Source organism: Antechinus flavipes, chromosome 3 (assembly GCF_016432865.1).
Source record: "Antechinus flavipes isolate AdamAnt ecotype Samford, QLD, Australia chromosome 3, AdamAnt_v2, whole genome shotgun sequence".
Classification (NCBI taxonomy): domain Eukaryota; kingdom Metazoa; phylum Chordata; class Mammalia; order Dasyuromorphia; family Dasyuridae; genus Antechinus; species Antechinus flavipes.
Genome location: NC_067400.1, coordinates 43,375,494 through 43,663,851, shown reverse-complemented (window position 1 = coordinate 43,663,851; position 288,358 = coordinate 43,375,494). Strand labels below are relative to the sequence as shown.

Sequence of the window (288,358 nt, the reverse complement as noted above, 5' to 3'; positions counted from 1 at the left end):
TAGATGGTGTGATTTGAGATGAGTTTTTAAGGAAGAAGGCAGAGATGAATAGGGACAGCATTCCAAGAATGAAGGACAGCCATTCCAACAGAGAGAAACAACACAAACTAATCAAGAGGAGGACAAAACAGAAGGATAAATGGATTACACAAAGAGATAAGTGGGGAAACAAGGTTTCTGGGAGGCAGGAGAGGAAATGCCTCTTTCACCTTGGCCTAGGACTCCCCCTCCCTCCCTCTATCCTTGGAGACCAAACTTTTAAGTGTTTCCTCTTAGTTCGTAGTTTCTAGAAACTGGATGTTAAAGATGATCAAATCTTCACAAATCTAACATTTGTTAGATGTCTTTGCCTAACAAAGGGGCATCTAGGCAACTCAACCAAGAATGAACTAAGTACATTAAATAAAAGGCAGATCCTAGACATGAATTTTGCAGGAAAATATCAAAAGCTTTTGATATTTTGTCTCTGTATTCAAATGTTTTTGTCCTTTCTTCTGGAAGAGGATCAATGACTTCACAAAATGATGTTTTGACTTGCTCATAACTCAAACTTAATAATAAAGTGAAGCCTTCTTTGAGCATCTGAAGTCTTAAATGGAAGGAATCTTGGCCAGTAACAATCATTTCCTTTAGCCTTCTGCCTCCTGCTGTCCAGCTTTTTGAGATTAATATATACAATGGTCAGGATGTTTTTTTCAAAGCCAAGGGGAGAGGAACAAAAGAAAAAGGATGCCTTAGACACCGTTGGAGAGATTGCATCAGGTGGCTTCCAGCCATCAGTAGGGATTTCTTACACTGTTAACTTCAGCTGTTGTTCTTTCCTCCCACTCTGCCCACATAAGTAAATGTCACCGGAAGACAGACTGATTATCAGTCTGAAGAGCTCTTGTGCTAGGAAGTGATAATAATGACTAGTATTTTCATGGTCTTTTAAAGGTTACAAAGCAGCTACTTCACAACAGCTCCAGAGGTTGACTTAGTTCATAAAACACAAATTGGATAAACAGTCATAAAAAAAAAAAAATTCCTGAGGAGAGACTTCCTCTGGTGATACATGGATACTTTCAATCTTGGAGAATTGTCTAAGACACTGAGAAATCAAGGGTCTTGGACCAGAGTCATATGGCCAATATGGGTTTAAGGCAAGACTTGAATCAAAGGGTTCATAACTCCCAGCTCAGTTCTCTATGCATAAAACCTTGCTGTCTCAAAGAAGCAATTGGAGCTGCAAAGAATACATGGAAATACAGGTCACTTTTTTCCTCCCACGGTCTTAAAATGGACGTGAAATGGGAATTATGAGATTTCTTGTTCATTTATTTCATTTGTGCCTATCTCTTCATGACCTCATTTGGGGTTTTCCTGGCAAAGATACTGGAGTGGTTTGTCAATTCCTTCTCCAGCTCATTTCACAAATGGAGAAACTGAGGCAAACAGGGTTAAATAATTTGCCTAGAGTGACACAACTAGGAAGAGTCTGAGGTCAAAATTTGAATCCAGGAAAATGAGTCTTACTGATTCCAGGCCCAGCTCTTTCTCTATCATATCACCTAGCTGCCCATTATGAGATTTAGACATTCATAAACCAGATTTCTTGGGAGCAGAGCTTGAATCGTGGACCCAAATCTGAAGCTCATCATCTTTGGATATAAAATGAACATTAAATATTTTATACTACAACTAGGTCAGTGTCTGCTATTTTATTGGAACATAATTTAAAAGGTAAACAAGGCTAGAAAGCACCTTAGAGATAGTTTAGTACAATATCTTCATTTTACTGATGAGAAGTGCTGAGGTCAGATGCCTGCCTTGTGTCCCCCAGCTAATATATATCTGAGGCAAGATGGTGACTCTTGTGTACTGGCTCCAAGTTAAGCATGCCCTCCATCACCCCCAAACCCCTCTCTATGAAAAACTCAGGTCTCTCATTCCAAATCTATTGCTCTCTGTCTCAAGATACCTCCAACTGGTGCTCCCACATTGGTTAAAGAAATTATCCATTTACTAATCCTTTGGTCATACACAGCTTTCTTTCTCCTTTTGCACAAAAGGACAATTTTTTATATTTGTTTTCCTAAAACTGGGATTTCAGGATGATTTTCTTAAAATAGGCATCTGACTAGAGTTGAATATGATAATATTGTAAAGGGCTGAATCTCTGAGCAGATGCACTTGGATAACCGAGCACTTACAGCTAATTACCAATTGGACAATACTCTATTAGCATTTGCTTGGAAAAAACCCCACCATTCTGTGCTGGCTCGATCTGTTGGCCTATAGAGAGACCTGGAGGAGGGAAAAAAGGTTGGAGTAGGACTAGTGAAGTGATTCTGGGCAGGAAAAAAGGAGATTCCTGTGTCCACTCTCTCTCCTCTCCCTTCCACAAAGAATAAAGATCAAGGACTTTTGCTTATCCTAACTCTGGCTGATTTTAAAGTATCCAGGGTGCTAACGTAGTCATCAAATAATATCACCTCCCTGTCAGTTGTTGTCAATAAGGCAATTATTAGTTACTTGTTATGTACCAAACAAGTTTTGAAGTTTTATATTTTTTATATTTTATTTAATATTTAATAGGAACTTTACTTCATGACTAATCCTTCCACTAATATAAATTTCAAATTTTCCAGATCTTCTCAAGCTGTGTAGTTCTCATTCATATCTTTCCATAAATTCTTCATTGTAGATCTGTTTAAATATGAGGGAGTTCTTGTAGTTCTTTTAGTAAAAACTAAATGGAGATCTTATTTTTGGCAAGATCTCCAGCTGTTGTCTCTCATAATAAATATAATAAAATAGCTAGCATTTCGATAGCATTTATTATGGGTATCATGCTAAGTATTTTCTAGTTATTTCATTTGATCTTCACAACAAATCCTTGGGAGGCAGGTGTTTTTATCCCCACTTTATAGTTGAGGCAAATAAACAGAGTTTGTGATTTGTCCAACCTCACTCCGGTAAGTGTCTGAAGCTGGATTTTGCCATCTTGCTTCCTGACTCCAGGCTCAGTAATTAATTTCCTATCCTCAGGAAGCTTACAATTTTAAGGAGAAAAAGAAAAAAAGCTAAAGCTAAAGCTCTAATTTCCAGAGGTGATCAGTAATAGGGACAATTGCTAAAATCTTCCAATGTCAAATGCCTCTTCTTTCCTCCCTTTATGGAATCCAATGAGACAGATTCTAATAATGAAGCAATCTACCCTTCTCAACCTTTTGCTATCATAGTGATTTATAAAGAACCAGTATAGCCTATGAGAAGCAAGGTTTGGAGGAGAAAAGTGGAGAAAAAGCTTTGCAAGAATATGCATGTATATTTTATATGTGACATTACATATACACATTACATATAAAATACATATGTATATATCACAAATTTGTATTATTTTATAACAATCTGCCATTTTACATCCCTCAGTGATGTTTCTTAAGGCTGTAAAAAATAGGGAATCCTCAATACTTACAACAGTATTGGTATATTGCTGACCCTTAATAAATGGTTATTGATTGACTGACTGACTCATTGCTTGATTTCAATTCTTCAGATGCCCAAATTGTTTTTGCTCTTTTTTCCTTGTAAAGTTTGTAAGAGACAGTGCAGTTCTCTGAATGGAGAATCCACCTCAGAGACAGGAGAATAGAATAAGTTCCAGACCTGCTTCTGTTGCCTACTGGTTGCATGATTTTCCCCCAACCAGGACCCTCACCAAGGATTTAATCTCTCAGTGCACCAAAGCTGTTTAGTTTTACAGAACTGCCTGCTTGCAAAACAGTTGAAAATCTGCATTGGGAGAGTTATCTCACCAGGAGTTCCCTATACTAATGAAATCTCAAGTCAAAACAAGTTTTTAAAGGTGATTAGGAAGAAGTTGTAAATTTAGTTTAATAGAACATAAGGTTTTTGCTTGTTTTAAATGAATGAATAAACAGATAGCTAGATACATGCAAAATCATGTTTAAAGCATATATTATGTGCTAAGCCCTGGAATATAAATGCAGAAGGAGAGTCTGTTCCTACATTTAAGGAACTTAAATATTAGTTGGAAAAAAAACATACAGGGGAAGAAATTGGACTGGACTTTTGACTAAATTGGAATAGAAAATCCCTGGGAAACATCAAATATTTCTCTTCATTACCTTCACCAGCTTACCATGCCTTCTGCTGAGTTTCTGCACCATCTGACCCCAGTAATTACTAACAAGCCCACCTTTTGTGCAGAGTAGACTTTTGTGAACAGCATTTGATTAATTTTTAGCAATAGATGCCCCTGGTACATTCTTAGGGCAAAATGCACAAGAAAAAATAAAAGCCATAATGCAGCTCTAAAGGTGAATTCATTTTTGCAATCAAACACTGTATGTATTTTTCAGGATACCTGAAGGACAATGGTGGTTATGAACAGGATCCAACATGTTACTCATTAAAAACTAAGAGCAACAAAATAAAGAACATTACCATATTATATGTTACTGTTGTATTACTAAATATTACAGTATAGATGATGTTATATGTTTATATATGCACACATATATGTAAAATTATATTATTTAGAACTAGAAAAGAAAGATGGTTGTTGAATAAGAATGAAGACTTACTCGTGAACAACCTTCCACTAATATTCACTGTCTGTGTTGGTATTCTCTCAATGTCAGGAGCTTTGGTAGACATGTTACATCTACTATGATGGCTAGCATCCTAGAATGCTTTATTGAAAGCATCCTACATAGGATGGAAAATTGTAGATGGGATGTGATCTCAAGAGATCACATAACCCCATTGATTGACACTGAGGCATATGCCTGGGACATAACTATTACTCAAGACCGTCTTATGTCTATTATCATAAATAAATAACCACCGAATGTCCTCACCCTCCATTTCTCCCCTCAAGGAAAAGGAAAGTTGTTGATGACATTGCCACATGTTATTGTATGACTTTTCTTCCCATTTCATTGTCCTGTGGTTAGATATTCAACTGCCCATGGAGAGAGTGGGGTTATTGATATTTCTTACTTCTGTAGCAAAAATTGATGGGCAAAGTTGTGATTTCTATAAGTTCATGATTCATTTTCATAAGTCAAAATGAGTTTTATTGTTCCCTGAACTCACTACCAAAACTCAGATTTAATCATTCTAATTAATCATTATAATGAAAACATTAGGTAACTGAGTTCTTTATCTCGAAGTCAGTTTACCCAAATCATGTAGTTCAAATATTCCTTAACAACAGTATGGAGTCATTGCTTCCATTTTATAGATGGGAAAGTTAAAACAAGGAGAGCCAGTTTTCTTCCAGTTAGGAAGAAATACAAGCCCTCTCATAGGTACATTGTACTGCACAAGTCATTGGGAGTACTTAATTCTAGGGCCCATAATTTCGGTACTGCTTTTTAAACCCACAGTTTAAGAAGTTTTATTCTCCACTATTATAGCAATATATTCTATACTATCATAGTAAAATACTCTATACTCCCCAGCTTCTTAAACTCTGGTTCAAGACCCAATATGGGGTCTCAGAACTGAATGTTGAGGTCACAAAATTATGATTTATTATCAGTAGATGTTTGATTTAATATATCTCTTTACCTAGGATCATGTAAATATTTCTTGGGTGAAAAGAGATTAAAAGTGGAAAAAAATTTAAGATGCTCTGCTCTATGCTATCATAGTAATACTACTATAATATGTTCAATATTATCATGGTGATATGCTCTATAAGTAGTAATACTACTATATTATATAATATTACATACTATAATAGTAATACTACTGTAATATGCTCTACATTATACTATACTATATTAATACTATAATATACTCATATACTATCATAGTAATACTACTATAATATACTCTGTACTATCATAGTAACTATACTTTACTATACTATACTATACTACATCATACTATGCTATATCATACCATACCATAATATACCATACTGTTCTATACTATACTAATAACAAAACCAGTCTCAAAGTCATGGAGTCCTGGGTTCAAGTCTTCCATCTTAACCTCTCAGTGCCAAAAAACAGATCTGAAAGAACATAAATTGCTGGAAAGGTGGCAGTCTATATTGGAAGAGGGAGTTTCTTCACTGGACATTCCTTATATCAATGAAATTACAGTACTGCTTTTTCTTTTAAAAAGTTGGTTAAAAGAAAACATAGTCATATAAAATTTGCATCTCACAGGGTTATTTTAAGGATCAAATGATATTTCTTATGTAAAGTATTTGCAAACTTCAAAGTGCTATACAAGCTAGGTTCCAATTAGTTTGAATAATCACTCCCCTGGCAGTGCATATATGTATTCAGAATTTAGTATTTGAAGTTATAATTATGTAAAATATGATCAATGAATGGTTTCAGCCCAATGAATATATACTAAAGAACACCTAGCTACACAAATGATAAGTATTATTATTATTATTTCATTACAAATCAAAATATTTTGGGTCCTGTGTAAATATTTCAGGATAAGAGAATTTCAAAGTTAAGAGGAAATCAAATATTTAGAAAAGAGACAGAATCAATCTGAACCATCTCAGTTGCTTATAGTTCAATTTCTTGAATTCCTGTGAGGCAATTTTGCTGCAGCTTTGTAAAAGTCTTCCAAAAGCCATCGGTGCAGCCAACTTGGCAATAGCAAGTTGCAGGTTCAGTTTTGCTGATCTTCTGCCAGCTGAAAATCCTTCCAGCTTAGTGGGACCTGCTGGAGCCTGAGAACTACTGACAAAAGCCTTTGGGAACAGGTAGTCTCTACTATGCAACAATGGTAATGGGAGTGTTTAAGATCTAAATTAAACCAATCAGCAAACATTTATAAAGTTCTAGAACTTGGTGCTAGACATTGCTAGTAAGTTAAGTGCAAAAGTGCCAAAAAAATAAAAAATTCCCTATCCACAAGGCAGGTAATCTTCCCAAAGCACAGGCTGGCAATCTAGGCATTATATCCAACTGGAACATCCAATCTTTTACCACAGTCTGTCATTTTTTTTAACCTTTTTAATATTTCTTGAATAAGATTGTGATATTGTCACTACCCTGGTGCAGAACTTCAATTCTTTATGCCTGAGCTATTTATTGTACTAGCTAGTGGATGTACCAGTCACAATTCTCTCCCCAATGCAGTCCACCTTTCATTCAGCTACTAAAGTCATTTTCCTAAAACAGTTTCTTAATCCACACTCAATAAACTGCAATGGCTCCCTATCAAGATCAAATATGAGAAGCAATTTGGTGGGATGGTGGATAGAGCACTGCCCTGGAGTGAGAAGGACCTGAATTGCACAACTAGCAAGTCATAACCCCAACTGTCTTGCCTTAAAAAAAAATCACTATAAAATCTCTAATTCAGAGCCCTTTATAACTCTTAACAGTGCCCCCCCCCAAAAAAAAAAAAACACATATTTTTCAGTCTTGCACCTTTCCCTGCCAAATACTCCTGAATCTAGTGACAATGGCCTTCGGTGAATACCCCCTACATTTTCACTGCCTGTTTCTTATACACAAGGTGCTCTCTCCCCCCATCTCCACCACCTGGCTTTCTTCAAATCCCAGCTACAATCTCGTTTTATCTAACAAGGTTTTCCCCATCTTCGCGTCTTCCTTCTGAGACGGGTGTGCCATTTATCTGGCACATGGTTTGCTTGTCCATAGCTGCTTACATGACTTGTTCATTCTAGAGGCGAGCTCCTTGAGATCAGGGACTATCTTGCCTTTTTTGTTTTTCTTTTACTCTCCTTGTAGCCTTCCTGAGCAGCACAGAGCTTGATAAAAAATTATCGGCCCTTTCAGTGACATCCAACTTTTCACCAGCTTCTTGGCGGAGCTACTGGAACAGACTGCCATTTCCTTCTCCCGCTCCTCGGGACCCTGGACCCCTGTCGGAGATCTCCCAGCTCTCCGTTTCTGAGCTAGATTGGTACCCAAGACGAGTACTTCTAACTCCATGCCCAGCACTGTGCCCACTGGCACGTAGTAGGCGCTTAATGTTTATAGGTTAACCGATTGAAGGAGGTTACCTTCTACTTGCCTGGGAGAATACAAGAAATTCCCGGATAGGAACAGAAATAAAGTCCTTGTCTACTAGAACGTTCTTCCGGACGATGAGGTCAGAATGCTGATATAGATTAGCAAGTAGGCTGGGGGGCGGGTTCTCCCAAACGATCGGGAGGCGGCTCTGTTGGAAATTTACAAAGGAATCCACCTTTCCTTTCTGGTCATCCCCTTGGCTTTGACCCCGTTCCACCCTTAGGAGGCCTTTCCCGGCGCCCCCTCCCTCGAGTCGCGCAGCCGTTTGTTTCTCTTGAGCAGCCCGAGGCCTGAGGAACCCCGCATAACGACTGCCCCCGGTCCTCTGACCAGCCACGACCAGCCAGACCGGGCCAACCAGCTGAGCCCCCAAAGGACTTTATGTTCGATTAGAAGTTACCCGTGCCCTCTGGTAAGTAGAGAGGAGGTCGAGGACGCAGGCTGGGGAGATCCCAGTAACTGAGGGGCTAGGGGCAGGAGGGTTTCTTGGAGGAGGCAGCGCTCAAGGCAGAGGCGGATCCACTCCTAAAGGTACCTCCAAAGGGCCAGGGGTGCGGAGCGGGGGAGGCTGAGGACCATCTGCCGCGTCAAACATCTAGAGAAAACAACTCAGTGAAAAATGTTGTTCACAACCCCGAAATCTTAATTCATTAAAAATCCGACTTTTTTGCTCCATCGCTCTTTTTAATTATTCTCTCCTAGGCCTTGAGCCTTCCTTCGGAGCAGCCACAGTCTGACTTTGTGTCTGGGCCTTCACCCCAACTCGCTCGGCATTTAGGGGACATTGCAGACTTGACACAAAATTCACAAGGAAATTATTCCATGGTCTTTCCCCATCTACTCCACGATAAAGCATCTCCTCTAGGCTTGGCCCTGCTGATTCCCAGATTTTTAATAGTTCTTTCAAGTTACCGCTATCTTGATGGCACTTGGCTCCTGCCATTGGAATGGTCCTTGACAGCTCCTCGATGGTTATTAGCTCGGTTATAAATCATTATCTCCATAGAAGTCATGTTGTGAAAGAAAACATAGATCTTCCCCCCCCCCCAAAAAAAAAAACCTTCAAAAAAAGAAAAGAAAAGAGAAGAAAAAGAAGAGAAGAAGGGAAGAGGAGAAGGAGAAGGAGAAGAAATAGAGAGTGTACTTCAATCTGTATTCAGACACAATCAGTTCTTTCTCTGGGAATGGATAGGATTTTTCATCTTAAATCCTTCAATATAGACTGTATCATTCGGTTGTCTAGAATAGCAAAGTCATTCACAGCTGATCATCCCAGAATATTGCTAGTACTTTGTACACAGTACATTTCACTTTACTTGAGTTCATGAAGGACTTTCCAGGGTTTTCTGAGAGCACCCTACTTATTATTTCCCATAGAAGAAGAATATTCCATCTTAATCACTTAATCACAATTTATTCAGCCATTTCCCAATTCATGGGCATCCCCTCAGTTTTCTTTTCTTTTCTTTTTTGCCCTGAGAAGAGAGTTGCTTTAAATATGTTTGGATATATAAGGTTCTTTTCTTTTAAAAAAAAATCTCTTTTGGAATACAAGATTTTGCAGGGGTAAATGTTGAAAACTATCTTTGTATGTATTGTGAAAAATAAAAAGCTATTATTAAAAAATAATCTCTTTTGGGATTCATGCCTCATAGTGGTATTGTTAGGTCAAATTTTATAGCCCTTTGGCTATAGTTTATATCTTTTGATCATTTATCAATTGGGACATGTCTCTTATTTTTTATATATCTGTCTCAGTTTCCTATATGTTTGAGAAATAAGGCCTTATCAGAGAAACTTGCATCAAAATTCTTTTTACAATTCCATTTGCTAATCGTAATTCTCCCCATTTATTCTATTTTCTCTTTCCTTTTACCATATTCCTCATCAGAAATGTTTTGCTACTGACCATTCCCTTCCCCAATATGCCTTCTCTTTTATGCCCTCTCACCTTCCTATATCCTAGTCTCCTATTTTGCAGCAAGATGAGTGTGTATTTTCTCTTTAAGCCAATTCTGAGAACAGTAAGGTTCAGTTATTCCCTGTCTCATCCCTCTCTTCTCCTCTACTTGCGTATTTTTTTTTGCCTATTTTATGGTAGATAATTTATGCCATTCCACTTCTCCCTCTCATGTCTTGATTTTATTTTTATAAATATATCTTCATATTCAACTCACACTTGTGCCCTCTGTCTATATATATAATCCTTCTAATTGCCATAATAATAAGAAAGTTCTGAGTTACAAGTATGATCCTCCCATGTAGGAATGTAAGCAGATAAATCTTAAAAAGTCCCTTATGATATCACTTTTCTGATTACCTCTTTATGCTTTTCCTGAGTCCTATTTGAAAGTCAAATTTTATATTCAGCTCTGGCCTTTTCATTATGAATGTATGAAAATACTCTATTTCTTTGAATTACCAACTTTTCCCTTGAAGGATTATACTCCATTTTGCTAGGTAGCGTCATTGCTCTCTGGGAGATCATATTTTAACCCTCCAGTCCTTCAATGCAGATGCTGCTAAATCTTGTATTATCCTAATTGTGGCTCCACCATTATTGAATTGTTTATCCCTGGATGTTTACAATATTTTCTCTTTGGCTTGGGAGTTCTGAAATTTGGCTGTAATGTTCCTGGGGATTTTCATTTGGGGATCTCTTTTAGGAGGTGATTGGTGGATTCATTCAATTTCTGTTTTATCCCCTGGTTCTAGAATATCAAAACAGTGTTCCTTGATAATTTCTTGAAAGATGATGTCCATGCTCCTTTTTTGATCATGACTTCCAGGTAGACTAATAATTTTTAAATTATCTCTCCCTGGATCTATTTTCCAGGTCAGTTGTTTTTCCAAAAAGATATTTTACATTTTTGCTATTTTTTTCATTCTTTTGTTTTTGCTTTATTTTATTGTATCTTTGTTTCTCATAAAATCACTAGTTTTGATTTGTTCAATTCTAATTTTTAAGAAATTATTTTCTTTAATGAGATCCTCTCCCATTTGACCCATTTTGCTTCTTAAGGCATTTTTCACCTCAATAGCTTTTTGCCTTTTCTTTTGCACAAAGTCTTCCAGCTCTCTTCTTAATTTTTCCTCTAGCTTTCTTACCTTTTCAAAATTCCTTTTGAGCATTTTCATGGCCTGAGACAAATTCTTATTTTTCTTGGAGGCTTTGGATGCTTTGACTTTGTTATCTTCTTCTGAGTTGTCTTCCTTAATGCAAGAAAGTAATTTTTATGATCAGAATCATTTTTCTATTGTCTGCTCATTTTCTTAGCCTGTTACTCAGCTTTTAACTCTTTGTTAAAGTAGGGCTCTGTTTCTAGGGTGTGAGGTACACTGTCCCAAGCTTCAGGGGTTTCATGCAGCTGTTTTCAGAGATCCTTCTAAGGACCTGATCCCAAGCATCCTTTTCTGCCCTAGAACTATTAGAGTGTCCCCATACCTCTATACCTATAAGATCCAGTATGCTAAAGCAACTTTATATCTAATATGCCTAAAGCAACAAAGTAACTAAAGCAAAGAGTCCTTCCTCAGTGCTAGTAAAGAGACTTCCTGTGAGCTGAGGCCTCCGAAAGCTACCACAGCCCCCATTGGTACCACTAGCCTATTCCTGGTATGCTAGTTTCCCAAAGCCCTCTCACCGTACTGACAAATTGTTCCTACTGACTTTCCAAGTTGTCTTTGTTGTCTCTGGACTGAGAGGTCCAATACCACCAGTGCTACTGATAATTCTGAGACCTGTTCCAGCTCTGCTGGTACTGGGGCAGGGGCTATGTTGGGACTCCATCCTGTTTTTCCACCCTTGTGCTATAGAACTTTTCTGCTGATCTAAGTTGCCTTCGGCTGGAAATTTGTTCTACTCGGCTTTTTGTGTGTTCTGGTTCTCTACAGAATCAATATGTAAAGGAATTTGGAGAGGTTAGGGGAAAACATGATGAGTTCCTGCCTTTACTGTGCCATCTTGGCTCTGCCTTCAACTACCAGTTTTTTTTATTAAAATTTTATCATTAGCTTTTGTTTTTACATCACCTTCATTTTTCTCAGTGTCCCTACTTTTCCCTCTCCTATAGAACCATCCAATATTATGATGAATATTAATTCAAACAAAAAGACCAAGAAATCAGCAAAAACCAATCAGTACATTAAGAACTATGAAACTATGTGCAATATTCCTCCCTGTGGATCTCTCATCTCTGCAAAGAGATCGGAGAAGCATCTTCCTCTGTCTTTAGCTCAACACTTGTTCTTTATAATTCTGCCAAGTTCACTTATATGTGTTATGATTGATCTTTTTACTTGTTGTAGTCATTGTGTATCTTGTTTTCTTCCCTCTGATTGATGAATTCATTTTTAAATCAGTTCACACAAAGTTTTCTGTGCATCTCTGTATTCAACATATTGATTATTTCTTACGACACAGTAATATTCCCTTCCATTCATATACTATAATTTGTTTAGTCATTTCCCAATGCGTATCTGTTTTGTTTCCCGTTCTTTACTTCCACAAAAAAAAATGCTTCATAAATATTTTTGCATAATACTTGGTATGTTTATGTGAGAACTCTCTTATTATCAGTGAACTCATTGAGAAATATGGGTAAATAGTGGAATTTCTCAAATAGCATGGAAATTTTAGTTGCTTTACTTGCATAATTCCAAAATACTTTCTATAATAATCACGTTGATTCTCAGATCCATTGATGTATGATTGTGACTTTTTCCATCATCACTCCCAACATTGAATGTTACAATCTTTTTTTGTCTTTGCCAATTTGCTTTGCAAGCTTGATTTGCATTTATCCTAATATTTGTGATTTGACACATTCTTTCATACAGTTATTAATAGGTTGCACTTTTTTCCCGATAAATGTTTATTCATATCTTTGGTTCTTTAAACACTTGTCTATTGGGTAATGGCTTTTAGACATACACATGTGCAGAAGTATGTGCACAGACACACAAGGGAGAAATCTTTGTATAAATCTATATGGTGTGTGTCTATATACACATACATACATATTTATAGATGTATAAATGAACTTTGTGTTTGATGTGTATACATATACATATGGTGAGAGAGCAAAACCTAGTTTGAATAAACATGTGACAAATTCACAATGACCATTCTCTTTGGCAAAAGGCATGAGGTTTACATGGCTTAAGAGGAAGAGGTTACATATAAAATAAATGAAGGGATACAATAGACTCCAGGAATGCTAAATATGAAATAGAGTTGAGAGAGCATATAGTTAGACCAATCAGAGATAGATAGAGTAAGGAGAAAAATGCCTTTAGAGGGAAGGCACTATGAGGGAGAGAAAAAAAAAGAGTATCTCATAGTGGGCTTAGTTCTAAAAAGAATTTAGCAAAGCTCTTCATCATAAGCAGAACTTTTGGGGGAAAGATAGTTGGGGTTTCTCAGGTATAAAAGTAGAAACTCCTCAGAGGGTCAAAGAGCCAGATGGAATGCATCCTATCTGGAAGACCTATCTAAAAATAAACTAATCTATATCTCAGAGGTTGTTTAAAAATGCACAAAGGTTTGAGGGATAAATAAGTTCCATCCTCATAATCATGCTATACAAACAGAATAGTCTGGGAACTTCATTTTATCTAATAACAGTTGCTTGGGCTAGATAGTCAGTTCATATCACATACGTATATTATTAGATAATGTCCATATAAAAATCTATTAGTTGACTGTATCTTAGAAACCAGATTATTTTTAAAAACTTTATTTTCAAAATATATGCATAGAGAATTTTCAACACTCAACCCTGCAAAATCTTGTTTCAAATTTTTTTTCTCCTCCCTCCCCCCGCAGTTGACAAGTAATCCAATATATGTTAAACATGTGCAATTCTTCTATATATATTTCCACAATTATCATGCTGCATAAAAAATCAGATCAAAAAGGGAAAAAATGATAAAGAAAACAAAAAGCTAGCAAACAACAACAAAAAAAAAGTGAAAATACTGTGTTGTGATCCAATCTCAGTCCCCAGATGGTTTTCTTCATCACAAATCCTTTGGAATTACCCTGAATCACCTCACTCTTGAAAAGAGCCACATTCTCTCTTCAACAATGAGATAATTCAAACCAGTTCCAATTGTTTAGGAATGAAGAGAGCCATCTACACCCAGAGAGAGAGCTATGGGAAATGAGCATGGACCGCAACATAGCATTTCCACTCTTTCTGTTGTTGTTTGCTTGCATTTTTGTTTTACCTCTCAGGTTTTTTTATCTTCTTTCTAGATCCTATTTTTCTTGTGTAGTAAGATAACTGTATAAATATGTATACATATGTTGGATTTAACATATACTTTAACATATTTAACATGTTATTGGACTATCTGCCATCTAGGGAAGGGGGTAGGGAGAAGGAGGGGAAAAGTTGGAACAGAAGACTTTGTAAGGGTTGATGTTGAAAAATTACCCATGAATATGTTTTGTAAATAAAAAGCTATTATAATAATAAAAATTAAAAAATTTTTTAAAGAGCCACATTCATCAAACTTGATCATCACATAATCTTGTTGTTGTTGTGTGCAATGTTCACTTGATTCTACTCACTTAACTTAGCATCAGTTCATGTAAGTCTTCTCAGACCTTTCTAAAATCATTCTACTGGTCACTTCTTATAAAATAATAATCTTCTATAACATTCATATGCCAATCTTATTCAGCCATTCTCCAACTGATGATCATCCACTCAGTTTCCAGTTTCTTTCCCTTACAAAAAAGTCTTGCTACAAACATTTTTGGACGTGTGGATCCTTTTCCCTTTTTTAAGATCTCTTTGGTATATAAGCCTAGTAGAAACACTGCTGGATCAAAGATATGCAGTTTAATAGCCCTTTGGGCATAGTTCCAGATTGCTCTCCAGAATGGTTGGATCAGTTCACAACTCCACCAACAATATATCAGTGTCCAAGTTTTCCCATATCCCCTCCAACATTCATCATTATCTTTTCCTGTCATCTTAACCAATCTGAAAGGTTTGTAGTGATACCTCTGAGTCGTCTTAATTTGCATTTCTCTGATCACTAGTGATTTAGAGCACAACATAGTATTTTCACTTTTTTTTGTTATTATTTGCTTGCTTTTTGTTTTCTTTATCATTTTTTCCCTTTTTGATCTGATTTTTTATGCAGCATGATAATTGTGGAAATATATGTAGAAGAAATGATTTTAATTTCTTCATCTGAAAATTATCTATTCATATCCTTTGACTATTTATCATTTGGAGAATGGTTTGTATTCTTATAAATTTAATATATTTTAGAAATAAGACCTTTATCAGAACTCTTGGGTGTAAAAATGTTTTCTTAGTTTTCTACTTCCCTTCTAATCTTGTCTTCATTGGTTTTGTTTGGACAAAAACTTTTAAATTTAATATAATCAAAATGATCCATTTTGCATTTCATAATGTACTCTAGTTCTTCTTTGGCCACAAATTGCTTTCTTCTCCGCAGATCTAAGAAGTAAAGTATCTTTTGTTCTTTTATTTTGCTTATAGTATCACTATGTCTAAATCATGAACCCAAAAAAATAGATTCTTATCAGAGAAATTTGATACAAGGCTTTCTCCACCAGGTACCTGTTTCAGTCCTTAACATATATGTATTACATTGGTTGTACAGAAGTTTTTCAATTTCATGAAATCTAACTAAGTTCATGGTGTCCATCTTAAAGTGAATAGGATCTTCACTCTATCATGACAAAGTTGGAAAGAGAACAAAAATGTCTGATTGTTTTAAAGATGCAGCTTGCCCAAAAAGTTATCAAACTGTGCATACCCTTTGATCTAGCAGTGCTACTACTGGGCGTATACCCCAAAGAGATACTAAAGAAAGGAAAGGGACCTGTATGTGCCAAAATGTTTGTGGCAGCCTTGTTTGTAATGGCTAGAAATTGGAAAATGAATGGATGCCCATCAATTGGAGAATGGTTGGGTAAATTGTGGTATATGAATGTTATGGAATATTATTGTTCTGTAAGGAATGACCAGCAGGATGAATACAGAGAGGCTTGGAGAGACTTACATGAACTGATGCTGAGTGAAATGAGCAGAACCAGGAGATCATTATATACTTCAACAATGATACTGTAGGAGGATGGATTCTGATGGAAATGGATTTCTTCGACAAAGAGAAGATCTAACTCAGTTTCAATTGATCAGTGATGGACAGAAGCAGCTACACCAGCTGGGAAATGAATGTGAACTGTTTGCATTTTTGTTTTTCTTCCCGGGTTATTTCTATCTTCTGAATCCAATTCTTCCTGTGCAACAAGAGAACTGTTTGGTTCTGCACACATATATTGTATCTAGGATACACTGTGACATATTTAACATGTATAGGACTGCTTGCCATCTGGGGGCGGGGGTGGAGGGAGGGAGGGGGAAAGTCGGAACAACAGTGAGTGCAAGGGATAATGTTGTGAAAAATTACCCAGGCATATGTTCTGTCAATAAAAAGTTATAATTATTAAAAATAAAATAAAATAAAATAAAGATGCAGCTTGCTCTGGCTACAAAGATAATCAAGAGTCTTTTTCTCCCCTGAGATAGAGGAGAGCAGAATGTCTTCTTCCAGAAACTGGCAATCCTAGCCTCTCCTAAGTTAGTGCTTCATTTTAGGTACATATATTTACAACCCACATATATGTGTGTGTATATTTATATATATATGTACATGCATGTGTAGGTATATGTATGTGTACATATATAGTTACATGTACGTACAGATGTAATTTTTCCCCTGATATCTGCCTTAGCTGCCTCCCAGAAATTTTGATGTTACATCATTATAATTTTCATTCACAAAATTATTCCTTGTTTTGATGATCTATTTGTGGAGCCACACATTACTTAGGATTTCATTGTTAAGTATTCATTTGTCTGCATCTTTTCATTTGTGATAACCACCAGATTTTTTCCTTGAGTTCAGAAAGGACTTTGACTTCTTTTGTTGATGTCATTGCCCCCATGAAAAGGAGTAGGTAAAATAGGATGCCACCGAGAAATAAGTCCGGAGATCTGATCATATACTCTTCCCATTTACATAGATAGATGGATGGATGGATGGATGGATATAGACACAGACACAGACACAGACATACTCCATTCCAGTGAAACTGACCTCCTAGCTATCCCCCAACCCAGAATATTTGTCTCCTGCCTTTACTCAGGAGGTTTTCTGTCTTCCATCAATTGCCTTAATTTTCTATTTTTCTGCAAAGTAAAACTCTGAAGCCAATTTGCCTCTGAGGTTTTTCCTGATCCCCTAATGTCCTCCCCCTCTTAAAATATTTTCAGTTCCTTTTGGATTGACTTTTGATGCAAAGGACCTCTTTCTTTGGCCTTGGTTTTCTCATCTGTAAAATAAGAGGTTGCTTTAAATCCTGGGATCATAATTTATCACAATGCAACTGCATCTGTAGCATATTAGCCAAACTCTGAGATATTTATAAAATGGTCTTAGAGAGTGTTTTTCTTTAACCTTCTAGTGGCCAAATGTCCAAGGCCCCGAGAGTGAATGCAAAGCTCTAACAACATGCTCTCTCCAACTAAATCTTCCAATACAAGGAATCAAGTATCTTGTCTATGCTGAAGAACTTACTGGTGTTCATGGAAAAGTGATTGCTTTCAAGGTAATTTTGTAAAATTACAATTTATGAGGCCCCCCAGAAAATAATTCCAGGTTACTGAGAGACTAGACATGCCTTGAGGAGCTCTGCCTTCATTTGTAAGGCTGCTGCATTGCTTTGGGATGTGGTTGTCCAATAACTGGATTCTGGGAAGGAGAGTCATTTAAAATTCTGAGCTAAGACCTCAGAAGGTTCTGGAACGTAGGGACTATAACTAGTGGGTGGGAAATATTCTCCTCCATCAGTTTGTATGACTTTCTTAGCAGGATGTGCTGTGTAGAATGTGCACACTGCCTGGGAGGCTGCCTCCTTCCTCTGATGTTGTTTGGTATCCTGTCAAATATCCTGCTCTGCTTCCCTGTAATGACCGTAGTGAAATTTGAACAACTTAGTGATGAAGTCACATACTTTGGAGGAATAATCGGATGTGGGATAATAGTGAGTAAAACAAACTCTGCCAAATCTCCTGTGGCTCACCTTCACCTCTGGGAATAGGGTGGGGGGATTGGGCTGGCTTGGGCCCCTTCCATTTCATCAGTGTTTGGGCATTTGAAGAATGCATTATAAAGTACTGTCAGTTGCTGACAGAAATCCTCCCTTGTCCTGCTAAGAAGCCAGAGGTTCAGTGTTCTCATATGTTCTTTTAACAGCTAATGTGAGGAAAGCTCCATCTTGCTGCTTCTCTCATTAAAATAAAATCCTGGCCTTGTCTATTGAGTGTTTTTGGCCAACAGAATCATCAAACTATGTCTGTCACCCATGATCCTATTCAAAGGAGACCTTACTCTTTTGTCATGGAAGTAGCTTTGAAAAAAGCAATATTCTTTTTAAAACCCAGTTTATTTAAAAGTCCTCCAAAAAACCTTATTCCTACATGAATTGCTTCTGAGTACTCATAGATCTTCAGCAACTATTTCCATATCCACAGTTATAAATAGGAAGGGAAACTGGGGCTTTGCTTCAGTGTATGGAATTTAGAGGTCCTTGAAGGGTCTTCAAATTCTAAATTAACCAAAATATCTGTAGTGAAGTTTATTTCTCATTTAGCCAGGAAGTTATCCACCTACCTCTGAGAAGGCCTCCCAATAACTTATTGAACAAGTGAGAGCACATTTTGTATCAGTATGTGCTGTCCCAGATACAAGTATTCCTAGTATCATCCTTTGTCATAACCTTTACTTTCTAACAGCATCTTCAGACCAGCTTTCCTCTATGCTAAATGATGATGAATTACTTTGTTTTTTGAATGTAGCCTTCTATGTGATCATTAAGAAAGGACTACAGTTCGGATGTTGGCCTTCATTTGATCAGCTCTACTCACAATCAAGGGAGAGCCATCCCCTATATATGATATTTCATCTCTTACCCCAGAGTCTTCAGTGCAGACTCTTCAAATGAGATATTTGTCAAGTGTTTAGTAAGGGTTATATAAATGCTTATTCCTTTCCCCTTCTTTTTCACTCCCCTTCCTTTCAAGTCTAAATTGAAAGCTGATCAAACTTTGCATTCTTTACACCTCAGCTTGTAAATCATTTCCTAACTACAGATATATTTAAAAGCATCAGAGAACCCATTTGCTCTTTTAACATGACTCCATTAAGAGTGCTCAGTGATTCATAAAAGAAATTCCCACTTTTTTAGTTCCTTTTTTAGAGCCTTTTAATCTGTTTTGTTTCATAAGGACTGGGGAGCTCCCTGAGTTCCTTTCCAAAGCACCCAAACTCATTTTCTTTGTTTCCAATTCTTGACAGATGATCTTTCCTGCTTTCACATTTCTGAGTATGGGGACAAAAATGAAGAAATGTCCTAAATGTAAGTGCTGTTGGCCAAGGTGTTTGGTAAGTGAATACATGATGGTAATAGCCAATGGAACCTCAGATGGATCAGGGGATCCAAATTTGGGAGGGTCCTGATCTTAAGGGTGCTAGACAGTAAGATGATAGGATATGTCCTGACCACTAGTGATTAAAAGAAACTACCACAACATTTTACACACAGTAACTGACATTTAAATATCATTTTAAGTGTTTCAAAGAATTTTGTAGGTATTATCTTATCTCCCTTGAGTCTCACAAGAACCCTGGAAGGTAAGATCCCTATAGAGCTCTACAGGGATCCATTAAAACAGATAAGCAAACTGAAGCCTGAGTTAATTAAGTGACTTGCCTATGATCACACACCTAGTAACCCTGAGAGGTGGAATTTAAATTTAGAACTTTCTGATGCTGAGTCCAGTAATAACAATGATGATGATGATATAATACCTTAAGGTTTACAAAACACTTTACAAATATTGTCTTATTTGATCCTCACAATAACCCTGGGAGGTAGTTCTTTTTACTTGGACTAATTTTACAGATAAGGAAACTGAGGTACCTAAAAGTTAAGTGACTTGTTCAAAATCATACAGCTAGTAGATCTATAAAGTTGGATTTGAACTCAAATTTTGATTCCATGATTGGTCCACAGACTTGCCTCTTTGGAGCTCTACCCACTACCCACAGTATCTCTTATTTCGCATATTTAATGTAAAAAGTGTGCTTGGCTAGACTCATGGGGAATAGAACTCTGTTCCACTCCCTGTTGTGTAGCAGGTAATGGGTTTATAGAGTTGGTTTATAACTTAAGAAATCCTGACCTCAAATTAAAGGGATTAGGCAACTGAATCTCACACTTTTCACCTACCTACTCACTGAATACATATGTGCTTGAAAAGTTTCTTGTTAGATACAATTTGTTCTGTGAACCCCAGTCCACCATGAAATTAATTTGTCATCAAGTCTGCATTAACACCTACTATGTGTGCAAGGAATACAAAGTTATGAGTGAAATAGTCCTAAGTTTATACACTAACCAAGGGAGGCAGTAGATAAATTTGCATATAGTTGCAGAGAAAAAGGATATCAAATTATACATGACTATTTTGGGGAATTAGGAAAGTCTGGAGAGACCAGAGGCTATAACAACCAGAGTCTGAAATGTTAGAACAAGAGTGACCATCACGGAATCCATTAATTTGTCTTGTTGCTAGAAACAGCCCTTTCACTTCTAAAGAGTCTCTTGGTAATGAGTTTAATGTGAGAAAGAAAATAATTCTCTAGTTGTGGGATTGGGACTAAAACCTAGAAAAAGTCCTTGCCAAAAAGTAAACTTTCCATTTTGTGACAACAAGTAAGAAAAAGATGGAATTAATACATGATGAGGGGTTATCTCATGACCTAGAAAACCATTGTATTTGGAAGGAAACTGTCCCTATGAACTATTAAGCAGAGAACTTTCAACACCCTGATTCAGATGTGGGCAAAGCAGAAAGACACACTGTGTTGTTACAAATATAGCTGAGTCTATATCTATAGAGTTTTATATGTATATAACAGATATATATATATATATAAGAAAGACTATAAAAAAGTCGAATGATTTCCTCCATGCTAGACCAGGAATAGTCTTGGTCCAAAGGGTGCAAACACCAATTGGAAAGATCAATTTTCACCCCAGATTTTAAAGGTTTTATAATGATGTTTTGTTTCTCATCTTTCTAGCACTGATTATCTCAAGTCTTTAAGACCTGGCACCATATTTAGATACTCATAGAAACACTGATGCTTCTGAGATAAATGCTTTGGACATATTCTTCCATTTTGCATCCTAGACCAAATTCCTCCCAATGCCTTTCTTTATGGAGCATAAATTGATATTTGAGCATATTCTACTTTGTATTTGCCACTCTGCCTGGTTTTAACTCCACAAAATAAGATGTGTCTATACTGGGTACCTTCTCGTATCCCCTCTCCCCAAATCCTTCTTATCCTCATCTTTCCTGTCTCTACCCATTAGATTGTAAGCCTCTTGAGGACAAGGACTTTCTCGTTATTAATTGCATTCTCAGGGCTTAGCTCAGTGCTTGACACATAGTAGGTACTTAATGGTTATTGGATTTATTATTTGGTTAGACCAAAAAAAAATTACTTTCTCCCATTTAGAGTTGGACAATTTTGTTGTCTTTTCCACTAGTCGTATGGTTTCTGCATTTATTTTTGAGTTCTTCTTAAAAACACATTCCAGAGTTATATAACAACTACAGTTATTACTCCTGTACTTCCCCTTATTTCTCTCCTTTCCTTTTTGTTTCCTGGTACCTCTACAATCCCTCCCCCAGGATGATATAAACATCAGTCCTTCCAACTCAATTTACTTTCCACTGTGCCACACTAATTTAAGATGCCATGTCCATTCTTTTTCTTTACCTCCAATCCTAATGCTGCCATATGAGAGTACAAGGATGGCACTGAGTGACTGAAAATCTTAATCTTTGAAATCTTTTGATGATTTTTAGAGTAGAATGAAAATTCCCTAATACATCTTATATCTATCTTGAATAAACATTGTGAACATACTCCATTATGTTCAAAAAAATCTCCTATATTAATGGGGAAAAAATCAATCTCTAAAAGAAGTGATGTCAGAAGTTCAAGAAGCACAAGGATTCTTGTTGATAAATGTCACCTCTGGCACTATAAATAATGGCGGCATCTTCATCAGCACATAAAGTACAATCCATAGCAGGTACTCTGTAAATGGAAAAAAAAAGAATGGATAAGCAAGTACCTTTTCATTAGGTATTAGGCTGAGTGACCCTAATTCATATCACCTTGATTACTATATACATACATACAATTATACAATAAGAATTTATTAAAACACCAACTATGTGTTAGGTGCTTTACTAAACTCTGGGGAGGCAAAAACAAAAACTGAAATTGTCCCTGCTCTCCAGGAGCTCATCTTTTATCAAATTTAAGCATGCAAACATACTTAAATATACATAGATTCCTTTGTTTATACAGAATAGATATAAGATAGTTTTAGAAGAGAAGGCAGTTGGAGAACCAGGAAAGGCTTCATCTAAAAGTGGTGTTTAAGGGAAGGGAAGGGAACAAGCATCTACTAAACACCTACTTTTTCAGGCACTATGCTAAGACTTTACAATTCTTATGGGAAGTAGATATTATCATCTACATTTTTGGAAACTGAGGCACACAAACATTAAGTGACTTGCCCAGAATTGCACAGGTAGGTTTTAAAGAAATTAGGGATGATGTGAAGAGGAGTTGAGAAGAGATTGGATTCTAGATATATATAACAGTTGCAAAATAAAACTTGCACCAGTGCATAAGCATGGAGCTAGGAGATGGGATGGCTTATGTGAGGAAGAGCAAGGCCAGTTTTGACTTGATCACAGAATATGATAAAAATCGTAATATAGAGAGTCAATGGGATGTCATGACATGGTCAGTTATGCACTTGAGAAAAATCATTTTGGCAACTATTTGAGTGAACAGAGGCTAAGATCAGAGAGACCAAATATAGACTGTTATGCAACAGTCTATATTATTATATAGACTATATAGTCTATTATAATAATCTATGTAATAGACTATAGCAATACTCCATAGAAGTGGTGAGAATTGAATCAAGATGATGGTGATGGTGTGAAGAAAGCAGAAGAGGATGGATGTTATAGGGGAGTTATGTTGTAATCAGACCTGATAAGATTTAGCAAGTAATTGGAGAGTGGGTAGCCATAGGTAATTACAATGATTGGCAAGGTAAGGGGTACCCTCCACCAAAATCAAGATGTTTGAAAGAAGAGTGAGTTTGCAGGGGAAAGATGAGTTTTGTTTTCAAAAAGTTGCTTCTGAGAGAGATCTCTTTGGTACATTCAGATTGAAATATCTACTGTATAATTGGTAATGAAATATGAAACTCGGGAGGGAGACTATGACAAGATAGGTAGCCCTAGAAGACATTTGCATAGGAACAACAGATAAATTCATAGGAACTAATGGGTCACCAACTGAAGAATAAAGAAAGAAAAAAAGAAGAGACTCCTCAAGAAATTTGGAATACAACTACAACTACAGTTACTGGTTGTGAGGAAGATGATGATCCAGCAAAAGGCATAAAGAAGAAATCAGAAAGGTTAGAAGTAAAAAGTAGGAAAGAACAGGGTCACAAAAATCCAGAGAATATCTAGGAAAACAGGGTGATCAACAGTACCCCATGTTACCAAAGGTCCCAAAAGAATGAGGATTGAGAAAAGGTAGTCACATGTGAAAAATAAAAGATTATTAGTAGATTTGGAAAGAGCAGTTTCAGTAGCATGATGAGTTTAGAAGTCAGGTTGCAGAATCTCTGTCATTAATGAGAGAAGAACTGGTGTGAAGACCGAGTTAGCACCCTGGATGCCTTAGAATCAGCCAGAGTCAGGATAAGCAAAAGTCCTTGGTCTTTATTCTTGGTCTTTAGAGGTAGAAGTGAAGGGAATGGACATAGGAATCTCCACACCTCTCCTCTTCATCTCCCACCCAAAAGTGTCTCTAGCTAGTCTTACTCCACTCCTCCCTTACAATTTTCTGGATACACCAATTGTCGAACTAGCACAGAATAGTAGGAAGGGCCATTTTTCCAAAGTGACCTCAGTACATCAACTCAAGAGTTTCAGCCCTTTATAAAGCAGAGGCAATTTTTTCTAGAAACTTGGCTGAAAAAGGGATGAATCACATAGGATGAGAACTTGAAAAGAGATTTAGATCTAGTGAAGGTTTGTTTTATTCCAGGAAAAAAAAAAGAGTTCATAATAGGCAATTCTTAAGTACTAGATAAATCTGAATTGGGAACTTAAATCTTTGTTTTTCTTTCTCTAATCAGTGAATACACTTTCCCCTTTCACACTAAAATAATAAATCTGTCACTATCCAGGGAGTGATAAAATATCTAATTGCTATTTCCATGAAGTTTCCACAGTTTTACTCTTGTTTTTCCTTTAAAATCTATAGAATGTTACCACATAACTCACTAAAACATTTCAGCATTTTTTTAAATGCAAACTTTATTCCAAAATTACTTAAAATGCCATAAATCTCTGCTGACCATGGGACAATGAATTGCTTTCCTTTTATGCATTTTTATCTTTACACTCTCCTACCTGGTCAGAGGTTTAAAAATTTAGAGAAAGATGATTACTTTTCTGAAGATTTAGAAAACTCACAAAAATTCAAATTCTTTTTTCCAGAGGAAAAAAAATGTATTTATTTTACACAAATAACGTGACAAAACAGACACAAAAGCACTTCCTAACAAAGTTCCTTTAAAAAAACAAAATCAGGTGTGCACAAATAAAAGTCCCTTTGTATGTCAGATTTGGAGGTTTTCTTATATATTTTAGATTCATTTTGTTCTATATTTAGTTGCTCCTTTCTCCTGTTTTCAGGCTTCCCCAACCCTCACCAACAATGCAGGTCTTTTGCCCTTAGGAGAATTTCTCTGATTTGTTGCCCATAGTCCCCAAACAATACATCAAGACAGACAAGTAAATTTGCAACTTCATCAACAATTTTGCAGTTAAAGAGAAAGTCCAGCCTCCAGTGCATTCTCTAAAGAAAAGTCCTTCAGTGAAAATTTTCACTGGAGTGCTTTAGAAGTCCCCTTGAGAGGCTGTCTAGGTGAATGGCTTCCTTTCCTCAGTACTTTTGTAATTGTGAACTGATGTGATGGAAATTAAGGTAAACTGAGGAAGCAAAATTCTGAACACATTCAATTGGTTGATAAGAATAACAATAAAAAGGGTCTTTAGCTTCCCAACAAGCTCAAAGACCCTTAGGATAGGTTTATAAGACTTCTTATAGTTTAAGTGGATAAAAATAGAAAAGCATATAGACAGCCACAGGATTAAGACATCTGCTTTCTCTTGGTGGAAAGGATGAGATTTGTTGTTGATTGTAGTGTCCACTTGCATTCTTTGCAAGGATAGCTAGTGGGGCAGAGATAACAGTTTTCCTTGATATAAAGATGGAACAATGATTTCTAGGAAGATGAACTAATGAACTTAATTCAAAGTCAAAGAATTGTAACTTAAGCAGTTGTGAATTGTTGATGGCAGGTACAGAATAGAACCAAGTTCAAAATGCTAATAATTTAGTTTTCTCATTTCTCAAGTATATAGGGAACTGAGTCAAATTTATTAAAATAGAGGTAATTCCGCAGTTGATCAGTGGCCAAAGGATAGATTTATTTTTCTGAAAACTATTTATAGTCATATGAAGAGCAGCTTAGATTGCAAAAGAGTAAGGGCTGGGCTTAAAGTCTAAAGGAAAATGAGTTCAAATCAAATCTTAGATACTTAGAAGCTGGGTAAGTTACTTAACTCTACCTCAATTTCCTTATCTCTAAAATGAAGAAGGAAAGGAAATGGCAAAAGCATTCCAGGATCTTTGCCAAGAAAACCAAAAATAGGGTCATGAGTTGGATATGACGGAAACTACTCAACAATAAGTCATGTGGGGGGAAATAATCTAAGGCAAATTAAAATAATTTCTGTAGTATCATCCCATACCTATCAGAAATAACAATTGTTGGAGGGGATGAGGTAAAAGGGATACAATAATGAATTGTTTGTGGAGTAGTGAACTGATCTAGCTATTCTGAAGAACAATCTGAACTATGTTCAAAGATAGGAAACTATGCATACCCTTTAATCCAGCAATACTTTTTATAGGTCTGTAATAACCCCAAAGAGATAAATGGAAAAAGAAAAGGATTTATTTATATGAAAATATTTCTTATTTTAAGTTTTAAATAATTTTTTCATTCTTCAATTAAATGTTAAAAAATCGAACTTTGGGGTTTTTTTTTAGGTCCAAATATTACTACTACCTCCCTTCCCTTTCCACTCCCTGAAACAGTAGGTAATCTGATATAGGTTAGACATGTGGAATCATGTAAAACATTTCCATATTAGTCACTTTGTGTAGGAGTATGAGAGGGAGGGGGAAAATGAGAGGGGAGGAAGAGAGGGAGGGACGAAAGAAAGGAAGGAAGGAAAGGAAAGAAGGAAAGGAAGGAAGGAAGGAAGGAAGGAAGGAAGGAAGGAAGGAAGGAAGGAAGAAGAAGGAAGGAAGGAAGAAGGAAGGAAGGAAGGAAGGAAGGAAGGAAGGAAGGAAGGAAGGAAGGAAGGGAGAGAAGGAGAGAAGGAAGGAAGGGAGGGGGAAAGGGAAGGAGGAAGAAAGGAAGCAAGGAAGAAAAAAGATGGCTTTTTTTTGCTTTGGTATGTGATATGGCTAATATGGAAACATGTTTTGCATGATTTTACATGTGTAATCATAGAAGGAGTGGGAGGGAGGGAGCGAATCTGGAACTTAAAATTTAAAAAGAAAATAATAATATGTGAACTAAGGGGAAAAATTTAAATCCATTAAATTGAGATGAAAAAGAAAGCTGTCTACTGGAGAAGAAGTCTTTACAAAAAATATCTCTGATAAAAGTTTGGTATATAAGATTGAGGAATCTAACAGACAGCTTTAACTAAGTAGCATCAATTCTGCTCACTTCAGACTATCCTTGAGCAACAAATTAAATAGTTTCAACATAACTTCTTTGTGTCTCAGTTCCACATGTGCTTCCTCAAGTACTCACTATATAAGACATTTAATAGACATTTAAACTTTACAATAGGCATTTGCCTTGAATGGTAAACTACTGCTACCATCAGTATAATCTGAATTATTACTCTGCCTATGAATGTCTTAAGGGTTTTTTGTGGATCTGACATTAGGCCATTTTTTGGCCCACACTAAATATAAGACTCTCGGCAACTCACTTAACTTATTAATACTTAGACAAGATTCTCAAATACTATTTAAGAGATGATGTTGAAAATCTTTGTCTTGGCAATTCCAATTTGTTTTAGTAAAAGAAGTTTTCTTAATATATTAAATAAAATCCCAGTTCAAGTCCCTATCAATATCCTAAAGAAGTGAAAATTACTTAATTTTATTTCTCTATTTTTCAGATGTTTAAGTCTATAATATTTGCTGCACTGGGAATTGCAGGAGGATCATATGCAATGGTAATCGCATGGATTGCTATTAAAAAGGGTCCCAAATGTGATACAGGAGATAATTTCTGGGACTATCCCTTCTATGAATGGTAAGAAAAAGCACTGCAGACACACCCTATCTTCCCATAAGAGGATTACTGTGTGGGTCTACTCAACTTGGGGAGGGTTACCTTCTCCAGAGCAAAAATCAACTTTCTTGTTATATGTTTTAGACAGTTCTTTTCAATATTAGGTGCCAGAGAGGCCAGATTGAAAATGGGGAAAACTATGGTCTTTTTCTGGGAATCTCATACAGCAAATCTCATGTGGTGAAGAGGCCAAAATAACTTTGAAAAGCTCTAAGTCAAGAGTAATAACTGTCATAAGACACTGTAGTTCAAAGGAATCTTAGAAATCTAGATTCATCACATTCATTTAAATTTTTGTCAAATATATGTAAAGACAATTTCAACATTCATTTTTTATAAAATTTTGAGTTCCAAGTTTTCTTCTTCTTCCTCCCTAAAATAGAAAGCAATTTGATATAGATTATATATGAGCAATCATGTAAAACATTTCCATATTAATCATGTTGTAAAAGAAGAAACAGAGAAAGGGGGGAAGATGAAAAAATAAAGTAAAAATAATATGGTTTGGTCTTCAGATTCCATCAGTTCTTTTTCTGGATGTGTATAGAATTTAATATTTATATGAGTCTTTTGTATCCTTTGTACTGCTGAGAATAGTTAAGTCAATCATAGCTGATCATGGCAAAATGTTACTGTGTATATTGTTCTCCTGGTTTTGTTCACTTGACTTTTGTATCAGTTCAAATAAATCTTTCCATATTTTTTTGAGAGCTGCCTGCTCATCATTTCTTATAGCACAATAGTATGCCATTATATTCATATACCACAATTTGTTCAGCCTTTTCCCAATTGATGGGCATCCTCACAATTTTCATTGTTTTTTTTTTACCACAAAAAGGGTTGCTATAGATATTTTTGTACCTATAAGTCCTTTTCCCTTTTTTTTATAATCTCTTTGGGATACAGACTTAGTAGTGCTGGATCAAAGGGGAATGCACCGTTTGATTGCCTTTTAGCATATTTCCAAATTATTCTTCAAAATGGTTGGATTCATTCACAACTCCACCAACATTCAGCACACTCATTTTAAGGTGAAGAAGGGTTACTAGTTTTTCCTATGTTATTTATATAGCTAGCAAGTGGTGAATATGGAACTTGAACCTAAATGCCTTTTATCATTGCATCTTATTTCTTTTGAAAAAAGAGAGACCCATAGACAGAGAAAGACAGAGAAACAGAGACAGACACAGAGAGAAAGACAGAGAGAGAGGCAGAGAGAGATATGGAGACAGACATAAAGAGACAGAAAAAAATTTTAGAGTCTTAGGCAAGGAGAGCACAAGGAAAGTACGAAGGAAAATGTGTGTATATATGTGTGTTTCTGTGTTACCTCTGTAACAACTAAAAATCCAATAACTAATAAGTATCTGAACTTAATACTAATTAGAGAAGCACAACTAAAGTCAAATCTTTTAAACAGTTTTCTTAAGTAAGCTTAGACTGGTCTCACTAATAAATAGGAAGTGCCAATAATGGAACAATCTTTTAATAAGGCAAAATTAGTGAAAATGGTGTTAGTTGTTTGCCAGATTAAAAAGCTAGTCTAAAGACAATTCCATGTAACCTGTACAAGAGGGAGCAAGTTGTCCTATGCAAGATAATTAAAACAACCACAGAGAATTTGTGTATCTGAATGAATTAGCAAATGGAGTTTCAGCAAGAAATTCTTGATACTAATGAAATCCACAATAGAGTGCCCAGACCATTTTGAGATCTGCATGAGATTATATTAAAGGGTTTTTTGGTGTCTAGAGTTTATGTCATTTATGGAAAGGGTTGCCATAATTATTATTAGAATTCTCATGACAAGTTGTTTTTCAAATCTTAAGATTTCATTTGCATCTTTCAAATGCCCTCTGACTATAAGTTTCTTAATGGCAGGGAAGGTGTGACTTTTCAACTCTGGCTCCATAATACCTAGCCTAGTGCCATATTTATGGCATTTAATAAAGACTTTAATAAAGTGTTTATTGAATGAATGTCTTCACCGTCTACTTCCTCACATAGGGACTATCTGACTAATAAAGTTTTGTGGCGTAAGTGCAAAAAACCTGTTGATATTGTGCCCTGGAACTTGACTCTCTTCTCCATCCAGCTGGCAGTAAGTTCTGGTCAGGTGTTAATCTGTGCAATACAACTGGTAAATGGCCTTCTTGGAGCATTATGTGGAGTGCGGCCTTGAAATGAATATTGTAAGGTAAGTTTATTGTTTTCCACTTTTCATCTCTCACCATAATCATATGAATCAACTTGAGAGAGCAGGGTTGTTTGTTAGTAGAGTCCCATAGACTGTGTCTCCCCATACATCTAGCAGAGAACTAGACCAGGAGCAAAGGGTCTAGTCTACCTGGATGGCCATAGCACATCACAGTCAAAACAATTTTGGTTGAATCCTAGAAGCAACAGTTTGGTATACAGTTAAGACATCTGCTCTCATCTCTTCAATTCTCTGAGTTCATATTGACAAAGCATGAATTTACATTTCTACACAAAGCAATTTGCAAGGACACAGAACATCGTTGTTTGGCCCCATACATAGATTCATCCATTTTCCAGAAAAATTTAGAGCTCATTAGGTAGGTGGAAAAGTCATACCTAATGATTTTACCTTAGGGGAATTTTGTATGACTCTTTCCTCATTAGTACAGAATATGCTGCTTCGAAAGCAAATGTTCTATGGATGTCTTTCTTAGCGTAAGAGAACCAGATGCCAAAGGGAAGGCTATAACATCTATAACATTGAGTCTTGTGAGTGTCACATAGACAAGGCTAAATTAAAAAAAAAAAACCTGCTGAATACAGAAATGCTCTAATTACTTAAATCATTTATCAGCTAAGACATCATAAAAAATTGTTAAGTCCATATGCCATTTTTCCTTGCCACATACTCTTCAATTCAATGGCAACAGACTTCCTGGATGTTCTGAAAACAAGACAATGCCATCCCTATGCTCCATGACACTCCTCCATGCATTCTCTTTCCTCATCTCTGCCTACTGGCTTCCCTGGTTTCCTTTGACTCCCAAGTAAAATCTCATTTTCTACAGTAAACATTGCCCACTATTTCCTAACTCTGATTCCTTCCCCTAATTATTTCCTATTTATCCCATATATAGCTTGTGTGTACAGTTTTGTTTCTTTGTTTTCTAGTAGATTGTGTGTCCTTGAGTAAAGGCACTGTCTTTTTCCTTTTTTATATCCCCAGCGTTTGGTATATGGTAGGCATTTGATGATTATTGATCATGTGTTGAAAGTGAAAGGATAAAATTCAAAAACTACAAATTCTCTTCTGATCTAATTAAGAATGGAATAACATAATAATATAGGATTCTTGTCTCCTTTCTAGGGTAAGTAATCTGCTTAAAGCTCTGTGATGAGCCTTGACTACCCTCATAAAAGAGCCATCATCTTTGGAAGGTTTCAAAGGATTCCCCTGCTCATTTCTTGAGGAGTTACTACTATAAGGCAGCTTTGCTGATCTCTTGTCCAAGCACCAGCTCATGAAATTCAATATTGGAAAATGTATTCAAATAAATGAAAATCAGGAAAATCAATTCTTGAATAGTGATCAAAGGACAGGAATGGTTTTCAAAAGAATTATAATCAAATACCATATGAAAATAAGTTTCAAATAATGAGTAATGCAAATTAAAACAACTCTTATGGTTTCATCTCATACCTGAAAAATTGGCAACCATGACAAAAATAGTAATGGTCAATGTTTGGGATGTCTGTAAAGGCATGAACTAATAAGTGGAGCTGAGAAATGGTTCTACTCTTGGAGTCTGGACCAACAATTTAAAGTTGTGTTAGAAATGTGACCAAACGGTTTAGATCCTTTGGCCTATAGGTCATACTACTGGGCATCCTAAGGAAATGGAAAAGAAAATGTAAGGTCCAATATTTACCAAAGTATTCATAGCACCACTTTGGATGATAACAATGAGTACTGGAAACAAGGTAGGTTTATAAAAACAAAATCCATTATTTGGTGAAGGATTGAATAAATTATAGCATATGAAGGTATTAGAATTGTCAAGATATTAGATGACACCCCGTTTTTCAGAACTAAGGCCCAACAAGCAAGTTGTGCCCTGAGCTTGACAAAACAAAGTTCTTTGTGTTAACCTTCTGGATATTCTCAGCCATAGCAAAATCCCAGAATTATTTTTGGTCATAAAACCCTGCTATGAATCAGACTTCTCATATTGTTGCTGCTACCTCTCATTACCAGGGCTACAGTTCACTGCACAGCCATAGATGTAAATAATTGATTTCCCCATACTTCCTTGGCTCCCTTCCATGAGAAGCAGGTTATGGCACATGCATCCTTGCTTGCAATTCATTTAAATCCTTCACTTTGAAATCAAAGGTCTGTTTGATACCTGACTCCTTTGTCTCTAACCTGCTCTGTTTAGCTTTGACCACATTAGAGACCAATTCCATCTCATTGATATTAATTGGTGTCAGAAGTGGGATTGGACAGGAATTCAGGGGTTTGGAGTCTCTGGTACCATTGGGAATGGACTAAGTGCCACCTAATTTCTTCTCTACCTCCATCCCCAATCTAGTGAGTCCTCTGCCCTTATCCCTGCTTCAATCCTTCGAGTTCCACATTGGATAAACTTAGTATTCTTTGTGGGGAAATTCTAGGGCTTCTCCCTTGACCTGATTCATCCTGGATCATTGGTTTCTGCCTATTTCCGCTCTTTTGCTGCATGTCCCTGTTAAATTTTCAATTATATATGCCTTGGTAACTTGTGTGCTTCAGCCAAACCGTTCAAAATTAGAATTTTAATTGCACATTTTGTTTAAAAAAACTTATCATGTTTGTGTTGGAAGTTAGCCAGCTATTTGTATCTATCCTGTTGTTTTGTCTGTATCTGTGTAAAATGTAAAATATGTTTGAGTTGTGAGCTGATTTAAAATTTAAAGATTTAAAGTGCAACTAGTCAGAAATACTTCTAAGGTCTATAGATAGAGTTTAGAATACTGGAAAAAATTAATGAACTTTCATCATTGAAGCAATTACCCAGAAAGCAGAACTAACTCCCATTTTAGGCTTTCCTAGGGAAATTAGGTTATAAGAAAAGAGGGGGGGAAAACTACAGACATTTTTTTTCCTTGTCATTTCAGTTTTGACTGTGTTGGAATTACAGAAATTGTCAGATCATCAAAGTTTGTAAAGCTATTGAACACATTTTAGCAGATTAAAAAGTTTGTAGATTAATCATTTTAAAATTGTAGGAGAGCCCTCTTGAGACTTTGGAGTAATTCCAGGAACTCACTTCCTTCTGAAATAGCTTAATGAATTTTGGATTCCACCATGTAGAATTTATTCTAAGGATAAACAAGAATCAGATTCTTAAATTTTTTAAGTAAATGCCCCAAATGGCAGTTTCGTTGTTCTGAAACAATGAGGGAAAGCAGCTAGTCTGAAAGTAATTCCAAAGTGAAGAAAAAACTAGTTTGCACCTTATAGCAACCTCTTGAAAAGAGAAAAGATTGTTTATAGCAGAAATCCTCTGTGACTCTCCCAGGTCAAAAGACACTCTCTGTTAACCCTTCTCATTCCAAATCAGATTCCCATTATAAGTGTTGAAAAAAATGCAGCCTTATTGTTCAGAGTCCACCTGATGGAATCATGGGCAGCAACTCCAGCAGGGCCCCCTACTGGCAGTGGCCCTAATGGCCTTGTGTCTCTGGACATCCTTCAATTCACGCCTGTAAGCAAACCTGGGGAGATCACCCAGGTGCAGTATAGCCTGCCCACCCTGCCCCAGAACCAAGGACTATCAATGGAAAGGTCCTCGAACCAGCCATCCCACCCCTAGGCTTCCCATTCTGCAGCCAGTCCTACACCACCCAAAGCCCAGTCAGTATCTTCAGTACCAGACCAGCCCTCGACAGGGCCTGTCCAATTGCTGTCTGAGAAATCCTGTGCCTCTAGTGGCATCTAATATGACAGTACAAGGTGAGAGAGAAGAAGCCAGCCTCTGCCTTTGGTGAGCCTACCCTTCTCTGTTCTGGTCACAAAAATGTATAATTTTGCATAATATTGGACAAGTTATCTCTATTTGCCCTGATCTGTAAAGAGAAAAACAATAATGATATCCATCTCCCAGGGCTGTTGTGAGGATTAGAATTGTTATGGGCCAGAACTCTGAACTTGAAACAAAGGATTCTTGCAAGGTGTTAAGTCAGTGGAATTGATAAAGACAATAGTTGTCTAGTTTAGCATAGTGACTAATAGTTCTCTAAATTCAGCATAATTGATTTAATCTTACAACAAATATTGGTTTCCTGGTGATATAATGATTGGTTTATACTCAGTGTAGAGCATATAGCTAGGAGCCTCAGCTAGATTCAGATTCAAAGGCAGAGAAGACAAGAGAACTGGAGGAAGGAGCTTAAGTTCTCAGAACCAAGGAGAGAGATTCATTCCATCTTCAGTCAGGCTCCTGGTGACTGGCCTATCCTCCTGTATTTTCTCCACTGAAACCAAGACTCCGGAAGGCCTTCAAGAAAACTAGCTGACGCTCAGGAAAGGAGACAAGACTTTGCAAGAGATAATAAAGGATTAGGACTTTAACCCCTGGCTACTCTTGTGTTGATTACTGAACTGAAACGAAAGTTGCTCCCAAGACCTCCAGAGACCACCAAGAAACTGAACAGAGAACATTACCTTTTGGTACTCAACAGGGGACTAAGGACCTTCATCTGTGACCCAAAAATTAGTGTGAATACAAGAAGGAAACTTTGTAAAGGGCTAAACTAGTGCTTCAGCTGAAATGGGACAGATGTTTAGAAAACTGCCTTTTCCAATTCAAGGAAAATGTGTCAAAAGCTTGGTTAAAGTTATAAAAAAGCAAAAGTTTGATTGTAACTTGGGAGCATATCATTGAACTTTTAGAAACAGTACAGTACATATTTCCTTGGTTCTCTAAGGAAAAAGTATTAGATCCAGACAAGTGGAAATTAGTAGAACAATTATGTGAATATTACAATGATAATGGACCTGATTCAATTTCTAAAGAAACAGTTTATACATATAACTTAATAATTTCTGACTTTAAGAAAATATATAAGTATTAGAATAAGAAAAAAGAAAGAGTAGGAGAGGGGGAATACTGATAAACTAGGTGAAAAGCATGAAGAATTAGACAAGAATGGAGTTAGTACAAAGCTGATGAAAATTAAGGAGTGTGGTGCTTCACAGCAGGAGACATTAGGGCATTCCCCATCCCTTGATTAACCCTTCATGGGTGCAGGGAAAAGGAGGAGGGGGAGAGGTAGTGACACAATCAGCACCATCTATGAAGCAGCCTATGACAAGATTACAAAAAGCACTGGTTAAGGCAAAAAGAAGCACTGATTTAATACATGCATACCCTGTGATTGAAGAATTTGATTCTTCAGGTCAAGCCAGGAGAAGATATACTCCTTTTGATCTGGAAAAAATTGATTTGAAAAAGGGTTACACTCTTTATGGAGCTACATCATCTTATGTTGATATTACTAGAGAATTTGGCTTATGAAATCCTAACCCCTAGCAATTGGAAATCCATAGCAAGGACATGTTTACAATCTGGACAAAACTTGTGGCTTTTGGAGAATAGTGAATTATGTAGGATTCAAGCCCAATGAAATAAGCAAACGGGAGTTAATGTACAAATCATGTTTGACCAACTAGAAGGTAAAGTATGCAGACACTTTAGTACAGATTACCTCATAGCAGTATATGAGCAAATTGCTGCTGCTGCAATCAAAGCATGGGGCTCCCTCCCAGAAAAAGATGGAGAGGAAGCCTTCACAAAAATAGAGCAAGATCCCAATGAATGCTTTGCTGATTTTGTGGGACATCTGCATATAGCTGTCACAAGAACCAATGTTAAAAATGCAGCTACAAGAATTATAAGACAACTGGCTAAGGAAAATGCTAATGAAGTTTGTAGAATTATATGGGGACTACACAAGGATGTTCCTTTAGAGGAGATCATAAGATGCTGTGCCACAGTGGGCACAAATGCTTATTATACCCAGGCCACGATGTAGAACATGGGAAGGGACTTCCCTTTTGGCAAGGGACTTCTAGAAAGACTCGCCAATGCTTTCAATGTGGAAAAATAGGGCATCAAAAAGCTCAATGTAGGTATAGAGATAGGACAGGATGAGAGAATAAGACCCAAACCCTATGTCCAAAATGCAACTGAGGTTTCCACTGGGCCTCAGAATGTAGATTGACCCAGGGAAATGAGAGGCAGAGCCCAACTCCAGGGTCCCAAACAAAAAACAGATGGGGCATGATAGCAGCCAAGTTTACACCCAGAGAATCTTTAGAAGCTCGATATTCTGATATGATCAATCAGCAGAGAAGCAGTCTGATAGAAGAAAGGGATTATATGAGCAATCAGCCAAAAAGCAACCAGATAGCAGAAAGGGATTACAATTGGGGAGAGTATAGGCTTGTTAACCCAACAAAAGGACAGTGTCCAGTGCAAGAAGCTCCAGTGTAATTGCCAGGTGGTGTGGAGAAATCTAGAAAGTGGTGAATGGAAGGGACTAGATAGGTTAACTGCTTGGGGGAGAGGGTTTGCTTGTATCTCTACAGATGGAGAAGGAATCAGGTGGGTGCCAACGAGCCGTATTCGCTTTGTCCATCAGAGAGAGACAGAAAAAAAGAGAAAAACCTCAAAATAAAAGAGAAAACCTAAAAACAAAATCTGACACTGAAAGAGAATGGCTGATAATGAGACTGTTGCAGAACTTCAAAACCTTCAGGAATCATTGGATTCCCTGAGATGAAAAATTGTTAAGATTCTTACAGAATTTCAAAACTTGCAGGAATTATTGGATTCTAGACACATGAAGTATTGGACAATTGATTGGTTTTGGACTATTTCTAGGACTTATATTGACATGTATAATTCCTCATGTTGATTCATGTTATTTGTTACATCACTACTAGCCTGTGTTATATCGCTATGTGCTTATGTAATTTATGTAATTATATGTAATACCTCCCATGTTGATGGATTTATGTATATCTGTTTCAAGTGAGACCCTTCAGAAACCCACTAATCTGATTTGATTTCCCATTTCTTTTGGTGTTCTCATCTCCCTTCCTGAGACGTCAGGGAGGTCATGATCACCTCTTTTTTATGGTGTTTTCATTCCTTTTTCGAGGAGTCAGGAAAGGCATGATCACCTCCTTTTTGGGGGTTCTCACCTCCTTGAGAAGTCAGAGAGATCATGACCACCTATGTTCTAAAAACAAAAGAAAGTGGGAGATGTTATGGGCCAGAACTCTGAACTTGAAACAAGAATTCTTACAAGGTGCTAATTCAGTGGAATTGATGATACAATGGTTATCTAGTTTAGCGTGGTGACTAATAATTCTCTAAGTTTGGTATGATTGATTTAATCTTACAACAAATATTGGTTTCCTAGTGATATAATGATTGGTTTATACTCAGTGTAGAGCATATAAGCTAGGAGCCTCAGCTAGATTCAGATTCAAAGGCAGAGAAGACAAGAGAACTGGAGGGAGGAGCTTAAGTTCTCAGAACCAAGGAGAGAGATTCATTCCATCTTCAGTCAGGCTCCTGGTGACTGGCCTATCCTCCTGTATTTTCTCCACTGAAACCAAGACTCTGGAAGGCCTCCAAGAAAGCTAGCTAAAGCCCCAGGAAAGGAGACAAGACTTTGCAAGAGATAATAAAGGATTTGGACTTTAACCCCTGGCTACTCTTGTGGTGATTGCTGACCTGAAACGAAGGCTGCTCCCAAGACCTTTAGAAACCACCAAGAAACTGAACAGAGAACATTATGCAGAATAATATAAAGTGCTTAATATAATGGATGATTGGCATATGCTAAGTACTACATTATTTTTTTTAACAATTTAATTGTTCCACACATGATAACTCTAAAGTGGTTTTAAAATATCAAAGGTAATAAGATCAAAGATTTTTATATATGATCACTTGGAAATACAACTGATGTCATCTTTTAGTATGATATATATGTATATTATATATATTGTATGTGTATACAACATATATGTGTATAGTATATGTATTTTAATGCTATATTAGTATTTCTAAATTCTCTTATTTTGAAACATTTGAAAGACCATTGTAACATAAATACTACTAGACTAAACAATTTTTTAATTTGAATTTTTTAACATATGAATTAGGTTTTTAAAAGAATATGATAAAAAATAAGATGTTTGAAAACTGTTAATATTTAATGAAGCTATATTTTGTTATAAAGCAGATCTTGTACTAGAGAAGCAGAGTCCCCTTTAGAGTTGTCCTGAGAATAAGACTGTTGTCCAAGAAAAAGATATCTATAGATCAGATAACTACACCAGACATTAGGGACTCAAAATATGTTAATTAAATGGATATTGAGAATGGGTTACTAAGATATAAGGAGACTTGATGTTAGTTTACATTGGGGATAATTGCTGCATTGCTTTGCATGGTTTATGTTTGTTTTCTTGGTTACCTTGGTGACATGTAAATCTCCCTTCTTAAAACTAGTCTACTGTGAGTCCTCCAAGTAGTTTTATCTGTATCCTGACACTAATATTACTTGATTGGTTGTAATAATGATTGTGAATTTATGAAGAACCTTATAGATTTGGTTAATAGTGGATTGAGGGAGTTAGGACAGCAAGTAATTAATTATGGAAATTGAATGAATCATAGGGACTCTATCTTGTAACTAAGGCCCTGGAACTAGCTTTGTACCTATTCAATTATGGAATAGTCCAACCTCTGTCTTGTTTTCTCGCAAGAAATTATTCGATTGTAGAAACTGGGAGAAAACTTTATTGCATTATTTGAACCTAATCTTACGTTGCTGGGAAACTGATTCATCTCTATGTGCTGTTTAGAAATCCTTAACTAAAGAATTATGTTATGCTGACCAAAAAATCATTCAAAGCTTGATGCAAGTTTTCTCTAAGGGCCCCTACTAAGTTTTTCTTACTATTACCACAGCAGTCACTACTATCTATACCCATAAGTGGAGAGGGGAGGAGGGGGGAGTGCTCCTAGATTATCTCAAGGTTCATCCAGTACAGACTCAAGCAATTAACATCCAGATAAGATAGCTATCCCAAGATACCGGATGAGGGCTAAGTATACTGTCCTAGTTTTTGTACCCATCTTTCCCTTTTGTTATGTGTTGGCATTTTCTCTAAATTTCTTGCTTTCCCCCTTTTGTTGCTTGCAAGCAAACAATGGCTAGCAATACCTGGGACACACTTTACCAATAGGTTCCCTCTGGAGACAAGGAACTAGCCCCCTGGGCAATGTCTTATTCTAGCCCAGCTGGTCTCTCATGGCATCTTGGCTTATCCTGCCTCTTCTTTATTGGCCATAAAGTTAACGGTTCTATCACACCCCCACTTGGCCAAGATGGGGAAATATCATCATCAGGAGACAGTCTGTTTTCCAGAGCTAAAACCCACAAAGCAGGCTGGAGGCTGGGTCCTGAGTTTGGCAACAATAATCTGTTGCACTCACCTTTTGGATGATCTCAGCTACAGCAAAATTCCAGAATTGTTTTTGCTTATAAAATACTATGAGTCATTGTTGCTATTACCCCTCATTGTCCCTCAGAAAGTGGAGTCCCCACACGTGTGCTTGCTTGCAAACCTGTTTCCCTCATTTTGAAATTCTATTTGATTTCTGAAAAAACTCCTCTTACTAGGTTGTTTTATTTGGTTTTAGCCATCCTCATAATAGAATCTAATTCCATCTGTTTGACAGATTATGTTAATGCAATCAATCCATCAACAAGCATTTATGATATGTCAAGTACTTTGTTAGACACTAGAGATAAAAATACAATGAGACAATCCCTACCCTTAAGGAACTAATAATTTAAAAGAAAAGGAACAAGCATATATGAAGGTATAAGTGAAATAAAGCAATAATACCTTTTCCTTGTGATACTGTCAACGTTATATGACAGCATTGTGAATCCAACTCAAAACTTATGAGTGTACCTACCTACTATGGCCTTCCCTGAAATAGCTGAGAAATTAGTTATCACCAGCAAGTTTAGTGATTTTGCTCCCCAGTCTTAGGATCAAGAGATCACAGATTTAGAGCTGAAAAGGAGATCATCTTTTCTGAGCTTTCCTCCCCCATTTTACAGATGGCCCAAAGAACTTAACTGGGATGACAAAAACAATAGTCAGTCCTCTGTGTTCTTTCAATTGATTGTTCATTTATCAAAAGATAAAATCAAACCCAGCAATGGTCGCTGGAGAATTTCACTATTAAGCAAAGAAATATTTTACTTCACCTTATTCATTTTTGCCTTTAAATTATCAATAATTAAACATTCTCCCACCTGCAAAATCCATTCCCTCACATTTATTAGAGTATTGTAGTATAACACACACTATGTTCTAATCCCAGCTTTTTCAGATACTATGCAACTTTGAACAAATCATTTCTCAGATGAATTTTTTTTCACCTTATTAAAAAGTGTAATAGAAGATCTATGACTTCTCTTTCAGCTCTCACTTTCTGTGACTATGACATAGTCACACCTCCCAAAGTGATTATTCTTTCCAACCCCATTCACATGATTTAGATCAAAGAATTCTAATCAAATAGGAAGCCATGATTTCTCTGAACTCCTGCTACCCTGAGAGGGTATAGCCTTGATTTATCTCTCAGCAAATATTAGCCCCTTTTATCTTTTCTATTGCAGAGGTGCCAAAGAGCCTCAAGCAAAATGCAGAACTACTGAGAATATCCTGAACCAGATTAAAATATAATTGGGAACTGTTTAATTTTTTAAAAATATGATGTTAATTTGGGATTTTCTACAGTATGCAGCCTGCAGGCATCTACTTCTATTTGAATTAAAAAGCACTGTCTGTATATACACCGGATCATCCCAACTAAATTGTAAATCCCTTGAGGACAGGGACTATGTCTTATATATTTTACTTTCTATCTGATCACCTAGCCCAGTGCTCTATACAGTTCCATAAAAATCTGTTATTGATGGTGATAAGTTACTCTTCCCCTCACTAGACAATGCTTGTTCAATTATCTGATGATTCTCCAGGTATTTCAAGTCCCACCTGTATGTCCAGTATGGAAGGAAAGCTCAGTAGTTTAAACTACTTAGGTCATCACCAGGTTAAGAGAAATGTCAATAATCCACTTGTGCTTTATTTTCTCAGGGGATATGAAAGACTAACCCCATGTTGTGTGGACAGCTCCCTATTCTGGTGTTAACCCTTTAATTTAGCTGTGTGACTTCACATAAATTGCCTTATCTCTCTTGGCTTCTCCTTCCTCAACTAAATATGCTTCTCTGTGATTTCTATCCATGACTTCAAATTCTATTTTCTTGGATCCAAGTGAATAAGAATATCCCTGTGGTGTTTTAAAGTTTGAAAGGTACTTTGCAGATTATTGACTCTAATCTGGGTTTCAGACAATGAATACCTGAATTCTGCTCAAACTGTCAAATACCTGATTATTATAATGAAGAGAAACTGTGCTAAGTGAAAAGGGCATTTGGTTTGGAGTTAAGGGTTTTCTTGGTAGAAAATTTCCTTTTCCAGTTATTTTACAGATGAGGAAACTGAGGCAAACAGGATTAAGTGATTTGCCTAGATCACACATCTAATAAGGTCTAAGGCTAGATTTGAACTCAAGAAGCCTAGTGTTCTATCCCTTATGCTACCTAACTGCCCCTGGAGTTAAGGGAACTAGGACCAAATACGGCTACTGCAACTGGTTATATATGCAACCTTGGGAAACAACTTCTCAGGGTTTATAGATTTATTTTTTATGATGCATGGATTGGACAAAATGATTTCTCTTTTAATTCAAAATTCTATGATCCAATGGATCAGAGTCAATAAACATTAAGTGCTTACTATGCTGAGGACTAGGAATACTTCCTGCCATCAAGGAGTTTACAATCTAACAGGAAAAGATAATACATAAAAAGGTAGAAAGGGTATAAGGAGGATACCTGATATAGCAGGGAGAGATGATCAGAAACTGGAATGAAAAGATGTGAGTTATGGAGTTGACTTCATCTTACAGGATGAGTTTTTGAAGATCATAAAGTTCAGGGATCTTGAGTCTTTAGCCTCTCTCAAACACATATGTGCTATTCAGCCTGTATTACTTAGTTCATTGAGCCCATTTTCTCATTAAGAAGGGAATTTTAAAATGCTTTGACATAACATATGCAAAGTGCTTTGGAAACTTTAATGCTCTGTAATGAATATGAGCTCTTACTGTTAATGAGATCAGACATGATCCTGGACTTGAGAATTGGAATGGTGATTTGACCAGAGTAGAATCTGACCTTGGATTTCAAGATCTCATTTTGTCTCCATATGTTTTCTGAACAAAATTAAGCATATTTATGGGGGGGAGGGGAGCAGGGCAGGAAGGCATATTTTATAGCTTCCAGTTTCAGAAATCATTTTGATTAAATGTTTTTCAGTTCACAGAATCTTTGAATCTAGAAGTCCTTTTGTACATCTTCCCGCCCTCAACTTTCATTTCAGACATCAAAAAACTAAAATATAGGCTCATTAAGAAGGTAGTCTATTCAATAAGAAGAATGAAATGGAGAATCCAGGGCAATTCTGGCACTAGCAATTCTAACACAAGGGGAAAATCTTTCAAAATGCACATAGAGGCAAGGAGCTTTTGAGACTGATTGATGAGGATGGAGAATTCAAAATACCAGAACTCATGCAAGGAGGAAAGTACCTTTTGAAAATATACAACCATGGAATTTGGGAGCACTGGAAATCATCATCTCATCAGCCATCTACTTTCATTCCTACCCTGCTAAAATTTCCACTATAATACACCCTAAAGGTGGTCAGCCTTTTTTTTAAAAATCTCCAATGAAGGAGAAACCTACCATCTCTCAAGACAGGCCATTACATTTTTGGATAGATGGAATGGTCAGCAAAATTCTCTGAATTAAGCCTCAGTTTTTTCTCTTTCTGATTTTTACACATTTATCCTGGTCCTGCCTTTTGAGGACAAACAAAACAAGTCTGACAAACACATTATGAAACTGCAGCTGGGAGATTGCTGCTAGCAGCCACACCAAGAACTCACTTAGGATTTGACTGCTGTTAAAGAGAAAAGCAACTTCCTCTTTTCAGTTTCCCATCAGAGGTGCTAATTTTTTTCTACCTGATACGGTATGAATTGTTAGTGCTCTGTAAATGTTGGCACTCTGGGGCAAATCTTCATTCACTCACTCCTAGTTACAGATCTATTAAGACACCCTGAGATAAATCCCTGCTTGGTCACTTAACTAGCTTCTTGACATAGAAGCCAAATCTACTAATTAATCTGGCCTTACTTTGTAAAATGACACGAGGGTCAATTACATGCCGAGATCTCTTAGGTCTAACATCTTGTGATTCATGAAGTAGAGACCATCACTCACTACTTGGAGGAACATCAAAATTTAGTCTTTGGTCTCCCAACCCAAGGCTTCCTTCAACAAAGCAGGATGTCCTCCATGAATTCTACATTAATTTTTTTGTTTCCCTATTATCTTTCCACACATAATACCTAGTCCATATCTCTAAGGCAAAGAGTTAAAAAATGTATTCTTCAAGAGACAATCTAATTATAAATATAATTATATAAAGCTGAAATGGCAAAATTACTTCACCAAAAGAGCTTCTTTTTGTACATATTATATTTCTTCCTTTAAGAGCTCAGGAAGCATTCCTGGGGAAAAGTGAAAGATATGTTATCAATTTTTTTTTAAATTTCTTTTTATTGCCTGAATGGAGAATTCAAGAGAAGAGTAAGGAAAGATAAGGTTTTCTTATTTGTATGAAAGAAAAATAGGGTAGAAAAGGAGATCTCTTCAAAAAAAATTTTTAGATACTAAGAACATTTCATGCAAACATGAGCATGATAAAAGACAAAAAGATAGGGACTTAACAAAAGTAGAAGAGATTAAGAAGAGATAGCAAAAATATATGGAAGAACTATTCAGCAAAAATCTTATCATTGATGTGGTCACTGACCTAGAGGTTCACAACCTGGAGAATGAAGTCAAGCGGACCTTAGGAAGCACTGCTAATAAGAGTAGTGGAGGTAGCAGAATTTCAATCAACCAAAAAACAAAAGAAGCAAACGTGGAACAGCTGGTTGGTTTAAGATTGGAATAGTAGTATAATAAGGCTGTAATTCACCTTATTTAACTTATATACAGAATACATCATGCAAAATGGCAGGCTGGATAAAGCAAAAATTGGAATTAAGATTGCTGGGAGAAATAATCTCTGATATGCAGATATCACTCTAGTGGCAAAAATGGAAAAAGAATTAAGGAGTCAGGGTGAAAGAAAAATGTGTAAAATCAGGCTTTCAAGCTTAACATAAAAAAGAAATAAACTAAGATCCTAGCAACTCTCAAACAGAGAGAAAAGAAATTGAAATAGTGTCAGATTTATATTAACCTCAAAGATCACTGCAGACAGCTATTGCTTCCATGAAATTAAGTAATTTTTTCCTTCACTGTGGCAAATCTGGACAGCATACGAAAAAGCAGAGATATCTTGCCAACAAAGGTCCATATAGTCAAAGTTACAGTTTTTTCCAGTAGCAGTGTATGACGATGAGAAACTAAGCAAAGCTGAGTACTACAGAGTTGATGTTTTTGAATTATGAGGCTAGAGAAGATTTTTGAGAGTCCTCTGAATGGCAAGGAAGTCAAATTAGTCAATACTTTAAAAGAAGTTAATTCAGAATATTTACTGACAGGATAATACTGAAGCTAAATCTTAAAATATTTTGGCCACAAAAGGAAAAGATAGGATTTAATGGAAAAGCCCCTGAAATTGGGAAAGACTGAAGGTAAAAGGAAAAGCAGATGGGAAAGGATGAAATGGATAGAGTATCATGGAAACTATGAATATGAACTTGAATAGACTTCAAGAAATAGTGGAGAATGGAAAGGGTTAGTGTGCTATGGACCATGGGATAATGAAAAGTCAGGCACAACTAAATTACTGAAAGACAAACCTCACCTCAGCTACGTTATATTGAAATTAAGAGAAAAGATCAGTAAAACTGAAAAGGCCCAACACAATGCAAAGAAAATAATGAGATCTCAAACTTCTGAGTAAAAGTATAAATGTGGAAAGTAGCCAGAGAGATGGTTTCATGTCTTGTTCTTGGACAATAGTTTATTGATCCTTTTTGAACATGTGATTTTTAACTTGAGTTGAAATCCAAAAAGGTTGTTGCATGGATGAGAAAGCAGCAGGATTTTCCAATGATGATGAAAAAGAAGTATTCTTAGATCTTCTGTGAGCATAGTAGAATGTTATGAAGAGTCCACCACAAGGTTTTGATTGGTCTGTGCCTCTAGAAGGAAGAAAAAAGTAGTATATTATATTGCTATTCAATCTTTTTATGTATTTACTCTTACCACCATACAAAATCAACTGCAAAATTGCTATATTTATTTACAAGTTTTATCATTCATTGAATTTAGCTGAAGTTTCAGTTTAAACTACTAAATAGTAATTATTAGGATGACCATTCCTTTTTTTGTCCACTTATACATGAACCAATGAATTGCTCATTTTGATTCTATTTCTTATCTTCTAGTGGTAGTGCATCATGTCTTAAGTCAGGAAGACTTAAATTCAAATATAGCCTAAGACACTTGTTAGCTGTGTGAATCTATGCAAATCACTTAACCTCTCTTTACTGTAAAATGGGTTTAATAACATCACCTGTTGTGAGATAATTGTAAATGTGCAGTGTCTGGTATAATAATGTCTCCTTTTTTTATCCCTAAAATATTTGAGCATCAAAAAATTGATTATTATCTACTATCTTTTGACTCAATCTATAGAGAACTCTTTATTTGTAAGCTCCCTCTGCAAATGCACATCAGTGATTCCTCTGCATCTGAATAGCCTTTACAAATTTTGGGAGGAGGGAAGGGAAGGGGAAGGGAGGTATTAGGAACTTAAGTGATTTATCCTTTGGTCACATAGCTAAGATGTCAGGAAAATCTTAAACTCATGTCTTCATGGCCTCACAGCAGGCTCGCTATCTGCTATATTACAATACTTCATAACAGGAATTAACTGGATTTCTTGAGCATCATGGTAGCAAGCCCTCTCCCCGTGGAACTGGTTGGAAGCAATAAACTGGTGATATCAAATAAATAAGACTAAATCTTAATACAGAACTTTTAGATTTCTTTAAAAAAAAATTCTCATTTTGATCTCAATGGTATTTTCAACCAGATTTGTGGTTGAGAGAAACTTGAAAGAAAAATCTAATTCAGTTCCCACCAAAGCATGGTACCAGGGTTCATACATACTGAATGTGTGAGCATTTCAAGGCTTGATAGTATGATTTTCTATCATCAAGTCACTTTCTGATAAAATTAATAAATGTTAAGGGAACACAGAAACTGATACAGTCCAATATTCTCATGCTTTCAAAAGGATCATTTCTAGCAAAAATCTTGTTGGGGATGAATATTTTCATTCTTCAAATTATATCACAATGAATTACTAAACTATCTAATCTAAACAATCAAAGAAAAAGTCAAAGTATCAATATGTACAAACCATTTCTTTCACATCTCTTTGTACTAAGAGACTACAAACTACAGTTTGGAGCTCCAAACTGTAAACTAAGTGGCTGCCCATTATTGGAGAAGGCCAAATTATGGCATATAACAAAGCTTCTTAACTTTGGGACATGTAACTCAATGTGATGGTCATGAAATTATGATTTATTATCAGTAAATGTTTGATTTGTATGCCTATTATATCTACCTATATACTTAGGGTCATTTAAAAATTTTTCAGTTGAAAAGGTGTCACAAGTGAAAAAAGTTTAAGAAGTGCTAAGGGTATTGTTGCTGCTGTTCAGTTATTTCAGTCATGTCCAACTCTTCATGACCCTATATTGGGGTTTTCTTGGCAAAGATACTGAAATGGTTTGCCATTTCTTTCTCCAGCTCATTTTACAGATGAGAAAACTGAGGTAAATAGGATTAAGTGACTTGCCCAGAATCACACACCTAGGAAATATTTGAGGCCAGATTTGTACTCATGAAGTCTTCCTCATTTCAAGTCCAATGCCATTGTTGTCTATCCTTTGTTTTTCAAGAGGACCATAACATCTGGGAAGTGATTCCATGCCATGTAAAGTGAATTGGATTTAAGTGAAGGTGGACTGTGCAAAGTCACCAGTCTCACTTTCTCCTCCAATCCAATGGCAAGATATAGATCAGGATGATTGGCAATGACCCTGTATACAGTGAGAGATTTTGGCCTTCTTAAGCTATTAACATCTCACTTTGAGGCAACACCCATTCATTGATTAAGGCTAGACTTAGAAACAAAATATCAATGAAAACAAAAAAGATCAATTTAAACTAATACTACTAACTTTGGAATCATTTACCCCATATACGTATTTAATCATATTTTGTACATATGACCACAAAGAGCTACATAAAGCGCTGAAATATTTGGTCAGCTTATTTTATCAAAAGTGCTTTTAATGCTGACCAAAGATTATAACTGGTTACATATTCTTACTCTATAAGTAAATTGGCGTCAATAAGACTGATTGAGCTTTGGGTCCTGGTCTAGTTCTATGCTAGGAAGATGCAAAAAGCTATTTTATTCTAGTGACCAACCAGTCCCACTCTTCTGAGTTTAATCAGAAGGTGGAAACATAATGTGAAAATGGCAAAATGATTCACTTACCCTTGTGTGACCATGGGCACTTTTCTGACTTAAAAAGTGTTCCTAAGAGAGCAAACATCAGCCCACAGGTGCATATTGCCAACTGAGCACTACTTACTAGCACCTGAACGATGCAAATAGTCAAGTGCCAGGGTATAATATGAGGGGGACTTATGCAGTCTTTCCAATAGTTCAAATCGACTAGATAGTTCCTAAGTGAGAAAGGAGAAAGTAACTGAGAAGACTAAATTGATTCGGTATCATTTTTATTGACTTATTTACAATTAAGTTTTTCCTGTTACTAAGTAATGGTTCTCTGCCTCTGAACTTAGTTCAGAAATTCAGCTGTATTGTAAAAATAAGTTTAAAAACCTAGTTTTGCTCATCACTGTTCTGATCTTTCTGAAAGAAATCTGTTATCCTTGGAGGATACAAGTGGGCACTAGAGAGGGTAATCCAGTATCTTTACACTACCAAGGAATCCTTCGAGGATGACTGATTTATTATCCAAAAAAGTTGGTTCCTTTATCTGTGACCTTGCAGGTAAACTCAAACAATGAAATGTTCTTACTCATGGGAAGGGAAGGAGGCTTTTGCTAGCCCCTCTTTCCCAATTTCCAATTAATCATATTGTTCTCCACACATAAGCTCCAAAAGCAGTCATGTCCTTACTGCCATGAGGCTACAAACCCAGTATGAAGTCCTGTTCTTTGTTGTGTATTCCCAAAAAAACTATAAAAGGGGAGTTCAGCTAGGTTCTTTAACTAGGAAGCAGACATAGATTCATTCTCTTGGCAGGCAACATTGCTGTTAATAAAATGTTGTCTTGCTCAGAAGGAATTTGTTTCAACATATCTTTACCAAATTTCATTTGTAATTTAATAATGTAATTTAGTAATGTAAAGTAAAGTAATTCATTCTTTTATTTATTCAGCATACATTTATTTTCAATTTTGTAGAAGAAATTATTCTGGCACTGAGAACACAGAGGTAAAAAGTGACATAGTTACTTCCTTTAAGAAGTTTATAGAATATTAGTATTGGATAAACATGAGTCTGAGACATAGAGAGGGAGGAATTCATCCTCAAAATGGAAGCAAACAACAGAATGGATTAGAAACCAAAACCAACAATATGTTAATTTACAAAAAGCATACTTGAAACTGAGAGACACACACAGAGTTAAAATAAGATGCTAGAGTAGAATCTATTAAACTTCAGTTGAAGTTAAAAAGGCAGGACAGCAATCTCAGACAAAGCAAAAGCAACAATGAAAGGATATGAACAGTTTTCAGATGAAGAAATTAAAGCCATTTCCAGGCATATGAAAAAATGCTCTAAATCACTATTGATAAGAGAAATGCAAATTAAAGACACTTCTGAGGTACTACTTTATACCTCTCAGTTTGGCTAAAATGACAGGAAAATATGATAAATGAATTGTTGAAGAGTTGTGAATTGGTTCAGCCATTCTGGAGACCACTTTGGAACAATTTCCAAAGATCTATAAAATTGTGCATACCCTTTAATCCAACAGTGTGTCACTGGTGGGTCTGTTTCCCAAAAAGATCACAAAAATAGGGAAAAGGACTCACGTGTGAAAAAAATGTTTGTGGCAGCCCTTTTTGTAGTTATAAGGAACTGGAAATTGAGTGGATGTCCATCAGTTGGGGGAAATGGCTGAATTAAGTTATAGTGTATGAAGATAATGGATTATGAGCCCCTTCAGAAACCATTATATTATACAAAAGAACATCACATTTTGGCACCTCACGTTGGGCGCCAAAATGTGTTCTTCTTCTTTTGTATAATATAATGGTTCTCTCTGGGAGCAGGTTTCTTGGGGAGGTTTTCTGGAGGCAGCCTTAATTTTGGTTCCTATTAATAATCACCCCAAATAGAGCCAGGAGTTAAAATTCAGTCCTTTATTGTAGCCTTCAGAGTCTTCAGCTTCAGCCCCTAGCTCCCTCCGAATGTCTCCAGCCATCACAAAGGTGGAATATGGAATGACACTGTCTCCGCCTCCGAGAGTAGGTTTCTGTCCCTGGCCCTAAGAGCTTCTTGCTTATATGTTGTACACTGAGTACACACCAATCATTATATCACTGGGAAATCATTATTTGTTATAGGATTAAATCAATTCTAAACTAGATTTAAACATTGTCTTCTCAATTCCACTTAGTACCTTGTTTCAAGTTCTGGCCCATAACATTTCCTTGTAGGATCAGATCAATCATACTGAACCATGCTAAATTAGATAATTATTGTCTCTATCAATTCTAATGACAACACTTTGTAAGGATTCCAACATTATTGTTATATAAGAAATGATGAGCAGGCTGATTTCAGAAAAGTCTGGAAAGACTGACATGAACTAATGCTGAGTGAAGTGAACAGAACCAAGAAAACATGATACATAGTAACTACAAGATTATGTGATGATCAACTGTGATAGACTTGACTCTTTTCAACAATGAGGTCACAAGAGACTTGTGATGGAAAGTACCATCTGCATCCAGAGAGTGAATTAGAGAGACTAAATGTGGATCAAAGCAGAGTATTATCATTTTTTTGTTGTTATTGTTAGTTTGCATGGTATTTTGCCTTCTTGTGTTTTTTCTCTTTTGACCTGATTTTTCTTTTGATCAGCATAACATATAAGAAAATATGTTTAGAAGAACTGCACATGTTTAACCTATATTGTATTGCTTATCATCTTGGGGAAGGGGAGAGGGAAGGACAAAAATTTGGAACACAATATTTTGCAAAAGTGAATTTTGAAAACTAATTTTTACATTTATTTGGAAAAATAAAATACTATTGAAATAATAAAGAAATAATATCAAAAAAGCAAAAGCAAAAATGGAGCTAATTAGAATAGATAAACAATGAAACTTGTTATATTAAAAGATATTGTAGACAAAGTAATATCTATACTAAACATATATGCATCAAATGATATAGCACCCCTATTCTTAAAGAGTTAAATGACTTGCAGGAGATCGTAAAAGTGTATTAGTAGAATACTCCAACTTTCCTGTCTCAGAGCTAAATGAATATAAGAAAATAAATAAGAAATTAAGAAGATGAATAGAATTTAAGAAAAGTGAGACATGCTACACTTCTAGAGAAAATTGGATGAGAATAAATAGGAAAATGTCTTTTTCTCTTCATGCATGGTACTTTCACAAAACCTGGCATGTGTTAAGGCATAAAAGCCTACAATCAAATGCAGAAATATTATGCATCATTTTCAGATCATTATGCAATAAAAATTACTTTCAATAAATAACCATGGAAACATTTAAAAACAATTTGAAATTATTAATCTAATTAATTACATTAATCTAATTACTAATTAGTCTAATACTAATGAATGGGTCAAAGACTGAATCATAGAAACAATAATTTCATTAAAGACAACAAATGAAACAACATTCCAAAATTTCTGGGATATAACCAAAGAAGTATTTAGGAAACCTTTTGTATCCCTAAACACATCAATAATACAAAGAATAAATCAATGAATTGGGCATACAACTAAAATTTAAAAAGGAACTAATTAAAAACCTCCTTTTACACACCAAATTGGAAATCCTGAAAATCAAAGGAGATTAATAAATAAGAAAAAAAATTGAATAAAAATAAAACTAAGAGCTGGTTTTACAGTTTAAAAAATAAAATAGATGAATCATTTTACAAATGAGAAAATTGAAAAAAAAAAAAAAAAACAGTGCAAAGTAACTTGCCCAGAATCACACAGCTAGCAAATATCTGAGGCTGGATTTGAACACTAACTGTGGGATTCCAAGCAACTCATTTGAACCTTGTTTACATTGATTTCCTTATCTCTATGGGGAGAAAAAGCAGAAATTGCCCAGTACAATGCCCCCCAAAATAGTCCTTGTATTAAGAGTGCATATATAAATATTGCCTGTCCTTACCCTTTATGGAAGGGATATTCCCATTTGTCACCTCCTACAAAACATTTGGGACCCTTATAAATAGCAAACAATGCCACAAATAATCCATATGATGATCCTAGGATTCCAACACAAGAAAATAATGCAGCATTCCCACTCTGAAAAAGGAAGAAAAATAAATTATTCTTCACCCCTTTGAGAATAACTTCACAAAAATCATTGGCAGGTAAAGGTCTATTCTGATAAAATCGATGATCCCAGTGATTTTCATGTGAGTGATTAGTTTACTTTAAGGTTTGCAAGATGCTTTCCTCCCAGCAACCACATGAAGTCAATAGTGTAAATAGTTTTTGAGTCATTTTAGTCATATCCAACTCTTCATGACCCCATTTGTGGTTTTCTTGGCAAAGATACTGAAGTGCTTAGCCATTTCCTTTTCCAACTCATTTTACAGATGAGGAAACTGAGGCACAGAGCGTTAAGTGACTAGTTCAAGGTCATACAACTAGTAAGTATCTAAGGTTAGATTTGAACTTGGGAGATGAGTCTTCCTGATTCCAACCTAGCTGTCTATCTAATTGTGCCACCCTAAGGAAAATATTACTATCTCCATTTTACAGGTAGAAATTGAGTCTCAGAAATTATATATTCTGCATTATCTCTACAAGCATCAATTTTCTCATCTATAAAATGAACATAATATTACCAGTCCCACTACCTACTCAGAATTGAGGGGGCTTTTTTATTTTTGTTGGTGAGACAATTGGAGTGACCTGCTTAGGATCACACAGCTAGTAAGTATTAAGTGTCTGAAGCCACATTTGAATTCGGATCCTCCTGATTTCAAAGCCAGTATTCTCTCCACTGAATCATCCAGCTACCCTTACTTCCCAGAACTGCTGTCAGGCATAAGTGATCGAATATCCAAAAAGTGCTTTGAAAACTTCCATGTTTTTATATAGACACACACACACACACACACACACACACACACACACACACACACATATATATATATGTATGTATATAAGTTATATGCCAATGCTAACAACTTATCATGTGAAAAAGCTTCAGGAGTTAATTTTTTTTTTGGGGGGGGGGTCACTGGCTTCCAAAGGTGTCTCCTTTTCCTCTTCCTTTCCACATCCCCCAGGCTGCCTTCTTAATTCAACTGGTCCAATTCCAACAAGAGTATAAACCTCCAAAGTGAGAATCTGGGATTATTTTGCTGATCTGCCTTAGGCCAGTGACACTTCTGAGTGTTGTCAGTTCTTTCCTTATTCACTTACTGAAAGTGACTTCACACAAAGTATATTGATAACACATCCATAGCAGTCAAGTTTTTTCATCCTTAAGTATAGAGTAGCAGGGAAAAATATCTGTTAAGAGAAGGAAGAAGGAACAAATAGTGAGTTTAGGCAATGGTGGAAGAGTTCTAGAGTCCTCCAAACTGACAGCAATCTCTGTAAACGGACTACTTTCTAGTGAGGTTGGAAGTACAGAACAGATGGACATAAAGAACATTGGCAGGTGAAATGTCATGGGCGGTATGCTTTCTTTTGATCTTGAAATGGTCATTGAATCTGATTAAACACTTGTTCTTGTGCATCAAGATAACTGTATAAATATGTATACATATATTGGATTTAACATATATTTTCACATATTTAGCATGTATTGGATTACCTGTCATCTAGGGGAGGGGGTGGGGGGAACAGAATGTTTTGCAAGATTTAATGTTGAAAAATTACCCGTGCAAATGTTTTGTAAATAAAAGCTTTAATTAAAAAAATTATAATGAAGTTATCTGCTATTAGCTATTATTATTGGAATTATTTACACCTGGATAGCACAGTCCGTGCCTAGGACAAATGACACTCGTGTCAACTTTTTAATCTGGGGCCAACTGAGAAGGCTTCCAACCCAGTTAATGGTAGAAAGGACACAGGCCATTTGATAGCTCTTTCTCCAATTCTTTTAGCTAATGAGGTGCTAAACTCACTCATATCTGTTGCTGAAAGACAAGAGTGTTTAAACTTGGTACTTTGGGAAAAGCTTCCATTCCCTTCCTATTTATAGTTTTGGATATAACTGATAGAGCATTTTTTCAGAAGGGATACATACTATGTGAGTATATGATTTCTTTGGTGCTTTTATGGGGGGGAAATAGCATCGTCTGTAATCAGAATATTGGGAAACAGCTAACAGCCCATTTGGCCAAAGTGGTAAATAAGCAAGAGATTTTACTTGAATGATTTAGGAAGCCAGAGAGCACTTTGTTTATATTAAATCCTTATAAAGAACACAAAAAGACAATAAAGTCACCAGCATTTTAGTGGCAGTCAGGCAGTTAGTCAACAAGCATTGATTTATTAAGCACTTATTATACACCAAGTACTGAGCTCTTAGAGACACACACAAAAAAGCAAAAATACAGTGTTTGACCACTCAAGAAGCTCATAGTCATAAGGAAGTGACAACTCCTACAAGGTAAAAACAGTGTAAATGAGTAAAGGCATCAGCAGAGAGCCAGACTCAGGAAGCAGGAAGTAAACATATCCTCAAATCAACTCACAGCCCCCAAGTGTCTAAGTACTGATGAAAACGAAAGGGCAGGAGCCAGTCCAATGCTTCTGAAAGGGGAAAAATGAACCATGAGTTGGTCACGTTGGAATTTTTGATTCATTTACTCACCATGACCCCACTTCCCAAAAGTCCTCCAAACCTCCAGGCCTCATTAGGTATTTTGTCAATTGATACTCGTTGCATTGCAGGGAAGAAGAGGAGAATATTAAGTATCATACTTAAGATAGCCATATGCAGGAGCGTCGCCCCCAGGCAATGAGTACAGTTTGTAGAACACATCGTACTGAATGATAGACAGATGCCTCTTAGCTAGCAAAAAAGCAGCCTCCATAGACCAGCCCCTTGACTTGACAGGGCTAGGCCAGAGCTTGTGAATGGGTTCCTTTTCTAATGCAGTCCTGAGGGCTGGGGAAAATGGAGACGAGATTCTAAAGGGTCTGCAAACCTTGCCCTGGAGATGCTGCCACTTCTCGGACACAGGAAAGGTTCCCCACAGCATTCATAGACTCTTCGTTGCCCTGGAATGCCCATATAGTTGATTACTTACTGAGTGGTCACTTGACCACTGAAACTAGTAGCTTCTTTTATTATTCGGGCAATAATTGTGCCTCTGGAACTGAAGAATGCAGCTGGAAAAAACATGACTTTGGATCTGCCTTTGGTTCAAGTATTTGTCCACTGTGGAGAAAAAAAAAAAACAGCACACACACCAAAAACAAACAAACAAACAAACAAAAAAAAAAAAAAAAAAAAAAAAAAGGAAAGGCATGATCGGGTGGCTAGAATTCAACCAGACAATCTCTATAGATAACAATTCCCTGTACTACAAAAACTGCTGAGAATTCAGCAGTTAAATACAACAGAACTGGACCATTAGTACAGAGAGAAAAAAACCTGTCATCCACAACTATTTGGGCTTGACTATGCTCCCTAAAAATCTGCAACCAGTGTTTTAGTAGGTATCATCTTAATGAATATTTGTAATATCCAAACCACATGACATGAAAAACTTTCAAAATATAGAGACCATGAAAGCAGAAAGAAGCACCTTGTCTATCTTTCTTTTTTAAAATTTTGCCTTGTGATTTTGATTGTTGATTAAATTATAAAATGGGCATGAGTACCCCCAGTTCTTTGGATACCAAAGGAAAGCCCATGAGGGGACAATGAGAAATTAGGTGGCAATCACACTTAAACACAAAAGATATAGGAGCAAGCAGTCCATAAAGGCAGTTGTGGAAAAGTGATACAGAGGCACAGAGGGATGAGTAAGTAACATGGGGGAAGAAAATGGGGATGGGGAATGACAAATTCATAACTTTGCATTAGAGCTGAAAGCATTCAGCAGTATGGATCCAATAAAGAGGGAAGAGGGCTCAAGAGACAGAGCTTTGAAGTCTAGAGCCTTGGAGGTCTGGATTTTGTCTGGACCAGAAATCTTGAGAGCAATGTCTGACAAGACATCCCCTGATTCAGCCACATAATTGGGATATGAATTTGGGATAATGTATAATACAGTTTATGTAAGTGATGCTCCTTTTAGCTTTAGAATGGTATATAAAGATGGAAGGATCAAGTAAGGTTTGTTTGAGGATGAGGAAGATATGGATACTTTTGTAGACAATAGACAGGGAAAGATTAAAAATAAATGAAAAAGTGGAAATGATAGAGAGGGTAGTTTATTGGAGGAGCTAGGATGGAAGGGGGGGAGGGAGCAAGGAAGGAAGGAAGGGAGGAAGGAAGGAAGGGAGGAAGGGAGGGAGAGAAGGAGGGAAGGAAGGCCTACTTCCCAGCGTTGTGATGAGGATGAAATAAAATCTTTTCGTGCAGCACGGGCATTTAATACTCGTCCCTTTTCTCTCTCCCCTCCCACCCTGTTGCTCCCCGCACAAAGCAGACACTTAACTGTCGGGCTGGATGGTACCTCAGGCGGAGTCCCAGAATGTGCGGGAGACTTGGGCGTTCCTTTCTGGGAGTCCCCAGAAGGAAAGCTCCCCCGCCTCCCAAGCGCCAGCTGCGGGGAGAAGTCTCAGTTACAAAGAAGGGGACACCTGCTTCTGAGGAAGAGTCGCGGCTTGAGAAACCCGAGAAAGAAACCGCGCTTTTTGCCCCAAATTTTGTCGTTGTTGTTATTTACAAATCCAAGCCTCGATATCGCCCAGGCGGGAGCGCACTACCTTTATCCGAAGGGTTCCCGTTCTCTCTGGGTGCTCGCCAGCGGACGAGGCGGGGGTCCTGCCCCCGGCTCCAGCAAGCGGAGTTTGCAGACTTTGCTAAATGCATCTCACTCTGAAGCGGTTCGCTCCCTTTATAACCCCGCGATCTTGGGCGCTCAGAAACCCCAGTCCACCAGTCGCTGTAGCCACAAGCACCGTGTGCCGCAGCTGCCAGTCCGTTTGGAGGTGGCCCCGCTTGGGGAGAAGGGCAGAACGCTCACTCCCAGGAGCCTCCCGCAAGAACCCTCCGCCCTGTTACCAGCCCCGCCCCGTCCCTTACACGCACAGATTACAAGGTGTTACTTTCTACTTACCTCCGTTTGTGCTGTCTCCTCGGAACCGGGGTGCAGTGTCTTTGCCCGCACAGAGTGACAACCAAGAAGCCAGATCAAGGGGCCTTGGCAGCAGTTATGGGGCCTGCCTCACTGAACTGGGCTCGCGGGGATACGGGATGGGAAAAACAAACGGCTGGTGAATCGGCGGGAGACCCGCGGTTGGACTGACAGGGTAACTGGAACTTCCCGGAGGGCTGGCGCCAGCCCATGAAAATGGGATCAGGGTAGCTAAATAGAACTAGAGAAGACCGAGAAAAGGGGATCTTCCTCCCTTAAAGCGTAGTTCAAGCTGTCACCTTCGAGAAGCCGGTCCAAGCCCAGCCCCTTCCGATGCTAACGGGATTCAGTTGAATCTTTAATTTCCAAGATAAACTCACTGAGGGTTGGTTGGTTGATTGGTGTCCTTCGTTCTAGAAGGGCACCAAAATGACAGCACTGTGTTGGGTTAAGTTAGTGTGGCTAATCAGACTAATAACTGAGGACAGAAACATGTTTTACCCTTCCATTTATTCCTATGCCTCAGCTCAGCGCCTTGCTGAGTACTTCATGATTGATTTCTGAGAACTGAAGAGGGGATTCGGGGGAGGACTGCAACATTTGAAATTGAGAAAAGAGAGAGAGAGAGAGAGAGAGAGAGAGAGAGAGAGAGAGAGAGAGAGAGAGACAAAGACAGAGACAGAGAGACACAGAGAGAGAGACAGACAAACAGACAAAGAGACAGAGACAAGGAATCCTTGAGATGAAAAATTGTTGATGAGACTATTGTAGGACTTCAAAACTTGCAGGAATTATTGGATTCCCAGCCCATGAACTAATGGACAATAGATTCCTTTTGGACTATTTCTAGGATTTATGGACATGTATAATTCCTCATGTTGATTCATGTTGTTAAATCACTACTAGTCCGAGTTATGTCACTATGTGCTTATGAGAGAGAGAGAGAGAGAGAGAGAGAGAGAGAGAGAGAGAGAGAGAATAAGGAAGTGAGTGAACGGGGATTATAGTGAAGTGGATGGAGATTGGGGAAGAGCCTCAAGCCTTTGAACACAAACCAGAGAGAGATTTACTTGAACGTCAAATAACTTATTAAATTGAATTGATCCAATGCAATCCCAATAGACTTCGGACAGAAAACACCATCTGCATTCAGAAAAGGAACTAAGGAAACTGAATGGAAAGCAACACATGCTATGTTCACTTCTTTTTTTCTGGTTTTTTTCCTCTCTCATGGTTTTTCCCTTTTGCTCTGATTTTTCTCTCCCATCATGATTCATAAAGCAATGTGTATTAAAAGTAAATTTAAATTTAGGGCAGCTAGTTGGTGCAGTGGATAGAGCATCAGCCTTGAAATCAGGAATACCTGAGCTCAAATCTGGCCTCTAACACTTTCTGGCTGTATGACCCTGGACAACTTACTTAAATCCAATTGCCTCAGAAAAAAAAATAAAATAAAATTTAAAAAAGCAAACTGAATTGAAACTTGCCTCACAAAGTATATATTGAGTCTTGAAGCTCAGGAGCCAGTAAGAGGCATTTAAGTTTGTATTGTTCCTGATATATGAGCATATTTTGTGGAAAGCAATATGTATTTGTGCAGCAAATGACCATCAAAGGTTTGAAATGTTACAGGAATGTTATCATAAAAGTAATATTAGTGGCCAGAGGGGCAAATCTGGGATCTCATGGCTTCTGAGTTTGTCTAATGATGTAGATGGCAACAACCTCTCAGCACCTGCCAATCCATTGTGATTCTTCTCCACCTTTTCCTAAAATGCACCTATCTGGAGCTCTTTCGACATTTTGAAGGTCTTCCTTGATTTGATAACTATGAATTAAGTTTTGTATTAGGGTCTTTCAGAATTGTAGTTGTGTGCATGCATACTGCCCCACCTAGACTCTGGGAGGCATAGTGTATAGAGTGCTGGCTTGGAGTGGGAAGACTTGAGTTTTAAGTTCTGTTTCTGATTGGATGTATCTGGGTAAGTTACTATTTCTTCCAGGCTCAGTTTCTTCATATATAAAATGAAGATTATAAAACAGAATTGTGCTTAGAATCAGATTAATTTGTGGAAAGAATTTTGCAAATCTTAGCATCAATCAACAACCATGAAGTGTTTACAATGTAGCAGGGTGAGGATAAAAAGGGGGGAAAACTGCCCTTTAAGCTCAAGAAACTCCTATTCTGATTGGACAAACAGTATGAGTTATGTCTGAGCAGGATAGATACACTATATATGGGAGAGAATCTCAGAGGGTTGGTACTTGGGTTGGAGGAAGAAAAGAAAAGAAGGAAAGGCTTCTTGAAAGTGGTGAGTTTTAAGCTAAATCTGGAAGGGATTGATCATATGCAAAGGAATAAGAATCAAATGTTGGTTCTATTGCTCATTATCCCAGATTAATCACTGACTGATGATTGAGAAGACAAGTTGTAGTGAGGTTGGAGGACTGGGCAAGCAATGAGCACAAAGGTAGAGCTGTGTGCTAAATAAGCAGAAATTGATGGGTTCTGGCCCTGGAATGGGGTCTTGGATTCAACCCCATTGTTGGTTTAAGGTCTGCACCTAATAAGGAAGGGACCTCAGGATAAGGGCTATTTTATGAGGCTGGAGCTAGCAACAGTCTACTGGAGTTCCAACCAAGAGCCAGAGTCACAATTCTGTTACCTCGCCTCAGACTGGGATCAGAAATTTGCAAAGCTGATTGGAGGACAGCTATTAGACTTTGTACTAGATCAGACTGCCTGGACACACTTGAGCTTGCAGGTTCCTGGCCTGAACAGCTCCTGAAATCCTTGAATGTCGCATGTCCAAAGAAAACAAGGACTTAAGAACATAAGAGCAAGCAAAGCCTAGAACTTCACACATTAAAGTTCAAATCCTGTGTATATGTAACCTTTTCATCATTGAATACCATAGGGCATGTACCTACTTTGTGGCCTATGGGTCAAATGGCAAGGACTTTTTAGTCACTTTCTTAGCAACATTTCAAATTGTTTTTGAGAATACTTTATAATATCTATAATGTTAATAGCATTATCTAACATCATGTATAGTATACTTTATAAATGTACTTATCTCTCCAAAATCCCTCTTAAGATCAATCTTACCATCTTTTGTCATCTTGCCCAATTTGCCAGTTGAGGTGAAACTTCCCAGTAATTTTGATTTGGATCACTTTACAGTTCTATTTAATAGTTTCCAGTAGTTTCCAATTTGAGAAATGTTGAGTGCTCATGCCTCTTAAATCACCTGTTAAGAAATAGCTTTTGGTCTTAAGTATTTTGTTGGTTCATTTTTTTTTTTTGGATATAAAACCCATACCAGATAATCACTGCAAAGATTTCTTCCTAGTTGATTGCTTCTGTATCTTAATTGCACTGATTTTGTTTGTGCAAAAATTTTTAAGGATGTTTCTTATGTTTGTTTCCCATTACCAATATATGAAGAATATCAATCTGTAAGTAAATTTAGCAGCAATCTGTAAATTGCATTGGTAAGGGCCAACCACAAACACTAAATATTCTTCCAGGTATTTGAATTATTCCTTAAAGGATAATTTCCAATTGTTTCTATTTATAAAGGTCATTTGCCCTGGTAAATTGAGTTCGATATTTTACTTTGAATTATTTTGAGTTCTTATTTTTTCCAGATTTTATCAAATATTTGTAGATTTTGTGACCTACTGCCTTAGTGAAACTATCATAAATTTGATTTTCTAGAATGTTTCAACAAATAATTCTATTGCAATTTTTGACCTACATTTATATCATTGATTCTATTGTCTTATTGCTATCAGCATTTCTAGGACTATGTCAAATAATAAAAGGGAAAGAGAAAATCATTATTTTTACATTTATTGGAGGAAAAGTTTTCAAACTGACTATAATCTTAGCTTTTATTTTTAGATACTTTAGTCATTCTGCTCTGTATAAAAGAGTTGTGGGGGTTTTGGTTTTTTTCCTTATTTTTTAAATTTTATTTTTAATATACATTGCTTTATGAATCACATTGGGAAGGAAAAATAAGGGATAAACCATAGAAGACAGAAAAGTGAACATAGCATGTGTTGATTTATATTCAATCTCCATGGTTCTTTTTCTGGATTCAGATGACATTTTCTATCCAAAGTCTATTGGGATTGCCTTGGATCGCTGAACCACTGAGATGAACCAAGTCTTTCATAGTTGATCATCATAAATTCTTGCTGTTATTGTGTGTTCAATGTCTTCCTGATTCTGCTTGTTTTGCTCAGCATCAGATTTGTGTAAATTTTTCTAGGTTCTCCTAACATCAGCTTATTTTAATAGAATAATATTCCAGAGTGTTGTGTTTTGTTAAAGATTGCTTTCTGTTTCTATTTACATAATTATGTGGTTTAAAGCTTCTATTTTTAATAAATTATCTGTTTTCCTAATATGGAGCCATCCACCCAACCAACATGTGCACGTGTGTATATGTGTGTGTGTGTGTGTGTGTGTGTGTGTGTGTGTGTGTGGTCTTGGATTCAACCCCATTGTTGGTTTAAGGTCTGTACCTAATAAGGAAAGGACCTCAAGATAAGGGCTATTTTATGAGGCTGGAGCTAGCAACAGTCTACTGGAGTTCCAACCAAGGGCCAGAGTCACAATTCTGTTACCTCGCCTCAGACTGGGATCAGAAATTTGCAAAGCTGATTGGAGGGCAGCTATTAGACTCTGTCCTAGATCAGACTGCCTGGACACACTTGAGCTTGCAGGTTCCTGGCCTGAACAGCTCCTGAAATCCTTGAATGTCGCATGTCCAAAGAAAACAAGGACTTAAGAACATAAGAGCAAGCAAAGCCTAGAACTTCACACATTAAAGTTCAAATCCTGTTCATATCCTTTGACCATTTATCAATTGAGTGACTTGTATCTTTATAAATTTCTCAGTTCCCTATATAATAAGAAATGAAGATTTTATCAGAGAAATTTGCTGTAATCTTCCCCTTTCCTGTTTTTAATTTTGGCTGCATTTATTTTGTTTGTGCAAAACCCTTTTAATTTCACATCACCAGAATTATCCATTTAATAATAATAATTATTAATAATAATAGCGACATAACCAAGAATAGAATTCAGGTCTTTGGCTTCTCAGCTTACACAGCTTTAAGTTCATTGGACAGATCACAAACTTATGAAGACTCAAGTTCAAATTTATGACCCTGAGCAAGTCAGTCAATCTCTGTTTGCCTCAATTTGTAATTGTAAAATGAGGATCATAAAAGCATTTAATTCCTAGGGTTGTTTTGAGGATCAAATGGAGTAATATTTGTGGAAAGAGCTTAGTATATGTAGTGCCTGGAACATAGTAGGTACCATATTCCTTCCCTCTGTTCACCAAATCAAGATGGGTTCCATCTTCTCAATTGTTTTATTTTTTTATGTTCCTAATCATGACTGGCATACCTAATGCAAAGGGTTAAAAAAAAGTTTCTATACAAGATATAAGCATATAACTTAATAGGCAAAAGGACTTATCCAAAATCATCTCTATGTATTTTAACATTTCTATTTGGAGGGAGGGTCAGAAAGCATTTCTAATAAAGCTAACAGGATCACTAAATTATTCTTTCTCCTCTTTGTGTACATTATACTGAAATCAAGAAGAAAATGGAAGTATCATAGATTGTGGTACATAAGAGTTAAAAAGCCTATCACAAATAATGCAAAGAAAATTACCACAAGACATCAAATATTGGCCATAAATCAGTGTTACATTTCCACTCTCACAAGTCTTTGTGAAAAGCCTTCATTTGCTTCCTTTTAAAAGTTTCCTTAAGAATTAAGCAAGTATTCCAAAAGATATAAATGTTCATTCTCCCCCTATACCAGGGAGAACTGGGTAGCATGAAGTATCTGATTTTGTAAGCTATTTGAAGAAATGAGTTTGACTTGTGCTCATAGAACTCAAAAATGGGGCTGTATCTTTAAAAAGTCAATTTGCATTTATAACTATTGTCAGACTTTTTTTTTAAGTTTAAGAATGTACACACCAATATTACTCTCAAAGAATACTTTATTTTCTTTTTTAAAACTAATTTTCTAACATGGATTTTGAACTTAACCTAAATCCCAGAATGGTTTGTGCCAAAAACTTCTTGATGAGCATACTGAGGATGAGGAACTTTCCAAAGTTGGTAGCTCTTGGCTCAGAGTAGTAGTTTATTTCAAAGGGTTCATCACAGCTTTTAGAATTCCTCTTTTCTCTACCTGCCAAGACAAATCCAGGGACTATGTGAACAGAATTATAAAACACTTTTCACACAAAGACAGGCTAAGTCAGTATACTTAAAATGACAGCTATGCCTACATTAATTTACTTAATTCACTGGCATACTAATCAAAATACCAAAGAATTGTTTTAAGGCTAGAAAATATAATGAAATAAAGGTCAGCATTACTGATCACAAAATAAAAAATTTTGATTATATCAAATTAAAAAGCCTTTGTACAAACAGAACGAATGCAAACAAGATTAGTAGGGAAGTAACAAACTGGGAAAACATCTTTACAATTAAAGGTTCTGATAAAGGCCTCATTTCCAAAATATATAGAGAACTGACTCAAATTTATAAAAAATCAAGCCATTCTCCAATTGATAAATGGTCAAAGGATATGAACAGACAATTTTCAGATGAAGAAATTGAAACTATTACCACTCACATGAAAGAGTGTTCCAAATCACTATTGATCAGAGAAATGCAAATTAAGACAACTCTGAGATATCACTACACACCTGTCAGATTGGCTAAGATGACAGGAAAAAATAATGATGAATGTTGGAGGGGATGCGGGAAAACGGGACACTGATGCATTGTTGGTGGAGTTGTGAACGAATCCAGCCATTCTGGAGAGCGATCTGGAATTATGCCCAAAAAGTTATCAAACTGTGCATACCCTTTGATCCAGCAGTGTTTCTATTGGGCTTATACCCCAAAGAGATACTAAAAAAGGGAAGGGGACCTGTATGTGCCAAAATGTTTGTAGCAGCCCTGTTTGTAGTGGCTAGAAACTGGAAAATGAATGGATGCCCATCAATTGGAGAATGGCTGGGTAAATTGTGGTATATGAATGTTATGGAATATTATTGTTCTGTAAGAAATGACCAGCAGGATGAATACAGAGAGGACTGGCGAGACTTACATGAACTGATGCTAAGTGAGATGAGCAGAACCAGGAGATCATTATACACTTTGACAACGATATTGTATGAGGATGTATTCTGATGGAAGTGGACTTCTCTGACAAAGAGACTTAACTGAGTTTCAATGGAGAAATGATGGACAGAAACAGCTACACCCAAAGAAGGAATACTGGGAAATGAATGTGAACTATTTGCATTTTTGATTTTCTTCCCGAGTTATTTTTACCTTCTGAATCCAATTCTCCCTGTGCAACAAGAGAACTGTTCGGTTCTGCAAATATGTATTGTATCTAGGATATACTGCAACATGTTTAGCATATATAGGACTGCTTGCCATCCTGGGGGGGGGGGAGGAGGGAGGGAGGGGAAAAAACGAAACATAAGTGATTGCAAGGGATAATGTCGTGTAGAAATTATCCTGGCATGGATTCTGTCAATGCGAAGTTATTATTAAATAAAATAAAATTTATATATTAAAAAAAAAAAAAAAAAAAGAAATAAAGGTCAGGAATATCAAGAGAATCAATGTGAAGGAAGGCAGCCTAGCAGTACCAAATTTTAAACTATGCTACAAAGTGATAATCCTCAAAACAATCTGAAACCTGCTAAGAAACAGAATGGAAGATCAGAGCTATGAACAGATTAGATACACAGTAGTAAATGACCCTAGGAGTGTATTGTTTGATAAACCCAAATATCCAAGCTTTGAGGATAAAAACTCATCATCCAAGAAAACTGGAAAGCGATAGCCCTATATCTCATACTATAATATCAAGAAGGACAAAATGGATAAATGATTTTAGACATAAAGGATGATATAACTAAATTAGGGAACCAGGGAACATTTTACCTGTCAGATGTATGGGTAAGGAAGGAGTTTCTGACCAAACAAAAGACAAGAGAGGGATCGTGAAAATTAAATGGATAATTCTGGTTACGTGAAATTAAAAGGGTTTTGCACAAACAAAATAAATGCAGCCAAAATTAAAAACAGGAAAGGGGAAGATTACAGCAAATTTCTCTGATAAAGTCTTCATTTCTTATTATATAGGGAACTGAGAAATTTATAAAGATACAAGTCACTCAATTGATAAATGGTCAAAGGATATGAACAGGCAGTTTTCAGAAGAAGTCAAAGCTATCAATAGTCACATGAAAAAAATGTTCTCCATCACCATTGACTATAGAAATGCAAATTAAAACAACTCTGAAGTACCAATTCACACATATCAAATTGTCTAACATGAGAGAGATCATACTAGTGGACCGGACCCAAGGACATTCCACAGGCTCACAGCAAAACCCAGCTCTATATCCTGGTCATTTCTACGTGGAACCCAGTTCCAGATTACAAAATTTTGCTTGATCTTAATAGCCAGCTTGGCCATAGCTCTTCAAGGGCATAAAACCCTGCTGGGGCTGAAACCCAGAAATTCTAAAACTGGTGCTGAGAAAAACAACCTCTGCCAACAGCAATCTCTACAGGTGCCAAGAAAATCAGTTTTAGCTATTGCCAGAAAAGGCAGGCTTTCAACTGTTGGAGCCAGGCCAGAGAACTAAGGAACAGGAATGGGGCAGGCCACCAGAACAAAATTCATAGAAAAGGCTTTGCACCATTCTAACAAGCCCGAGGATAGAGCACAGCATCTAGCTGGAGCTAATTCTATCATACAGTTGAATCTAAGATCCACACAGATCTAGGCTGATGAACTGTGAATTGCCTAGAATAGGAAGATATTAAGATGTTTTGAGATTCACCCCCTACGTAAACCACAACCAGAGATGGGAGGGAGTCAGAAGTGAATGATAAGGAAAATTGGCGAGGAGCGGGTTGGGGGAGGAGGGGAGACTATAAGTACCAAAGATTTCAGGAAGAGAAAAAATCTCAGAAGCTTTTAACGTAAACAGATAAATTAGCAGGAAAAATAGCAACAACAGAAGGAAATACAGCTTACGGATCTAATAAACAACTTCAGGTATTTACAAATAAATGTTGCAAAATAAAGGAAATGATCCAAGACTTGATGAGACCAAGACCCCTATGGAATTTGAGAATATGAAACCACATAATATGCTGTCTCTGAAGTGGTTTAAAAGGGGACGTTAGAATTATGGGAATAGAATGTATGTTCTGCACAGTCAAAATAATGAGTATTATGACAAAATAAATCTACAATGGCAAGGCTCAAACAAAAGAGTGCACACAGAAACCTAGAGGAAGAAAAGCAAAAAACAAAAACATTAAAAAACTGGATGGGCAACTAAAATTTTTGGTCATTTGTCCAGGTCAACCATAAGTGGTCTTAATGTTCCCAAGTGCAAAATGCAAAACTATGGCATGAAAGATCCTCTCAAAGAACTGTGGCTCCAATGGAATAGAATTGATAGGACTTTGGATATTCATCTGATTCTCTGCTAGTACACAGAAAGAAGCAAAATCTACCTGAGTCAATAGCCATTTTCTGAGCTGACTGAGAAGATTCACTGAGAAATGTGAAAAATAACCAATTATTAACCTTCCCCACAGGTTACAGGTCACCAATATTTACACAGAATGCTGTGCAGAATGCCAACAAGCATCTGAAAGCTGCAGAATAGTATCTGAAGGCTGCTAGTACCTACCTGGATGGAATAGAGAGTCATGTTCAAGGTACAAGCTGAGGAGGACCTTCACACTGATCCCCTCAACTTCACATTTTTCAAGGAGTTCCTGTGTGAGGAAGGGGAAAGGGAGAATGGTGAATAATGCCCACAACAAACATTTTCTAAGCACTACTATGTTCAAAGCACTGTGCTGGGTACCAGCAATGCAAAGATTAAAGTGTCAAGAAACTCAAGTCTGCCAAACATTTGAAAAAATCAGCAAAAACCTTCATCTCAGACAAATAACTTGGCATAGCAATCCTGAGTAGAGTAAGAGCGGATGATCCTTTCCACTTGGGGCACATGTCCTATATAATGTCAGCCAAGGCAGATGTCAAAGTAGTCCTGTCATTTTAAGAGGAGATCTGATTTCACTGGTGTGTGGAAATGTTTTGTAGAACCTCAATCTATTGATGTAGGTGATAGTACCTCAATAATTTAGAGCCTTGGAAAGTGGTCCAGAACTCTAAAAGATTAAGGGACTCAACAGTGATTCTATAGCTACATATTTATATGTTATATATGTGTGTGTGTGTGTGTGTGTGTCTAAGTGTGTGTGTGTGTGTCTAAGTGTGGATATGAGAAAGAGACAGACAGAGAGGGAGAGAGAGAAGTTGAGAGGTAGAGAAGGGAGGGAGGGGCAAGATTTGAAAACAGGTCTTCCTGATTCCAAGCTAGCCCTCTATCCTTCACTACCTTTAAGTTTTGCCAAAAAAGACTTCAGTAACTTGAAGACCCATTTATTTTAACATTGTGTAGAGACAGGGCCCTGAGCTTGTTTTTAGGAACACCTAAGTTAAAACAGCCTTTTATCCTTTCTAGCTATGTGATCATATTCGTTGGAGCAAATAAAGTCATTAGGTAATGCAGGTAAGGGTTTTTTTTTTTTTTTTTTGCTTTTCTTTGCATCAGGGAGATAAAATTCGTTTTCTTTTATCTGAATTTATATTTTGAGGGATTATGTTGGCCTTGTTTAGACATAATCATTACATTGCTAAGAGGCAAACATAAGAACAGAACTGGGGAAGGAATCCTCAACCTATGGATTTCAGACAGGAAAAAGGTTTAGACTTAGTTGCATTTTGAAATATTTTCTTGGTAAATACATGGAAATCTGTGAATACAGTAAAACTGAAAGAAAAAAAACTTTGTATTCCATTTTTATAGGAACTTTTAAGTAGATAAGCCAACCATTGTATATAAAACAAATGAATTTCATCTAATTATCTTCTTTTAAAAGCACTATTTTTTTTAAATTCTAAAAGCAAACAATCACCCCAAGTTTTCTATGTGTGTGTGTGTGTGTGCATATCTGTGTGTGTAACATGTTCTCTGTTAAGAACTTTCTTTCCTCACCTTAATCATTTCAGAAGTTGTCTATTGATCTGTCTAGAAAATAAAGATCGCCACTGCTTAACTCTGGCAAACGGAGCAAGTTCACATCCCAATACAGCAGAGCCCAAAAGATCCTGTCCGCCTGGCAATAGGGAGCTGCTGAGCAGCCTAGTCTATCAGCCTTCAGCTTCCAATATTCGGAGAGTTCTGCTCCCACCCGAGGTTAATTTTGTGATCAGAATTTTGTCCCTTCTAAAAGCAGGGCTGTAGGTTTAGAGCTGGAGCTGCCCTTCGAGGTCTTATTATCCAATATCTTTCTATTTATTGATAAAGAAACCTTAGGACCAGAGAAAGCAGTCATATCACAGAATTATCAAGAGGCAGAGATAGAGCCTGAAATCCAAACACAGCACACGGCTACAAAGATAACACTGGCTTCCAGAATTTCTAAGCATTTAGTATAATCTATATAGTACACATGGCGTGTAGAGCACAGAGTTTATATAGTATGGGAACGTAGTAGAGAGAGCCTATAATATACTCTAAATAGTCCACATAATTTGTAGGGCTAGAAGGAACAAAGGACACATCTCAGGGAGCCGCTTCATTTTACAGGTGATGAAAATGACGGATAGAAACAGACTTATTTGTTCATGCTCATGAACTTGTGACTATCGGAGCAGGATTCAAATCCTGCTCCTTCGAGCTCCAAGGTTCTTCAGCACCCCCTCCCCCAATCATGCAGGGCCTCCCACGGCACCACAAGCAGGGCTGGGAGCTTCCACTAGGGCTATTTCCATCCATGTTTCACTCTCTCGTTCTAACTCCTTCTTTATTCATTTGATTCACTGAAAGATCTTTTTTCTCTCTTTTTTAACAGTCCACACAAAAATATTTACAACTGTCCGTAATGTTCAAGCTCAAGAGATCTGTGGGATCATCCATCTAATCTACAAGTGGAAGCTGGATCTCCAGGAAGCCATTGACCTGCCCAAGATCATAGAGCAGGCAATGGTGGTGAAGATTCTACTCAGTTTCTCTGCTCATTTAATAACTTAATAGCAATAACATTCCTATTCCTTAGTTTCCAAATACATTTTTGGGGCAGGAAATGGGGTACCAGAGAATTTCACTGAAAATTGGGCATCTGGTGTTTCCCTTGTGGTGATGAATTTGGAGAGGAGGAGGGCAATACTGACCTCTTGTGGCCAAAAGCTAACAATTTCAAACGGGACACGTGAGAATGGGCATTGAACGCAAGACTTTCCGATGGCAAATCCGTCACTCAGCCACTCGTCCCACCAGCTCTTATCTGTTAGAGAATATTTCACATACTCGTGTCCTTAGGAAGTTTCTGAAAGTTAGAAAGCCCAGGTAACATCATGGGGTTATGGATCTAATTGTGGAGGGAACCTCACCTCTAGTACAGTGGCAATCGCAACTGATGAGAAAAAGGAGATTTAGAAACAAAAGGGACTTGGGCAAGATCTCATAGTCAATAAGCAACAAAGGTAGCATCTGGATTTAGCCAGGGGTCCAACTGTATCAGGGAGCTCAGGGCCAAGTGGAAGTTAACCCAGAGGAAGCAGGGAAAGGAAAGGTACCAAAGTAGGTTAGCACAGGGGCCTCCACCAGGATGCTGCCCCCCAGCACACAAAGCTGGGCCATTAGCATTAACTTCCATCTCCCAGTACCCTCCATTGGATGGTTGGCACTGAGCTCGAGGGCATGGTCCACTTCACTGCTGGGGGATACCACCCGCCTTCCAGAATGGCGTGAGTGACAGCCTGTCCCATGCAGGGAGAGGCTGCCTTTCACTGTTAGGTGCTCAGGCATTGAGGAGTAATGGAAAGAGCAAAGAGCAGGTCCCAGCGCCCGCCTGTCACGTGCCAAGCTGTATGGCCAAATTCCAGCTGGCATCAGGGATAATGATACCAGTAGTATTTACTTCACTGGTCTGTTGCGTGGATCAAGATGGTAACAACTATAAAGTACTTTGTGGATCCTGGCTCACTATAAATGTCAGCTATTAGAATAACTCACATGAGAAAATTATAAGAATCAGAAGAAGTGCCTGTAGCTCTCCCCCGCCTCACCTCCGTCTCCTGCCTTCTCTGGCTCCCTTCAGGGGAGCCTTAGCCTTCAAGGACAAGCTAAACTCCCACCTTCTGGATGTCCCTTAATTCTAGTGCTTTCCCTTGGTTGGCTGCCTTCAATTTATCCCATCTATATCTGTTTGCACAAAGCTGTTTGAATATTGTCTTTCCCATTAGACAACGAGCTCCTGAAAATCAAGAACTGTTTTTGACATCTCTATGTATCCTCAGTCCTCAGCACAATGATTGGCAAACAGTAGGTGCTCAATAAGTGTTTATTGACTGACCCAACCTCTCATGTTATAGGTTAAGAAACTACGGCTCAGACATGGGACATGGCAAGATGTCAGTTACACAGGACAAAGCCAAGATTTGAACCACATTTTCCCGGCTATATACCAAGTTAAACCTTATGAAATGTTTTCCTCACCTATAACCCCAAGGGGCATAGAAAACAAGGATCACTCTCCCCAGTTTATAGATTACAAAGCAGAGTTAAAAGTGATTTCTCTTGGCTCCCACATCTTGTAGGTATCCTAGTTTTCTGATTCTAAATAGCGGGGCACGGTGTCTCCTGTGTGAGAGGACAGGCTGGCTTCCTAGAAGGAAATGTCAGCTCAATTAAAGAACAGGATCTTATAGGGTCTTAGATTTAGAGCTGGAAAGGACTTGCTGATAAGGAAACTGATTCAAAGACATTATGTAATTTTCCCAAGATCAAAAAAGTAATCGAAGACAGAATCTGGCTCAGAGGCAGGTTCTTAAGACTGCAGATGTGATGCTCTTTCCACTGTGTCTACTCATTTCAAATGCAATCTCAGAGAAAGAAACATCCAAGAAATGATTCGAGCCTAGAATGTCAAAATGCCATGCTCACAAGCATCCTTCGGAGCTTCCGTTCGCTTTTTTCTCAATAACTTGGTCAGAGGCCATTCATTGCCCCCTGAGAAATGGGACGTCTGTACTTCATACTGGTTAACTCTGAATGTGAACAAATGGCCATGCCGTTTTCTAAGCTAACTTCTGATGGATCTGATGAATCAATCTTTATGGCCTGGCTTCAACTGAAAAATCTTAACACTAACTAGGTTCTGTCCTGAACTCCCTTTTCTCTCTGTACTTTCTCACTCAGTGACTTCATCAGCTCTCATAGATTCAATTATTATCTCTATGCAGATGAGCCCCAAATCTATTTATGCAGCCACAGTCTCCTGTACTCCACGCCAGGATCATTAAATGCCTATTAGATATTTCAAACAGGATATTCCATAGGCATCCCAAATTCAATTTGTCTCAGAAGAAATAATTACATTTCCTGTGAAAATTGACTTCTCTTCTGAAGTTCCCCATTACAGCGGAAAGAATCAGTCACCCAGGTTCTTAACCTTAGCATAATCCTTTACTCCTTTTTTCTCACTCATCCCAAATGTTCAGTGACCAAATTTTGTCATTTTATCTCATCTCTTGCTATGTCCCCTTCTTTCTCATTCACAGTCACCACCCTAATTAAAATCTTCAATACCACAAACCTCAATTATTGAAAGAGCCTCGTGATTGGGCATCCTGCCTCGAATCTCTAATCACGCCAGACCATCCTTCCCACAACTGTCAAAAAGCAATTTTACTAACATCTAGGTAAACTCCAGTGGCTCCCTATTACTTCTACGGTCAAATAAACTCTTAACATTTAAAGATCTCCACAATCTGACCCCTTATATTTCTTCCACTATCTAGATCAAACATATCCAGTCATACTGTCCTATGCGTAGGAGAGGTTCCATCCCCTCACTTTACTTGGGCTAGTTAACTTGTGTCTTTGTATCTCCAGCCTTTTGGCAGTGACTAGGACACTATAGACATTTATTAAATTGGTGATTTATTGATCTAGTTAAGATTTAGCAAGATCATTCTCAACTTCCTTCTAATCTATCATTTAAAGATTGCCCCATTGGGGGGAAAAAAAAAAAACTTTGTATCATTTCTCTAAAAAAAAGATCTCATTTCTGAGTATGAGATAATATATACAATGCTTTCACACCTTAAAGAGTTTTATATAAATACGATTTTTATCATATAAGAGGAATGGATTCAAATTTTAAGAATAAGAGCCATTTCTCTGTTGATTAATGGCCAAAAGATATGCTCAATTTTCAAAGAAAGAAATCCAAGTTATCAATAGCTATGTGAAAAATGTTTAAATCACTAATAATTAGAGAAATGCAAATTAAAAGAACTCTGAATATAGTTATAATTTCACACCCATCAAATTGGTGGAGATGAAATAAGTGGAAGATGCTAAAGGAAGACAAAAGTATGTTAATTCACTGTTGGTTGAACTGTGGATTGGTCCAATAATTCTGGAAAGTAATTTGGAATAAAATTACTAACCTGTACATACACTTTCATTCAGCAGTATCACTACTAGTCTTATACTCCAAAGATATCAAAGAAAGAAAAGATCCATTTATAAGAAAATTATTTGCACAAGTGCTTCTTTTAGTAGTAAAGAACTAAAATCTGAAGGAGTGTCCATCAGTTGGGAAAAGTTTGAACAGATTATTGTATATCAACGTCAAGAAATACTATTGTGTGGTAAGAAATTAAGTTTGAGAAGACTTTTTCCTGAAATGAAATAGAATAAGATGAGCAAAACCAGTAGAACAATTTAAAGAAGTGATTTCCAAGGCCCCTTCAGCTCAAGTCTCTAAGATTACTTTAACTATTTCCATGAAAAGCCCTTAGGTCTTTTTCACTTGATGGGAAATCCAATATTTCAAAGAACTGTGGCAATTAGGAGGCATATAATGTAAATACTACTAGTCATTGGGTCCAAAACTCAAGTTCAAATTCTAAGTCAGAAGCTAATTATTAGCTATGTGGCCAATGGAAGTGATAATAAATGGCAGGCTAGCTGGGTAGTCAAGTGGATAGTACCAGGCCTGTGGTTCCTGAGTTCAAATCCGGCTTCAGACATTTACTAGCTGTGGGACCCTAGGCAAGTCACTTCACCCTGTTTGCTTCAGTTTCCTCATCTGTAAAATGAGCTGGGGAAGGAAATGAAGGACCATTCCAATATCTCTGCCCAAAAAAATCCCAAATGAGATCACAAAGTCACACAGGATTAACTACTACAAGTATAATGTAAACTTTTGGAAGGCAACAGCTGTCCCTTTGGGCTGGCCAAAGGACAAGGAGGGAGTGTAATATAGACACCAGGACCACCTACACAAAGGCATGGAGGGAGGAGATAGACCATCATGGATAAGGGCCATCTCCCCTGTGGTTTTGTTATAAAGTTCATTTGTATTTGTTCGAATAAATATAGGAATGAAAGGAGACAGGATCTTACAAGGACCCCAATTGAACCCTGAGTCTCTTTCCAATGACCAGAAACAGAGTAAATCTGAAGAGCTACTTCCATTTAGCCTGGGAAAGGTTAAGTTCTCCTTTCTTTAACTTCCTTAACTATTAATGTTTTATCCAAACTGATGCATATGAGCCAAAGGCGTAGGCAGGGCTGTCACTACCAATAATTGTATCCAGGTCAAGGATGCCCTCCTGTCAACTTTTTAATCAGCAAGTCTATAGATGAAAGCTGTAAATATTGGAGATAAGACAGACCATCTGGCAGTTTCCCATTTCAATTAATTCTTCCTGCTAGCTAGTTATTAAGTTATTTTTACATCTGTGGTGCTAAAAAAAAAAAACTATAAATAGCTCACAATATCCTCTAAATGCAGTTCCCTGTGGAAAAGCCCCCATCACTTTTATTTTTAACACTGGATATGTGAATTTCTTTTAATTGGTGAAAAGTTCATTGGTGAAATTAGTTTTTAAAAATTCATATGATGAAAGCAAATTATTTCTTTAGTTTAATTCATTCTGGTATTAAAAAGAAAGCGGGCTTTCTTCAAAGGCCTTATTTCATGATAAAATAATATAATCTTTAATCTTACTCATGGGAGATAGCCAACAGTCAAGTTGGACAAAAGAATTAATGGCCACATCTAGGTTTTGTCTGAGTGACTGAAGCAGAATGATGGATTTGTCCATGGTAGTCCTTATATGGCTAGCAAATGATCAGACTGTGTGCTCTTTGAAGCCAGACTATCTTTTGCCTTTCTTTGTATATTTGGTGTTCAGCAGGTTCCTGTATTGACAGACTGGCACAAATACAAAGACATTTTAAGCAAGCCCCCAAAGAATTTCTGTGAGCAACTGAACATATTCCTAAAAAGGGCTACACAAATTTATTGAAGACAAAGACTTTTTAAGCAAGCCACAAAAGAATTTCTGAACATATTTCTAAATCATAGGATCATTGGCTTACTTTCCCCTCTGAGGGCTCCACAGACTTCCTAGGAGATTATTTCTTTCTATTCTCCCGTCCCAATAATGCCTCTTGAAGGCTGAGAATAGGATAAGAATGCACTGAACCTGCAAACTGCATCCTAGAGTGATGTTCAACAGACACAGGCAAAGCTACCTACAGGATTTCTAAGTTTTTCTTTTTTTTTTTTCCACTGCAACTCCATAAATTTGACCTAGCAATCACTTTACCAAGGAGATCAACCACACACTTCCCATCAGATAAAGTTGGAGGCTTCTTTTGAAGGTCTGTTTTCCTAAACACCTACCTCCTGTTATCTTCAGGCATGATGGCAAAAAGAAAAGACCAAAAAGCCCACCTATAATGAATACTATATCTTTTAAGTGTTGCAGATTCACTTATATCCTGTGTTAAAAAAGCATGGTCATTGGATTTGGGGGAGTCCCCCATTTTACAGATGAGAAAACTGGGGCCCAAAAAGTTAAGCTTCCACCAAGGTAATACAGTAAACAGTTGGGCCAGTTTATTGGAAGTGATTATGTGTGAAGGGAAGTAGTTAATTATCCTCCACATCCCCCCCCCCCAATGTGTTCCTGTTCTGGCAATGGCATGGGACAATGGCATCATGAAGACTCTCTTCTCATTGACTTCCCCCTAAATTCAAGAATAAGGAAGATCTGAGAGATATAAAAGGGTTTGGGGGGGACTAAGAGCTGAAAGGGAAAAAATTAGAAAGGAAACAAAACCTTTGTTGACATATGAGTCAATTTCACCAACTGTCACTATGCCATGACCACTTTTAAAATACTTTTCTCAAGTGTGGAGCAAACGCAGCATTAAGTGATCCCACTCGGTTCCAGAATGGACATATCAGTCATCTCCAAATATCCAAAGCTTCTACATCAAAGGCTGTGTAAGTTTATCTTGAATAATAATAATAGGATGAAAAATACTTATTTGTGAAGTAGGTCTGTCTGTTTCTGTGTCTCTCTGCTGTATCTCTGTCTGTCTCTGTCTCTGTCTGTGTGTGTGTGTATCTGTCTCTGTCTCTCCCCCTCTCTTACTTTGTCTGTCTGTCTCTCTGTTGTGTCTGTCTCTGTCTCTGTCTGTCTCTCCCTCTGTGTGTGTGTGTGTCTGTCTGTCTCTCTCTCTGTGTCTCTGTCTCTCTCGGTCTCTGTCTCTGTGTGTCTCTGTTCTGTCTCTATCTCTCTCTATCTCTCTGTCTCTCTGTTGTGTCTGTCTCTGTCTCTGTCTGTCTCTCCTCTGTGTGTGTGTGTGTGTGTCTGTCTGTCTCTCTGTGTCTCTGTCTCTCTCGGTCTCTGTCTCTGTGTCTCTGTTCTGTCTCTATCTCTATCTCTCTGTCTCTCTGTTGTGTGTGTCTGTCTCTATCTCTGTCTCTGTCTCTCCCGCTGTGTGTGTGTCTGTCTGTCTGTCTCTCTCTGTGTCTCTGTCTCTCTCTCTGTGTCTCTGTTCTGTCTCTGTCTTCTCTCTCTCTCTCTCTCTCTCTGTGTGTGTGTGTGTGTGTGTGTGTCTGTTTCTGTGTGTCTGTCTCTGTGTGTGTTTGTCTGTCTCTATCTCTCTGTCTCTGTCTCTGTGTGTGTCTCTGTCTTTTTTCTGTGTGTGTGTGTGTGTGTGTGTGTGTGTGTGAGAGACAGTCTGCCTCTCTGTGTGTCACTGTCACTGTCTCTGTCTCTGTCTTTCTGTCTCTGTCTTTTCTCTCTCTCTCTCTCTCTCTCTCTTCCCTCTGTGTGTGTGTGTGTCTCTGTCTCTGTGTGTGTCTGTCTGTCTCTGTCTGTCTTTCTGTCTCTGTCTTCTGTCTTCTGTCTCTCTCTCTCTTTCTCTCTCTCTCTCTCTCTCTCTCCCCGTGTGTGTGTATCTGTCTGTCTGTCTCTATCTCTCTGTCTCTGGGTATCTCTGTCTTTTCTCTCTGTGTGTGTGTGTGTGTGTGTGTGTGTGTGTGACACAGTCTGTGTGTCTCTTAGTCTCTGTCTGTTTCTCTCTCTTGTCTGTCTCTCTGTCTCTGTCTTCTCTGTCTCTGTCTCTCCTCTGTGTGTATGTGTGTGTGTCTGTCTCTGTCTGTCTGTCTCTCTCTCTCTCTCTCTCACACACACACACACACACACACACACACTCCATTCCATTCCAAACTGGCCTGCCTTGTAGTGCATCTCCCTTCTTCAACTCCTTATCATGCTTCAAAGCAAGGCTCAGGATGAAGAAGCCCTTAGTTCCCGCCCCCCTTAGACTTTGCCAGTCGCCCCTCTATTAGCCTGACACTTGTAGTGCCTTCACATAACTTTGTATGTAGCTGGGTTCTCTTCTCTAGGAATAGGCGGGATCCCACACACCACCTCCGAGTCCTGGGCCAAGGGCTACATTGATGCTTTGCAGCTCCAACCCTGGAACAGTAAGCGCTTAATAAAAGTTGAATTAGGAATTCCTGGAGGTCTGAAGTTGATTCAAAGTCTAGGGAGGATCTAAGATGATCCAAAAGCCTTCCTTTTCCGGATGGCTGCTACAGTGTAGACCAGGGATCCTTAATCCAAGCTCGGTGGATTAGTTTGTTAAAAATACTGTGATTGCTGGATTTTGATGGAATCGATTTCCTTTAGATTGATCTCTTCTGAGAAGAGCTCCGGAGGTTTCACCAGACCGCCAAAGGATGGGACACAGAACAGTTTAAAATTGTCCCGACTAGAGATTGGGAGAGAGGGATTTTTCGGGGAGTGGGGGAGAAGGATTAGGCTTCCGGAGCCCCGCACAGGCTCGGACCGAGGGCAAGATCAGAAGGCTCCGCCCCAAGGCCGCCGCCTGCAGAGAGCTTCTCCCCCACCCCAGAAATAATTACCACTCTGTACCCATTTTCCATCTCCTTACCGCCGTTTACTGAGATGTCTTTCCGATTCAATACTAGCCCATGGAGAGCGCCGATGGTTGTTGGCCGGGTGTGAAGAGATTTCTGTAGATAGCAAGTTCAAGGACTTCTGAAGCGGCGGTTATGGGAGTTTGGGGCAGGAGGGAGGCACGTGGGAAGCAAGCCCGCCGGCCTCGAGGTGGGACTGGGGCGTTGGAGAGGCGCGAGCTTCCAACTGCCGGCTCTGGGTTCGAAAGTTGATTCCGACACATAGCAGCTATAGGACCTTGGGCTTTCTCTTTCCCCCTCGGGATTAGAAATCTCTCCCATCTGCAAAGGAAGGCTGGGAGCAGGGCAGGGGAGGACGAGGAAACTAATCAGATCTAGGGGAAAGAGGATTCCCCCCCCCCCTTACTAAGGCTCAAGTTAATTCCCACCTCTAGGAAATCCCTCCTGCCCTGCACCCTTCCTCCAGATGTTGTGCCTCCACTCACTTACTACCTATTACGTGACTTATTTTTTTCCCCCTTTTTAACCTCTATGGTGTCATTTAATGGAACAAGCTTTTTGAGACCAGGAACTGTCTGTTGAACTTCTATACTTTGCCCCTGGCACATGATTGCCCCTTTGCTAATAAAATGGATAAAATTATTCATGGGTATGAAGGTGGAGGTGACAGAATTATCGAGGCTATGGCAGCAGGTCTCAAGCTGTCTGTAGGTCCCTCGTTGTTCAGTCGTGCGTGATGCTTTGTGACCCCAATTGGGGTTTGCTTTTTTTTTTCTTTTTGCTGAGGCAGTTGGGGTTAAGTGGCTTGCCCAGAGTCACACAGCTACGAAGTGTTAAGTTTCCGAGATCACATTTGAACTCACGACCTCCTGGTTTCAGGCCTGATGTTCTATCCACTGTGCTGCCTAACTGCCCCAGATTGGGGTTTTCTTGGAAGAGAAACTGGATTGGTTTGCTGTTTTCCTTCTCCTGTTCATTTTACAGATGAGGAAACTGAGGCAAATCCTTGCCCAGGGTCACATAGCTATTAAGTGTTTTAGGCCAGATTTGAATTCAGGAAGATGAATCTTCCTGAGTTTCTGCCAAGTACCCTATCCACTGTACCACCTAACTGCCGCTGCTCCCCCAAAAGAGAGAAAGCTGAGATCTTATTAGGCCCAATTTCCCTCACACAGCTTTCTGGTGAACTCAAGGATTTATGAACAATCCGCAAGTCACTATATCCTTCGCTTTTACCCTATTGACCAAATAGGTTTCATTATGGAAGGGGGGAAGGCATGGAGTAGGCTCAGAGAAGCTAAATTCTTACTGTGTTGGGGGAAAGTAAACCTGCTTTTGTTAACTGCTCAATGATTTACCAGTATCTCATTTCATTCCAACATTGAACTTGAACAGGGAGTGTCGGCATAAGATCCTCCCCAAAAATTTGTCTTTATTTCATAAAATGCCAATGACACCACAAGGTGATATCTTGACTTGCTCATAATTTGGAATTAAGTGGGGGAGAGTTGCGCAGTCATTAACCTCTCGTCCTAAAATCATCAAAGTTCAATGGCAGGACTAAAGTCAACATGACTGGTGAAGATCCAAAATACGAAGGATGCCCTCAGCACCTTTGATATCTGACCAAGCTGTTAGCCAGGGCTGGGGATCCTTTTATTCTGCCAATGGCCATTTGGTTATTTATAACATTATTCAGGGGGCCATACAAAATTATCAACTTAGAGAACTCAAGCAGTGAGAGGTGGTTGTTTTGTTTTGTTTTTTAACCTCGCTATAACTTATCATCACCTGTGGTTGATTATACCAATAATTTTGAGGGCCTTATAGGGCCCATAGACCGGTTCCATCCACCCCTGCTTAAGGACTCCCCAGTGCCCACTTTAGCCACCTTGGTGGTTGTGGAACAAATTGTTCTCATTTACCCATTCTTCAGAAGGAAGTCTTCACCTTTATGAGGCAGACACCCTCCTAACTCACCACAGGGTTTGAGGCTTGTTGGCTACACTTAACCTGGTCTGAGAAGATGATTTTACCAGGTTGTGGCTACTATAAGCCACAGATCTTTTAAATTATTTTTTTATTAAAACTTTTTTTTATTTTCAAAACATATGTATGGATAATTTTCAACATTCACCCCTGCAAAACCTTGTGTTCCAAATTTTTTTTTCTCTCCCTCTTCTCCCCTCCCTCCCTCTAGACGGTAAGTAATCCAATATATGTTAAATATGTGCAGTTCTTCTATATATATATTTCCACATTTATCATGCCGCACACAAAAAAAAAATCAGATCAAAAAGAAAAAAAAACTAGAAAGAAAACAAAATGCAAGCAAACAACAACAACAACAACAAAAGTGAAAATACTATGTTGTGATCCACACTCTGTTCCCACAGTCCTCTCTCTGGGTGCAGATGGCTCTCTTCATCACAAAACCATTGTAACTAAGCCATAGTTACATTATTGAAGCCACAGGTGAGAGTTGGGTAGCTGGTAGACACCAAAGATGGATAAGTAACCTTCAATAGGGCTTCTGCAAGCTCTTATTTACACCACAGGTGTTAGTCCTTCCTGAACCTGCCTCAAATAATCCATGAAGAATAATCATATATAATGAGGCTTGAAAAGATAGATAGGGGGCAAGTTGTGAAGGATTGCAAATATCAGAGGTTTTTTTCCCCTTAGAAATAATAGAGACCTATTAGAGTATGGTTAATGAACATGGTTAGACTTACACTTAAGAAAAATCACTTTGGCAGCAACGTGGATCACGGATTGGAGTAGGGAAAGACCTGTGGCCGTGAAATGAATTAGGTTATTGTGATAATCCAGGCAAGAATATATGAGGGTTTGACTGTGATAGGTCCCTGTGAATAGAGAAAAGGGGTCAGAGGTGCAAGTGTTGTAGGGAATGGAATAGCAAAAGTTAGCAATTGAACTGATTAAAAAGATGAGGTATATGGGGCAGCCAGGTGGCACAGTAGATAGAGCATCAGCCCTGAAGTCAGGAGGACCCAAGTTCAAATCTGGCCTCAGACACTTAACACTTCCTAGCTATGTGACCCTGGGCAAGTCCCTTAACCCCAATTGACTCAAAAAAATATATATGGCATGTTTGAAAATTTGAAGACTAGAAAAATGGTGGCACCTTTGATGAGAGGGAGAGATATCTCTGGAAAGTCCCATGTATAGAGTGCAATAGACAGGTGATGATGTCACCCTCATCTCTAGTTCTGTTATCTTTGGCTCATCACGACCACCTGGTTCCTTTTTTGACCTTATTCTGATAAATCAATAGCCAAATGCCAGTTTTGTTTTATTTGCAAGAACAATAATTGTCATAGCCTAGGTTTATTTGATGGAACTCAAAGAAGATGACTTATGACCCAGACTTTTCTGGTATATCATTAAATAAATTTAAACTTAGTATCGGTTTTGAGTTGTCTTCCAACTTCTTAGCAGTGGCTATTTTCCTAACTTACACTAAACTGTATTTTTCTATTTGCCTCAAAATTGTGGGGCACAAAAATGGACTGGTAAAAGTGACATTTCTCAAAAATAGAAAGGATTTCTCTTCAAATGATGTAATAAATTTCTTAATGATGATAATGAGCTTTGCTGATATTTGCCAGTTTGGGGCCATGCTAATCCTACCAGTATTTTATTCCTTAGGCACAATGAGATGATAAAAAGATTTTTATAAAAAGTACTGAGAAAACTTTGGTTTGAAATCCCAATTTTTCTAATAACATTATATAACTCTAGCAAGAGACTTCAACTCTGTATCAAATTGGCTTCATTTTTCAGAGATGGTGATTAGATTAGAATTCTAAAGTGCCTTCCAACATTGATTTGTTTTTTTCAACATGATGGAGATACTCTGATAGCATCTTTAGATTCTTTTCATTTTGTAGCTATAGTAGGTATGTGCATGGTACCACTAGGTATTTAATTTTGCAATTGTAACAAAAGACTTGGGGAATTGAGCTTGCACCTTACCCCAGATCTCAGAAAAGGAGTCAAATCTAAAAACTGTTTAACTCACACTATTGAGTTGCTACTGCCAAATATTTTTTAAAGTTAAAAATGTCCACATTCATTTACTCTTAAACAACGTACTAATTTTATTTTTTTCTTAGAACACATTTCTAACATGGAATTTTAATAATTTGTGATCTATACAGAGTTAAGTTTAGGGTTAAGGTTAGGGATAGGGTCTTGTTCAAAGACCTTCTTGAACAATGTGTCAGAGACAAAGAATCTCCCAGAGATAATGGCTCTTTATCCAAGATAGTGAAGTATTCCAAATGGCTTATCACAGCTTTAATCAGTTCTTTCTCCCTAGGAAAGAGAAAAGTCTCACAAATTACTCTAACTCAGTCTTCCTCTTTTGATGTTCACCTTTCACCTTTAACCCATGACCAGCTGCATGATTATCAGATTTTCCTCTTTCTCCTCTGAAACTTATTTTTGCTAAAACCAAGATGCCCTTTTTGGGGGTCCATTTACACCCATGAATGGGTCCTTTTGAGTCTGTTCCTTTTCTTTTTCTTGGCTTTTAAATGATTGAGATTCAAAAAATTAAGTGACCAATGAATGGATGGCACTTTTAATTTGGTCCTTATTGTTCTAGGCCAGTGATTTCATCAGAAAGGGAGGGGAAAGCCCTATGTGGAATCTCCTTTCATCAGCATAGACCAGTGATTTCCTCTGTAATTTTATAAAAGGAGTTGGCTGGATTATTGAGAAGTAACTTGCTCCTGCTTGTATGTATGTGTCTAAGGTAGCCTTGAATCAAAATCTCCCTAATGTGATAGCAGGTCCTTTAGACACTATATAGTGTTGACTCTTATTTAGTCATTAAAACAGCAGAATTTCTGTTTTGCTTAGCCATCATGGTAGTTTTTCTTTAAAAAAAATAAAAATTGATTACAATCAGTATCTTGGTGGTACTATATAAACAAAAACCATACCTTGACCCAGAACCCTCAGATTTTGTTAAACATTATCATTTCATGTATTTCTTATGGTCATCCTTGTGAATAAGAAGAACTTTGCTATTGATACCAACTTAAACCATATCTTATGTAAGGTAGGAAAATGAATGAGGATTTCTTATTTTCTACTTTATATCAAGGGTTCATGCAAACTTATTGAGTAAGCATTTTATAAGTTTAAAATGTCTGATATTATGAATAAAATCACCACCTGACAAAATAGCAGTTGTTTAGAAAACATAAAAATTGCTTATTCTTTGGGAAAAAAAGTCATTTTGGGAATGGAGGTTTTTATCTTTCATAATATATTATTATATGTATGACCTATAAGACTTTTTGATCATCCAATATTTAGTTTGTTATAATTTTTGTTACTTTTTAATATTAGGTAATTATTGACTTGATTTTGCCTATAAATGAGCAAAACAGTGATGAAACTATTTCCATTTAATAGTTTCAATTTTATGGACATAGTCTCTGACACACTCTAAGAAATATGATTATAGATTTACAACTAGAAGAGACCTCAGAAATCAAGTCCAAAATAATCCTTTTACAGTAGTGGAACCTGAGGCCTGGAAACCTTAAATGAAATGTCTAGGTTCACATAGTTCACAGGAGTCTGAAGCAAGATCTGAATTCAGATCTTCCTGATACCATATCCAAAGTCCTATCTATTACACCATGAGCTCACCAAGTCTCCTATGAGTTATTTCCTTCACAATGATACCCAGTTCTCTCATATTAAATACAGCCATAACATATTGGTTTTAGATTGATATGCTTTGCAAGGGAAGAACTATTTAAAAAAAAAAACCCTCATAAGTGATCAAATCAATTATCTCTAGATCTGTGTAAAAAACTAATGAAATAATATATTTAGAGCCTTTGGAAACAACATGCCCTGAATGGATTTTTTATATTTCCACAGCTTGTCTACCTTGTTCACCCCAAGTGATCTTAATGATGTACAAAGAGCAAAAGTAGTGCTTCTAGAAATCCAGCCAAGGATTTCTGGCTCTGATCATGATGAGATGTGGCCTTTCAGGCAGACTGAGTTCTTTTTCCTGTCCAGGTTCCTGTTGGTTTTGTGGATGGAGGTAAAGTCTATGAGAATCTCTTGATCAAATAGCCCTAACCTGAGTTAATTCAGGTTGTGATATAATATAGACATAACAAATCGTTAACTTACTCTGCAGATCTTAGGGCATCGGCATTTTTTGCAGGAAACACCACAGCAAATTTTGGCCACATAAGTGCCACAGAGGGATATCTGAATGCCACTTATTATGAGCTGGATGGAGAAGAAAGATAAGTTCCAGGGTACAATATGAATAGGTTCTTTGCAGTTATTCCACAATTCTATGTCTTTGAGATAGTTCCTGTGTAAGAAAGGAGATATTCATTCAACAAACATGTATTAAATCTTTATCATAGATAATGATCCTTCTGATATAGTTCTATGAAGATCTCATTTTGCCTCCAATAGTATTTTATTTTTCCAATCACATGTAAAGATAGTTTTCAACATTCATTTTTACAAGATTTTGAGCTCCATGTTTTTTCTCCCTCTCACCCTTCCTCCTTCCTCCATAAGAGAGCAAGCAATCTGATATAGTTTATATATGTACAATTCCCATACTACCCCATTAAAAATTCAAAGGGAAAAACGAGAAAGAAAAAGCAAAGGAAAAAAAAAGATGAAAATATTGTGCTTCCATCCACATTCTATCTCCATAGTTCTCTCTCTGGATGGCATTTTCTATCCCAAGTCTGTTGCAATTATCTTGGATCACCACATTGCTGAGAAGAACTAAGTCTATCATAGCTGGTCATCACACGATCTTACTGTAACTGTGTATCATGTTCTCCCAGTTTTGTCACTCAGCATCAGTTCGTGTAAGTTTTTCCAGGTTTTTCTGAAATCAGCCTGTTCATCCTATCTTTTAGAACAATAATATTTCATTATATTCATATACCATAACTTATTCAGTCACTCCCCAAGTTATGGACATCCACTCAATTTACAAGTTCTTGTCACCATAAAAAGAGCTGCTACAAACATTATTTACACATGGGGATCCTTTCCCCTCTATTATGATCTCTTTGGGATACAGACTCAATAGTGACACTGATGGATTAAAGGGTATGCATAATTTTATAGATCTTTGGAAATAGTTCCAAATTGCTCTCCAGAATAGCTGGATCAGTTCACAACTCTACCAATAATTCATTACTTTTCCAGTTTTTCCACATCCCCTCCAACGTTTATCATTATATTTTCCTGTCAACTTAGTCAATCTGATAGTTATAAGATGATACTTCAGAGTTGTTTTAATTTGCATTTTTCTAATCAATGATTTAGAGCATTTTTCATGTATTATAAATGGTTTTAATTTCTTCATCTGAAAATTGTTCATATCCTTTGAGCATTTATCATTTGGGGAATGTCTTTTACTCTTATAAAATTGATAGTTCTCTACATATGTTAGAAATGAGGCTTTTATCAGAAAAAAATTTTGCCAATTGTTTCTTGATCAATGTGTGTAGGGATATTATGAGGATCAAATGAGATGATGGTTTAAATCACTTAGCAAATTTTCAAGCATCATATGAATTGTTATTATTATTAAATTATTAATTAGCATTCAGCAGAACTCCAATCTGCTGATGACTTCATTTCCTAAGGCTGCGACTGTGTTCCTGCTGAGTTCAAGCTATGTTTATAGAGCAATATGGGGGTCTGCTATAAAATGTTTAACAGCTGGACTCTTCTTGGGAAAATATATGCACATATGCTTTCAAGTTTAATCTGAATCACTAACACTTTTAAGTCTAGGCAATGAACAAAACAGTACTTCAAACCATGATCTGTAGTGATTGCCAATTTCCAAGGTGTAAATATTTGTTGCTGTTCACTTTTTTCTTCCATGTTCAACTCTCTGTAAATTCATTTGGGGTTTTCTTGGCAAAGGTACTGGAGTGGGTTGCCATTTTCTTCTCCAGCTCATTTTACAGATGATGTAAACAAGGTTAAGTGACTCGCCTAAGGTCAGATAGCTAGGAAATGTCTGAGGTTGGACTTGAACTCAGGTTTTCCAGATTCCCAGGACGAGAGTATATTTGAGGCATTCTCCTTATAAGAATTCAAGCGATCTCCAAATCGAAATACATTTTCAAAAATGATTGTAACAGTTTAATATTATCTTGGGCTTCTTTTGGCCACTAGATAGCAGAGTAGATAAAGTACTGAGAAGACTCATCTTCCTGAGTTCAAATCTAGCTCCTGAAACTACCTAGCTGTGTTATCCTGGGCAAGTCACTTAACCCTGTTTGCTTTAGTTTCCTAACATGTCAACTGAAAAGAATAATAGCACCTGGGACAGTTAAGTAGTGCAGTGGTTAGAGCACCAGCTTTTGAATCAGGAAATCTCATCTTCATGCATACAAATCTGACTTTCAACACAACAGGCCCCTTAAATTCTATTTGCCTTAATATACTGATGAAGGAAATGGCAAAACACTCCAGTATCTTTGCAAAACAACAACAATAACAACAACACAAAGACTCCAAACGGGGTCAGGAAGAGTAGTTTACAACTGAAGACTGAAAAACAGTATTCCATTTCTGCCAAATCATAGAATAAAAAGGAAGCACAGAATGTTAGAGAAGGGACCTTCGAGATCATCCATCCAGCTCAGTATGATCTTATTTTGCCCATGGGCCTAATAATTTTATCAAGATCCTACAGCAGGTCAATAGTGGTGAAGGGGAAGTTTCTCCAATATTCAAATGAAACTGTTTCTTAGATCACAATTTAATAACTGATGGTGATAAAATTTATACTTCTGAGCTTCTGGAGATTTTTTTTTCTGGCAGACTATACAGAAAATGTGGCACCGAAGAGTTTGGGGCCAGGGTATTTTTTGCTTGTTTGTTTTGTTCCTAAATTGGGAACCTTCTTTTCCTTGAAAGAGCTTGGCTTGAGAGAGAATTGGGGCAACACTGACATCTTGTGATCAGATTGATAAAGCAGGTCAGAAAAGCTCATTACAGAGTTAGGAAAGTTTTCTGTCAAGTTTTAAACTTTAATTTTTATTCGTGAATAATGCATTAATCTGTGATTTTTATCACTGTGGGAACTCCCTCCACAGATGCAGATTGCGATCCATTTGCAATTTATAGTCTTAGTGGATAGATGGATGAATAGATAATGAGCCTGAGGGTATCACTTATGAGCTCATTGCTAATTAGCCTCAGAGAACCCAGGTTTTCCTAACTTCAAGAGCAACAGCACTCTTTTAGGCTATGCTGCCCCTGATTATTAACAAGTTACAGAACTTGAGAGGCAGAAACTACCTAAGGGTCCATCTAATACACATCCAATAGGAATTCCACTATAACACACTTTGCAAATGACTATCTAGCCCCTGTTGGAAAGACTGACAAGAGAAAGCCCATTGAAGAAGTAGGAAACTTCTAATCATAATGAAGTCTTTCCCAATAACAAGCCTAAATTGGGCTCTTTGTAACATTCTCCCCTTTTTCCTGGCTCTTCTCTCGGAACCAAAAAGAGAGAATTTGCTGGGTATATTAGTTATCCTTTCCAGTTTAATGTTATGTGCATAACATCTGCATATCATTTATTAAAGTTATTTGAATGTTAAAAATAGCAGAAACTTCCTGACATGTTGACATCAAAACATGAATCCTACTCTTCAACCTCTCCTCAGTCCATATCACTGAATTATAATCTAATTTCTAGATTAGATAGAGTCCACCTCTGGCCAGTCATCTGCCAACCCTATAATTTAGGCTGTTGTTTGGAAATCCACATCCCATTCTCAGATTCTATGCTAATCATTTACTTCCCAAATCCATTTTTCTCTTCTGCATCCCTTGCTTTCAATGGATAACAATCTATACTTTTAGCAACTTATACATTAGCAATATTTTTAGGTTCCTTGTATTGTCCCAGGAGCAGTTATCAATAACCAGCATTTCAGTGACCTCTGACTTTGGGGATGCTGGACCTTTCTCTTGTTTGACTTTGAGACATGTTGACCTACTCTAAAAATATCATAGATTTAGAGTTGGAATAGAATTCAGTGCAATCTGTACTTTTTGCTGGAGTGCAAACTGAGACCCACAAAGGTACAGTAACTTGCCAGGATTGTTCTCCATTTTGATAAGCTTGGTGGGCTATCTTAGAAACACATCCTAGGAAGAAAACAGTACTCTATTGCTATCATCAGGCCAACAAACATGTGCCCCATGATAGAAAATCACCAACTCCTACTTCTCTTGTTTCTTTGCCCCTCATTGGATAATTGCTCACCTAGAAGCCTCTATTACTTGAAAGTGGCTCAGGCTGAGAAGAGGCTCTAGCAGAGAATTTTTCTTGGTCCTGTAGCTTCTTTATCCTCAAAGCATCCAGTTACCTCCTCATCAAGAACAACAAAATCAGATCTGGTTTTGTGGAGCTCTTAAGTATACAGCTTTCCTTTCTCTCCTTCTGAGCAATAATAAATCACACCTTAATAATACCTCTCCATAAACCCTACACAATTTTGTTCTGAATTCAGATGAAGCCCTTCTTTCCAGTTCTTATTCTCGTCCCACAACTTTCTCTCTTGGAAAACAGAATTTGATCTGCTGAATTAAGCATACTAGTTTACAGCTGCAGAGAACCCAACCAGAATTCCAGTGACCAGGGAAAAGAGAAGAGTTCCCAATCCCCAAGGATCAGTGACTCAATCCCACAAGGCTCCTTGCCAAGACGGGGCTTTGCTAAAAGTCGTGGTACGCACCCTCAATTAAATGTAAAACTCCATCTGAGACTAACACAGGCATTAAATGGATAGTCAACAAGCATCCAAAGGAAAGCTGAAAAGAATAGTTGTGAAACCTCCAAAATGGGGATCTGCTGAGAATCCATTCCCTGGCTGGCTAGATCTTTGGCTATTATTTTGTCACCTCAGATATGACTTGGCAAGCTGAAGGAAATAGATAGATTGATAGAAAATTAGATAGATAGATAGGCAGATAGATAGGTGGATGGATAAAGAGATAGATATATAGATGTAAAGATAAACAAGAGGTTGATAAGATAGCTAGATTAGATAGATGGATGGACAGATAATAGGATAGATGAATAGATTAGGTAGATGGATAGATGAGATAGATTAAATAGGTGAATAGACAGGTTAATATATGTAAATAACCTCATAAGACCAAAAGCTGTATCAGATGTTATGATCCAGGAGTCAGGAAAACCTGGGTTTAAATCCACACTATCTTTGTGACTTTAGGCAAATCACTTAACTTCTTTCTTAGTTTTCTCATCTATAAAATGGCAATAATAATAGCACCTGCCTCCAAGGATAAATTGGATGAAATTTTTAAATCCTTTGCAAATTTTAAAGCACTATGTAAATGCTATTATTATTAAATTAAGATAGTATATACCATATACCAACATAAAGTCGAAATGGGCACATGATTTAGATGGAAAGGGTGATACTATAAGCAAGTTAGGAGAGCAAGGAATAGTTTACCTGTCAGATTCATGGAGAAGGGAAGAATTTATGAGCAAATAAGAAAACATTATGAAATACAAAATATATAATTTTGATTACATTAAATTAAAAAGGATTTACAAAAGCTAATGAAACCAAGATTCAAAGTAAAGCAGAAAGCTAGGAAACACTTTTTACTGCTAGCATTTCTGATAAAGGCCTTATTTCTAAAATATATAGAGACCTGAATCAAATTTGTAAGAATACAAGTCATTCCCCAATTGATTCATGGTCAAAAGAAGAAAAGGAAGTTTTCAGATGGGGAAATTAAAACTACAGTCATATGGGAAAAAATGTTCTAAATCATTATTGATTAGAGAAATGCAAATTAAAACACCTCTGACATATCATCTCACAACTATCAAATTGGCTAATATGACAAAAAAGGAAAAATTATAAATGTTGGAGAGGATAAGGGAAAATGGTTATGAAAGGACCCAAACACTCTGGAAAACAATTTGGAATTATGTCCAAAGGGCATTAAAACTTTGCATTGTTAATACTGAGTCTATGTCTCAAAGAGACCATAAAAGAGGGGAAAGGACCCACATATGCAAAAATGTTTGTGCCAGATCTTTTTGTAATGGCAAAGAATTGAAAATTGAGTGGATGTCCATCATGGGGAATGGCTGAACAAGTTGTGGTATATGAATGTATTGGAATACGATGGTACTTTCAGAAATGATGAGCAAGTGGACTTCAGAAAAACCTGAAAGGACCTACATGAACAGCAACATTGTGTGATGATCGATTTTGACAGACTTAGCTTTTCTCAACTATATAAGGATCTAAGATTATTCCAAAAGACACATGATGGAAAATGCTATCCACATGCAGAGAAAGAAGGGTGGAGTCTGAATGCAGACTGAAATATACTATTTTAACTTTTTTTCTGATTCCTTTTTATTCTGATTCTTCTTTTGCAACATGACTAATGTAGAGACGTGTTTAATATGATTGTACATGATTACAAAAATACAGATTGCTTGTTGTCTTGGAGAGGATGGGAGTGACAGAAAAAATTTGGAACTCAAAATCTTATAAAAGTGAACACTGAAAATTATATTTGTTTAATTGAAAAAATAAAGTACTATTAAGTAGAAAAAATAAAATTAGTGTAGATCACAACTAAAAAAATGATTAAGTATATAAAAGGAACTTTTATGAATTTGTTGTTGTTTCAGTCACATCCTATTCTTCGTGGCTCCAGGTTAGGATTTTCTTGGCAAATTTCCTTTTCCACTTATTTTGCAAATGAGAAATGGAGGCAGATGACTTGCCTAAGGTCACACAGCCAATAAGTGTTTGAGACCAGATTTGAACTCACGAAGATGAGTTTTCCTGACTTCAAGCCTAGCACTTTGATACCTCCCAGATCCCCATGGATATATGAAGGTAACCAAGAACTGGGACATTAGCCATTAATTTAATTCTTTTCAGAACCCAAGTCCCTTTGCCAAGTTATGAAGTATGTGTTTGTTTTTCTTCTCTAACATCATGCAGTTTACTCATTAAGAAAAATATAAAAGGAGAAATAAAAGAAAATTGGGCAAAGTTATCAGTATTAAATACTCCTTTGGAATTATCACCAAGAAATGTTGCTGAATTTCCCCTGAGATGGAAGGATAGTATAGGGATAGGAGTTACATGCTCCAAGCATGGCTAGGATATGCTGCCTACCTTGTAGAGCACATCTCTTTGTTCTACTGGAAGAATGTGTTAGGTATGAGAAAAGGTAAGGATCCAGAATTAGGAGAGAGATCGCCTCAGATCATACCTCTCCAAACAAGTGGGTGTGTTATTTAACCTGACTTTTCCTTTCCTCCCATGTAAATTAGAGATAATTATAGAGCTTGCTAGTACGCAGCCTATTTGGTTGTTGTATGAACTAAATGTGGTGTCTGTAAAGCACTTTGCCAACCTTCGCACATTATTTAAATACTGGTTATTATTATTATAGTCATAGGATTTGAAGCTTAAAAGAACTAGATCCATCCATTGCAAACCCCTTGCTTAGTATATGGGATGCTAGAGAATTACAAACACACAGTAAAGATCAATGGATTTAACCAATGTTTTCTGGCTCCTTTTATGTAGGAGGTTTTGATTTACAAAATAGGTTTGGCAACCATATGAAACAGTCATTGCAAATGTCACTGTACAGATAGGGAAACGGAGATAAGAGAAAGTTAATGTGATTTGGTAGGAATTATACAGTTCATAGCAGGCAAAGCCAAGGTATCATTAATCTGCAGCTAGAAGGAACCTCAGAGGACATCGAAGCGCAAGAAAGTTATATGTTTTGTTTTAGGTCGTACAGATAGTTAGTGGCAGATCTGGGATTTAAACTCAGGTCACTTGACTGCAAATACAATGCAATTCCAATTGTACTATAAAAAGGGTGCTGTAATGGACTCAGTACAGACTTCGTAGAGATGATCCAAGACCTCTCATTCCTAAAGTTCACACTCACCAATGAACTTTTGGATCTTAAGTGAGCGCCATTTTCAGAAAACTTAGGGAGAGATCATTGTGCCCTTTGGAAATGGGAAAGTGGCTGTTGTTTATATTTACTTTAAAGTGAGGTAGAGATGAATAAATCATTCTTTTCACCTTTATAGCTGTAACAAGAGCACTCACGGTTTCCTTTCTTCAGCCCTCTTGTTGAAACTGTGTGTGTGTGTGTGTGTGTGTGTGTGTGTGTATGTGTGCAGTGATTGATCTTACCCGTCATGAAAGGGATATTCCCATGTATTGTTTCCCACAAGACATTTGGGACCCCTAATAATAGCAACCACTGAGATGGCAAATGCATATAAAGCTCCTACAATGCCAGTCCCAAGAAACATCATGGTGTTTAGCATCTGAAAAAGAAAAAAGGTTATTTTTCACTAAGATCAGATGGTATAACTTCACAAAAATCAAAAGCAGTATTACTTCTGGAGTAATTGCTTCTCTTCCAGGCTTGGAAAATACCTTCATTACAACAAGTACATGAGGATAAGAATGTAAATACAAGTATGGGACAGTTGGTGACACAGCAGATCAAATGCAGAGATGAAAAATAATAGCTCTACCTCATTGGGAGGATCCAAGGAGATCATTTCTGTAAAATGGGTTTAGTAGACTGCCTGACATGTGTTAGGCACTCTATAAATATCATTATGTCCAATTTACGGATTATAAAATTATAAAAAATAAAATTGTTAGAGATTATGTCACTTCCTAGGAAATCATTGGATCATGTTATGGGCACCCTCACAGACTAATAGTCAGCTTGTCCCCACCTAGGTCTCCCTTCCTCACTTTCCAGCTCTCATTTCTATGCCAGTTATTCTTGAGTTTATCTGCACCTAACCTACCTCTGGAACCACAGTCTCACATCTCCAGCAATCTCTTGGGTATTGGATAAACTATATTTCTCACAGACACCTTAATCTCTATGTGTCCAAAATTGAACTCATTAATCTTCCCCCTCTTTCTAGTTTCCTGACTCTTCCATGTCATTCACCCTCCATATCCAATTGGTTTTCGTACCCTTTCTTTTCTATATTAATAATATATATATTTCCCTTTCTCTCCCTCTGACACTGCTATCACCCTGATGAAGACTAATCCCCTCAATCCTAGACTATGGCAATAATTTACTTATCGGTCTTCCAAATTTGTCTTTCCTCACTCTAATCCAGCCTTCATTCAATGTCAAACTGATCTTCCTAAAGTACAGATTTAACCATGTCACCTTTCCCCATCATTTAATCAACTCTAGTGGTTAATTATCTCCAGAATCAAATATAAAATCCTCTGTTGGGCTTTCAACCTGACTCTTACCCATTATTCCAATCCTTTTTTTGTAAAATGGCCCAAGGTCACACAGCCAGTAGCTGAAGTCAAATTTGATCCTGACTCCATGCTTAGCACTCTATCCACTGCCCTACTTAACTGCCCCTTAACTGCCCCTTACCCTGTTTCTTATAACTTTCTCCTTTCCACCTACTCCCTGATCCAATAGCTCTGGTATCCTCACTGTTCCTGCATAAGACACTTTGCATCCCTATCCTGAGCATTTTCATTGGCTGCCCCCACACCTAGAACTCTCTTCTTCATCTCTGCTTTTTGACTTTCCTTAAATCCCAATTAAAATCTAATCATCTTCAAAAAGCCTTTCCCAATCACCCTTAATTCCTGTACCTTCTCTCTGGCCATGTTCAGTTTATCCTGTATGTAATCTTGTTTGTACTAGTTTTTTACATGCTGTCTCACCTATTAGACTGGGAGCTCCTTCAGATCAGGAGCTGTCTTTTGCCTTTCTTTGTAGTCCTAATGTATATAGAGCTTGTCTCTTAGTAAGCATTTTGCAAGTTTTTATTGACTGACTGAATGTTGATCAGCTTTCCAGCATCCACAAATAATTGTTCTTTCTGTCCCTTAGCCTAAGGTTCTTGAAGAAAACATCCATGGTGATATCCAGGAGCGTATGGTGGTCCACAAGCTTAATAATTGTATACCTGACTGACATTGGAGCTAGCTATTCTACTGCTTAGAATAGGAGCCATCTTAAGTGTCAGTGGAGTTGGCTACTGCTTACCCAATGTGTCTCCCTCACTAGTTTCTCCAAAGGTACTACGCACCCTATCCTCTCCCCTTCAATACTTCTCTCACCTTCATGTGAATCCCTGAAATTTCATAATTACAATTTTATTGCTTTGGTACATGTCTTTCTCCTTTGTTGACAACAGTCACTCATGCTTAGGATCTGAGAGCTACAAGTGACCTTCATAGTGTAATAAAATAAATAATGCAATAGATAAAAAATGCCAGATGTGGAGTTAGAAAAACCTGAATTAAATCTCATTTCTGACATTTAGTTATATGATCATGTATGACTGACTTAACATTTAAGTTCCTCAGTTTCCCCATCTGCAAAATGGTGGTAGGAATGTATAACTATATGATTGTTGCTAAACTCAAATGAAATAATGGATGTAAAGTGTTTTGAAATTAGAAAGCACTAAATAATTGTCAGCTATCGGGGGGAGGGACATAGAATGGATGCCCATCAATAGGAGAATGATTAAACAAATTGTGATGTATATATAAATGTAAAGGAATGTATATAAAGAATAATATAACTGACAAATACATAGCAGAATACAGATAGATAAAAGAACTGAGTTTCAGTCCTAGGTCTGATATTTTCCATCTATATAAATTTGGAGCTTATTTGTTTATCATGTGTAGGATGAAGGGATCACATTTAGGATTATCTCAGATTGAAATTGGAAATAATAGAAGGAAGTTGAGGTTTGGCTTTAATAACCAGGATATTATGACTGATTGTACATAATTGAAAGGGACAGTGGAGAGAATGACAATCATAAGGATTTAATACCAGGAAGATCTGGTTTCAAGTCCTCCTCTTTGATATTAATTAGGTGTGTTCTCATGACCAAGTCTCTTGATTTCAACTTTTTCATTTGTAAACTAGGAATAATAAAGCCTCATTTTATCTTAATAACCTTGTTTTTAAGGCTACTGAGAGGCTCACATGATAGAACATATATAAAGTCCTTTGAAATTGTAAAGTGATTTACAAATATCAGTAATTAATTAAGTGTAAAGTTTATTTATTAAAGCTTCAGGGATTGTTTTATTATCACTAATTGTGAAACTGTTCTCCCCAAACTACCTCCATTTTCCGAACAGAATAGAAGCTCCTCAAAGGTAAGGTCAGGGTGATCCCTCTGATTTACCAGAACCTGGGCATTCTGCTGCCCCTTTTTTGAAACCTAGTTCACTCACTTTGAGCTTCTTTCCACAATCCTCCTGTTCATAGATTGCACTGCAGTCAATATTCTTCGAATTCAACAATGAGACAGCAGGAAGAATCATCTATCAACAACAAGAAGATATCCACAGTGAGCCTTGGAAATGAAGTTGGGAATCCTCTATGTCATCCATGTTCAAGGGATCTGTCCCATGATGGATTCTAAGAACTGGGAGAAGTTATAGGAATGAATATGGGGATGACTTTTGCTGAACAATGGGTGCTCATAAATGGTTCATGCTATAGGTGCAGATAAAAGAAAATATTGGGGATTTTTTGAGGGAATGGTAAAAAAAAAAATGCAAACTTCAATTAAGTGAATAAGGATAAACAGCTGCCTAATTGTGACAGCAAAAGAGCATGGAGAGAGTGCATTATCAGACCTGGGGGATCCACCTGAATGTGCAAAGGTATGGAAGTAGGAAAAGAACTATCATGTACAGAGATATGGATAGATCACAAATCTGTCATGGGACAGTGGCTAAACATAAAACTGAAAGAAGTAGGGATTTGGACTGTAACCTCTTTTGGGTAAGTACAAAAAGGGCAAAATTAAAGTAAAAATAATGAATTCATCTAATAAAATGTTATTTAAAATTACTCAGACTAACAGAAGACTTGCCTGCTTGTTTCAATGATTCCTTTTTGTACTTTGAATTTTCCTTCTAAAACATCTCCAAGAATAGTACTTTTTCCTTCCTGACTACTTCCTGACTCATCTAAAAGTGTGGAATTGGCTGTATTGTTATGAAGTTTAGTCTGTCTTTAAGGCTTTTATCTTAAATGTCACTACAGAGTGACAAACCGGCCCCAATGATATAGGCTAGTTAATTCAGAATCCTATTAGGGAAGTTTGGCACTCTTCACGATCCCAAGAACCTCTCCATGAGGTTTTCTTTGCAAAAATACTGGAGTGTTTTTCTTCTCTAGTGTGATCCCATATTACAGAGGAGGAACTGAAGCAAATAGGGACTAAGTGGCCTGCCCAGCATCACACAACTAAATATCGAAGATTGAATTTGAACTTGGAGCTTCCTGATTCCAAGCCTAGTGATCTATCCATTGATCCACCTAGGAAATGACAAACCATTCTAGTATATCTGCCAAGAAAACTATAAATAAGGCCACGAAAAGTCGGACATGATTGAAAATAACTGAAGAACAAAGGCATAAAAATGGGGGTGAGAATATACCATTTGTTAAATTTCAATTTCAATTAATTTCTCTTGCTAAGTTCTAACCCCTGTTCTTGTCTGCTGTGCTACTGAAAGACTTCCACCCTCTAAATTCCGCCCTGGAAAAAATTCTCTCCATTCAGATCATCATCCTCCTTACTTCCCCCACTAGAAATTTGAACTCTTCTCCATTAATGAGAATGATTTTGCCTGCAACCAATTGATTTTCCCCTTACTCCTTCCTGACCAACTCCATGAAAAAAATTCTCTCCTGAATAGTGATCTATCCATTTATACCTGGTCTTCCCCCTTTAGAATCTAAGTCCCTCACGGGCAGAGACTGCCTGGTGTTTGTATGCCAGTGTTTAGTGATTAGCACAATGTGTGGCATGTAATAGGGACTTAATAAATGTGTTATCTATCAATCCAACTATATTATCTATCTGTCAGAAATAATGGTTTTCCCAAAGATATTATGTTATGGTAAAATTATATGTAATCAGGCTGATGGGAGATAAATGTGACTAAAGGATTATTCATATTCTTTCAAGGAGTGCATAATTGCATTAAAGTCACTGGACTGAGATGATTTCTATTAACAACTGAACATATCCCCAAATCAATTCACATCCTTAAAATAACCATACAAGTAATAAGACCAAAGAGGGCAGAAGCCAATCCAAAATGTCCTTTTAGGAGAGAGAATTAGAATAGGATTTTAGGAGTTGATTACTCACCAAGACCCCGCTTCCTAATATTCCTCCAAAATACCAGACCTCTTCGGAAAGGTTTATATTGTTGTCCATTTTGTTAGCGCCAGGAAAGAAGAGTAAGATATTTGTCAGGGTGGCTGACATGGCCAGAGGGATGAGGGTGCCCCCCACACACCGTGCACAAGTCATATGACACATCCTTCTGATGAAAGACAAAGGAAATTAAGGTGGAAGAGTGATCATCCACTACTGATAAGTTCTCTTCAGAGGTCCTATGCTAGAAATTCCAAATATTTTTTCCCAAATGCTATCTTAGATATTTCAGTCTTTAAATTAGGCAAAGCAACCCAAGATACTTGCCTGCTCTCCTGATCAGTTTTAATGGCCCCTCCATGAGTGTGATTATGTACAGAGCAATCATTTCACCATGGAGACTGATAAAATCTGTTAATATTCCACCAGCAAAAAGGAAAGGCAGGCTTATAAATATGCTGTTGGTGAAGTTGTGAATTGGTCGGATCAGTCTAGAAATTGGCTTGGCATTATACTCAAAAAATGGCTAAATTCATAACCTTTGACTGGAGATCCCATAATGGCGCATGTATCCCAAAGACAAAAAGGTCCTACATATACTAAAATATTTTGGGTAGCAGTACTGTGACAGGAGAGAGGTAGAAATGATGGAGATGAGCCTTGATTAAGGAATGTCTAACATATATAGCACAAAAATGGTATGGAATATTATTGACTTGAGAAACAACAACTATAAGGAATTCAGCAAAGTAAATATTCTAGACCAGGGAAAAGAACACATAGAGTGAAATATTCATGGAAAGAAAATAAAATGAACTGAATGCTATGAATGCTATACTTTTGAAGCTTAGCCCTAAAGAAGAGATAAGATCCCTTATTTACAGAAATCAGGGTTATAGATATAGAACACTGCAAAGACTGTCAGATTTGATGGATATTTGTTTTTCTTCTGTTCCTTTTTTCCTTTGTGTTGTAAGGGATGACCTTTTGAGTAAGAGAGATAGGAGGATACAAGCAGAAATGAAGGACTGTGAGAATAAAATATTTAAAAAAATAAATAAATAAAGGTCTGCACCCAGAGAGAGGACTATGGGGACTGAGTGTGTATCCCAACATAGTGTTTTCACTTTTTTTGTTATTTGCATTTTGTTTCTCTTTTTTTTTTCCTTTTTGACTTGATTTTCTTGTGCCACATAATAATTGTGGAAATATGCATAGAAGATTTGCACATGTTTAATAAATATTGGATTATATGCTATCTAGGGCAGAGGTGGGGAAGGGAGAAAAAAATTTTGGAACACAAGGTTTTGCAAGAATGAATGTTGAAAACTAAGCATATGTTTTGAAAATAAAAAGCTTTAAAAATAAAAAATTAAGTAAAAAATAAAAATAAAAAAGATTAAAGGAAGAAAGGATGTACTTATAATAATTTATAGCTACATTACATGTTTCTTCCCAAGAGAATAAGAAATTTTTTGAAGGTGCAATAAATAATAAAGATTATATAATATAATATATAAGTTCAGATGAAGGAGAGAAATAAATTAGAGTAATGGCTGCTAGGCTACTGAAAGTCTCCAGGTATAAACATATTTTTCGTATTCTTTAAAGTTCAATGACTTGAGACAAAGTCTTTAACTCACCTTATCTATGAAGCTTCCCAGCACCAGCACAAAAATAGCATCCAATTGTGAGCAACCTATAGAATTGTATTTCCATACAGGAACAAAGACTTAGATAAAGGTCACATCAGCTTGACTTAGTTGTACAAAACAAGATATTGAGCCACTGAACTGATAAAACTGATAAAAATCACCCCAAAACAAGAAATGGGTTAGAGGTTTTGGCAAGCACTGAGTGCAAATGCTTATCAGTTAATTAATATTAATTTCTCCTCCCTAAAGGAGTTTTCTACTGTTTTAAACCATGGGTTAGATGATGAGGGAGGAGAAACATGTCAAGGAGGAACACGCAATGAAAGAACCAAGAGATCTGTTAATTTCATCATCCCCAGCCAATTGGGGGTGAGGGGATACGTGGGGTGAGGGAGGGATCTTGCACTTCAGGATAGTTAACAAAAGGTTCATTCCTGTGTCTATAAGAGCAGATTCACCTAGGAACTGTATCTGGGTGAATGACCTATTTTTGCAAAACTATAAATAACCAACTAATCATACACTCCTGAGTCCTTTTTATCTTTGCAGCATATTTATAACACTGGTAGGATGGAGCTCCTCAGTGGAGTTCCTTATTGGTAGGAAGGATGGATATTCTCATGTGTCAACCACCAGGGTACCTTCTATCTTTTTCTAAGACCATGATCCTCATGGAACCTCCATCCCTAACTTTCATGGTATCTTCCAGTTTATTAAGCGCTAGCCTGGGGAGAAGATTTTAATAAAGAAACCAAGGGATAATGGAAAACTAGTCTTCTTATCCGCTTATATTCAAATACTCTGAGTTGGGAAGGCTTAAGTCACAGAGATGAGATTAGCTAAAAGTCATGGAGCAAAAAAGAAGTAGAATTTGAAACCAGGTATTTCTGACTGAGTCTATCCCAGTATTCACCACACCATACCATGTCAATTTGACAAAGGCTTGAAGACATCTTTGTACCCCAAATGGAATGGTCAGAGTTTTCAGAATTTTAGATTCCCTTTTAAAATAGTTTTTTGAAGGAGAAAAACAATCACAAAAGAGAAGGTTGTTAAAAGCTAACTCAGATTTTAAAACAATATTGACTGGATGTAAAATTTAACATATATCCATAATGGGATGGTATGATCTATAACTGGAAAGGTTATTAGACGCCTGCTTAATCTTGTTGTCAGTAAATGTGAAGACGCCCAGGAATAGTTAAAACCATGGAACTATGTAGAGCCATATAAATTATATATTATTTTGGCTAAATGAATATGAACAAAATAAAAATGAAATATTGATTTTTAAAAGACATGATATTTCATATTAAGTGATATTGATCAATTTTTTTCTCCCATTCATAAATAATTGTTCTTTGCAATCCTTAACCTAAGGTTTCTGAGAAAGACACCTAGGTACCATGGTGATAACCAAGAGAGTTCGGTGCCTGCAAGCCCCATATGAATCAATAATGTGAGAAGGTGGCTGATAAAACTTCATTAAGAATGGGATAGTTTCCAGGAAGTAGATGACAGTCTAAATATTTACGTTTCAGCTCTGGTTGCCATGTTTAAGGAAGGACGTTGAGAAGCTACCAAGTGTTCAGAGGAGGGTATCCCAGGTGGTTGATATTGGGATGGTTTAGCCGGAAGAAGAGAAGCCTATAGGGAATAGGGGCAGGTGGCAGGTGATCACAAAGGATTTAAGCTATCACCAAGAAGAGTCATAAATTAGAATTGTTCTTTTGGCTCCAGAAAGCTATCAGGAAGAGCAATGTATTAAAATTGCCAAGAGGCAAATTTAACCAGATGTAAGGGGTAAAAAAAAAAAAAAACAAACCGAAAAAAATTGAAGCACTCTCTTATTAAACTCTTAACTGTGTGTCAGGTATTGTGTTAAGTCCAAGAGATACAAAGAAAGCCATAAGACAGTATAATCTAATTTTAAAGAAGCTAAAAAGAGGAGTAGAGATACAGGGCATAAAGTAATCTTGTCACAGATAGGGAAATGACCAGAGGAGGTGTAAGTTATAGAGCTGATTTCATTTTGCTGGATAATGAGTGCTGGAAATCAATATTTTGTTTTAATTTTTTTTCATATTAGTTTAAGTAAAATAGCACATAATTTAGGTGATTCTACATAGTTTTCAACCCATGACTATGTATCTTCACATTTACTGACAGCAAGATTAAGCAGGCTTCTAATAACCATTCCAGTTATAATTCATACAATCCCAGGATAGTTGTGACCAGGTGGGAAATGACGTGAATTTTCTGGGCACTCTTTAAATGGTGGGGGATCGGGAAGGAATTCCCAGATGTCCACCCACACCCCCCCCCCCCAAGCTTTAGGGACAGGGAGTACTGAGAAGTTATGAGTTTCAGAGTTGATTTTATCTCGAACATTGATGTCTTTCTGGAGATCGTAAAATTCAGTAGAACATCTGGGTGGGAAATGACGTGATGAATTCCCTGAATGCACTAAAGTGGCAGAGGATCTGGAAAAAATATGGAAGCAATCCTTTAATATTGTGTAGGTCTAGAGAGAATTTGAAATAATCATATCTTCTAATCCATATTATTTCTTATTTTTAGTGGAAAATGCATCTCTAAATGAATAATTCTGTGATATATCAGTATCTATGGAGGGCAAAAAAAAGTTTCTCAGATATATATCAATAATACTTCATGATTCCTTCTGGAATTCTAGTATAATGGAAAGAAAATATTACTTTTGCTCAGAGAGTATCAAGCACTAAAATCAATTGACAAGATAAGGAAGTAGAGAGAGTCTAATTGGCTCCATGCCTGACTTTGTAAATTTGGGGGGTCTTTGTACATAGAGAAAGCAGCATGTTCCCATGTTCTTGTCTAGTTTCTGTCAAACATGATTGTGGAAATCAGGGGCTCATGGTTCCCACACTGAATCATTAGCTCATAAGAGACCTAAAAGGGCCAAATGAAAAACAAAAATGTTCGTAAATTTGTACCTGGTCTGGATTTTTTTTTTAAGCTCTTCTAAGACAGTATCCACACTCTAAGATATGTTATAGGTACACTACATGAGCCAACATTCACTCAAGATTTTTTGCCCACTAATTCATATACTGAGAATTCTTGCACTTATATGATGGGCTCACAATTACAGAACTATGTAGAACAGGCCCTAAGAAATTTCCCACATAGAAGGGGATGCCTCAGAAGTCAGTGGATATATCCTCACTGGGGCATTTGGACAAAAGCAAGATGATCACCTATAGAACCAAGTCTTTTTCAGTTAGAGGTTGGTCTAAATAAATGATAAGTTCCTTTAAATGCTACTTCCTTTAGGATTCCCCCTTTCCCCGCTAAGTCCTTGAAATTATTTTGCATTTTAATTTGTGAATATTATGTATTTATATGCTGCTTCCCCCCAGGACAAAGTAAGCTCCTAGAAGTCACTGTTTCCTGTTCGTCTTTATATCTCCAATATCTTACATAGGGCTTGACACAAAGCAGGCACTTAAATGTTTATTGAATTGAATTCCCAGCTTTGAAGTTCTGTCATCCAGCAGCCATAAAGTTGGCAGGTCATGAACCGCCAGAACCAAAAAAGAAAAACAAGGAAATTTTCTGTGGTGGAACAGTATTAAATGTGAGTATTTGAAGTATTATTCATCCTGACTTGGTAATGAAAGAACAGAGCCAAAATACTGACCCTGATACTAAAAGAAAAAGAGGTCAATAGGCAGCTTTGAAAGGGTGGCCCTTGATGAATTTGATGTAATAAGCAAACCCTGCATCTCTATAAAGTATATTAGGGACAGTGATATAGTAATATACATTCTTCTCAAAAATCTAAAATAAAATGAAAACTAGAATTCTAAAAACCAATATATATATGCTCCTAAACTCTAGGCAGGCAATTGAAGAAAATGTGTACAGAATTTTCTTTTCTTCCAGAAAAATGTTATACAATCCATTCTTCACTAAAACCTAAAGCTTTCCAGTGAAAAGAACAATACAAAAGACCGAAAAAAGCAAAGACCACCAGCTGAAATTTAATTATATTTATTTTTTTGTACAGGATCAGAGAAAAAAAAAAAACCAGTACCAAACTCTGGGTACAACAGTTTGATCTGACATAGCCATCTAAATTAAAAATAAACACTCACACATATGTCATATAACAAAAATGTAGAAGTAAATTAAAAAATTAAGGCACTAGAACATAAATGGATGTAGTGTATTAGGAAGCAATCTTTTTTCAATCACCCATTTTTCCCATTTAAAATTAATGTACGATGTCTTACAAACAGCATTGTGTCATTGAGTCGTGCTTCTTCTGAGAACTACATTCTAAGAGTGTTGCCAGAATAAAAGCTACAATAGACAACTTTCCTAGTGTTTCATGTCACCAACACTGATGTAGAACTGTCCTGCCTGGCAAAGGCCAACTGTGTGCCCAGGCACTTTGGCATAGTCACTCTGTATACTTCCTGTACACCATGAAAATTGGTTTAAAAAAAAAAAAAAAAAGCATTTCACATCTTTGAATAATGCAGTAAGACACTGTCTAAAAATCACTGCATCGGTGGAAATAAAAACATGAAGGTTTTGTGTAAGAATTCAATTCAAATATCTTTTAAGTCAGAAAAATCATGGGAAGGAATATCTTTAAAATATTATCTTCCCCAAGCCAAAAGTAATTGGCAGCAATACGGATTTTCTTCTATCTCATCATTGTCATTTCAAACTAAAAAGAACTGACATCCTGGCAGTTGCTTTAAAAACCTAACAAAAACTTGTAAGATAGCACCTTCTATTTAATTTGGCGGGATGTCTATGATGATAGTTATCTGAAACTATATAAGAGCTGTTACGGCTTCAAGTTTCTATTTTTTTCTTCCTTCCTTCCTTCCTTCTTTTTTTTCCTTCTTCCCTCCCTCCCTCCTTTCCTTTTTTTGTTCCTGCCTTCCTTCTTTCTTTCATCTTATCTTTTTTTTTCTTTTTGAAACAATGTTTTATATGCCATTAAAAGAACTCTATTTGTCTTTATTCAAGTGATAACACAGTATTCAATGCTTTACTTTATTCTGGGGGGAAATGCAATTTCCTTAATAATAAATGCTCAACTACTTTCTCTAAAAAATAAAGAAAAATTCACCTAATATTTAATAATTCAAACTATAATATACTAGAGAATTCGTTTCTGAAAGTAGACGCTATAAATCCCCAATGTGCTAATCATGTATTAAAAAAAAAAAAAAAGACAATGAGGGATAGCTTTTTCAGATTTAATTTGTTAACCTGAAAACAAGTCTTAAAGAAAAAAAACTTTAAAAAAATACAGTAACACTGCTTAGCCTTGTTAGGTCCCTTGTTCGTTCAAAAAGATTGTTCCCCTCTTTTTTGCAATTATTTCTAGCAAAAGAGGAAAAAAATCAGTGCTCCCTTCAATTTGGTGGAGAAAGAAACATTCCCACACTGCTCTCTTCACCCCCTTCACCTCCACACACACAAACACCCACCTACCTTGGGTGTGAGAAGGAAAAAGTGGGGCAAAGAGTGAAAAAAAAATGAAGAAAATGGGAAAGGGAAAAGAGAGATTAAAAAGGTACGCGTGTGGGGGCGGGGGGATCATCAGACAAACATTTAGGGAAAGGGAGGGAGCCAAAAAAAAAAAAAAAAACTCAACTATTTATTTAGAAAAAAAAAGTTTTTTTGTTTTGGAAGTAACAGTAGTTTCAACCTCATCCTTCTCATTTCTTCTTTTGTCTTTCTCTCCAATGTAAAGTGCACCAAAGTAGTTTTTTTTTTAAATATAATGGAAAAATCTTTTGGTATAAAAATTATCATAGAAAACCATTTTCATAAAATTCTGTTGACACCTTCTATTTGGGTATCTATCACATGAAGTTCTTCTCAACTCTGGGGTATGATTACATGTCTATCCCTATCCATTTCCTAATTTTCAACCTTTCCATATGTTTCCATCTCATTGCTACTTGAACTCTGACCTTTTCACCTGCTTTCTTCCCAACAAGATAAAAGAGTCTCTATTTCTTGTATCTTCTAATACATAAGAAAGAATCTGAATTAACAGACCCTCAACAAATAAACACTTAAATGAGTGATCAGTCTCCCTTCTTTGCTAGGATCTGGAAAATCCTAGCTCGGAGACTGAAATTAATAATAATGCCTTTAAAAAGTAATGCATTTTGTTAATTAAAAAAACAGATTAAATTCATAGATTATAAATAATGACAATTCAAAAAATATTAAAACATTTGAGGACGTCATTGGCATATTTGGGGTGCTGAATGCTAGCTATACTTTATGCACTCTCGGTCCTAAACATCTCAAAAAGAAATTTCTCTTGATTACATGAGAGGTATTGAGTATATGTGATATCATGCCTTTTATACCAATGGTAGCCAGCAAAAAAAAAAAAAAAGGTTTGGATAATAGAATTAGCAGACAGGGAATAATTTGACTGAATTCAGAAACATTTGCCTCCACCATGTACCCTTCCCCATAAAGCAGGCATTTGTTTACAGGTCATTCAGTGATCGGGTTGTTTCACCGATTACAGTTTCATTGATACTGTCTGTTTCAATTCGTTATTGTCTTGGCAACAAGACGACAAGGCTTACAAAAAAAAAAAAAAACATTAAAAAAGGCAACTGGGCATTCATCATCAAGTGGTGAATTGTGCCACACTTTTCTACCCTGATATAATTTAGGATTAATATCCCAGAATCAAAGTAAGTATACTTTGTGGCAGTTGCCACAAATGTATTAAAAAAAAAAAAATTCTGTTGCTAATTATAATCAGTTACAAAATTACAGTGAGTGCTTAATAAAAATAAACATCAAAATCTGAGTTACATTTTATCATAATTGCATGTCGTTTCATTCCACTGGTTCGTTTTCCTAGTGGTGGTGATGGTTAGTACCGATGTGGTCTCTTTTACGACATCTTTAGAATAAAACACTAGACGATCTGCTACTTTTGATATTGGAATTGTTCACTATTTGGAAGCTATACAGTAATATACTGGAGGATAAACTATTAACAGTACTGTCTGTGCCTCTGGAAGTATAGAATAATAATAATTATTATGATAGCCAGCATGGATTCAAAGCTGCGCTGCATTCCATACAGTACTATTTGACTAACAATACGTGATTTCTTGAAAGCTCAAGTTAAATAGTTTTATTTTTTTTACTTTTGTAAAGCTTTTGGTACTAATGTCATAAATACAGCTACTGACCTGCACTTGGGGACTAATGTGGTGCAGGGATCTTGGCTGAAGTTTGTCACGTCAAACTGGTTTTTTCCTTGTTTATCAGCTTTTAGTTTAAACTCACACCACAAGCTTCTCATGGGCCAATGAGAAGAGAGAAGAGGTAAAAACAATTCTGCATGCTTTCTCTCTCTCTCTCTGAAATCTGGGCTACAGGCGTATCTCAGCCAGGATGCTGTAGTAAACAGATGTAGTTATAAAGTAAAGAGAAAATATATATTTATATATTTAGACTTAAGTTCTTGTCAATCAAATCCAGACAACAATTTCAATTGACCACATGGATGTAAAAGAGTTGTTGGAAATCTTGAGTACTTCCTGGGCTCCACCTCTTTTCCAAAGAGGAAAAGCAAATGGAGGATGTGGGGAGGTGGTCTGAGCCAAAGCCAGGAGCTCAGATTACAGCCAGGTCAGGAAGGGCTCACTTTTGTTAAGAACCGACTCCACATCATTGAAGATCGGGATCAGGTCGTCCGACTCCAAAGTCCCAAGATCGACATTTGTTCCAGGAAGACAGTCAAGGAAGTCAGGGAAACGGGTCTGCTGGGCATTTAGGGCCATCGGTGTCTGTCCTACGGTTTCCCCTAGGAGAAATTGTCAACAAATTGTCAACAAAGCAGCAAAAATCACCAAAGAAAAAACTTAAGAAACACCTAAGTCCACTTTTCACTGGAGCTAATTGACTGACACTTTTTTATCATGACACAGAACTCAAAAGACTTGGAGTCAATAAGACCTGTATTCTAATATTACCTCTAATACTTCCTGACTGTGCAGCCTTGGGCAAATTTCCTTACTTTAAAATGGGCATAATAAAAATTCAGAGTAACTGCCTCACATACTTGTTGGGAGGCTCAAAAAAAGAAAATGAATAAGAGCTACATGAATCATTACTATCAGTTCCCCCCGCCCACCCAAAAAAAAAAAAAAGCTAAGCTTCTTAAGGGTAGTAGAAGCCCAGAGCTTCTGGGTTCAAACCTTGACTCTATCCCTATCAATCTATATGAGAGTAGGTGATCCATTGAACATATCTGGCCCTCAGTTTCCTCATTTATAAAACAGGTGATAGAATAACTTTCCAATTCTCAATCCATGATCTTGTCTTCATGTTCCCAGGATCTAGCAAAATGTTGCTAGTAAATGTTGATTAAATGATTGTTCAATAAACCAACTCCCTCTATTACTGGAGAAAATATTAAATACTGCATCACACTAAAATCAGACTATCAGTGTCATGCACAAGAGCTCCAGAGTGTGTTATATCAATTTTGTGTGAAATATCTCTCAGGAGACAAAGGCCTAAGTGGATAGACAGACCAGGAGACAACACAAGAGCATGATACAATAAATGCCAATGGGTATCAGCCCTGCAACTGATCTCTCTGGGCTATTCATCTTTTTCTCTCAGTATTGACAAAAGAAAGCAAAAATTGCCTCCTGGCACATCATCCTTAAGATGGAATGCAGGTATCTCAGATATATTTGGCCATTTCCCATATTATTGTAATAAAAGTTTCTGTTGATTTTTTTAAGTTAGGATTGAGAGGAAGGTCATTGAAAGGAAGCTCCCACATAACAAGTCTAGTCAACACTTTTTCAAAAGTGAAAAAATGTGGCAAGGTTCTCAGGTGCACACCTTAATTTGCCAATGGTCCTTCTTTTCTTAGTCTCTGAGGATCTTTGAGGGCTATAACTACTGGGTATCACTACTTTTGCTTTCTTCCTCCCTTCCCCATTCATTACCCCTCTGTCATTTTCCCCTTGCCACTTCTGCATGATTATGATTGCATTTTACAAATCAATTATATATACTCTGTGATAGGCACTGGTAGAAGGTGGATCTAGTTATTCTGTCACCCAAGCCTCTGTCCATCCCTTCTAGACTGAAATCTGAGGCACTGAGTAAAGTTCATTTTACCCAGAGGTCACTCAGTTTCATCTCTAAACATTTACAGTCCAACTGCATAACAAATTTCCTGAAACCAGATCCCAATAAAATGTCACTTGGCTTTTGGAAAGCCCAAACAAATTGAGCAAGCTCTTCTTTTCTTCTTTCTTTTGCCCATTGAGATGTTTACCAGGCTCAAGCAGACTTCTTAGCTCCTAAGGCTTCCACTTGGCCCTGGAACTCTATGCTCAGATGGCTTACTTGGAAATCCACAAATTCTTCTTTATTGCCTTGACCATACAGATTCTCTTTCAAAATTCTCCATATTACCCATGGTTACAAGGTAATTCATTAAACACATATAGTAAGTGCTTTCTTTGGGTGGAAACAACTGAAAGGTTTTGGTGATTTGGGTCAAGCTGAGTTTTACAACATAATTCCAATTGGGCGGGAGATAAATATTATTGTAGCAATAGCCTCTGTGATGGAATAGCTTTGGTACACTTTAGCAACATGCATTATCCTTCCCTGCTAACAAAGTTAAACTCCATGTAAAATAAAGAAGTTTTAGCTACCCAACTTCTTTATAATTCTTTATAACTCAACTTTATAACATAGGCATGTAGGGAAACAGATTGTCTGTCCACTCAAATCACCACTAAAACTCTATTAGAGTGACCCATAATGGGGAGAATTTGGCACTGGCTTCTCCAAGCATCTTCCAGTGGTGTGCAGAATCTGATGGGTCTTGGTGGTCTAAAGAAAATTTCAGTATGGCCCAAGTTTTATTCTCCACATCTGTTATGTATAGGCCAGACTAGCTTAAATTCAGGAAGATACATATTCAGGTTGAGCCATTGAGAACTACAGAAACTCTTGGAGACACGTACTATACTTAACAAAGGGGACAAAATATGTTGATGGAAGGAATATGAACAGGCTGAAATTTAATGTCTTGGCAGTATAGGAGTCAAAATGATACCTATAATAGGTTCAAATTATATAGGCATATAATATATATAATAGGTATGTAATATATATCTATGTAATAGGTATTCTATAATAGAATTAAATTCACAACTTGATGCATCTATATTATTAAACTATCATTTGTTGCTTTTTAGATTTTCTTATTTTTGTAGTAACAAACATCGGTAAGATGTTTCATAACCCATCCCTATCTTAGAAGCACGTCACAAATATATGAAAAAGCATAACATGGAAACTTGAAAACATCCAAGACTAACCATGAACTCAATAGCTAAAATAACCATTTTCTTCTTCCTACCTGTGTCCATCTCGTCTACGTTGCCGAGGAAATCTTCAGGAGTTGTTGGGATGCTGTAGCAACCTAAGCCTAGGCCACTGTCTGTGCTCTGCTCCCTGGAATGGTACGGTCCACTACAAATTAAAACATGGAAAACTCCTCAGTGTCATTCCCCCTAAAAAGAATTTCAGAGCCCAATACAGGTGGACAAAAAACCAAAATGGGAGCTTTAGGAACCAGACCAACATCATTCTGCCCAGCTTTGAACTGAACCCAGTTCAAAATAAAAATCCCCAATTTATAATATCAAATAAGCAATATTCAGTAAGTAAATTTGTAAGAGTCTTTATCAAGATGAAAAGAAAAATTGGTCATTTGTACTAATTATTGATCTATTTTATGCACAAATTCATTCCTTTTCATTTTAATATAACTTGAGCTTTTAAAGTATTCTTTGTCAGCTGTTGCTGTTTTGAATTTTTTTAAAAAAAATAATACAAATTCTCTATAAAAGTTAATAATCTAGTAAAAGGAAGCAAAAAAAATTAAATAATAAATAGGTCAAATGTGGCCTATGTAATTGAAAAAGGATGCAGAATCTCAAAAGTTGTAAGAAATTTGCAGGATCCACTAGTCAATAGACAGTGCTATATTTTTTAAATGACCAACTTTTCTTTCAACTCTGTCCTTCTTGTTCATCTTTTCCCAGTAGTCTTATAGTTTGTATGCGATATAATATGCTGTGGCTTTCTTAGTTACAGGCATGATTATGATTGCATTTTATAAATCAATTATATATACTCTGGATAAGCACTGGAAATACAAAAAAAAAAAAAAGTTCCTAGTCTCAGTTTATATTTTGTGGGAATAGGGAAAGGGAGGAAAGAATATAGCATGTTCCACAGGAAAATACAACAAATACATGGCAACATTCCTTGCACTGAAAATGTAAGAAATTCTCCATTCTCATGGTCTTGACCTTATGATGGAAGTTCAGACCATTTGTTCTCTTCCTGTAACTGATATGAATGTGAAAACTAACATAAAGTGAGCTTCCCTTCTCCCCAACCAAGAAGGCTAAAAAAAAAAAAGAGAGAGAGAGAGAGAGAGAGAGAGACTTTACCCATTGAGAAAAGGATCTGAACTGTTATTTGTTATTGGTCTGATTTCCTGGGCCATGGTAGGTGTGTTTCCAGCAGCCTGAACAGTGGCCATTGTCTCTGATTCCATGGGAAGTTGTCGACATAGAGCGGCTTCCTGTACAAAGGTGAAAGACAATAGAGGGGATGAGTTAGCCATATTCCCTGCAAAAAAGGAACATGTAAATGAAAAGGGGTTCCAATCTAATGGAGATAAAGCTGTTTCTTTCTCTTGATTCGGGATTCATAATCATCAGCATTACTTCTTAACAACCCTTTCTTAAACCTAGATACAACCTCAAGCCTAAGTCACTCATCCATAGTCACTCAAGCAGCAGTGGCTGGGTTTCTGCCCCAATGTACCCAACTGCTATGATTTCCTTTTAATTAATGCCATTTCTCAAAGTCAAATCCAAATCAGAGTTCTGTGGTAAGTAGCTAAGCATAATTCCTTGAAGACAAAAGTGATTATTTTTTCTTACATCTCCATTTCCAGCATATGGTAGGTACATGACAACTGGATTAGATTGGATCAGAATGAAAGCTATTGATCTCCTTTTTGTCCATTATTTCCAGGCCAGTAAAAAATTTTAAGTCATGACAGAGTAACCCTAATGGTTATATCAAAACATTATCATCACATTACCCACCCACCCACCCCCCAAAAAAAATCAATGACATTTTTAGATTGAATGAGCATGATAAAGATCTAGCTTAGAGTTCTTCCTGTTACACTTTTGGGGAAAGTTTCTGGAGACCATGAATAACCACCATAAAAGTAGCACCATTGAACTATACTGTTTTCTTTTGAAGATTTACAGAAGCCAAAGAAATGTTCTGTATTCCAGGAAATATCATATGCCACAAAGGGACAGTAAGAGTGATAAACTAAGAAATAGACAATCTAGATTATGGTTCCAGGTCTACCTTGGACAAGGTGTTTAACCCCTCAATTCCCTCATCCATAAAAATAAGGGGCTTCCCCTGACAACCCCAAATCCATTCTAGTTCTGAAATGCCATGATACCATTTAAACAAAAGTAAAAGAACATTAAAATCATGTGATTATCTACAAATTCTATAATAGTAGGAGTAGTAGTAGTAGCATAGAAGCAGAAGCAGCATTTGTAAAGTATTTTATGATTATAAGGAGTTGTACGAATATCTTATTTTTTCCACACAACCTTGGGAGCTAGATGCTATTATTACTCCCATTTTACAGATGAGAAAATATAACAAAGCCGAAACTAAATGACTTGTCCAGAAGTGCACAGCTAATAAGTACCCGAGACCAGTTTTGAAATCGTGTCTCTGACTGGTTCTAACACTCTATCTTGCGCCACCTAGCATCCAAAAGTCAAAAGAATACTATAAACATATATTTTTCTGGTGAACAAAGGAAAATATTGGTTTATTCCTTTTACCAAACCCCAGCATGGGACAGCCTATTTTTATCTTTCTTGTCTGTTGATTTTCCTCTATCAATTCTACCTTACATCCTGAAATTATTACTATTATAGCTGAAAGTCAACCTATTTTAAGACTGTCTCATGCAGTGATCAAATATGGTTGTACCAAATGTACCAAAATGATAATGTTCTTATTAGAGAGAGGTTTCTGTATAGCCAGGGTACATTAAAATCACTTGCTATAAATGACTTCTCTCTCTAACAAAGTTCTTTTTACCATTCTTGTGAACAAACTGATTAATTGAGACTTTCAGGCACTGATTTTCCAAAATAAAAACTGATGAGTTAGGGATATCTAGAAATTAAGCAGAAAAGTAGCACCATTGAACTATACTGTTTTCTTTTGAAGATTTACAGAAGCCAAAGAAATGTTCTGTATTCCAGGAAACATATGCCACAAAGGGACAGTAAGAGTGATAAACTAAGAAATAGACAATCTAGATTATGGTTCCAGGTCTACTTGGACAAGGTGTTTAACCCCTCAATTCCCTCATCCATAAAAATAAGGGGTCTCTTGACAACCCCAAATCCATTCTAGTTCTGAAATGCCATAATACCATTTAAACAAAAGTAAAAGAACATTAAAATCATGTGATTATCTACAAATTCTATAATAGTAGTAGTAGTAGTAGCATAGAAGCAGAAGCAGCATTACCATTACCATTTATTCAGAATCCAAATAACTGAAAGATTCAAAGGATCTAAATTCTGGTTTGTGATCTATATCTATGGAGAATGAAATAAATTACAAGTAAATAAATTAAATAGCCGCTGTCTGTCAGCATAGTGAACAGAGCGTTGACTTTAGTGATGAGGACCTGGGTTCAAAACCCACTTCAGATGCATACTGGCTATATGAACACGAACAAATCATTTAAACTTCTTTGTGCCCCCAAGCAGAGGTAGAGATAACATCAGTAAAGGAAGCTTCTTCATTGGGATTTCCCTGTACTGAAGATATCACAGGTCCCAGTCTGTCCCATCCATGTAGGGAACCATGTTAGGTGTGGGGAAGAAATAACAAGGAACAAAGGCACGGTCACTGACCTCACTTGGTATTTACAGTGTAAAAGAAAGACCAAAAAAAGTAACTTTCATCCTATGCCATGAGGCTGGTCTAACTCAGCCTGATTTCCTAAAATGTCTAGGTCTATAACTTTGCAAAACATGCTACTTGGCAGGTGTACAGAGGAGGAAAGAAGAGATGTGATACTACATTCATTTTCATGTTGTGCCTCCTGCCTCCAACTCAGTTCTCCTGCTCCTGCTCAGAGTTCTATACTGGTGAGAAGTCTCTATAACTTACCAAACCCTAACCTATTAATCTGGTGCTCTTCTGCCATCTTCATGACCCTTTCATCAGCCCCAAATTTCTCTCCACCCCCATTCCTTCCATCTTTGGGAAAAATAGTCAATCAATAGTACAATGGAAAGTACATATCAAGCCATACCCTTTGGTTCCACATTCAACAACCCTTTGACTCCCAAGTCCAAATCACCCCTCCCTGGCCATTATTCTCCCTTCTAAGTGCTATCTTTCCTTATTATTACGTGAACTCCTTGAGGGCAGGAGTTATATTTTTAAATTTATCTCTCAGTACTTAAATAATGCTTGACACATCTTAATAAATGTTTTTTCATTCATTCATTTGCTCCTCCATTCACGTGTCTACCCCTGATATAAGATTCAGAGAGTCCATGTCCTGGATCAACTGGCAGAGCTCTCTGTTCTCTACCCCTAATCAGAATGTTCCCATTAGATTAAGTTTTGGTTTTGAAGATATATTCAAGTTCAATTATCTGCTCGAATGGGATTTCCAAATAGCCTTTACCCTTAAGGACATCCTCCTTGAAGAGAATACTACATTTGGCCCGTAGAGGGCTCCCTTTATTAATATAGACTGTCTGCTTTCAAGGATTGTCCAAAATTATCCACTAAAGTAGGAAAGAAACTTTCCCTAGCAACAATTATCCCAAAGAAACAGTTGAGCTGGTCTATCAATTAGTGAGCACTTAATAAGCACCTACTATGTGCCAGGCACTGCGCTAATTACTGGCTTAGCTAGTCAATCCAAGCTGGTAAAGTTCTGTTCACCACAGACATTTTTTCAGCATCACAACACTAGACAACTTTCTGGGAAGTTGTTTTTAATCTCTGTCCCAAATTCTGACCTGAATTAACTAAGAGAGAAAGCATTTGTAGCAGTATTCCTCATTCCTCCTTGGTGTTTACATTTCCTGTTTGTCTGCAATTCCTGGGTTTTGAACCAAATGGCTTATTCCAAATGGAATCCAAAGGACTGGATTTGCCAAATGTATTCACTGAGCCTTCATTTTCTACTGATTCCTTATTACGTAGCTTTTCAGAATGGTGATGTGACTATAAACTAACAAGATCGACATTTTTCTACAAAAATGGGAGTTGTAATGTGGAAATATGTTTAGAAGAATTGTGTATGTTGAACCTGTATTGGATTACTTGCCATCTAGGGGAGGAGGAAGGGAGAAAGGAAGGAGAAAAATTTGGAACACAAGGTTTTACGGGGGTGAATGTTGAAAACTATCTTTGCATGTATTTTGAAAATAAAAAGCTTTTGTTAAAAAAAAAAAAAAAAAGATAATAGGTTTAATTATTCCAAAGAATACTAAACTTATTTCTCCAGGGCCATGTCCATCAGTAGGCAGTCTGCCAGGGACAAAAGTTTCCTGTTATACTGTCATAACTGTTGCTCCTCACACAGGATACCCCTATCTCTGTTTTAAAGTGATTTTTTCCTCTAAACCTGGAATGGTCTTCCCCCTCCTAACTTCCTTCAAGTCTCAACACAAACCCCGCTTTCAGCAGAGGGCCTTTCTTGTCCCTTTAGCTCCTAGTGGCTTCTTCTCAAGTTGCAAACCCATTTGGGGTTTTTTTGGCAAAGACATTGGAATGGTCTGTCATTTCCTTCTCTAGCTGATTTTTACAGCTGAGGCAAACTGAGGCAAATTGCCCAGAATTACATAGGTAGTAATTATCTGAGGCCAGATTTGAACTGATGAAGATAAGTCTTCTTGTTTCCAAGCCCAGGGCTCTATCTACCATCCCTCTTAGCTGCCTTCTGATATTATCTTCCATCAACTCTGGATAGACTTGGTTTGTACCCTACTTAGTCACATGCCATCTCCTAGAATATGACTTTTTTTTTTTCACTTTCCCAGTCCTTAACATAGTACCTAACATACAACAAATAATGAATAAATGTTTGTTGATAGACAGTGATACTGACAATATGTAAAAAAAGTTCTGGAACTCAGTGTTTGTATCTTCGGGGATCATTTATAGCCCACAGAAGGGTCTCACATTGGAGGAGAGCCCCTCTGCAGTACACTTGGGTTGCTATTCAAATTAAATTCACCCATTATATTCACCACATTGACAACAGATGGCCTTTAGCAACTTCCAACCAGTCTCTAAGAAGCAGAAGGCTAGACTCAAGAGAAATGGATGACCTGGATGCAATCCTAACTCTGGCACTTAATAGCTGTGGGAGCATTAAACTTTTCTGGACACCAGGTTGTCTGTAAAATAGAAGTACCAATATTTGAAGTACCTACTTCACAATTGTTGTGAAATCCTAATTAGATTAGGATTTGTCAACAAGGGTCATTTACATGTTAGCTATGATTATTGCTCCTATAAAAGAATGGGACATGGGTTATGACAATTCTTACTCCCTAATAACTTGAATTATAGACAAAAGTTCTTAATTCTTACTAATGAAACGTTCACAATTTTCCAAGATATGTTTTAAAATTTAGTAATTCTTTCTTTAAATAATTTCAATTTTAATTTGTGTGCAGGTATCAAAAGGGTCCAAAATTGAATAAGAGAAAGAGAGTAGGTTTTGGGAATCTCAACAACCCTAGCTGCTCCATTATTTCTTTTAATCAATATTTTTTCCAATGATACAAAATCCTGAAGGAGAGGCTTCCAAAGCATACAATTTCTTATCAAGGAAATATACAACCAGATTGAGGTTTGTCTGACAGTTGTCTTTCACTCTTGCTACATAGTAACAGGCAAACCATTAAAATGGGGCATGGATTTTCATAGAATATTAAAAGAATTACAAGAAAGCTGATAGCACAATTTGTAAATTGTGTTCAACTGATTTATAGGAAGACATGGACAAAGCTTACACAAATTAAAAAGTCATGGATTGGTTGTGAGTTGAACAGTGGGAAGGCATACCTACATTTATGAAACTGCTGCCTAATTCTAGTGACCATTTTCCATTAGAAGAATTTTGATAATCAAACTAAATCCTTTTTCAAAAAATTTGAACATAATGGCAGATTTCCCAATTGTAACTTTCAGAAGTTAAGTGAACTTGGGAAAGTCATTTCTCATTTCTAGATCTCAATTTTCTCATCTCAAAAATGGCTTTGAGTTGATTATTTTTAAGGGCATTTCAACACCTACACCCTAAAGCAAATTGTATTTAACAAGGCTTTTAAATGAATTTTCAGAAGAAAATGCTGCCTCTTTTCCTTTCTTTCCCCCAACGTAATTGTATTCCTCAATGCTTAGTCATATTGTACACCAGATGAAGGCATTAAGCTAAATGGTCTCAAAGGTCCTTTCTAGCTCTTGACACTCTATGGTAGTAAAATTGACTGCCTGGTCAGGTCTGAAATTCAGTAATAGCAAGAGGTTTTCTATTCAACTTCTCAACTGTTTAACTTCATGATACTCACTTAGGGAATTCAGCAACTTGTCTACTTTCAAAACGTAGTTGCTTGTTACTGAATAATCCTCTCTGAAAATATGATGGAAGGAATTCTAACTCATTTTCCAGATTTTGGATCTTTATGATTCTGCTTTACTCAGAAATGTCACTCGACTTAAAATCTTATCTGCTCATAAATTGAAAAATGAAAAAGAAATGCCAAAAAGAAATTTCCTTTTTCACTATTTCACTTACAGGCATAATGACTTCTGCTCTTTCTCAAATGAACTGTATTAACACAATAATTAGCATTTACAGTGTTCTATATATATAATCTAATTTAGTCCTCATAACTACTCTATGGTTTTGAGACTATTATTCAGTCATTTCAGCTGTGTATTCTCTTTGTGATCCCTTTTGAGGTTTTCTTGGCCATTTTCTTGCCATTTTCTTTTTCAGTTCACTTTATTGATGGGGAAACTGAGACAAACAGGATTAGGTGACTTGTCCAGGGTCACATAGCTCATCTATCTGGGGCCAGATTTGAACTCATCAATATGAGTCTTCTTGATTCCATGCCCAATGCCACCTAGATGAGAAAACTGAGGTTGGGAGACTTTAAATAACTTGTCACATGGTCATTCAATTAATAAGCATCAGAGGCAAGATTTGAACTAAGAGCTCTCCTTACTCCTAGTTTCTTTCTCATATCACACTGACTTTCCCCCAATCCCTCCCCACAAAAAAGGAAAAGGCCAATTGTGACAGTGTGGAATAAACAGTAATTTCAACTCGAGAAGATTTAAACATCATCTAAGTCAATCTTCTCATTTTACAGATGAATAAATTGAGGTCCAGAGAAATGAAGTGATTTTTGCAATTGCACAGCTGGTCATAGAACACTAGACTGGACAGGGGCTTAGAGATCAAAGCCCAATGTCTTCCTTTCATACTAGAGTCAGTGGCAAAGGTGAAACTAGACTGCACATCTCCTGTACCCCAAACTCAGTGCTCTTTCCAGTACAAAAAGCCCATAGACTTTTGCTTCCCAGTATAAGCTACAATAACACTTTTCCTTCCCTGGCTTATGTATTCTCAATACTCCTTTAATACTTACCAAAAAATTCCAAACTTTTTGGTCAGTTGCACAATCTGGACAAACCTTGAATAATTTATACTTAACTTTGACATACAGGCTTCTCTTTATTTAAATACATTTTAGTGAGCCAGAGGAGGGGATTAACCCCTCCAAAATATAATCTCAAACTGCATTAATAGAAACATAGCGTCCAAGACAAAGGAGGTCATAGTCTTCCTGAATTCTGCTATCAGAACATATCTAGAATGTTGTGTCCAATTCTGGCTACTACATTTCAGGATGGATATCAACAAATTCTAGAGCAGGGGTTCTGACATTTTTGTTTATCATAGATTACTTTTGGTGGAGCCTATGGACTCCTTTCCAGAATGAGATTTTTAAAAATGGATAAAATAAAATATAAGATACCACCAAAGTCTTAGTGCCAATATTTTTTTTTTAATTCAGAGAAAACCTCTACTTAAGAACCCTTATTCTTTTCTCTATTCGAGTATAAGTTTCATGAAATTAGGGACCATCTCTTAGTTCTTTTTATATCCTCAAAGCTCAGCACAGTTCCTGGCACTTAGTAAGTACTTAAGAAATATTGATTGCTTGCATGCTTGGGCATAGGGAATTATATGCTTGAGGAATTGCTGGAAGAACTGTGGCTACCTAGATCCATCAATCAACATTAAGTACCTACTATATGCCAGGTGCTGAAAAAACAAATTCAAGTAATTCTTGCTTTCCAGAAGTTTGTCCAAAGAACCATATGGTCACATATTGGTCCTTACAGGATTAAAAACAAGTTCATGGGTGAACCAGGTAAGGGACTAGAAACTGGAAGGATCAGGAAAATGGAGGTGCTTCAGCTTTACTTTGAAGGAGTCTAGGAAGCTGAGACACACAAGGTTGGGTGCTAAAAGAGCAATTTATTGGGAAAAGTAATTCCTGGGTTGGGAGGCAAGATTGGCCACTCAAGTTATTCCTGATTCTAGCAGGACACGGGTCTCTGATTATGGCCATAAAACCATATATTTAAAGCAGGAAGAGGCTTTTAATATTAACTACTCCAAATCCCCTATTTTTGCAAATGAAGAAACTGAGGTCCAGTGATTTGCCTCTCCCCTCTTCCCCCATGTCTCCTTGATAGAGTAAGAGACAACCAGAATTTGAATCCAGGCTGTCAGACTCCAAAGCCATCGCTCTTTGCACTTTGCTGTCCAGGGAAGTCATATAGAGATTCACAAGATTTTGGAAAGCTGCCTAGTTTCTCCATAATGTCGCCTTGTTGAACTTCTTGCTCTTTTTTCCAAGCTAAAAGTGGAGAGCACCATGTCTCAGACTCCAGCAATGGATAAACCCAAACATCCCTTTTAAAGGGGGGGTAGGATAGTCTGTCTAGTTTACTACACCTTTCCTGGAGGTGGTTAATGATGTGGCTGATTGTTTTCTTAAAGGGCATTCCTTTAATGGAATCGGGGTCGGGGACGGTGGGGGGAAGAGGAAATAGGGGACAGGGGTGGACGATAAATCCCAATAACAAAATAGAGGTTGTCTCAGGATTAAAACCTCAGCCCTTCTTCTCTTCCAACTTGCTGGTGAGTCTTCCTGTGGAATAAGTAAATAAAGGAGGGGAGAAAATAAACTGCAGTTGAAAGTCAAGCAGCCTGTCGTGACCAGGGATCCTGGTTTGGGGTCCCAGCAGCCCTTGCGATGTCTTTGGCTGGAGAAGTGCCTCCTGCTGCCTGGCTCATGTGAGCTTTGGCAAGGACTTCAAAGGGAACCCAATGATAATAAGTTTTTCAGAGGGTCCTGTGCTGTCAGTATGAGCGTTGGAGGAAAAGATCCGAAAAATGGGATGCTGCATTGTTTTAATTAACAAGGGTGGGGTAAGTGGAAACAAATGAAAAAATAAAGGCAATATTTTGAAATCCTGAGTCTCGAAGTGGTTCTTCCTTTGCGGAGAATGTGCAGTCCCTGCCAAAAAAACTTTAAAAGACTTCATACGTCGCAGGACGCTAAATTATTCACCTTCTTTACACAACGTCCTGATGTAAATCTCTTTTTAACTTTCTGCCAAAGGAGTCCAGAGAGCCATTGTCAGAGTTCCTGGAATTTCCCTGATTTGGGAACTCTCATCACACAAGCTCAGTTGCCAAAATGAGTTTGGACAGAAAAGGGAGCACTCAGGCATTGCATTTGTGAATGATAGGGTTTGGGCTTCCCTCACAGCTTCTCCATATTGGGAAGGGCACCCCAGTCTAAAACAGGGTAGAAAACATTATAGCTATTAAAAAAAATTCTAAAATGGAATATTCTCATGTAACCATAAATGGGAGATCAGAAATAAGGGGCAGAAATTTCAATAGACTTGTAATGGAGAGAGCCATCTGCATCCAGAGAAAGGACTATGGGGATTGAGTGTGGATCACAGCATAGTATTTTCACTTTTATTATTGTTTTTTTTCTCATTTTGCCCCTTTTTGATCTGATTTTTCTTATGCAGCATGATAAAGGTGAAAATATATTTAGAAGAATTACACATATTTAACCTATATTGGATTATATGCTGTCTAGGGAATGGAGGGGGGGAGGGGATGGAACATAAAGTTTTGCAAGGGGTAAGACTAAAAACTATCTTTACATGTATTTTTAAAAATTAAAAAAAAACTTATTAAAAAAAAAAAAAAGAAAGAAGGGGCAGAGATGGCTGTCTGATGTCTCAAGTCTGAATCATGGATGAGCCTCATTTTTCACACATTCAGCTTCATTCAAACCTGTCAAAAATGGCTCCAGAAAGACACGGCTGCTCATTACATCCCAGTAACAGCAGGAAAACAAAATCAGAGCACTTTTGACACTGTAAATGCTTCCTGGGATTACAAGTTTCCACTTGATTAGCTCCCCAAGTGTGAAGTTTTAGATTTTGTCATTTCAGTTTCATACAGAGAAGAAGGAAGAGGAGGGGGGACAGGACCGAGATGGAATTAAATGACTGACACTCTTTAACCTCTCTCTCAAGGGGAAAAAAAAAAAAAAAAAAAGAAGCTGCCCTTCTGATCAGATATAAACCAGGCCCTGAAGGATCCCTGAAACCAGACTTGCTCACGCCTGGGCGTGCCCCTCCAGCAGAGCAGCTGCAAAGTTTGAGCTGACGGGCTCTAAGGAGATTTGTGAGGGAGGCCGGCCAAGAGAATTCCACTGACTTTCACCCAAACCCTCTGCCTCTTTCCTGTTGCTTAGCAACCCTACTGCACACTTACTCAGCATTTTCTTTGATTTTGGTCCTCGGACAAGTGGCAGGAGAGCAATGGGGGAGTAAGGGACTGGGAGGGGGGCGATTCCGCACGATGTGAATGCTCCCATAAGCGACCACGAAAGCTGCAGGGAAGGGTTTGTTTGGGGAATAATAACATGTCTGAAAAATGAAACCCAGGGAAGGTGGATAAGAAGGAGGAGGGGACTTAAGGGGATTTCTTCACTCCATCACAATCCAGGCCTTGGTCTTATAACACTTAGACTAGAGTGAAAGGTTTTCATGGAGACCTTTATTTTTGTTTAGTCTAAACTATAGGGGCAGCTAGATGGCTAGAGCACTGATCTTGGATTCAGGAAGACCCGAGTTCAAAACTGGCCTCAGACACTTAACACTTCTGAGCTGTGTGACCCTGGGCAATCACTTAACCCCAATTGCCTCAGAGGGAGAAAAAAAAGCCTAAACTGTGATTTCAGAGAAGGCCAGAAAAATGAGACTTGCTCCTTTTTTCTCCATGCAGAGATTTAAGTACTTAGTGTTTGCCAAGGACTATGCTAAGCACTGAAAACACAAAGAAAAACAAAACAAAAAACAACAACGAAACAAACAAAAATCCCAGTCCTCCAAGAGTTCCCATTCTAATGGAGGAAACAACATGCAAGAGAAGGTGGAATAGAAGGTGACACAGAACGCTTTGACATTTGGAAAGTACTTTACCCGTTTCTTTCATTTGGCCTACCCAAGGTCCCTGGGATAAAGGTGCTATTATATCCCTTTCCTTCAGATGAGGAAACTAAGACTGAGATAGTTTAGATGAATTCTCCGGGGTCACACAGCTAGACACAGTGTCTAAGGCAAGACTCCAAACCCACCACTTTAACCACTGCACCACTAGCAGCCTTGAGACATAGACAGAGGATGACTGACAGACGCGTGTATTATAATTCTGTTCTATTCTCTACAACTTAGAGCCCGCCCGGCCAAGTTTGTTCTAGGTCTAATCTTATATGTATGTGGTGTGTGTATTGCCCATGTATGTGCAAATATACAGAAACATGTACTTGCATATATGTACTCATACACTTGTATTATCGATGATCTATATCCATATACACCAAATTGGTGCACTGTGTATTTATGTGTGTACATGCATATATGTGTGCGTGTACTTATTCCTATATACACACACATACACACATCACGCATGTGCTATAACAGGTACACGTGTGTGTGAAATATATCTGTAAACCTGTGTGTGAATACACGTGTGTGTATATATATATATTTATATATTATGCTCCATGTAGTATAGATATATATGTGTATATGTGTTGAATGTTTGTGTATATATACATATACAGATGTGTATAAATGTGGTGTGTGCTTACATACTCCATATATATGTATATATGTTGTGTTTGTATATATACATATACAGGTATATATGCATGTGTATATGTGTGTGTGTGTGTGTGTGTGTGTGTGTATAGGTTTACATACTCCATGTAGAATATATGTGTGTGTATTGAGTGTATAAATACATATATAAGTGTATATATGCATTGTGTGTATATATGTATATGTAAATATATACATATATATGGGGAGAGAGATATAGATATAAATATACTCTTATATATGCTTAAATACTCCATGTAATATATATAGACGTGTGTGTGTGTGACTATATATACATACCTACATACTCCTATACAGATTTTTACACTCTGTGTGTTTGGGGGAGGGAGAAGGCCTGTTAGGAGGTCATATAAGTAGCTAACTTCAGAGTCAATCAAAACCCAGGTCCTCTGGTTCTAACGCAGCACACACACTTGACTTTCTTTTCACCACTGGAGATGACCAAAAATGGCAGCCATGGAGTCACCTGAAAAGGAACCCCTCCTTTGAACTCTATCGCTAACCAACTTTGATCTCTGATTGTCCTTACTTCCTCCTGGATTTAGAACATTTCTTCCTTTCGATTTCCGGATTTGCAACCTATTTTCCTTAAGCTTTTTTCCTAACCTGTTGTCAGAATTTCAACAAACCTGAATTAGCCAGAGAAGTCTTTACCCTTTCAGCACAGGGCTGAGAAAAGGGCACGCTCCGGAACCCTTAGGGAGTGAATTGTGGCCTCCTAATTCCTCAGGTATTATCAGACATATATGTCAAGGGGAATAAGAAAAGATGGGTTAGGAGTCCTATAAGCAAGTATTCTTTCCCAGCTCCCAGCTTCCATGAGCTCCTACAGGACAGAGGGTGCTTGATTTTTACATTTGTTTTTTTTCCAGCACTATGCACACAATAGCTCCGCATAAATGCTTGATGAATTGTAAATTGAAATGAAGTAAATAAAATTTAAATTAATTAAAATTAAACTGAATTTAAATGCAAATGAAATGAACAAAATTGTATCCCTAAGAGTAAGGAGAAAATGTACCTCGAGGGCAGTTAAGTGGTACAATGGAGAGAGAGCACTGGTCCCTGCCTCAGATAGGTCTTAGCTGTGTGACCCTGGTCAAGTCACTTAATTCTATTTGCCTCAGTTTCCTCATCTGTAAAATGAGCCGAAGAAGGAAATCAAACCACTGCACTATCTTTACCAAAAAAAAAAAAAAAATTGGATCACAAAAAGTTGGACATGACTGAAAAAAATGCCTGAACAACAGTAGATTGTAGGCTAGGTCAGCATACCTTTCCTACCCCTGCTTTCACTCCAAAGGCACTGCACCAGCAGATAGCAGATAGCACTGCTAGAAAAACCTCTCTGGGCAGATGTGAACATTGATTTGAAGGAGACAGGAAAAGGCAAATAATGGGGAAGAAGGTCAGCTCAGAACTCCCAGGAGACGTGGCAGTTTTGGCCACTCTGAGAGCCAGGATTCTTGGAGTGTGTTCCTAACTCCCACTTAGTAACTCCATAATGGGAAGACAAACATTGCGGGAACTTGGTGACTTCTCTGTAACATGAATTTAAAAACTGGACTTTGGTTCAAAGTAGCAAACAGAAAAAAAATAAATTGATTTTTACCTCACCTCATTTAAGTGTACTTTTTTTCCTCTTCCCCTTCCTAAGCCCCACCACCACCAAAAAAAAATATTGGAATTTTTAGAAATATTAATGTATAGAGAGAAGAAGATGGAGGAGGGGAGAAGAGAGGGTACAGGAGGAAATGGAAGAAAGAGAAAGGGGAGGTCTATTCATCTTTGCTAACTCATATCAGGTATGAGAAGAATCTAATGTATGAGCTTCCTCACATGGGCAATAAAAGTGGCAAATAGATACACCGTTCTCTTCAGTGTGCTCCACATCCATAAAGCTAAAAAATAATTCCAAATATTTACTCAAATTGAAAAAAATTGTAAAGCCATATCCTGCCAAGAAACATGAGACTATTGCTAAAAGCAGTTTGAACAAATGTTGCCCTGAAATAACCACATAAGTTCGGGCACAAGTCATATACAAAGACAAGAGGCCAGAACTATAACTAGGGTGGAGCGATGGGATTTTGTACCAGTGCACTAAATTTAGAGAACTTGACTTAAAGGGTTTTGGGTCTTTCTGTAGCTTTAAATAGCAGAATTTAGTACCTAAGAGATAAGAACAATTAAACTAGGAAGTTACCAGATGACTTCAAATTAGATGTCTCTCTCCTTCATCTCTCCTTATTTCTTCCCCTTTCCTCTGATCTTATAGGGCCTCATCTTAATCTGTGTCCAGTTCAGAAACCCTTTGTGTGGCTTGCTCTGGGAATGGTTTGTGATACTTGACCTGGGCAGCTATAGGAGTAGGAGTAGTTGTAGGAGTAATGGTGATAGTAGTAGTAGTAGTAGTAGTAGTAGTAGTAGTAGTAGTAGTAGTAGTAATGGTGGTTGTGGTAGTAGTAGTAGTAGTAGTAATGGTGGTAGTAGTAGTAATAGTAGTAGTGGTGGTAGTAGTAGTAATGATAGTAATAGTAATAGTAGTAGCAATGGTGATAGTAGGAGCAGGAGGAAGAGGAATAGTAATGGAGGCAATAGTGTTACTGGTGGTAATGATGGCGGTAGTAGTAATAGTAGTAGTGGTGGTAGTAGTGGTACTAATGGTAGTAGTAGTAACAGAAGTAGTTGAAGTGACAGAAGCAGTAGTAATGGTGGTAGGGCTGATAATACAGGGGGTGATAGTAATAGCAGCAGAAAAATTAGTAATAGTAGTGCTAGTGGTGATAATAATGTCAGTAGTAGTGATAGCAGCAATAGCAACAGTAACAGTAATGGAATTTTACAAAGTGCTTTCATCTTGCAAAGTTCTTGATGTACAATTTCATTTGGCCCTCCCAACAGCCCTAAGATGCGGGTGCTATTATTTTCTTCATTTAACAGATGACGAAACTGAAGCAGAGTGAGTTAGGAACTTGTCCAAGATCACCCATCCAATAAACATCTGACACGTTCCCAGCACCCCACCCTGTACCCTCAAGTACATTTACAACAATTTCAGGATCTGATTTCATGAGGGGCACTTTAGTTAAGACAAAATTCTTCCCCTCAGATTTGGGGGACAATTTCTGCTGCATAAACAAACCACACTGCTTCTCTGTTGGTCTCATTTTCTGAGCCCAGTTACTTCAATACAATATTTCCCCAATGATGCGAAAAAAAAAAAAAAAAAAAGTTAAGAAAAGACATGACCTAAATCCCCAAATCACATCATATATGCAATTTATGGGCTAGAAGTTATATCTTTAGGGAAGCAGGCTATTTATTTTCTCTAAGGAAGCTGACAGAAAATTTCCAGACAGCAGTCATAACTGAAAAAATAACCACATATTCCCTAACAAAAGAAGGAAAATGTGTTCCTTCAGTAGTCTGTTAAAACTGTTTATTTCCTTAAGCCATCCAAAGGAAGCTACCCATCTCTCTTATCCCATGAGTCACAATGCTAAGTTTAAAGCATTAGGACAGTAAATTGAAACTTTCCTCCCAAACTATAGCCAATAAAATTCATGAGACATGCAAACTGGTTAAATTAGCTTTGTGATATTTAAACTTTTAAAAAGATCCTATAATTGCCCAAGCTCATAGCGACATGCCTAGCTACTTTCTCTGGACCTTCACCAATTACTCCTGAGAGCTGGAGAGGTGGGCAGGGAAGGGGCCTGCCATGAGGGACACCAGAAAGCCAGAAGTCTGCCGGCAGAGGCAGGTATGAGGGTGAAGGAGAGCTGGGAATTTAAAGATCCACTCAGGTCTGTCCCAATAATTCTGCTCTTCCTAATTAGCCAACCACAACAAGAAAGAGTGTCTGCTTGGGAGTAGGGAGGGTCCATTTATGGCAAAGTTGTCAAGGAGGCACTTTGGGATAAGAGTCTACGCAGAACAAACCTCTTTTCCCCCAACCTCATTCTCTTCCCTGCCTTTTTCTCTTAGACTCACATCCATTCTTCTATTCTTCCCTCATCTTATTTCTTTCTCTTTTTCTCTTCTTTCCTCAGGACTACCAACAGTACACACAACTGATATAGCAACCAATATACGCACTGATGTATCAACACCTTCTCATCTCTGGACAAAGATTGGAGCACTTGGAGTTTTAAGCACCAGGGCTTAAAACAAGGCTCAAGGCTTCAGAGGAAGTTCCCTGTCTGACAGGTTAAAAGTGGGGTGATTACCTGTCTCAAGAGTTCCTCCTGGCGCATACGGATTCTTTCTCTTTCCATCTGGATCCGCTGGAGCCGTAATTTCTGCTGCTGCTGTTGCTGAGTGGTCAGGGCATTGGGCAAACTCATCAAGCCAGCCTGTGGGTTTTGGGCTGGGTGGTTCTGCTGGGACAGAGTAGTGTTGGATGCCATTTGCTGCTGGTGCTGGTGGTTCATCACTGAAGGAGAGGAAATACGAAGATGGTTAATGAGAAACTTATAAGCTTGGAGGGAGTGCATCAGACTCTTGAAATCTTTATGGAGAATAATAATAATAATAACTAACAACAATAAATATAGCAGCTATTATTCATGAAGTGCTTTACAAATATTATCTCACTGGATCCTTGCAACATTCCTGGGGGTAGGTATTATTACTCTCACCCCCATTGATAGATGAGGAAATTAAGGCAAATAAAGATTAAATGACTGACCCAGAGTCAACCAGTTAGTATGTGATTAAGATTGGAACTGAACTCAATTTTTGCCAACAAAACCAGCACCCTACCCATTGTTCCACCTAGCTGTGCAGTGATGGCCAAGGAGAAAACTATGAAAATATAATCCCAGTTCATATTTTTTTTGGGAAAAAAGGGTTCTCTCTATCACAAGCACTTAAATAAACATGTGTTATGGGTAGTACTGATGACAAAAAGAATTCCAAGTTCATTTAAGTATAGAAATTACATTTTGCAAGTAAACATTTTAGTGGATAATTAAATAAGGATTACTTTGTCTTTTTATAGTGGATGGCTTGCTTAACCACTGGAGAGAAGATAAAGAACAATCTATCTTCCCATCCCTTTGCTTCTGAGAAAGAAACAGAGCCAAGAAAAACGTGGCATTATTTGACCAGCACATCTAGCAGTTACTGAAAAAAAAGTCAGATGTTTGCTCTTCTTCGCATCACAGTTTCTCAAACATTATGTCATCTGAAAACAAAGCAGAAAGATCTCTGACTCTAAAATCAAAGGAACTGCAAAATCAAATTCCACCTCTGAAACTCCTACTTCCATGCATGATCTTGGTCACGTCACTTAGTCACTGAGTCTTGGAACTGAAATTGAAGGGGTTGGACTAGATAAACTCTTTTGTCCCTTCCAGCTCTGGATCTGGGGTTCACAGGATTATAGATTAGGAAGAAACCTCAGACGCCATTGAGTCATATGATTGCAGACTAAGAGAGAAAAGGAAACTCAAAGGTCATAAGACTGACCTCATTCTTTTTGTATCTGGGCAAAGTAAGTCCCTAAAAGGTAAATTCAAAGGATTATAAATTTATGAAGAAACCTCAGAAGTCATTGTAATTTTCTGTAACTGGGCAAACTGAGTCCCCAAGAAGGTAAGTGATTTGTTCATTGTCACAGAGCTAATAAATGTCAGAGATGAGACTTGAACCCAGGATATTCTGACCCTATCTATATCAATCACTCTTATTTCAAAAGGCAAGATCCCTGTATTGAAACTAAAGTTACATAAAGCCACTGAAATGAACCCTGTTTCCACCTGCTGTCAGATAAGTGAGTCTTCACTTGAAGCACTATTAAAAAACAAGCAAAGCTTCCAACTAGCATGGTGCTTTATAAACAGTAGGTGCTTGATAAGTGCTTCTTGAATTAAGTAAAGCTGTAGTAATAAAATAGAAGAGCTAATGAGTTGATCAATCATGCTAGAGATGAAAGGGATCAACTTCCTCACTGTACAGATGAAGCACTCAATGCTACAAGAAATCAAATGACTGGACCAAGTCAATAAGCACCAGAGACAAGATTTGAACCCAGAATCTCTGACTCCAGAGTTAATGCTTTTTTCTACTCCATAATTCCTGATAACTAGAATTCACTTTAATTCATGCAAGAATTGGGGGTGCCATAACCAAAACCAAGTGACTTCTCATCTTTTTTCTTTTGAGGGGGCATTTATTTAAATGGAAACAAATGATTCTGATTGTTTTTCCCACATAATTTCCACAATGTAGGTGCCCCCAAAAGATACACATTTATGTTTAAATGAGGTGACCTTGTATGATTAGCACTAATTTGATATCTTCCATTGAAATTCAGCTCTTTGCTTCTTTAGAGTCCCCTTCCTGAGAGGAAGAAAACTTTTTAGACTACTTTAAAAGGTGATTTTATAGCACAGACTCTTTTCAGCAAAGGAAGAGATGGCCTCTCCTTAGGTTTTTTACTGAAGGAGAGCAGGGAGCCATCCCCAGAAATCTTTCCAGTTCCATACTCTGGGTGTAAACCTGGTTTACACACACCAAGAATGCGTCCTGTTACTGAACTCTCGGAGGCAACCAGATCCTCCTCAGCAGATTTTATTAATGTCTGAAACCTTATCTGGGGGAGTCTCAAACTGGGAAGAAAACTCTTGAAGGACCACACCCTTGCTGGAACATTCAAAGCACTCTGTTCTCAAAGGGAGCTCTCCAGGGAGGGAGGGAGGGTGGATCGAGGGAACAGGCTTTTTCCAATTAAAGTTAGATTCAACCCACTCAAAGCTCAGCATGTCTGCTGGCCAGCGGAAATAGAGGTCAAAAGATAGCAGTGCTTGAACAAAGACATTATTTTTATAAAGCAATGGTGGCACTTTTTGTAGGAGCAAGGAAGTAGAGACAAAGAAGATGCTTATTATCTATTGGGAAATGCTTCAACAAGTTATGATACATGAATGGAGTAGAATGTAACTATATTGGAACAAAGAAGCATAGGAAAACTTAAGAGAACTGATGTAAAGTAAAATAAGCAGAACCAGAAAAAACAGCATGACAATATAAATGAAAAAATATATACATATCTAAGAGCTAAATGGCACAGTGGATAGAGCACGTGACTCAGAAACACCTGCTTCAGCCACTTTCTCTGTGATTATGGTTACTGTTTGCCTCAGTTTCCTCATCCAAAAAATGGAGATCTTATTAATAAAAATCTACTCGTCAGAGTTGTCATAAGGATTAAATGAGAAAGTATTTGTAAGATACTTTGCAAATCACTTTATTTCACAAACTTTTCAGCGACACTGGCTTCCTGGCTGATCCCAAACAAGATACTTCATCTCTCAGCTCCACACATTTTCTCTCCTGGCAATGTTGTCCCTCTTCTGATTACTGATTACTGATGTCCCTGGCTTCCTTTAAATCCCAACTAGGATCTTACCTTCTGGACAAAGCCTTCCCTAATCATTAAGATTTTTTCCGGACCTTCTCTCTATTATTTCCTATTATCCTGTATATAGCTTGTTTTGTTTACATTTGTTTGTGTGTTGTCTCCCCTATTATATTATAATATCTAATTTATTTAACTTATTTAAAAGAGGTCTTTTATCTCTCTTTGTATCCCTAGCACTTAGCACAGTGCCTGGTATATAGTACACATTTAATAAATATTTATTGAATTGAACTGAAATGCTATTGTTATTATTATTAAATGGATTGTGGAAAATATCTGATTGTGACCCAGATTGACAATGAAGAAGAAATGAAAAAATGTAATTTCCTCCCTCTCAGGAAAAGAACTCTGCATTTATTTCATTTAAAAAAAAAAAAAAAAGGCTAATCAATGACCTAGCTTCCTTTAAGGCACAGAGATGAAATGAAATGGCTTATCCAGGATCATACCACTAATAAGTTTCAGATCTGAATTCAAGGACACTCTGGCCCTCTATCCTTTGAAAACAGACTATAGGAAAGAAGTATCATTTGTCCATAGACTTTTCTGGATCAAGAAATAGTAAGGAGATCACCTAGAACTAGTTCTTGTTGTACAGGTCAGAAAATAAAGACCACAAAAGAGGAAATGTCAGATATACTGATCTTGGACAGAATACTATAGATTCTGTAAATGAAAATCTGCCTTATTTTAGGGTAGAGCAATACTTCAGTTTTAAATATATATATTCAGAAAGCTATTCCAAATGAAGCCAGACTGGATTATGGGCAAGCTGCCATAAACCTCCTGAGAAAAGCTAATGACCTCCTCTACATTGTTCCTTTGCCAGTCTCGGCAGAAAGAAATAACCCAAACAGAAACTGCTCCATCCCAGAAAAAAAATGCATCAAATCTCCAACAGAGAAGTCTTTCACTTTTCTTTCCAAGAGAATAAGAATTGATATCTCACATTTATCTTTCTTTCATTGTTGCTTTCATCAGAAGGAAAGTTGGAAGATCTCAAAATAAATTGGTCCTCCATCATTATTTTTGGAAATGAATGAGTTCATGCAGCATAGATATTTGATCCCTAGTTAACTTCCCAGGATAACAGAAAACAGAGAAGATATAATTCAATTCAGCAAACATTTGTTAACATAATCTATTATGTATAAAGCATTGTATTGGCAAAATCCAAAGATGGAGAAGATTATGGTTGGTCCAACAGTCTAGTAGGAGGAGGATTCATCATCTTCATCACCACTGTCATTGTCATCACTTTATTCATCATCATCCATCACAGAGAGGTGACAATAATCAAAGGTAACAAGATATGATGAACAGAGATTCAGCCTTGGAGACACAGACTGGCTGTCGGACTCTGAGAATGTCTCAACTACTCAGTACCTGTATTCAGCTAAGTCTATGATTGAAGAAAATTGCTGACCTGTGTTGGTAGATTGATTTTTTCAATCAATTTATGCCAATGAAGTCATGGATCCAGACCAAAAGAAAAAAATAAGAGAGATACAGAGTATGATATGGGTTATGGATAAAAGATGTTTTCAGAGAACTGTGATATAATGGGGAAAAGATGACATTTGAATTTAGGGGACCAGAGTTCAAATCCTAACCTGTGAAACTTTGGGCAAGTCACTTAATCTCAAAGGGCCTCAGTTTTTTCATCTATAAAGTAGTGTTTGGAGTATATGACTTTTAAGATCTGTTCCCGTTCTAAATCCTATAAATAGAAATACAGTTCAAAAATATACTTTTTTTTTTTGTTTTTAAATAATTTATATCTTGTCAAGTGCTTCATTCTTTTTTGCTTTGATATTGTCACTTGATACCAAGTTATTCAGCAGTGCATTATTATAATTGAATAAATATAAATAATCTGTATATTACACATTCATCTCAAGGATACCGTGAGTTCTTCATTCTCTCAACATATATTTTTACAAGAGGATTAAATACCCCCAAGGTCCAATCTTTAGCCATTTCACAAATATATTGATCAACTAGGATTTACTTATTGTATCTGGCAGGCCCAGGTCACAAAGAGACCAAGCCAGAAAATGTGACTAAATCAACATAAACTCATCATCATAGCTGAAAAACATCGAAGAATTCAAAACTTGAATAATCCATTAATAGAGTATGTTCCACTAATAGAGGCCATGTTTGCTGAAGGAGAAACATAAGTTGGAGGCATAAGAAATAGCTAGGCTAATTCTTTCCAAATTGGCACTGTTGATGTTACGTTAAAGACATCCTTATTATTAAAAGCTTCACTGGTATTAAATATGCAAAAAGAGGTGGAAAGTACAGTAGGCACACATGAATGATTGAATGAATATACAATTTCAAGTTGGAAGGTACCCCAGAAACCATCTAGTCCAATCCTGTCAGTTTATAAATGAGAAAATTGAATTTCAGAAGTTAAGTGACTTGTGCAAGGTCAAAGAAAAGCATTTTCCACAGCTAAATTTTGGACTTAAGCCCTTTTGTTTCAAGTATATAATTCTGCATTGTTATACAACTAAGTAACTGGCCAATAGTTAACATGAACACCAGAAAACACTTACTTTGGATATGAATTTTGAATAAAATCTCTTCTTGTTCTGTCTTATAAAACTGGTTTGGCAAATTAAATTAAAAACTCACAAAATTAAAAAAAAAAAAGGGTAAGCTTTTTAAGGGTGGGGTTTTCTTTTTTAGGAGTAGAGATCTCATATGACAAATGTCTAGCACCAGTATATGGCACATAGTAGGAGCTTAATTCATGCTTATTGAATAGATGAACGAAATCCTAAATCTATATGATTCACAGAATTTGATGTGATCTTAACAATCACCAAGCCCAAAGTCCTCACTTTATAGATGGATGAAAAATGTAAGGTTAAGTAATTCTAAAATCAAATAGGACAAATCAGAACTTAGGAACCCAGGATTCCCAATTCTCCATTCCTTTTATGCTATCTCAAAACCAGAAGGAAGATGGATTTCCCTAGCTCTTGCCCCTCTTCCCTTCCCCACTACCACAAACACATATTTTGAATAACAAATGAAATGAGACATTCAGACCAAAGTTAAGATGATCTAGTTGTTGATTTGCACCTGTAATTATCGCCAGGTTAATAAACAAACTTCCTTTCCTCCCCTGAAATATAGCTTCTATTGCACAGCTCCATTAAAAAATATGTCGTAATTGTAGTCAAAAGTTCAGCAGGCAGATTCCAGATCTTCCACTAGCTGTCTGACCTTGGATAATCATTTAACTTCTCAAAATCCATTTTCTCATCTGTAAAATGAGGGAGATTAATCTCAATGATCTTTACTCTAAGGGCTAGAATCTTTAACTAATATCTAAAAAGCTTTACCAGAGTTAAGTTTATTTTTTAAAATACAAGAATATAGATCAGAGAAATATAGATTAAAACAATTCTGGGGTACCACACTACAAATGACAAATGTTGGAGAAGATGTGGGAAAATTGAAATACTAATGCATCATTGGCAGAATTGTGAACTGATCCAACCATTTTGGAGAACAATTTGGAACAAGGCCCCAAAGAGCTTTAAACTGTACGTACTCTTTGACCCAACATTACCTAGCACTACTAGGTCTGTATCCCAAAGAAATTTTTTAAAAAGACCAACATATACAAAAATATTTAAAGCAGCTCTTTTTGTGGTAGCAAAGAATTGGCAATAGAGAGGATATCTATCAAATGAAAAATGACTGAACAAGTTGTGATACATGATTGTGATAGAATATTACTATAAGAATGACAGAATGCTTTCAGAAAAAAAACTAGAAAACTTACACAAAGTGATGCAAAATGAAGTGAGCAGAACCAGAATGTTGTAAAACAATCACAAGATTATATGCCATCAACTGTGAATTGTTGTACTCAACAGTACATTGATCTAAGACAATTCTGAATGACTCACAATAAAAAATCTACCCACCTCCAGAGAAAGAATTGATAGAATCTGAATGTAGATGCAAACATATTTTTTAAACTTTATTTTTCTTGCCTGTTTTCTTTTACATGACTAATATGGAAATGTTTGGTTTGACTACTCAGGTATAACCTATATCAAACTGCTTGCCTTCTCAATGAGGAAAAAAGGAAGGGAAGGGAAGGGAAAGAGAAAATTTGAAACTCAAAATTGTTTAAATAAATGTTAAAAATTTGATATGTATTTAAGAAACAATAATATATTTTTTCATTAAAATAAAAATTCAAAAAGAGGAAAATGGAAGGGATTTCTGATTTAAACTTTGTCTCTTTGCAGGGTAAAGGGGAACAGCAGAAAGAGGGCAGTCACACATCCTTCTAGAGCCAGAAGTTTCAGACTATGAAGGAGCTAAGTGATTCAGAGGCTGCCCCAGCTGCTTTCCTGGAATGTTTGACAAATGTCCTCTTGGCCTGGAAGAGGTATAATGACTTGCTTTCCTATGTCCAATTTCTCTCTCTCTCTCTCTCTCTCTCTCTCTTTCTCTCTCTCTCTCTCCCCCTCCATCTCGTATTCTGTCTTAAATAGTCTTTGTTCACAAAAACCAAGCCAAATCAAGAAAATAAAACCATATGGTTAGGCTTAAGAATAAAAACCAGAATAGGCACTGAGCTATGAATGCATTTTGTCAAAAACTAACAGATCCTGGCTCATTGGCAACCACCAACATTCCAGTCTCAGGGCCCTGAGCCTCTGCAAACACAGACTCAGGATTTACCTTGCCCCTCTTCTCCAAATACTCTTCCCAAAGGAGTCAGTTGGATTCACCTGCTTGCTTATTCTTTTTCTAACTTATCCCCCCCACACCCCTTTTCTGCCTCTTTCTTTTCTTATGAAGTACATAGATAGATGACACCTCTCTATTCCCCGTTCTTTAAATAGGGACTCTGAGCCAATCCCTCCAATATCTTACTTCAGCCAACATGACAAAAGGTAAACTTATCAGGTGGCCAGAGAGGTAGGGTCTGGCCCAGTGAATTCTGGAATGAGAATGTTTTTCATTTCCAATCTCCACTTTCTCCCCTCTAAGCACTGGATCTATTTTCATGTCTAATAAAATAATAAAGTTGTTTTATTTTTAAGATATTATAATTCTAAGTTTAACAAACCTAAAAAAAATCAGTATTTTCATATGCATACTACAACAGAAGAAGAAGATTCTAATGCAGCCCTCATGATAAGTTTACTTTTCTGTTAAATAACAAATATTAAAATATTAAATATAATTAATTCCATATGTAATTTTCAAAGTTATTCTATTTGCCTGTGCTTCTTTCTAGTCTTCCTATTGTTCTCTTCTGCGCATCATATATGTGTGTATATACATACATATATGTGCATACATGTATACATGCATACCTATATGTATGTATATATGTGCATATATATAAACTTCAATCATCCTCTTCTCTTTTTCTTTTTCCTATTCTATTTCTATATCCTTTTTCTTTTCCATTCCTCTTAAATAGAGTTTACAAAGCCAAGCTTTATGCCCCAAGTAGATGCTTCAAGTATCTGTGAATTTGCTGGCATGGATATTTATTTCTTCTATTCATACAAAACACCCTAGTGACTTAGGTAAGGGGAGCCAGAGATAACACACCTGAAAATTCTATTTATCCTCTGGAGTGGTCTGCTGATGAGATGCTTTAAACTTTGCTAGGCTTGGACTATAGACATCAAATTCATTCTGTACCTTTCTTATAACTTTTATAAAAGATATCTTTACAGTTTGTGCCTCAAGTGCACCGGCTTTCAAAAGTCCAATAGAGTAGAGAGCATAGGATTTCAGAGTCAGGGAGTTTAAACACCCCCTTAAATTAGCTAGCAATGTCATAATGGGCAAGTCACTAAATCTCCCTAAAACTCTGTTTTCTTATCTATTAAATAAGGAGCCTAGAGCTGATGACCCCTTGGGCTATTTCAGTTCTAAATCCATGATCCATAATGAGGCTTCAATGTAGGAGCAGGGCTGGAAGCGGTTAGATAGCATTTCACTCTGACTTTTTTATTCTGAGAAGCAAGTATCTTGAAAAACATTCATGTGACATTGCTAAATCTATTGAGCCTTATCATCACCGACACTTTCTCCAGTAAGCACAACACTCATGTCTCCTATCCAAGATACTTTCACAATACATAAATAGGCAAAACAGAAGGGGATTCCCCAGAGACCCTCATCTCTGGGGATATACACCAATAAGACTTCATGCCTGTGCTTTCAATTCCATGGATAGAGTGCTTGAGAAGCCAGAATATTAACCCAAGATTTAACTTCCAAAAACCACCAACAAAAACAGGCGCTTTAAGAGAGATGCAAAGGACTATGGGAATTCTAACTTGAAGCATTTTCCTAATAAAGGGGGGAGAGATATCAAAGTTTCAGGCAGAGCCAGACTACAAAAGTCAATTTAAGAGATCAAAACGGAGGAAGAGGGATAAGCAAACATTCTGTCAAGTCAATTGAATTCAAGTATTGACAAAGCACTTGCTATGTGTTAATCCCCATAACAACAACCTATTAATAGCTTAATATCTCAGGAGCTAAGGATGAAAAGATGGGGAAAAAATAGAGTAACCTCTTCATAGGCTAGGCAACACAATGTGGCAAAAAAAGCGCACTGGCCAATAACTTCCAAGAATCTCAAGTTTCTCATGCAGAGAGAATACTTTCACCAAACAGACAACTTGGTAGAATGGGAGACTTGAAGTTTGAGACTTGATTTTAGATCCTGCCTTTGATATTTCACTTGTTGTGTTAGCATGGAAAGTCACTGAACTTAAGTCTCAATTGCTTGAACTGGAGAAGAAAATGTCACACTATTCTAGTATCTTTAACAAGAGAACCCCAAATGGGGACATGAGGAGTCGGACAGGACTGGACAACCACAGCATTATTACTGACAAAGTAATAGACTCAACTCATGTAAAGCCCGAGCCCTAAGGTCATTAAAATAGTTAACATTAGAACTCATATTATCTGATTCCCAGCTCATTGCTTTGTCCAATATATCAAGCTATCTTTCAATACTACTATATATATTTATATATACACATACACATATATACATATTTATATATATATACACATATGTAAATACATACATACATATACACACATATATAAATATATATTTACATATTATAATATACAAATAATAATAAGCCTGGGATAAACACCCTATCTCCCCTCCCCAACTTCACCCTGAAGCAACAGAATAGTAGAAAAGAGAGTAGGCTTAAAGCCAGAAAGATCTACCTCTGACACTTAGAATCTAGGTGATTAGGGGCCACTTGAGTCCATTTCTCAGTATCCAAAGTGATTTCTAAAATTACTTAAGGAAAGTTAGTTTCAATATTAGGAGTTATGTCCATTAATGAAAGAAGTCATCCCCATTTCTGCCATCAAACACCTCCTTGATTGGCTCTATTAAACCCATCTCCAAACCAACTAACAACTGAACTTCTAAATATGCATTCAGAGTTTTAAAACTGCCTTTTCTCATACACACAAAGAAATACACACCAAAATTAGGCTAACAAAGGAGTAAGAATAATTAGCAGATTTTTTGACTAAACCTAATGATACTTCCAAGTATGGTCTTTAAAAATAAAAAAGCATTTTGCTTTAAGATCTTGATAGCCCTGAAAAGTTATGTGAACATTACAATTGTTTAAATATCAAGATCTGATCACAGCACTCTCCTGCTCAATAAATTCCAATGGTTCTTTGTTACCTCTAGGAGCAAATAGAAACTCCTTTCTTTGATGTTTTAGGGCTCATTTTAATAGCATCAAATTCTACTTTCAGCAAATTCGACTATATTATTCCCCTTCAAATACTCTATGAGTCAACCTAACAGGTCTTCTTAACCATTCCCCATAAATGGCACTCCACTGGTTGTCTCTCATGCCTAGAATGCCCTCTCCCCTCAGTCCTGCCTGTTCAAATAACTGGTCTCCTTCAAGACAAAATTCAAGCAACATTCAATCAAATTCAAAGTTCAAGCCTTCCCACTTCTTCCCCCAAACTAGACTACCAATGTTTTCTATCCTAAACTACCTTGAATTTAATTACTTTGTATTTATTCTCTTCATGTATTTTATATAGATTTACATATGCACTTATTGCCTCACCTGTTAGTATGAAAGCCTTGAGATCTGCTTCTTTATATTTAGATCCCACAGCTTGGCACAGTGCCCGGCATATAGTAGGTGCTTAATAAATGCTTGCTGATGTCTCAAAATGCTGCTGCTTTGCTCTCAAAATTATCCTATATTTCTCTTGTATATTTTAAACCCATGCAATATTCTTGGGAGGAAGGCTGAAGCAGATTGCCCAATCCTATCCAATGGGCATTTACTTATAGAGCAGCTATTAAATACAGAGCTTTGTAGATGCAATTAAAAACAGATCTCTCATCAAGGAGTTTATATCCAAATGGAAGAGCTTGAATTCTACAGGAGAGTAGTGATCATCACAAGAAAACAGGAACATATAGATGTAGAAATGAAACTCTAGTTCTACTATAACGAAGCAGGCTCCTTGAGATCAAGGACTGGTGCCTTCCATCTTCATGGCCCTAGTGATTATTTTGATCTATAGAAATATATATATTGAGGAGACAAGATGCAAACAAATATATACAAAGCAAGCTACACATACAGGATAAATAGGAAATAATTAACAGAGTGAAGGTGTTGGAATTAAGAGGGTACAGGCATTTTTAATTGTGAAGGAGTGAAGTAGGGCTGTCAGGTCCCTGGATTTAACGGTCTTGCTCCTCAGTGAGCTAAATGCCAGCAATTCCACATATAGTATTTAATCCTTTTAACACTCAAAAAGCCAGCCTGCAGGATAGCCCTGAATTAGGCAATCACTTACCACTCTGGACAAGACATAGCATCATTTCTTAAAAGGAATTTAGAGTTAATTTTCCAGTAAGATGAATCAGAAAATCAATATATACAATACAATGGCAGTGGATTTTATTTTTCAGTAAAGTAATGTAGGCAGCATGATACTTGGAAAGAATAGTCAGTAATTCTGAACTGAGGATCTAGGTTCAAATTTCATTGCTAACAGTTTTTGCTTTTCTTCTCTGCGTCTCCATTACAAGTATAAAACGAAGGGGCTAGATTAAAATTCTGGCCTCCTCTGGTTGTAAGTCTAGGACTTTCTCATAGAAGTGGGAGCATGACTCAGTCAATCACCCCAGTCCCAATGGAAATAATTAAGAAAATACTGAAGTCTTGATAACATCTTACCTGGGAAGAATAAATCTATTTGAATTAATTAATCAGAGTGATTTCACCTGAGTGCAGAAAAAGTCCTTGAACAATTTGGAAGGAAGGTCACTAGATGAAGAAAGGAAGTAAACTAGGATGAGTCTCTGGGAGGAATTACTTTAGGAAGGTGGGGGAGAAAAGGCTCTATTCTGCATCACTACCACCAAAAGAAGTCCCTGTGAATTTCAAACACTCTAGAAGTTCTGGATTGTTATAAACATCCTAGCAATGTCCTTAGAAGAGCACTCAGTGACTAGATACAGTGTCTTCCCTGGAAGTGAAGGAGGACACAGGAGACACTCTAAAGAAAGAAACTTTAGGATTTCTCATAGAAATCCATTAGAAAGCTAAATACCATGCTGAACTAAGCAGAATTTCATGAAGGCCTTATAAAGGGGAGAAAGGGAACTCAAGCAAAAGATTTCCAGAGGCTGTGAGTTTCTCCCTTTGCTAAGCACAAGTCTACTTTTCCCAGCACGTTTTGCATATATGTATGGGAAAATGTGCTGCCCTAAACTTTTGGGGAGATGAACCTTACTTTAGTAAATCCCACTTTCTCCAATTAAGTCTGGCTGACATTAATTGGCTATCGTTGAGGAAAGTAGGTCAGTGGAGGCTCCTTTAGCTATGGTCCTAGAACTCACTTTTTCTTTTTTCTTTTCTTTTCTTTTTTTTTTTTGCTGAGACAACTGGGGTTAAGTGACTTGCCCAAGCTCACACAGCTAGGAAGGGTTAAGTGTCTGAGGCCACATTTGAACTCGGGTCCTCCTCGCTTCAGGGCTGGTGCTCTATCCACTGGGCCACCGAGCTGCCCCCTAGTACTCACTTCTTAATCCTTCGAGGTTCTAGCATGAAAGCCCTGAAAGGAAACAGAGTAGTTGCCTTATGGGGACCTCATCTACCAGTGGAGTGAAGTTGAAATAGTAGCTGCAAAGATTATATAGCTGAATGTTATAAAATTACAATGAATGAACTTGGTGCCCCAAAAGGAAATATGAGGATGCCCTTCACTTAAGAGATGAGGGGATATGGGAGTAGAATGCTACATAGGATGTCAAATTTGATTGATGTGTTGGTTAATTTATTGAACTGATAATTCTCTTTCTTTCTTTTTAAAAAAAAATTCTACAGATGGCTTTCTGGGAATTGGCAAGGGAGAACTATATGGAAAGGAATATAAATCAAAAGAAATCTGTAAAAAATTTAAAGGATTGACTGAGACAACTCAGTGTAATGGATAAATCAAATAAATCCTCCCTCAGATACATCTTAGCTATGTGAGCCTGGACAAGGCACTTAACCCCTCTTAGTCTCAATTTCTCCATCTATAAAAATATCGAAGATCAACTGAGATGACCTAAGTAAAGGTCTTTGCAAATTTTAAAGTACTATGTAAAATGCTAGATACTGTTTTCCCCTCATTTCCAATGGGGACCATCTATATCCCTGCTCAGGTATTGGTTAGCCACTCTAAATCCATTGAATCAAATTCAATTTACAATTGTTTTTCATCAATCTCTTCCCTTCAGGCCATCACCTGGCACAATTATCAAATAATGCTTTAGTATTCAAAATAAAGGACTGACTGTCTAGACTAAGCTTTAATGGATTCCTCTCTGGATTACCAGGGGATGCTTATCCTTTTTTCCTATACAGAAAAACTAACAATCAGTGAGAGGCTATTACCTATCCACCAGACTGAGTGTTCTTGGGATCTGAAGAAAATGGGTGCTATTTATGACTTTACATGGAATTGTCCACCAAAAAGAGCAGAAGGGTGATATACGAGGTCCACTTAGTCTTTTATTTGGGATAACTGGTTGAGATATACATATATAAACACATGTATGTATATGTGTATATGTGTATGCACCAGTGCAAAAGCTTTTAACAAATATATTTTTCTCCTGTCCCTTCCTCCTGTGATGGAGACCTAATTTCATCTTCATAATAGATTTCTATAGTCTCTCAAAAGATGAAAGCTCGCTCGTCTGTCCGATCCAAACCCAATAGTCTGTGCTTTGGATTACACTGTCTCGTTTTACAGGCAAGGAGATCAAATACTGTTTTTCTATCGTCCTATTGAGATTTCCTGTCATACTAAACTAGACTCCGGGTCTCCTAGTTCTCCTGCCAGTATTCTTCAATCAAACAATAAGAAAATAAGCATTTATTGTATTGTCCAAAGTGCCAGGTTCTGCACTAAGTGCTTGGGCTACAAATATAAAGAACGTGACAGCCCCAAAGAGTCCCTGCTTTCTTCCCTGAGCTGAACTCAAAGAAATGCTCTTTTTATCAGACTTTATAGGAAACAGAATAGGGCTCAACACGTTTTACTCTCTTAAAATAGAAACATTCTTAGACATTCTACTTTATAACTAAGTCAGCAAGGTCTAAAGGAGGAAGGGGCAGCACCTGGCATGAGATCTTACTGGATTTTCTGGCTAAGATATCTTTCTGGGTAGAATGATTTGCAAGTGGAAGGCCAAAACATACAGGTGTAAATTGTTCCTGACATGTGTGCTGCCCCGAGCTCCTCAAACTTTTATGATTCCAGTGTCAGAAGTGCAGCTGTGCCTTTTCCCCTCTGCTTATGGGCAGCCCGTGGCTTAATTCATATGAACTGGCCAGCATCAGGTGTCACACAGCCCAGTCTGATGTAAAACACATGTCAGCCGAGGTAGAAAGAAAAATCCAGCCATATTATGGTCTTGTCTCAGTCACGACATCATGAAGGAAAAAAAGACTCAAGCCCAAGCTCTCTCCCGCCTTCTGTCTCTCTCTGCTCCTGCCAACAAAAGGCTGCTTGTTTACCCTATTTCCCAGAAACAGACTTAGGCTTCCAACAAGGTCAGCAAAAAATGCAGTTTTTTTAGTTGAGGGTGCAGAGAGTTCCAAAAATCTGCAAAGTATTAAACAAAGAAATTGCACCATCCCAACTTCACACTGAGTCCTTTATTCAGGCTCTGAGCTGAGAATTGCTAAAGAGAGATTTCTCAACAGTCTCAGCTGATATGAGAAGGATTCTGTGCTCTGTATATTCTATAAACCTCTCCTTGTCTTCACTGCTTCCCTCTTGAGAAGGTATCCCCAGGTACACAGAGACAAAGTTTTGACCTAAAGGGATGGGCGGTACCCGTCCAGTTGCACTAGGCGTTTGTCCTCCTTAGATCTGATGCTCAAAATGGTCATTCACACCTAATTTTTTGGTGCTGGTACATTTCTACCGGGAATGGATCTGCCCATCGGAGGTACTGTCTATTCATTTATTCTGTGTACAAATGAATACACCAATTTATTTTCTGCTCAGGATAATTCAGTCTAAATGGGGCGAAGGGACAGGAAGAAGAAAAGTATCCTAGAGTTTTTCTTCTAAGTTTTCCCAACAAAAGTATCAAAAAATGCAACAAAAATTGTATATTTTGGAAGAGTGTAACAAAGTCCAGCAACAATTTTTTTTAATGAAATATGCATTTTTTGGTTCACAACTTGTCATTTCCTTGTGTAACAGATTCCTGCTTTAGAAATTCCATCACCAAAACAACAACTATCTGTAAATTATAATTCTAGACAGTCGCCTGGGGCTCTGAGAGTTTAAATGACTTAATAAGGGAAATAGGGCAAACATGCAATCTTTTATTGGCAAAAGTAGTGAGTGTGTGTCAGAGATGGGACTTGAACTCAAGTCTGATTGGTTCTAAGGCTGGCCCATCATCTAGTGTGTCATACTCCTCAGATTTCAATTAACAACAGCAGTGACTTCTCTGTCACAGAAGATCCTCAAATAAAGATAAGGATAATTATTCAGCTGGAATATTAGAAAGAGGCTCCATATTTTAGGGAAGGGTTGGGACTCGATTTACCTCCAAGGTCTTCTCCAATTTTCAAAATTCTCTGCCACTATGAAAATGATTCAGATTTATTTTAGTAATAGCAACAGCTTCTTTGCCAGAGCTGGCTGGCAAAGACTTCATTCCTTGGCTGTGAAGCAGCAACAATTCCCTCCTGTTCAACATATTTTATATTTAAATGCCTACTATGTGCAAGGTTCATTCAAACATTTGAAAAGGATATATGAGATACTTATTTTGTGCCAAGCACTAAACAAACAAAACAAAAACAGTTCCTGCCCTCAAAAAGCTTACATTCTACTGAGAGGAAACAAGACTGGTAAGTAAAGATATAGATAGAAAAATAGATCTATATAGATAGATATATCTATATAGATACAAATATAGACAGAGGAATCAGGTTCTTCAAGAATTCAAATCTGGCCTCAGATACTTACTAGCTATATGTCCCTAGGCAAGTCCCTTAACCTCAATGTACATTGAGCTGAAGAAGGAAAAAGCATTCTAGCAGCTAGGGAGGCTAAAGAAAGAGCTGAGAAGGGAGGGAATTCCAGTCAAAGGTCTCAAAGATGGCAAATGAGACAAAGCACTGGTAAACATCAAACTGTTCATTTCTGATAGATTTCTGCCCGATTCCCTAATATTCAAATTTCATAAGGTACTAAACTCCACTTGACTTTATCTAGTTCTATCTTAGATGAACTAATAACCCAGTCGCCTGCAGACTATGATAGAGATCTCCCCTACTAAATTATAAACCTCTTTGAGGATAGCAACAAAGTCTTGTTTTATCTTTCTATCTTCCCCACTCACCATCCTTTATATCTAGTTGGTGCTTAATAACTATTTTTGAAATGATTGAAAATTCAGACAAACTTTATTGGGTTAAGTCCAGGTGCCTGGGAAGCCTTGGGGTGAGGCTCTCTTGCTACTACTGAACTGTGCTTAGCTTAGGGTAACTGCCAGTTTATCTCATGGCCTCAGGATTTATCATCCTCCAACAATAGGTACACTTTCATCTCTGCTGAAAGTTGAAACTTACTACTGTTTTTCAGGATGGATTTATTGTGACTTTGTACTAGTTAAGCTTCCTGAATAACTATGCGTGTTACAAGAATTTTGTTTTTCTTTCTTTTTGTTTTCATTGATGGGGAAGGCTGGGATGAAGAGAAGGGAAATAAATAGATTTTGTTGAATGAAAAATAAGAAACTAATTCTACATTTTATATATTATTATATATAATATATTATGTTTTAAAATTGTTATATATTATTTTATATATTGTTGCACATTATATATTTTATATTAATTTTTTTAAACCACTTAGGTGCCAAGGGCCATAACCTCTTAATTAACTGAAATAATAGGAGAGTAGGATAGTGGATAGAGCATTGGACTTAAGAGTCAGGAAGTCCCAAGTTCAAATTACTTACAATAAATCATAATTTCATGGATCATGACCCACAGTTTAAGAAGCTTTGACATAGAGCATTGCCACGCTACACTGATAAAGAATGGTTTATTTCATTCATTTACTATCTGTGTAAGCTTGCCCAAGTCATTTAACCCTTCTTTCTTTCTCAGTTTCCCCATCAGTAAAAAAGACTTTTTTTTTTGAGGCAATTGGAGTTAAGTGATTTTCCTAAGATCACACAGATAGTAAGTGTCTAAGGCCGAGTTTGAACTCAGATCCTCCTAACTTCAGGACCAGTACTTTATCCACTGTACCACTTAGCTATCCTTTAAAAGTAGAGGTAAATGATAGCCTCTATCTCCCATCTATTTAAAAATGAGTTAACTTGAAGTTGACCTTAAAGGTCTACATAGATGTTAGCTATTATTCTTAAATATTAGTAAATGGAGTCAATCTGTACTTCAAGGCAAAAATTACATTAATCTCCATTAAATTAAAATTACATTAACTAGTTCTTTAATTTTTCCTCCTTAGAAAGCAACTTTTTGTTTTGTTTTATAATCTTCAAGACTACTAGGGCCAAAGAAGTTACAGGAATGGATCCATAATCTTCATAAACTATTATTCATGATCTATTTGCTGTTGTTTTATTTTTTGTTTTGTTTTTTGGAAGAGGGATCAATTAAATTCCACAATTATTCTGTACCATTTTATATGAATTTCACATCTTTAGTACTATACAAGCTAAGGAGATAAACTATGGCATTGGCCCTTGTTGGCACTAGCTTTCCCCCAATATATCTTGTACTATTTAATATGAACCTCTTTTTTTCCAAATCATGTTCTAATTTATTTTTTTTTTTAAGGCAATTATGCTCATGTAAAGGCAGAACTAGGGCAGGGCAACTAGAGCGTTTTCTCAGGGTGCCACAATTTAAAAGGAGCACTAAATAGCATATCCAATCCCTCAGCATCATAGAAATGACTGAACAAGCACCTAGTTAATAAGATTAGTCATTGATTCAGTCAATAAACATTTGTCAAATGTATACTATGTGAGAAGTCCCATACTAAGACTAGTTAGTTAAAATAGAAAGATGGTGATTTTCTCACTCTAATTACAAGCAAAATGCTTCCCATTCAAGGAAGTGACTTTGTGACATCTTATATATATTCTCTCACACTATTCCCACTATTACCCCTGCTTGCAATTTTAAACTTTTTTCATGCCAGTTGTCCTAGGTACATTTTGTGCTACTTGCTGAGAATTCAATGACTGATTAGGGTTTTGCTTGGAATATAAGCTTTTTGATGTTAGGGACATCTTACTGAATCAGTAAAGTGAAATGTCTCACCTGGGATCTTCTTATCATAATGAAATTATAGATTCAGTCATTTTCACTAATATCAAACATACACACACACACACACACACACACATTAAGTTAACATCCAAGTATGTTTAATTTGTATTAATTAAAATAAAAGAAGATTTTTTGAAAAGTTAATCTCGACACTGAACATCACTTCTCGTTCTCAACATTCTCTGATATTAGGATTCTAAGAAACCTTCAATGGAGAAGCGCAATTTTGTTGACTAACAAAAAAGTGGTACCATTCTCATTCACTGGCATAAGAAATGCTAGAAACTGCCATGCTGTTTTGTGTCACTTAGGAAAACTGTTGATTCCTATGCTAATGAGTGACTAGGAAGTTTGGGGGAAATTATTCTGCATATTTCTGGAGTTTAATTCAATTTGACTTAAAGAAACATTTAATGAGGTTTTTTACATACATGTAAATCTTCGTGCTGGGTAGAAAGAGAGAACAAAAGATGAATGAAAGCTACTCCTTACTCTCAAACAGCTTGAGGAAAAAATATATAGACAGATACACACACACACACACACACACACACACACACACACACACACACACACGAGAAAATCTGAGTAATAGAAGTATAATATATACAAAGAGATATCAATGTGTATGGAAGCCTTATTAAAAGAAAGAGATCACTGGAGAATTTCTCCATATGGGAGCCTAGTTACTGATATACAAAACTAACTTCTAGTCACACATGACAATTATTAACTAGGTCATATCTGAGATATAAACACTATACCAAAATTTTTTAAATTATTATTATTTTCAGGATGTTAAATGAGTGTATCTAGAAACTGACAATACCAGTTGTTCTGACAAGTAAAAAAACAGATCCCACCAATAATTAAGAAGAATTTGTGAACTGGCCATCCCTAGTCTGGCTAGGGTCATAGAAATGAAGTAGACTTGAGCTCTGTATGCATTGTCAATGGGTATCTGGTTAAATTACTGAGGAAATAGGAAGGGGAAGGGCGTGACTCTGATTGGAAGGAAGGAAGGATCTCTGAAAGGATGATGCTTTGATTGGAAGAAGACTGGAAACTTAATGATGAAAGAGCATAAAACTGCCAAGAGACAGAATGGTAGAGGGGAAAGAGGATTAAGCTAATAAGCATCAGATGAGCCAGATTCCATCACTTTTTACCTATACCCTTAAAGACAAGCTGCTGTCAGTCAATGAGCTTCAGTTTCCTTATCTGCATAAATGATAGCATTGAACTTAGAATGACTGAGATTAATCACTGCCTCAAGCCACACTAAGAGTATCAGCAGCAGCAGCAGCAGCAGCATCACTAATATTAAGATAGTAACAACTGTGTGCTAGACATTGTACTAAGTGCTTTATAATTATTATCTCATTTGGTCCTCATAAAAACTCTGAGAAGTAAGTACTATCATTATCTTCACCTTACAGATAAGGTAAACAAGGTTAAGGGACTTGTCCAAGATCACACAGAAGTGTCTGGGGCCAGTTTTGAATTCAGGTCTTTGTGATTCCGACTCTACCCATTACATTACCTATTCTCTGTTGCATGTAGCCATACCCTAAAATTTCTTTGTACTTTAAAACACGACTTTATGCTGAAAGAGGGAGAACCACTAGAGAAATAAAAGGGAAAAAAAATTGTGTATGTTAAAGTTGAAGTCTTTGGAAGAGAAATTCCAACCCTTGAAACTCAAAGTGGTAGCAACAGAAAGTTATCCAATCAAGAAGAGATGAGGATGAAAAAGAAGAAGGAAAGGAAGAAGGGGAAACAGAGGGTCTTCTTTTGAGGAATGTCCCCAGGCACCAATTATGTCATAGAAGGACAAATCCATTTCCATTTTTGGAAAAATTATGTTTCCCATTTTAATTAACTCAAGCAAATTGGGAGGTTGATGGAAAAGAGACAGAAGGAAATCACACTGTAGAAGTGTGGGCTAAACTTTAGCTAAATTAAATGCTTATGGAGCTTGAATTAAAGTTAATCACATTAAAATATATAGCTTTTTTTCTAGTTCTACAAATAACTGGCTCTGGTCAAAATTTGAAACTATTCTTTCCCTTCTCCCCAACACCATTGTCTGACTAAAAATTACAACTATAAAGTAGAAAAGAAAAAATTAATAAGGAATGAAATGCACAATATATAATTGTTGTTGTCAATCATTCCAGGTGGGGTTTTCTTAGCAAAATTATTGGAGTGGTTTGCTATTTCTTTCTCCAGCTCATTTTACAAATAAAGAAACTGAGGCAAACAGGATTACTATGTGGCATATACTGCAAAGCAAATTAATTTCATATGAATCTTTCTTTTATATGTGGTTATTGTTCTTGTCTTGACAACAACAGAGCAATGAAAAATGTGCAATGGAAAATCATTTGGGTGCTCACAATAGTCTATGGGAAAGGGAAATATCTGCTTCAAAATACACCTGTCTGTGACCATTCTGGATCTTTTGGGAAAAAAATTCTCCCAAGTACTCGTCCTTCCTCTCTACTTCCCCAAGGTCCATCTTAAAACATTTAAAGAGGATTTGACTTCCCTTGGGCTCCAATGTAGTTTAATAAGCTTGAGATCATAATTTATAACTCATTTTCTTAATACTCCTCTCTTTTCTTCCCCTTCTCCCTATCTTTTTTGGTGGTTATGTTTTGTTTTCTGATGGGGGACTTACTCCAAAATGATTTTTTACGGGGCATTAATTACCAAAGACAAGCCACCAAAGTGTTTGTTTCCCAGACTAATTCTCCAGTAGTGGGATTCATGGTGAGTTCATCATTCAGAATTACTCAGAGAGCAGCATGACGGAACAGCTGTTATTGACCACCAGCAACTGCAAAAGACACTGGGAATAAATTTAGGATTGCAGGAGAGGAAGGAGAAATGAATCTTCCAGTTTATAAAGGGAGAGGGTGGGGAAGTGGGGGTGGGAATGAAATTCCCACCCAGGCCCGAGACCACAGGATTTGGAGCCTTCAAAGAAGGAAGGCACCAGAAGTAGAGAAATGTCACTTGGAGGTTATGGATTTGATCCAAGTGCCTGAAGGACAGATCATCCCAAATTTACCTTGCCTAGAGAGGGCACTTTAACTAGATGGCTGGTTATCTCAACAGTAAGGAAGTTCCTGGTGACAGAACAAGGATATGAGCCAACAGATACTCGTTAAGCTGACAAAACTATTTTTAACACACTTGACGATTTGCAACTGAGAAAAATAAGTTGAATCTTTTTTGGGGGGGAGAGGGAAGAGAACAAACAAAAGAGGGAGGGTTTTTTAAGTTCAATGACCCAGTCTTTACCTCTTACATGTAACTAAGCTGCCTATAACAAAATCCATCATAAAAGAATAACAGAAATTCAAGTCTCATTCAAAATAATTATAAAATGCACAATATTTCTGGGACTCATTGTACCAAGGTACATTTTAGACCTACATAGTACAATTATAAAATTCTCCTTAAAGAAATAATCAATAACTTGGGCAACTGGAGTGCTTATGATCAGGTGAAACCAACAACAAAAATAATAATGCTTAAATTGACAGATTTTATGCTATGCCAAACTATCAAGGGGAAACTTATACATCTGGACAAAATGATAACAACAAAGGGCCACATAAATTGGGTAATGTCTGAATAAGTTATGGTATATGAAAGTAAAGAAATATTATTGTTCCATAAAAAGTGATGAACAAGCTGATTTTAAAAAGACTTGGATAGATTTACACAAATTAATGCTGAGCGAAACAAGCAAAATCAGGAATACATTTTACACAGTAACAGCAAGATTATGCAATGATCAACTATGAAAGACTTGGTTCTTCTCAGGAGTTCAGTGATCCAAGACAATCCCAATAAACTTTGGACAGAAAATGCCATCTGCATCCAGAGAGAAAACTATGGAGACTGAACGTAAATCACTTTTTTTCCTTCTGTTTCTTTTTTCTCTCATAGTTTTTCCCTTTGTTCTGATTTTTCTCTCCCAACATGATTCATAAGGAAATGTGTTTTTTTTAATGAATGTACATATATAATTAGAAAAAAGAATAAGAGCAAAATCCAAAGAAAAATAATTTTTAAAAGCTAGTAATCGAAGAATAACAGGCTTCACATCTACTTTAAAGCAGTAATCATTAAAACTATTTGTTTATTGCTCCTGGCTAAAAAAAAAAAATTAATTAGATAAGTAAGTAAATTGCTGGTACAGAGTAGCAGAGGAAGCATCAGAACAACTGAATTGAACTACCCACCCTGTGTTCAAAATATCTAAAAACACAAATTACCTGGGAATTCCTTCATTTCGATGATTTGCTGGGAAAACTGAAAAGCAATCTGGCAGAAATTGTGTAGTCCAACATCTTACAACATACATCCCAATAACTTCAAAATGGATTTATGGAATATTCAAGATTATTACATAAAAATAAAAAAAAAATCAGAGGAGGTTTCCTTCATCATTAATGCTACAGGGAGAATTTCGGGGGGGGGGGGAAGAGGGGGGATTCTTAGGCATATAATTTTTAAAAACACCAGAGTTTTAATGACATAAAATTGAAAATTTTTACATGAACAAAATTAATTCAAATAGGATAAGATAACTGATCAAAGGATATAAATAAGCTAATACCAAAAATTATAGATTATTAACAACTATTTGAAAAAAAAAATGTTCCCACTCAGTAATCAAGAGAGAATTACAAATGAAGACAATTCTGAGATTTTGCCTCACACCCAGCAAATTAACCAAGTTGACAAAACATGGGGATAGTCAATATTGGAGGGGTTGTGCAAAGATAGACCCATATACATTGTTCAGAGAACTACAGATTGGTCTCACTACTATTGCAAATGATTTAGATTTATGTCCAAAACAATGACTACAACATCCAATGACAAAAAGAAAGGGCATCCTATAAACCAAAATGTTTATGCCAGCACTTTTTGTAATAGTCAAGAAATGGAAACAAAGTAAAGGGAAATGGCTAAAGAAGGTAGTACAATAACTTGAATTGGAAGCAATGGAAGACTTCCAATAACTGTTGCAAAACAAAACAGAAATATTGACTGCAACAATGTAAGAGGAAAGAACCCCAACTATACAATTAAAAAAGAATTCTATGGTAACCCTGGGCAAGTCACTTGACCCCAACTGCCTCAGAAAAAAAAAAAATTCTATGAAATTATGACTGGTTGGCCATTTGTTAGAAATAAGAGAGAAAAACCTCTTTTCTTTCTTTGCAGAGGGATTGATGATCAATCAAGAGATGTACATATAATGACAAATTCAGCTGATGTGTTGTTTAGTTTTAGTGAACATTTATTGGTTTTCTTTTCTTTTTTAATTCTTATATATAAAAGATAGCTTCCCAGGAAGAAGAGGGAAGATGAATATACTAAAAAATGTATTAAAACCAAAAATATTTGTTTAATTATAGAGAGGGAGAAAAAAACTACATTAGGGCAGTTCTCTCCTTTTCTATAAATTTCTGTAGACCTGCTTTAAAGAAAGTTGTTTATGTTTAGGGATTTATGATTGTTGAGAGGACTGTCCTTTATAAATTCCAAATGTGGTCGATAAATGGGAACTGCTGCTATTCATTGTGATATTATTATTATTATTTGGTCACACAGTCCTAGAATTTCAGCTAGACCTGTGATAGCAAAATTACATTAGTGGACATGTCATTATCTAATAAATTCAGGCAATTGGAGATCATTCAACAATCTGGATAATTCAGATCTCTCAAACTCTCTTTGATTTTCACTGCATCCCCACCCCATCAGCAAATGTTTCATGTGCGTGACAGACCCAAGATGTTACGATAATTGTCACACCTCTCTGCTTCACTTGGGATCATTTGCAAGTCAATCAATCACCAAGTACTTATTAAGCAGCTACCATAGTAGATGGCACTTAGTAACACATCTTTAGGCACTGAGGATGATGATATTACTACTACTGATAATAATAATAGTGCTTTAAGTTTTGGCACTTTATATATATTGACTCATTTGATTCTCACAACAACCCTATGAAGTAGATTCTCTCCATTTTACAGATGAAGAAACTGAGGCACAGAGAGGTGAAGTGTGCTGACCATGGTCACACAGCTGTGAGGGAGGTGCTATTAGCCCCAGTTTTCAGATGAGAAAACTAAAATACTGAGCAATTAAGTGAGTCAGTTGATAAGTGCCAGAAGTTGGATATGAATTTTGTCCTTTGTGCCTGGCAGTTTCCTTCAAAGAATAAAATATTACCTTCTCACACGAGACATGCATCCCCAGGGGAATCAAATAAATATATAAATATGTGTGACATAAATAGGAAGTGAATTAATAAAAATACATTCAAAGTGGCTGCCACAAGTCATGAAGGCATTGAGCTTGGCAGGGTTTTCCTGATTATCAACAATGTCCTTATCTTCACCTACTCAAATGAATCAAAGCTCAGCTAGAGTTCTCAATGTGAAAAGGCAGTTTTGGGGTCGCAATCAGAGCCTCTTCAGCTATAATGGCAGCTGAGTCTCTATATCTGTAGAATCTCACAGGTACCTTTTTCTCTTCTTCCTTCCCTTTCAAAAACATAGTCAAGTAAATTCTTTTGAATGGTTTTACTTTTTTCTTCCTCAGGGATACCAACAACTACCACCAGAACTTCTCAGAGAAGCAAAGAAAAAGATAAATGAAAAATAAACACATAATTGTAACAATAACCAAATGAGAGCTAAATATTATTCTCACTAGTAGCATCCACTGCTTTTAACTTTGAGAGAGACAGACAGAGACAGAGAGAGATAGAAACAGAGAGTGACACAGAAAAACAGACAGAGAGAAAGAGACATGGATCCAAATCCTGGCTCTGGGCCCTTCCTACCCATGTAACCTCAGGCAAGTTACATAAGCTTGATCTCAGTTTCATCCTCTTTAAAATGAGGACAGGATAAATGGATCCAACATTCCCTTTCAAGTTTAAAATATGTAAGAAGAAAAAGTAAATCAGGTTAGGTTTTAATATGGAGTTCTTTTTCAACAGTATATAATCTTATATTGACAATTTTTTTAAGTTAAAAAAAAAAAAAGCCATGAACTGGTATATTTTGCAACCCCAAATACTCATCCTCGAGTCTGTAAAAAACTTTTCATTAAATTCTTCAAGACACTAACATTCACTGGGATTTCATTATGTTTATTTATTAATCAAGAACATGCTTAATGTTCATCCAATGAAATGTCCAGTCAAGCAAGTATATATTATCAGAATCTGTTTATATCCCTGTATAACTGGGGGAGGGGGGCATCTGAATTTTATTTAATATAAAATCAGAAGTGGGAATAGGGAATGGAAGTAATGCATAATGAAGAATGGAAGCTTTATTTTCCTCTATTTTCTGGAATAAATAAGGGGAAATGGCAGTAGCTTTCCTTCTGTCTAGTTATATGAAGAAATCACAAACCAATTAGTCCATTCACTTGAGCCATTTTGGTGCCAAAGCCCAGCTGGCTGATCTGGCTGCCTGAGTTTGTGCACATGGTAAAAACCAGTGACTATGAAATTATTAAGATCTGAAATGATCTGTTCAGCCATGGTACAGGCAGATTCACTCATCCCAAGTGCACATAGACCAAGCTTCCCTTCCTAAAGGGGTGCTTACAATCCATGGACATGGCTTCAGGGTTTTTGGAGGGGGGGAGGAGGAGAGTCAAAGAAAAGAAGTGAGGGGGCAAATTCCAGTAAAAGGAAGGGTCAGTGGTCAAAGGTGTTTTTTTTTTTAAAAAAGATCAAGAATTTCATAAAATCCATAGTTTCCTTCAAATTTCAGTACAACTGCCAATAGGCACATTGCACTTATTCCTGCCTCCCCATCCCAGCTAACATTGCTACAATTATAGACACAGACATAAGCATAGATATCAAAATAGAGATAGAGATACAAATAAATATTTACTATGTGCCAGGAATCGTGCTAAGTGCAAAGGATATAAAAAAGAAGCAAAAGAAAGCTCCTGCCCTCAAAGAGCTTACAATCTAATGTACAAAACTAGCTATATACAGGAAAAGTAGGAAACAATTAACAAAGGGAAGGAACTACAATTAAGAGAGCTGGAGAAGGCTTCCTGTAGAACATGATTTTTACTTGGGCTTTAAAGGAAGCCAGGGAGGTCAGGAGTTAGGGTAGAAGAGTGAAAATATTTTCAGGCATTGTGGACAGATGGAGAAAATACTAAGTAATATGGTGTCTTGTTCACAGAATAGCCTGGAAGCCAGTATGTGTTAGGGAATAAAGTATACAGGATAAGGTATAATAATAAGGACAATACCCAAATAAGGACAATAAAATATAAGAAGACTAGAAAGGTGAGAGAGGGCTAGGTTATAAAGATCTTTGAAGGCCAAACAGAGCATTTTCTATTTGGTCCTAGGACAATAGGGAGCTATCTATATTTTATAGGCAATTTTCTGTATCTGTATTTTTAGTCTCAATAGAATATGAGCTCTTTAAAGGAAAAAGCTGTCATGCAGCAGATGACACAGTGGATAGAACACTGGACCTGGATTCAAGACGACGCGAATTCAAATTTGGCTTCAGACTTCAATTAGCTGTGTAACTGTAAGCAAGTCATAGAGTTCTGTTTGTTTTTGCTTCCTCAATTGTTAAATGGGAATAAAAATACCTACCTCCCAAAGTTGTTGTGAGGATCAAACAAGATAATTTTTATAAAGCCTTTACCATGGTACCTGGCCTAAAATGGCATTTAACAAATGTTTCCCTTTCTTGTTCCTTTCGATTCTCATTGGGCAACACCTGGAACACTGTAAGTGCTTAATAAATGGCCATTGAATTGAGTTGATTTCATATTTTTAAACTAAATTAATTGATTCAAGAAATACAACTAGGAAGAAGGATGTGTAAATCCAATGAATAAATAAGGTTTTAATCTTCTTCATTTCCATTCCAGTAAGTTTCTCTAAATTAGAAATCATGACCTCTCTGACTATGGGAATTCACTGAGTCTGAGAGTCCTGGGACCCTCAAGGAACGTGGGTAACCAACTGAACTTAATTTTGGCGGGGAACAAATCAGATCCTCCAAATGTTCCAAGAAGAAATCATTATCAAATCTTCCCCATACTTCGACATCTCATCCTGCTAAATCCCCTTTTTAACCACTGAATCTCAAAATCTGCCATTCCCTCTTTGATGCACCATCTCCTCTAGGGGCAAAGAGCAGGGATTGAGGAAGGGGAGACAGGTATTCCTTGCCTTGGGTTAGAGGGAGTTGCAGGATTTTTTATTAAAAAATAAAATAAAAGACAGTGAGAAAAACAGAGCTGGAAAGAATGGAGTAAGCCAGATGTGTCTGCCATAAACTCTGGTTAGAAAAACAACTGCAGAGGGGAGCAGACAGCCCAAAGTATGAGTCTGAATTGCAATGAACTCCTATTGCTCTGCTCCTATATGCTCTAAGCCACACTAGTCTGTGGTCTGATTTAGTTATTTTCTCTGCTTTTGATAAAAAATGTTTTAAGTGTTTTTGTACACTTCCCTTCAAACATAGCTCGAGGGAGGTTAGGAGACAGGCCAGCCAGCTAAACAACGCAGTTGATTTTCCATCTCTTCTCCAAAGGCAGAGCGAGACACACACATGTGTTTGCAATTTCAAGTACAGATCAGGGTACAGACCTGGAATACTGTGGGCCTTTGGTGGCACATCTTCAAAAGAGAAAGAGGGAGAGAGGGAAAATATATATATGCATATATGTACACATATGTGTATATTATCTATAATTCCTACAGCATTTAAAAATATACTACAGACAGAAGTGGAAACTGAACTTTGCCAGAAAGATCTCTTAGAGACTCTGGCCAAAGGGGATTTAACTTGTTACCCAGTTATTATTTTTCCTGTGATGTCTGGCAGGTTGTTGGCACAATGAAGCTTGCTGAGACACCAGCAGTCCCATTCCCAAAAACTTCTTGGTTCAATGTCTGACATGAGCCAGACCGGCCAAGATTTGTGATCCTTGGATTATCACAGAAGGGTAAAATAACACATTATTTTCTTTTGGCAAAACATTTCAATATACAGGGATATTTTAAATTGTCATATTTAGTGGAGTTCTCTAAGGAGAGAAATAGGCAGATAAAAGACAGAGAGGGGAGGAAGAGAGGCAGAGAGGGAGAGGGAAGAGGGGAGGACACAGAATGAGGAGAGGAAAGGAGAGGAAGGGGAGCGAACAACATTAGACAGAAGAAAGAAATAGTAGAGGAGAGGAAGGGAAGAAGAGAGAAAAGAAAGAGAGATAAAGGAAGAGAGATAGAGAAAGAGAAAGAGACACAAAGAGAGATAGTCAGAGAGGCAGAGCCAGAGAGATAAAGACAGCAGAGAGAAGAGAGGTAGTGAGTGGGAGGAAAGGGGAAAGAAAACAGACAGAATAAGAAGAAGGGAGGGGAAGGGAAAAGAGGGGAAAAGAGAGGAGGGAAGAAGAGAAGAGGGGAGAGGACAAGAAAGGAGGGGAAGAGAGAGGAGAAGAGGAGAGAAAAAGAAAGTAGAGAGGAGAGGAAGGGAGACAAAGGAAGAGAAGAAGAGGGGAGGGAACGGGACAAGACAGAAGAAAGAAAAAGAAACAGTTGAGAAGAGGAAAGAAAGAAGAGAGAGAAGAAAGAGAGAGGCAGAAGAGACAGAGATAGAGAAAGAGAGATATAGAAATAGATACACAAAGAAGGACAGAGTCAGAGAGACAGAGAGAAAAAGAGACCGAAAGAAAGACAGAGACAGACAGAGACAAAGGGGTGGGGATAGAGACAGGGGAGAATATCACGCACATTCCAGAGCATGTACTTTGTAAGAGTAGGAAATACTCAAGTTTCAAGGCATATTGGGTGTGGTGGTTTTAGGTGACCCCTTTATTACTAATCTATATTGAAAGAGTTAATAGCTGTACTGATGATCACTGTCATAGTTTTCACAATTATGGATGTCAACACAAGGATGCTTGGTGGCTAGATCATAATTGTCATTTAATACCCCAAGGGCCTTCTCTACTTCATCTCATGTGTCATTTAATTCACATGTCATTTTCTTTATGCAACAGTTATTTCCCTTTAACTCTTTCCTACTCCCCCCGTCAAAAAAAAAAAAAAAAAAAAAAAAAAAACCACCCCTTTCTATAAACAGAAAAGCATTTCAGCAAATCCAAAAGGCCTGGCTAAGCCACCTCTCGGTGGATGCTGTTTTCGGTATCCACCACCCCTCATACATTCACACATTAATGTCCCACCATCAGTTCTTCTGGACCTAGACTAGACACTGCAATTCATTTTCATGTTAACTTCATGTATATGTAGTGTAGTGATTGCATATACAATTTATTATTCTTCCAACCCAGCTCATTTCACTTTGAATTCTCCCTTCATCTTTGTTGTGTTTTGTCCCTTTTATGTATCACAATTTGTTCAGCACCTCCTTCATCGATGAGCATTCACTTTTTTAAAAATTGGGCTTTGCTCTTACAAAAAGTGGCCAGCTTGCACAGTTTGATGTCTCTGGGAACTTTTCGCCTCCTATTTCCTCATGCAGCTCATGTTCCTCAAGGCAGCATTGAGTCTCCACAGAACTTTGTCTGCCATGTCATATGTGAAAGCTTGGAAATCCACTTCACCAATGGATTATTCGAATTGGAAGTACCCTCAGCCCTTGGAGCTTCTCCTTCTGAGTGGCTGCTTACTCCCAGAACCACCATGTAAGGAAGAGGTTCAGGTCACCCATGTTTTCATTCCTCTTCAGACTGAATGGCTAATTTCTTTCAGGGATTTTGTCAAATACACTCGCCCAGCCCTTATCCCACCTCCACCATCACCACTCCTTCCAGGTACCTTCATCCCCTAGACTAAATTCTTCCTTTTCTCTGCATCTTCCCCCATGAGAATGTCGTCTCTCTGACATCAAGGATAGCCTTTCTTACTGGTGTTCCCAACACAATACAAGCAATTAATAAATGCTTCTTGACTCCATTTCATTTTTCATCTTCCTAATGGAACAGCTAAGCAGTGTATTAGATAGATTTCTGAATAAGGTCAGAAAAAGCATAGTAAAAAATCCCATCTAAGAAACTTATGAACTGTGTGACTCAGGCAAATCATGTAATTTCTCAATCTCGATTTACTCATCTGCAAAATGGGGATAATAATAGCACCTATCTCCCAAGTTTGTGAGGTAAAAAGGAAGAGAACCAGAGGGCAAGATGACTGTGGGCTAGCAAGCAGCTCAACAAAGCAGTTGAAAACCCGGGGAGACAAGCTTTCCAGACTGGTGCCATGACATGCCTTTTGGGAGAACACAGGAAGTGAGGCAAGAACTAGTCAGTTGCCAGTTGAATGAGGCTTTACTGAGTATGTAAAATGTTTGTACCAGAAATACAGGATTGGAGAATGTTGGAAGAGACCTTGGTGGTTACCATTCTATTTAAATCAATTAGAAGGTCATAGATCTTTAGCTGGAAGGAACTTTGGAGGTCACTCAGACCAACTGGTCCATTTAACAGATCAGGAAACTGAGGTTCAGTGATTTGCCCAAAGTCAAACTCAAAGTGTGTGGAAGAGAAGACGTGATTCAGCTCTCTCGGACACATCACTGTTACCTCCTATATTTTTGACAATGGTTGTTTTTATTTTGCTTTTAGACAGCTGACATGGAGAAAGAAGTCAATATATATAATAATTTTATATTATATTGTATTATATATATAGTTTGTACTCATATCTGAAGACCTAGATTTGAGACTTCGTTTATCACTTTGGGGCAGTAACGTTGGGTAAGTTCAAACTCTGTCTTGACAGTATTTCATTTGATCTTAAAGAAACAGAATGAGAGACAAATATAGCAGAGTGTGACAAATACAAAATGGAAGACCCCAGAATTATAAGGAAATGGGAAAAGAGCAATGGTTTTGATCTAGGCAGGGGCAGAGCACCATACATAAAGACTTAGCATCGGAGCGGGTGTTAGCCACTATCTCATCCACAGCTCCCATTCTCAAAATAAGCAGATGCAGACTCTGAGACTGGAACATACAAAGACAGCTGTGGTTACTTAGCTCGTGGTGCTATAAACTTCCACCTTCATTTTGCAAAATAATTTGCCATTTTACTCCTTTCAATACAAGCTCCCATCTTGCATCTGAAAAGATGCAGCAAGTTTTCAGGCACATACGCACTGAGTAGAGCAAAACATACCTGTAATAAATGGGAGCAACCTCAAAACAATTGTACCTCGATTAAAACGATATGTGAAGACAAAGAGTCTTCACATCTCCACCAGAGGGCACTATTCCCAATCAAAGTAATGAAAAAAAATAGAAAATATTTTTGTCCAAATGGAAACCCATTCAGTTTTGGAAGCAAACCTGTCCCAATAGCATCAAACACAATACTTCTGAGATACATACGATGATTTACAATAGAAACTTAAGAGTAATGTGGCAGCAGCCTGACAAAGGAGCTAAGTTCAAATCCCAGCCCCGGAAAGGCCATTGGGGAAGGTGGTTGGGTATATAGCTCGGCACTCTGAATTCAGAGTCAGGAAGACCATATTCAAATTCTAGCTCTGCCACTTGTGCAAATGGTTGGCTAATGGCTTTCAAGATCTCTTCCAAGCTCTAATGATTGGTTCCACACTGAAGAAATGCAATCAAAGGCCAACACAACTTAATTAGCCTTTGCCATCAGTGTCTTACTCAGTAGTGCAAGCTACAAATGTCCTTGCATCTGCTGCCATGGCGACAACAAATACAATTCATCCAGGCATCTGCTGCCCACACTAGTGCAACCTGGGTGCAAAGGACCAGTGGCAGCATAACATGATCTGGACCAAACTCGATCAAAGATTGTGAACATCCTCCTTACCCAATTCCTTCTTATCTCCCAGTAACACATTCTCCATCCATCCACTCTCCACCTCAAATACAAGTTGCTGTACATTCACCACAACTCACACATGTTAATAAGAGTACTTACCTCCCATGTTTTGTAAAACTCAAATAAGACAATAAGGAAAACACCACATAAAAGATAGCTATTATTATTATTATTATTATTATTACCTGCCTCTCTACCTGTTGACATATTAGTCTTGCCCTCTAATTTCACTGTCTTAAAGGGATTCCTCTATATTTTGAACATCTATCACCCACATGCTTAATGGGGATGTGATGGGCTTATGGATCCAGGCCATCTTCTTTTTAAAAACACATTTTATTAATACTTTTTTCTTGACATCCCAGTCATTTCAACCCTTCCCTTTTTCCATTACAAAGATGCCTTCAACAGCTGAAATTCCAATTTGAAAAGTGATCTGATCTTTTTTACCTTTTCATATATATATATATATATATATATATATTTTAAGATTGATATAAAAAGAATGTGAGCCAACAGGCAGCTGTAGTTTGCAATGATATGCTCTGAGGGAAGCAATGGATATTCCCATATTGTGAGTCACTAAATGATTTCCCAATCTTTGGACGTCACTCAGGTTTCTTCTTCAGATGTCCATTCTTAGAGCACATCTGCTGCTCTCCCCAGGATGGTGGAATAGTCCATACCATCAAAGCCAAGTAAATACCCCACCAATGAACTTTGCTAGGAAAACCCAAGGACAGGGGACTAGATAGCACAATGGGTATGGCAGAAGACATGGTGAAAGGAAATCTGAATTTAAATCCTGCCACAGATACTAAAGCAAGTTAATTATCCTCTCTCTGCCTCAGTTTCCTCCTGTATAAAATGAAGATGAAAAGAGACCAATATCACAAAGTCACTGAGGATCAAATGTATTCACATATGGAAAGCACTTTGGAAATCTTAAAGCATGATATAAATGTGATGATGATGATGATGATGATGATGATGATGACGACGACCATCATGATGAAATGGTAGATGTTTCTTTTTGGTGCTCATCCCAATGATAAGGGAGAGAGAAATAAGTTTTATATATATAAATTTTATACTATATTATTTATACACACACACACACATACACACAATTTAGGTAGGTTCAAATTGAAGTTTAAGTCTCCTTTGTGCTCTAAAATAAATAATGAAGGTAGGGAGAGCAGCATATAGTGCTAAACAGTAGCAAAGAGAATGCTCAACATCAGTCAGAGGGATGGGTTCAAATTTTGTTTCTGACACTAGCATGTTTCCTGTGGCCAAATCACAAAGCTCCTCTGAGACTCAGTTTCCTTCTCTACAACCATATAGGGATGTACTGAGGACCCAATCAGTTAATTTTCACGAAGTGTTTTGCTTTTCTAAAAATATTATGTAAATGTCAACTAATTTTTTTTTTAAATCAACGTAAAAACTCCCTCTCTTCCAACTCACCATCATGCACTAGCAGCTTGGGATTCCAGTACTAGCATCTGGTTTCTGTACAATGGTGGCTACACTGCGGACATGTGACTATAAGAGAATTTGGATTTCTCACTGCTGGTATAATCATTAGTTATTATTTTTCCTTGATCTCGCTTCTAGATAAGGACTCAGTATGGACTGCTTCCTTAGCCTTTTACTTTTTTGGCTGTATTTTATGTCTGCAACCTTCAAAATTAAAACTCCAGACTTCCTGGAAGAATGGGCTCGATTTTCACCTTAGGCCAATTTGGGTTCTATTTGAGTTTATATTCCCTTTGGCTACATTGCAGAAACAGGAAAATAGATCCAGGAATAACTCGTCCATTTTTATTCTTTTCATTCCTGAAAATCTAATATGAGGTTTTTGAAAATTGGGCTGCTGAGACTAAATGAAACTATCATCTAAAAAATGAAAATGACCTTTTTGGCTTTTAATCATTAATGATGACAACTGAAGAAGCCTGGAAATATTGGTTCTATTTAAAATCCCACTGATGATGGTGGTGGTGGAGACAAAAGTATGTTTTTATTGTTGAAAAATTATCAGCAGAAAATATTTTCTGTTCTCAGTTAGCTATTCTAGAGTCATGATTAAGCAAACTATGCAAAAGGGAAACAATTATCTATAAATTTGGGGGGTTAGAGGAAAATAGATGCAACAGTAGAAAAGGCACGAGACACCTGCTTCAGAAATAAAGGAGTCTGGAGCCTGATTTGTAGAGTTTGGCTGAGTCCGCTGATTAAATTCCCAGGCAGTGTCTCAGCTCCCCCTTTTCCTTTGGTCTATGTGAACTCAGCCAGACGCACTGATTTTTCTCACAGGTCCTGTAAAACTAAGTATACTGTATGATGTCAGCACAATCACTGCTGAAAGTGACAAATCCCTAGTCCCAGAGTTACAGAGAAAGGATGAAGAGAGAAAAGGGAGAAGTAGAAAAGGAGAAATGCACTCTTCTTGGACCCCTTCAGCCACATGGAACGTAGGGCTTGGGGCTACACTGGAACTCTCACTCTCCCCTTTCCCAAGTCAAAGGGCGAAGGTCTGATACTTACCGAGGTTGGGTTGAGACATCGCCATGGATCTCTGGGGCATTGGGGTTGAAGCTGCCGCGGGATGGAGGGCCATGTGGTTTAAAGGTTGAGTCATCGTCTTCCGAGGATCTTGCCATGTGGTGATTTTTTCTATGTGACTAAAACAAGAGAAACAATTAGTTTCTAGATTATTAACATCACAGTCACCTCCATCAGCAGCAGGGGTGAGAAAAATTACTAAGATTACTCAGCAATCTACTAATTTATAACATGCTTCCAAGTGAAAGGTTCTTCTCTTTGTTTTCATTTTCATTCATCGGATTTCTAGCAAGTGAACACTGAGCTTCCCAAACATGGAAGCGTTTATTGGGGTCTGCTCTCTTGGCTGCCCAACCACAGTCAAGGGGGTAGGTTCTCTCAATGGGAAGAGTCTGAGCCCATAAAAAATCATTTTCCTTTCTTTGCTTATGGATAAGTTCCCTCGACCCAAAATACACAAAGGAGGTTCAAACTCATTAAGTCAGCGTTTGTTGGCAATAGGTCAGAATATAAATAAATAACTTCCTTGACCGCAGCCTCTTATCCCCATTTCACCCTTACCCCATTTGCACCAACTACCTCCCTTGAGCTGAACACTTGACCCTTTCATTATATACAGAGGGAAAAGCATGCTGGAGGTGAACAGAACCTCAGGGGTCAACAGGTTCAATCCATGCTTGACCAAGAATTCCCTCCACAGTGTGTCCAACAGGTGATTTTCCTAAAGTGGCGAGATGAATCACCCCCCACACACATACACTCTCTGCTGTAACTGTGGGCAGTCTTCCTAATGCTTTCAATCTGTCTGCTGACCAGAATTAATAAGATTCTTTCCCTCCTGCCTTCTCCTCCTTATTCTTTTCCTCCTCTTTTTTCCTTCTCCTCCCCAACAATTTCATCAGCATACAGGTTCTGCTCCCAGACTACCAAACCACACAGGCAATCATCTCAGATGACTCAATCCCAAACCCAAATTGCCGACTTCCTCTTCCACTCCCTCAAGCACTAACTTTTGTGGGAGTTTGTTAGCTTCCTCGCTTTGAAGATCAGCCTGATTTCTCTGGTGCTTCCACCTGAAATGTTGACATACTCTGCTTTTTCTGAGCACAAGAACCTATCTGAATCCCCAAGAGATATGACTTCCCATCTGTTTTGGCAGCTGGCTCCTGGGAGTATCAGGGGGATGACTGCTTCTCCTTTTTCCCCAACCTGGGTCATTTCCAGTGCTACTTCACCTCTATTCACTTTCCCCTAGATACATGTTGATTCTTTCTCATGGACCTTTTCCTGGATTCTAAGAGTGTAGGAAAATACTGTCTTTCCCTTTTTAAAAAATTTTATTAATTTTTAATACACATTACTTTATGAATCATGATGGGAGAGAAAAATCAGAGCAAAAGAGAAAAACCATGGAGAGAAAAAAATCCAGAAAAAAGAAGTGAACATAGCATGTACTGATTTACATTCAATCTCCATAGTTCTTTTTCTGGATGCAGATGGCATTTTCTGTCCAAAGTCTATTGGGATTGCCTTAGATCAATGAGCCACTGAAAATAATCAATTCTTTTATAATTGATAATTGCACATTCTTACACTTACTATGTACAATGTATTCCTGGTTCTGCTTGTTTCACTCAGCATTGGTTCAAGTAAATCTTTCCAGGTCTTTCTATAGTCTATGACATATATAATTCTATATCTACATATATATATATATGTATATGTATATTCTTATATAATTCTATATTATGTATGTATATATAATATACCTAATAATCCTATAATCTATAATAAAGCTTATTCATCATCTTTTATAGAACAATATTCCATTACCTTCACGCACCACAACTTGTTCAGTCATTCCCCAAATGATCTACTCATTTTCCAATTCTTTGCCACCACAAAAAGGGCTCCTACAAACATTTTTGCACATGTGAGTTCTTTTCCCTTTCTGATTTCCTTGGGATACAGACCCAGTACTATCACTGCTGTGTCTTTCTTTTCCTTTTAATGTCACTACTGGGTCTGAAAGTTTTTAACCCCCATCCATATTTCTGTAACCCCCATCTTCAAAAATAGGGATTTCATCAATGCACTAGGTAAGTATGGAACAAAATTTAGCCACTGGATAGTTAGGAGAAAGCTGTGATTTAAGAATGTGAGGCAACTAGTTAGGCAACTCTAATGAGTAGAGAGAGCTGAACCTGACTTCAAATTCTGACCCAGATACTTCAGAGCTCAGTGACCCAGCTAGGAAAGTCACTAAACCTCTCAGTCTGTTTCTTCATCTGTAAAATGGAGGTGGTGATAATTGTTCAAGTGTTTTATAAATGTTTGCTAATGAAATTTTAATATTGCCAACCAATTAAAAGGATCATAGGTTTGAAAACAAAGGTACCCAAGAGGCTACCATGTCCAACTCCACCATTTTACAGATTAAAAAAACCTCAAGACTCACAAATTTTGATTTCTCCAAGAATTTCACACAGAAAGTAAATGAAAGGCATAGAATTTCAACTCAGATCTCCTGGTTCCTTGCCCAGTGCTCTCTCAACTGTACCATGTTGTTTCTCTGATAATTTTGGATAATAATGAAAATCAGTACAATACATAAAAAACTTAAGAGAAGGAAAATGAGAGCACCAAAGTAGAGTATGAATATTTTTTAAAAATTATATAAACTTATAAACTCATAAATTTGTCCAAAGAGAGGGAGAACAACATTCACAAACATAAAAATTCACATGACATGAGTATCTTCAGCACACCAACTTTTCAATCACCCACTTTTTTTTTTTTACAGCCTTCATAAATTTCTCTTCTTCACTAAAGTACATACAGAATACCCAGCCAACTTCCCAGAGCTAAATATATTAAGGATGAAAACAACTCCATAACCAGCTGCTAATGCCATAGCCCCAAAGCAGATTCCCTTTCAGAGTATTAAGCCCCCATTACCTAGGTTTCATATTATAAAATAAACTATTATATATAAATGCTAGATGTATTATCTACGAGACAGTGACATTGTCTCATGAAGGTTAGGGCTCTCTGTCACCCATGACCACCACCACTAACACTCAGTTCCATTAATTCTCCTGTAAGTATCCCTTTATAACTCCATCAAAAGGAGCACTTTCTTCTGTTTTTCCCTCTTTCTTTCCTTTTTCTTGCCTTTCAGTGAAATAGGCTATATGGTCCCCCAGTTCTGCATGGAGCAAGGGATACAAGAACTTTCGTATCCATGAAGATGGTCCCTCATTTAATCATGAAAAAGCCACACACAGTCACAGTTTGGGAGACCCGGCTGACTAGTCAAGTCCTGGGGCTGGGGCCGTCTCTCAGCTACCACATGACCAACTAACGGGAAGCTTTTCCCAACCTATGCCCCCAGGACAACTTGGTTCCAAGGTTCTTAGTTCCCCAGGAAGTTTGTTCACGGAACTACTGCCATATCCCCCAAATAATCTTCCAAGTATCATAAAATGTAGTCACAAAAAAAGGGCAGAGAGAGAGAAGTTTGAGTGCAAATCAACAAGGATACAGGATTTAGCCGTGACATCCTTGCCACCTGGATGACCTTGGGCAGGTCACTTGCCTCTCACTGAGAGGGATGCTTTAGATGCTCCAGGCTCTAACCCTATGACGTATGATGCTAAGCCACATCATCAGTGCTATGTGAGGCAGAGGACTAGAGTCAATCCCTCACCTCAGCAAATGGATCTGTCCTGAAACTACACCTCTCACTGCTGACTTTATGCAACTGTCCAACCCATCCCCCCCGCTACAGAGAACTATATCATCCTTAAGTCACTTAACAATGGCTCCTTGTCTACATGGGAAAACTTTACCCAGAGGAGGCAGTTCAATAAATAGCCAATAATTTTATTTACAAAATGAATTGTCCTCTTGCCAGATTCACTGCCCCACCCCCTAATGCTGAAATCTGGGTTTCAATTCTCTGTTTCATCTGGAGGTCATGTCTCCACTCCCTCCTCAGAGGTACTGAGTCATTTCCTTTCTCAACTAACTCGTAATGAAAACTTTCAATTGGCCACAAGACTGAATTTCTAATTGTGTCACTTAAGGAAAGACTCCCACCTGTTACACTCCCTTGTTTACATTAGTTTAAAATCATTTTGTCTCCTGGCGGTTTTTTATTCCCATAAAGTCTCCTTTATACTGAGTCCAAATCCTCATTCACCATTTATTATCAATGTGACTTCAGGAAACTTATTTGACTTCTCTAGGTCCCGTCTCCTTATCTGCAAAATAATGGGATTGAACCCAATGGTCTCCAAGCTTCCAGATAATGGTCTAAGTATCTGTTCTAAGAATTATTAATGGTATATAACACAGGTCATGTGGACGTGGTTTTGAAAATGCAAACCTCCATCAATAATGTTGACCAATAAATAGATTTCAAATAAAGAATCAGAAATTTGCATTTCAGATTGTCAAGGCATTTACTCAAACAAAAATCCATGAAAATGTGAAATATATGCGCAATAATTATGAATCATTTCTTTTAAAAATGGCTCAAAAGAGATTATGGTTCAAATGTGATTTTTTGTTGTTGGTTCTGACCAGACAGTGCTCTCATGAATGGAATTTTTGTTATAATGAACAAACTCACTATAAGGGAACACTTTTTTAGGCTCACAGATTATTCTAGATTGAGCAATTCAAATTGTCTTTCCTTATAGCTAAGAGACGGCATAGGGGTATGCCATGAGTGGTTTTGTAGTTCATTTGTTACAGTCTTATCTGACCTTCTTTTGGGTTTTCTTGGCAAAGATACAGGAGTATCTTTTTTTAAAAATCCATTTCCTTCTCCAGCTCATTTTACAAATGAGGAAACTAAAGCAAGGGACTGAGACCAGATTTGAACTCAGAAAAAAAGACTCTTCCTGATTTAGACACAGAGCTACATGGTATATTTCATTGATGTCAAATTTCAATAAAAATAGGTTTCCACAAACTTATACATAATAATTCCTGAAGGCTGCAGTTTGACTTAGAAAATCACATATTAGCATTATTTATGTTTTGTTTTATTTTCATTTCTCTTCAACATTTTTATTTTTGGCATTCATTTTTTATTTTCATTAATTTAAAAAAATATTTCCCAATTACATTTTAATCTGGTTCTTGGTGCACTTATGAACCCCATGTGACCTGTGTGTTTTGACATCTCTGATGTAGTTGATAAGAAACTGATTTAGAGTCAGGAAAACATGAGTTCAAATCCTACTTCAAACATAGTAATTATGTCATTTGTCATGTTATTTAACCTCTCTAACCTCTATTTACTCATCTGTAAAATCCAGAAGGCTGGACTGGATGCTCTCTGAAAAGCTTTAGGGCAATAAATCTATGATCCTATGATCTGGGGCATAATAAAAAGAGTTCTAGGCTTTGAGGCAAAGGCTATAAGTTCAAGCCTTTAATTTGATGCCCTCTGGTGATGGGGCAGGGAGGTGATGTGGTGGCAAGAACGCCAAGTCCAGAGTCAGACACTCAAGGCAACTCCAGACAAGTCACTTTATCCTGTTTCCCTCAGTTCTTAATCTGTAAAAGGAGCTGGAAAAAGAAAATGGCAAAACGCTCCAAGAAGAGTCAGACATGATTGGAAAAAAAATAATAGCAGGTGACTTTGGGCAAATGCACCATTAAAAGTTCCTGGGTTGGCCCAAAGGAGGCATTTAGCAGGTGCTTACTGACCATGTCAGTGGGCTTAACTAATGGGCTTAACAATGCCAGGGGTACAGCTGGGATGGGTTCATAAGAGCGGTAGTTCAGAGGCCATCCAGACCAGAAGGCAGCTCCTAACTAGTTCTTCTTAGTGTGTTGAATCAAATTAAAATATCACTTTCTAAAAGGTGATTTATCACCAGGGATCCTGATAGATCATTTCACCACTGATTTAAACCAACATGCTCATTTGAGAATTGAAGAAAACCAAATTAAAGACTAAGTGACATGGAACCAAAACCATACATATACACTGGAGATCAATTCAACTTGAATCTAGATCTTCTGATTTCAATGCTAAGGAGAAACAGAAGGAAAGACCTGCCTGGCAGAATAAAGGGCCCGACTGAAGTCCAAAGCACTGATGTCTCAGAAAGGTCCTCACTTCAATAAGGAAGAAACTTGGCTACAAAATTCATTTATAAAATTTACCATCTATTAGTTTTTCTAATTCTTTCTCAAATTTTCATCTTAAACTATTTTCAATCAAGATACAAAATTAGAAATGTGTATATCTGATCAAATAATTTCACAAAGCTTAAAATATCCATGAAGTCAGCTATATTAGAAAACTCTTTAGAACTCATGGTCTCCAATCATTTACTGTTCATTATTTCCATTTTATTAATGGAACCAATAAGCTTCCATTAGTCCAAGCTCCAAATCCAGAGGCATTTTTGATTTGGGGCTATTTTTTTAACCTCCTACTATTATAGCTGAAAAAATCCATCCTTCCCTTTTCATGCTGATTGTGACCAGCCTGGGACAGACTCCCCTTTCTCATTCTATGACAGGCACTGTACTGGGAGCTGGAGGAAAAAAAATAAAAATGAGATGGTCCCTGTCCTCATAGAACTTAGCTTCTATGAGAGGAAAACAAGTACACATGTAAAATGCAAAAATATACAAACTAAAAAAAAAAAAAGATAATTTAAGGAGATGAATTTCCCCTAAATTGGCTAGGCTCTTCATCGAGCTTTCTTCTACCAGCCTCTCCCACTTCTGTTCCATTTAAGGGTCATCTCAAATGCTACTTTCTCCATATTCTGCTCCTGATAAACAGCATTGTGAGGAATCTTCTTCCTTTGTATGACAGTGATCACATTTTACTTCTTATTTCAGCTGTTTATGGACTTGTCTTATCACCCACACTAAATTGTGCACTCCTAGAGGACCCTGTTATCTTTCTATAATCTAGCAAAGGGCCTTGTACAACACAATCTCCCAATAAGTATTCCCAGAATAAAATAATGAAAGGACCCATAGAGGCATAACTAGGGTTGAGTAGCAGGGACTTTTGACTCAGAGCAATAAAAATTAAGTCAGTCTTAATAGTACTTTCAATCCTTTAGCACTGAGATTTTTCAAAGGGTGGTCTAGGACTCCAGGGATATCTTTAAATCCCTTTAAAGGGACTTGCATAGTTTTAAAAAAAAACTATTTTAATAATATTAATAATATGACATTTATTTCAAATACAGTATCAATAAACATAACCCACATTAGCAAAAGCTCTCAAACTAAAGGGTCTTAAAGCCAAAAAGTCTGAGAACTGATGCTTGGTTATTCAGAAGCAAATGTGCTTAGGACCTATTAAATAAGAAAAAAATTATTTTTAATTGTTAATGACTAGTAATCAAATGGCAGCCCTTCTCCAATTCCGGAGATAACAGCTGAACTAAGCTCCCCTCCACCCATCTGTATACCCAGGGGTCTCAGAATCTGTCTCCAAAAGTTAATCTGAAGGTACAATTTTCTGCCTCTTTCTGATCACGATTCTCTCTATGAATAAAGATGAATTGACAAAGAAAACCAAGGGACAAATTAAATCACACATTTTCAATTATGGCCAAGATGGTGACTTATTTTGTTCATCTATATTTCTTGTATAAAGAAGGCTTCCATTGGGATTGGTAGCTGGAGAGAACTTGTGGGAAAGGAAGTTGGTGGTTAGCAGTGATATTACACAAAAGAAAAGAAAAAATGTCCAAAAATATTTAATAGAATTTAATAGAATAGAAAAGACAGAAGTTCAGAAAGAGCAGCATTGTTACTATAATGTAATGCTAAATTTAATATACACTTTAAAAAAAAAACATTCATAATAGACATCTACAGTTTCATTTACAATCCTCTTTTCTGTTCTTTGTTGATGAAAATATTCATATTGGTTGGTGTTGACCTCAAAGTATACAATTTATTGTATACCTTTACATACATTATCTCATTTGATCTTCACAAATGAGGATCCTGGGAAGCTAGATGCTATTATTATCACTATTTTACAGATGAGGAAAATGAGGCAGAAAGGGATTAAGGGACTTGCCCTGAGTCATACAGGATGAATAACTTCAAGTCCAGAGGTATAGGCACTATATCACCTAACTCCCTACAGGTTTAAGTATATGATATAATGGTATGTGATTTACCAAGTTTGTTTTTTTTTTACTCAATTATTTCATAATTTATTTGTGAAGTTTCTATACTGTCATTTATGTTCTAAATATTTCTGGATAATCCAGATGCATAAAATAATAAATGAAATCCTTTCTTTCCTCATTTCAACAATTATCATCTTAGTCCTAGAAAAATCGATCCCTACAATTTATAGTTGGAATTAGCCTGTCTGCCAGTTTTGTTTCTGACTTAGAAATATGTGGCTAAGAATGGTACAGGAGAGGGCTGCACTGGAGAAAAAGTTCATGCTTTGATGAGGTCACAAGGTAACTTGTGGTCTTACAATGTACCTTGTACTTTGTGCCTACAAGCAAAGTATTTTATGCCTGTCCCTGATCTTGTGCAAGATAGCCAAAGGTCACATGCTCTCCTTGCACAAGATGACATAGGCCTGAAATTTTCCCAAGTGAGGCTTAAAACCAAACACACAAAAATAAACTTGCTTTTTTTCAGATGGAAAGGATGGAAGGGATGGGGAGTTTTCCTCTAAACAGCAAACTACTTCTCAAAATTGATAAAGCATGGGGTTTATATTTGGTTCTTTTAAATTAAAAAGTGAGGATTTCAACCTAAAAAAAGTATACCTCTATAACATGATCACCTCTAAATAGAAAGATTGGGCAACAACTATGAAATGATAACCTATAATTATAACAAAGCACATGAGACATTTACTAGCACTGCACAGGGGAAGACACATGGGTTTGGGAATCAGAGGATCTGGATCCCATATCAGTGCTTTCTACCTCTGCGATCTGGAACACATCATGGGACATTCGGGGTCTGTTTCCTCATCTTTATAATGAAAAGGTTGATCTAGTTGGCTGTTTTCAGTCCCTTCCTTTTCTAGAAAGAGGCAAACCCTACAGGTGATCATTCTGTCAGAAGAATAAAACTCAGTGTCTGGAGCCCACGGCCGAGGGCACATTGAAGTTGACACCTTGGCTAGCTTCTCTCTGACCATCCCGCCGTCTTTGTTTTGCCCCCAGATTTTACAGAGAGCTCATACTAAATGTCTCTATACTTGTTTTTACTGAGAAATGTGGGTTTCTTGAAGGCAACACCAAAGAGTTAGGGATCCTCAGGGCTGGGAGAGACCCATACTTACATAAGGTTCATGTCTATGGCAGGTGTTTATAATATAACAGAATACGATATATGATGTGTTATAATATAAAAATGTAAGCTCCTTGAGGGCAAAGGCTGTCTTGCCAGATTGCTATTAATATCCTCAAAACTTAAAACCATTCCTGGCAACAATAAGACTATACGAAGATCGATTCTGATGGACATGGCTCCCTTCAACAATGAGATGATTCAGGCCAGTTCCAAATGTTCAGTGATGAAGAGAGCCATCTGCACCCAGAGAGAGGATTACTGGGACTGAGTGTGAACCACAACATAGCATTTTTTATTCTTCTTGTTGTTTGCTGCATTTTATTTTGCTTCACTTTTTTCTCTTGTACAGCCTGATAATTATATAAATATATATACATATATTGGATTTAACATACATTTCTACCATGTTTAACATATATTGGGGAGGGCATGGGAAAAGGGGGTTGAAAACTGGAACACAAGGTTTTGCAAGGGTTAATGGTGAAAACACGCATATGTTTTGGAAAATAAAAAGCTTTTTTAAAAATGCCTGGGACGTAGTAAGTGCTAAATAAATCATTTATCTATATATCTATCAAGTATTCTAAATGGTAAGCTTCTTGAAGGGAGGCACTCTTTTGCCCCTTTTTGTATCCCCAAAGCTAGCACACGATAGGCACTTAATGTATACAGACATACATATGCAAATGTGTATATATACACTTATACACACATATATACATACAAACAAGTGTATTATGTGTTATTGTTGGTGGTGTTTTGTCCTTCCTTCTCAAAAAGGACCAGGGAAATAATGCTATGATATGCTGGTAAATTGGATTTAAGTAAGGGAGAACTGTGCAGTCATCTGCCTCACTTTCATCTGGGTCCAGGGTCAGATATAGATTGGGATGATGGGAGATGCTCCAGGACTCTTGCTGACTGACTGACTTTTGGCTACATCAAAGTGCTGGAAAGTATTTTTCTGAAATTAAGCCTAAATATGACCATTTGCATCCATTATTCCTAATGTACTATCTCTCTCTGATTAAAGACAAACGAGGATCTTCAAGAGGTCATCCAGTAAAATTCCTTCCCCCAACATTATAGTGAAGGAAACTGAGGTCCAGGGATGTTAAGGAACTAATCTGAGATGACAATTTAGTAACCCTCAAAATGGGATTTCAGCTCTGGTCCTTTGACTTCTGACTAGGGCAGCTAGATGGCACAGTACACGGGGCACAATACCTGAAGTCAGGAAGACTCATCTACCTGAGTCTCTTACTAGCTGTGTGACTATGGGCAAATCCCTTCATCCTGTTTCCCTCAGTTTCCTCATCTGTAAAATGAGCTGGAAAAAGAAATAGCAAAACCACATTTTTATCAAGAAAACACCCACTGAAAGTCAGACACCACTACCACCATCACAACCATCACTACCACAGTTTCTGACTTCAGAACTAATGCTCTTTCCTCTATACCACAGTGCTCCCATAATGCCTTAGATTATAAGCTCCTTGAGGGCAGGAACTGCCAGTTGCCTCTTTTTTCTATCACAGTTCTGGCACATACATAGTAGGCATTTAATGAGTAATGATTGATTTACTGATTGATTAGCAAAGTTTTCTCCTCTTCTCCACGCTAAAACCCAAGGTCTACAGCATTTCCTTCTGTAGCCCACATCTAACCTAGTACAACAGTAAACACTTAAAAAATGCCCATGATATCACCGAGAGAACGAGCAAACGAATAAATAAACCCAAACCCTTTTCTGTCTGTTTCCCTTGGTGTTGTTATGACCTTACTGTCGGTATTATGACTTGACTTGGTTCAAAAATGCATATAGAGAAACGCAATCCAGCACTTACTGGTTGCTCTACTTCCTTATTAGGCAAACTCCTTGAAATTTCCACTGGGTCTACATCAAGGTTGTGGGAGGGGAGGCTCTGAATGATAGAACACACACAACTTGTGCAAAAACCTCCTCCCTGGGGACAAGAAAAGCAGCAGAGGGGGCTTTTGGCCATAGGAACACAGGCTTTCACAAACAGACCAAAGAATCTGGATTTTATTCCATGAGAAAGAGCATGAGCTTCATTTGTTCTTCCAATTAAAATTTGAATTTTGTTCCTTTCTCCTTCCCATCTTTAGGAATCTGAAGCCTCGTGGCTCTATAGAAGTGAAAACAATTAAAGCAATTTTAAAACCACCTTACTCACTAGGGTGTATTCAAAATTTCATATTATTGTGTCTAGGGAAAGAAAAGGGAGCATTGCTACAGATAAGAAGTTGGTTAAAGTTACGTTTACTAGAATTAACACTGTTATTTTCTCATTTCTACCCAAAAGACTTTTGGAGACTTTAAGCCACTCACTAGTATCTTTTATCTACCATAAATACAATTTAATCACTTTCTCTAAGGTTCCCCATCAGTCTACCCTTGACTATATGCTACTTTTCTCCTAAAAGGACATATAAGGCAAACCACCTGAGGGAGAAGGGGGAAGATAATTTTTGTTATGAATCAATACAAAGTTCATCTCCACAACACCCTCTTCTTCCATCATCATCATCAAAAATGTAGAGCTTAGAAAACCACACAATTTTGGACCTAGAAAGGATTCCTTTTATAAAATGAGGAAACTTGCCTTAAAATCTAGGGTTTTTGTCCCCAGTTGACAGCTCTTTCCATTAAATTGTATCTAAAGGATGTTTATGATATAAAGATTAATTCTCACTTGAGTACTTAGTATCTTGGACTAAGAATGGAGGGTTTCCATAAAAAGTTAGAACTGGGAAGCACAAAAAACAATTTGGTTTAGGTAGCTCTCCTCTCCCTCCCTTCCTTCCTCCTTCCTTTCTGTCTCTGTCTCTCTCGTTTTTATTTATTCTGGACTTGTGATTTCATGTGAAAGTAAGGAACTCCTTTCTAGTATGGAAATTCTCTTCAATAATGGGGACTGACAACTCCTCTATAACTTACACCCTTAGAGAGTTGCCTAGGGCATTATTAAGTCAAGTGACCTGTCCAAGGTCACACAACTAAATCAGATCTTCCTAACTCACTTCAAAACCAGCCCTCTATTTATAACTGCCTTATCTCCCCTTTTCCAGTTTACATTAGACTGCAAACTCCTTGAGGGCAGGCTCTATTCTCTACCTTTCATTGCCAGTGCTTAGCACAGAACAGGCACTTAATAAAACTGACTGACTGATTTCAGGAGTCTTCAATATCTACACATTAACAATCAACCAGAAAGATCGAACCACAAGAGCCCCAAGGCTTTGGTAGCAAAGTCAGTCGTATTAAGTAAAATGTCTCCATACCATACTGTTCATTTCAGCGTAGCAGAATAACATGATTAATGTTATCAAAACCCTCATGCCAAATTTCCTATAAGAATAACCCAAAGTTATCTCTTCTTTTTTCTCCAAAGGATACTTGAAGTTGGATCCAAAATAACAACAGCTCATAAATTTACTAGCTGTGTGCTCCTGAGTAAGTCATCCTCCTCATTTGTAAAATGAATTAGAGAAGGAAATGGCAAGATTACATCTTTGTAAAAAAAAACAAATGAGGTCATGAAGAGCCACTGAAATGACATCATAACAACTCCTGACTTCAGCCCAAAGAAGAAGGAATTTGAGCCTGAAGATCCAAACTATGGAGAATGGAGAATTTTGGGCTGTGCCCTACAATCTCGAACTTAATATTAAGGGAACACTTTTCACAAGGTTGAATGCATATGGTTTAATGTCCATCTTATTTCTAAAAATATCAATCTCCAAAGTATAACGCTCCCTTCTGCTACCACCATCATTTACTCTTCTGAGGATGAAAATGGCCTTTAAAAACAGGGATGAAGCCTAAATATCCTTCCTCTCAGTCCCAAGGGATGCCTTACCATTTTTGCTCCCTATCAGTGTCTTTAGCCCTACTTCTATGATAAAATTCCAATTTCTCAGCCTGATCTTCAAAGCTCTTAGCCATCCAGAGAGATTCTATCTTTTCACACATTTCATTCTATGCCCTTTTACTCCTTATTGTCAAAGTGTTTCTACCTTCATAACGTGTCTAATACATACATACGTACTGCATCCAGGGCCATTTCTAGTCATCCTGATCTATATCTGGCCATGGGACCCAGATGGCTCTGGGGGGGAAAGTGAGACTTTATATGTGTGTGTGTATATATGTGTACATATATGTGTATGCATGTGTGTCTTTATAAGTATAAATGCACAGGTATATCTTTATCTTTTTATACACTGGTTAGCTAGATGGTACAGTGAATAGAATGTTGTTTCTGAGTCAGGAAGACTAATTTTCCTAAGTTCAAATCTGATCTCAGACTCTAACTAGTGTATGAGCTGAAGAAGGAAATGGTAAACCACTCTATAACTCTGACAAGAAAACCCCAAAAGAGGTCATAAAGAGTGAGATATGACTCAAATGACTGAACAATAACAACAGATCCCATACCGAGTCACCCTTTTTGTGCAGCAGGCCCTTTATTACCTTATCCCTCACAATACCTTCTGGTTGGTTTCTCTCCCTCAAGTTTCTCTCTCCTCCAACAGAACTTTCATTTAGCTGTCAATGTGATTTTCCGAAAGAAAATTTTAAGTCTATACCCAAAGGGCAATCAGACTGTGCACACCTTTCTCCCAGCTGTGTTTCTACTGGGCTTATATCCCAAAGAGATCTTCAAGGAGGAAAAGGGACCCACATGTGCAAAAATGTTTGTGGCAGCCCTTTTTGTAGTGGCAAGAAACTGGAGTGGATGCCCATCAGTTGGGGAATGGCTGAATAAGTTATAGTATACGAATGTTATGGAATATTATTGTTCTGTAAGAAACAATCAGCAGGAGGATTTCAGAAAGGCCTGGAGAGATTTCCAAGCACTGATGCTGAGTGAAATGAGCAGGACCAGGAGATCAATGTACAACAACAAGATTATATGATGATCAATTGTGATGGACATGGCTCTTTTCAACAGCGAAGTGATTCAGGCCAGTTCTAACAGATTTGTGATGGAGAAAGCCATCTGTATTCAGAAAGGGGACGATGGGAACTGAATGTGTTTCACAACATAGTATCTTAACTTTTTTTGTTGTTGTTTGTTTGCATTTTTTTCTTTCTCGTTTTTCTTAAACTTTTTGATCTGATTTTTCTTGTGCAGCATGATTTGTGGAAATATTTTTAAAAGAATTGCACATGTTTAACTTATATTGAATTACTTGCTGTCTAGGGAAGGGGAATAGGGAGAAGGGAGGAAAAACTTTGGAATACAAGGTATTGCAAGGGTGAATGCTGAAAACTATTTTTACAAGTATTCTTGAATCTTCTGCTTTACTCCCTTTCATCCACTCTATAACCAAGTGACTCTGGCCTATTTGCTATTTATTCTTCAAACAATATTTCATCTCTGGTTCCATGTTTTCCTCTGGCTGTCCCTCATGCTAGCCATGTTCTCCTCCATCTCTGATTTCACTGTCTTTCTTCAAGACTCAAATGCCTCCTTCTTTAGAATGCCATTCCTGATCTATCCCCATTCCCACCCTACTTGTGACCTTTTCTCCATTTATCCTCCATTTACTTCATGCCCTGCTTGGACAACTCAAGCATTTTCTGCATGTTATCTCACAATGAGAAAGTGAGTTCTTGAGGGCCCTAATCCTGTTTTTGCCTTTCCTTGAATTCCCAGTGCTTAGCACAATGCCTGGCATACAATAAGTGTTAAATAAATGCATGCTGACTCTATTAGTCAGCTCAGCTGGGCTCCTTGCTATCCCCCTGTACCTTAACACAAGTTGTCTGCCTTACTCCAACCTCCATGCCTGAAATGTTTTCTTTAAGGCCCTATTAACTCCTTAGTAATTAGAGCTCTCTCCCTCCCTCCTTTCTTTGTCTCCCCCACCACCTTCTGTGTATGTGTCTGCATGTATTATATTCCCTCCAGGAGAATATAAACTCATTATTAGCATGGATTATTTGACTTGGCTAGGTACCTACCACCTAATAAATCCTTATTGAATCCAGTGTATTTTTCTGATGGACAGCTTACAAACTATGTCTGTGGTGGCAATCGATTGGTTAAACAAGTTATACTCGATTGGTTAAACAAGTTATACTAATTAGAACTTAAACCCCTAAAATGTAAAATTAATTCTGACAACAGCAAAGGCTTCAAAGAACAGGATACCAAGGTGAGAAAAATCATCTTTTAAAGCCATTTTAAATAAAAATAAGACAGTGCAGGCTTTATTTCTTCCACTTGGACAGCCTATTAGAGAGCTAGATGTCCTTACTGAGCTCAGAGAAAAAGGAGCAATAATTCAAGCAGACATTTTCAAAGCCTTTGGAAGAACCCAATCTAAGGTGACGGCGGGCCAGGAGGTTATTTTGGTGGTGAGCTTCTGGGTCCTCTTCCCATTCATGTCCCAATTTAAAAACATTTCCGAGTCCTCTGGCATTTTACATGAATGGCAGAGATTGTATTTTTAACTAGCAGGCAGGCTCTAATCCCCAACTTCCTCAGCAGACCTGCCAAGAAGCCTCCATTATTCTAAATTAGCAGCAGTAGAAGAAGCAGCTGGAAAGCTGCATCAGCCTCCAGCCTTGGCCAGCTGTGATGACGTCCCCACTTGGTGTATTTCATGGGCACAGATTCTGGCATCAGAATCCGATCCGAGAGGGACGGAAATGAAGGCAGGAGCAACAACTGTTGGACGCGAGCCCTCTGGGGTGGGCTGATGGTTTTCATGCTTCTACCCCCATCAAGGTGGGACTTTCTCAGACTTCTGCCCCAGGGGCAGCCCCATGACTGGGCCACTTTTCAAAGTCAACCTGTTTTAGGATAAATGAGAAACCGGTGACTCATGAAGGCGTCCGCCCCTGAAATCTGACTCAGCAGGTGACCACTCACAGTGTGTGATCGAGGGCACCGAATCATCCCTTGCCATCATTAAATGTGGGTAAGCCTGTTCCCAAATCTGGAAACAGAGCCAAATCCTCCCCTATCCCCCCCCCTTTTGTTTTTACTTTTTTTTCTCCCTGAAAAGGAGAAACCTGTCTCCAACTTCAGAGATATAATCAAAGGACTTTAGTTTTGCATCCAAGCAGGATTTGGTAGAAATAGTTTGTTTCATTACAACAGATGAACCCTTAGATTACAGCATTGTGGTCTCCCAAGAGAGAGTGACCTCAACTCTCTTGTGGAAGATTGGGGGGTGAAACTGGAAGGAAATCCAAACCACTGATGACTCCAGTAATTTAGAAGAAATAACCGGGCAGAAGAAGCCTGTTACATTAGTTCCACTGGACAAGAACTCAACATAAAGGACATTCAGACCTTTATTTTAAAGTTGTTGATAGAGAATAGTAGAATAGAAAAGTTCCAAGTTCCATCCGAGTTTCTTCCCAAGCCACAAATATAATTTGACAGGATCATTATTTTCCCTACCTCCCCAAATGCTACTAGACAGGACAGATAAACCATCCAATTCAATTCAAATAAAATCAATTCAGCATTGATTATTATACATTCAAATCATTCCCCTTCCCTTGCTTGAAAAATAACTGCCATTATAAGGAAGAACTGGTTTATTCTATATAATCTATTTCAAATTCTAAACAAGACATGATTAAATAAATTCAAGATTTAGTTAGTATGTGTCAGAGACAAGAATCAAGAATCACCTCAAGTCTTCCTCAGAGTACCATCTCTATTTACTACCCTGGGGGAGTTGAACCATAAAGAAATTCTTGGAAAGAATTCCAGGACAGATGCATAATTTGGATGGGGGAAAAATTACCTCTTTGTTTTTAGTAACCACTAACTGAAAATTAGTATCTGTATTTTGGTGCTGAAAATTAAGGTTGGAAAAAAGAAAGATGAAGACAGCTAATGGAGGAATTTGAAAGCAAAGTGGAGGATCCTTGACTTGATTTCCTTTAAAAATAGAAGTTTGGGCTTCATATACTGGGGAGTCACAAGCTGAAAAACTCATTTCGTAAAGAAGGCTAATTGGGCAGCTGCTAAAAGTCTCTAATTTGATGTTCAAATGTCTAGTATTAAATCCAAAAATCTGTTAACTGTTAACTGCTCAAAGATCCTTCTAAGATTATGGATTATAGAAGAGTTGCCAAGTTGGTGGAAGAAAAGAAGCTTGAACCATTTGGGTTCCACTGGGAAATGTTTAATAAAATAAATAGAAATTCAGTAAAATAGAAATAATGTTAATTTGTAGTTTTCTAAGTCTGAGTTTAATACCATTGGTAGCATCTGATGAAATCAAAGGTCCAGATGAAGTTAAGACACATTTGTTATGAGATTAGAAATTCACATTTATATAGCACTTTGAGGTTTGTACCATGATTTGCAAATATTATCTCATTCAATGCTCACAACAACTCTGGGAGACAGATGTTATTATCACTGTTTTCTAGATCCCAGCTTCTTAAATTGTGGTTCATGACTTCATATGGGGTCTCATAACTGAATGTGGAATTGCAAAATTATGATTTATTGCATGTAAATGATTTGTATATTTATTTTATATAACGATGTACGCTGGGGTCATATAAAAATTGGGCCAAAAAAAAGAGATCATGAGTGTAAAAGGTTTAAGAAGTCCTATAAATATAAATGAAAAAGCTGAGGCAGATATAAGTTAAATGGCTTATTCAAGATCACAAAATTAATAAGTGTCTGAAGCAATTGGGGTTAAGTGACTTGCCCAGGGTCACACAGCTAGGTTCTGAGGTCACATTTGAACTCAGGTCCTCCTGACTTCAGGGCTGATGCTCTATGCACTGCACCAACTAGCTGCTCCTAGCTTTTTATTCTTTAAAAAATAGATTATTTGTAACAAGGTATGGCTTTCTGGACATGGATATATTTGGGAAAAGAGGCAATACCAAAAAAAAAAAAAAAAAAATCAATTAAAAACATTTTTGAAGAAATAAATATGAGGAATTCCGATTCATATGTCCTGGTTGGAGCAATTAAAAAAAATCTTCAATAGCTTAAATAGTAACTACAAAAATGCAAAGAAAAAAATATTGAGACCTCAAAATTATAATTCACACCATGACCAAGAAAACTGATGACTAACACACCTCCCTCAGTTTAGTAGAGAACTGGTGGATTACAGGTGGGAAGTGAGGTATACACTGAAAAAAAAAATGTCCAATATGTTCATTTTATTTTATTTACTATTACGAACTCATAACATAAGGGAATGTTCTTCAAGATTGGGTGAAGGAAAATGGGAAGGGACAATGATATTTTTAAAAGATTTATCAAGTGAGATATTTGTGAGGCACTTAGCCTAGTTTCTGGAACATAGAAGACACTTACTAAATTCCCTTAAAAGAAAACAAATGAATAAGAAGGACTTAGCACGCCAAAATACATCCCCAAGACGGTGAAAAAATGTCACATTCCCCAAGTGAGCCCGTTACCTAAAACTTCTAATTAGCATCCTCAAACAAGCTCCCCCCCAAGACGAGTTCCGGGTGGAAGCCCTTGGCTGGGAGGGCAGGAGTGGCGCCATGCTAAAGCTGGCTGCTCCAAATGCCTCTCCGGAAGGCTCTCCATTGGAACCAGGGAGGGCCCCCCAAAAAAGGGGGTGAGGAAAGGGATCAGGAAGATCAAAGAAAATTCTATAATTAAGCAATATTTCCCAGCCGCCTCGGGCAGCTGTTGGAAGGAGCAGGAGAGGTGCAGAGAGGCTGTGACCGCCACCAGCAGCCACCCTCATGGTGGGCAGATCAAGCCCAGCCTATCATTCCTGAGTCCTGTCAATACATCACAGGCAGCCAGGGCCGGCTCCGATCCCCACCTGTCAGCTTTGGAGACTCCCGGCTGCCCTTCTGTTATTGCTGTCATCCCCCTAATCCACAAGAGGAGAGGCATTTATTGTTTGGGGGAGAAAGATTAGGCTGGAAATATCTCCGATTGATGCCATGAAAGAAAGCCTGTGCCCACTGATGTTTATGTTTGTTTGCATCTCTCTCCTCCCTCCCTTTCTTTTTTTTATTAAAGGAAATCACAAGGAGAACCCTACCCTTGCAGCTGTATTTTCTTCCTTTTTTGAAAAGAACCCGTCGTGTTAATTATATCTTTACTACACAAATAAGGGTTTAAATTTAGTTTCACAACCGACCATATTTGCTCCCTTTCATAGGATGAGGCACATCCTGCCTCCAAACCTCGTACACAATTCCCATTGACATAAAGGGAACTCTGTAAAAATGAAACAGGATATGCTTCATAATAATTGCCGGAGGAAGCAGCATTTTCTTAACAGGATTCGTTCAGGAGCTCTTTTTCTTGAAACTTTTTTTTTTTAACGAGGTCAGAGTTAGCCTTGACATTAAATCATTCCACCATGACCATGTGAATTGTCTCAAACCTGATCTGTGGTCATCCAACTTGGGGTCTGACCTTGCATGGAATACTTATCAGTAACCTTGGTCAAATCCTTGGTGTGTTCCTAAGATTCTGTGACATGAAACTCCTTCAGGAAACCTAGAAGTCTCCATCTTCCCACTTAGTAGTTTAGATGTAAAGATAGTTTTCAACATTTACTTTAATAAGATGTTGATTTCCAATTTTTTCTTCCTTCCCTCCCTCCCTTAGATGGCAAGCAATATAAATGTACAATCATATTAGATATATTTCCACATTAATTATGTTGTAAAGAATCAGAACAAAAAGGAAAAATCAAAAACAATAACAAAAAAAAGTGAAACTAGTATGCTTTGATCTGTATTCAGATTCTACAATTCTTTCTCTGGATGTGGACAGTGATTTTCCATCACGAGTCTTGGAATTGTCCTAGATTATTGCATTGCTGAGAAGGATTAAGTCTATCATAGATGATCATCACACAGTGTTGCTGTTACTGTGTACGATGATCTCCTGGTCCTGCTCATTTCACTCAGCATCAGTTCATGGAAGTCTTTCCAGAACCTAGAAATCTTTTGGAGAGCTCTGACCTTTGCTTCCCAAATTCTCCTTAACCGAGTTTGTGTTTGTTGGACCAAAGCAGTGATTTCCTTGGAATAGTCAGTTCTCAATGAGAAACCTCCCTTTACCAACGCTGATGAACACCTGTTCTCTCCTGTATAGAGACTTAGACAGCTGCCTGAGGGCAATGACAGGGTTACACAAGAGCTAGGGATCCTTTGGGCTGACATTTAAACTTAACTCTCATAATTCTTTTTCTTACTTATAAAAGAAGGAATAACCACACTGATGGAAGCTATTATTATAATACAACAATTTAAACCAAAGCTCTTAGCTGATTATGTCTCATTAATCCTGTCTTGTTAATTAATGAATTAATCCACATTTGTACTAGTTGTTTGCCTGTTTCCTCCCCTTTAAATTGTGAGTTCCTTGAAAGCAGGATCTGGCTTTTGCCTTTCTTTGTACCTCCAATAATAGGTGCTTAATAAATGTTTATTGACTTACTGACTGGAAATGGATAGGCAAGTCAGTTTCTGATTTTTGTCCTGTCCTAACTGCCTTGATCATACGGAATCACAAAATATCAGGGTGAGAAATCCCCTCAGAAGCCATAAATTCCATTACATACTTTCATAAAAATTCTCTCCACTAGCTAGGGGGCATCAAATGTCCACTTAAAGACTCATGACCTATTCCATTTTTGCAAGGTTCCAAGTTATTTCTAAAAAACCCATTTAAACATGCTTCTCTACAACCTCCACTTTATTAATTCTTTTCTCTTCAAACATACAGAATGAATCTACTAAGGGCCCCTCAAATACCGGAAGACAGTTAACACATTCCTCTTTCTCCAAACTAAATATATGTAATTTTTTCAATCTAACCTGACATGGTTGCTAGGCAGCATGATGGATAAGCACTAGATGTTTGGAGTGAGAAAGAACTGGGTTCAAATTCTATTTTAGATACTTATTAGCTGAGTGATCCTAGGCAAGTCCCATCTATTTGTTTCAGTTTCTTCAATTGTAAAGGAGAGATAATAGCACTCACTTCCCAGGGTTGTTGTGAAAACCAAATGAAATAAGTTTGCAAAAGTTAAAGCCATATAGAATTTTTGCTAATAATAGCTAATTTCTGCTATAGGACATAAAACCTAATCCTACTTCAGACATATTCTGACTTTGGATAAGTCATTTCCATCTCTATTTGCCTCAGTTTCCGAAATATAAAATAGGGATAATAATCATAATATCTATTTTCCGTGATATCTACTTTGTGAGGATTTATGCATAAGAATCTGGTACAAATGCTCATAAATTCTTCCTTCCCCTTCTTTTTTTCCTCCCTTCCTTTTTTTCCTTCTTCCTTCTTTTCCTTTCTCCCTTTCTAATTGTAGTTAAGCTCTTTTGGATCCTCTCCAGTTTATTAATTTCTTCCTTAAATGTGGCATTCAGACCAGAATACAGTGCTCCATATATATTCTTTTTTTTTTTTCTAAGACAATTGAGGTTAAATGTATTGACCAGGGTCACACAACAGAAAGTGTCAAGTGTCCCAGGCCAGATTTGAACTCAGGTCCTCCTGCCTTCAGGGCTGTGCTCTATCCACTACACGGCCTAAGCTGCCCAGCTCCAGATATATTCTTAACCAGACCAGAACACATCCCAACAATCACTTGCCCAGGCCTAGGCACTACACCACTTAGTCTCTAAGTCACCTCATCCCACACATTGCTTCCTGAATCATATTAAACTCGTGGCCTACCAAGATATTCAGATCTTCAGGCAAATCAGATGTCCGGCCAGGTATCTTTCATCTTATACCAGAAAAGTTGCTTTGCTGGTGAAACTAAGTGGAAGATATTTAATCTGTACTTATTAAATTTTGGTTTGGACCCAATCATTCTCTAAACCCATTAAGCCTACTGATTGTGCTCTCTGGAAATTTGATAAATATGCCATCTTTTTTGTTGTTGTTATTAAATAACACACAGCCAAGCCCAGATCCCGGGGAGATATCCTTCCAGATTAACAGGTAAGCATTAATGGTTACTCTTGAGCCATTCAGCTAGTCCTAAATCCCTCCTCATCTCTCTCTCCTTTTCCATAAGAATATAATGAGATTTCCTCAAATGCTTTGCTAAAATCAGTGTCTTTAAGGTTAGTCTGTCCAGTCCTTATCTCTCTCCTTTTCCATAAAAATATAATGAGATTTCCTCAAATGCTTTGCTAAAATCAGTGTCTTTTAAGGTTAGTCTGTCCAATCCTCATCTCTCTCTCCTTTTCCATAAGAATATGACGAGATTTCCTCAAATGCTTTGCTAAAATCTAGGGAAAGTGTCTTTAAGGTTAGTCTGATCTGACCTGAAATGAATCTATTTGACAATCCTTTTCTTCTCTGACTTCAACAGAAATGAGCAAAAACTTCCTCTTGCCCTGGTGAGTCACCTATTGCATGTATTTACGGGCAAGTCAACCTTGAAGAAGCATCCCCTTTCCACTGCTGCTTTGATGTTACTCGAGAAGTAAATTATATCTGGAAATGACTGTGATGGAAAACCAAATGACAGAAGTAAAAACTTTTTTGTTTAACGCAATCCTCCGAGAAAACCCAAACCCTTTCCTATGGAGAGAAATCTCTAGCTGAGTCAGAATTACAGCATTGTTTGTCTGTATTTTTTATGGGTGATGATTATACAGACCAATATTTGCTTAAAGTTTGGCCTCCTCTCTTCATCCTGCTTCTTCTAGTTGCAATTCGCTTTCAATATTAAGTATTCACTGTTGAGAACAAAAATTCCACAAAAGTGAGGGGAAAAAGTCCTAAAGAGAAATTTCAATTGATTGCCAATGGAAGGCGATCAAAACTGAAATCAAATAACAAGACTGAGGAAGGAGGGAGACTACAAAAAATAGGAGCAGGACCATATTGTACAATAGATTTGCAGAAGTAATTTGTTGGCCATTGGTAACCCTTGATGAAACCATTCTATCCTAGACAGAAGAGGGAGCTATTTATTTCTCTGAATTCTTCCCTAGAGACTGTAGGCAAGGACCCTGCAGAAGGTAGACCCAATAACATCTTAAATACCTTTAAAGATTGGGAAAAGATGAGAGAGAGATATACCAAAGCTGTAGATATCATAGTATTATATAGGAAAAGCACTAGATTTGGAATCAGAGGGCATGACTTTTTATCTCAAATTTTAATCTTAAATCCAATTCATATCCAAATCATGACTAGCTCACAAAGTCCTTAGTCCTTTTCAAAAACAAAGGAACAAAAATTACAATTTTAAAGAAGGAGCTTTGTGATTCTGGGCTCCATGAGTGAGGTGAATGGACTGATTTACAGGAAAGTTTTCCCCCCTCAGGGAAAGATGAAATCAGTAATATCTTGTGTTCTTCTTAAAGCCTGTACTCCTGAAAACTGTCAAAAGTTCCATTTATTTCTTCAAAGAGATATGTAATCCTACAGTAGATAGAGGGTTGAACATAAGTATCAAAATCATCTGAATTAAAATTTTGCCTCAGATATTTTTAACTAGACAGATAACTTAAGTCTCTCTCTCAGTTTCCTCATCTGTAAAATTAGGATAATAATAGCACTTAGTTGACATCATAGTTGGGAGGATCAAATGAGATATGTAAAGTGCTTTGCAAACATCAAAACACCATGTAAATGCTAGCTATTATTATTGTTTGCTATTATTAATAATAAAACCACCTCCGGATTAATTAATTAATTTCAGCTTGTATTCTGTCATCTGATTAAACTAAAGCTAGTGGTCTCCATTGTCTCAAAACAGTGAATAATTAATTTGCAAATAAATCCTTTCCTACAATGGTTTCTACCAGAAATCACCTTCCAACAAATACTTAGGTTATTTGTGTTTTCCAAGTTCTCTTTTTTGGATAAAATTAAATCATTTCAGCACAAAGGAGTATACATTGATTTTTGTTCTAAATGTTTTCCTTTACTCATAAGTACTCTAATCTTAACCTCCAAGCAAATATCTAGTTCACGGAGGTCAATTGCCTCTGGTCATTACTTTAAGTATTCTCATTGCTACCAGCAAAAAGTGGTGGAGGAAATAGGGAAACTGGAGGAACAAAAGGAAAAATGGAACACTTAATTAATTGATATTAAGAGTACATTTAAGTCTTAAGGGATAGGTGACTGTTTAAAAAAAAGAAAATGAGTGATAGGATAATGTACAAGTTACTCCCCAAAACATACATTAAATGTAACCAATGAGGGCTAGCAAAAGAAGACATGGAATTAAATTCTTTAATGAGGTTGAGAACAAACAGTCTTAGAACCATCAAGAGAATCTCTGCAACTCTCAAAAGCAAGCTTTTCAATACTGCCCACAACTTGGAAAGTCTAATTCTACTGAGCCAAGCGATGTACTAAGTGCTTTTTACAAATATTATCTCTTTGATTCTCACAGTGTAGGGACATGGGGCAATTATTATCCTCATTTTAGATGCAGAAACTGATGGGACTTGCCTACGGTCATACGTGTCAGAAATGTGTCAGAAATCCCCTAATATCAACTGTATCTCAGTTGACTTAATTCATTTTAACTTGGGTTGTGGTATTTTTAGCCTGTGAGTTTATAACTGATAAGAATGAGTTGACATGGATGCAATATTTAAAGATTTACAAATTACTTCGCTTGTTATTTTTCAGTCATTTCAGTCACGGTCAATTTTTTGAGACTCCATTTGGATTCATCTCGGTGAAGATACTGGAGTGGTTCTCCATTTCCTTCTCAGATAAGGATCTGAGGCAAACAGGATAAAATGACTTGCCCAGAGTCACACAACTAGTGAGTGTCTGAGGCTAGATTTGAACTCAGGAAGATAAGTCTTCTTAACTCTGGGCACTGCTCTCTATCCATCATATCAGCTAACCTCAGGCATTTTGCATATGTTATCTTATTTGATTCTCATAACAAAAGAGAAAACTGAAGCTAGCAACATTAATTGGTTTTTTCCCATGGTCACAGAACCAAAGAGTATAACATTGGAATGAAATCCAAGATCACGAGTTGTATAAACCTAAAAATGTCTTTTTTATCCTCTTGGCCATTATTTCTCATCCATAAAATGAAGGAATCAGCCTAAAGATTTTCAGGGTCTCCTCAAGTACTTTCCACTACCTGCAAGTTATACATATAACACAAAATATAAATACTCTGAGATACTTCCATGGACCATGGATTTCACTGAAGTGAGCATTCCTTCCACTGACTTGATAGCAATCCCTCTACCCTTTGGGAGATGATCTTTTAGAATGCCTGGAGCCCCTCCGATACACAAGTGACAAATACCAGGTTACCACTCTTTCCAAGCTCTGGCAGAATCTGCTAGATCATGGCTTCTAGGACCCAACGTTCTCGATAAGGCAAGTTAACAATGATTTGTTAAAAAGAGGGGAGAAAAGTGGAATTTTTTTTTTTCAAATGATTTTATGTTATACTACTGATACAAGGGTACATTTTATAAAGTGAATATTCTGTGTTCATATTTAATCTTGATCTTTCATTTCACTTCATTCTCCTAGGATTTTAAAGCACCCTGAAAGTATACTAGTGAATTGATTTCTTATGGCCCCTGAATTTCAGATTTTATATGATTTTAGTTGCTTCTTTAAGGAATCTTTTTTTTTATGAATTAAGTGCTTTCTAATTGGGCCTATATTGTCTCGATGCCAATTTTATTGGTTATAACAATTAAAGATTTTCCTAGAGAAGTCTAAAGTAAAAGCTACATCCCATTTTCTCTAAACAACCTTTTTTCGGGAGGAAGCAGAGGATTTGTTACTTAGAAGCTTTTTTTGGAAGAAGAGGAAATGTCCATTGTGTAGAAACAAAATTTAAAAACTTTTCTTAAACACTAAAAGATGAATGGGAAAGAAACAGAATTAGACTTCCCTACTTCCATTTCCATCTCTTAAAATGTTCTCTAGTCTACACTCTACCATTTCTAGATAGCAGATAAGGGTTCTATTTTTGTCTTGAATATGTTAAAAGAAAAAAAAAAAACACACTACTTAGAAGTGAAAGCACTTTTGGGGCAGTACAATATTTGAGCACCAGCCCAAGATTCAGACGGATCTGAGTTCAAATGTGACCTCAGAAACTTAACACTTATAAACTGTGTGATCCTGGACAAGTCACTTAGCCTCAACTGCCTTGCAAAAAAATTATTGAGAATCATAGGAATGCAACACTTTATAATTATAGATATTAATTTTCTCAATATGTAATTTTCCTCCTGTGGAAGTCCCCCCCCCCCAGGCAATTAGGGTTAAGTGACTTGCCCAGGGTCACACAGCTAGAAAGTGTTAAGTATCTGGGGTCAGATTTGAACTCAAGTCTTCATGACTTCAGGGCTGGTGTTCTATCCACTTCATTATCTAACTGCTCCCTATGGAAGTTTGTTTTATTTCAAATTATGTGAGTGTATATGCTGATCAAAATATATTTATAAGTTCAAATGAGACATTTTATGGAAGTAGAATTTAATCGATCTTATTTCATTGGGCAGGAATTACAACAGTAATTGAGTCAGTAAATCAGCTGCAACTGATTATGATTAAGGGTAGTCATGGTTGAAAATGAAAAGACTGACAAAAACACAGATTTCCAGTTAAAATGTTTATGACCCAGTTTCCCTTCAAACCTGACATTCTGAACCTGCAATAAAGGACTCACAAGAGTCCACTTCGATTTGAGATGCTGTAGGAAATCTGGAGAAGGTAATTTCAGAGGAGGCAACCAAAAGAGCAAGACTTGAAATGTTGCATTGCAGCTCCAATCCGCAGGGGAAGCCAAGCTCTATCATTTTTCTGATCTCCAGAGCCCACAATTCTAGAGAATGCTGAGAGAAGACGTCCCTTGTGCAAGATCCTTCTCGCTCTCCCTGAAGTGGAAGGGAGATCTTATCTTACTCCCAGCCAGAGAGTTCATTTACTTTGTTTTCCCAACTAGGCTTGAATCTATAGAACCTCTCCAGTTGTGGTGGTGACTGTTTTTATTACTTGGACAAATGGATTTACTATTACTTGCTATTTGTAATAGTCTTTCATGCAACTAGCTGTTTAGTGGAGAAGAGATAAGCTAGTTTAATAAAAGGGCCACCTTTTATTAGGGGGACGCTGTTTTTCTTCAGAACTCAGACCTGAAGCTCTCCATGTCAAAGATATCTGAGGGAGGATTTCTGGGTTTTTAATGAATATGTGTATATGAATATACATACATACACATATATACACGTGTACATTTTTAAAGCATACATATGTACACATATACATATAAATGTTTACACGTTTGTGTATGTAATTCACATATGCATATTTGTGTGCATATATACATACATATACCTATATTTATGTGTATATACATATTTATTTGTATTTATGTATATATACATATACTCCTATATTTATTTACATTTATACTTATACATGTATGTGTGTATATGTATGCATATATTTTGTATAGAAAGCTACAGCTTTCCATTTAAACAAGCCATACATGCTAAGTGAAATGAGCAGAACCAGGAGATCATTATATACCTCAACAACAATACTGTATGAGGATGTATTCTGATGGAAGTGGATTTCTTTGACAAAGAGAAGATCTAACTCAGTTTCAATTGATCAAGGATGGACAGAAGCAGCTACACCCAAAGAAAGAACACTGGGAAATGAATATAAACTGCTTGCATTTTTGTTTTTCTTCCCGGGTTATTTATACCTTCTGAATCCAATTATCCCTGTGCAACAAGAGAACTGTTCGGTTCTGCACACATATATTGTATCTGGGATATACTGCGACATATTTAACATGTATAGGACTGCTTGCCATCTGGGGGAGGAGGTGGAGGGAAGGAGGGGAAAAATCGGAACAGAAGTGAGTGCAAGGGATAATGTTGTAAAAAATTACCCTGGCATGGGTTCTGTCAATAAAAAGTTATTTAAAGAATAAATAAATAAACAAGCCATACACCCAGAATTTTCCATTAAAAACACAAAGAATTAAGATTCTTCCTATAGAAACTCAGTGCCGATTTGTTCAAATGTATAGAAAGAATATTTTTGGCGGCCAAAAATGTGTCAGCAACATAAACAAAAATAACACTGAAAGTCAGCTAAACTCTGGAGTCAAGGAAGAGTGAGACAGGACTGAATAGCAACATTATCAATAGCTGTAGCTGATCCACTGGACAGTGTGCCATACCTGTCTGATAAAACAGTAATTATACCTTTTCTAAATTGCTAAGGAATAAATAGACTTTAAAAAAAAAACCTAATACTATGCAAATTGTGTATGTATATATACATACACATAGAATATGTGTACACACACAGATAAGACTCGCTTGAATTTAAATCCTACAGATATTTTAATAATTTCTGAGAAAAGAACCTATCTATATAGTCAGACATATAGACTAACTGATTAAACTGAAAAGTTACTGAGGAGGAAATTCTAACACTATAAACAGTGACGTAAGGCTAGCCACACACATTGCCCATTGTTTTTTCTTTTGGCTCAAGACATTTCCTCAAATCCTGGCTTTTCTCTGGGTGGAGCTAAGGATATTAAGATAAGGTGCTCTACCATTTGGGAAGTCTTAGCCAGCAAAATACTGGATGATCAGTGAAAACAACTTGCAGCAAAATCAGAGAGTTGGGGTGGGGAGGGGGATGGAATCAGTTCCCACAACTCTATACCTTACTTCATTCCCCTTATCAGAAAGCTACCATGGTTACCATATGGAGGAAGAGAATGTGGCTATATGGCGTGTTTAACATTGTTAGGGTCTCGTTCCTTGTAGCTATTCTCTTCAGCCTTGGAGAGACACGACCATTAGCCTTTTTCTCCCACTAACTCCCTAAATGTTCTCTCCTTTACTGGTTCACCCATTTTAACTTCAATATTTCTTTTGGAAGCTTCATCGTTCATCAACTAGGTGCAAACCTGGGTGCTAAGTGTGCTAAAGGTCCGATTCCGAGCCTTTCACCCTGAGGGAAAGGAGTATTTGGAGGCAATGAGGAAGGAGTTCTTTACCCAGAACTTGTTCAAAGATGAGAGCTTGAAACTGTGGGTTCATGAGTCCATATCAGTCCCTATTCCCTACATGTTCTCTCTCCCACTCTTTGCTTCTTCTCCTCTTCATCCTTTGCAATCACAGCCAAAAGTTCCTTGCCAAGCTAACCTCCTTTGCTTTCTGCCCCCATCCCTTAGAATCCATAAGACATCTGTAGCTGGCTTATCTTTACTAAAGAATACAGCCTTCGGGGAGCATTAAATTAGATTCTATCTTTCCAAGCAGCTAGCTGGCTCACAAGGGCAATCTAGAACATGCTGGGTCGTTGCAAGAATTGGAAAGAAAAACATGAGATTTAAAAAAACAAAAATCAAACAATCATTTTTACAAGTGGGTTACCTTATTTCTTAGGGATAGCAGCAGATTCATTTGCTATATTAAACATGTTTATAATAATTTGTAATAAAAATTTATAAAATATATAATTTATCATAAAAATATTCAACAATAGTACTATTTTTATTTCCTTTTATATAAAAAAGATGCATGAATTATGACCTTTTTTTTTCTTTCTTTCTTTCTTTTTTTTTTTTTTTTTTTTTTTGGCTAAGGCAATTGGGGTTCAGTGACTTGCCCAGGATTACACAGCTGGGAAGTGTTTTGAACTCAGGTCCTCCTGACTTCAGGGCTGGTGCTCTATTCACTGCACTACCTAACTGCCCCCCCCCCTTTTTTTTTAAAAAAGGACCCACGGAATACTTTTCATCCTATGAATCCAGGTTACTCTGAATCCTCAAAACCACAACTAGGGACAAATGATTTTATAACATCATGAATTGTATTATGGTTATCTGTGTCATAGAATTTTGAGTTTCTTAAGTATAGGAGCCATATTTTATCTGTTCCATATTAAGAAGTAGGCAGTATGGTACCATGGAAAGACTTCTGGCTTTGGAGTTAAACCCCAGCTCTGTCACTACTCAAGTTATTTAATCTTCCTGGATCTCCGTGGGCCTCTGTGGTACTTTCCAACACGGGGGAGGTTCACCTGTCTCCACACTGCCTTCTAACTCTTGACATATGAGCCTATGAACCAATGCCTCAGTCACAGAATATATATATCAAGTGTATGACATTTAATTCTTCATTCATTAATGTTTCATGAAACTTACATAAAACTTTAGCAAGGGGCTATAATGAAATTATTTGTGTTGCATTGATTATATCTCAAGTCAGGTTTTCTTGCTATAAATTAAGTGCTAATAAGTTACCCAAAAGCTGAGGTGTTTCGAAATTATAATTATTTAGACTTCTGGGACTATTTTGTTGAAATTCATGGCAAACATGGTCTCTCTTTACATGATTAACATCAACGAACAAGAAATGAGTAATTGATGAAGACAGACCCTGGGCTAACTGTGGGATAGGATAGGAAGACAATATTACCCTGCTTCCAAAGGTTTGAGCAAAAACATCCAAGTTCTAAAAAACAAACTTATTAAATGTTAAGCTTCCTTATCTCAAAGATAAAGATTAATTAAAAAAAAAATACCCAAGGGTTTTCTACCTAGAAGCTTTTAAACCTCCATAGCTCAGAAATGCAACTTGTTTCTATCTATTCTTAGTGTGCTCTCAAAATACTTGTTGGCACTCACAATAAACTTAGCTCCCTTTGGCCCGTGTTTACAGCTGTTGCAAAGCACTCTGGGTGGCTCCTCTTGATACCCTTGAAGCAACTGGTACACATAGAGCAACAGGCAATTAACACAGCTGCTAGATCCGACTTTCTAACTTTAGCAAGTTCCCGAGCCCTGTTATCACTCATTCAAGCTGAACATCAGATAGGTAATAGTCAATGCGTTTTCCTCTAAAAATCATGGAACTGCTAGGTCTGTGCCTGCTCGATCTGATGTAACAAACCAACGGACAAGAAAGGAGGAGATGGTTCTGTCAATAAAAAGTTTAAAAAAAAAAAAAAAAAAAAAAAGGAGGAGATGCTGGGCGACCTAATTCAGGCAGTCTGTCCCAGCAATCTTCGAAATTCCAGTCCCTTGTGAAATAGCTAGAAAGCCCAAATTGGAACGTCTCAAACTCTTGACCTCAATCATTCCATTATCTTGCAACATCCATATATTAATATCTACAGTGAAAAGGGGTGGCGGTGCAACAGATAGAACACCAGGCCTGGAATCAGGAAAATTCATCTTTCTGAGTTCGAAACCTGCTTGCCTCAGTTTCCTCATCTGTAAAATGAGCTGGAGAAGGAAATGGCCAATCACTCCAGCATCTTTGCCAAAAGATCCCAACAAAGAGTTGGACTCGACTGAAAAACAACTGAACACCAAAATATCAAAGCTGCTGAGCCTGAAGATCAAAGTTCAAATTCAGACTCAGACATTAGCTGAGTGATCATTTTTTTGCCTTGGTTTTTTAAATTGAAAATAGAGACTATAAGAGCACCAGCCCTAAAATCAGGAGGATCTAAGTTCAAATCTGATTTCAGACACTTAACACTTCCTAGCTGTATGACCCTGGGCAAGTCACTTAATCCCAATTGCCTCAGCAACAAAAAAAGAAAGAAAGAAAACAGACTATAACAATACTTACCTCCCAGCATTGTTGCAACAATCAAATAAGATGTTTGTAAAGAGCTTAGCCTAATACCTGGCACATAATAAACACTATATAAATACTAGCTTTTAAAAAAAAAAAAATCTCATTCATTTTTACTCTTTTCCAGAAGATAAAAATATAGCAAACTTCAGAATGAGTCATCTATATCCATCTCCCCTAATAATATGCAAGAAGCTTCTTTTTTCTCTTAATGTATCATGAAACTTTAGCAAGGAAGTTAGGATGTAATTATTTGCTTTTAATGGATTATACCCTGGGCCCCATTTTTTCCTCCCTCAAGTTCATTGTTAATTACTTGTCCTAAAGTGGAGATGTTTCAGAATTGTTTAGCTATTTATTATACTATGGGAGCCACTAATTAAAATAATTTCCCCCAGTGAAAAGAATTGCTCTTTTTTTCCTGAATTAGTTTCAACACTGTTCACTGCTGGGAAGAGAACTTTTGAGAATGTCTTGCTAAGCTTCCCTGTAATTGACTGATTCCATTGTCAGTATATGCTATAGACTTAAAAAACATTAAACTAGTGATACAAATGGAGACAAAACAGCCTTTGAGTTCTATTGATAACTTAACCTTTAGCGTTTGGATGCAATCCCAATTCTCCAGAAAGGGAGGGGTTAGAGCTATTGAAAGGAAACCATTATATGAAATATTGTTGTGGGAAACTTGTGTGTGTGTGAAAATATATACAGTACAGTTCAATTTTTAAGTATTTGTGTGAAGGATGAGGTGTCTCATGGTGCTATCAGAAACATAAGAAACTTTTTCTACATTTGGTTCGTTTTATCGAGGAAACAATCGAAAACAGGATTTAACTAACAAGTGAAAAAGAAAAAAATGGGGGTCTATGGGACAGGGCAACTCTGTGAATAGCTCTAAGGCTGTGGCTAAAACATGGTTTATATTAGTATTCTCTTTTAAAAAAAAAAAAAAAAAGCAAAATTTGTCCCTGTAGTGATCAAGCCACCAGTGGAGGAATTTAAATAGGCTTTTCTAGTAATCCTCTCTAATTAAGTTCCATTTTGAATTGGAAAGGAACTGCAAGCTATTCATCCATAGGCTGAAGGTAGGAAGCAGTGCCAGATCAGAGAATCAGAGATTTCGAACTATAAAGCACCTCAGAGGCCAATAATGCAACCCCTCATTTTGTTCACAAGGAAATCTGAAACCACAAGGGGTAAAATGGTTTCCCAAAATCAAACAGGCACTGGGATTAGAACCCAGTTCCTTTTGGCTCCAGCAGCAGTTATTTTTCTATTCCACCATCCTGGTGTCCCTTTTAACTTTGTGATTCCATAATTCTAAATAAAATCTAATTTTTTAGTAAATAATTGAAATGAAAAGCTTGGGCTTCCCTCCCCCTCTTCCCCCCTTACCCCACACCAAGCCATACTAAAAAGAGTAACTTCAGAAAAGGACAGTCGGTGTCCTTGCAGAGGCTCTGGAATCTGTTCCTACAAGTGTGTAGCCCAGTTGTTCTGGGTTTCCCAATGACAAGCTATCAGTTTCCTGCACTATCCAGACAGCCTTTCCAACTGATAACACAAAGGCCTTAAGGAATTCATCTCTCTGATGAAGTGTTCTTCACCTCTGAACAAAAAATAGCCTGGTAGCTTCAAATAAGAATTTGGCTAATAAAGAATATGTTCTAGGACCACAAGTCTTACTGACAAACCCTTCTCAAAATCCCAACGCTCCACTGCCTGCATTTATAACTTCAAAAAAAAGTAGCAACAGTGTATTATCTGTAGAGCTCGGTCCTTGAAAAGCAAGACAATTTAAATGTTATTACAAATGACAATAGATAAATGGGGTCCAGTGCTGAATTGGACCCCAAAAAGATTTTTTTTTATCAGAAAAACCATTTTCTTGCTCCTCTCCCACGATGTATAGAAGACCTTATATTCTAAATTAGGGCTTGTGACTTGTCAATAATTTATTTTTAAATAAATTTTTATTAATAACTTATTTTTATGTTACCTAAATTTCTCCCAGAAAGCCAGTCCTTATAACAAAGAATTGTCAATATAGTTTTCTTCAATTTTCCAACATCTTTTCTCAAAATAAAAGGTTTTAATTATCCCATTTGCTCCTCCCCTCTTTGTTGGTGAGGGGAAATGAGGTCTGCAGGGTGGGGTGCAACAGTGCATAGTGTCAGATTCAGTCCATGTGGACACTTTGCTGTTGATTTTTTTCTCTCTTTTATTTCTTTTTTTGATTATAACCTACCACTTTCTGGAAGAGGGAGAGCTACACTGAGCAATGAAAGTGATTTAAAAACAAAAGCTATCCTGAAAGTTTTAGAACTAAGAAATAAAGAACTGAATTTCTTTTAAATCTTATTTAATTAGTAATTATAAAACAAAACAAAACCTTGGACCAGTCAGTTAATTAACATTTCAGTGCCTACTACATGCCAAGATTTTAAATTCTAAAATCACAAAAGGAAACTATGGACTTGTAAATCATAATGGCAAAAAAAAAAAAAAAAAATTGGTTTGGAAAAATAGGAATGAGTGTCCCTCATATCTGTGATCAGCTGGTCATATAGCTAATTATTCTCAGGTACTCTCAGACTTTCTCCTCCACACAGGGATCCAACAGAATGGATATTACTTTTGAGCCACACTTCCTCAGCAAGCAGAAACTCAAACCAATCTCTTTCTGCCTTAGTTTCTCCTACCATAAAAATAGATAATAACCTTTCTTGTGGGTATTTGATATATAGCACTTTCAAAAATATTTTAAAAATCAAATTAAATTAACGATCAATAGAAGACCTAGTTTGAAGGATAATTCTGCTATTTATAACTTTACTTAAATGCTATAGATCTCATTTTCTTCATTTATAGGAAGGGAAGAGAGGTGATTGGAATAGACTTTGAGTTTTCCTTCCAACTTTAAATATATACTTTTAGGAACTACCCACTAATTTATCTGTTTTATAAAAGCAGATCTTCCATATTAAGTTTTCCACAAAGTAAGATATTTTGTATATTTTATTAGAACTATCTGGAGCCTACCACTGTCCAGTTGTAGAAGGAAAAAAAATTGTTCTCTATAGTCCCTATAAACCTATGTTTGTGATAGTCACAATAAATAAACCCCACTCAATTGGACTCCAGAGCAAAGCTGGCCAGCCACAGGCATAGCTCTCCAGATAAATATAGATTATTATCTTGGTTTCTCAGCAGCATGTCAGGTTACCAGAAGGAACTCATTTCATCTGAGCAATCAAAGGAAGAAGGAACAGGACCTGAAGACTACATGTTCCACAGTAATTTTATGGAAGATAAATCTTCTTTCAATCTTTTTTTTTTTTTTTGGTGTCACACTGAAAAAAAAAGTTCTAATTTTTAAGAAAAGAAACATTTAAAGATTTTTTTTTTCAAAGTGTGGATCCAGATTATGTTCTTGAGTTTCTGTAAGACTTTTATCCAAAAGAGTTATAGAAATTCAAGCACTCTCCCCTCCCTTCACAATTTTTAATATGCATAAATTCTGTCCCATTCCCTCCTCCCACCTACTCCTAAAGCCATCCCACTATAATCAAGCGCTCTGGGCTCTTCATGGATGGCTTGTCAGCAGCAAACTACCCGGAGATTCCAATTCTTCTGTCCAATCCCAGCTGGAAAGAGGTGGCTGAATTGTGAGAGGCACTCCTATCTTATTGAGTTTCTGAAAGAACACAATTCAAACTCTAAGCTTCAAAAAGAGAAGGTGGGATTTGACAGCCTTTCTAGAATCTGAAGTGGGCCTTCACTCCACCAGATAACAACACCTTCTTTTAGTCATGGCCTTTGCATTCATCACAAGGGACTGGATGGCTAAAAGACCCAAATTAAAATTGCTGAAGTCCCTCTCGCTTTATCTTCTTTACCTCATAATAACCATGTTTCTTCCCACTCTCATTCAGAAAACTGAAAACTCAATAATGAGGGGGCCAAATGCTTCTGGTATTATTCCAATCTGAAAAAATAGAGGCCAATTTCTTGTTATTTCCTTAAAAAATGTAGGTGTTTTGGATGCTAACCTCTGAAACTACACTCATAGATAGTGATTTCTGAGCCTAATAAAAGTAAAACTTTTTAAAAATAAAAATAAATGTTTTTAATAGTAAAATCCAACCCATTTGTAATTGTGACATTTTGAGACAGTTATAAGCTGTTGGATATAGCATTGAGAATAGGAATCACTGTTTGGTCTGTTAGCATGCTTTGCTTCCTGAGAAAACAGGCTTTTTAAAAGCCTGTGCCTTTTCCTAGGGATAGTCAAATATACAGATTTTCCAAATCCAAGCAGTTACTATTATTGAAATATGTTTTTGCAAAGAAATTCCAAGTTTAGAGCAGTCAAGTCAGGATGTTCCCCTTTATTTAGATAATTAGTTTTGGATTTGGAAGCAGAGGACCAAGATTCAAATCCCAGCTCTGCCAACTTGGATTTCCTTCTGTCTGGCTTTCTTCAAATTTCCTAATCTCTGTGGCTCTCAATTTTCATGAAAAATGAAAAAGTTAGACTAAATAGTCTTTAAAATCCCTTATAAATCTGAAAGGCAACTTGGCATAGTGGGTAGTAAGCCATCCAGGAAAACCTGGGTTTAAGATCTACCTCTTAAGACATAGTGACTGAGCAAGTCAATGATTTTCTTTGAAAATGAAGGACAAGGGGGACAGCAAGACAATACAGTGGATCCTAGAATGAGGAGGACCTGAGTTCAAATTTGCCCTTAGCCACTTAGTAGCTGTGTGAATCTGGGCAAGTCACTTAATCTCAATTGCCTTCCAAGAAAGAAAGAAAAAAAAAAAAAAAAAAGGAAGGAGAATGAACAACATTTGCTCTAGGTAACTCTAAGCTGATTATAAGGATCTTGATAATAATAATACCTAGTATTTACTAAGTCTTTTAGAAATATTTCATTTTATCCTCATGACAAAACCTGCAAGGTAGGTGTGATCAGTATTATTCCTATTTTAGATTTGAGGAAATTGAGGATCGAGTGATTTGCCTGAGATCACCCACATAGTAGCTGAGGCAATCTGAACTTACATCTTCCTGATTCCAGATCTAGGGCTCCATCCATCTAAAAGCTAGCCTGCATTGGTAAGGCAAATTCTCTTTAGTCATTAAACCTCAGGTCTAGTCTCCATCCCTATACCTCTGGTATACAATCCTAAACAAGGCTAAGTGGCTCAGTAGCAGTAATTCAGTCTACAAGGACTGCAAAGGAATGGAAATTTGACAAACTGCCTTATTTTTAAAACCAAGCATCAGGTTACATCTGATATTTTTTTTTCTCATATTCAAGAAAACCATAATAAATATTTAAGCTCCCGGTGTATATAGCATGCTCATTCTCATACTTTACTCACAAGCAATGAATTCACAAATGATGAAACTGAAGTCCAGAGAGGTTAATATATACCAAATATATAATATACCAATGGTCACCCAGATAATAAGAAACAGAGCAAAGATTTGAACCGAGACCTTTTGCCTCCAAATCTCACATTCCTTCAACTACCTCATCCCATTTCTCTTGGGTCTTCTTTTCATGTAGCTCTCTAGGAACTGCAATGTATATTTCATTACATGGACATTATATGGATATAACATATAATGTATATTTTTTTAAAAAAATAAATAAATCAGAAATGTTCTTGGAAAAAGAAATTGGAATTTTTTTCTCCCGATAGCTGTAGCCTTAAGGTTCACTAATAATAAAAAGATTAACTTGTTTTTTAATACTTAAAAATGTGTCTGTTCGTCTTTGCCAACTCCACAAGGGTGTCTCTGAAAATATCTATTGGCCTGAAAAGTTTTTCCCCCATTGATTACCCCAGGATCTCTAGACACTGTCCTATAACAATTTACACCCTCCTTGGAACAGTCAGCCTCTAAAGTAACGTCTTTCAAATTCGTAGCTTCCAAGATCAACTCTTTATAAAAATTCATTAGTGAGACTTTTCATCATTTTCAGATTTTTATTTTTCATCACATTATGATGAAGATAGATTTAGTTCCAATTTAGAGGAATCAATGGACTCAATAAAAGAAGGCAAGAGTTTCAATTAGCAGACAGGTTATTCTTGGACACTTTTTCTTTTCTCCAAATGATAAGCTGATTAGTTCCCATGGAAGAAAACAACAGTACAAATAACTAGGCTAATCATTGAAGTTCAGAAAGTTGGCTTTAACAATTGTAACTGGCCGCGTATCCAGGAAATCCTGCCAGACAGTCGCTGTTTGCAAATGGCTGGGAAATATGGTCTTTTGCCATCAAAAACAGATGAAAAGCAGGATCTGGTTAAAAGAACGAAGTCTTTGCCCAAGAAAAACCTTTCCAAAATAAAGAAACAGTGTATGCTAGCTGCTAATTGACCTCAGCTGAAAGAGGGTGACAGTTCTGCATTGATGCTCACTAGACCTAATTCAAGATTTTTTAAATGGGACCAGGAATTGAAATGCAACTTAATCAAGGGAAAATATGTGGCCAATTATGACACTGTGCTAGTAACCCAATGTAAGATGCAATGAGCTTCAGGACATTTTCTTTTTCAAAGCTAAAAAATGCAATAGAAAGAATTCCATTCTAGGGTAAAAAAAAAAAAAAAAATGAAAACAACAGTGATATAAACAAGGGCACTTTAGCCCATATTTTCCAAGCCATCTAAAAGACAAGACAAAGTTTTTCAGACTTCCTTTCAGCAGGTTTTAGGCATATGGCAGACAAAGCAAAGCACAAGTAAGGGTTTATTTTCGAAATTTCCAAATGTTAATTAGACGCAACTCTCATAAAACATGCCTTGCATGTAGTAGGTGCTTAATGTCTGCTGAAGTGAATTGACAACAGCCAACTCACAATGTCCGCGGCCATTAACAATGTGAGAAAACCACTTCACCAGCTCAATCCCAAGAAAAGCTTGGCAGGCTACAGAGAAATGAGGCTGGTACAGAAAAGAGAATTTAAAACTGACTCCCTGCTAGATGTTAAATTCAGTAAAGTGTATTTGACAGTTATGAAATGTCTATTTTAACTCAACATCATCTCCATAAATCATTAATCTCTTCTTAGTTCTCTACTTAAGGGAAACTCAGGTTCTAGGAAAAAATATTCAAATAATTTTGGATTTGAATTTGGATTATCACTCAAGTCATGGGAAAATATATTTAAAAGAAGACAACTCTTCTAAGATAAATCTTTATCAACAGAAAGATGAAGATGGAAGGGACCCTTCCCTTGAATTAATCTCCACTAAATGTCCACTGCATGCAAGGTACTCCTACAGATGCTGATTGTACAAAAATATAGATGAAAACAGTCCCTTGCTCTCAAGTCATTTGAGTGAATTTACCACTCAGAGTGATTAATTGATTGATTGCCTTAGCTCAACAGCCAGCTAGAGGCTGAGTCGTGACTACAAACCAAATTTCCTAGACCTGTGATCTCTTCACTACATTATAATAATCATTCTATCCATAAATAAGCAACTATTATGTATCTACTATGTGCTCCCTGGGGGTCACAATAATAAATAACAAGGAAAGGGATGGATACCACGTATCTAGAAAAATATACCAAAGATACACAATGGCAAATGAGGGAAATCAGTAATGGCTTCTTGAATTGAATCTAGAGGAGAACTAGGAATTTTAAAATATGATTAAGAGGGAGAGCACATCAGTGAAGAGGGGCAGTCTATGAACACATTCAGAAGTAGAAGATGTAATGTAATAAACCATAATCCACAATGAGATCAGATTGGATGGAACAGAGTACGTGAGGAATAATGTGCATCATCAGTTTTGAAAAACAAACTGCAGTCAAATTGTGAAGGATTTTACAAGCCAGAGTTTTTATTTTCTCCTAGAGGCAAAAGGGAGTCTCTGAAGCTTCTTGAAAAGGGGAGTAACATGCCCTTAAGTAATTTGCAGCAGTGAGGAGGAACACGGATTAGTGAGAGAGATTTCAGGCAGAAAGTGCCAGGAGGAAGATTTTTCACTAGGTCCAGGTGAGAGGTAATCAAGACCTCAACTAGAGCAATTGTGATGTGAATGAAGAAAAAAGAATGAATAAGGGCAAGGTGGAGATGGAATCAACCAGACTTGGCAATTAATTGGACAAGAAGGTAAGGGAGAACAAAGGGAGCCAAGGATAGTACCCTTGATAGAAATGAGGGTGAGTGAGAGCCTTAGTAGGGTCATTTAGGAGAAAAGCTGCTTTCTGTTTGGGGCCTGCTGAGTTTGAGATACCTATGGAAGATGTTCAGCAAGAAGTTAGAGATGATCGCTGAGAAAAGAGGGCTGCACAGAAACAGATAAGAGAGAAATGGAACCAGATGAGATCACAGAGAGCTGAGAGAGAAAAGGGCCTGGAACAGAACTTTGGGGACGGGATGAGAGAAAGATAATTTTCTAGCCAGTGAGACTTAGAATGAGGCGTTAGATAGATAGGAAAGAAACCAAGACAACAGTTGAGAAAATCTGGATGAAAGAGCATCCCAAAGAAAGGGCCTGGGCAACAGAAGCAAATACTATCGATGTATTCTGAAGACTAAGGATTGGGAGAAAGCCAATCGGATTTCTCAACCAAAGAGATCATCAATAACTCTTTGGTTTCATTTGGCAAATGCAAGGGATTGAAAAGCAGAGTGGGAGTTGAGAAAGCGAAGTCTAATATTTTACCTTAAGCCACATGTTTTCCCTTTGATTAAGTCACGCCAATTTTTTTCCCTCTCTCTGAGATTTTGGCTGTAAAAAGAGAGATCACAATTGTTTGGCAATGACTGAAAGTTATTTTGAAGGATGGAAGAGATTCTGGTGTGTTTGTAGGCAGCAGGGAAGGAGACAGCAGATAAGAGGTTGTAAACTGGGATGATCAAAGTGACATGCTCCCAGGAGGTAGGAGAGAATGGAATGAAGGACCTGGAACACAGGGGTCAGCTAAGACAAGGAAAGGGGCCATTTTATACTACCATAATCTTTACCACAACCTATCCTCTAACCAATCAACATTAATTCTACCACATCAAGTCTTTTAACTCTAAATCATATTTATTTATTCACTAAATATTTATTAAAATTGGAGGTTTTAATTAAAGTCAGAGCCTCCATCCTGTCATGGAAAAATACCTTATACAAAGCAGAATCTGTTGAAATTAATTGTCCACTAATGACTCAGATTATACAGAGCCAAGTGACCTGGTGCCTTGTCCCTTGTCCTGTTGCAGTTCTTATTATATATTCAGTAGGATAAGATTCCTTCCTCTTCCCTCCCTCCCAATAAGCAAATAATTCTATAAGTGATAATACAAGCCAAGCTATGATAGGATGATATAAAATAGGGCCACAAGCAGGGAGAGAATTCAAAGCAAAAGATAATAAGAAGGGGAAGTGGAATAAATTTATAGATTCTCTATCCAAACATATTTATACTGATCATGTTTAATAGTTTCATTTATGCCTTTCTTGAGAGAGTTAAAACTCCTTAACAGCAGGGACATACCTAATCTCAATCAATACCTATCATCATTATGATCAGCAACCAACCACATCCCATTCCTACCTTCCCCCACAAATCCCACAGAGAAATCACCTACCATAAGAAATTCATATTTTGGGGCTCCAATTACTGGTTTTATTGATTTTCTACCAACTGTAGGGCCAGCAAAGAGCAAAAGAGGTTTTCCCATAGGCAACATATATAAAAAGCAAATTATATTTAGGTAGTGCTATTTTAAGTCAGAAAAATGAAATATAACATTAAATTAATGCTTTTGAACACACTGTGGCTCAACAGAACCTAATAGATTGGACTATTAAGAAATGGTAACTCTACTTCCTATGAATTAAGAGGACTAGAAGAATAAAATGACCACAATCATTTAAAGGGAAATAGCTGGGGCAGCTAGATGGCCCAGGGGCTACTTAATTAACACTTATTAGCTATGTGACTCTGGACAAGTCACTTAACCTTCACTGACTTGCAAAAAAAATTTAATTTAATTTTTTAAAAAAAGGGAAATAGTGAAATGACATTGGACAAATAGGAAAAGTTGAAGGAAATATGGGAAAATTCCTATGAATCTATTCAGAAGGAAATAGCTGAAACAGGAGAATGCACATGATTATTACAATAATGGGAATGAAGAGAATTCTCAAAAAACAGTAATGGCCAAGACAGTGAATGAGCCCCCACCTATGGAGTGTTTGATGCAAAGTTAGACTACTGACTTTGCTTAATTTTTGTTTTGTTGCAAGGGAAAGTTCTGTGAGGGAACTATGAGGAATTGATGACTTTTTTTCCCCCTAAACTTACTAACATATTAAGAAATAATACAACCATTGCTTGATTATTCTCTACTTTCAGTCTTTCTCCCTTAATGATGGTCTTGATTACCTGTATCTTCTTTGAGAAAGAAATAAGCCAGTATGGAAAGCATGCTGGACTGACTGTAAAGCAGGAGGCCTGGGTTCAAATTTTGACTTTACTTACTAACTTTATCACCTTGAATATATCACTTCCCTCTTTGGGACTCAGTTTCTCATCTATGAAATGAAGGGGTCACACTAGATGTCTACCTCTAAATCTATGATCCTCAGAAATAATAAAAGAAAAATCAGTTTCATTATAAAAAAATTAAACACTTATGTAACTAATAATTATTTTCTGTAAGCACATTCTCAGATACTAACATTCAGTCCTACTCTTATTTAAAACAATGTATAGAGAGCATTCAGGAAGAGATTTGGGTTCAAATCTCTGATGTGAATTAATGATATGATCATGGATAAATCGTAATACTTCTCTGAGCTTCAGATAACTTTTTTTTTGGTAAGGCAATTGAGGTTAAGTGACTTGTTCAAACTCACACAGCTAGGAAATGTTAAGTGTCTGAGGCAGCATTTGAACTCAGGTCCTCCTGATTCCAGGGCCAGTGTCTATCCACTACACCATCTAGCTATCCCCATACAACTATTTAAGATTAAATGAGTGGAATGGATTTAGAGGACACTGAGGTCCTTCCAAGACTTAGGTTTTTAATTGGAAGATTTATATCTGAGATGTCTATGGAGTGAGAAGAGAAGATGAATGAAATCCTGATCTGTGACCCATCAATGTATATTCTCAGTTGAACATGAAAAACAAACAAAGCTTAGATTCAAGAGTCATTTTAAACTACCTAATACAATATTGGTTTGTTCTTTTAAAAAGTTTGAATTTGAATATTCAGTTCTATTCTTTTTTAAAACAAATAATCAAAGATGATACTTAAATGGGGACTTTGTGGACTCCACTGAGGCCAAAATAAAAACTGTTGTTGTTGTTATTCAGCCCTGTCTGAGTCCTTATGACCCCATTGGAATGGTTTGCCATTTTTTTCTCCAGTTCATTTTATAGATAAAGAACTGAGGCAAAGAGGCTTAAGGGACTTGCCTAAAATCACACAGTTAGTAAATGTCTGAGACTAGATTTGAATTCAGTAAAACCTGTGCCCAGGTTAAACACCATAATGTTATAGGCAATTAACTCTAGCTTTGGAATCAGAGCAGTATGGGCCACTGAGTTCCCCTGATCTGTAATCTTGGAGAAGTCATTTGATGATTCTAAGCCCAAAAATGACTTGAAGTGAAGGGAGGAAGAAGGGGAAGAGTATATATATGCATTTATTTATTAAGAATCTGCTATGCAGACACTGTGTGAAGTGCCAGTCAACTGAAACTCTAGAGCTCAAGTACAGGCTGCTTATAATCCTAGATCCAGTGGTCATGAGTCACTGCCCAAATGGGTCAGTGTAAAACAAAGATCAATGTCTCTGGACGACTGGGAGGGATTTTAGATATCATTTCATCAGATTCCCGCTTTTAAAAGGTAAAGTGCTTTATGCAAGGTCCTCCCAAAACATAGGGAGATAGAGCATTTTAAAATATAACTGCAGAGCATCTAAACTGCTCTCCCAACCTTGAGTGCTTTTGTCAACTCCCCATCACAGGGAATTATTGGTAAATTAGCAAATTCCCATACTCCAAGTAGCATAAGATTGAAGGATTGTATTTCACACACAGGATAAGATCCCTTTTCTTCTCTCCCCTCTTCTTCCCACCCTCCAACACACACACTTAGAATGTTTAAACAATCTAAATTAAATTTCTCTGGAACTCCTTCAAAGTTCCAGGTTGCTGACTTTAAATGTCATCCATGGAGTCACTCAATAAATATTTATTTAGAAGCATCCATATCCAATGCACAGTTCAGGGGGACGGGGGAGTACAGGAAGGATCTGAAGAAGTCAAGTATATAGTCACTGCTCTGGGGCAATATCCCCAACATTGCTTACAAGGGTCTCAGACAGAAGAAGCAATTAAGAAACGCCCGCTGACTTCATAATTATGGGTCCATGATGTAAAACCTATTTTTAAAAAGAAAAAACAGCTTTTTCTGATTGAGTAATGAAATTAACTTACCTATATCTTCATTTACATTTTCAAATAATTTTGATTTATTTAGATTTTGATTACTCTGTGATTTAGCCTCAAACTCCTCATCTTTAAAATAGAGGTAATAGTAACACTCACCTCCCAGGATTATTGTGAGCATTACATGAGATGCTCAATAATAATAGTAATCATGTTATAACACAATATATGACAGGCACTTTTACATCATTTGAGTCTCACAAAAAATCTTTGGAGGTAGATGCTATTACTATTATCTCCATTTTTTTTAACACATGAGGAAACTAAGGTAAATGATAACAGGGCCCACAGCCATTGTCTGAGGCCTGATGAGAACTCAGGGTCTAGCACTTTTTACCACTTAGCTAGCTGCCTCTCAATAACTGTAAAAGTGCTATGTAAATTTTAAAACATTTAAAACATGTTATTCTTGAGTCTCTGACCCCATTTGGGGGTAATGATACCATGATGGTTTTATGGGAAGACAAGGACATGGACAACAGTTACACAATTTTACACATCCTACACGGATGGGTAGAACTGGGACGGGTAGGAGTCAGTGAGATCATGGATCTACTGAAAAAGTCATCCTAATAAGACTTGGCTTTGCAATCCCTAATCAGGAGTTGGAAAAGCTCTAAATTAACACCATTAGTTGATCATCCTCTCCTCTCTCTACTCTCTAATCTGTGCATAGCCCACTCCCCCTTTACCAGCTTCTGACTCCCCACCAGTCCCTTAATGAAAGAAAAAAGATGGAGGCCAGAACAAAAATCAAGCTGGTTGGTTCATAAAGAGTTCTTTGTCAATCAGAGTAGAAGGGAATGCAAATGAAGACAGGCTTCACAAGGAATTTTGACATCTTAATGAAGATTTATGATGAATTTTTGGCACACAAAAACCTCAAAGACTAGGAGAAAACAGACTCATAAGCGACAGCATTGGACCTACAAGACTCATTTTTGTTTTGTTTTGTTTGGATTTTGACCACTAAAGGTGTTTAATTAGCAATAATCCTACTTGGATTGTGAAGTTGGCTTTCCCCCCTTTTGGTACTGTACTACTGGGGCTCCTGTGACTACCTCCAGTAAAGCTAGTCAATCTCTTCTTTCTTACATTAATCCTAAGATGGTATCTGTCCCTCGGTATATATATGTGCCCTGCAGACTGTGAATTGCGTCACCAATGAACCGTTCCAGCTCTTTTACCCTACACACTGAGCTCTGGGTTACATAGTTTTCTTTGTTCACATACTTAGTAATGCAGAAAATCAATTGACATTTTCTCCTAAAAATGATTGAATTATGAATTGATGTCAATGAAATTAAGCTAGGATAAAGACTGCTTTCCTAATGCTACAGAGATGTCACATGAGATTTTAGCATCTGTGGCGAGTACAAATGTTGGGAGGAAGCAGAAAGTTCTCCAAATCAAGAAGAGAGAGCCTCTTTGATCATCCACTGAGTGGTACCAAGAGATGGCCACTTATGTACACTGGAGGGTTAATGCTGATTTTGCCGATTCCTGAGTAGTTTCAGGAAGGCTCACTCCTCAAACACGCCCCTGATTCCATTAAATCCACTCAATATTACAGATAATAATAGACAGTGTTTTCATAATGATGCAATAAGATAATAAGAAGTACTTTGCAAACATTTGAGTATTATCTTACATGATCCTTACAACTATTCAATAGAAGCAAATAATCTTATTTGTTGTTCAGAGCTGTCCAATTCTGCCTTACGCCATCTACTAATGCTATCCATGAGATTTTCTTGGCAAAGATACTAGAGGGGTGTGCTATTTTTTTCCAATTCACTTGACAGATGGGGAAATAGAGGCAAACAGAGGCAAGTGACTTGCCCAGGGTTACTCAGCTAGCAAGTGTCTGGAGTCAGATCGTCCTGACTCCAGGTGCAATATTTTATCCACTAGGCTCTCTATATACCTCAAATAATATTTTGGTAATTTTAAAGCAACCCTTAGTATAATTTACCATGAAGACCATCTTGATTCTGAAACGCCATCCCTTCACCTTGTGTGATTTACAAGCTGAGGGAAGGGATCTATTGGAGCTGGGGGAATAGACTACACTCTCCTAAGGGAACCTTGAAACCTGCGTCACAGTTGCTGCTGTAATAGCCACCTTAATCCTCCTTGCTCCGGCCCTGCTCCCGATGACCAGGCCTGTAAGCTGTCCACCTGCTCTCAGCTTCTCTTTTGAGGGCGGAAGGGTAGATGTCAAACTAATACATCACACACAGAGTACTCTAACTCCACATACATGTTTGCAAGACAGCTGCAGGCAGTGACAATATAATCCCATCACCCCAGAATCAAGAGAGGCTAGCTGACCCTTACAAATGCTCACTCTCTGACCTTCAGCTCATCAGCACTGTCCTACAGCCAACTGAATCAATAGATCAAGATCTGAAACGTAGTAAAATGAAAAGCAATGTATTTACTAATACACATTACAGCCAAGCCATAACTAGGGTGGGGTAACATGGTCTACGTCCAAGAATGTTGATTTTAGAAAGCTACAAGCACTTTCTAGCTTCAGTAGTTAAAAGGAAGACCAGGATTTAGTACCCAATTAGCAAAAATAGTTAAATGTGAATGCTAACAGATAGTTTTTCCTTTGTTAATTTCTTTTCATTTATTTATTCATTCACAAACCTGCCATCACTCTCTCTTCAATTTATGGTACTTCCTCACAGGGGGAACACAAAAATCCCTAACCATAGCTTTGACTGGCACAGTAAAATTCACCCTTCCCCTTTACACAGAGAAGAGGTTTTTGAATTCTCTCAGGAAGTCTGGTAAAACCTATGGGCTCCTCAGAATGATGGTTTTAAATAACTGAAGTAAATGTTCAATTTTATTTAAAGGCTAATTAAAAAGAAAGAAGAATTTTTAAATTTCATCATCAAAGCTCACTGGTTCTCTGAAATCTGTTCCATGGATTCCTTGGAAGTCCATGGATCTCAGATTAAGAACCTTTGATATAAAGGATGAAAGATGATGAACAGAAATGAGTGTAGGCCTTTAACAGAAGGAGAAGTGCATATTTCTTTATTAAGTACCTACTACACCTTTACAGGTCTTCACGATTATTATCTCATCTGATCATCACAACAATCCTAAGAGAGATGGGTAATAGTACAGGACAAGTCAAGGCAAAAACCAGAATATGACATCTGTACATCTTATTCTTGAACATTTGCTTTCCCCACCCTTCACCCAAGCTGTACATTGAACAGAAACTTTGAGCATTTACTGGGAAGCATAACATCATAAACTACCTTGTTATTCACTCATGTCTCACTCTTCATGACTCCATTTGGGGGGATTCGTTTGCCATTCCCTTCTCTAGTTCATTTTACACAGGAGGGTTGAGGCAAACAGGATTAAGTGAATTGTGCAGGGTCACACAGTTAAGAGACTCAGGAAGATGAGTCTAATTCTAGGAACTAATTCTTGGAACTTTCCTAGATGTAATACCACAATCCTATTAAAATGTAAGCCCCCTGAGTTTTTGTTTTTGTATTTGAATCCCCAACACACACACACACACACACACACACACACACACACACACACACAACTTGCTACATAAGATGTTCTTACTAAATGTTTTTTTCATTCATTCATAACACTGTTTTAAAAGTGCATTGGAGGTGAAAAAAAGTACATTGGAGGCATTAAAAACAAACAGGGACTTATTGGAGGAAAATGGTGGGGTCTTAGGAGAGAGATCAGGGAGGACATTCACCAGAATCATTCTTTGTGTTCCATAACACAAAGGATTCTGAAGGATTCCAAGCATGTTACAGGCACTCACCAAGTAGTTCTTTCAGCATAAACTAGAAGCGAGGAAAATGGCAATTACTGCCACTCGTTTTTTTTAGCACTCTAAATGCTGGAACTGAGAAAGCTGCTCTGCTTCCATAGTGCTTTGCTTAATGAAACAGAATCAAGGACAAGAATTGGAATAAAACAATTCTTGTTCCCTAACTAAAATTTTAATTCAGAGTCTATGCTGCAACTTGTCTGGAAAATTCCTTCATTAGCTTCCCTTTATTCAACACAATCTTAAATCTCCCTGGATAGCCAGAGAAGACATTGAGTGGGTGTTTCCTCCCTATATCCCCTTAACTCACCCTTCTGAGACTCAGTATCCTTATCTGTAAAATAGGAGGAGGAAGGAGCTGGACTTAGGTGATTTCTAAGGCCCCTTTCTCCTTAAAATCTATGATTTAGCAATTCTAGCTTTCCCATACACATTGTTTCTTCTTCTTTGATTACTAAACCTCCCCAGCAAAGTCACTGTTTCACCAGTTGCCCAGAAAACAAAGGGGGAAAAGTTTCCACAGAGGAAATCATGATGATAACCTTCCTTTTTCCAAGCACCCATTCTGCTGGCAGTATGAGCACACACATTAACCTCTCACATTATCAACAGGAATCCTTTGTGAGAAGGAGCAAGGGGCTGTGGGTTACTTTCCCCAAAAGTTCAGATGACTCCAGTGGCAAGTTTCCACTGCTCTGCCCAGCTATGAAAAAGAAGAAAGTTTTAGACCAACTGAAAATAAACAAAAACAACTGCCCAGCTTTGTCTGAACCTTAAATCACCTTCCCGTCTTTGATCTCCAAATTGGCAGGCTCTTGATTTTTAATTCTATAACAATTTAAGGTTTGGTTTGGGGGGAAAGGGGGTTTAAAGGACTTTTTTGACTTGCCCCTGTGGTTTTGTTCACAATGAACAATTTCTTTGACTTAAGGAGGTCCTTATCTTCTAGACCCGAAGTGGGGAACTTCCAGCCTGCAAAATTATTTGGTCTGGCCCTGCAGGTGACAGTAACTTCCCACTGCTTGAGTTCTTTAAGTTGATAATTTTTTAGAGCCTGAAAATGATGTTATAAATATCCAAATGGCTTTTGGCAGAAAAAAAGATTCCTCATCCCTGTTCAAAATTAAGACAGTTAAGCTGACTGGGGCACCAAAAAGTTAAATCATATACCAGTAGGTATCAGAGGCTGACTTCATACCTACCATTCACCGTTTGTTGTCGTTCAGTCATTTCAGTCATGTCTTATTCCTTATGGTACCATTTGGGGTTTTCTTGACAAAGATACTAGTTTGCTATTTCCTTCTTCAGCTGATTTTACAGATGAGGAAACTGAGGCAAATAGGGTGAAGTGACCTTCTCAGGATTATACAGCTAACAAATCTGATGCCAGATTTGAAGATGAGTCTTCCTGACTTCAGGCCCAGGGCTCTGTGCACTAAGGCACTAGCTATCTACCATACCACACTACTTCTCTCTCTAGAGTTTTAAATAAAATTGATATATGTTTCTCAAAGTCCTTATTACTTACTTGTTTTTCCCTAAGCCCACGTGTAAATAAAATAAACTATGTGAGGGAAGCCGAATTAAAATTCGATCTTTGACAATTAATACCTTCATTTTTTCTGTCTTTTTCTCCCTCCTTTCTCCCTCTCCTCTTTTTTATTCCTTCTTTCCTTCCTTCCTTCTTTCCTTCCTTGAGCCCTTTCAGGTCAGTTTTCTTATCTATAAAATGATCAAGGTAGACTAGATCAGAGCTTCTTAAATTTTTTCTACTAGCAAGCCCTTTTCAACTGAGAAATTTTTGCATGACACCAGGGACATAAACATATACAGGTATAAAAATAAAACATTTACTAATAACAAATCATAATTTTACAATCCCCACATACAGTTCCGAGTTGCCTTATGGAGTCATGACCCACGATTTAAGAAGCTGAGGACTAGATAGATGGTATTTGAAGTCCCTTTCAACTGCAGCTTTGTGATCTATATTCTTGTCTATGCAATCTATTAAAGATTCACCTTTAAAACTTCACTTTAGAAATTTTCATGTAAATAAAAGTAATCAAAGGCACTAACATATTAAAAAAGCCATTAAATGATGTCAAGTGATCAAAGAAATGAGGTTGTTTAGCAGTTCGAATCCCCTAAAGACTCCAGGCAGCCTTTGGACCTTAAAAACATAAAATGGGAAGACTCATCTTTTCTTCTTGGAAATCACTTTAAGGTTAACTGCAGCCACTTACATCATAAGTACAGCTGTTATGCTTGAGTTCAAAAACATCACTTTGAAGAAATCCCAAAATGTTAGCTACAAATGGGTCAACCACTTCAAATACTGAGTAAGAATCCCATGTTTATGAAATCCACCAAAATTATTACAGAAAGGATAGATGAGAGGATATATTCCGAGACTTCATTTCCAGCTCAGAAGTAATATTCCCCTTCCCCTCCAATAACATCTCCTCCCTGGCACTGCTGCCAGAGCACAGCAGGGATGGGAACCCTAAAAGTAACCTTGATCATCATAGAGGTAACTCAGGAATAGTGATTGCTTTTTTCTTTTATTTTTTTTTAAACAAAAAGAGAGAGAGAGAGAGAGAGAGAGAGAGAGAAAGACTTCATGTTCTTCTGAGTCAGTGAAGATGCTCTGAAAGAAGTAGGGAGGAAAGGGGGACAAGGTATAAAACTAATGAATTTGGTACATTTCCCCAAAATCTCGTTGGGTCTGATTAGTTTATCTAACATTGTTGGAAGGAGACCTAAATAATAGGAATAATCCTTGTGTGGGCAAGACAAGTGCCCCAAAATGGCTGGATACATGCATGCTGTGGATCCCAGTATAGAGGGTGACTACAGAACAGAATGGTTATAAATCTATCACCAAATCTGGAAAATACAACAACTGCAAATACATACCACCAGCTACTTCATGTTCTTATGCCAAAAAAAACACAGTGTCATGAGCTATCAGAGGAAACTAAAACTCAGTCCTGGGGTAAAGGACCCCTGCTAATTCCCCAAAGGTCATTCTGTATACTTGGATCCATGATAAGCATTGCTGACCAAACGCCGCTAAGGTTTGAGTGACTCCCCTAGAAACCACAATTGCCTGCCAATTGAGTAATACTGCCTTTTCAGGGAAATACCACAAAAAAAGGTTATATCTTAAGTCATTAAATATTTCCTAAGCAGGAAGATATGAGGCTATGGGACTGAATGTCTCTTTATCAGCAGGATACTAAGTCTGATTGAGAAATTGTCTTTGGAGACCATATGTACAAAATTATTTATAGCACTTCTTTCTGTTGTAGGAAAAATACTGGAAACTAAAGAGATGTCTATCAATTGGGGAATGGCTAAGCAATTATGGTATATTAACATATATATATGCATATACATATGTATGTATATATATATAAAACATAACACTGACATGCCTCAAGAAAATGATAAAATGGTCAGATTCTGAGAAATCTGAAAAGACCTATATGAACTGATGCAAAATAAAGTGAACAGAGCCAGGAGAATATTTCATATAATAACAAGGTTATAAAGGAAAACTGTGAAAGACTTGAAAAATCAAGTCAATGTAATGAAGAAACTAATGATCTAGTACTTTGTCTTTCATATAAAAAGAAAAATGCTTTTTTAAATTACTGTCTCACATGTTTTCACAACTTTATCTCATTTGCTCTCCAGGACAATCTTGTAAGGTGTTATTATTATTATCATTCGCATTATTATTTTATAGATGCATAAACTGTCCAATTCCAAAGGATTGAGGATGGAATATGCTATTACTCTTCTCTTAATAGAGAAGGGATGGATTCAAAACGCAGAATAAGACATACATCTTAGGACACAGATAATTTGGCAATTTGTTGTAGATGACTATTTCCCCCACAATGAGACAAAAGACCCAGAGCTCTATCCCAATGGATAATTCTTAAAAGCAACAGTTATTCTACCATTTAGAATTCCCAAGGTTGGAATTTTCAAGATGTAAACCAACATTTCCAAATGATTTAACTGTGATTACTGGGATTATCTTCCATTAACCTGCTAAAGGGCTGAGAACCTCTTATGAAATTCTTTCCATAAAAAAAGAATGAGGCCAAAAGTGTTTAATAAATACTTACAATGTACTAGGTTCTGATGTTAGCTTTCAAACAGACCTAACAATCCTATTTCTACCTGTTCGCCTTAGCTGCCATCTTGCTTCCAAAAGACAGGGCAGAAGTACTACGTCAGAAGTATTATGGGTAAGTACAGCTGAACTTTGAGATTTCAAAAGAAGGTAATTAGAGGAACAGTCCTACAATCAGCCACCTACCAAAGTCTGGTTTTTCAGTCCCAAACATGCTCCTTGAATCTAATTCTTCATCTAGTACTTTATCTTGCATATAAAAAGAAAAATGCTTTTTAAAATTACTGTCTCACATGTTTTCACAACTTTATCTCATTTGCTCTGCAGAACAATCCTGTAAGGTGTTATTATTATTATCATTAGCATTATTATTTTATAGATGCATAAACTGAGCCTTACGAGATCAATCAACCTAGCTCAGCATCACACAATCAGTAATAAAAACAAAAGACAGAATGAAACAACAAGAAGAAAGAGGCTGGGAGACAAGGGGAGACCCCTGAAATAGGACCCATCCCTGGATTCTGGCACAAGTAGCTTCATACCTATACTAAAGAGTTTCACTTTAGAGAGCTAGGAATCATGATACCACTTCAGCTTGGAAGGAATTGTTCTTAAATGAATCAGATGACCTGCTGAAGGGCAAAAACCTGTAGTTTAAGGGAAAAATCGCTCTCTTTCTATCACATGGCAACTCCCACATGACTCTTTGTCCCACAACTGCCTCAGGTGTTTAGGTGTCCCTCTGCTGTTTTAAACATCGTAAACTTTTAAAAGATCATGAAAATCACACAGTCAGATTCTGCTTGTCCAATACCAGAAAAACCAGTTTTGAGAGAAAGTATAAAACATATATATTTCTCAGGTGATCCTTGGTATACTGCCTGGCACACAGTAAGGACTTTAATAAATTTCTGCTGATTGTTGTGTTTCCAACACAAATGAAGTCACTTTCAGTTGGGCAATATTTGTACTGGGTTCTTTAAGCAAACCAATAAATATTCTAAAGCCTATTATCCACCAGCAGCGTGAGAGCCCTTTCACCTTCCAGGAAGGCACTACAAAGCCCTATTCACCTTTAAGTCCTTGGATCTTAAGCCATAGGTAGGAGAGAGGAAAGGAGAAGATCTTTTATCTCCTACTAAAAATATTTGCATTTCAAGTTTTTAAATTAGGAAGGAGACTAGACTTGATATTTCACTGCTAGAATACTTCAGGAAGTGGAAACTCCCCATGTTCATATACAGGGCACTCACTACCTTCTCCGCAATTGAAATGAGCTTGAGAATTTACCATGTTTGTCCAAAGTTCCACTACCAATGTCAAAGGAAGGATTGGAACTCAAGTCTTTTTGGTTCAGCTACTAGCCATGCTGCCACTTTTAAGTTATATCAGATTCAATTCAATGAGCATTGTGGCTATATTTCAGCCACAGTGCTGAAGATGCAAATAGGAAACTGAATTAACTCAACCAATCAACAAACATTTATTAAGTTCCTACTATGTGCCAGATACCATGTTAGGCATTGGGAACACACTAAGAAAGACAAATATTTCTAGGACTGGGGTGAAATGGGAAAAATGAAAAAAAATTCACATGATAACTTTATTATATGTTTAAAAGGAATAGCAAGTTGTACATAATAGATTTGCAGTTTCATGTGTAATCATATTTTATCATACTATGTCTATAAATTAAAAATAAAATAACTAAATGTGGAAAAAAGTGTTAAATCTCCTAAAAGGAACATTAGGTTTTCAGCAGAATGGTGGGACTGAATCAATCCTCACCTGGAGTGCCTCATTAAAGCCTCCTCTGCCATTTACCTATAACTTCAAATTCTAAAACCTACAATTTCAGCTCAATCTAGAAACACAAGAGAAATCCAATAGAGAAGAAGGGCGTTTCTTAAACTACTCATCAAACTATTGCCAATACTTCAATATTTTGGATCATTTATATAGTGCTTTTGCAGTCTGCTTTACTGACATCAAGTATCAGAGTTGGATTGGATGTCATGGCTTGTATTTCTATTATAGCACCATACTCACTTCTACTCCTTTCATCTGTAAAATGAGAGACAGTGGAGTTGGACTAGCTGACCCTCCAAGATCCCTCCAAGCACTAAACTCAAATTATAAGGCATTCAGTAAACAAATATACTCTTTAAAAAAAAAAAAAAAAAAACCAAACAACTAACAGTCATGTTACAGGAGTATGAAAAGGCACATTTTCTGATATGTGAAACATGAACTGCAGAAGATTTGGGTCACTTGGCAATCCAAAGACTGGTTTCCATCATTTCAAAGAGTTTCCCTTATCAGCCATTGACTCATCAGCCTCTTCAGAACTTGCTGGGCCTATCTCTCTCAACAGAATCCATTTTGTTTGCCCCAGAAGCCAGAGAGGATGGTGGAAAAGGGGAACCTGCCGACCCCTATCCCTATCCCCATCCCAGTACACACTTTTATATCATCCTGGACTTTTATAAATATTATTGTCCATGAGTAAACCTGTTCCATTGTCATTGAGAGTGCTTTAGAGCATCCTGTTTTTCTAGAAAAATGAATCAGACTTCTCTGTTTATCTAAGATAAAACAGAACTGTGCAAGAACAATATTAGTTTGATAGGAGCCATCCTGGCGGAGAAAGGAAATGTCCATGAGTCACAGTATCCTCCATAAGAGACATCCCTAAATGAAACAAACCAGACTTATTCCAAACGCGTTAGGATATCTGTGAAGTGAACCCGAGAGGGAAACAGTAGGCTGCTCTTAGATCACTTGACTGTATTTTATTGGTTATGTTTAACAGGCAAATCTCAAGTTGAAAGTGGAGGCAATTAATTATCAAAAGAAAAAAATTAGAGAAATCAAAGAAGTTAGTGTCCACCATGTATCTGTGGTGGAAAGAACATTGGATTTGAAAATCAGAGAAACTGACTTTCAAAACCCAGAAAAACTGGGTTCAAATCCCTGATGTCCAGAAAATATGGTACTTTTCTGGGTTTTATTTAGTTTTTCCAATTGAAAACTGAACAGAAGCCTCCCATCAGGTGGAACTGAGTTCAAATCCTGCCTCAGACCTTAATTATGTGACTCTGGGCAAGTCCCCTAATTTCTGTCTCAATTTCTTCAACTTGAAAATGGGAACAATAATCACCTACCTCACAGGGTTGTTGTAAAGATCAAATGAAGTAATATTATTTGTAAAGTGCTTAGCACAGTGACTGGCACCCAATAAGCATTATATAAATGCTTTTTCCCTTCCTTTTCTTTTTCTTCTATAAAATGAGATGGACCAGATTAGGACAAGATAGAATCTGTAAACTTTATTTAAAAATATGTATCTTTAGATAACTATTTCAGTATACTAGGTTTCCTTTCTATGTCAATGTATTTTATTCATTTAAGAATATTTTTCTGAGAAGGGTTCTGTTGGCTTCATCACATTATGCAAAAGAGTCCATTTAAAAACTTTTGGACTAGACAAGGTTCCTTAAATTTTTTCTACTTGCTTGAGAAATTTTTACATGACTTTTGCTATATAAAATAGGTATACAAATTAAAGATTTACTTATAATAAATCCTAATTTTGTTACTCACACATTCAGTCACAAGACCTCATAGAGTCATGACCCACTGTGGGAGGGAGGAAGAGAATAAGCATTTATATATTACCTACTATGTACCAGTACTGTGCTAAGCACTTTTTTTTATAACAAATGTTATTTCTTGATCCTCACAACAACCCTGAAAGATGGATATGGTACCACATTTTACAGTTGAGAAAACTGTGGCAAACAGAGCTTGAGTGTCCTTAGCCACACAGCTAGTATCTGAAGCTAGATGTGAATTCAGTTCCTCCTGGCTCCAGACTATCACACTATCACCGTTCCACCAAGCTGCTTCTGATCTTCAAAGTCCCTCCAAAATCCCATCATCTTAAGATCTATATTGACCAAGTTATCAAAATAATTTATCTTGGGGAAGAGCACTTTACAGTGGAAAGAGCATTGGCTTTAGACAGAGTCACATGCATTTAAATCCATTTACTACTTAAGTGACCTTGGATAAATCACAACCACTCTGAGCTCAGTTTGTCATCTATAAAATGGGAAGGTCAAAGAGTTTTTGAAGACAACTCTAAATCTAGAATCCTACAGATAACTCTCTTTGACTCGCCAACTTGTTCCTTGGAAACACGCCTGGACTATGCATGATTCTGAGTCAGAGAAGAAACAGCCCAAACAGTGTGGCTCTTTGACACCATCATGGTGGACTATTGTCTAGGTTATGAGGGCAGTGCTCGGTAACCTGAATAGAGACCCATTCCATTCTTTCTCTGCCCTCCGATATCCACAACCATGAACTCTATATTTGAACCATGCCTTCTTTACATGGATTCTTTGTAAGTTTCCCCATTGAATTCAAAGGGAAGAAAGCAGGAAAAAGCAAAGTCACAATTGTCAGGGACACCAGGAAAATGTCAGAATGGCAAGCAAACAATACAAGGTAGAAAGATGTATGTTAAGTGAGAATCAAGAAAACTGGAGTCCAGACCTGGCCTTGTCCCTCCCTAGCTGTGTGTGCTTAACAATAAAAATAAAAATGCTCCTCCACAGGGCGCAAGTCAGAGCTTAAAAGTTCTTCTCATCCCAGCCCTGTGAGGCAGATAATGCTGATATCATTATCCCCACTTTACAGATAAGAGAACTAAGTCTCAGTTTCTCTGAGCACTGAGATAGTAAGTGTCCTTAACATGAGATTACAAAGAGATACTGTGTCAGTATTGTTGTTGTTCAGTTCTTCCCAACTCCATATGATCCCCTGGACTATTTTGTCCAAAGGGATTTCTTGGCAAAGATACTGCACTGGTTTGCCATTTCCTTTTCCAGTGAGATCCCATTTTACAAATGAGAAATTGAGGCAAATAGTCCCCAGGACCATGGAGCTAGTAAATGTCTAAGGCTGAATTTGAATTCAGGTCTTCCTGACTCCAGGTCTGGTACTCTATGGACAGGACCACCTAGCCTCCCTTTGCACTGAATCAGTGCAAGGACTAAAGCATAGGTCTTTGGAAGCCAATTCAGGATTTTTACATCTTTACTGCCTTTCTTTAAATCACTCCACTTCTGTGGATCACTTTTCTCACAGAAAATCAATGAACTGGTTAAATCTAGGGCCCCTAAAGGAGATGGGGGTAAAACTAGATTTAGATGCATTTGGAGGAAAAAGAGGGGGAGGGAAATCCAGATCAGAGATTTCATCAGGGTGGAAACTCCCTTCCCCGCTGCAGATCTTTAACTTGTTAAAGATTGTCTTAAATTAAGTTGCCTGAAGCACCAGTTCATGATTTGCCCAGAGTCACAAAGCTAATATGTATCCGAGGCAAGATTCTGGACTTCATCCACCAGGCTGGGCCTCAGACCCTTGCCAGCTGTGGGATGACGGGCAAATTACTTAGATGTGAACTTCTCTTAAAACTTAAGTCTGAGTTTTCTCTTTCCAGAAGTCAAAAATTCATTCTAAATGTCTCCATTCATTTTGTTACCAAATGCCAATGATTCCGTAAATCATACCAACATTATTCATGAACTCTAAAAAGCCTCTGTCAAGTTTTCAGACTTGAACAAAAAACAAAGGAATCCAGAGAAAAAGCCAAAGGGGCCCTTCTGGATTGGTTCCAGCCCAGAAAAATGGCACTGTGGCTACATAGTTCCAAGAGGGTTCACAGGTCCCAACTGGCTGGAAGCCCTGGGCCATTGGGTCAGGATGTGTGTGCCCGCTCAGAAACACAGGCAGAAATAACAAGACACAATGGCCTCGGCATCCTGGTCAGCTACAACAGGTTCAGCAGAAACCCAGGAAGTCAAGGAAGATTTGACAAAAGGAATAATGGAAGGATGAAGGCTCTCTACTTTGTCATAAATCTCACTTGGATGATAAAGTCTGGGAGAAAAACACCATTTCCCACTCTCACAGGCAGAACGCTGATGTGAGACAATGCATCTAGGGATCACATGCACAGTTTGCTCTTTGCAAAGTGAAAATGTTCAATTGAAGGAAATCTGGCTAGTATCAAAACAAGGAAATTCAAAAGATAATCCTATCTCTGCCATTACCTTACATTGGCTGGAATCAGTAAGACATTATGGCAACTTAGAATTTTATTCTGTAGAAGCATCTTTCAGAATTTTAAATGGACATTAAGCATCCCTTCCTGAAGTAAGACACCTATGTACCTATTTTATGGAACAGAGGTACTGAGATGTAATTTGATTCAATTGTATAAACATTTATTAAGCCTCTACTATGTACAAAGGCAGAACATAAATGTCTGAACTCAAGGAGCTTACCTTCTACGGAGAGAAGGTAATCTCATCTCCAAATAGTTTGGGAAGGAGGCTAAAGCATAGCAATTTAAAGTGCCATTGTTAAATATCATGAGAAGCAATAGGGGATAGTGAATGAAAATATCCAACTTGACATATGGAAGATGTGGATTCAAATCCTGACTGTGACATTGATTAGATGCTTGATCTTTGGCAAACAAAACTCTAAGTTTGTTTACCAATGAGTAAAATGGGGGTGCTAGTACAGTTATTTCTACTATGATGTTTGCTTTAAAAATGGGAATTTGTTCCAACACGATTGATGTATTAGGAAACATTTGGAGATAATTTGAATTTTGGTTTATAAATGAGTAATAACTACAACTATTAAGTGGAGTTTTAAATGATAATCTTAGTGCTTTAAATGGCAGAAAATGTTACCATTTCACAATAACTCACAAGCTGAGTTAATTCACTCTTCAATGCCCATTTCCACAAGTAAACTTCTAGTCTTGGCCAAGGCAATGTGCCATATTTATTCTATCTCATCTAGTGCATTGGGAGCTTTGGGAGGAGAAAGAAAAAGAGGAAGAAGGCCGAGCTGTCCATTCCACCTTCCACCACGGTTCCCCAGCCTAGAGCCCAAACTGTGCTAGGTTTTCTCTAGCCCGAGGCTGCAGAGACATCACTATTTATTGGAATATTTATATATTTCTTAACCATTTAACATGTATAAAACTGTGCTACCATTTTTATTAGATTCCTATCTTTTTATGAGTCACAGACTAAGTTTTTCGAGTGTTAGCCACTAACTCCATTTTTTCCTTAAGCTTTTTGGTCTTAGGGAATGCAAATCAAGTTATAGCAGAACTGACTGTACCATCAGTAGAACCTCCTCAAGAGGGTTGTTGTGAAGCTGAAATAAGATAATAGAGACAGGGTGTCCCAAAAGTCTGAGTGAAGTTTTAAGCTATTAAAGGCTAAACTATTAGACTTGAAGCCATTAAGGCTTAAAACTTCACTCAGACTTTTGGGAAACCCCATATAAAAGGCTTTGTAAACTTTAAAGCGTCATACGACTATCACTTATCATCTGTCACTTACCATGCCGTATCTCAACATTAATTAGTTAATTAAACAAACTGTTGACTTTCCTTTTTACTGTCATAGTAGAAAAAGAAAGGATATAGACTACTCCAGGTTGTCATTTCACTGACACCTCCCCCAGCCCTCTCCCTTCATCACAGGACCCTGATGGCACTTTTGTTCCAACCTATCATTTCAAGAATGTGTCTAGGATAAGAGGCTGACATAATGACACTGACTCCTGGGGAGAGGTACGACCCATACATGTTTTCTTTGTTACTCGAAGCCATGCCCCGATCAGCGCGCACTTGACTCCCGAGTTTTTCCTGAGGCATGTGCAGGCTCCTACTGAAGAATGAAGCAGTTGTCCCTCCACTCACAGCCTGAACCTGGTGATCAGGTTACACCATGGTTTGCTTTTCCTCGTATGTCAGGAAGTCCATTTCTAAATTTTGGTTCATCCATTTAAAGGCCCTTGGCAGCTGGAACTACAGACGATTCTACCACATGTACCAGGAGGCTCTGGGGTTGGTCCCTCTTTCAGTCCTCATGCTGGAAGCCTGAGTTCCGTGGCCACAGAACCTGGTGCTTTATTGCAGCACAGATTTCTCAGGACCTGTATGAAAACATCCAGGATGAAGAAAAGAGCAGGAAAAGACGAAATGAAATGAAACAACGAGCAATAACTACAACTATTAAGTGGAGTTTTAAATGATAACTTTAGTGCTTTAAATGGCACTGACTTATTAAAGCACACACTTTTACTATGCCAATGAAACATAACCTGAAACAGTCTCCAAAGAACTAAAAAATGAGTGACACAGAAAGCAATAGAGAAGCACACGGGGGATTGAACAGACTGAAACATTTTACCAAGGAGGAATTCCAAAGAGCCGTAATATAGGATGTCATTGGAGAAGTGGAAGATAAGAAAGGAACATAGAATGGTCACATGCTGAGAATGAGGAGTAACAGATGGACTTCTAGAGTCCACTGGAATTCTTATGATAGAAGGTAAAAATCAAGGAAGACATCCAGGATGTTGGGTGAACCCAATATATTGACTTTATGGGAGAATATGAGCAAGAAATGTAAAGGATGAACAGCCATGGATAGGACGGAACCTACGTTGTTGGAGGGAAATCTCAAATTGATGAGATCCCAAATCTATTAGAGAAAGGTTGAATGTACTATCAGTTAGAATCATTCTGTGATGTGGTCTTACTTAAGGGTTTGTGGTGATTATGCAGTGTAGAAGGAGGTAGGGGGATGTCTAGGCGTATTCAATGGAACAGACTCTCAAGAGTAAATTGTAAAATTTTCAGTGTGAGTATTGAAACCACAGAAATAGACAAACTCTATAAATTAGGCTTTGATTTATTAATTTGTTGATTGTCTAGAATCAGGGGTCCTCCAACTTTTTAAATAGGGGGCCAGTTCACTGTCCCTCAGACTGTTAGAGGGCCAGACTATAGTAAAAACAAAAACTTTGTTTTATGGGCCGTTAAATAAAGAAATTCATAGCCCTGGGTGAGGGGGATAAACGTCCTCAGCTGCTGAATCTGGCCCATGGGCGTAGTTTGAGGACATCTGGGATTGAAGAAAATGATGGAGAAAATATTTTTAACAATGCAAATTAAACTTTAAAGTATTTCCTGCACACACTTTTTCCTAACCTAGAGAATCATTAGTTAAACATTCATCGTCATACCAATATGAAAGGGATTATGGTTTAGCAAAAGGACTGAACTTGAAAGTCAGAAAGATACAAAATCAAATGCCAATTTAGACACTTAAAGAACAGTGTGACCTTAGGCAAGTCACTTCATCCCACTTAGCCTATTTCCTTATGTACAAAATAGAGGTAACAATATTACCTACTTCAATATTGTGGAGGAAAAGTTGGATGAGAAAATTTACATAAAGCACTTATTAGTACTGGATGATGATAGCTAGTATATTTTTTAATTACTGTGTGATTGTGAACAATTCACATCACTTCAGTAAAATAATAATCATAAGAACATCTACATCATAGGTATGAGTAGTGTATTTAAAGTGCTCTATATACTATAAAACAGCTATAAACCAAACAAAGATTCATGCTAGCACTTTTTGTGGTCGCAAATAACTAGAGACTTAAGGGATGCCCGTCAATTGGGGAGTGGCTGAACAAATAATGATATGATTATAATAGAATGTTTATCATGGTGTAAAAAATGAGAACAGGACAATGGTTTCAAAGAAATCTGAAAAGTTATTTGTACTAATACAGAATGAATTGAGAAGAACCAAGAGAATAATTTATACACTATCAACACTATTAAAAAATATATATATATATTTGGTTTTTTAAACTTAAGAACTTTGAGCAACATAATGATCTCTCATGATTCCAGAAGACCAGTGATAAGAGAAACTGCCCACCTCCAACCAAAGCAGACTAATGATGGCCTAACATGAAAATGAGTCACATTTTGGGATATTTTGTTTCATTATGCTTACTTGTTACAGATTTTATTTTTCTTTGGGGGGAGGAAATGGGAGGGAAAATAAATACTTGAATGTCAGTCATCATTATATTCAAAGACTAAAATTTGCTGCATTTTTAAAAAATGCATTCTTTCAGAAGACTTCTGGAAATTTACCTTAAGAGTGTAAATAAGGCAGTGTACATGAAAGAAGGCTTAACTGGATCGAGGACTTGGATTATGATCTCAAGGATATTGTGAAATCTTGGAAATGTTATTTTAACTTTATCTATCCTCAGCTTACCTGTCTATAAAATGGGAATAACAATAGAATTCTACTTTCCCTGGTTATTGTTTCAAATAACAAAAAGATATGACAGCACAACCCCAGAAGAACTGGAAAGGCTAGATTACACTTAAGGTGATGAGCTAAATTAGATGAGGGCAAAGTCTGTGGCCTTCTAAACCACTCCTTGTAACTTAACTCCTCCCTTCATTTCGTAGTAGGGGAGTATACCCTGTCATCAACCTCTAGCATTATCCTCCTCCATCACTCTTTATAAAAACTTCATATTTTCTAGAATTTAAGACTAGAAGGAACCTTTTAAACATGATCCAGTCCAATGCTCTCAACTCCCATTTGAGGAAAACTGAGTCCCCCAAAGATTAGCTGACTGCCTTAAGTTCCCACGCAGGCAGAACTTGACCCTTTTACTATGGAACCAGTCCCACACTGAAACATCCTACACAAAATGCTTCCTTACAGACAAATATCCTTTCTGTGGGATGGCAAAAGTACCTGTGATTGCTCATCTCCAACAGAGATACCAACCAGCTCCAACTTCAAAATTAAGTTTCTCTCCAGAAAAAATTGCCCTAAACTCCAATCAGGCTGCAAAGCTATTCTCCATATACCACAGAAGTGAGCAGAGTCCCCCACAATCAGATCCTCATCTTGAAAGCAGTCTCCTATGGGACATGGCTTAGTAACAGGGCTACTTTATGTAGCCAGGCTGTCCACTAAATTTGCCATCTGGCTCTTGGTCTTCCCCTCAGTTTCCTCCTGTGTAATATGATGCTGTTAAACCACATAAACTCAGTCCTTTCCAGCTCCAGAATTCTGTGATTCATAAGCATAGGTTAAGTCAAGCCAACTATCTGTGTATCTCAGGCTTCCCAAAGCTTTCTGGGATTGAAAAGGAGAGCTGTACTGGCTAAAATATCCAGACAGGCTGTCTGCTTTGAACATTATTCACTAGGTAACTCCTCAGCCCTCTACTGCTCTTTACTGGGGCAGACATGCTGAATTTGGCATGTTGTCGTGTGCCCTACTCCAAATATTGGGCGTTCCCTTTGTGAGAATAGCCTAATCAGAACTGCCCAGTCTGTTCCAAAATGGTCACAACTCCATCACCTTGAATTTATTAGTATTTTATATATCTTTATTTACTCATCTGTTATTTCGCAGAATATAAGTTCCATGAGAATGGCTAATTTTTGTGTTCACATTGTATTTGCAAAACATGGTGCCTGATACCCGGTAGCTGCTTAACAAATGTTTATTGAGTGATTTATGAACAGTGCCTGCTTCCTGTCAATGCTCGAATAGCAGTTCCATATAATGTCTCTATAATCCTGACCTTTCAGATCTAAAGGTCACTCATTCTTATCACTTTGATCCCATTTCTGGTTTGGCATGGGTAGAGTGTTTGGGGAAGAACAATATGACCTTATGACCTAAAAAATGTGGGTAGTCATTGTAAAAAATATAATTTTATCTTTTGGGTGGAAACAAATCTTGCAAATTGATTTTACAGAAACAGTCCAGCATCCACTCGCTTCCTAACGACTGATCATTTTCTCCATCTTCTTCCTACCAGAACCTTGGACTCCACATCCAGAACCACTTTGGGTTCTAATAATTGAGTTGTCCAATTATCTTGCCCGCCCTCCCCCCACTTTCCACCCCACTTTCTGACCATCTCCAAAATATCGAGCTGTGATTTTGACCCTAGATTACTTGAAGGAAATGGAAAATCATAGTGTCAAACAGAAGGGATTCAGGAGCAGTGAGGGCGATACAGACTATTGGCAATACTCCTTTGGAAGACAAAATTATGGCTATGTCATTTTGGACCAATGACAATGAAATATTTTAGCTCTGCCGAAGTTAAATCTAGTTGAACAGGTCTAATTTCATTAACCATCCAATATGACTGGAATATCAGAAAGAAATTCCCGGTTTTTCAAGATTAGCCCCTAGAACCCTAAAAAGAGTAGCAGCAGAGATCTGGGAACCTGACTTGGTAGTTCAAGTGTGAGTTAGGAGAATAAACCCAGAATCTATGAGCTAAATATACAAAGCAATTTGTAAACCTTAAAATATTACACAAATGTGACCTATTGTTGCAAAATAACAACAACAACAAAACCCTACCATTCTTCCTCCAAAACCAAACCACTGAAAACAGTCAACATGGCCAGTGGCAGTAGCCATAAAGACACCATGACATTAAACAGGACTGAGTTCTTGGTTTTCCACTCTGCAGCATCATAAATCTTCATGTACACACAGAACTCCACATCCAGTTCCCTTCATTCCTATCCTACTGTTTCAACACGTTGCTGGCACCCATTCAACACTGCCATATTGCTTCTGTATATTAGAATGTGGATATTTGATTGAGGAACCCAAAGAACACAAACCCCATCAGCAGCATCCTGCCCCTTTCCTCATCACTGCTTTTTTCAACATTCATTTACTGTCTTTTATTCCTTTGTGGACACTCAAAAATCTAAAATCCTTTGGTTAAGGTTGTGACTCCTTCCACAATGCAAGTCCATTATTGGGGCTTCTTCTTCTGAGAACTTAGTAGGAAGCATATCAAGGATCCGCTGTTGATGGAAATTGGGTGTGAATTTTAGTTTCGTCTTCTGTGCTTCAGTTGTTTTGTCTGACTCTTCATGATTCTATTTGGAGTTTTACTGTCAAAGACATGGGAGTGGTTTTCCATTTCTTTCTCCAGCTCATTTCACAGATGAGGAAACTGAGGCAAACAGAGTTAAATGACTTGCCCAGGGTCACCCAGTTAGTAAGTGTTTGAGGTTATATTTGAATCCAGGAAGATGATGGCAGCTCTAGCTCCCTTGTCTCTGTTCTTTAGTATCTATATAACTTGGATCAATTAATTTACATTTTCTGAATTTCAGTATACTCAACTATAAAATTAGTGAATGAGAATTGATTTCCAAATTCCTCTAAATCCCTCTAAATTACAGCTATATAGTCAGTAGATTGTCTTAGAAATTTGCTAGAGATCCACAAAGATTAAGCAATGGTAACACAGCTAGGGCCAGAGAATAAGGCAAGGTTTTCCTGAGTTGAGGTTCATCACTATACACTCTGCAAAACTACTTCTCTTGACTAACAACAATTTCCATAAATGTAAAACCTATTATATTCCAAACGCCCAGTTAAGAACTCTAATCTATTCTACCTACATGAGAGCAATGCTTTGATTATAGGACAGTAGAATAATTTTTTTTTAAATGGTCCATCCATCTTCCCTTTTCCCTCCACCTTCATCTCCATATTTCTAAGTGCTGGCACTTTTTCAACCCAATATTATTGTTTAAATAATAATCTTTTGTTTTAAGATAATAGGACTATGAGGAAAGAAATTTTAAAAGACTAAAGAGAAGCCTTTTGTGATGTCCCCAAATGTTACTGTATTCCCTTCTAAACTACCTTATATTTAGCTACTTTGAATTTATTTGTGCTTATTATTTTTGTTATTCTCTGGTATCTATATAGAAAGATACATCCATGATGAATGTATGAATTACATATGTATATATCCAGACACACACACATACACCCAGTATACCAAAGTCTTAAGGCAATTTTTAACTATTAAATCTTAATATTATCCTAAAATCTTTAGGGTTCTCTATATGTTCATATATGTTTATACTTTTTATTATTACTTATACTACTTATGTATATTTAGACTTTTCATGAATACTTTATATTACTGTTTATATATCTATAGTTATATGGTCATACTTTTCATTATTATTTATACTATTTATGTATATTTATACTTTTCATTAATATTTTATATTACTGTCTATATATCTATGGTTATGTGGTCATGCTTTTCATTATTTTACATATATTTTTACTTTTCCTATATATATATATATATATATATATATATATACTGTTCATCTTTCCCATTACAATGTAAGTTCTTTACAAACTGGCATCTATCTGGGGTCTTATCAAGAAGTCCATTGGCTTTACCATACTCCATATATTTCAAATGAAATCAGACAAGAAAATTTATGTCGCAAAATTAGTTTTACCAGCAAGATTGCTGTTGTTTATTTTTCGTTCTCAAAGAGGATTATGACAGGGAACTGATGCCATGACATGCAAGTGAACTGAATTTGAGTGAAGGAAGACTGAGCAAGGTCTAATAATTAAAAGAACCCTATACTCCAAGTCAAAAGACCTGAGTTCTAATTATGACTTTGACCACTCACAAGCTGGGTGACTGTAGCCAAGTCACTTTTCTTTACAGGACAGACCACATGATAAAGCAGAAAGTATACTGTATTGGGAGTTAAAGGATCTGGGTTCCAATTCTGCCTTTGTCATTTTATTACCTGTGTGATCTTGATAAATTACTTAATCTCTTCTTCATCTATAAAAAGTAGTTAAACTAGATAACTTCTAAACTTTCTGCCAGCTTTAAATGTGAGCCTATGACTTCCTCTTTCATAAAACTTATAATAATACTTGTACTCTAGCAACACTTTATTAATCAACCAATCAATAAACTTGTATTAAGTGTTTTCTGTATACCAGGTTCTGGGAATCTGGAAACAAAAAGAAACTCTATTCCAACTGGAAGACAAAAACATAGGTACACATAAAGACCAGAGGAAGTCAAAAGCAAAAAGCAATATGCCAGGGAGACATTAACATGATTCAGTTTTTTAAAAATATTTTGGTAACTGGATTTCAATAAAATTACATTGAAATTGAAATATCTGTATTTCAATTAAAAAATTTTGCGTCTCTAAAACCTAGCTGAGCGCCTTGCATTTAACAAGCGTTTAGCTCATCCTGTGGAGTTGAAATGAATGAGACATATTGATGTCACTTCAACATAATTTTAATAACCCTAATAATGTAAGCAACAATGACAGGAGTATTATATAGTTTCATTAGCTTGGGGATGAAAATTACTTACAAGCAGTAGTCGTTGGACTATGAAAATGATGCTGTCATCAAGGGAACCTCCCACGGGAAGGGGAGTGGCTATGTGAGCCACTGGCACTGTGTCCATCCGTCTGTCTGTCTTTCCATCAGCCTGACTGCTTTAAGTACCAGTTGACTATGTCCTCTGATGCAGATGATAATTAGCTGTCTACCAACCAAAACCTCCCTTTGCTCCCAACAATATCTGTTTTAATACTTTAATACAGTGCCTTGTCCAAAGGAAGCTTTTAATTAATAATTGCCCCATAGATGCAATGGAACATATATTTTTGAGTTATTCTCTAGTCCTATGGATGAGTATTATTTTATTTTTGAATATTAACACATTTAGGTAAATGAAGAAAACATACAAGAGCAGAGAGCATTCAATTAAGAAATGACTTTGGAGTAAAAGCCAAAAATAAACTCTTTCAAAAAACTTTTTTAAACCAAAAAGGCTTTTTCCCCTGTGACATGACAGGAAAAAAAAGGTGAGTTGTAAAAACTTGTCCCCTGACATATGTCATTGGATCAAGGTAAAATAATAATTTGATTTTTTTTTCTATATAAATTTGCAAGTTTTATTAAAACAAAGTTATTTTCCTACTTCTTTTAGGTATCAAAATGTTCATTTTTTTATTTTAATAAAACATATTTGTCATGTGCTCAACAGAACATCAGGGAGTATCCAAAATATGTAAGAATAAATTTCCATTTCAAGAAATCATATATAATAATAGAAGAGATTATATTCATTATTGTCCCTCTTTGCTTCCTAGTAAGCTATTCTTTTGTCCTCTGTTGTGCGTTTTTTACTTTATTCTTTTTTTGCTCTTTAATCCTCCCTCCCCCCCCATCCCAAGCAGGCTACAGTTAGCATGAGTATATAAATGTTAAGGGACAAGTCAATTCTCAGAGAGCCTCCACAGCTATGGATCATAACATCTGAAGGAGTTCCAGGGCAGCCTTTGCTGACACAAGTGTTGCGGAATGGGAATGAGATAAATTGGAGGCAGAGGGAAGAGGAGAGAGGTCAGATAATGTAACTGCCTCTCAGTGGGGAGGTCAGTGAACCGCAACTGCCTCTCAGGCTCCTTGTGTCATCCTCTCACAAGAGGAGATCCTTTCTGGGTTGGATCTCCAGCAGCCACTGTCAGGTGGCTCCCATGTATTCGAACATATAAATATATGTGTGTGTACTCATATATAAACCCACACATTTAAATAAATGTAGACATAGCTAGAATAATATGACTGATATATGATATTGATTTCTCTCTTGATCGAATCTTTAAGTTTGACTTTATGATTATTTTTTTAAACATGGTAACATTTATCTCACAAACCCATCTTAAAGGCTGGCTCCACAGCAATACCTAATATGTTTGTACACCCTTCAAAAAGGATGAGGTCAAACTTTACTTTTATCTTAATTATGAAAAATAGGTTTGCTAATCAAATGAATAGTTGAAACAAAATTCCCAAGGGGAATGTTTAAGCTACTTTAAAAAAACAAACAATTTTCAAGCACCTTCAAAGGGTCATTTATGGTCAAATAATTGTCATTTGAATTATATACCATTCAACTGGATATCAGGTCACAAAAACAAGTTGAAGGAGGCCTATGACAAAACATGCTGGCTACACCTTCTTAAAACATGTGGTCTCCATTATGTTATGTTCTTCAAAGTAATGTCACTTTTAAAAGATACATAATTCAGAATATTCTCAACTCTCAACTAATAGAAGTTTTGCCACACTTATGATACCTTGATGTATTCATGTCAGAAAATGTTTTGTTTACATAAAAAAAAAAAAACCCACAACAAAACAAGGTCACAGATTATGAGTTAAGAGGAGCCTTAAAAACACAGGATCAGAGATCTAAAGCTGGGATGGATCTCAGAAATCATGTAGATCAATGTCTTCATTGTACAATTGAAGAAATAGAAGTGCAAAAAAGCTAAATCACTTGTCCAAGAAAACCATGATGCTAGGCAATGTCAGAAGTGACTTGAAACCCAGCTCCTCTGATGACAGCAAATCCAATGTTCCTTCTATTGTATTAGGACATCCCCAAGTTCCTATTTGGATGTAGAGTTGATCCTGGGTTCTTAAAGATGATGTCAGTGGGGCATAAACTCTAATAGATCCCATCAAGCTGCCAGAGATTTATAAACACAACCTAAGTCTGCAATCAAAGGAGTAGCTTCTGGGTGGGGAGGCTCATCTCCAGAAAGCTGGGTTCTAGATGTGGAATTCTTTGGCCATGACAACCAATGGACGATGAGTTTTATTAATTGACCTTAAGCAACTCAGTGAGTTATCTGGGTGGTAACATAATTATTTCTATTGTATAGATGATGAAACTGAAGCCCACAGATATGGAGGGACCTTTCAAAGACATTATGGACAATCAGTGACAGACTCACAATGAAAATAGCTTACCCAATGATCCAATGCCAAGGGGCAAAGAACAATAGCTCCCAACTGAGATTTACAAAGCACTTTCCTTACAACAGCCCCAAGAGATAGGTAGTGTAAACACGATTAGGATCCTCCATGTTATAAATAAGTTAAAGCCCAGCTCAGAGAATGGAAGCAACCAGTCCACTATCACACAGCCAACAGAATAAGAACTAGAGCCCAGTGGTCTGACTCTAAGATAGATGTTGGTTTCCTCTGCTTTGTACCATGTTTTGATTCTATACTGGATTGCTAGGGACCAACAAGCCACTAATGAAATTCCATTATTTTATGGGCATGATTCTGAGCAAATAGACTATGTCACAAGAGGTAATATCTCAGTAACTGTCATACTTGAAGGAGAGGGTAAGGTGGAGTGCTGGTATGAAATATGTCTGGCAAGTGGCTTTTTATAGAGCTTTTTGGAGGCTGATAAAACTATCAGTCACTCAAAGCTTTATTCAGCCAGCTTTTTATTTAGCTTTATTTAGCCAGCTTTTGACCATTTCAGCACTTGTCAGTTCTGAATTTAAGACAGTGTTAGCCAAAATGATTTTACAAGGAGAGATGGTCTCACCCATCAGAACAATGTTATCAAAAGACAAAGAGCCAAAAAACCATTATCAACGATCAAATTTATAAGCATTGATTTATTAAGCACCTCCTTCATACCCAGCGCTGAGCTTTTCATGGTACATACAAAGACAAAAATAAAAGAAAAAAAAAACAGTCCTTACTCTCAAGGAGTTACCATTATAGAATATCGTATACGTGGTCAAATATCATCCTTATTACAAATTTATCCCAGTGCCACTAAATTGGAAAGGACCTTAGAGGCTATATAATTCAATACTTGACTGCATGAAGTTGATTGCATTATCTTGGCAACTCAATTGTAAAATATTTTAAAATTAGCAAGGTGTTCCACCCATTTTACAGACAAACAGTTCCTTTTAGAGCTGCCCATGAACACATACACAGTACCTGAAGAAGGATTGGATCCTAGTAACTTGATTCTGAGTCTTATACTTTATCACATCACACTAACATTAAAATGTCATTGATAGGGACAACTCTATGTGGGCTGTGTCTCTGTGCCTGGTAAAAAGGTTTATTCAGGAGAAATTTGGAACCAGCCATTAAAATTCAATTAGAATTTAGATGTAAACTTTCCTGGGCTACTATCATCAGTATCCATGGAAAGTGAGTTAATTAATCATATTCCTAAAACCTTACAATCTTCATTGATTTTCATCACTCCTTTATCATACATCCATTTATTACTTGAGTAATCGATTCAATACACATTTATTCCACTGACATTAGGTTTCTTCAAAATGTCTTTTCCTCTACTCTCCCCCATATTAATTGTTCCTGCAAAAACATAATGGTGAAGCAAAATGTAACATAGATGGTCATTTCCATTAGAAGCTTCATAAATGGATGATTGGCTGAAGGATATCACAAGTGGGGTTTTCTGTGCATTAATAATGTTACTACTAAACAATGCTCAATATAACACATTTATACATGATACATGTCATGTGTGTTCTTCCTCCACAAATTTAAAACTTGATTGTTGTCCTTTGTACTCAGAGAGGACCAAATGACATCATTATGTTCGAGTGAAGTTACAGTGTGTCTGACTGTGGCTGATCAGACCAATACACGCTCGGACACAAATAGTCCTTATGAACATGTGGGGTAACTTCTCTAATTTTGTGCATTTCACGTTTCTTTTGGGTTAATTCAATTTTGCCTTATTCATAGAGGGCAGCACCTTGTCTAAGGAGGACATGCCCATTAGCTCACAAATTTAAAACTAGCATCCTGATAATATCCTTTGCAAGACTCTCTCCCTCCATGCAAAAATGAAACAAAATTTTTAAATGGTCCTAACACAAGATACCAGCAAGAAGGAAGAAACTTTTGCAATAAAGCAATAAGCAAGCCTTTCAAAGACCGTCTGGTTGGCAACTGGTTTCCAACACAGCAAGGATTCCTTCCTGCATACAGGGAGCCATCTCCCAGAGAATGTATTTTCTACTCTCAAATAATGGATACGAAGACTTCTTTTACTTTAGACTTAGAAATACTACCTATCATTCATTGGCCTTGGAAAACACTTCAGTGTCATCTGCTGATAACAAGCTTATGATGAACATAGACCAATTAAAAGAAAAAGGTTTGTGTCCCAGCTGTTCTTCACACACACACTTCAATTGTTAAAAACTTTATTGGTGTGGGTACTTCCTAGAATGATGCTGATCACAATCTTTTTATAACCTAATAAAGAGCCATTAAATTAAAAAAGAAAAACATTATTCCACAGCCAAACATCTCCAAACATAGCTAAATTAATCTCCAGTTAATCTCCCTAATAAAATTATTATTTTTTTATTGTTGTTGGTCCAGATCTCTGATTTCATCACCTTAGGTCAATGTAGGTCAACAGCTTATAGTTAGATGAGGCATTTTTCATCTTAAAGAGTTGATAAAAGGCACCAAGAGATTAAAAAATTTGGCCAGGATCACGTAAGTCATATATGTCAGAAACGGGATTTGAAGCCTTAAATCCCTAACTCTTCCTGACTCCAAAGTCAGCCCTCTATCCACACACTCTATTGCTTCTCATAATATCATTATATACTTGAAAAAAGGACATGTTCTCCTTCAACAGTGTTCTCACATACCAGAAAAGTTTGGGGTGACCTGTTTCATCTAACAAAGTAATGACAGTGACCAAAAAAGATGGAAAAAAAAAAATTAACCACAGGCAGAGTCTTTGCTAGGATATTGTTTCCCGGTAGGCAGGACAACAAGTCCCAAGCACTCCCTAAATAATGTTGTAGTTAGCACTGACTCAAATGGAGCGCCACCTCCTTAATCACTTCCCCTATTTTCAGCACTGCTTCCCACCTAAGTACAGATCTGGCCCAACCCTGGCTGGATTTTTGACACCTAATGATGGCATGGCTCAAGGTGACAATCATCAAACTATGACTAGCAATGAATTGACCATTATTGCCAGTAATGGCCCCAAAGGGATAAGAATGAATCTTCTTGCTGTGTTCGGGAAATCCAGCCTTCATAGAATTGCTTTCACTCCCCAAGGAAAGACTGAACAGTTCATGAAGTCTTAGAGGATATACATGGCCTGGAAAGATTAAGGGAAGTTTTGGGGGAAATGATTAACTTCCGAGTTTTGGAGGTCTTCGATATTCCTTTGCTGAATGAGTAGCTGCTGGCAAAGCTGAGTCAAAGCAGAGCTTGCAAAGAAGAGTCTAAATGCAACGGGAACCATGCTCAGCTATTCAAGATCCAAGTGTGGGGTGTTGGATAAAAATCTCTGTAAAGGTTCCAATGGCCCCATGATTAGCTTTCTTGTCTTTTTTTCCCCTCTAAAATTTAACAGATTGAAGTCAGTCACTCAATTGCATAACTCAACCTATCAGACTGTACTTAGTTCCAGACTGAAGAGAAGAGAAATTATGTACTTTTTTTCCATTTCAAATTAAGTAACTTGATCTGAACTAATGATATTGAAAACACAAATAAAACTAGTTTAGATATTTTAGCAAAGCATTGATGATTTAATCGGATCATCAGATCATAGCTGAAAGGGACCTCCTCAGAAGCTGTCCAGTCCAAATAAGTTCACAGTTGAAGAAACTGAGTTATATAGAATTGGAGTGATTATTCTAAGATTACACAGTTAAATAAGTAGGAAACCTAGGCTTCAATACCAGATCCTCCAATTCCAAATCTGATAAACTTTCCACCATCCCCTGCCATCTCTCCTATTCAACAGAGTCTATGGAAGCTTGATAAAGGAAAACTAAACAGAGCTGGTAAATTAAAATAATGAATAAATGTAGGAAAAAAAATATTGATGCTTTAAAGAACATCAATTATGGAAAATTAACCGGATTCTTCCTAGAGATAATAGAGAATAAACAATTATAAGACTGACTTCCATCTCAAGCAAAGTAAAACTTGTAAAAGTTCTTGAGAGGGTAGTATTTAAGAAAAAGGACTTTCCTGTTATGGAAGCAAAGAAAATACTCCCATGGATCTATGACCTCTTGGATGTAGATATTCTGGCCAATTACAAATTGCAATCTATCCTGTACAATTTTTTTTTAAATCTCCCATAAATCCACTACACATCCAATACATAGGGAACCTTCCTCTAGTTACCATAAAGATAGCAACAGAGCACATGGGCTACTATCAATCTATTAATTTTTTGATAGGGCATACTGTCCAAACTACATATAGTCAATTTTATGCAGGATGAATATGTATATAAGTTACAAAAAGTTGAAAACAGGACATTTTGACATCTCCAATAGCTATGGTAGTATCACAGTGAAAATTATTGTAAATGCTAAATGAAATAAGAAGACCGAACTCTGAACATCTTAAAATGTTATATAAAAATTATTATTATAAATAAAAAAGTACAAACAGTACTTCTCAATTATTTGTAAGTATTGGGTTTCCTTTTCAGCTTGAAATTATTTTTTAAACCAGGATTTTTCTTGTTTTTTTCCCCCCCAAAAAAATTAATCAAATGTTATTAGAGAAATAGATAAAGGCTTCCTTAATAATGATTTGGCAGGATGGAAATATTCTTTTTTGGGTATTATAGTTCAAAATAAAAATTTTTCAAGGGAAAAAAATGACACAACATCCAAAAAAACTAAAGCCATTTTGGGCTTCAATGAAAGGCATAGTGGCCAGGGAAGTGACAGACCGCTCCATGGTATTCTGGTCTATCAGACAACATTCAGAGTACTAGTTTCAGTTCTGAGCTCCAAATTAGGAGGGATGGTGAAAAGACAAAGAGAATCAAAGAGGGAAAGCAAGATTTTAATAAGATCCCAGTTCACATCACAAGTAAATTAACTAAAGGAATTAATAATGTTTAGAGAAGAAAAGACTCAAGATGGACATGAAAACCATCTTTAAGTATTTGAAGAACTATCAAGTGACAGAAACATTTAGATTTGAACTTTTTAGAAGATATCAAAAAATAAAAATTCAGGCTGATGAAAGAACACCCTTCCTAACAATGGGAACTTGGGACAAGTTGAATGGGTTTCTTCTAGCCATAGTGGCTCTGCCTGGCTAGATGTCTTAAAGCAAAGGTTAGATGAAGTTATTGTATAAGGATTGAACTAGATGTCTCCTAAGGTACTTCCAACCTTTGAGATTCGATTTTTGTGATTATTAAAACTTCTTTTTAATAACCTTGTTTCCTCTTTGTAAACCATTGAGAGTTCCACTAGCCCTTATCCTGAAAAAGTTAAAAAAAAAAAAAATCAAGGAATTAGGGAATATTATACTTATGTTTATTTCTACTCATTGCAAAGGATTTATCTGACAAAAATATGGCCAATTTACCAACATTTTATAAGAGTGTAGATCTATTTCTTTGTAATAATAATAACTACATTTTTAAATGTTCATATATTCGGGATGCAATGAAATCTCAAAGACCATAAAATCCAATCACTTCAGCCCAGAGAGTTAAGGAGACACATCAAAAGTCACATAAGAGAGTAAGTGTGGAAGATGTGATTCGAACCCAAGACCACTGATTCCTGAATTAGTATTTTTTCCACAAATGTTTTTTCCACAAAAGTAACATTTCAGAATTAGATGTCGGGTACACTAAATCACACTGTTCCCAACATCTGGCTCTGAAATGTTACTTTTGTTCTCCCAGAAATACTTTCCAACAATTAAGGATCTTGTATAAGCAATCACATCAAAAGTTACTATTGCCTCTTCTACCTTTCCTCCCTCCCAAAAAAAAACTCTTGAAGAAAAATTTTAATAAAGAAACCAGAAAAGAGCTGACTCTCTAATTTTCTGTCTCAACTCTCATTTCTTTAGCTGGGTAGAGCCAAATGAAATAATCATGCAAATGAGCTTTTTGATAGACTTGCATGTCAAGTTTCTGTATCAATCTCACCATGTTTCCTCCAGAGAAGATATTTCAGGGGAATAAAGTCAGCAGGAAGAAGTCTGGATCCCCTCCTCAGCTGTATAAGGGGGGGGGGGGGGGGGGGGGGGAGGGAGGAGGGACTGAGTGTCAGAAAAAACGTGGTATGTACATTTCCCCATCCTTTCCAAATTCAGGATCCGAGAGGAAAATGGAGCCTCTTGCTTAGGAGACCTCTCAAAGAGGACCACAGAGAAAAACCCATGGTGCATCCGTGTGGGCAGATGTGCTGATGAAATACACAAAAGACAGGGATGCATCCAAGAATAGCATCAAAAACAAGGCGTAGTCCAACTCTGGAGTGTAGTTGGCAGGTAAGTGAACACCCACTCTGTCCTCAGGCCCGCAAACAGCTGCCTGGCCCATACCTAAGGTGCTTCCAGCACTTCCTTCTATTACCAGACTAATATCTTTTGCCATTATCATTCTATTACTCCTCCTTCAAAACATAGAGGCTTGGGACCAGGTGCTTAAAGTCCTAAGAATAAATTATGACTTAAGAATAAACCCAGTTTAGAATTACTTAGCAAACTTAGCTATTAAATTTTAAAAAGAGAGGGGGAAAAGTTTATTACAAATATGTGTGTGTGTGTGTGTGTGTGTGTGTGTGTGTGTGTGCGTGTGTGTGTGTGTATATATATATAATTTTTTTCTTTCTCTCTTTTTTTTTTTTGGCTGAGGCAACTGGGGTTAAATGATTTGCCCAGGGTCACACAGCTAGGAAGTATTAAGTGTCTGAGGCCAGATTTAGCCCTGCCTTCAGGACTGGTGCTCTATCCACTACATTACCTAGCTGCCCCAAAAATATATAAATTAAAAACAGACTTAAACTCTTATATCTTATCACTATTGGACCAGACTTACAGCTAGTATAATGTTGACTTGATAAACTTTCATGTCACCAAAGCTTTATGTAGCCAAGATATTAAAAAAAAAAAAAAAAAAAGGCAATTCAGTTCTGTTCTATATATTTAATAAGCAACTACTCTGTTCTAATCAAAATGTTTTCACAAACAAACATGAGACATTCCCTGCCCTCAAGGAGATTACTTTCTCCAAGAGGATAAGTATATGTGCAAAATAAATACAGAGTAGTAAGGGGGAGGGGTTCCCTTCTGTAGGAGGTTGCACTCAGAAGATCTTAGAAGTAAGTTAAGGACTGCTAATTGTCTAAGCAAGAAGTGATAAGGAACTAAACAAACAGATGACCAGTTCTACTTTGAATGTGTTGGTATGAAATAACCAAGGTAGAACTATATGGAGTAGTCAGCAATGGAGGGCTAAAGATTTAGGGCTATCTGTGAAGAGGTGGAAACTGAATCTTTATGATTTACTAAGAAGGGTAAGTGGAGAGAGAATAAAAGGGCCCAGAACAGAACTTTGATAGCATAAACGCAGTGGTCCTCAAAGTGTAGTCCAAAGAATTGTTGGGGTCTCTGAAAGTCTTTCAGAACGTCTACAAATTCAAAATTATTTTTTATTTCTAATATAGTAAATAGCTATAAAGATAACCCATGTGAACAAAAACTCTTTGAATAGATCCTCGATAGTTTTTTAACAACATGAAGATATTGAGAACAAAGGTTTGAGAATTCCCAAGATTGGTGGAGGAAAGATCTACTTTCCATTCCTCTGAAGCACTGAAGTCTCCAGTGTCCTAATGTAACTAACTCCTATGCTCTGGGGAAAAGGGGCTTCCACGCTTACTGCCTCAAGGCAGCAAGGGCTAATTCTCCTCTTGCCTTCCTGTCCCCCATCCATTGGACTTCAAGGTGGATTTTCTGCCTGAATGCTCCTTGCTCCACGGATGGCACCTTCTAAGATGGGCTCTTCTTTATTCAATATGACCTGTGAAAGAACGATGAACTTTTTGTCTCATTAAAGAAAATTTTTTCTCTTTTCTTTTTGAGAAGCACAAAGTTCCTATTGTTAAAACTGGTCTATGTGTCATCTGAGCTCAATGATTCAAAGAAAGGTTGGTTAAAAAAAAAAAAAAATGGATCTGGCTGATTACACAGCACAGAACAAGAATCATTTTCTAACTCCTCTAGCAACTGAAAATTCTAGAACTAGAAAGAGAGACAGAGAGAAAACTTACTCAGAAGTAAATACTGAAGTCATTCTTAAAAACACCCTTCTTTCTCTTCAAATCACTTCAACCAACATCCCTTAAGCAACCACAATCTACACTGAGCAAACAAAGGGACTCTTCTCCATCAAGTTAATCCTTTGTCTACAGACTGCCAAGACTTGGTCACTTTTGTATAGATTTACCTGATTTTTAAGCCTATCCCCTATTTCCTTCATGTAGAACCATAGATCTCTCACAAATGAAAGAGACCCCCATAATCAACAAGGACATCTTGTTCAAGGTGACACAAGGGATTTATGGTAGAGTGCCGCTGGAACCATTGTCTCTGAGCTTTCAAATGCAGAACTCTTTCCCAATGAACCCAAGATCCTTTGTACATAATGGTATGTGACAAGAGGCCGAGGGGTGTGTGCAGGAGTGTTTTGTGACTGTCTAATAGAGAGCAGGCCTTCGGATCAGCAGGACTTGACTTCAAGTCATGCTAAAAATACACAGATCATGTTCAAGTCACTTAATCTCGCTATCCCAAGCAACTGAGCCACCTTACCCAGCCACCCTATCAACTGACTGAAGGAGTTTCCATATTGGGATCTCCCAACATAGATGAAATCATAGGTCAGGAACATATAGATACTTATATACTTACTCAAGTATCTATGTATGTGTGCATTATATATATGGAAATCAAGTATGTCTGTATGTGTGTGTTACACATATATAAATCAAGTTTGTATGTATGTGTGTATTATATAAAATATAAATCAATTATGTAGGTATGTGTGTATTATATATATAAACCAAGTATGTATGTATTATATATATATGTAAATCAAGTATGTGTGTATATATGTTATATATGTGTAAATAAAGTGTGCATATATGTTATATATAAATCAAGCATGTATGTGTGTTGAATATATGTAAATCACGTATGTGTGTGTTATATATGTGTAAATCAAGTATGTATGTATGTGTTATATATATAAATCAAGTATGTATGTGTGTATTATATCTATAAATCAAGTATGTATGTATGTATGTATGTATTTTATATATATATATAAATCAAGTATGTGTATTATATGTATGTAAATCAAGTATGTATGTATGTATTATATATAAATCAAGTGTGTATATATGTTACATATATATAAATCAAGTATGTATGTATGTGTGTGTTATATATGTGTAAATCAAGTATGTATATATGTTATATATATATATATAAATCAAGTATGTATGTATGTGTGTATTATATATATAAATCAAGTATATATGTATGTGTGTATTATATATATGTAAATCAAGTATGTATATATGTGTTATATATATATAAATCAAGTATGTATGTGTGTGTATTATATATATATATAAATCAAGTATGTATATATGTGTGTATTATATATGTGTAAATCAAATATGTATGTATGTGTGTATATATATATAAATCTATGTATGTATGTGTGTATTATATATGTGTAAATCAAGTATGTATGTGTGTATGTATTATATATACCTATATGCTTACATCATATTAATCCCAATTGCCTCAGCAAAAAGAAAAGAAAAGGGAAGTTAAAGAAGATTCTTTCCCCTCCAAAAAAAAAACATTGAATTATCTTTTTTTTTTTTTTAATAAAGAGAAAAGGACAGAATGAAGGCCAAAGGAAAGGCCAGACAAACAAAAGACAGCTTTGAAAGCTATTATTTGACGGTATTATTTATTTAAAAAAAAAACAACAACAACAAAAACCAGAATTTTACGTTACAAAACCTGAAGTTTCATATGCAGCCCTGTTTTTTTTCCTCTTCTACCAAGTTTAGGCCAATGTCCATTCTATTTAGTGTTTAAGTTCAGAATATAAATTAAAATTTAACACAAATGAGTACTTCTCTTTGTCCTTTTGCATTCTAATTAGATTTGGGCTTATGACTTAATAAGCTGGAGAAAGAAAGTAAATTTGGAAGTTTCTGTTTATTACTGAGGCGTTTCAAACTATTCAAAATAAATCAAGATGCAAAGATTCTCTTGTGTTTCCAGAAGGACTTTTCACCTCCATTCTTTCTAGTACTCTCCCTCTCAGAACCCAGACTAATAATAATAATTCACATTTATATAGTACTTAAAGAACTTCAAAGCACCTACAGATATCTCAATTGAACCTCACAACAATCCTAGAAGATGGATGCTATTATTATCATTATTGTTGTTGTAGTTGTTGTCCCATTTTACAGTTGAGGAAACTGAGACAGAAAGAAGTTGAAAAACTTTCCCAGAGTCACGTTATCAGAGAGTGTCTCAGATAAGATTACTCTATCCCCTGCCCTACCTAAAGGTATCTAGAACATCCGCTCTTTGCCAGGTATAAGCCCAGCAGAGAGCTAAGGCTTCCTCCGTCCATCCTAGGTCTTCCTCCACGGTTCAGTATAATCACCTACTGGTTCAGTGTAATCACCTACTGGCGGCTTTGTGACAAGGTGAGTCAAAGGAATGGTTTCAGTGGCTGATTAGCTCACACACTCCAGCTTCAGACCTGCCCACTTAACTTGGCTGGCTGAGAGGAGGAAAAGAAGTTCACATGTAAATCAAGTCCCTGGAGTCCTTGGAAGAACAGGGCCTATTAATAAACAAAGCCACTGGACCAGACTTACACACCAGTGCCCATGGTCATGGCAATGGAATGTGCCCTCAGAGGGACAGAACACTCCATCTCAGGCCCATTGTCATGGCCCGCTGAGCCCTGAATTCGTCAACCAAACCAACCTTTTCATTTTTGCCCAATTTATTTTCACCTCCATTCACTTCTTTCCAGCTACCCCGGGCATCTGAATGTGGTCAAATAGAAATATCCAAGGCTTCTTTTCCTTTCCCTCATGCTTATTTCTAAGCAAATGAACCATTATCCTTAATTCCAAAAAAGCTCACCATCCAATGAGGTAAATGTCAGATTTAATTGGGAAAATGGGGTGTCAGTCCCACTGGGAACAAAAAGTCTTTTGTCAAAGTCTCCCACACAAAATCTGGTCATCGTGTCAGCTTGGAAATGTTGACCTTTTCACTACGCTCTCTGAATGTGAGATGGTTCGTGATGGTGCAAAAGCTTGGTAAGGAGAGATCTGCTCCATCTTACAAGATGTCAGGAAAAGGGAGAGGGAGGAAAGAAAGGTTTAAATAAAAATCTGGGAAGACCAACTTTTACTTTCTTGTAGCAATAGCACAAAGTCAGAAGAACTGAGATGGGATTTTGAAAAAATTGTTTATTGCTTATACTATCTGCTTCACTTCAAGTACTTACTGGCTGTGTGACCCTGGATAAGTCACTTAATGTCTATAAAATGAAGGGGGTTGAATTCAATGGCCTCTAAAGGCTTCCAATCTCTAATATGTGTTTCTACAATTTAAACAACCAATTTTTATATCTGTGGGGGAGGAAAATATAGACCATGCTGCTTGAATACCAATAGTATGATCTGTTTTATTCATTAATCATTCAATTACCTAGATCTACTCCTATGAGTGCTACAAGTATCATCCCTTCTAAAAAAAAAAAAAAAAAAAAGTAAATAAATTAAGCCACATCCTTCATGTTTCCAGAATCCCAAGCTGTGATGTTGACCTCTCTGGAAAGAGCGTAATCCTGCCCTCCAGATCTCAGCAGTTCAATCAAGTAATCAACTTATCAATCCTTCAAGGCAATGCATAGAAATGGAAGGGAAATTGGCAATTTCCTCATTTTACAAATCAGTAAACTGAGGCATGGTTTGTCTATGTCACAACGTTAATAATGTTAAGTGACAATAGGATCCCAGTCTCCCCACATCCTCTTCCTGCCTCCCTCCAGCTCTACCCACACCAATATCTTACATCTGAATCACAGATTCTGTGAATTAGAAAGGACCTCAGAGTCACAGGAAGTCTACTCTTTGCCTGAGAGGAACTTCTATGACATTTCCAATAAGTGGTCTTTCAGCCTGATTTATGTTTATTCCCATTAATCTCCATCCTGTTAAATTCATTCCAATTTTCCAGACCATAAAGATATGTTTATATCCAGATTCTGCCATATCTGGTTTCAAGTATCCTAATTTTCTATCATCCACAAATTTGTTAAGGATGTCATCTAGGGATTGATCCAATTCAATGACAAAAATGTCAATAGCATAAGGCTGAGCATAGATCTCTATAACAGGATACAATAGCTTCTTCATGTTAACATGGACCTAATTATGACTATTTCTTATTATGAGAACCTATATGTATTTTTAAAAGGAAGGGATGGATGACCAAGTGATTTCAAAGAGAAAAAAAAATCAACATCAGAGTCACTGTAAGAAGGAATGATTTGGGTCTAGATCCAACTCTTCAAAGAGGACAGTAGAGGGGAAAAAAAAAAAAAAAAAGCCTGAAAATCTAGTTCCAAATCTCTGGAACAATCAGATTGTTTTTTGGCGGGAGTAGGGAGCATTTCAAGAGAATGTCTCAGAATTTGGGATTGAGTGCTCAAGATACAATAAGGTCATTTCTGGAGACGAGAGAGAACAGAATAGAGCCCAAACCAAGGAAGAACTAGCTGGACCTTGTCCAAAATTTGGAGAAGCTTCTTATTTCAACTAGTTACTCTTGCTCACTAGTTGTTAAGCTCAGTTGTTTCTAGCTGTTAAAGATATTAAGTAGTTATCAGGTGTCTCTAAATTTCAGCACCCTAGGACAAAGCCCTGACCATTCCTTCCTAATTTCAGCTTAGATTTACAAAAAAAATTAAAAATAAAAAAAAAAATCACCAATATCAATATTAATGTGCATCTATTATGTACAAGATACTCTACAGGGTCTCCCTCTGTAAACAAAGAGGTAGACAGACAAATATGGTCCCCCCTTCCTTTAAAGGGCCTACAATCTAGTCAGGAAGATAAGACCTTAGGACATGAAAAGTTAAACTATAAAAGATTTTAATAACAGCTCAAGACAATGGAGGAAATGTTTAAAGGTAGAGCATGATTAATTGCCAAACAGCCCATACAGGCAGTAATTGTTAGGAGTTCAGATGATTGGCAGGAAGTCAGAAGAGGATGCCTGCTGGGAGTTCTTATAATTGCCAGGGGTTCTGAAGAAAAAGATTTAATGGAAAAATGCTGAATTTCAGCCAGAAGACATGAATTCAAATTCCAGTCTGTGTAAACTTGGACCAATCACTTCTTTCCTTTGGAGCTCTGTTTACAAAATGAGGACTTTTCCAGCTCAAAATCTGCTTATGACCTGACTATGGTATGATTCATTTATTAAGTGCACCTTCCACCAAGGAGCTTGGGCTAGACCCTGGAATCACTTCGGGCTGTGATGGACCAGAAGAGCAACTTTTTGTAGGTAAAAGGATGGAGAGTGGAAGATATTCCAGGTGGCTAAAATTATATGAGCAAAAGTCTAAAAGCAGGAAAGCACAGAAATACATACACAGATACACTTACACACATGTGTACATGCATACATATATACTCTTACACATATACATATACCCTCACACAAACATATACATATACCCTTAAACACACTCACATATACTCACACATATACATTACACTCTCTCACGAACATATATACACATACACTTCTTCATTCACATATACACTCTAGCACACACATGTACTCACACACACGTGAGTGTGAGTTATAATAGCTCTATATTAAAGAGCTATTATAATTTGTAGAAATTTCTCTGCAGTTTTTTCCAACATTCATCAAGACCAAACTCAGATTCCGCCACATAAATCTCCTTCCCTTCTCCTCTCACTCTGTACCTCTGTTACATACTTAGAAACCCGCTACTTTCCTAGTGTCTTTCTCCCAATTGGTTGTTAAATTATTTGGAGGCAAAGACAATGTCCTTTGTATCGTTGCATCATATATCATATCTGGCAGAGTATTTTATACCTAATATGGAATGATTTAATTGAATATCATTCTTTGAAATTTGAATTTTTTCTAGGCTAAGGATGGCCAAAGCCCTTTTTGGAGTGGCAAGGAACTGGAAATTGAGTGGCTGCCCATCAGCTGGAGAATGGCTGAATAAGTTATGGTATATGCATGTTATGGAATATTATTGTTCTGTAAGAAATGATCAGCAGGATGATTTCAGAGAGGCTGGAGAGACTTACATGAAAGAATATTTCTAGGAATCACTCCCAAGTTATGCAGATTTTTGCCTTTTTCTTAAAAAAAAAAAAATTAAGGGGCAGCTAGGTGGCACAGTAAATAGAGCACCAGCCCTGAAGTCAGGAGAACTTGAGTTCAAATTTGGTCACATACACTTAAAATTTCCTAGCTGTGTGTCCCTGGGCAAGTCATTTAATCCCAATTGCCTCAGAAAAAAAAGAATTAAGTTTAATAAACTGTAGCACAAGGAATTGAATGAACTCAATAGAATGTAAGCTCGTTGAGGGTAGGAACTGTTTTGATGTTTTCCCCTTGGATGTTCAGGTGGTGTATCTTTCCCAAGATTTACCCAGCGTCAGTCTGGAGCTGGACAGAGCCTGACTAAATGCTGCAAAGCTGCTCATTTGTCTCCTCCAAAGTACCTCTCAACATCCCACCAAGTCTTTCTTCAACCCTCGCATCTCCCATGCTTTTTCTTCCCCTAACTCACTCTCTGTATAAGAAAAAATAATAATAATCACCGATACTCCTCTGTCCGTTTAAATTCAGCCCACACAACATTTCCTTCTAATTTAATTACTTCCATACAATTTATAGCTGCTAGTCACGCTAGACCCCTGAGCACTAGCCGTGCTTTGTTACAAAGAAACTCTTGTCCTGTACTAAGTAACCTTCAGGAGCCAAGTGAAGGAATTATGGGCCATGAGGGGAAACAAGCAGGTTTTCACTTCTCCCAAAGCCTACTCAGGGCGGGAAGCAGCTCCAAGCCTGGCCAGTCCCTCACGCGTCCCTCGGCTATCTGCGGCCTGCCTCATCTCCGCACTCCCTGCCAGACAAGTCTGAAACCGGACACACGCATGGGAGCTGGCCCTTGCCATGGCCCTGCAGGGAGAGCCATCGGGCCATGTGGCCCGAGACTGGATGGGGAAATTCTCCTCTTTCAAGTCAAGCCATTCTGAGAAGTGTAATCGTTGTCAACAAAACCGGCTCAGGGAAAATGTTTTTTTGTTTTGTTTTGTTTTTTAAGCTAAGGGCTAGTTCTTCCTTGTTCCTCTGACTAGGCAAACCAGTTATGAATTCTTTCTTCCTGGAGTTGACTCAGGAAATATTTCAGGTCCATTTCCATAAACAGATTATCTCATGGCAATTCAAGGGTACTAAATAGCCATTTAAAATTACACCTCTAAAAAATAAAATAAAATAAAACAAAATTACACCTCAGGAAACCTCAATGCTTCTACTAATAACTGGCATTCATTTACTACTTTAAGATTTACAAAGCACATTATTTATAATATCTCATTCGATTCTAATAATCAAAATAAATCTCAAAAGATCTAAATTTCTTTCTTTTGGGGAGTCTCCCCTGTCTTGCTCAGATTGGAAGTACAGTGACTACTCATGGACTTAATCCTACTACTAAGAGATTTGATCTACTTCTGCTTGTCTGCCCCCTCCCCCTTAGTCGACTAGCCCTTTGCTACTAGGAGCTCATCATTTTGCTGTCAGACAATGTAGAAATGAAATCACCTTTAGTCTGCTATAGCTCAGAGCTCCCAAAATCAAGCAGTCCACTAGCCTCTGACTCCTTAGTGGGGAGTACAGATGTGCGCTAACCAATCTACTCCGACATCCCCACATTTCAGGCTTTTTCTGAAGTCCAAAGTCATTCCTCCTCAGAATAATGTTTTTAAATATATGGAATAAAATACAAAGGATCACAAAAGAACATAGAATCATGTAGAAATACAGTGATTCAATTTTTTTAAAACAAGTCCAAAGACCCCAAGCTAAAAGCGTCTGATGTTGAAATATACACACACATTCTTAGGTATTGCCTGTTGTTGGATTGAAAAGATTGAGGGACAACAACGACTACTTTATCTTTAAAGGCAATAAGACATGGGCTCAAAACCTGCCCCTGACATTTATAAACTGATAAATCACTAGACAAATAGCTTAATCTCTCTAGGCCTTCAGCAATTCCTTAGAACTTATTCAACAAGGCCCAGATGGATGACCATGTTGATGGAGGTGACAAGAGAGGTCCCACATGGGGAATATACCACTCTAACAAACATATTTTCATTTATTGCCTACTCTTTATGATAGCCTGGTGTTTAAAATGTCCAGAACTGGACACTTTTCTAGCCACTTCGTATTTCTTTAGACTCTGTATGTGCTTTGGACTCATGAGGGAAAAATCTGGTTTTTTATGAGCACTGATTTAATGACATATTTTACATTCAGAAAGGAAATCTTATATTTTAATGGCACTAGCTATTATTTATTATGCAGTGTCCCTTTTTTCTTGTATTACATTATAACTTTTCTTTGTTCCGATCTTGGCAGACCGGACTCTCGCTATACAAAACAGACATTGTTTTGAAAATCCATTTATAATAAGTGTCAGTAAATATGATCTGTCACAGCAGCTACAGCCGTTCAGGGGAATCAGTTTACGCTGCCACACTCAATTGGAACTTCATCCTCAGTGCCTTTTCAACAGCTCTCCAATCAAGACTCAAAATAGATACCCATCAGTCAACAAGATGTCTCCCGGGCTTCAAAGGGGCCTTCTAAGAATTCTAGAAGCTCAGTCTTGTCCCAAAGGTTTTCCCCTAACTTGCTCATTGACAAATACAGTGCCATGACTTGGCCTGTTTTAGGATTCTATGGAAAAGACTGAAAAGTCTACGAATTCCACTACATTCATAACTGGGCCCCTACCTGGTAATCTGAGATCTTACATACAAACTATAGTTTTCCACTGATTAACCAGAGCTGGCCAATTATTAGGTTAAATCAAGAAGGCGGTGGCAAACTCTATTCATGAAGCTGTGGCTAATCATTGAAAGGGATTATGCTATACCATTTCTCCTGCTCCACCCACCTTTAAGTTTCTTTCAATTTAAGTAAAGACAGATTTTAGAACCTTAAAAAAAAATAATAATAACTCTCCTCTGTCGACATTCCAGACTATCCTTAACGGACAAGAAGGTACTTCTGTGCTTGCTGTTGGGAATAATCTGTTAATAATCACCAACTGCTCAATAGTTATTAAAATGAAAGCAGTGAGCAAACAGGAACAACAATGACAGCCCTGTGAGGCAGTGTGGCTTACACTTCCTGTGCACGTTCCTGAGAGTCCAGCTTCCAAGGCCCTAGCACCACTTAACATTTTCTTGCTGAGGGGTCAGTTTCACTGGGCACTAGGCTCAGAATCAATAAGCTTCAACTTGGCTTCTTTCTCACTACAGATAAGACTTCTGCATTTTGTGAGAAATATGTACTGCACTGAGAAAGAAAGGGGGAATTATGATTTTAAAACACTGTTAAATCACAGCTCTACAATCACTCAATCACTTGTTTATTATTAAATGTCAACTATATGGTGGCCTCTGCTCAAGGTATTCAAAATACCAAGACAAAAAAAGTTTCCTTGGAATTTTATTTGAAACATAAGCTTAGGAATTCTTCCCCAGTTTTTAGTGCTTTTTGTTCCTTGAAATTATTTAGCACAGTTTTGTACAAAATGGATTTCAAATTAAATATGATTTTGCATATTGTATAATTTTGTATGAAGTTCTTAATATTTTGTTTTTGCATGAAATGATTTGGTATGACGCTATGTTTTTTTGCAGGAAACCATTTTATAGGAAATTGCTTTGTATGATGTACTAGGTTTTACCCAAATTTATTTTGTACAATTTTGTATTGCGTTGTATGTTTGAATTTTCATGATTCATATGACATTTTGAATATTTATATAATTTTGCATGAAATTGCTTTTATATATTGTATGATTTTGCTGAAATCACTCTGTACCATTTTGAATATTTTGCATGATTTGGTATGAAATTGTGAAAATATATATGATTTTGTATGAAATAATTTGTAGGTATGAAATTGCTTTGTATAATGTTTACAATTTTATATTAAATTTATGAAGTTGCTTTGTATAAGGTTTTACACAACATTATTTTGTATAATTTTGTATTAAATTGCTTGCTTTTGTATGGAATTATTTCATATGATTTTATATTTGTTTGATATTTTATGAAATTATAAGATTTTTGTACAATTCGTAAGATTTTATGTCTGCCTACTTTGTATTTACTTAAATACAAGTATTTAAGTATCCCCCACCTCTCCTCACCCCTTATCCTAGGGACTATAAATACCTTGAGGACAGAGATGGTTTCTTTTTTTCTTCCCCCCCCCCCCCCAGGTCTTTGAGTCTGTGGCACCTAGCAGTGTGTGCCTGGCACATAGTAGGCAGCTAATAAATGCTTGTTGAAGACATGCTATGTTCACTTCTTTTTTCTGGTTTTTCCCTTTCGTTCTTATTTTTCTCTCCCAGTATGATTCATAAAGCAATGTATATTAAAATAAATTCATTAATTTTAAAAATGCTTTTTGAATGAATGGTGCCATATGCTTTAAATGAGCATTTACAATTGAATCCTCTTTCTCTCTTCCTTTTTCAATGAACCTATCTGTTGTGGGAGGAGAAACATACCAATGCAGTACTCACACTCAAAGCAGAAATATTCTAAATGCTGCATAGGAGACAGAACTTTTAGCCTTCAGAGTACTCTGGTACAGAACTTAGAACATAGAAGGCCCTTAAATATGGAAGAGCTAAGGGGTGAGGAAAGGGAGGTTGTTAAAAAAAAAAAAAGTAATTGAATTTTAATCTTCATTGAAGCAGATCATTTCTCCACACACCTCTATTTCCTTCTAAATTAAATCAATTTTTTTGAAATACACTTTTTTTTGCTTCCTTCTTCAATAATTTTAGTTCAATTTACTTGCTTTACTTCAATAATTCTATAAATATGTATGCATATATTGGATTTAACATATATTTCTACCATGTTTAACATAAATTGGACTACCTGCCATTGGAACACAAGGTTTTGCAAGGGCTAATGCTGAAAAATTGTCCATGCATACCTTCTGAAAAATAAAAAGCTTTAATAAAGAAAAAAAAAAACTTTATCTCAAGCAGAATTAATTGACTGATTGCAGCAGCAGGATTTGCCAGATCTCTGGAAGTGAGGCAGTCTGGGAAACCCACTCACTAGCAGTCCTCCTGGGGTGTGTATAGAGGCCAAGAAGTTTGCAGCCAGATCTATATGCATAGGACTTTACATTTCAAAGAGTAAATAAACAAAGAAGATAATACTGGAGCTAGCAACTCAAAAGACCATCTCCCCAGAAAACCCAAGAGATTCCATAAACATCTCTAGGGTTTACATTAGTCGGACTTCCTTAGTTTTAACCCTCCCACCAAACTCACAATTATGCAAGCCCTGAGCTGAGTTTTCTTGGCAGAATTGGGGGGGAAGGCTGGGCTTGAAGTTTTAAAAACTAGGTGAAACACCAAAAAGTCAACTTTTTTTCTTATGGTGTAGTACTTATTTCAAATACTTTATATAAAAGTCATTTTTTTGAAGGGTAAAAACAATCAGACACACTTCAACATTTCAAGAAACTGTGATTTCTTTGGTGTGAGATTTGGCAGATTGCTACCTTCTGAATCTTGGGAGGTTGTATCTATCTGCTTCTTTGCCCAAAAACTTTCATTACCCAACAGTCATCCCTCCCTCAGTGAAATCACATAAAAACACAAATATCTATAGTGAAAGTTAGCCGGGCTTAAAGGATAGAAACTTACCCTTGAAGGCTGTGTCACCAATGCGTACTGATCAGTTAACCATCAGCAGACAAATCACTTAATTTCTCAGTAATTCAGGCAATTCTCTAAGACTTAAGATACAAACTTTTGACTGGTAGAGAGAATTTCCACACTGGAAATTCCCAAAACTGATAAAATCACAAATCCAGACTTCCCTCTCCTGTGTGTGTGTATGTATGTATGTATGCCTGAGCGAAGGTAATTCTATTTTTAACATATTTGATTATACTTGAAACTTTATTTAAAAAGCAAGCTCTTTCTCTCCAGACTTCTATTTCCTTCCTTCAAGTAAATATTTCTGTAAAACACAATTTTAGCACATTTGTGTATGTCTGGCTAACAAGATGGCTAAGCATGTGGGGCCCAGACAATGTGCACGCATTGATAAAATAAATGCATTTTTTCTAGCACCAAAATCATTTCAAGTGCCAATAGAAACCAAGATCTGAATGATAAAATGCATAAAATAAAACAGCAGTTCCATGTTTTTCTGAACTATAAATTTCGACCTGATCCTCTCTCAGAACATAATCTGCTATTTGTTTTGAACTCACAGACCCCAAGTCTTAAGCAACTGCAGGTGGTCCCAGGACCACACTTTAAGAGCCACTACCTTAAACCAATTAAATCACAGATTCAATTTAAAAAAAATTGGAGAGGGAAGGGAATAATATACAATGTTACTTTAGGGATCAAATAAGTATACAAAAAGCACTTTTTAAAGTAAGAAAGAGAAAAAAAATGAACACATATAGGGTCTAATATGTGCTAAGCGCTTTATAAATATAATCTCTTACAACTACTCTGTCAGATACATGTGTTATTATCCATGTTTTACAGTTGAGGTAACTGAGATTATGTGACTAGCCCTGAGTCACATAGCTAATAAGTGTATGAGGTTGGTTGAACTGACCCAGATTCATTGTTCAATTCACTCTACTACCCAGATAGCCATAGTTCTTTGCAACAAAATCCCATATTTTTTTTTAAATGTGAGCCAATATTCTCTTAATTGCTTTCCCCTCATCAAAGCTTAAAAAGGAGTAACTATTTTAGATCAACACTGCTTAACTTTAGCAGGAAAATGTAATTTACCTAATGAATTATTTCATGTGTTAGGGTCCAGATGTGGGAAGTTTCCTTCCAGGCTACAGAAGAGCAAGCAGGAGACTGAAGAAGAAAGTTGAATCTATTATGTCAAATCAGACATTTCCACTTGATGAAAAGGTGAAAATTTCTTGAAACAATGGTTCTTGTGGCCCACCTCACATTGGAAGAAAGCAAATGTGAAAGAAAAGATTCTTTTAACAACCAGATAGTTCCAGAGGTAGTTTACCTAAATAGGTCTCTGGATTGAAGTATAAAGCCCTCCATTTCTCTCCCACCCCCCAGTTTCTGTCAGAGCAAGTGCTCTTCCCAGGAGCTCTCCAGGGTACTGTATTACTCCCATATAACTCTAGATTCCACTAGACCTACTATGTCAACTTTAACCTCTCTCTCTCTCCTCCTGGCTTTGACTATTCCATGTACCATATGCACATCCTTATCTGTGCCTTTCCAAGTTTTTCTCTGACTGTCATTGTTGGTTGGAATAAAGGAAAACATCACACAGGAAGTAGGGTTTAACTGGAGCCTTAAAGATGGAACTTCTGATAGGTTTAGTGGAGTAAGGAGGATTTTTAAAGAGAGGAAGGAAACTGAAGAAGCCAAAATATGGTGGTGGGAGGGGGCAATGCAATCTTTTTTCATCAACTAAAACTAAGCTATCACCAACTGCAAGATCACAACACAGAATCTTACCCAGGAACTTGGAGTCCTCCCAGAGAATATTCAAAGTTCTAGGGAAGTCAATTAAGAGCAATATGTATAAATCAGCTGAGGAGTTAAGAAAAAACAGCAACTACTTTAAGTCTACACAAAGCTGAAACTAATTAATGCCATTTTAAAGAAAATCACTCATCTCAGTAAAACTAAATAAATAATTGGTCAGAACAAAGCATGTTCACCTCCTTGACTCACTGACTCTTCCATTCTTCAGCTGGTTGGTTAGTGTAGACAAATGCTTGTTTCTAAACACCTAGAAAGAAAAATGTCTGGAAGTGAGGCAGACTGGGAAGCCCATTCACTAGCTTTCCTCCTGGGGTGTGTATAGAAGTTTCAGCAAAAGGGAAGGAAGAAGATCAGGAAACTGAGGCAAATGGCATTAAGTGACTTGCTTGCCCAGGGTCACACAGCTAGTAAGTAAGAAGCTGAATTTCATTCAAGATTCAGCACTATCAGGAAAAGAGTAACGTTTGCTATAATAAACAAGCCACCAGACATGCTTGTCTCTAATCAGTTATGTTATTATTTCTAAGCACATTGTTTGAAATGTTCTAAGCTAGGTTAAGCACAAAACAGAAAAGAGTTTCGTTTTAGCTTTACTTTCCAGGCTCAAGGAGTATCAAAGTACTTTTTAAAAACAATGGGCTAGTGTTGGATGGTAGGGATCAAGCACATAATACATAACCTCCATATGGTACATTGTTTTGTTTTCTAATTGAGAATCCTTGTAGAACAAGTTAGAATTGTCAGCCTTCAGTCGTTTAAGAATAAATTATCTGAGAATGTGAATTTGAGCCTCTCCATCAGAGTTTAATTTGAGAACCAGAGCAAGATGGAAAAGAGGTCTAGAAAATGTGGTTTGGCATATATTGGATCTAACATGTATTTCAACATATGTAACATGTATTGGACTACCTGCCAGCTAGGGGAGGGAGTGGGGGGAAGGAGGAGAAAATTTGGAACAAAAGGTCAATGTTGGAAAAATTACCCATGCATATGCTTTATTAATAACTAACTAAATAATTTTTTTAAATGTGGTTTAGGATGATAGAATTAGAACTTAATATTTTTTTTTTAAGTTAAAGACAAAGTAGCATGGAAAGGAAGAAGAAAGCTTGATTTCAATACAGTTGTTCCATTGTTTTTCAGTTGTGTCTGACTCTTCCTGACCCCATTTGGGGATTTTCTGGCAAAGACACTGGAATGGTTGCCATTTTCTTCTCCATTCAATTTAATAGATTTCATTTAGGCAGAATCTTTATGTACTAATGTGTTATTCTTCACTCATATGAGCTAGTTTTCTGGATAAAGTTTACTCTATTGGGAGGAGGAACCTGATATAGTAGAAGAAGAGCTGAATCTGGAGATAGAAGACTTCAGTTCAAATCTCAGCTCCACTATTTACTATCTGTGAGACATTGTCAATTAACTTCTCTGGGTCTCTATTTTTCCATCTGTAAAAAGAGGAAAGTGGAATAGATGGATTCTGAGTGTTCTTGAAGCTTTAAGCCTGATCCTACATCAACATCATGAACAAGCATCATTGTCACTGTGTAGTAATACTCACAGTTGTGTCCAGTTCTGAGCATCTCTGCCTTCTCCCTCGATGTCAAGAGCCACTTGTCTGGATGTCATTGTCCTGTCTGTTGTAACCTGTAACCAGTACTCTACCCGCTCCTTCTTGCTGCTTCCAATTCCCTGTGGGCTAAGAAACTAAATCTAGGCTTATTAGGCTTGTCAGAGGTTAATTCCAGGTCAAGAAGGCACTAAGCAGAGATCTTTAAGAAGCCAAGTACATAGCTAGAGCACGGAGCCTTTGGAAGAACTGTTATTTGATTTGGAAGATTCCCCCATTCCTATCGCTACCTTGTGTCCCCCAATCCCCCTTTTTGGAACCTCCCTGATTAGAAATTTAAAGCTACTTTTGTTTCATAGGTTTTTATTTATCTGGTTCATATTTATTCTAAAAAGAAAGGTAATACTGAGACATGTTTGTTCATGTGAATTGTTCTTTAGTGAAAAGGTATTCCTACCTAATTCCTATTCTTCAGCAATTTATATGCACTGGATCTGCTATAATTTGCTCCAAGGTCACATAACCAGTATATATCCAAAGGACTTCAATCCATATCTTCTAGACTCAAAGGTCAGTTCTCTATGGACTAGGTCACACTGTCTCCCTCCCCTGTTCTTTGCATCATCCCAGAGTCTACCTACCCTTCCAAGTCCAGCTTATGTCTCACACAACCACCAAAGTCTTCTTTGACCCATGTTCCAACCATCATGGATCAAAAACTGGACAAGAAATACCCTGGCCAAACTCCTCATCTCCGAAATGATAAGACAGGATCATGGAGGTTCTATGACTTGCTCAGAACAACACAGGCAGGAAATGACTAGGAAGGAGAGATTTTAAGCCAGATGTTCTCATTTCACTGGTAGTGCTTTCCCCATTACACTCTATAATCCCCCTCTCTTCTGACTCATATCAGAGTCTGCAACACAAAATTTAATATACAATTATATATTGCCTGTCATGTCCTACTGATTGTTGTTTCTTGCTAGTCTTGTGTACCCTTTGAAATATTTACAGGCTTTATGATTCTTGTGTAGCTTCCATAGTACCTAGAAAAGTGCTACATGCACAAGATAGTCAATAAATAAAAACTGTTGATGCTTCCATCACCACACTATCACTACCATTATCCCAGAGTACTTTGGAAGCATCTCTCTCTATACTTTCATATTAACCTACTGCTCTGCTACCGTTTTGAGCCTAGAGTTCATAAATAAGATGTCAGGCGTATATGAATTTGGATGAGAAATATACATGCATTTATTTACTTATCCATCCCTTGGATCATTCAGCCCCTAGGTAAACTTTAGTGCATAGGCTTTCCCAGAGAATTAAAGGGATCCATGACACTAGAAAAGTTAAGACCCCTCATACACACACACAAACACACTTCAGTCTCATGTTAATGTGCTAAAATGGGCCTGATCCTCTCATATGCCTCAAAAATGACTATGACCAAGTCTCTGGCCCTTGATCTTCTATCATAAATAAATCACTGTCTGCAAACATATATTGTATCTAGGATATACTGCAACATATCCAACATATAAAGGACTGCTTGCCATCTAGGGGAGGGGGTGGAGGGAGGGAGGGGAAAAAAAAATCGGAACAGAAATGAGTGTAAATATAATGTAATTATTAAATAAAAAAATTAAAAAAAAAAAATAAATAAATAAATCACTGCTAAATGTCCTCACTTTCTATCTCTCCTCATAGAAAAGGGTGGTTGTAGATTATCTTAGGTTACTTTAGGACTTTTTTTCTCCCACCTACCCTTTGGCCCATGGTAAAATATTTCACTACAGGAGGGATAGGAGCAATGGAGTTTTTTCCGTTCCTTCCTTTCAGAAGCAGGAACTGAGAGGTGAGGCATTATACTCAAGGTTCATTTTATCCTGAACTCTCCACCCCAGTTGGGATTTAATCATTCTCAACAATTGTAATTAAGGCATTAAGCAACTTAGTTCTACTTCATCTTTAAACTAGTTTTCCAATATTATATAATTCATCATTTTCCAGATACAATATAAAGCCATTATTCCTATTTCACAGATATGAACACTGAAGGTAGAGAGATCCAGTGTCCATGTGAGAAAGACAATTGGGTCATCTTGTTTTTTTAGAGTGAAAGGCTGAATAAACTCCTTTTGGTTTTTACCAACAGTAAAAAGCTTGACAAACAAATCAAAAATAAGAAATAGATGCAATGCCTAATTCTGTTTTCTCCTCATCAAATCTCCAAAGATAATGAGAAGTCTAGATTAAAACACAACACTCAGAAACAAACTTTCGATCTCCAAATCTACTCTAGCAGGTAAAAATTACCTAAGTCCTCTTCAACTCTTAATAACATAAGCTCTCAAGACCTAATTAATGGGCACTTAATTATAGAGTCTATAATAGTAATGAATAGAGAATCAATCAACCCTGAAGTTATGAAAGCAGTTTTCCAGCCCTGCCTAACAATGTGACCTTGAGCAAGTCACTGAAATTCTAAGACAACCAGGTAAATCCCAAGACTTAGGGGAAGAATAGCTAATCTGTATTGGTAGAGGGATTTCCCTTCATCAATATAACCACCAGTACTATTATTATTGTGGTTTTTAAAATATTTTTGTAATTTCATTGGGGTTCACAATCATGCAAGTCACAATCCCTCTCAAAGCATTGATATGGCCAAAAAAAAATTTTTTTTTTAAATCACCATCCTGCAGCCAAGCTGATTGATGATAAATAAAAATTCAAACTTCAATAGGGGCCCCCCTGGTCCATCACTTCAACCTGTTTTCAGATTGGTAAGACCGAGCAGAACTTTGGCTCTGCTGACATAGTCCAGGGTGTCCTCTATAACACAACGAGTCATCTGAGTTGGACTTGAGTGGATGATAGTAATAATTAGTAACAACAACAATAATAGCTTATATTAATGTAATATTTCATCTTAACTAAGTGCTTCCAAAGTGTAAATAGCATCAATGAGGAAGATTGTGTGAAAAATTCTGCCTGTTGAATTCCAAAAGAGATTTTTTTTTTAAGGAAAAGGACCTATATGTACAAAAATATAGCAATTCTTTTCTCAGGGCAAAAAAATGGAAATTGAGGGGATGCCACTTATTGAGGAATGGCTGAATAAATTGTGGCATATTATTGTTATGGGATGTTATTGTTCTATGGGAAATGATGGATAGGATACTCTTAGAAAAAAACTGGAAAATCCTCTATGAACTCAAGCAAAGTGAAATGTATGTATACAAAGTAATAACAATATTCTGGGATGATCAGCTGTAAGTGACTTTGCTATTCTTAGCCATACAATGATCCATGGATTACTCTGAAGGACTTATAATGAAAAATCCTATCCATATCTAGAGAAGGAACTGATTGTATCTGAATACAGATTGAAACATTCTCTTTTTTTTTTTTTTTTTTACTTTATTTTTCTTGAGGGTTTTTTTTTTTTTTTTGGGGGGGGGGGGTTGAGAAGGAATGGGAGATTTATATTTTTTTTCACAAAATGATTTTTATAGAACTATTTTGCCTAACTTCACATGTGAGGTCAGAATGGGAATAAAGAAAAGAATCTGGAACTCAAAAGTTTTAAAAACAAATGTAAAAAAAATTGTTTGAAATGTAACTGAGGAAACTATTTTTAAAAATAAATAAATTAGAATATTTTTTTAAAAAGAAAGAAAAATTCTCCGTATCCATAATATAGTTTGCCAAAATTTCTAGACTACCCATATCATATTCATCTATGCTATAATAAAAAAATATACTTACAGTATATACTGCAGGTTATTCTGGTAAGTTTTAATTGCCAAACTGGAAGGTTCAATTGTCACTTTTCTAGACTTTTCTATACCTGAGCTTTCAGGACCATCTATCACCTCTCCTTCCAGATATTTTCTCTTTTCCTGGCTTCTGTTACACTGGTCTCTCCCAGTTTTTTTCCCTATCCAGCTGGACATTTTTTTTCTCAATCTCCTTTGCCGGATCATCGCTACCATCCTGTCTTCTAATTCTGAGTGTGTCCCTAAGATTCTATATTGGACCTTCTCTCTATTTGTTCTTTCTTTTGGAGAATCTAGTAAGTTCCCATGGATTCAGAAGATTACACATTCAGAGCCCAGCCTCTTTATTTAAAAGTGAGGAAATGAAGGCCAAGGGACCTAAATGATTTACCTGGTCACACAGGTGTAAGTGGTAGAACAGGAAATTGAACCTTTAGTCTCTTACTACAAATTGAACTATTCTCATCTCAACACAGTACTTCTCATTTATTACTTATATACACACAGACTCACTCACATGGATATGGGGGCAAGGAAGCCAGGAAATCAATAGGGCAAAAAGGATAAGGATTGAACCATATAATATGGCCATTAAGAACTTCTGTGAGTATATGTGTACATGTATGTATGTAGAAAGGGAATGTGACATAATGGATTCTCCAAGCTAGGAAGATGGGTTCAAGTCTGCTTCACCTTTAACTTCTACTAGATATGGGATTAACCTCTCAGTACCGGGGCCAGAGATAAACATGTGCTGCAGCCCAAACAAAATTAAAATATAATTGGGAAATGTAAATAGGTAATATAACTGGGAAATTAATATAATAAGAAAAAGGTAATGTTAATATGCAGTTTCCCAAGTTAAAATGAGACCTGCAGGGAGCCTTACATATGGTTTAGTGGGCCCCCCTTTCTAAGTTAGACAATACTGCCCTGGGCATCTCTCCAAGACTATAAATGGCAGAGAAGGCACAATGTGTAATGGCAGTGTTAGTTACATCATCAAAAAAGGTTCCCTATACTAATAAAATCCTAAGCACAATCCTTATGCATATATTTCTGTCTGTGGGTATATATAGTATAGATCTATACCATGCACACATACATATATTCATGCATGTTTCTCTGTCTCTGTTTCCATTTTTTCTCCCTCCCTCTGTCTCTGTGTGTGTCTCTTCCCCCCACCCCCATCTCTGTCTCTCTCTCTCTCTCTCTCTCTCTCTCACACACACACACACACACACACACACACACACACACACACACACACACACACTCCAAGTCTCTCTCCTGAAATTTCCATAGCTTGTTTCTGGGCACCAGCTCCTTAGACCAGCACAGACAAGCCTGCCTTCTCCTACCCCACCCTTTGGATGAGCAGTATGAGGAGAAAACAGGCAATTTCATTCTATGAAAAGGGTAGAAGAACTTTTGTTTAAGTATTTTGTAGTCACATTGTTAGCCAATAAGGAAAATTTTAAATTGCCAGGATTTAGTTAAATTTTTAAATTCCTAAATGTCCTGCAAATTATAGAAAAAGAAAAAGTTGATTTCTTTAAATAATTAATTTCAAAATAATAATAAAAATATATGTTATCATTAACACTTTTGGACTTACAAAATGCTTTGCATATTATAAAATTTTCATTTGATTTTTACTACAACCTGAGAGATAAATGCTATTATTAAGCCCATTTTACAGATGACAAAGTGGGATTGAAGGAGGTTAAATCATTTGCTAGTATCACATAAGTTAAGTATGTGAATCGAGATTCAAATACAGATTTTCCTGACTCAAACTACAAAGCTCTGTCCATTTCTCTACCTCTTTAATAAACACTGTCCCAAAAAAACCCACAAAAAACTAAACCCGATTCAGCCCTGCTCATCCCCATTACAACTACAATGTTATATGTTTCTGGTCACTTGGGCAGGAAAAGGGCTCCTTACTGACAGCTAACTGCAGACCACACATTAACTTGGTATTACTTAGTCAAAGGGAGTAACTTTTTTTTTTTTTTAAGAGCAATTGAAAGTCTATAATGAGAATGAGATTGCAGAGGGAAAATAAAATATCCAGGAAATGTATGACTACATGACTCTAGGAAAATCACTTAACTTCAGAGTGCCTCAAATAAAGAGGCTAAATTATCCAGTTGCTGAAGATGTTCTTTGGACAAGGAGGTAGCCCACATACCCATAAAATCCCAGGTCCAACAACTACAACAAAGAAATATACGCTTAAAAAGAAGATAGAGTAGCAAGATAGCAAGAAGGAAAGTTTTTTAAGATGGACAGAACCAAAGCTGTACAAGGTCCAGATTGATATAAAAGACCCAAAGAAGAAGGTCCATCAGTATGCTCATAATTAAGGGATTTATGGGAGAATACCGATAAAAGTTGCATAAGATGATGAGGGGAAGACGGAACTACAATCAGTACTGTTGGAGGGACTATGCACACATTGTTGAGATCACAAATTCACTCAAAAACTAACGTATATTGTTGTTATAGCACAGGTTAATGGCCTGTTAAAATGAAACAGCCAGTTTGGAAAAGGCTGCAAGCCACATTCAGAATACAGGCAGGCCTTTTCGCCCTGGATTTTCTCCACTGATACTATTTGCCATAATGGAATGTCTGAAAAGTAGAGACAAGGAGACCTTTTCTGAAGCATGGAAAAGTGATCAAGTGAATACACTAGAAAGGAAAAAAAAGTCTTTTCATTGATGACTATGACTTCCTCCCCACCTTGGATGAAAGCTTATTGTGTGTACCTTTAGCATCAAAAGTCCAATCCCCTTATTCTACAGGTGGAAAAACTGGGGTAGAATGTTTAAGTGATTTGCCCAGGATCACGGAGGCAATAATGCGGCCTTGTGGGTTGGGTACTGAATTTGGACCTTAGCAGGCTCAGTTTCCCAACCTCTCTGTTTTTCTCTAAGCCTCGGTTTCCCATCTGTAAAAAAAGAGGCAGTTAAATGAGATGATTTCTGGGATCCATTCCAGCTCAAAGTCTATGAAATAGCAGAGCCAGAAATGGAAGCCAGGTCTTCTGGCTTTCTCCTCCCCTACACTCCTTCCTCTACAGCCTCCAAACTTGGTTTGATGTGAAGGCTCTAGTGATTTTCAGCTGTAGCTTCATCTATTTAGATAAGGATGTATGCTTTTAGTTATAGCTCAATCCACATTTCTAAGGCAAGACACCTGTCCCCTATACCCAGTTCATAGATGATAAAGTGGCCCCATGGGGAGACCCTACAAGCAAGAACAAGGGACCAATGACGGTCCTTTTTAAGATGTGACTTAATCTACCAAACAACAGAATCTCTTACAACTATGTAAGTTATTATTAGTAATAAAGACAGATCATATTTCTATGGAAATTTAGAGTTGCTAATTACTTTCTTCACATCACCCTTGAGAGATAGATAGTACAAATATTATTCTTCTCATTTTACAAATAAAGACACTGGGACTCAGTGAAGTTATGGCTTGCCAAGAATTGCCCAGCTCAAGTCAGAGACAGTATTTGAACCCTGGTCTCCCAACTTCAAAATCTACTACACTGGCATATTGTACTTATTTCCTTTCATCGTTAATCAAAGCATCGAAAAATCTGCTTGGCTAGTTATTCCATCTGACAGAGTAGCAATTTATATTAAATCCTCCTTCCCTCTTGGTTAATATTATCCTGCTTTCAGTTAAGATTACTTCTGCCATTCATACAGTTAGCATGGGCTACCCCAGCTGGGCACAGGTCAGTTGGTAAAAAGGAATTGTTAATTGTAAAAGGTAGAGGGCAGCTGTGATATAGTGGGATGTTGGGGAGTCTAGAAGGGAGGAAAACTTTGATTCTTCCTTGGTATGGAAGAAATGATAGACTAGAATAAAATACCTTAAGGTGAATGAACCCAAAAGCCAGGTACTCCCTTTGTCCTACTTTTACCTGCTTTTCCTGGACAAAGTTCAGAGGTACAGAAATGATTCAATGATTATGAGTGCATGGGGGTTCCTTCCGAAGTAGAGTCCTCGAGAAACACAAAAGTCATCTTTTTTTTTTTTTTTTTTTTTTTTTTGGCCAGTCTTTCTTATGTACTCTCCAGGTGGGGCTCGGATCTGTTCCAAGAAAAGCTGGGAAAGGCTCCCTCCAGCCTCTAAGTTCCACAAGTGCTCTTAACCCTCTTTACAATTTATTTGCCACTCATTTTTTATCACACATAATTTTTCTGCGATACATACTTATCTAGTATCAAATTTCTTCTTTTAAGTCATTTGAAAAGGGGGGAGGGATATAGGCCCGAAATTTCATTAAAGGTTCATGAAATATTAGAACAGGGAGAGAAGGATCTTGGGAGAGATTCAGTTCAACCCTTATATTTCATAGATATGGAAACTGAGACCCAGAGAAAGGTGAAATAACTTTGCAAGATTACACAAAGAGAGGCTGAAACAGGAGGAGGAATTCGAACTCAAATGCTCCATCTACAAAGAGCCAGTTCTCTTTCCACTATATCAAGACACTTAATCCTTACTAAGTATATCCCTATAAAAATTGCATTAACATCTTTGAAAATTTCATTACCTAAGCAAAATTAAAATGACTAATTTTATAGGCATCCTGACCTTTCAAATGGTATTTGGGAGCCCAAAAGAGCCTCTTTTAAGACTAAGTTATTGTGCCCCAAATGAATGAAATGAGCATAAATAGTAGTCGACTTACAGTAGGCATAAGATAAGTGAAAACTGTTTCTCTGTGCATCTACATTAAAAGCTGGGGTTCCTTTATCACTTTAAATCTGTAAAACTCTTCACCTAACATGATCTCATGGATTCTCACAACAACCCTGGGAGGTCTTCAGTTCCAAGAATTATGGTGCTCATTTTACAGATAAGAAAATTGAAAATGAGAAAGGATCTGCCTATGATCAAACTTCTTCCAGCCCAGGTCTTTCTTAACTAGAGTCCAGAGCTCTCTGTTCCTGTCAGTAGGCTGCTAGTGGATACTACATTGTGAATCACGATGATAAAATACATCGGCTTTAATCCAGTGGCTCTGTCTTGTGTCCATAACAGAAATAAAATCAAGCATTCATTAATCAGAATTCCACCTCCTTTCATTTGAAAAGATCCATAAAGAGTTTCTCGAATAATTATTCACTAGCATGAGTTAGAGACATTAAAAACAGCAATAAAAATCACATCTTTGTAAGCAATCAATAGTCATCTCTCCAAACTCTGTGATAAAAGAGTTATCAAATGATAAGCATTTGATTCATTTATTAATTATTGCTGAATTTACTAATAAGCAGAAACATTTATTTGGAAAGGGCCATTGAAAGTGAATCGGAGGGGATCCAGAACCTTCCTCAGTGTCAATGACTCCATAACTAAGTTTCACTTATACAGATCTTTGACCACTAACTGGACATATTAAGTAGAGCCCAAACATCTGAGTTCAAGTTCTGCCTAAATTTGAACTATCCTTGCAATGAAACAAAAAAGGTTCCATTACTATTAGTTGGTCACGTAAGAGGGAATGGCAGATGAGGGGCATTTCCGCACCAGTGAAATCACAAATTATGAATTCATTCCATATTTTATCTTAAAGTTTGCGAAGGGCTTTTTTTTTTTTTTTTTTTTTTTTACATTTTACAGATGAGAGCCCTTGGTTAAATAGGTTTTCTGTACTCACACTACCAAATTAAAATGAACACGTTTATGGTTGTATCTGAACCCAATCTCAAGGTCGGGTCCCTTAGGATCTTGGGAACATTTTAGGTTGCAGCCCTGTACTCTCCACCACGATTAGTTTCTTAGAAGAGAGGTTACAGCCACAGCTTTCCTTTCCGGAAGTCTGTGGTTACAATTGTCCAAACTTCAATTAAAGTTTAATGTCCACAGAGAAGCTGGGAGTAGGAAAGATTTTGCAAAGGCACCGGGGCCAACCAGTAGGTCTTCTAGGTTCTCCTCCGCTGCCACAATGAAATTCTCCTGACCTAATTTCCACACAATTGTTTTATCCATCCCATAAACTACTCTAACAGAATCACCGAGGGTGACAACAAGGAGCTGGCGCACCGTCCGGCCTCTCTCACTTTTTCCCTTAGCTTTCTTCCCATCAAAGAGAGAACCGCAGACAACAGAAACTTGAGCTCCCCTCCCCCCAACCCATCCTTTCCTTAAGACTCTCAAAGACAGGAACTTGCTTGCCCACTGATTTTTCTCGGCACGTTGGCATCCGGAGATGCCCTCTCCGGCCCCCCAGCCCTTATCTGGAGCCACTTGGACACGACTGGCTTTTTGCATCCCTCCCACCTTTAGGTGCAAGGTTATCCCTGAAAGAACACGGGAATCCCCCCCCTCCCAGTTTCATTCCACGCCTCCACGACAACAGGGATTTTACGTTTCCCGAGCCAGCCGATTCCGATGGTGCCGATCCCCGCCCCCCTCGCCACACGCAGTGCCAACACTACAGCGGCCTGCCCAGGGACCCCTCTAGCTTCCGCACCCACGAGAAAGAGCTGGCACCCTGGGCACGCACCCCACACACGCACCCGTCCGCGTTTGTACACACACGAACATACCTGTACCCCCTTGCACTCACGACCGGACCCCTCCCGGGACCCCGGGAAAGCCGGAGGCAGTCCCGTCACTTACTTGAGAAAGTATCGCTGGCCCGTGGCGGTGAAGGTCATCTCCCAGCCGGGAGGCAGCGGCAGCTCGTCGGTCACGTCGTAGGACTGCTGGCGGAGGTGCGCGTGCTGCTGCGCCGCGCTGGTCGCCGCCCCGGCCCCGGTGCCCAGCTGCAGGGAGGCGGGCGAAGAGTGCGAGCGGACGTGCTGGGCACCGCCGGCCACGCCGCCGCCGCCGCCGCTCAGCCGGGCCGGGTGGCTGCCGGACGAGTCGGTGCTGGACTGCCGGGAGTGCGAGCCGGAGTCGGGCTCCTTGAAGAAGGACTCGGGCAGGATCTTCTTCCTCCAAGAGCTGGGTTTGGGGTTCATCACGGAGTTGAAGAGCGCTTCGAGATCGGTGTCGAGGTCCTGGGTGACATGGATGACTTGCTGCCCCGGGGGCGGCAGAGGAGGGGGTACAGGAGCGGGATTCATCGTGCGCCTCGCAATCTCACACTCACACTCTTAGAGAACTGCAGGTTTATTAAAAGGGGCGGGAGCGGGGGCGGGGGGCGGGAGCTGAGCTGGGGATCAGCCCCTAAAAATGAAAACTTCAGAGAACAAACTTGGGAAGGAACGAGCCGGCGATCGATGCCCTCTCCAAGGATCCCAAGCAGACCTTCCTTCCTTCGCCAGGCGGCCCGACCCGGTGGGGGAGGGGAGGGGAAATCCTCGCCTCCTCAACAATTATGCAACTTTCCAGTGGCCCTGAAGTTTCCAGGAGGCGGACAAGTTCGAGGAGAAGGAGGAGGGCGCTTGGAAGTGCAGATCAGTACGTGGTCCGGCAGCTCCGTATCCGGGGAGAGCTCGCGGCTTCCCGGGCCGACAGGGCCAGGACAGCTGAGCGCTACCAAGTCCGACGCTGTTCGGCTCCAAGAAGGATCTGATGCCGGAGCGACCGAGCCCAGGGGAGTCCTGGCAGCCGGCCCAGGCCAAGCGGGCCAAGGCGCAAACTGGGAGCCCGGCGCGCGGTCCGGAGCCCAACTTGGCAAAGTCACGTCCCGTAGCCAGATTCGGCTCTCGGGGCCTCGGAGTCCGTCGATCCGTCAGTCAGCTGCTCCCAGGCTGGTTGCTTAGAGGCTGGGACTGGGGGCAGAGTGGGAGTGGACACAAGACCGAGACTTCCAGCTCGGGACTTGGCTTCTGACCTGGCAGAGGACGCAAGAAGGCAAACACAAGGGCTTCCGTTCTCACATCCTCCCCTCCATCTACCCAGCATCAAGCTTGGATTACCCTGGAGCTGAAGGAGGAGGAGAAGGAGGAGGAGGAGGAGGAGGAAGAGAAAAAGGAGGAGGAGGAGACGGAGCCGCCGCGGCTGCTCTCGGACTGTCCCATAAACAAAGTTTAGGGAAAACTCCAACCCTCAGAAAAGGGGCGGAGCCGAAAGTTTAGCTGATGAATTATGCATGACCTCCGCGTCCAGAGACTGCCTGCCCCCGCTCGCCCCTCCTCTTCCTCCTCCTTCTCCTGGGCTCCTGCTAGCCCTGGGCGTGATGGGTACTTTACTGGGGAAGGATAGACAAAATCCACCCCTCTACTCACCCCCCACCCCCATCCCCCGGCATCGGAGACCGGGAAGTTTGCTTAAGCCTCCCTCTCGCTGGGTTCAGGATCTACATTCCTTTAAGTTTACCTCTGCCTTGGCCCGGGCCTGGGACTGGATCAAAGGCGGAGTGCGGCCCTATTTAATAAAGTGCTCGTCGTCTGAGACGAGGAGGCTGGAGGCTGGGAACTGTGGCCCCCAAGGGGACCCAGGAGGGGGACATATGAGACTGAGCCCATCACTGGAGGTGTTTTCTAGGGCGGGTCACGCTCTCTCTAACAGGAGCGCGCAGCAGACCCGCAAAACTGCCCGAACCCCAAATAACTGAGTAGTTGGAGCCCCGACGGCCAGCGCTCCCGGTGGAATAAACAAGAACAATCTTTTTCCCGGGAGGCAGCTTTTCAAATGTGACCATATTTGGTGCGCCAAGCTCCGCGGCGTGGTGGGGCTCAGATTGTGGAGTGGTAGTCCGCTCTGGTGTAGACAGCGCCCCAAGTGCCGGAGTTCTTTCGCTTACCTGACCATTGTTTCTAATGATCTGTAAACAAACTCCCTAGGAACCCTTAATTAATCCTCTGTCTCCCGGTGGGATGAATCAGGGCACTAGGGATAGAGAGGAAACCGGGTCAAACGAGGGGTGCTAGGAAGGAGTAGAGAGGGCCACCACCCCATCCCGCCCCTAGTGCGGGTGGGAGGATTGGAATGACACTGACATTTCCATTGCAAAAATGGAAGTCGAGCAGGTGATAGGTATGGGGATCCAGAGGCTCCGATCCGGAAAAAAAAGCCACGCCCCTCAGACTTACAACTCAGTTAAGGTTGTCTCCATCCACCTGGGAAAAGATTGTATACAGTAATAAGTTGCTAACATTTAAATAGAGGGAAGGAAACATTTCTATTCAGAACTTTATTTTTTTAAATTAAATTACATTTATTTATTTTTTTCTGCACAATAATAGCTTTTTATTTTTCAAACTACAAGCAAGGTTTTCTCTTTTTTTACAATAGTTTTTTTTTTATTTTTCCAAATACCTGAAAAGATAATTTTCAACATTCACCTTTGCAAAACTTTTGTGTTCCAAATTTTTCTCCCTCCCTCCCCGTCTCCTCATCAGTTTAGCCCTCAGCATTCTGATGCCTTTCTAACCTAATTTCCCACGATTCCTTCTGCTATAACCAAACTTGTCTCCTCCTAGTCTCTCAAACACAACTTGTTCATAGCTCTCATCGAGCCCTCTACAAAAGATGCCTTTGTCTTCCTCTCTGAGTGTCTAATATTGTCAAAAAGAACATGGATTTAGAGCTGCAAGAGACTTTGGAGGTCATTTATTCTAACTCCTATCAATTTAGGGATGAAGAAACTAAGTTCCAGAAAAGTTAAATTACTTGCCCAAAGTATACAAAGCATCAACACTAAGATTCAAGTTCCAAACCCAGTACTCTTTCCATTGCAGCACATCCTCAGTGCTATCTTCTAAAACCTCTGCAACCCACATCCCATTCAGAGGGAGTGCTGGAGCCAACTTACACCAATGCTAATTGCTAAATTTTCAGTATGAGCAATTATACCTCAGAAATCAGCAAAAACTATAAATCAGAGCTTCATTTATTATTTATTATTTTGTCTAGATGACTTAAAAAATATTAGACTGGAAAAATATTAGCTATACAGATTATACTTTAAAATGTCCTAAGTATTTTTTTTTTTTTTGGAAGAGGGAAGCTAGTGGCTAAATATTTACTCACTCTCCTGTGAATATATTCCTCTTCTAAGCTTATAGTTTTTTTCTATAGCATTGATGTATTTATTAGGGCAGTTAAATGGCACAGTGGATAAGACTCTGGGCAAGAGTCAGGAGGACTCCTCTTCCTGAGTTCAAATCTGGCCTCAGACACTAACCTTGTGATCCTGGACAAGTCATTTAATTCTATTTGCCTCAGTATCCTGATCTGTAAAATGAACTAGAGAAGATATGGCAAATCACACTAGTATCTTTGCAAGAAAATAAGGAATCAAAGAATTAGGACTGAACAACAACATATTACTTCATGATATGCATAGTATTCCTTTATATTTTCATTTAACTCCTCATTTGTGATTCTTAACTCCCCAATTAAATCATGAACAACTTGAAGACAAGAAAAATTAGTTGATAAATACTATAAAGTTCCTACTATGTGCCAGCACTATGCTAAGCTGAGGATAGAATACCTACTGTTTGCATGATGATGAGAGACAACAAATCAAAATACACCAGGATTCCTGCTCTCAATGCAATTTAAAATCCAAAGCAAAGCTAAGTCAGCAAGTATACAGATAAGTATAATGTGATGAATTTTATTATGTGATGAATATAATACTATGTGATGTATAAATAGTTGCAAAACAAAGCGCTACATATTTAACCTGTTTCAGATTGTTTGCTGTCTTGGGGAGGGGGACAGGAAAGGACAGAGGTAGTTGAAAACTGCTTTTGCATGTATTTGGAAAAACAAAATACTATTAAATTTAAAAAATAAATAAAAGAAAACAGTACTATATGCAAGGGAGAAGTTGTTCACGATGGGTATCAGAAGAAGCTGGAAAGAAAAGGCATTTCAGACATCAAGAACAGCCTGAACCAAAGCATAGAGGCAGAATAAGATCATCAGAAAAGAGTAATAAATAATACAAACCTGGGAAGATGGAGAGCCCCAAGTTGTGGAGGGACATAAATACCAAGCAAATGCCAAATAAGAATTTGAACCTGGGTCTCTCAGGTCCAAATCTGCTGTTCTTTCTTCTACATTACACCATGCAGAAGCAAACACAGTGCCATACACGCTTTTATTTTAACCAGATTTAGGATTTCACTGGTGAAGAAAATATAGATGAGCCTCTATTCTACAACTTACAGATAGATCGGTTGGGGGAGAAGAAAAGTTGACTTGCTTAGCATCAGAATGCATTAAAAGCAGAATAAAATCCTGGTCTTCCTGACGCCAGCCATCTGTCCCATACACCCTCAGTCATATGGATCTGGGGCTCATCTGAAATTGTGCCCAAGGCTTATTCAGTGCCTTATTAAGTATTTCTATTGAGGGGGTTCTTATCACTATAAAGCTCTGCCACTGTTTCTCTCAACTGCTTCTCCATCTCAGTTGTAAATCCCTTGAAGGTTGGCCCGTGTTTTGTAAACCCTGCCCAGCATGGCGGTTGTGCTAACCATAAATATTAACTGCATTACTGATTGATTTGATTTCTTGTCATCAGCCATGTATTCCAGTTCTGTCTTAGAAGAGCCTGATTTTCCCCCCTCAGATTGGCTCAGTTGTCCCTCCAGAAAGCTAACTGGGCTCCAGCTGTGAGCTGAGGTGAGATGCTCGGCAGGGGCCATTGGCAAAGCTACCAACACCAGTACCTTGTGCAGTAGCAGTCAGTACCATTCTCGTCATGCAGAACCAGTACAGGAAGCCTCCTTTAGATCTGGTAATGATTAGCTCCTGAAAAGGAGCCCTAATAGACAGAAGACCTTGAAGACTTGGGCCAGGACAGATAAAGTGTTCCATAAGTAATCAAGGGCCCAGTACTAACTCCATGTGATTGCTGTCTTATTGCAGAATCTGCGAAACTTTGCTCTTTTGTCCTTCTTACAAGAAGCTGAGAATAATGTTGCTTTCATTCTCATAACTCGAGTGTAATCTCCGCTGTATGATTGTCCTGGTTAGGGTCAACCTATCAGACATGCTTTAGCCAGACCACATCTAGAGTATTGCCTTCTGTTCTGGGCATCTTGTCTTAGAAAGAACATTAGCAAATGGTCAAGTATGTAGTATGGTATTTATGGATTTAGAGGCACACAAAGCTGGGTTCAACAGATCAGGGAAAAACTCTGGAACCAACGGGCTTCCCAAAAAACCTGAGTTCTTACATAGTACTTTCCTGACATATCCTACCAATAGGATTCTCCCAAGAAAATTATTAAGAATGAACGATATGTCAATCTTTCATTCCATGGCAAATACAACTATTTATTATTCATGTTTCTACATTTCTCTTTTGATAGGGAGCTGAGACATTTCATCATCTTTCCTCTGAAATCAACATTAATAAATGCATTTTATCAGAATTTGACTATCTTTCTTTCCCCTTATTAAAGCTTTTTATTTACAAAACATATGCATGGGTAATTTTTCAACATTGATCCTTGCAAAAATTTCTGTTTCAACTTTTCCCCTCGTTCCCCCCACCCCCATTCCTAGATGGCAGGTAGTCCCATACATGTTAAATATGTTAAAATATATGTTAAATCCAATATATGTATACATAGTTATACAGTTATCTTGTTGCACAAGAAAAATCAGATCAAGAAGGAAAAAAACGGAGAAAGAAAACAAAATGCAAGCAAACAATAACAGAAAGAGTGAAAATGCTATGTTGTGACCCATACTCATTTCCCATAGTTCTCTCTCTGGGTGTAGCTGATTCTCTTTCATCACTGAACTATTGGAACTGGTTTGAATCATTTCATTATTGAAAAGAGCCATGTCCATCAGAATTGGTCATCATAGCGTCTTGTTGTTGCTGTGTATAATGATCTCCTGGTTCTGTTCATTTCACTTAGCATCAGTTCATATAAGTTTCTCTGGCCTCTCTAAAATCATCCTGCTATTGACTATCTTTTAACATTTTTTTCATCCACATTATTATTATCAGTTTTTATCATCTTGTTTTATATTTCTTCTTGGAGCAAGTCACCTAGCATTACATTTTTTATTTAATTGTTTAAAAAAAAAAAAAAAGCAGTTTAGGGAACTAATCTGCTTTTAAGAGAGAATTGTGTTTCCAGCTAAACTTCTGGAGCCTACAAGCCGTATCCTTTACTTCCACCACTCTGGCAAACAAGAGCTCCAGCCCCACAAGGCCACCACCTTCAGAGGGAGCTTTGCTGAAAGTGCTTGAGACCTCATTCAGGTCTGAGATCTGTGATTGCCATCCTTAAGTGACGATCACTGATGATGTGTTGGGTAAATAGTATCTCTCCAAGGAGAAGCCTTTGGAGCTTGGTGGAGCTTGGCTCCTGAGAGTACACATTGGTTGAGGATGTCACCCAGTTCCCTCCTCCACCCAAATGGGTCCTGGATCTGGTTACACCAGCTGTTCAAGCTACTGATCTTTTCTCATTCAGAGCTGTCACAATGACAGCAGGCCGAATGCCTCATAACTCTGCTCAGATTTCTTCATCTTACACTGTCCAGTTTTAGGAAAGGCCAGACTCACTGTCTGATCAACAAATGGCAGTTCATGGTACATGAGTCAAGGGGAAAAGAGGAGGAATGATAACCAAGAACGGATATAAGAGATCCTATTTCCAGTAGGATAAGTTCAAAATCATCTACATTTCAAGAGACAATTAAATAAGAGGGTGGGTCCAAGATGGCCTAGTGACATATATATGAAGGATAAATGGTCCCGGCTTAGTCACTACTGTTAGGCGTTTATACTAAAGGATGTACCTTTACCTCTCTGTCAGGCCATACTTAAATTTTGACAAGTTTTCTAAAGCAGCAGTCACGAACATGCACTATTGATATATTTTCCTTTACATTACAGGTGTATTCTTGAAAAGTTTCATGTGACAGCAAATTATTTTCAAATCATATTTCTCCATTGATTTATATAATTATATTTAATTCAACATTATTTCTTCAAATCAACAAGCACTTATTAAGTACCTACTACAAGCCAGGGTCTGTGTAAAGGGAAGGTAACAAAACAGTCCTGCTCTCCCTACTCTTGGAGAAATAACAATGATATGGAAGAGAGAACATGCAAAAAACACCATACAAACAAAATGTAGTTGTTGTTGTTTAGTTGATTATTCATGTCTGACTCTTCATGATCCCATTTGGGGTTTTCTTGGGAAGGACACTGGAGTGGTTTATCATGTCCTCCTTTTTTTTTTTTTAACAGATGTATACAGAATAAATTGGAGATAATCTCAGCAGAAAGGCAAATATATTAAAAGGAATCAGTTTTTCCTTATAGAAAGTAGAACTGTAGCTGAGATTTGAGAGAAGCCAAAGTGCCCATCTGGCATTCTAAGTGATAAGGATACAAGAAACAAGGAAGGTCTGGGATTGACCAGAACAATGGAAAACATAGCCAGGTAAAACTTCGGACTTGTGGTTAGTAAAACTCTGCAAGTCCAGCCCAGACTTTGCTTCCTGTTTTCTTCCTCTATTCTCTCTTCTTTTACTTTATCCTCACTTTGCTAAGTCAGTGATTCATAAACAACCACTTAGAAAAAAGTATAGGCAGTAGGAAAGTCCCTGAATTTTAAATCAAAGGTGAGTTGAAGTCCAACTCTGCCACTTGAGTGACCGTGGCCAGTCAGTCTTTCTGAGTCTCAGTTTCCTCCTCTATAAAATTAAGAGATTCGTTAAATGATATCTATGGTCCTTTCCAACTAAAATCTATGACCTTATCCTATGGTTGGTAAATTCAGATAGTATATCTTATCTCTTAAAAGGGGCCCATCCCTGTAAATTCCCCCATGATTGGCATTATTTAGTTTTTTATTTATTTAGTTAATTTATTTATTAGGCATAGTATTTAATTAGACATTTGTTTAGTCTATCCTTCTGCAGCCTTCAGTTTTCAAAAAGTCCACACATACACTTTTTTAAAAATTTAATGGGTATCTTGGTTGATTTTTTTTTAATATAATACATTCTCATATATCTTACTAATAGTTGTAACCAAGAAAAATTATTAAATACAATTTGAATGATTAAATAAAATTTCCTGGCAAATGCAACTGTTATCATCCATGTTCCTACATTTCTCTTTTGATAGGAAGCTATTAAAGCTTCAAAAATCTTTCATCTGGAACCAACATTAATCAATGTATTTTATCAGAGTTCAGCTGTCTTTTAGTATTGTTTTTATTGTAGCCCTGTTTCATATTCTTTGTATCTCTATCAGTAGATATCTCTATATCAGTAGATACTCATTTCTCCACTATCTCTCTGAATCTCTCATGTTTATCACTTCTTGCATTCATATGAAACAATCTGATCAGCCATTACCCCAATTAATGAGAACTATACCCTATTTAAATGTAAATTATTGGTAAGAAACTTTGAGCTAATGTTCTTGATCATGGAATGATTTCAGTAGTGAATAGGGACTGATAAGTGCTATGCACTAAATTAATTTTTATGTTTTCAGCAAAGATTTTAGGCAAGAGATACTGCCCCTTTTACTAGGTGTTATATTAGGTTTCTGCCTCTACAACATGGGTGAAAAGATATCTTCCTAGAATGGTAAACTTTCTCCTTTTGGTGATCCCATGCCTCTATTCAAGGTCCTCAATCAACCCATGCAGTAACATGACACAACTTCCTCCCCTAAAGGTCCTATCCCCATGGTTGCATCTCCAGGGCCTACCCTGTACTCCCAACCCCCACAAGGGTGAAAGTCAGACTAATCCCTTTCTTCATATGATTACATTTGGGGTCCTATGTTCCTTTTGGGTTACATTAATTCTTCCTACCGATCTCAATTGCCTTTGCCCCAAGAGAAAAAAATTCTAATTAACTCCTAAATGGTCAAAGAATATAAACAGGAGGTTTTCAAAAGAAGAAATCCAAGTAACCAATAGCTATATAAAACAATGTTCCAAATTGCTGATAATAAGAGAAATTCAAATTAAATCAGCTTTGAGGTTCAACTTCATATCTATCAGATTGACAAAGAAAACAAAGATAAGTGAAGAACAATTGTTTGGAGGGCTATATGAAAATGGGATCACTAAGTAGACAAATGGATCAGTGAAGTATTTTCTAAAGAAAGAAAGAAATAAGCAGGATAACTTTGAAAATAACATGTTATCCTAGCTTTGGCAGCATATATTCTAAAATTAGAAGGTAACATGTTAAGTTTATCATATAATTTAACTCTCCAAAAACCCAAGCTATCTGTAAGAGAATTTTACATTTTCATTTTTTTTCTACTTTGTATATGGAAATTTTCTTTTTTGAAGCATCCATTAAATTCAGGTTAGAACATAAAATTTAATTTTTAAAAATGGGGAAAGGTATAGGAAGAGTAAATAAAATGCCTATGCTTTCAGACCCAGAAATGTAAATCCTGGATATATACCCAAAGGAGATCAGAGACAGAAAGAAAAGTTCTATAAAACACAAAATATTCATAGCAGCACTTTTTGTAATATCAAAGAACTGGAAATAAAGTGGATGACCATTGATTGAAAAATGGATAAACAAATAGTAGTAAATTCATGTAGAAGAATATTATTGCATCATAAAAAACAAAGAAAATGAGAAATTCCAAGAAACATAGAAGACCAAATTGAAGACAGTGACAGAGTAAGACAAGCAGAACACAGAAAATAACATACACATTGAATAGAACAATTTAGGCAAAAGGAACAGAAAATGAAATTAACTTTATATAATTACATTTACCAAGCTTCACATTACCAAGAAAAATGAGAGCGTGTACTTTCCTCCTTTTAGTGATAGAGTATGAAGGTAGAATATTGTATATGCTTTAAGACACAGTTGATATATTGCTTGATTTTGCAAGTTTATTTTTAAATTTTGTTACAAGGGAAAATCTGAATTGGGAATGAGAGTTCTTTTGGAAATTAACATTGTGTAAAAGGAAAAAAGTATCAACAAAAATTTGACCACAAACCATTAAAAAACAAAATTCTAATTAAGAGCTCTAAAAAAAAATCTGAAGACAATTTTTTTTAATTAAAGCTTTTTATTTACAAAATATACGCATAGGTAATTTTTCCACACTAACTCTTGCAAATCCTTTTATTCTTCCCTCTTTCCCCCCACCTCTTTCCTTAAATGGCAGGTAATCCAATATATATTAAATATATTAAAATATATGTTAAGTCCAATATATGTATACATATTTATACAGTTATCTTGCTGCACAAGAAAAATCAGATCAAGAAAGAAAAAACTAAGAAAGAAGACAAAATGCAAGCGAACAACAACAGAGAGAATGAAAATGCTTTGTTGTGGTCCACACTCAGTTTTCACGGTCTGGGTATAGAGGGCTCTTGAAGATACTTTTCAAAGATAGTTTGGAATCCTTGATAGCACATTGAGTTTTTGAATGAAAAGATCTCATGAGACTGGCCTACAATCTTATGTAATTTCTCCTGTTTTTAATATTGTCAACAGTTATGACAAATATATACTTTGGTGTTTGCTACAGCATAATAAGTGTACATTGGGAAGTCAATGTTGGCTATAATAATATTAACTGGCAGTCTTGTAGCTCTCTAAAGTTTACAAAGCCTTTTGCATATGTTATCTCATTTTATCTTCACAGAAACTGTGAAGTCAAGGGCTTTTCTTATCTTCCTTACAGATAAGAAAACAGAGGGTTTGAGAGGTTGAGATTTGTCTAGGGTCACACAGCTAATCAGTATCCCAGATGAGATTTGAACTCATATCCTCCTGACTACAAATCCAACTCCTCACTGGGTCACCCACACTGCACCCACTGCGAATAGGGATAAGGTTGGTGAAGAAAAGACTATTAGCTTAAGTGGGAAAGACAAATTCTCTCAAATAATAATCATAATAATCAATATTTATAGAGTGCCTACTATGTACTAAGCATTTTGCAAATATTAGTTCATTTGATCCTCACAACAACTCTGAGAGAAGATCTATTGTTATTTTTATTTTACAGATAGGGAAACTGAGGTAAACAGATGTTAAATGACTTGCTCAGGATCACCCAGTTAACAGTATCTGAGGCTGAACTTGAACTCAGGTTTCCTGATTCCATGCCTGATGCTCTATCCACTTTGCCAGCTGGCTGCCCATATGACTTTTGTAAAAGTAAATCTAATAGAAAACTTGCCCTGGCCCTCTTCAGCAATGAGATGAACCAAATCAGTTCCAATGGAGCAGTAATGAACTGAACCAGCTACACCCAGGGAAAGACCTCTGGGAGATGACTAAGAACCATTACATTGAATTCCCAATCCCTCTATTTTTGTCTGCCTGCATTTCTGATTTCCTTCACAGGCTAATTGTACAATATTTCAGAGTCCGATTCTTTTTGTACAGCAAAATAACTGTTTGGTCATGTATATTTATTTTGTATTTAATTTATACTCTAATATATTTAATATCTACTGGTCATCCTACCATCTAGGGAAGGGGGTGGGGAGGAGGGGAAAAATTGGAACAAAAGGTTTGGCAATTGTCAATGCTGTAAAATTACCCATGCATATAACTTGTAAATAAAAAGTTATTAAATAAATTAATTAATTAAAAAAAAAAGACTTGCCAATAGATTGTTTGACCCTATGCAAGGTACTGTGCTTTGTGCCTCCCCAAATGTATGCTTAGAGAGCCTGCTACTAGAAATACCCAATGATGCATAATAGAGGGGCTCTGTCACTTTGGGGACTATATCTTATCTGCTTTTTATGCTATGAGAAAAAGCCTTTTAATTGAATGCTGCACCAGAACCCAGTGGGCACACAAAAGGGGCCAACTAAAGAACTTTATCCCTCTCTCTCTGATGGCTCTCATGCAAGAAAAAAGAAGGAGGCTGTAAGCTTTCGGGTGGGAGGAGAGGAGGCTGCTGTATCTCACTACCCAAGGCCTTCAGGTGGCCCAGGAACACAGGCCCCTGTTGTTTCTTCTCTCCCATAACATTATGGTTATTTCTTTGGTCTTATGTGGAGGAATATTGGGGACAGAATAACCTTTGAAAGACTGAGAGATCCAATGTGGGGAATCCCTAGCATAGACTCTCAGAACCAACAAACCAGGCAGTTAAGGAACCAGTACTAAGGAATGAATTTTGTGACCTAGCCCAGAAGTTAAACAGCCCAGCAGCCAAGAGACCTCACAAAAAGGGATTCATTTGTCCTCAGACAGAAGTAGGAGGCAGGAGGGATGTTTGTTGCAATTGCCTTAAGTTTAAACCCACTCTACCCAGGGATCAAGACGGTAGAGGGATCTGCTTTGGGCTGGAACCATAGGAATTCCTATTAGTCAACTGAGACTTTCCCCCACCTTCAAATAAACATTTCTAATCTCCCTTTCCCCAACTCAGAGCCTAGGTCAGGAGGATGAGATAATATTTCCATTTTTGCCTTACCTTCTCAATATTTTTTTTGGTAAAATCTAATTAATGTTAACTACTTTCTGATAATTGATTGGTGATTCCAAGGAGATATCAACTTGTTAAATAATACTGGAAAATACTAATCAGCATAGGCAAATTATAGTAGAACAATAATCACTGGCAATTGATTTTAGGGAAAGACCATGACTGGGTGCTCAGAACGATAGTGTTAGAAAAAAATGCCTTTCCAATCTCCTAGAATTATCCCTGGAACCATGAAGAGAGATGTAATTTTACTCTATGTATCTAACCTACCAGCATGAATGTAAATTGTGATAGGGATTCCTTACATACAACAAATTTGTCTAGTTTAAAATTGCACTTTGTGCCTTTGAAGGAGGAATGACAGAACTCTTGTCTAATAATCATTAAATAAATATCTAACATGGGTCTTTTCAACAGCGAGGTGATTCAGGCCCAATTCCAATGGTCTTATGATGAAGAGAACCATCTACACCCAGAGAGGATTGTGGGAACTGAGTGTGGCTCACAACAGCATTTTCAATTTTGCTGTTGTTGTTGTTGTTTGCTCATTTTTTTAATATTCTTTCTCATTTTTTTTCCTTTTTTATCTGATTTTTCTTGTGCAGCATGATAATTCTGGAAATATGTACAGAAAAATTGCACATATGTAACATATATTGGATTACTTGCTATCTGGGGAAGGGGGGAAGGGGAAGAGAAGGAGAAAAAATTTTGGAACACAATGTTTTGCAAGAGTGAATGTTGAACTATCTATGCAATATTTTGAAAATAAAAAGCTTTTAAAAATAAACAAATAACTAAATGTCTAAGCCCTTTAGTGAACAGACAATTATCTGTCCTGAGAAAGGTCCTAAAGATAAGGAGTTGCCCAATGAATATGCTGTATACTTTTTTCCAAAAAAACCAAGCTCTACAAAATAGAGATTTTTTGGTTTCATATATAATCCTCCTCATCTTTGTAAATGGAAATGTTCAGATCAAATACAGAATAACAAAAAAGAAAAAAGTATGAAAGAAAAAAAAAGAGAAGATAAAATTCTGTACTTGAAATAACCAAAAGTCAGATAGGTAAGGACTTAAGCAAGAAGTCTACAAGGAAGAAGGGCCCCTTTTGTCAGCCACCTTGAAATGTGGGGTCTGCTTGAACTAGAATCATAAGTGCGTCTTTTATTCAACCGACATCACCACCATCCAACTCCCCCCACCCCAATCACCCAACTCAGACTGGTCTCCAATTTTTTTGTATGGGATTATTTGAGCACATCTCCCAAACTAACAAGAAACACCCTTTGGCAGCAGGGACAAAAATAATCTGGTGGTGAATCTCATACTTGCTAATGAATACTCTTTATTTCCCTGCAGGCCCCAGAGCCAAATGAGTGACTTCAGGGTCTCCCAAGAAGTTAGCTGCCAGCCCAGGATAGACCTGTCCCAATTAATCTCCAATGACCAAGGGTCTTTGTGCAAAATGAAAGTTGTTTTCTTTCTTTCTTATTTTTCCCCCTTGCCTCATCTATTTCGGCATTGCTGTCTCTTTTGAAGTGGAGGCCAAAAGAGTCCCACATATAGGTTGGTTTTTCCAGACTTATTTCCTCCCTTACAAGGGAAGCTTCTTTCCAGGACACACTGCCTCCTAGGTAGTCATAAAATCCCACAAGACAGACTGTGTGTGACTCTAAGGCATCCAACCAAAAAGTCTATTCCTGCCCCAGTCCATTAATCCACACCCTGGAGCAGTGGTCTGTGACCTGTCTGGGAACAAGAACTGTCTTGCTCTGTGCTATCCTGTAGCTAGACATTAAAAGGCCTTATCTAAAGCATAACTTTCTGTTTTGGAAATAGAATTATATTTGAACTTGAATTTCTCTTCCTGAATGAAGATGACTCAAACAGTAACCCCAAACTATAAGCTGTAGGATCATCGATTTGGTGGAAACAGGGACCTTGGAGATGCCTTCATTTTACAGATGGAGAAACTGAGGCTGAGAATTTAATGACTTATTCAAGGTCATATATTTAGTGAGTGCCTTAGACAGGATTTGAACTCAAGTGTTCCACACTCCAAGTTCAGTATTAGCCTTTACACCATTTTCCACTCATGATCCCTTTTTGCCCGAGAAATTTTTTTGGGGGAGGGGGCTGAGGCAAATAGAGTTAAGTGACTTGGATCACATAGCTAGGAAGTATTAAGTGTCTGAGACCAGATTCTCTTGACTTCATGCCCAAGAAATTTTTACATGACACTGGGTAAGTAGATATGTAAAATTGGAGTAAAATTTACTGATAATAAATCATAATTTTACAACCCCATATTCAGTTGCCCAATCCCACATGGGGTGGCAACCCACAGTTTAAAAAACTGTGCTTTACACCAAAACTACTTTCAATAAAGAAAATGGAGGATAACCAGAGAGTAATCCAGAAAAACTTCAGAGGTAAACTTCTATCCTGTCACACACTTAGAATAATAGTTCAACCTTCCAATTTTACGAAGAAACTGTGACCCAGAAGCATGAAGTGATGACTCAAATTGCAGGATGCTTCCCACTTGTGCCATGAGGAATCTTAGAGTTGTAAGGAACTTCAGAATAGAAATCTTCTTTATGACATTTCTTTTTTTTTTTTTTTCAAATAATACTTTATCTTTCCCAATTACATCTCAAAATAATTTTTTAAACATTTTTAAAAGTTTTATTGGGGCAGCTGGGTGGTGCAGGGAATAGAGCACCAGCCCTGAAGTCAGGAGAACCTGAGTTCAAATCTAGCATCAGACACTTAACACTTCCTAGCTGTGTGACCCTGGGCAAGTGACTTAACCCCAGTTGCCTCAGCAAAAAAAAGAAAAGTTTTATTGTTTCCTTTCTTCCACTTTTGACATTTACTAGCTATTTCACTAGGAAAGTCACAGCTTTTTTTTGTTTGTTTATTTTTTACCATTTTGTTATTTTCTGGTTATAGTTGTACATTAATTTTTAAAATACACATTTCTTTTTGAATCACGTTGGAAAAGAAAAATCAGAACAAAAGGGAAAAAAATCACAAGAGAAAAAACAAGGAAAAACAAGTGAACATATCATGTGTTGATTTATATTCAGTCTCCATCTATGACATTTTCAAAAAGGGGCCATCAAGACTATGCTTGAAGACATCTATTGCGGAGGAACCCACTTTGTCCAGAGGTAGCCCATTTCCACTTTTGGAAATCTCTACTTGTTAGGAGGTTGATTCTCTCATTGACTCCCAGCATCTAAGAGTTGGAAGGAGATAGATAGCATAACTGATAGAACTTGGAATTTCCTATTAGATAGAGTTTGGGACTTCAGCATAAGAAAATCTGAATTCAAATTCAGTCTTAGATACTTCCTGGAAGTCTGACTCTAGTCAAGCCACCTCTGTCTACCTCAGTTTCTTCATTTATAAATTGAGCATAATAACAGCACCTATCTCCCAGGATTATTATGAGGATCAATGAGATAACATTTGTAAAGCATTTGCCATCCTTAAAGCACTATATAAATACTAGTTATTGTAATTGTTATTATATTATTAATCCAATCATACCTTATTATAACATTTACCTGATTATACTAGCAGCTGACTTGGATTAAAATCTCATTTTTTTTACCTTTGTGAGTCTGGGTTTCAGTTTCCTCCTCTATTGGGTGGTTAAGACTTGATGAACTTTATAGTCCTGTCCAGTTCTAAATCTAAAATCTTATGAGCTTCTCACCATTGTCTTTGTTTCTGCCACATGTGATCAAGCTGAACTTTTCTACCTTACCACCCTTCACATACTCAAAGATAGCTAACTGCTTTATCTTCCCTCTCTGTACATTGCCTTTCCCTCTCTCCCCAAATCTTCTCTCTTCAGGCTAAATATACCCTTTCAACTAACCTACATATTATGAACTCTGTCTCCCTCCTCTAGAGTCACTCAATTCATCATTGCTCTTTCTAAGATGATCCATTCAGAAATACAATAAGCAAAAAGTTCTATGTTCCTTATATGAAACCCTCATATGATAACAGTTTCTTTGGCCCAGAGATTATTGATGGGAGTATCTGTCATTTCCCAGAGCTCAAGTCATTAAGCTCAGGGCTAAAACAAAGATCAAGGATAAAAGGGATGAAATGAATTGCTCAATGTCACCCAGCTAGTTAGAAGCAAAGCAGAGAGACTTGAAAAGAGAGCTCCTGAGTCTGTCCATACAGAACCACAGTGCACAGACAGCCCTGTGCTAACTAAAACACTGGTGGAATTCTGCTGTAGTCCCAAGATTACTTTGCTTTACCCACTACATGAGGCTGCCTCAATCAAGAGAAATAGCAAGTTTAATTGAGAGGCAGGATGTCTCAAAAAATGCAAGACAGCTGATATATGCAAAAATAAGTATAAGGCAGAAGTAAGCAAGATAAAGGAGAAGAAAACCAAGTGTTATTTGAATTCCCAAGGAAGAAGGATCATTACTGACTAGGGAGACTGAGAAAGCTTCATGATAGTCATAGTAGTTAAACTGGATCTTAAAGAATGGATAGATTTCAACAAGAAAAAGATTGAAATGGGAAGGGAAAAGACTAGTATGAGTAGGTAACTTTGCAAAAAAGTCAGAGGTAAAGCATGTGATGAAAAGGATATTTAACCAGAGTGTGGGTTACATGGAGCTAATAATGAAATAAGGCTGGAAATATATGGCTGGGTCATATTAGAGAGGCTTTTGACTGACCAAGGAATTGTAATTTGACTCATTAGGCAACAGGAAGTGTTTGAAGGGTCCTAAGAGAATGATGTTACTGGGTGATGACATGAGTGGATAGATGCATTAGAAAAATTATGGGAAGGATATAATTAGAAAAAAGGGAAATAGAAGTGGAAAACAACAAGTTGGGAGTCCAGTGGCTATATAGATTTGGACTAGGACAGTAAATGTAGGCAAAGGATAATATTCAAGAGCAAAGGAAGTTGTAGAAACAGCATGACCAATATCTAATTCAATAGTTTATTGGATATCGGGAAGAGTGGAATTAAGGAGAAGGAAAAACCAAAGAAAACACCAAATTTTCAAATGCTATTTGAAAGCCATTGCTCTTCAAAGAGACAAAAAATGGAGAGTGTTTAGGAAGAAAGATAAGTTTAGTTTTGAATATGTTGAGTTGGAGGGCACAGTTCAGTAACTAGATAGCAATATCTTAAAAGTCTCCAGAAAGAGTTCAGGCATAGAAATAAAAATCTGGGAGTCATCTTCATGATCTATGGAGATGAAGATCATGGGAATGAATGAATTGCTGAGGGAGGAGAGTGTTAAAGATGGAATCTTGGGAAAAAAGAACCTTAGGGCTTAGCAAGAGAGCTCAGCAAAGGAGTCAGAAATGGGATCAGGAAAATCGAAGATAAACTAGTAAAGTATGGTGTCCTTGAAGCTGAGAGTACTGAGAAAAAGGATCTCTTCTGTTCTTGAGTGGAGCATGTCCTGTTGGATAATGAAGCAGCCTTAATAACACCCCAGTCCCCTGCCCTCTCTCAGAGCAGCCCAAGGCTAGGAGGAAACTAGCTTCTGCAGTAGATTTTCTCCTTGGAGAAACTTAATCCAGATCAAGTAATGATAAAGATCATTCTAAACTGATCAGATCTGCATTTTATTTAGATCTTCAGTGAATCTCTGAAAACAATTAAAAAATCTTATTTACATGAGACCCTAGCTCCCTAACTCCACTTTCACTTCCCCACCCCCCACTCATCCTGCAGGCTCCCATCAGATCTAGCTTGCTAACATACCACTTACTTCTCATGGGAATGGCAGGTCACCTAGGCCAGTATTCTCATTTAACAGACGGCAAAACTGAGGTCCAGAGTTACTTGCCCACTGTCAGCCATGTAGTAAACAGCAGAGTCTGTATTGGGATTGTGCAGGTACTGGAAATAATACTTTCTCCAGGGTAAGGAAGCCTGGTTATGTGATTGCTGCAGCTAAATTCTATGATCTAGGTGGAATTCTGTGCATTGGGTATCAGGAGATCTGCTCTGAAGGCTTTCTTAATAATTTGTTAGCTAGGGGACATTGGATGGACAAACGTCTGCTCTCCTTGAGACTGTTTCCTCATTTGACTGAACTAAAAGATCTCTCTGTTCCCTTTTAGCCTTGATATTCTAGGAGTCTATGAGTTATAGATTCTTGGAGTTGTAATGGAATATAAAAGGGCCTTGGAAATCTAGAGTCAACATCTGGAGTAATACTTTCAAGCTCTACAGGGGAGGAAAGGAAAAAAGACAAAAAACAAACTGTGGGCTTTCCCTGAAACTTTTTTTTTTTTTTTACTTGACCAAAACCACATCTCTCAGAAAACTCCTGGAAACAACTCCAACCCAAACTGCTCTTGAAAGCGGCCATGATTTATGAGGCTAGAAAGGAGAAGAAGAGGCCGTTGAGCCTGTCCCCTGGCTTTTAGGAGGGCTGGGTCTCACTCACCCCAGACAGTGTCCCAAAGAAAGAGCTGCTTTGGGCGTCAGGAGTCCTGCCAACTGTGTCACTCACGCAAGGTGTGGACTGACTCTCGGTGACCTTAAATTTCCCATCTGAATCATCAGGATAAAAGGGCTTTCTTCCTTCCTTTTCATGGGTGTTGGGAGGCTCGCCTGAGTTAAACATTTGTTAAGAACTGTGCAGCAGGATAGGGGATCGGGCCTAGACCTGTGATTTCATTGATACAGGGAACTCCCTCTACCAATGCTTGGCTGAAAGTACAAAGTATTATTATTATTGTTGGATGGAAGAGAGGTATTATACAAGTGCAAAGTATCATTTTTCTCTCCAGGACATATTATCATACCTAATCCCCAGGAAATGCATGGCTTGAAGTCTCCAGCACTGCCACCTCATTTATATCACGTGCCACCGGCTGGAAGTAGCAAAGAAATCCCTGAAGAAAGCTTACAGCTTGATTCTTTCCTTCCCCCTGGAGAAGTGACAAAATGACATCTTCTCACCTATTCTTGACAAATGACATCTCCTTATCTGTTCTTGATAGTGTTATTCAGGACTCCCTTTAACTCAGCAAGGGTTTTTTGTTTTGTTTTGTTTTCAGAAAAAGTTTTGAAAAAAAGATTTGAAATTTTAAAAATCTGTGTGTGAACCTCAGCTTAGCTACTTACTATTTTGGTGCCCTGGGAAAGTCATTGAAAGCTTCAAGGATTCAGTTTCTTCATCTGTAAAATGGGGAAAATGGATTCAATAACTCTCAGATCCCTTTCAGAGTTTCTACCTCTGCTGTTATCACAGTTCTGGGTATATACTTAGAGCCTAATAAATGCTTTACCTATCTGCCTAAAGGGAAGACAAAGGGGGAGATATGAGAGTGATCTTCAAGTATTTGAAGGGACTTTGTGGAAGAGAGATTCAATTTGTTTGGCTTGGTTCTCAAGAGCAGGACTTGGAGACGATAGCAGACATTATCTAACCATTAAAGTGATTCTCAATGGCTGCCTTGGAAGGAAGTGAGTTTTCCTTCTCTGAAGGTCTTAAAGCAAAGGCTGGATGGCCATTTGTCCACTTTGGATTAGAGGATGTTTGTATTTAGGTATGAGTTGGACTCGGTGGTTTCTGAGACTCTTCCAGCATCGAGATAATTAAATTCAATGATGATATGTTCTACTTAATTACAAGGCAATAGTATTTCACTTAGAACTTGCTTCCACCAAAACTGTATTTTAATGCGATGAAGTCTCCTTTCAGAAGTAACAGGGCTTTAGTGAAAGCACAGTCATTTTGAGGGACAGAGAGCAGCCAGAAATCCGGCTTTTCTTCCTAAATTCCCCAGTGACCCAAATGCCTGAAATGGACTTTCCATGCATTTCAGCTGCTCCAGATTGTGTCACAATGGTCACCTTCTTCACAAACACAATGACAGAGACAAAGGTTATCTTTCCTTTCTGCTACTAAGAAGGAAGTGAATTCACTTCACAGAGAACACCCAAGTTTCATCAAACAGATCTTGGCAAAAGGCTAACCTACCTAAATAGGCAGCATTCATGGATTCTCTAACTGGAAGGAACCTAAAAACTGTCAGCCTCTGGCTTCTCAATAGTATTATTCCCCAGTCATCTAATGCAGAGAGCTGTTTATCCTTAATCTATTGTATTTTTTTTTTAATGCTGAGACAATTGGGGTCAAGTGACTTGCCCAGGGTCACACAGTTAGGAAGTGTTAAGTGTCTGAGGCCAGATTTGAACTCCGGTCCTCCTGACTTCAGGGCTGGTGCTCTACCCACGAATCCACTTAGCTGCCCCTGATTTTCTAAATTTTAAAAAACTCAACCTGTGATTTCATTTTAATAAGGAAATTTATTCTATCAATAGATATTGGCACCTATAGTCTTTGAGCCATCTGAAGTGCTGAGAAATTAATTGTTTCTAGTTTGTATCAGAAGCAGAACTGAAACTGAAGTTTTTGTCCTTGGAATTGGTTCTCTGACCACTACATCATATTGCCTGATCCTATTATGGTCTTTTAAATTAATTACAACAACAGTGCTAATAATGATAATAAAAATACAGGTGGTTTGTATTTAGTGGCAATTTTTTTAGGTCTCCTGTTTTTTTCTGCAACGAGAGGGCCAACATTGCCCTGCCTCAGGTCTTACATTCTCATGGCAATATGTGGGTTGTTAAACCAGGACTTAACACGTTCCATATTTAGGTACCAGCAACTAAATTAATATTTATTCACCATCTAAGAGTCACATAATTCTTAAGATCCTCTTCTATCTTTTCTGCTACTTAGCCCATATCATGGTGGGCATAGGGCTGAGCGTTTTTTGGATTTGTTTTAACTGAAAAACATCCAGGAAAAGATATATAAAAGATATATTCAGAAAAGGGGGTGAAAAAATCACATAGAGTGAGTAGCTCATGCTAGATGCTCATTCTAAGTATTTAATATAGAACATAAAGAAGTCTGGAAGAATGTCTCAAAGAATGTCTCTAACAAGTTGTGAGGATCCTCATGGAGGATTAACTGGAGGCCATAAAGAAGAAATTCATAGGGTGAGAAATTGTAATGGTTTATAAAACCATGCATGTATCTAATGCAAATACAAAAAGTACTGCTGAGCCTATATCCAAAAGAGATCAAAGAAAGAGGAAAAAGGTCCTTGATATACAAAAAAATATATATTTATAGAAACTCTTTCTGTGGTGGCAAAAAACTGGAAATTAAGAGGATGGACAAATGGCTGAAAAAAGTCATGGTATATGAATGTGATGGAGCACTCTAGTGCTCTTTTTTTAAATTATAGCTTTTTATTGACAAAACATATGCATGGGTAATTTTTCAACACTGACCCTTGAAAAAACTTCTGTTTCAACTTTTCCTCTCTTTCCCTCTATTCCTTCCCCCACATGGCAGGTAGTCCCATACATGTTAAATATGTTAAAGTATATATTAAATGTGATATATGTATACATATTTATAGTTATCCTGCTGTACAAGAAAAATCATATTTAAAAAGAAGGTAAAAATAACCTGAGAAGAAAAACAAAAATGCAAACAATAACAGAAAGAGTGAGAATGCTATATTGTGGTCCACACTCATTTCCCAGTGTTCATTACTGATCAATTGGAACTGATTTGGTTCATCTCATTGTTGAAGAAAGCAATATCCATCAGAACTGATCATTGTATAGTCTTCTTGTTGCCATGTACAATGATCTCCTGGTCCTGCTCATTTCACTCAGCATCAGTCCATTTAAGTCTCTCCAGGCCTTTCTGAAATCATCCTGCTGGGCGTTTCTTACAGAGCAATAATATTCCATAACATCCATATACCATAATTTATTCAGCCACTCCCCCATTGATGGATATCCACTCAGTTTTCAGTTTCTTACCACCACAAAAAGGGCTGCCACAAACATTTTTTGCACAAACAGGTCCTTTTCCCTCCTTTAAGATCTCTCTGGGATATAAGCCTAGTAGTAACACTGCTGGATCAAAGGGTATGCACAATTTGATAACTTTTTGAGCATAGTTCCAAACTGCTCTCCAGAATGGTTGGATCCATTCACAACTCCACCAACAATGATTTGTGTCCCAATTCTAGTGCTCTTAAAAAATCAGGAAATAGACTATCTCAAAAGTCAGAAAAAGACTTGAATGAAGTGAAAGAGATTGAAGTAATCAGAACCTAAAGAACAACTTATATCATAGTATTAACATCCTAAAAATAAATAATTTTGAAGACTTTTATAAACTAATGAAAAAACAAGTAAAACCAACAGGGAAAAAATTATATAATAACAATACTTTTAAAACAATTTTGATCTATAATATACATATATAAATACCATATATCCATTATATTTCTGTAATTGATGGCATGGATATAGATATAGATATAACCAATATAATGACCATTTATAATTCTACAAGACCAATAATGAAATATGTT

At 37.4% G+C, this 288,358-nt stretch overlaps 3 protein-coding genes and 2 long non-coding RNA genes across 11 annotated transcripts; 1 reads left to right on the top strand and 4 right to left on the bottom strand.

Annotated features, from left to right (window-relative positions):
* The first annotated feature begins 8,117 nt into the window (after positions 1–8,117).
* On the top strand, positions 8,118–31,268 carry LOC127557737 (uncharacterized). Of its 3 annotated transcripts, none has more exons than XR_007952609.1 (7): positions 8,118–8,445; positions 17,548–17,691; positions 17,955–18,126; positions 19,440–19,526; positions 27,539–27,675; positions 29,722–29,911; positions 31,061–31,268. It is a non-coding gene; the product is annotated as an uncharacterized LOC127557737 (long non-coding RNA). The 3 variants fall into 3 exon arrangements; XR_007952610.1 differs by having other exon boundaries at positions 17,952–18,126; positions 29,810–29,911; XR_007952608.1 differs by having other exon boundaries at positions 17,952–18,126.
* Positions 31,269–44,923: 13,655 nt separating this feature from the next.
* LOC127552957 (transmembrane 4 L6 family member 4-like) lies at positions 44,924–56,916 on the bottom strand. Of its 4 annotated transcripts, none has more exons than XM_051983293.1 (6): positions 56,528–56,911; positions 54,106–54,675; positions 52,701–52,790; positions 51,433–51,569; positions 47,510–47,700; positions 44,924–45,131 (listed from the first exon to the last, which is right to left on the bottom strand). In XM_051983293.1, the coding sequence occupies exons 2-6, from the start codon at positions 54,274–54,276 to the stop codon at positions 45,091–45,093; spliced, it is 630 nt and encodes a 209-aa protein (XP_051839253.1). In that variant the 5' UTR covers positions 54,277–54,675; positions 56,528–56,911; the 3' UTR covers positions 44,924–45,090. The 4 variants fall into 4 exon arrangements, with proteins under 4 accessions (XP_051839253.1, XP_051839257.1, XP_051839255.1 ...); XM_051983297.1 differs by having other exon boundaries at positions 54,443–54,675; positions 56,528–56,909; XM_051983295.1 differs by lacking the exon at positions 56,528–56,911 and adding an exon at positions 56,175–56,361.
* A 5,649-nt stretch (positions 56,917–62,565) lies between these two features.
* On the bottom strand, positions 62,566–77,201 carry LOC127557736 (uncharacterized). The gene is made up of 3 exons (XR_007952607.1): positions 76,993–77,201; positions 66,334–66,421; positions 62,566–62,777 (listed from the first exon to the last, which is right to left on the bottom strand). It is a non-coding gene; the product is annotated as an uncharacterized LOC127557736 (long non-coding RNA).
* Positions 77,202–79,147: 1,946 nt separating this feature from the next.
* TM4SF4 (transmembrane 4 L six family member 4) lies at positions 79,148–96,571 on the bottom strand. Of its 2 annotated transcripts, none has more exons than XM_051991039.1 (5): positions 96,294–96,571; positions 94,357–94,446; positions 91,282–91,418; positions 83,168–83,357; positions 79,148–79,845 (listed from the first exon to the last, which is right to left on the bottom strand). In XM_051991039.1, the coding sequence occupies exons 1-5, from the start codon at positions 96,465–96,467 to the stop codon at positions 79,789–79,791; spliced, it is 648 nt and encodes a 215-aa protein (XP_051846999.1). In that variant the 5' UTR covers positions 96,468–96,571; the 3' UTR covers positions 79,148–79,788. The 2 variants fall into 2 exon arrangements, with proteins under 2 accessions (XP_051846999.1, XP_051847000.1); XM_051991040.1 differs by lacking the exon at positions 79,148–79,845 and adding an exon at positions 81,078–81,319 and having other exon boundaries at positions 96,294–96,569.
* A 5,405-nt stretch (positions 96,572–101,976) lies between these two features.
* Positions 101,977–265,734, bottom strand: WWTR1 (WW domain containing transcription regulator 1). The gene is made up of 6 exons (XM_051983292.1): positions 265,198–265,734; positions 161,292–161,428; positions 125,695–125,900; positions 109,510–109,643; positions 108,408–108,520; positions 101,977–105,815 (listed from the first exon to the last, which is right to left on the bottom strand). Exons 1-6 carry the CDS (start codon positions 265,644–265,646, stop codon positions 105,631–105,633), a joined length of 1,224 nt encoding a protein of 407 aa, XP_051839252.1. The 5' UTR covers positions 265,647–265,734; the 3' UTR covers positions 101,977–105,630.
* Positions 265,735–288,358: the final 22,624 nt, after the last annotated feature.

What these genes read in the sequence shown, in the direction of transcription:
- LOC127552957 (XM_051983293.1), bottom strand. Translation starts at nt 54,276, where the DNA reads ATGTGTTCTACAAACTGTACTCATTGCCTGGGGGCGACGCTCCTGCAT. An exon ending in TTTGTGTGAAGTCACTTTCA is followed by an intron (nt 51,570 to 52,700) that starts GTAAGTGAATAA and finishes TTCCTTTTTCAG; the next exon opens with AGTGGGAATGCTGCATTATT. An exon ending in GAATATCCCTTCCATAAAGG is followed by an intron (nt 47,701 to 51,432) that starts GTAAGGACAGGC and finishes TTTCTCACTTAG; the next exon opens with GAACTATCTAGTCGATTTGA.
- TM4SF4 (XM_051991039.1), bottom strand. Translation starts at nt 96,467, where the DNA reads ATGTGTCATATGACTTGTGCACGGTGTGTGGGGGGCACCCTCATCCCT. An exon ending in TATTAGGAAGCGGGGTCTTG is followed by an intron (nt 94,447 to 96,293) that starts GTGAGTAATCAA and finishes TGTTGTTGATAG; the next exon opens with ATGATTCTTCCTGCTGTCTC. An exon ending in GAATATCCCTTTCATGACGG is followed by an intron (nt 83,358 to 91,281) that starts GTAAGATCAATC and finishes TTTCTTACACAG; the next exon opens with GAACTATCTCAAAGACATAG.
- WWTR1 (XM_051983292.1), bottom strand. Translation starts at nt 265,646, where the DNA reads ATGAATCCCGCTCCTGTACCCCCTCCTCTGCCGCCCCCGGGGCAGCAA. An exon ending in GGCCAGCGATACTTTCTCAA is followed by an intron (nt 161,429 to 265,197) that starts GTAAGTGACGGG and finishes CTCTTGTTTTAG; the next exon opens with TCACATAGAAAAAATCACCA. An exon ending in CGTAGACGAGATGGACACAG is followed by an intron (nt 105,816 to 108,407) that starts GTAGGAAGAAGA and finishes AATTTCTCCTAG; the next exon opens with GGGAAACCGTAGGACAGACA.